Source organism: Anastrepha ludens, chromosome 5, assembly GCF_028408465.1.
Source record: "Anastrepha ludens isolate Willacy chromosome 5, idAnaLude1.1, whole genome shotgun sequence".
Classification (NCBI taxonomy): Eukaryota; Metazoa; Arthropoda; class Insecta; order Diptera; family Tephritidae; genus Anastrepha; species Anastrepha ludens.
Window position 1 is genome coordinate 70,756,732 of NC_071501.1, and position 288,358 is coordinate 71,045,089.

Consider the following 288,358-nt stretch of genomic DNA (forward strand, 5'->3'; position numbering starts at 1 on the left):
GCCGTTGCACAGTCCTGTTGGAACCACAAGTTTTCCAATCGCAATTCATCAAGTTGCGGCAAAAAGAACTCGTTGATCATTGCTCTGTAGCGCTCATCATTCACAGTAACCGTTTGGCCCGCGACGTCTTCGAAGAAAAAAGGTCCGATGACTCCTCAAGCGAAAACAGCACACCATACAGTGACTTTGAGCGGATGTAATGGCTCTTCGTGGGTTACACGCGGATTTTCAGTGCCCCAGAAGCGTAAATTTTGAACTTTTTAGTTTCTTTTCCCATGCAAAGGGCAAAAATGGTGATATTTTGAAATGATTGTATGGGGAGTTCCAGGGGGTGTGCCACTGGCATGGGTGGATCGGCCGTCCAAAGTTAGTGGGGGTCGGTCATACATTTGGACTCGATTGGAGCACTCTAAATGGGTCAAAGTGGGATTTTTCGTTCGACCCAAATTGGGGGACATCAGAATTCGTTTTAGAGGTATGGTTCCTTCGGCAAAGTTTCTTATTTTGATCCATAGAATACGATTTTCACAGAGCAATAAGCGATTTTTAAATCGACCCGCTCTAATATATATATAAGATATCATATACATATGATAACGATATTATTTGGAGTAATCACATTAAAAAAAATATTTTTCATTGAATAATTTTCATTCTATATTGGTCTCTTTTCTTATAATATCTGCTGCCAAGAAATTGTAATATTTTTGAATACAGGTATCAAAGACCAAATTTTCTGTTGAAATAAATTGTTTCTAAGTATCTATTTACTCCTCCATCCAGTGTGGCTAATGAGCAATTGTTCAGTACGGCAAAGTAAAAAGTAATTTGTTTTTTGGTATTTTTCCAAACACAGGTAAATATTATGAGCCGAAATTACTGTAATAGAAGTTTATGTACTTTTTTCGTTATTTACAATATTACTAAGGAAGGTGGTTTTAAAAAAATATGTGCTTGTTTATTACTTGGCCCCTTGAAAATGCATAGTTCGGTTAGGCCTTAAAAGCAATGTTCGGTGGTTCTCCAGTTCTTACGTAGGTCTGTTCAATTATTTACCCAAATTTGTTGCTTCAAAAATTATAAAAATATTGTAAATTATAGAAATAACTTTCAATGCTTTAATTTTATAAAAATGTGCATGAAGTGAAAGAAATGGCCACAAAACGAGTTAAAGATTCACGATTTGCAATCATTTTAAATAAACCCCATTTTAGTTCCTTTCCAAATGGTCAACAAAAAGTTACAGAATTGTTAGAAATAGTAGTTTGCTTACTTTTAAATTTGGCATAAATTGGTTACAAACTAATTAGTTTCAAACCAAGCTAAAATAATTTTTTGCGAAATAATTCAAATGTTTCATGCAGCGATTGTTACTGATTTTAACCTCCTTTGCATAGATTAATAGAATAGATGTGGATTAATAGAAAGTACAGTCCATCCTTCAACTGCCTTATTTAAGTACAAGATTAAATAGCTTTTGCATTAGGAGAATCAAAAGGTACTGAATGTTTTTCGTTAGATGGCTTTAGTGAGCCAGTACTTACGATGTTACATTACAACGGGTCATATAATATGGGGTGATGAAAGTGATATTAAGCTCGAAAAACAAAAACCGTATTGTACAGTTTTGAGTGTGGTGAAGGGAGTGTCTGTTGTAGATTACAAAATGGAGGTAGCAAAACAAAGTCTATACATTTCTCAGTACCATTACTACCAAGTTAAAAAGTGGGAGGAGATGCCAAAAAAATGTCAGCTCTGTGTGGAGCCAGTTCAATGTAAAATGCGATACCAAAGCCTTGATTCACATTATTTCGTTCTGGTAATGTAGACGTCGAAAATGGGACACGCTCTGACACGCCTACACCAATCGTCGAAAATTTTGATAAAATCATGAACATCGTCGAGACGAACAGGCATGTGAGCTATTATTCCATTGCCCAGGAATTGAGGACTAATCACCCTAAACTTTTTGGATTAATTCTCTTAAGAAATAAAGATAAAAATGTTGAGAAATTTTTACTTCCGTAGTAAATATTACTACATTACGTAAATAATTAAGTTTAACATTATTGAATGCTTGTATTATTTTTTATGTATTCTTTTTTTTGTATTTTTGTACATATCAATAATTTTAGCAACAAAATCACAAAAAAAAAACAATAATAATTACACTAAAATGCTTGAGCACAGTGAGGTCTCTGTAAAATGGCTAAACAAGAACGTGGTTTTGTGTATAGGTGCACTGCTTATTTTGGGTAAAGTATGACACAAATTTTAAAAATTTAACTAAATATTGATTGCTCTAATTTATATTTTTTATTTAATTCATATAATTTTCATTAATTTATAAAATACGTGCGCTCATTACAGTTACTTGTGACTCCACTTTTAATTGAAAAGCTTCAGCATTTATTAATTATTTTTCAAGTGTGCAAAAAAGGCAGGTGTGCATATCAGCGAATACTTGTTTTGGTATTTCAATTTAAACAATTTATTTGTACGTTCGTTTCTGCTTGTATTTTGTACTTTAAGCATTTACAAAGCTCTCTGTAAACATGTATGTATGTGTTTTATATGTTTCGCTAGAATAATCAGTGATTTTTCAGCGTCAGCACACTTCCATATTTACATTCCCAACATGACACATTTTTGCTTTGGGTACTCATATTTCTTTCCACAATGAGTAGGTATTTATTTATTTACAATCACTCACATGTATAGGTTGGTTTAAAAGTAACCAGTAGAGGAATCAATCATATGACATTTTAATATTTCATTTTTTTTTTAATTTGAACACGCAAAAGATTTTATTTCATTAATGTTAATTCATTATTTAAAGTTGACGTGTCAGTGTACTTTTTTTACAACGCAAAAACCGAATATTGCGCAATGATAGACGGTTTATAACCATCGCTTGGCGCTACAGCTCCTTGTAAGCTTTGGCCTATAAGACGACTTTTCGACATTCTCGTCGTTCGCATACTGTCTTTTTCCAGTTTCGGACTACCAATTTTTGCAGGTTGTTTGCTATTTCGTCGTCTTTGACTACGTGCGCTTGTTATTTGGCGACTGGGTGAGCTCCTCCTCCTGGTTGTTGTGTGCGTTTTCATATTGCTCCATAAATAGGGTTACCTACAATTTTACGGCAGACGGTTTTTTTGAGAAGCTTTTTCATGGTAGAAATACACTTGGGGGGTCGCCATTGTCTGCCAAGGGCTACCGCTTTTAAAAATAAATGTTTCTATTATTTGGTGTTTCATGATCGAAGATTCGAACCTGGGCACTTTCGTAAGTTTGTTACGCACAAATTCACGTGCCGTTTGTAAGCTTAGTCTCCAGTAATATTTTCTGCAGTCTCTCCGCATGCATGCGTGTTATTTGTTCTGCCCATTCGATTCCATAGGACTTAACGAATTTCCTCTCCTCTGTTATATTAACGCATTAATCTCGTAATCGCTTTATATACTCCATTAATCATCTTCCTTTATTGATTCATTCATTGCATGAAACTGGTCTCACCATTGATTGATATATTCTCGTTTTACATTTCTTGTTAATTAGCTTTGATTGGAACATTTTTAATAAAGTACAAATTATTTGCTGCTTTTAGTCTTTTACTGGTAGCCGATTGCATCGCATTGTCGTTACGTCGATTGTCAAATTCATCATTTCAACTGCAAATAACAGTTTAAAATCTTAAGTTCTTCAAATTACCTCATTGTACAAATCACAGTTTTATGAAATTTCAGATTTGAACAAATAAATTAAAATATATTAAATTTTTTATATTTTTTTGAGCTACAAAAAAAAAAAACACTAAAATACCCAAATCAACTTGAATATAATAAAAATAAATTAGAAAGTCCAAAATTTTCTGGTATTATACCAAATCTGAGGTACCGAACCATGCGCACAAAAATTAACGAAACAATTTACAAAAAGTAAGGACATTGAGTTTTATTAAAAAAATGTGATTTAATTTAAATATTCCAGTTTATAAAGACTGTTTTTGTTTAGTTTTTAAATAAATGATGTGCAATAAAATTAAAAAAACATTAATTAAAAAAAATCTACTACTGTTTTTGGATCGAAAAACATTTTTTTTTAATTAACAGTTTTTAAAAAAAAAAATCTGGCAACACCGCTCACAGATAAACAAAAGTCCTAATGCCCTTGAAATCGTAGCCGTTCATAGTTAGTGTTGTTGGTCATGTGCTACTCTCAGATCTTGATGGTACCATGTATGTATTTCGTCTTTTGTTGGTTAATTCTTAGTTATAGGTCAATAATACTTAGGCATTCTTGCAGTTGTTCTAGATTTCTGCAGGCAAAGGTGCATGGTCAAAAATCTGGGCCGTCGAGTTCTTCCCATGATTTTCAAAATTATTATCGCACATGTTTAATGCACTGTATGACATAAGGTTGAAAACTGTTGATTACAACGCACCTCTTTGCTAAATATTAATTCTGTATATTGCGCTCTTTAACGCCATCATCACCAGTCTAAATATCTATCTGGAACACCATAACTTCTTAGGCTAATAGGAATTTTTACTAGCAGCAGAAATTTATAAAAAGGGCAAAATGTTAAAGGAATCTGGTTCATCATTTCTTACTGTTGGGATTGATGGGATTTAGATTAAAAACGTGGTTGTAATAAATATAAATAATTACATATGAAAGGGCTATTCGAAAAGTTAGTGTCGCATTCATTAATAATTCAACAGAGAGCTGTGACACAATATTTTGCAGAGTTTTCGAATAATCGTTACAGAGGTAGTAGAAAATGCTGGAGGATCCTTTCGAATAGGAGGAAAATAATATTACATAAAAAAGCTAATTTCATTCACATTTTACTCTCTTACTTATCAACGAACCTGTACGTTTCGTATGTATACGGATATACTCGTATGCATGAACAGCTGCTTATTATTTTTGCTTTAAAGCAATAGTTACAAAAGCAATTTATGCATGCCAGTTGGCTGCCCATTCCGAAAACTACGCAATTTTCACGCTCACTCCATTCTTCTCACCTTTCTCAACAGGTGCCAACTGACAGTTGAACAAAGTCATGCTTGAGTAGAAATTATGTGTGTATGTACTACGTATTCGCGTGCATTTAAATGCAATTGCATTCACACATGACCGTTTACATTTTTATCACACCACTCAAATATTGAAAGTAGGCTATTAAAGAGGTTTAAAATTGCAAAAACCACTTAAAAATACACATATTTATGTTACATATTCCATGCGATATACATATATAGAAAATGTGCTGCCTTATTCAACCTCTCTTGTGACATCTTATTTCTTATATATGTTTTGAGTCGGTGAAGTAATGAAAATTGTCTCCTATTCTCGCATGTTTTTGTGGGAATAGTTGCTAAAATAGTTAATGAACTACACACATATATTCGGCTGTGTATTCTTTCGATACAGTTCAGTGGCTTGCAAAACTCTTTTTGGCCTTTCCTCCGACTATGCATTGCAAATTATTTCAATCATTTTCTTCTAGGGTAAGACGAAAATTCAATTTCATTTACCTATTTCTATTTTGATACTGTGTTTTAAGACAAGGCGAAGAGTATAATTATATGACATTTCGGGATATTTTGCGGTAAATGTGTGATTTTGCATATTACAAAAATAGCAACATTTTGATTATTAAGTCATAATTCCGAGTTTGTAGCATACTTCTTTTCGCATATCTTTATTTTTTCGCTTCTTTCCAATTTAAATTTAAAACAGCAAATATTTCAAGCAATCCAGCGAAATCGCATTCAGCGATGAATAAATCGTTTGATATTCACGTAGCATTTCGAGAAGAAAGAAAGAAATATATTTCTTAAGCCCCAAAACTATATTTCTTAACGTAAATTACGGCTACATATATGGCAAAAAACTATAACCACCAGGTCTATCATTAAAAGTTGCTTTAAAAATTGTAAACGAAGTTTAAATAAAGGTCTAATCTGCAATTGTTGCTGTATTAAAAAAATTGAACTTTTTCGGTAAAATGCTTGTACCAGGCATAATATGACATATATTTTAATAAAAAAATTTGAGAAGACTGAAATAACAATAACACCTGAAAGATTCGTTTCAATCGAATATTTCTTTCCTTCCCAAAAAATCCACGAAAAAATCGATTTTTTGAAGTTTCTAAAGCAAGCTTCCCCCTTAAATTGTTTATAAAAAAATATTTATCGGTGAGAAAAAATCTTCGAACAGGTGCTAAAAAATATATTTAAGAAGCTCGTGTTAAAATTTGAGGCTAATCGGTTTATCCGTTTTCGAGTAATGTTGGTCACCAGCTTTGAAAACACCATTTTGAGAAAAACGCGTTTAAAGTTTGCCTTTTACTTTCAAGCACTCTGAAACGCCTTTTCAAATTTGCGTATAACTTCGAAAATAATCACCGGAACGATATTGAATTTTCTGTGTGCATTCTTAAATATATGTACATTAAATAAAAATAAATAAAATGAAAATAAATCGATTTCTCGAAAATTCTAACTGTATATGGTATAACCCCTTAAAAGCTGAAGACAGTGCTACACTAGCTTGGCGATTACTTCAGGTGTATTCCATTTCAGTAGCTGTAAATATATTTGTTGGTCTCCCATTGTCTATACCTGTGTTCTTTCTTAGCATTTCAAATGCGCTTAAACATTTATATCTATAATATTTGTATATCATTATTGCTTAAGGAGACTGCATTGAAATCACGTTTTATTAGAAATCTATTGCATAGGAAATATTTTTTTAATAGTTTGTTTTCCCTTTTAATTTTGCAGCACATAACCACAATGCCAATGTAGTTGCTTTATCTGCGGTGGGAACGCAGTCCAACAACAACGTCAGCTTCCTTTACTATAACGTGCTGCCAATTTCTGGAAGTAGTGGCATCAACTCAAGCGCGCATAAAGAGGAATTGCAGCTAAATTTGCGTAATCGGCTGCCAATCATCATGCCCATAAATGAGAAAGTAAATCTCACCGCCATCACATGGGCACATGCGGTGAACAGCCAAAAAGAGCTGAACGAAGCGCTCGAAAGTAAGTATAAGAGCTGGGAGAGGCGCCATGACGTATACGCAACTAGATGTTGCTTCATTGCTTATACGCCAGGTGTTCACTCAATTATATAAGTACAACCAGGACCAAAATAATAGACACGCGTTAGACACGCGTTATTTTGACCAGCTTTGACTACTTTTCTCTTGTTTTTTTCATTTTGTTTAATTGTTTATATAAATATAAAGGGTTTTCCAATAACAGGTGTTATTTTGAATAAGATTGCGCTATCGAGAGATGATTAACGGTTTTTTATGGCCGGAATTGGATGGTATTGATCTGGACAAACTTGATTTTCAACAAGACGGCGGACCGTGTTATCTCTCGAAGAGGTGAAGGCCCATTGGCCTTGTGATTTAACACCTTGTGACTTTTTTCTTTGTGGCCACGTGAAAGAGAAGGTCTACGCCAACAGCTCAGGGTCGATTCAAGACCTCAAAGATGGAATTCGTGAGGCTATCGAGGACATAGGGCAGCCAATTTGCAATTCGATTATGGAAAATTTCATGGAAAGGAAGACCTCAAAGATGGAATTGGTGAGGCTATCGAGGACATAGGGCAGCCACTTTGCAATTCGATATGGAAAATTTCATGAAAAGGATATTGTACTTCGAGCGTGGTCGTGATGGTCATTTGCCTGGTGTTATTTTCCACTATTAACGGCATACCTTCCTCTTTATAATGAAATAAACATGCGCTCATTTATATTAAAAAATATCATTTTTCTTTGAATATCAAAATAATTTATTAATTTCTGTTTGAATATGATATAAATCTAACTTCAAGCTTTGTAAAAGATTTATGGAAATTTGCCAAACTTTTATCAAAATTTCAAACTTTTTAATTAGAATTTTTAAAAGAATTTGTGTACACTCTTTTATAACCCATTGAGAGCAAGTTTGAAATGGCTAAAAATTTGAATTGACTTTAGATAATTATTTCTCTGACGCATTTTCTCCATAGGTTAGGTTAGGTAGGATGATTGCCCAGAGAGTAGGGCCCACTTGGACGAAAAAAAAGTTTGGTTCATCCTTTGTGATACCATTGCGAGAGGGTGAAGGAATAAAGGGGAGAAAGGGAGGGGATGGGGAATGGTGAGTGTTTGTGGACTACGAACGGTGACTAGTCTGCGGTTGTGTTAACCTCTTTATGCTGCTGATGAAGTTCATCAGATTTTTGTTATCAACACCTGCTATATCAGCAGGCGCAGAAAAGAAGTGAGAACCAAGACGCTTGAATCTTAGTCCCGCGAAAGCTGGGCAGCTAGAGTAGAGCGCAGGTTGTCAAGGGGATCCCGATCATCTCCTTTCGCGGGCACATTACCTCACAGGTCCCTTGTATGACCAGCTCGTCGGATTCGCAGTTTCCTGCAATGTCACTGTGACCAGGTCTCCATACAACGAAATAAAAAATTTGTTAAACTTTTATAAATCTTTTATTAAGTTTGAATCATAAATGTAGATGTTATTTGTATTAAACTGATATAGTAATATATTTTCATAAAAAGTGAAATTGAAAAAAAAAGTTGTCATAATATCACGTATCTATTATTTTGATCATGGGTGTATATAATGATTCTGCATATTAATATAAACAGTACTGTATTGATGTAAATATATTTTAGGCGACATAAATATGATTGAGGCAGACATTGTGCTTGGCAAGCTTAATAACACTGGCGATGATTTGCCGGTGATGGCTCATCCGCCAGCTAATTCCTCGGATCTGTCTTTAATGGAATTCTTGTTGCGTATTTTGGAGCATAATGAAGAGAACATCGAGGCAGCGAAGGGTGTGAAATTAGATTTCAAGTCCATTGAGGTCTTTGAGGGCTCATTGGAAATTTTGAGTGAACTGATACCATTGGTAGGTATTGCGATTAAGGGAAGTCATATGAGCTTCGAAGTGACAATTTTTTATAATAATTTTGAACTCATGATTCAATTATTAAAGGTTTGCTCATTAGTGGCATTCGATTTTTGATACTCCCTTACAAAAGGTTGTATTTAAAAATGTGAATAAAGTGGAACAAATTAAATCCTTTTTGGTAAAAATGGTAGCAAAAATGTATTTTCTTACTTAAATGGAAACAAACTGCGAACGCTTTAAAAATTAATTTTAATTAATATTTGAATGTAAATAACGGTACAAACAGAAGTTATAAGCGGAAATTGCGCCAAATATCAAAACAAGAAATTATTTCACTTAATCCAAGATTTCATTTTGTGAATTTATTATTAAATTTAAAACCGAGAGAACGAGAAAGCTGCTCACTGAGCAAACCTTTTATCATTGAATCATGTTTTGAACTTACCTTTTTTAAAAATTATATAATAAAATACCTTTAAAAAAATACATAAATCAATAAGAATCATTTGTATTTTAAAATTCATTATTCAAGTAGCTTCATCATAAATATCTTCTCCCTTTCGTGCAGATGTCCTATCCCATTTGGCTTAATGCCGACATCATCAGTGGGCCTGTCAATCAGTCCGATACGGTGCCTGTGGATCCAGAACGTTTCTTCGCTGGTGCAGCAAAATTCGAAACGGCCGTACTTTCGATTGGTTGGACAACGCTCTGGGGCGCCAATTATACAGAGGGCGCGTATACAGAGCAGGAAATCGAAGAAATGTTGGTTGCCATTAAAGTAAGTGTCATACGCACGCACATTTATCACAGCTAAATCTCCCACTCCAATAATACTGAGAGACATATGGGATCAGCTTGTAAGGTGACTAGTGGAAAAGAGAAGAATATGTGTAGGTTAGGTTGGGTAGTGGTTATAGGTTAAAGTGTCTATACCAAAAAACAGATATGTGTTGTCTTTGTAATAAAAGAACGGAAATCGAAGTTGATAAGAAAAGAAAATTTTATAAAAAAAAACGGTTCAATTAGAAAACCGTTAAGATTAGTTTCATCCATTTATAAATCATCAGTAGTATTGAACAAGCAGTGCCAAATTTGGGTCGGACCGAACTTTGTATACCCGTGCAGATTTTAGTAAATTTAATTTGGGTTGACTGTTAAATTTTGGAATAAAACAGACCCTAGACAATGGGAGCTATAGCCTGTAGCAACAGATGGGTGGACGGAAATTCAGTTTGAACGTATGAAGAGTGGACGTTATTTTTATCCGATATCAATTATGGTTTTGTCGGAGCTAAAGGAGGTGGGGAGCAATCTGAGCAAGCTTTTTTAAGTAGTTATCGAGATACATCCATTTTCTCAAAAGTGGGCATATATATAATTTCCGTTAACTCCGGTTGGAGCGTAGGGCCAGAATATGGTTTCAGTAATCAGTTTATTTTGAAAATGGAGGATTAGCCAGGTTTTCTAATCCAATGGTAGGGCTGCTACCTTTGATAGCATATAGCTACTACTTAGCCTATAGACATGCCATTAATGCCCGTATATAGCAAGCCGCTTGATACAAGACAGACGCCCGCTGTAGCCGCTATCAAAACTTTGTAGACTACAAGGGCTGGCGTGCCTAAGCATAACAGGGGCCATAAGAAGTACCACCGGAACACTTTGCAATGCAAGAGGAAGCTACTATACACGCACTCTCCTGTCATTTGTCAAAGAAATATTTAAGCCAGGAGATCTTACTACACACCGCAATATCCTAAACAGGGTTGAACATGCAGCAAGTTTGGCCCAGATGAATGACCACATGGAAACCGTGCTCAATTTTCTTAAGAGATGCAAGGTTATCTTCCCGTAGGGGTAGGTGCAAGAATAGTGGTGCCTAGAGCACACAAATCTTTTAACATCGAGTACAGATACTACAATTTTTCATACGGATCTTTTCGCCATAATGGAAACAGTGGAGATCACATCCAAAAGACTGTTTGAAAAAGTAAAAATTAAAATACAATACTTTCGGACAGTCAACCAATCCTCAAAGCCTTATAGAGGGACTCGGGACTCTTAATCAGTTTTCTCTAATTTGGGTACCAGGAGATGGCATATGCCCATATATATCCCGATCCTGTAAGGCAGTTAGATGTAACCGTAATGTGAATAAAATTTTGTGCATCCTTGTGCACAAGTGCATGCTGGAATTAGAAGTGGCAACTAAGATGTTTGAATTTTTGCCACGTAATAGCAGGTTTGATAAAGAAAAGATTCTGAGATGATTCCAACTTTCCGTCATGGATTCTCATGGGATAGTGCCCGGTTAATAGACACCATCATTCACGAAAGTTATGGCTTCGTTAGCTTTATAAGCACCCAGGACCGCTTTCCATTTATTCCTGTTATTTATTGACTGCTTAAAGTCCACATGTCCGAGAGAAGCCTGTATGTTGTCCAAGAAATTGCCTCAAGTGTACCCTGCCTAACTACCTCATTTTTCGCCACTGTAAATTTGCCGCCAGCCAACCATTTATTTATTTAAGGCCGGTGGGCCAATTAAAAGGTCAAAAAAATCGATTTTTTTTTTCCTGAAATCAATAGCTTAGATATTCAAGGACATGAGACACACATTTTCAGAGTTAAATTCCAAGTATTTGCAGAGCTACAGAGCCGAGCGTAGTGCGGCGTCGAGCAACCGTGCGCTTATTGTTGTAGTTTGAAGCGCGTTTTCTCGGCTTTTCATTTTCACGATTTTACCTAATTTATGTACACGATTGCAAAAAAACTAAACGAGCTATCCATTTCATTCAAAATGCGTTATCTTCAGTATTGTTTTCTCTTCTATGTGAACTAAAAAAAACATCCAAAAACTTTTTTAAGCGACTTTTTTATCCAGTTGAAGAGTTTTTTTTTTCCTTGAAAAACCACTTTTTTTCTACCTTCCCCAAAAATTCGAATTTTACGTGTTTCTCCCAATTTTCTTAGTTCACATCGAAGATAATTACATCAAAATTAATAATCTTTTTTTTTTTTTTTGTTTTCAGATGAAAATTGCAAGTTGTATCTTGTACAGAAGTTGGATACTTCAGTGGCAAGGCGCTCTGGGAATCAATTGATAACTCGGCTTACAATATATTGTTGGAGATTGTACAAATTTTTTTTTTTTTAGTTCAAATATATATTAAACTATCCCCAAAACTTCATTTGGCTAATTGTTTTTTTTCTCATCCTACAACCCTTCGCGAAAACTACTGAATTTATGACATCTAATTGGCCTGCCGGCCTTAATAATAATAAATAATTTATTTAATAATATTTCCTTTTTATTCTCTAATTTAATTTTCCTTATTTTATTCTTATAATTATTTAGAACAACAATGTCACCGCCAAGCAGCATCCCATCACGTTCCCTGTGCGCGCTGGTATTGCGGCAAATAGTATGGACCAGTTGCATAGTCTTGTAGCCGCAGTAAACGAGACAAATGAAAGCTCCATCACTATTTGGTCATCGGATAATGATTTTGTTGATGTGGAGAAATTACGTAAATTAATTTTCTCATTCGGCTTCGATCGCGTCTATTTGGATGTACCCGATGCATTGGCCGGTCAGTTGGATTTGGGACGTGCGGACACCGGCAGAGCCCCGGCAAGGCTACCATCTTTGTTCAGTTTTAGTGTAGTCAGCGCATGTTTGGTTTTAGCCAGCATGTGGTTAAATCGCATTAGATTATAATTTTGTTTGTCGCATCAATGACTTATTGATTTTCTGGAGAGAAGAAATATGATATTGAGGAATATAAGTAATATATTTTGATATTCACGAAATGCAGAAAATTCATATTAACAAATATGCAAGCATAAATATACATATATGTTAAAAAAATGGCAAGCCTTAGTTAAATTTTAAATTTCTACTTTATTGTGATCACGTTCGCCGTTTCGTATGAAAACAGCGCAAAAGCTGTATAAAGATGATTTTCATGAAAGTTTGCTCTCTGAGAGATATGTGGTTTGCTTTATGAAGAACGTGATAAATACTGCACAAGTCTCAGCAAACTGTATAAAATAGTCTTATTTTTAAATAAAATTCATATTAATTGTGTAAATCTCTCTCTTACTAATTAATCGTCGATGCACCTGCACTTCCAATTTAAAGTTGCAATTGTTGAATCGCGTTCAGCTCTCCTTTCGCTGCAGTTGTTGTTTCGTCGCTATTGTATTCGTTGGAGCTCCCGTATAATTTCCTGTATGCATTGTTAGTGCTAAATAACTAACTCACATAAGCATTATTTGTTCGGTCTCTTTTCGCTTATTGCATTTTTACCTGCTATCTCAGAAGGTGACCTCAACATCTAAAAGGTGGAGTAGAAGGACATTTCCATTAAATCATATTAGCATACGCAAAAGCTAATAATAAGATAATTCTACTATCAGACGTCGAATAAAGAGCATTGTAAATTTACAAGCGAATTTAGATATTTCACTTTATTGACTTTCATTATTAACACCCTGTAACTCACAACTGAATGGAACAACAAAAGACAACAAAACAATTTTTTAGTGTGGAAAGTCACCTTGACAAAGAGCAGAAACTTTAAAGAGTTTAATGAATACTTTAGGAGATATCGATCACTACAGCCATCTACCGAGAAAATAATGTAATGATGGTTTTCTTGAAAATCTACCTCTTTAGGGGCAACGCAATAAACCTAACCTAACTTAAACTTCTGCAAGAGGTTTACAAGACGTCTACTAAATAGATTCAGAGATTTATCTTTGGCTGCCTATATCAATTATTTTCGAGTTTCGTGTCCTTAGTGGGGTTCGAACCTGGGCATTACCGACCCATTCTGCTATAGCGACCGCTAGATGCTAAAGGGTGATCAGATTAAAGGTAATTTTTCCAATAGGGATTTTTGGAAAGATCTCGTGTGACTACTGTCAAACTAAATACATTTTTCTTCCAGTATTCATTGACATTTCATCAGGGAAAGACTTGCACCTTAACGAGGTTTACAAATCGTACAATTATGTTACGAAAATAGACACTCTGTGAAAAATGTTCATCGCGCCCTCAGGCAAACTTATAGTGCACAGCGATGAGTCTCATTTTTAGCTTCATGTTTTGGGCTGAAGAGCAATTCGAAGCCATTCATGAACAGTCATTACATCCATTGAAAACATCCGTTTGGGGGGCCCACGGTGCTTGAGGAATCATCGGCCTATATTTCTTCAAAGGCGAGGCTGGCGCCAATGTAACAGGTAAACGCGAACGCTGTTGCGTCATGAAAAGTGACTATTTGATGTCGGAAATTGAAGCCCGTGATTGCCACATCATTTGGTTTTAGTCGGCGTCAACACCAGGTGCTAGTTGCAAAACAGCCAGTAAAACAATGGATTTACTGTGTCGTCGTTTCGGTGAGCAACTTATCTCTCGCCTTGGACCAGTGGATTGGCCACCAAGATCGTGTGCTATCACACCTGTGGACTTTTATTTGTGAGGGTATGTAAAGTATAAATGCTTTGTGGATGAACCAGCTTCGATTGAGACATTGGAAGGCAACATTACTAAAGTTATTCATGAGACCGACCGAAGTCCTCCAGCGAGTCATTCAAATTTGGTGTTTACGAATGCCCGAATTACGACGCACTTGCTGCAAACATTTGAAAGGGATTATCTTTAAAAAATAAATGTCATGAATGGTTCTACACAAATATAATTAAGATTGCCCCATCCATTTGAATTTTATCGTTGTTTTATTTCAATTTAAAATCCGAAACTTTTAAATTGATCACCCTTTATTGACATTTTATACATCGTTGCAAGTAGTTAAATATCTTCTTTTGAATGATGACACTCTTTCGCCGACTGAATAAATATAAATTTACAGCTAAGTACAAGGGGGCGAGAAATGAATAGTTCAATCTTGTTTTTGAATAACTTTTTTACTAAATAAAAAAAATGATTGAAAAAAATACCACAGTTTGTAGTTCACAAGTGCCAAGTTTTTACTTGATGCTGACGACCTTAAAATCTATTATAGTAAGAAAATCATCCGATTCACAAAGCTCATTTTGCTTGATAAAGCTCTTCAAAATGCTACCAAATTACTTTCGCCAAGAGTTTTTCTTCTTGGAAGACATCTTATTTTATCTCTAATTATTGTCGGAGATCGGTCAGTAAATTATTGGACTTAGGAGTTATTTTTGACGAGAAGTTGTCTTTTGCTAGCCATATTCATTACCTATATAATTTCGAAATGCTATGCTATATTAGCATTTGTAATCATCTGGAGAACTTATCCTGTCATATAACTCGAATTGAACGTATCCAAACAGTTTTTATTGGTTTTGCTATACGTTCCCCTCATTTTTATAATATAACCCCCATACCTTCATACTATTTCAGTTGCCTGCTTCTATTCATCTAGAGCGCTTCGTTTATTTAGGAACCAGCATTAAATGTTAGCCTGGAAATCCAACGTAGATTCTCTCTAGCCACCAAGCGGTACTTTGGACAAAGTAGGCAACTGAGTAGTGAAGTCCTCTCCCGATGAACAAAACTAACACTCTATAAGGCTTTCATCATGCCCGTCCAAACGACAACATCAGATGAAGCGTTGCTTGGAGTGTTTGAGAGAAAGATACTGCGGAAGCTTTTTTGGTATTTGCACGTTGGCGACGGCGAGTATCGCAGGCGATGGAAATATGAGCTATATGAGCTTAACGATGACATAAACATGGCGCACTGAATAAACATTCAGCGGCTACGTTGGCTGGGTCATGTCATCCGAATGGACACAAACGTTCCGGCTCTGAATGTATTCGATGCGGTACCAGCTGGAGGTAGCAGAGAAAGGTCTCCTCTGCATTGGACAGATCAAGAGGAGAAGGGCTTGGACCAACTGGCGCCGGTTAGCACTATAAAGAAACGACCAAAATCGCGTAAGCGGTTATCGCGCCAAATTAAGAAGACGAAGAAAAAGAGCGCTTCGGAAATTAGATTTTTCCATATTGGCGTTATAAGAAGTCTGTATGCAAGGAATGCACTCGTCACGAGAGCTCTGATTGAGTTCATTATTATTTACACATCTTTTGAGATTGACTTAGCTTGTTCTAAATACTTTTTATTAAACATCTTAAATATGCTTATAAATTATTGGATTTATTCATCACTATTGTTGGCGTGACGTTCCAGATTGAACCTCCATAATTTCGACTAAGAATCTCGACCCACACATCTGCCGTTCGGAGTCGCCTTAAAACTGTAGGGCCCTCCATTTGTGGATCAGTATAAAAACGTACGTCACAAATACAGTGGACTAGACCTACAGTTTGATATACATACATACATATGTCTCGAGGAAAGTATATTTGCACTGTCATATTGCGTTATTTTATAAATCCGTTCAGAATTGCTAACTTGTATGCGAGGCGAATGAGATATGTAGTAGACACACGGCGTAGCTCATCTTCAGATCAATTCAGAGCTTAAAGAACATTACCTTGAATGTGCGTTCTTTGGAGCTCCATTACCGAAACAGTTTTCCAACATTTCTAAGGTTTTCGCATTATTAAATCAATTTTAACGTTAAATTTAAAGCAAATTTGTGGTTTCAAATTCCAATCAATTTTTACACATGTTAAAAAGCGAAAACACGTGCCGAGGTAGATTTACTCAAAACGGCGTAATTTTTACAAATGTCGCGTATTGGCGATAGAGTTTGGAAGGAATGTTAATCACAGGTGTGGCGACCTAACAAAAAAAAGAGATAGAATTCACATCAAACCTGGCGGTTGTTTCGGGAATTTTTTTATCAAGGTGGTATGCCAATAAGGTTTTGATGAAAAATTTGTAATAAAAAAGAGGTTTGTAAAGTCGCTTTACTGACGATAGTTTAACATGACAACGTCGTAAGAAAATACTGATGTAATGGTTGCAATTTTCAAAACAACATTTTAATTTTATTTGTTTGATAGATATTTTGTATGGATATAGAGAAGGAGGTAAATGGAATCGCAATGGAATTAATCAAGTTACATTGAAAGATATGTTCAATTTCGATTGTGCATCAGACGTTAATAAGTCAACAACACTAAGAGGCAACATCATCGATTTGCTTTTTCAAGACACATTACACTCGAAACACCCCCTTTCATTTCCTACTTTTCCTATCATCGTCTTATTCTCAACAGCGAAATGGTTCATTACCATGCACACAGGAGGAAGGCATATGCAAATACAAATATATGAATTTAAATACATATGCACATATGTATACTTACATATATAATATATGCTCATTCAAGTCAAGAATGATATAAACAAGATTGCGCCCATCAGAGCGTACGTGTCGTCACGTTTGCTGAGTTGTGCAGTATTGCCAACCATTTGCTCTTCGCAATAAATTTAGTGCTTTTTTATACCGAAAATGCGAAAATTTTGAAGTTTCGTGTTTGTTTCTTTTTGCGTTTAATTTAAAGCTACCGAATGCTTCAATGCTATCACTAGTAAAATGCTTCATACATATAAAGCTCGTTTTTCGATTGAAGGCATTTCCTCGCCGGCAGAAATGCATCCACTGTTTGCAGAGCGCCTCATCCTTTGGAAATATAATATAAAAAAGCTTATATCACACGCTTTATTGAGGTTCTTACTAGCACAATTTTTCACTGCACATTTCATGTTTTCTTATTTTTCACTTATACGAGTACACTTTCACGAAATATCTTATTTTTGCGTAAATATTCACTAAAACGTTTGTTACCGTTTGTTCTTATTAACGCACATTTCAAATAAGAAACGAATATTCATAAACATCAACAATAACCGCAATCATGGGCAATGTGACCAGATCTCTGAGAAGATTTTAGTGCTAATGAAAAGTTTTTTACTCTTATAAAATTTGATAATTTGAAAGTGCAAATTTAATTTTTGGCTCCATTTAAGGCTATGCAAAAATATTAAATGCCCCTCTCTCAACTCTTCTTAAGATTGAAAACCTTTTTACACATTTTAAAAAGCCTTTGAATTTATTGAATGCGAATTGAAACCATAGAGGTGTAATCGTTTCTTCCGGTCATCAATCCTTAGTGAGACATAGAGCATCAAGAGGTGTATTCATAGTAAAAATAACCAACAAAATACCAGAAAATACTAAAGAAACCATACTGACATTTTTACAAAAAGAGTACCTTATCTAGTTAATATACATAACTTCAAATATAGCAAAAAAGTCGTTTCCTTAACAAAAGAATTTCGCTTAACAAAAAAAACTCATAAATTAAATTGTACATAAGCATAACACATTTATTTAAAAAAACGCACATTCTACAGACAATTTGTCACGCATACAAAGTTCTTTAAGTAACACAATAAAAATTTCGTGTTTTATTTTCTTTAAATGGGCATTTAGTGCGTTTTTATATCTAAAGCTAGGCAACTCTGCAGTAGCGAGAGAGAGATTTGACTGCCGAAAGCAGAAGAACACCAACAACACCGGCAATCGCGGGCAATGCCACCAGATGTTAAAAAAAGTAAAGCTAAATAAAACTGAGTGAATTATTTAAATAATTATTAAAAAATGTATATTTTACAAAATTATAAACATGACATTTTAATTAGAACAGCTAGAAAAATGTCATGAAGAAAGAACTAAAACTCCGAGACAAAAAATAATAAAAATAACAAAAAAAAATGCTAAATCAAGTTACGAAAATGGTAGTCTGGCCATACTGGAGCTAAAATCACGTAACTAGTTGTCAAATTCGCTGAGCGCAAAGTAACGGGACCACGATGGGCGCCATCTCATTATTCTTTGCATCATGCATTCAAGTAGGAGAGAGCCAGATGTCGAACGTTGCCGTATGCGGGGGCCGATTGTGCTCTTTGTCGTTCGTTTCGCTTGCAGTTCAAGCAAGGTAACGACCAATGAGCAAGATAACGACGATTGAACAAGAAAACGTCGATTGAGCAAGATAACGACACATTTTTTCGTGCGTGCAGCCGGCTAAATCGAATTATAAGACGTTATCACGTCAATTAAAATTAAACACATTATTATAATCATTTCTTATTACATTTTATTTATGTAATTTATTATTTAAGAATTTCATTTGGTTTCTAATTTAAAAAAGCTTTCTACTTATCACGTTTTGCTCTGCTATTTTTCACTTCTTCCTTTCTTAACTTATTTTTAAAGTTTTGTATGACGTGTACACACGTCGAGTGTACATATGTTTACGAATATATTTAAAGAGCAACATTTTACTTAAACACTAATAATCTTGTTTACTAATTTAAGATGTTGTTAACTTCCAGGAAATATATAAATTTTGACTTCAAAATAGAAATACTTCTTGATTGTTTTAGGCTTAGGGACTATGGTAGGGGAAAACTATAACATTAAAAGTAGTCAAGTAGACACGTATACCTACATATGTATGTATGATGGTAATAACAAGGTTATGATAATGGAGAGAGAGAGAGATAAATGATCTAATTTCAATTGCAGTGCCAATAAATTACTATTTTATTTAATAATACTATAATATAAAGTTATGTTAACTAGTAATTGTAATTACAAATGACGGAGAAGATTTTTGGAAAAAGTGTCAATAATTTAGAATATAATACATTTATACATAATTTTATACTGTTCAAGTTTCATGCATTGACTTGTCATTTGACGCTGCGCTTTTGCAGCAAATATTTGTTAGAAAAAATTGTCATTTCATTTGATACTAACCCCACAGTGTGTGAGCAAATTATTCAAGTGCTGCATTGTGAATTGTAGATGCAGCTAAATAATTCCTATTTATATTTATGATTACAGCGTGAACATACCATATGAAGTACAAGTTTTATTTTACACTGACTTATTGTTGTAAATGTAGTTACCACAGTAGATAAAAAATGACGTCAACCGGTGACTACTTGAGTTTTATTGTCTATGAGGCTGGGTGTGAATTTTCTTATTTACAGATTAGGATACCATATTTCAGTTTTCCTTGAATTTTTGTTTATGTCTGTTTGTTTGGTTTTCTCGTTTACACTAAACAATGGCAGAGGCGCTCTCATGAAGAGCATATCATTCAACATTCAACCACGAGTATGAACATACTAACTAGTTGTCACATCAGTGGGTGGGGGACTTAGCAGACTTTCGCTAGCCGCACCATCGACTCCTACTACTTCGCACCGTTGACTGTTGCCCAGCAACGATATACCCTGTTTGGGTGGACTTCGCAATGGCGTCAACATTATCGAACGGGTGTTGACAATGGGATTGAGTAGCGCATTTTTACTTTTCGGATCGCGACAAGCATTTGATATATACTTTGTTGGATACCAACAGATTAGCAGAACGCCAATTGCGAACATAATACCGGTGGCAACTTGTCCCAGCGTTACGATTAGCGGCACCAAGGCGATATCACTGGCGATTTCTGTTGTGACGCGCACGCGTTCCTCAGCCCACATGAGCGGTATAAACGTGCGTGGAATGTTGTCGAAAGGCCTGGAAAGAAGAAGAGAAAATGAAATTAAATGTTTAGCTTAACATGAGTAGTTTCAATATTCAACGTACGCTATTCCAGGTACAGGTGTCATAAGATAGTTGGCTTGGAAGCCACCGCCAACATCCAGGGGTAGGCCACTGTTTGGCTCCAGTGTCATGAAGAACTCATGCTTCGCTGGATCGGGCGAGAGTCCCTCGACCGCTTCCAAGTAGCTGGGATCCGCCTTGTAAAAGTGTGGATATGATGTGTATGTTGGCGAATTATATTGACAGGGTGCTAAGTTTATAGCGCCCGATTTCGCACACGCACCATTCACGCAAAAACATTTCATTTCCGGATAGCGAGTGCCTGTAAAGGAGAGAGGTTGTATTTGATAAACTAATGTTGTATTTTTTTATTTAGTAAAATGAAATATAATTATGTATAAACAATTACACTACATGCAGTGTTTTACGTCACTAACTACAAGGCACTACACGAGTGTTTCATTTTATATTTTGCGCCCAATAATGAAAACACAGCATAATAACAAAAAAAATGGCTTTATTGTTTTTGGAAATCAATACATTTCTGCATTCGTTTGAACGAATTTTCAAAGCACTTTTGTCACTCAGAGTTGATACCTCCAAAAAGTGCTGTTTAAAGGCTTCAACTGTTTTTTTCAAGCGTTGAAAAGTGGTTGATCTCGTATTTTATTTTTTATCTTCGCTAACAAAAAGATTAGATGTTAAGTAAGGGCTGTAAGACGCATGACTCAGTAATTCCATCTTTTAAGTGCTCAAAAACTCTCTTGCGTGAGCCGATACGTGGAAGTTCGCATTGTCTTGGTGAAGGAATTTTTGTCTTTGGCGTTTGGTTTTCCGTATTTCTCCGAAAATTTCTGGCCCAAAAATGGTTGTATATTACTCAGAACTGACTGTTTTCAGTTTCTCTAATGGTACAGTTGCGACACAACCAGATTTTCTGAAAAACGGGCAATCATTTGCTTTGAGGTGCTTTTATCCGTGCACAATTTTTGTTGGATTAAGCTGCCTTGTAACACCATACTCCCGATTGCTGTGGTTTTTTGACTCACATGCATAGATCCAAGATTTGTCAACTGTATCGATGTCATAGACGTGCTTTCAATCTATATATGTATGTATATATATATATATATTTGGCGCGTACACCCTTTTTGGGTATTTGGCCGAGCTCCTCCTCCTATTTGTCTTGATGTTGTTCCACAAGTGGAGGGACCTACAGTTTCAAGCCGACTCCGAACGGCAGATATTTTTATGAGGAGCTTTTTCATGACAGAAATACACTCGGAGGTTTGCCATTGCCTGCCAAAGGCCGACCGCTATTAGAAAAATGTTTTTCTTAATTTTGGTGTTTCCGTTCGGAATTCACAGAGAGAACGTTGGTTCGAATCTCGGTGAATCCAAAATTAATAAAAACATTTTTCTAATAGCGGTCGCCCCTCGGCAGGCAATGGCAAACCTCCGAGTGTATTTCTGCTATGAAAAAGCTCCTCATAAAAATATCTGCCGTTCGGAGTCGGCGTGAAACTGTAGGTCCCTCCATTTGTGGAACAACATCAAGACGAACACCACAAATAGGAGGAGGAGCTCGGCCAAACACCCAATAAGGGTGTACGCACCAATTATATATATACACACGTTAAGTTGGTTTGAAGTGCTTTTAAGTGTTGAGTATTAATTTTCAAATAGGGCTTTTGTATTTAAAATACATACACACATCTTAATATCACTGAGGTTTGGAAATTCACTAGGGGCTGACGCTTCGATTGATCAGCTGTATTTGAAAATGTTTAATAGCTCTGCTTGAATTTGCTTATATAGTGACCTGCACTTACCATTGTCAAGCGCCCGTTCGGTGGCGGCATATTTATAAGCTGTGATTCCATGTATTTTTACTGTCTCAATGTAATCCAATGGCATTGCGCGACACAAATTTTGTAAAAATATTTCTATCGTGTCTTTAGGCGTAAGATTTGCTGGGAAAAATTCACCCATTGAGCCTCTAACGCGACCACATTCACCCTCATAGACGCCAGTGTGTGTTTTATAATTCCACTCGTTAATCTGACCCATTTTTCGCAGATCGTCAGCGCCGGTATGGATATTAAAGTGACCATCGTATACCGAGCTGTCGTTGCGCTGCATGAAAGATATGTATGGAAGAGAGTCGCAAGTGAGAGTCGGAAGTTCATAAAGTTTGATCCATTATAAGTAATCAACACCTACCGTATACAGCCAACCAACGCGATCGAAAGGCACCACAATCTCCTTGGCAAATTTCGATACGAAACTGCCCATTGTTACTAGAGGATCACGATAACCCACAAACATCCACTCTTCAGCTGTTTTGGTAACTGATACATATTCTTTGTACATTTTTAAAACATTTTTCAATATTCCCTTCTGAAAATATGAGCCATTTATGTTTTGTAAGGCGGCACCCTAAAAAGAAAAAACAAAAATATGAAAATATTGATTAGTATTTTTTAATATCGATATTCTAAGTAACACTCACATGCGCTACTGTATTAACTGAAGTTATCCGATCAGTTAGTTTGCCTTTACTGTTCGCTTCATCGAAGTGGAATGCAGCATATTTGCGATATGAAACCGAGTTATTACTCTTATGCCATTCGATATCTACTTTGTCAGGACTTTCACGAAAACGATAAGGTCCTAATTCCTCGAAACGTGGCTTCTTGCCAGAACCAACGTAAAAATCCTCCGGATTAGTCCAATTGAAGAGGTAAACATCAAAGTTAAGTGGCAGCGGACTAATCTTCCAACCCGCATACGACGGTGATTCGGGGCTGAGTGACATTTTCTGCGAAGTGAGTAAAAAAAAAATAGGGAAATTTTTTAATGGACAAGTAAAGTGACAGCAAAATTTCTTACTAACTAAGGGATGTTTTTTAGGGGAAGTAGGAAAGAAAGTAGACTACGTGGGTCGTTGTAATACTTATGCTTAATAGTCATGGTGAATTTCGTGTGAAAGATGATAACGGTAAACTGATATGAGTATTATTAGAATTGCAGTTAAAATGTGGAAAATAAAATGTTCACAGTTTTCGTTGAATTACTATACTTTTCGCATTAACAAAATTATATATTTTCGATTCTAGCTAAAAAAGCATTATCAAAAACAAAAAAATTAAAAAAAACATTTTTTCAATTAATCTGAACTTTTGATAAGAAATTTCAAGTAAAGATGTATACATGCGCTCATATTGATGCGTATATTATACATACATACGCTTGCTTATACCATATACATGCATTTATTTAAGTGCAATGAATTTTTTTGATATGAAGGTAGGTATATAAAAAAAATAAATTATGTGAAAAATTGTATAGCACCATTTCAAAAATTTCATTTGTGTAATAGTATTGATACACAAACGTAGATATATATATTACATATGTTATCGCAGCCTCCCGCGTTTATGTATCAAAAGCCAAGGACTGCGAATTTAACATCATTTCCCACAAGTTTACGTGGAATAATTAATAATAACAAAAAAAATATGATTAAAGTGCAATACGAATGTTTGCTTATTTATTACACTTTCTAGAAAAATATTTATGTTTATATGTACATTATTATACATTACAAAATCATGTTAAGCAGGCACAACGTCAGGTCTACAAATTATATTTTATCTCTTCCCATGAAATAGTGTAAACTTGTAGTAGGGATACTGACGGGACGCTGTCTAACTCTATCGTACGTGGCCAAACTGAAGCTAGAGCAAAACAATACATGCACAATATGTAACGAAGTCAACGCAAGAGGAACTCTGGAACACCTGCTCTGCCACTGCCCTGCACTCAGCAAAACACGAATAAGCTGCTAAGTTTCTGCATCGCACCTTAGAAAGTGTGACAGATCAAAATCTTAGCAGTCTGCCTAAATTGTCTTAAGTGTGAATTGAAGGTAAAGCATAAAGTTCTTAAACTCTTCGTATAAACACTAGGTATCACTATGGCTATTTCTGGTCTATGTGCCATCTACGGGATTAGCCAAGTCCAACCTAACCTAACCTAGGGTGGCCGCTATTTCTAAAATTGTTAATATTGTTCGGGACATGCTCTAGAGACATAAGGTTACGAAAAACTTACAATATTAAATATGAAATATGTTGTTAAGTCAATCAGATAAGACATAGAGGTTCCGACTTGAGCCTGAAGCTCAAAATATTAGTGTTGGTCTATCTAAAAAATGTTAGTTATGACTTTTTTTTAATTCCCAAAAACCATTGCAATCAATGCGTTATACCTTTACGTTTTCAAAACTTTATCGATTGTCAGCATCGTGAGGTAAAAAATGAGTCTTTAGTGAAAAGGACTAAGTACTTGAGCGCTGCTACAAAAGTTGTGCGCTGTTCCTTCTCAAGAACGGTGTGGTTCACTGATTCGTAGTACGTATTTGAATAAATGTAAGCAACTCCAAGAGTTATGGGAATCCCATTATGAAACATGCAAGAATTAGTCGGTATAGTTTAAGCTATTGTTAAAAAAAATTGGAAAAAACAAACCAATTTTTTTTTCAAAAAAACATTTTTAAAATTTGAGGCTCTCACCTCTAATCGGCTTAAAATTACATATTTAGTAGTGATGTTTTTTTTGATACCCTTTGTGCGTCTCGTAAGAAATTAATATTTTTTTCCAAACTGTGACCACCCTAATGTATATGTTAGTGCAGCTGCAATAACAGTGCTAACCGCATGTTTCTTAAAATTTTAAAAAACATTTTGCGAAATCAGTATTTTATATTTATAATTTTTTATCGCAACCTAAAGATCAGGTTTTGTATGCAAAATAATTTGGCTTAGTTCATATTTTATTTAATAAAATAATTCTTTTGAGAGAAATTACATGAGAGAATGGAGCACAGAAGTAGAAGTATTTTGTATTATTTAAATTTATAGACATTTACAGCAAAAAAAAAGTGAATTAAAATTTCATCATATTTATAGCGAAACATTTATTTGCATTGCTTTTATTTTTTATGGCCATAACACATCTAGCCTTTATAGAGTCGACGAGAGCGCGACATCTTTCCTTTGTGTTACCTCCCACCAGTCTATATTATTAGTTGGTTTTTCTTTCCGAACAGCTTTTCAAGTTTTCAATAGGATTTGGATCAGAAGGGTGTTCTGGCCGCTCCAGAACCTCGATCTTATTCTCCCGAAGCGATTTTCTTTTACTGGCATGTTTTGGATCGTTATAGCACGGATTTCTGCACATGGATCCATCAGCCGATTATTTTAAAATAGATTATTCGGGAACTAAATCGGCCCCAACTAATGTGCCTTTATTTCTGCCATTTCTAAACTGGTTAGAGAAACGCCTTCAAATAGTTTAGTGGTGAATGAGAAAGAGACGAAGTATAATCTAAAAAAATGTAGAAGGCGTGGCCAATATCAGACCGTTAACTGGCTCTCACCGAATTTGAAAGAATTACCTGATTGGCTGAGGTAACTGGGGTTAGGTTAGGTAGTGATGGTTGCCCAGAGAGTAGGGCCCACTTGGACGAAAAAAGTTTGGTTCATCCTTTGTGATGCGAGAGGGTGAAGGAAAAAAGGGGAGAAAGGGAAGGGATGGGGAATGGTGAGTGTTTGTGGACTACGAACGGTGACTAGTCTGCGGTTGTATTAACCTCTTTATGCTGCTGATGAAGTTCATCAGATATTTGTTATCAACACCTGCTATATATGCAGGCGCAGAAAAGAAGTGAGAACCAAGATGCTTGTATCCTAGTCCCGCGAAAGCTGGGCAGCTAAGGAGCAGGTGCTGAGATGATTCCATCTCATCCTCCATACAGCTGACGCAAAAAGGACTCGAAGTAATTCCGAGTCTCACGGCATGTATACCTCGCGGACAGTGCCCCGTGAGGATGCCCACGAAATTTGAGAGATGACATTTTGTCATCCCCAGGATATCCCTCGAACGCCTCCTATCCAAACGTGGCTAGAAGGACTTCGCGACCCTACACGTTCGTGTACTTGCCCAGCGCTCGCTGAATTGGTGCAGAGCCTATCCTTCCAGGAGTAGAGCGCAGGTTGTCAAGGGCATCCCGATCCTCTCCTTTCGCGGGCACATTACCTCACAGGTCCCTTGTCTGGCCAGCTCGTCGGCTTCGCAGTTTCCTGCAATGTCACTGTTACCAGGTACCCGAATTATTTTTATGTCGAAGAATTCTGATACAATCGAGTGGGAGACCAGGCATTCCCTGACCAGCTTCGAATGCACCATAATAGAGCCTAGGGCCCTAATAGCCGCTTGGCTATCGGAGTAAATATTTACCTTCTTAGCAGTTATTACGTAAGTGAGTAGCCAGTCAGCTGCTTCTTTAATTGCGGCCACCTCTGCTTGGAACACACTGCAGTGATCCGGTAGCATGAATTTGAGTTTGATGGGGAGCTCTTTGCAGAATACTCCTCCTCCAATCCTACCGTCTAGCTTTGAGCCATCCGTGAACAGGTTAACGTGGCCCTGTCCCCAAGTGTTGCCCCCGGTCCACTCCTCCCTTGATGGAATATGGGTGGAGAAGGTAACTGGGGTTATGACAGCGGCTTGTTTACGAAAAAACTGAGGTTGTGTCGGTGATATACGAAAAAATTAGTACAGCCTTCGTTCATATTTTCGTTTTCCACCATAGCTGAAGGCCATACCCGGCATTGTATCATCTTTGAAAGCCATCTATTGCCAGTAGACTTTCCGGCGATGTGAACAATTTTAAAATCAGGAGAGTAGTTTTTGGGTGATGTTCTTTCGAAGAAAATTCCTACTTTTGTGAAAGTCCTAGGACAGAAAACACTCTATGTTTTGTTATTAGCTTTATTTGTCAACGTAATTTTCATCAAGAACAACGTAATAATTCCAGTGCTGCTCTATTATTTCAATACCACTTTTGTAGAACGATTAATCTTTTGCCTTAAAATAGGCCTCAGTTTCAGCGACAACCTCTTCATTCAAGCGAAATTTCTTACCGGTGAGCATTTTTTTAGGTCTGGGAACAGCTAGTAGTCGCCGGGAGCCAAATCTGACGAATGCAGTGCATGTGGGAGCAATTTGAAGTTCAATTCATGTAGTTTTACCATTGTTTTGATTGACTTGTGACACGGTGCATTTTTTTGATATCTTTACGATGTCAACTAACTCACGCAACTTAACTTTTCGGTCATTCAAAACGATTTTGTGGATTTTTTTGTGTTTTCAGTGTTACCGCCTCATTTGGACGCCTACTGCGTTGTGCATCATCGGTGTCTCTATGACCACGTTTGAAGTCAGCAAACCATCGTTTTGCTATTGTTTATGATGGAGCAAAATTTCCATAACACTTTTCACGACATTACTTCGCTTGAAAGGTATTTTTCCCTCCAAGAAGCAGAGTAAATTTAAAACACGAAATTCTTTTTGGTGAATTATTTTGAAAGTAACGAAAGTAGCGTCACTCTTAGCGCAATAATTCACTAACTAATGTAAATAATATCATAAAATTTGAACAGCAGTTTTTTTACTACATCAGTTAGTACTAACTGAAAAAGAGGTGAATGCAATAAAACTAGTGCCCTCAATGTTTTAGACCCGGGACTTCTCAGCCTATGACATGTCTCTGTTTTTCGCATTACAATTCATATTGGAGAGCATTACACAAATTTATTTGCAAAATTTGCCCATTAGGCTAAAGAAATTTTTTATTAGTAAATGGAAACAACCGAGACATGCGTATAATTTGTTATCGGATTATTTATTTTGCAGGTGTTCAAAATAGATAACGGCCAACTGAAGAAAAACACAGGTAATGGCAATAGCTAAACGAAATTCGCACACTTACAGACATACATACATACATTAACATTGATAGTTTGGGATAGTAAGCGATTAAAAGCGTTTTATCGCAACATGTGCCGAAAATTAATGATAATAACGGAACAGCTAAAAAAAGAAAAAACACAAATAATAACGCTGAAAATACTTCTACGAAAAGAAATCGCGCCACTTGTATATAACACATACATACAATATTTTAAAATTCCCAAAAATTTACTCAAATTAAGGATTATCTTTTGCGCATCTGCTCCACTTTGCGGAGTGGCAATCAAATTTTTACAATTTTTTTGTATTTAATATCAAATATCTCTTAAATAAAAACCGCTTGCAGATCAGTAAAATGCAAGCACATTTACGTGTTGATTTTAAGAGCCCTTTGGTGTATACCCTTCCATGTAAATATCTACCTAAAGTCATGTATGCATACACGTAATTTTTGTTTTACTTTTTCTTCTTCTTATTTTTACTCTTTTTGGTCAATTTTATTACAAACTGGCTTACCATCCAATGAAATCCTCCAAGGCAGTTTTTAAGCCAAGCCATGCACATTTGAGGATTATTGGAAAGACTTAAAATAAATCGATTTTAATTGTAAACACGCGCAAAAATTAATGTACTCTTCTTTTTGCTGCGTCTTATGGCAATCAAGTAATTTCCCGTAATAACCGATCTTCACCTACGAAAGGCAGATAAAAGTTACCGAAAGCTTATCGATAAGTGATAAGGTTTGAAGAAAGCAGGATTTTGTATATTAATATATAAAAAAGTTGTTTATAGGCGTATACTATATGTATACACATTCTTTTGTTTTCGTTTTTTTTGAAATAAAACGGAAACTCAAAGAAATTATGTCATTTCGTGTTAGTCTACCGTTATTTATATATGTTGCATGAAATACTATAAGAGATAGCTGTACAACCTTATGGGCCGAGAACCCAACTATATTTGGCACTTACACTTTTTTGGGTGTTTGGCCGAGCTCCTCTTTCTATAAGTATATGCGGTGTGACTCTTGATGTTGAATGATTATACTCGTATCGAATAGAAAGTTTCTGTATTAGACAAAGCTGTGTAAGCTACTATATATTAGGAAGCTCATAGCCTATTGTAATGTCGTATGAGCAACTTGTCCTTTTCCCTCCTAACAGCAATATGAACCATTCCGAAACTTTAAAATATCATTTATTTCCACCAAGCTGAGATTTGCTAACTCACTCACAAATTGTCTACCTAAATTGGTAAATCTGCGTTTGGATGGAGTAGGTCAGTGGCAGAGAAAGTGCAAAATCGTTCCTTCTTCCTCCTCATTTAGGCAGCTTCTGCCGAATTCATGTGCCTGCACGCCCAACCTCTGGGCATTTAATTTGGCTTTAACTGAATTATGTTTGGTCAGAATTTAGTTGCGTATAGATTTTGTCTTTCGGGATTCTCCATTTCAGGAATTCGCATTTCGGGTTTTCGTCACACACCCAGGGGAATATTAGCTTATTCATAGGAGCACCGAGTCAGAAGTGAGTATCATCGCTGCAAATAATTCAACCAATTGGAATTGCTGAATATTGATTTAGAAAATAAATTTGAATAGTTAAAGATGAAAATCGTTTTTAACTTGCGTAGTTGCCTTGATAAAAAATTAAAAAAAAAGAATCTCAGCAGACTCTCTCCTATTCATGTGGAAGCATCTGTAAGATCCTGGTTTTCGCAGTGAATTCTTTTGCGACGATCAAATAAACCCACTTAGAATTATTATCGAGCAAGTATCCTCTAGGTGGCTCCCGAACATCCGTTTGAGAACGAGCTGATGTGAGAAGGCGAAGTATCCTAGGATCTGGTTGTGCACTGGGTCAGACACAGCATCAAACGGCAAACCATTGGGTCTGCTCTGCGATAAACAGGTATTCCAGATAAGGTAAGGGATTATCTTATTAAGATTCTGTTAAAGGAGATCTACAGAGACGCGAGCTGCTAGGTCCTTTGAAAAAGGAAGTGGCTGAGGATAGGACATACTCTTAGAAAAAGTGATGACAATGCTGCTGGGCAGGCCCTTCCAACAAGCGGGGCGAGGAGTGGGTGCACAGACGTACCACCTGGAGATGGTCAACAGAAGCTGAAATTAGCTCTCTTGGTCTTACGTGGAACGAACTAGGATGCACAGCTCAGAACCGCGTCCGTTGGCGAAGAAGCGTAAATGACGACCATCGCTCAATAGGAGTTTAAAGAAAAAAATAATGAAAAAATAAATATCGTCAAGTTTTGATATGCAGTTCACAGAGTTTTCATTCACCTATACGAGTTTTTTTTGGATTTTCCCAATATAAATTTGTTCTTTCCTCTATCAGTTTATGATTATATAATATTTATTACTTAATGACTTGCGATTATTTTTTAAAATAAAATCACACGCAATCATTCTTTTCCCTAACACGAAGTGGGGGTGCAAAATGCACTATTTAGTTGAAAAGAAAAGAAGCAGTTCAGACTCGAGAATCGTTTTACATAAATAGTTGTTTCTACATTAGTAGAATAAAGGGAGTGGAAAAGGTACCCAACAATTTACGAAATTTCTTTAAAAATAAAAAGCATATGCAAATTCTCGATGTCCTTTAATTTCCAGGACCTCCTTTTTAAGAATTTTGCATGCTTTTTATTTTTCTTATTTTTTGGAAATATACTTTTAAAAGTTGTCTATTACTTTATTCGTCAATTTGGACTTCGAAAATATATAATTTGTTCGTATTGCATCTTTCCGACTCGACAAAATCGATTCGTATTAAATTTACTTAAATCGAAGTGAAGGGTTTTTTGCTATATAGCTAAGCCTTTTCTCTTTGCATGAAAATATAAAAGCCATATCTTAACAGTTATTATTTGACAGTATAACAGTAACTTAAGTCAAATAACATTCGTGTTTGAAATAACTTAAGAAATCTAAAATTAATTGGTTTCTAGAAATTTGTGTTATAAAAGCCATAACCGGTTGGGTCCCTGGTGGGAAAACCATGTGCTTGAAAATGTATCTCTAAATGCATATAAGGAATGTTTCCTGGCATATATACATATGTATATAGGGTGACCAGATAGCAATGATGGATTATTTTCCTTCTGCAGATATCAAAGCTACCAATGACTATCAACAGTTAAAATATTCAGTATAGTTTGTCAAAACAAACTGGCTCAACGCTTAAGTCAACAAGCAAAATTGCTAAGCATCAATACATCCACAAAGATAGACCGTGCGGAGGTGCGGTTTATGATATGGCGACATCATCAGACTTTATTTATTTCTTGCTATAAAATAAATAATTGGCGTGTACGCTTCGGTTAGGTATTCGGTCGTGCTCCTCCTCCTATTTGTGGTTTCTACAACACAGCTCTACATGGCATAGAAGCGGAGTAACGCTTGAAGTTGTGAAGGAGAAACTTGACAACGGATGATACCGTCTAGCACGGCTAGCACTCACCAATTAACACCTCTCAATTATTTTATTTTGAACTATGTCGAGTCCTTCGCGTTCGTCCGCGCTAGCACGTCAACCACAACGAAAAGCTCAAGACCAACATTCAAAAAATGGGCTGTCAGCTTGAAACAAAATCAACGGCTGAGGCAAACATTTTTCTAATAGCGGTCGCCCCTCGGCAGGCAATGGCAAACCGCCGAGTGTATTTCTGCCATGAAAAAGCTTCTCTTAAAAATATCTGCCGTTCGGAGTCGGCTTGAAACTGTAGGTCCCTCCATTTGTGGAACAACATCAAGACACACACCACAAATAGGAGGAGGAGCTCGGCCAAGCACCCAAAAAGTGTGTACGCGCCAATTATATATATAGTATAGATGTGCTAATGAACAAAAACAAAATGGTTTCAACTACATACATTATACATTTTTATCATACGCATCATATTTGACTCGGAAGCGCATAATCAATGTTAAAGTATTTGTCGCATCTGCTAACGTGAAGAGGTGCAATATACACGTTTACATGTATAATAAAACTTGAAAATTACACACAAAAAAACCAAATATAGCTCATTAAATGAAACTTTAAATGTAGACGTAGAAAGATGAAGGTTTTACTGCCAAAAATAATAACAATTATAAAAACACTTAAGAAATTAAAAGTAGACTTGAACTTGAAAATTTTTATGCTACGTGGAATATTCTCTAGTTATTTTTTCTTGGATGATACTACACTAACTTTTATTATATATTTTTTAAATGTTTTTGGAATAATAGATGAGCAGGGCAAACTTTCTTTTTTAATGCAAATTAAGGGGAAATATCATATCTACATATGTTATGTATGCACTCGTTTGTACATAACATGAAAAAGGAATTATCATACGAATGGCGCCAGCTGCAAATGTGTGAAATTTCGAACGGCATTAAGTACTTTCATGAATTTTGCCTCTGCTAACTATATCCAGTGCACAACATTGAAAAAGGTATTCAGTTTAGGGAGGGTGTCCTCACAAGAATACTGCTTTGCTTGGAATAAATTATATATTTATTATACGTACATATATAAAATATACAAGACGGCGCAAAATTAATCATCCTATTTTGTTTATGAATCATTTTTTTACTATATGGAATACGGCGGTACCTTTTTGATGTCATTTCTGACATTTGACAAGCAGGCAGATTTACAATTTTACATGAAAAAACAATAGGTTAAAATTGTTGAAATTTATTATGAAAATGGTTAATCTTTAAGAGCAACATCTGGCAAGGTTGGTGAAAAAATTTCAAGAAACTGATTCTGTCAGAAATAGCAAAGGACTGGCAAACCAAACTCTGGACGTACTATTGAGAATATTGCTACTGTAGCGCGAAATGTTGCTGAACAACCTTTAACGACGTTCTCAATAATAAGGCATTCATGAATCGACTGTTTGGCGGATTTTACCTGTAGATATGCTCATGGTGGGCATTTAAATTATGCCATTTTTCAAATGTAATTGTTAATTGCAGCGTTTTGAATGCCTGAAAGAATTAAGATTTAAAAAAAAAATTCAACAACATCTAGGTGTGTCTTTTGAAAGACCCTTTACATATGTACATATCTAATGCATACTCGTTTTCATAATATTCGGTCTCTTGGTACTGATTCTTAAGTGCAATTTATTCTGGAAATAATGGAGTAATTCCTGGAACCTTAAATGCAATTTACGCTTAACTACAGTTAAATATCGCATTGAAATGGTCAAGTTCCCATCCACTTTCGTCAACTACTTTTTCAAAGGGCCCTTAACACCACTTTGCTGGCCTAGCAGCAAATGTTATGCCAGTCTTTACATAAAATATTATTCAGTTCTGGGTAGCCATGGAGCATTGGTTTACAAATTGTGATTTTGTTTTTTGCGCACCGGATGCCACTATCCCATTCCTATGTAGAATTGCTGTGTGAATCCAAAAATCAAGTTAATTTTTTTTATGAACAAGACATTTGCAATTTTCCATTATTTAGCAAAAACAAGTTTCTAAGCAGTGCCTGGTAGGGTATACAATTTGTTTTTGTGTACACATATAGAGGATTGACATTTTGCGATTTGGGTAAATCCATTTGATCATTCACAACTTTCTTATTTGTCCCTCTTCGTGAGTAGCTTTGTTTTTTTCCAAAAGAACAAGGATTAAATAGATGGAAAACAAAGACAAAAACTTGTTATTTTTTAAGTCTTTTTTCGGTTAAAGTTTGAATTTTCTTAGATTAAATTAAAAAAATTCAATCTGGAATTATTAATTAATTTCTTAGAAACGATTGGGCCTATGGAAAACTGGTGTATACACTGCTTAAAGAAAGTCTTCTTATCTTTCATTGGATATATTATCCAGCTACACTACTACTATTTCGTAAAATACCACCTTGATGAAAAAGTTCCCCGAATAAACGCCAGACCGCTGGCATGAACGCTTCAGAAGAGGTCGTGAGTCCATTGAAAATGAGGATCGTAGTGGCAGGCTGTCGACATCGAAAACGTGGTCCCAATGCTCCTGAATTTTTGTCCAAAAATTGGGCCTCCCTGATATCGCCAAAGACATGATTTCTCAGACTGAATCTTATCCAATATTAATCAAACGCGTCATTATGGATATGAGCCGTGCGTATATGAGAACGACACGTAATCCAGACATCAGGCGAGTGAGTGGAGAACTCCGAATGAACCTAGACCAAAACAACCCACGTCGTTTTTAGCCACAAATGAAAGTGATGCTTACGGACATGGATTGCAATGGTATTGTACAACACGATTTTTTGCCAAAAGGACAGACAGTTAACAAGGACTATTATTATTTGGGCGTTAGTGATTCGTTCATTCGTGAATTTTTAACCAAGAACGAAACGAATGCCATCCAACAACTATCGAATTCACCTGACAGGGCTCTCTGCATTTTTTTGTTTGATAGGGTCAAAAAACCTATAAACCACTACGGGGAACCCCTTTTAACAGCCGAAACAAATTAATGAAAAAATCGAAGACGGCTCTCATATCTATACCGAAAATAGAGTTCCAAAATTGTTTCGAGAGTTGGATAAGCGCTAGCATAAGTGCGTTGCATTTCATGCCGAGTACTTTGAAGGCGTTAATATCACTTTTGAGGAATAAACTTGTATTTTGAATTTTCTGGATACATTCCGGGATCTTTTTGAACAGGGTGGTACATGCGATTAAGTGAAACCATGTTTTCTGCTGGTAGAATATCCGTAAATTGCAAATATCTCGAAGTATTGTCCATAAAAAAATTAACTCGATTTTCTGATACAGCCATCAATTTTACATAGGAATTCGATAGCGGCATTCGGCAACGGCATCGGTCATTGATGTAAAAATTATTTAAAAACTTGAAACTTGAACAAAAATCAACTCTGCGCATTAAGCTTATATGGAAATCCTTAGATTTCAGAAACTTAACAGACCTTTTAATTATAATTAAGTTCTTGCTCCAAATAGGCTACAACAAACATGTGGCCTGTGTGGCTGCTCTATTATATCGCGCATCACTGTCAAGCGCACCCTGTACTTTGCACTGTCAAGCGCACCTTGTGCATATGTATATGTATTTTATGTATCGGCATTTGTGGTTTAAGGTCTTGCGGAAACAGTGGCCCTTTGACTCATAAACTTTTACGAATCACCACTTATTTAAATCATTTCAATACTCAATTATATTTATCAGTGTGGCTATCTTTACAAACAAATTTTTTATTGATTTCCTAACTATTAATAACTGTCTCTATTGTGGCTACTTATTTGATGCCTTTGAAATAAAACTGCTTCTTTTTCACAAATCTTAGACATTCCGTAATGCACGGCACGACACAGGTGCGCTATTTTTCTGATAAGCGCACAAAAGTTTTATGACGAATTTGCAGCTGTTCGTATAATTGACGCAAAGTAGATAACGTGAAGGCGTAATTACAGAATGTTTTTCATTAAGTTTCACTGTGAACGTAAAAGGAAGCCAAAATTAAGTTCTTATCGAGGACAGCTCAATGATTTCCTAAAAATTAGAATGTTGCGCGTTGCCACCTCGAATTAAATAGTTTGCCTGCCATAACGAATCTTTGATAAGAACGAACCGTAATTTTTCGATGAATCTGTGTAAAATAGTTTTGTTGTGGTAGCTATTATTTCAAACAGACGATTTAGTGCGCTCGTTAAACACTATGCATAAAAGATGCATCATGTTTATAAAAAAAAATTTCTTGAAAAGTAGTATAGCCAATTTTCTCCATCGATTGGAATCAGCCACACATAAAAAACGTCCGCGCTTTAGTAAACTCTCTTGCACCAGAACGTCGCACACGTGCCCAGTCGCTATAATAAAATAGCATAAATTAGGTTACGCATCGTTCCCTTATGGCATATTGTCTCACATTTTGGTCCCGACGGCTATTGCAAAACATGAAAAAGGTTCAACGATGAAAAGGTTTGATTTTTGGGCAAATGAAGAAGCCATCGATTCAACAAACGCATATTTTCGTATTGTATTATTTGTAGGTCATCAAAGGATTTGGAGAAATGTTGTATACGGAGAATATATTTAAAAAATAAAATGTTTTCCCTCCTATTCTAATGTTCACATCTTCAATTTCCGGGGACTTATCAATCCACTGTCGTATCATCAATATTTGAAAATATATCGCATGATACATTCCTTTTCTAAATAAGTAAAAATATTTAATAATAAAAGTATGCTTTGCTCTTACCTCCGCACGCATGCGCGTGAAAATATCAATCCAATGTGCGAACATGTAAACGCCGCCGGCAAAGAAGAGTGCGCCCAGCGCTACCACACTGAGCCGCCATATGTAGTGGCAATATGAAGAAGTCATCTTTGAGGCCCTTGCTGTTGTTGAAAATGATATCTGATGTTTAAACTTAGATCTTCTAGATCTATTTTTGCAAGCGACGAAAATGGTAAAACTTTACCACGCGGAGAGTTGCTGCGTGGCAACTGCAATTCACTTATACTTGTGTTGTATTTGCACAATGTCTGAGTTCGTGTTTGTTTGCGCGGATTACGGCACGGGTTTTAACTAGAAAAACAAACGAAAACCACAAAACCAAAAGACTCTTGATTAGCAAAGCGACGCTTTCTATTCTGTATAAATTAGAAATGTGTATAGCAACAAAAGCGTGGGTTCAATTTTTCTAAAATACTATAACTACTTAGATACAAATGTATTAATTCGGTGTCGAGGAACGCGTCAGTTCGTTTGCCTCCCACAATATAGACTGTTACATAGTTTGCCATAATTTGCTAAATTCTCAATTGGTTGGCCGATCGTCAGATTCTCAGGCTTTCTTATCAGCAATTAAAGTCATCGAAATTCTAACAGATAAGCATTGGACTCGCCGAGTCAGAAGCGATAAAGTCAGCGCAGACGCTCAAATAGAAATATGATTGTGCATATGTATGTATGTATGTATGCATGTATGAATAAAGCGTAGGAGAGTCGAACTGAGGCTTTTCCTTCTTTGCTACGCTTACGCGCAGTGTAAAGAGAGCTAAAGTTTACCTTTTTTGTTTATTTTGTTTGCGATTAAATATATGTACCATACATACATACATATGTATGTTTAGTAAATAAACGGCAATGGAATGGAAGTTAAAAAAAAACAATGTATATACATATACACATATATGTATATGTACATAAGTACGCGTAACTGTTTAAGGCTTCAGAGGTGCATTGGTATGTATGAGCACATTTTGCCAAGTATGACGCACCGAACGTAGTGAGGTAATAGGAAACATCAGGGTATTAAATAAAAAAGTTAAATGTCTTTAAAAATGGTTTACAATTATGCTTCTATGTCACCCTGGTTGGCGTTTTTATCGAACGAAAGATAAGAAATACATACATACATACAGAACACACAAAAATGTGAACACTAAAAATTTTCAGTTGTGATTAATTACCTTTTGGCATGCGAATGTGATGGTTTTAGTTGAATGGTATGTGAAATACATTTTTTATAAATATGGATTTTCATTAAAACTCTCTGGTATTTGCATGAAAAAGTTCTATTATTTATTTATTTGCATATTTAGACTATGAAAAAATTATTTCTTACGGACTAATTACCAACTATAGAATTTTAGTAAAAATTGTCTTAGGGAAAGAAAAATTAAGAAAGACTGGAAAAATTTCGAATAGCCCTGCCAATAGGTGCATTATGGGCATAATTCCTTCTAACATTATTATTATTTCCAAAAGTGACTGACAGTCACAAAGTCCTGAGAAAATGCAAAAAATAAAAGTTAAACATAAGGTCGACCTCGTTTTTTCGACCGATTTCAAATTGAGTAGCGTTAAATGTGCACTAAACGAAGGTATAGGATCAGATAAACTCCATGAACGTAAGCCAAATTTGAGAAGCATTTTCTGCACGCGCTCTATTCTATCAAAATGGTAGTGGTGGAAGAGGCGCCAGGTTATTGTAGCATACTCCAGATGCGAGCGAATAAAAGCGGTTTTACGGTGTACGGATTCGGAAAGTGCAGTGCTCTTACGCCGCACATAACCAAGCATGGCATATGGCTTCGAAATGAATAAAGTCAAAATATTAGCTATTACATTGACTGTATTTCGCGGGTCGCAATAGATTGTCACTCACGATTTTCGTATTCAAGTTCGTATTCCCGTTCGAATTTTGATTCGTCCCGGCATCTCCATGACGTGTATGCGCTCGTATTGGAATTCTTATTCATAGCGGGACTCGTTTTCAATTTGAAATCGTATTCGCATTCGTATTCGCATTCGTATTGGTATTTGGATTCGTATTCCATTAAGGGCTCATTTTCAGTTTCGTATTCATATTCGCATTTGTACTCGCATTCATAATTGTATTTAGATTCATATATAGGGTTGTTCAATAGGTGCGCTTCAACTTTCCGATAGGGAGGGCGAACGAGGCAATATTTTTTATTTTTCGCTTGTCATTTGTAAACTTCATTAGTATACATTTCATCATGGAACGCTACACACTTGAGCAACGATTGCAAATCGTGCAAATTTTTTATGAAAATAATCGTTCTGTTGCTGTTACTTTAAGAGCATTACGGCCATTTTACGGTCCATTTAACAAGCCGTCCCGTTTTGGGGTTATGTGAAGTCATTGGTCTACAGTAACAAGCCGGCGACGATTTGTGAGCTCAGAGCCAATATTGAACGCGAAATTGCTGGAATTTCGGCCGATTTATGCAAAAGAGTGGTCGAAAATTGGGTTCAACGATTGGACTTCGTAAAACGTGCACGCGGTGGTCATGCAAAAGAAATCGAATTTCATACTTAAATGTATATGTTCAAACTCGATAATAAAAAAAAAATTAGTTAAAAAAGTCAAACCGTTTGTGTTTTATTCAAAAAAGTTCAAAAGTTGAAGCGCTCTTACTGAAAAACCCTATACGTATGACGAATGAAAGTCTTTGCACTGACATTCTCATTCGTATTACTTAAAGTTATTGTATTCCTACACTTAGTGTCATAAGTCTACGGCCTTTTGCGGGAAGTTGAAAAAGTAACACGAAAGAAGTTTTTAAGTTTTTGCAATACATCTTTTTCAATTTTTTTCCAAATACGTGAAGATGTTAAACTTATTAAATAAAATGCATAATAATGATTTAAGAGCATTACATTTAATAAATAAATAAGAGATTATATTTGAAACGCAAAAATCAAAGACTCCAACAATCTACGTTCATTTATAAAATTGAAAATTAAAATTTTCGAAAAACTTTCAAAAATATGGTTTTAATAGCTTGTTGGGTGCTTACGACGTTTCAACACTTCCCTAGGTCTGTTGGTGGCGTCTTTTTCAGTAATATTCTACTCTTTCTTCATAATCCTTTTCAAGTGCTCTTTGCTTGTAATTTTTTTCTTTATATCTCTTTTCAGAAGCGTTCAAAAGTGTTCAGAGAAAACATTATAGAGAAGCCATAACATTACTATATGAGCCGCATGCTTGTTGAAAGCAGTATTCATTTGATAACCCCAGTATTTTAGCACCTTGCTTTAAATTTTGTTCTAAAATATTCAAATTATCAAACTTATCTATTATGAAATCAATAAACTGCAATTTTTCCACGCCACCAGCTGTCATAAACGCCACACCATCCCTCCACCACCACCATGCTTCGTTGTTGGTAATTCATTTTTTTTATTCAGTCGTGCACTATGTTTCCTGCACACAATTTTTCTTCCTTTGATACCAAAAATGCAAAACTTGCTTTCATTCCAAAAAAATAACCTTTTTCCAAATTCTGGAGGCTTGTGTATATGCTCAGTGCGTTTTCGCCTATTTATTAGTGAACTAAATGACTTCTTCTTAGGAACTCTTGCATGAAAGTTGGATTTTCTTAAGACTATTCTCCCACTAATATATTTTCGAAACTGATTCCTCATTTCATATTTCACTTTTAAAATAGTTAGCTTTGCATCTTTTTCGCAAGCCCTCCAAAACTGTATTTTTCGCTTTCTGTTAATTAGCAAGGATTTCCACAATTTTATTATGATTTTCCTCACGCCAATGTCGATTTCCTTTCTTTGTGCTTACGTTGTAAGGCTCCGCACAAAATTCTATTGAAAACCGATAAACCAAAAGCCTATTAAATAAAAATAATAATTTTTCTTACCAAAAAATCCTCCTAACAACACAAAAAACAAGTCCGCAAATGACGAGCGTATGTTATACTTTTGACACCCGCCTTACCACGTATTTCCGAAAAGAAGTAACGTTGAAATCGGTGGCGACGCATACGGTGATAAGTTTTTGTCGCCAGCATGATTACTACGATAATAAACAGCAAAAATGACGAATTTGAATTTGTACTAAACTCGCTGTTAGAACTTCATTGACAAATAGTATTTAAAAATAGAAGGAGCGTGGAATCATGACACATAGTGTATTTGTACATGAAACAACGGCACCTGCTTTAATTGCACGCACATTCGTTCGGCTCTCGCTATGCAGTAGGATACACCGTTATGGCTTAACACCCTTGCACTTTGCAGACTGTCTCTTTACTTCTAAACAAAATCCCATTATTATATCCACCAATCACCCAATCATTCGCTCTAAATGTGTATCGATCTTGCTCTGTCTCAACAGAGTAGTTGGAAATTTGATCCGCTAATTTTTCAATACTAAGATATACTCGCATACTATAGCATCAACAGGTCAAGCAAAAGCAGTACATATGTATGTATGAGCATAATTTATGTTCTTCATTTTTAAATTTCTATCCCTCAATTGAATTCAATTTAAAAAATATTTAAGAAGTGTGTTTCAATTTTCGTACGCGTATTCTGGCTCCGCATCTTATTAGGTGCGATTATGGGGAAGACGCCATAGTTGTGAGAAAATAAATGTTTATTTGGCTTTATGCGTCAAAAATAAAATAAAATCACTTATGTATAAATATTATGTAGAAAGTCACTTGGGGCTGCAAACATGTCCCACTGATATCCATTTACGCATTTATTTTTTACAAAGCAAAGTCTGGAAATCTAATATGATATCATATATTTTTAATATATTTATACATACATATGTACATACATATGTTCATACATATGACATAAAAATGAATGCCAACTTCCTTTCTTTCTGCATACCATAAGGAAAAAGTTGTTTAAAATTATTGCAATGTGCGTAGGCGTATTTGTTTATTTCGCTGATTTGCATTTACCCTACTCAGAAAACTGAACTGGTTTGACAACATTTAAATACTCGAATGTCTCGCCTTACCTTCATACGTTTACTTTTGTACATGCATACAGCCGCGTTACAAACATTAGGAATGACCTCAAACCAAAAAAGTTATATTATCTACTTAACAGTAACTTAAATTATATTCAGTACTAACTAATGGCCGGCCTGTCTTGTAATGTCACTCAAAGAAAAAAAATTAAATGTATGGTTTAATGTTTACCGCCTAGCTCCTCCTCCTATTTGTGGCGTGTGTCTTGATGTTTTTCCACAAATAGAGGGACCTACAGTTTTAAGCCGACTCTGAACGGCAGATCGTTTTTTATGAGGAGCTTTTTCATGGCAGAAATACTATACACTCAGAATACGCAATACTTTTTTTTCGTTTGATGTCCATCAATAACGTAAATACGTAAGACCGCTGCATAAAACTATCCATGAAGTAAATAAGTAAATTTATTTTACAAAACTTATTTTACTTCCAATTTTCGTTGTACAACAATCTTTGATCCAAGAAATATAGGGTTTTCCAATAGCAGGTGTTATTGGCGAATGGATTGCGCTATCGAAAGATGATTAACGAGTTTTTATGGCCGGAATTGGATGGTATTGATTTGGACAACGTTTATTTTCAACAAGACGGCGCTACGTGCTACACAAGCAACGAAACCATTGATCTTTTACGTTAAAAGTTTCTGGACCGTGTTATCTCTCGAAGAGGTGATCTCAATTGGCCACCGAGATCTTATGATTTAACACCTTGTGACTTTTTTCCTTGGGACCACGTGAAAGAGAAGGTCTACGGCAACAGCCCACGGTCAATTCAAGACCTCAAAGATGGAATTCGTGAGGCTATCGAGGACATTGGGCAGCCACTTTGCAATTCGGTTATGGAAAATTTCATGAAAAGGTTATTGTCTTGTAAGCGTGGCCGTGGTGGTCATTTGCTTGATGATATTTTCCACTATTAACGGCATACCTTCCTCTTTATAATGAAATAAACATCCGATCATTTATATTAAAAAATATCATTTTTCTTTGAATATCAAAATCACACCTCTTATTCAAAAAACCTTTAATTGGCTCCAGAAAACACCTCAGATAATAGAAAAGTTTAAGCCTAATAGGTTGGAATAAAAATATTATCAACAGAATCAAAATAGTGATATATGCGCAAAAAATGTGAGACGTGAATGTGTTAATTTTCCGAAAAGAAATGAAAAGTTCTCATCCTTCAATCGGTTAAGATTTGGCTGAGTTGTTCAAATTGCCTTAAGCTATCTTGCTAAAAAAGTCAGAAAATAGCATAAAAAATCTTATTATTTCGATTGCGTTGATACATTTTGTTTTTAATTTTATGCAGACCGTTTAAGTTTAAACTTTTCTATCATCTCAGGCTATTTATAGAAATATTTTTAAAACCTAACTTTATTTATAAGAAATTCGATTTTTGGAGGCACTTTGAAATCGGTCCAGTTTAATATTAATATTTTTCCTAAATATTGTGGCGCAAAGTCTTAAAATGAAATAAAGTTCATAATTTCGGTGGAAAAAATTTACCTTTTGTGGATAATATACCCGAATGTATGTAAATACATGTACCTATATGCTCAATGTACTTTTGTGTTTCTGCCTGGGAAGCCCAATTCATTATACTGAACAAAAAATAAAATCCGCACTTGTCAGTTTTTTAATAGTTATCGAAATGAACCTTTATTATTAGTAATTCTTTTTTCCTTTATTGTACAGAATTCATCATTCTACCGTCGGACACCCTGTAGTAGGTTTCGCTTATTTGGCAGGCAACTATTACCATAAAAAATCTGCATGAAAAGTTATGCCGTTCAGAGTCGTCACAAAACTTTAGGTCCCGCTATGGTCCCGCTAAGGTCCCGTATGGTAAAATCAAGAAGCTCACTAAAAATTGGAGTAGAAAGAAGCTCTGCCAAATAAATGAGAAAGGATTTACGTGCCAATTGCAATGAACATTCCAAATTAAATTATAAATATTTTCTGGATTAATTTCACATTGAATTCGTTCAACCATAATAACATGTTCTCAATTCTCAATTTCTTCGCATTTAAGTTTTACACCGTGTTATACAATTGTTTATTTTTCCTCAGATTTGTACATACATACAAACATACAATACATTCTGTCAAAAAAATAGTGGGAATTTTTGAGTTAAAAAGCGCACGTTCCACAGGATTCCGTATGCCGAATCGTTGAAAATGTTGCAGAAGGCCTATGACGAGTGTGCTTTATCAAAAACACGGGTCTACGAATGGTATAAAGCTTTTGCAGAGGGCCGAGAAGTTTGCCCCGATCTGGTCGCCCATCAACGTCTTCAACAGATGAAAACGTCGACAAAGTCAAGGAAATGGTGATGGAAAACCATCATTTAAGTTTGAGAGAGGTAGCTCGTGACCTTAGCGTGTCTCACGAATCAATTCGCAACATTTTACACCATCAATTGGGCATGAGACGAGTGGCTGCTCGACTCGTTCCTAGTTGAAAATTGGATTTCTTTAAAAAAAATTCATCGGAAGAAGGTGGCTGAAGACATGCTTGAGCAAGTGAATTCGAGCCCAACGTTTATCCAGCGCATCATAACAGACGATAAGACGTGAGTATATGAGTATGACATGCAAACCAGTCAAACGGCGGCTGAATGCCGCTATCCACATGAGCCGAAACCGAAAAAACCACGTCAAAGCCGGTCAAAAGTGAAAGTCATGCTACTCGTTTTCTTTGATTATCATGGTGTTGTGCACTCGGAATTCATTCCAAATGTTTCTACGGTAAATAAAGAATATTATTTAGAAGTTATGCGACGTTTGAGGGAGAATGTGCATAGGAAACGTCCTAATTTGTGGAAAAAAACTCATGGATCTTTCACCATGACAACGCACCATCTCACAATGTCTCATATTATGAAGACTGTTTTGACCAAAACCACGACAAATATCATCGAACAACCACCATATTCACCGGATTTAGCCCTCTTTGACTTTTTCCTTTTCCCAAAACATAAATTGCCACTCCGCAGTCGCCGCTTGGAGTCGATGGAAGACATTAAGGAGAATTTGATGATTAAACAAATATTTTGCGTTTTATTGAACTATTCCCGGTACTTTTTTGACCGAATGTGTATTGAACATTTATTAATAATAACTTATTCATTGCGCAAAAGTACACCGAAATTTTATATCTTTCGCCCTCAATGCGCTGAGCTTGAACGCAACTTTTTTGCACGTACATACGTATGTGTGACATTTTTTTGATAAAAAGAACTAAATTAAAGCAACTGATTATTTTTTGGGTTGTGATTCACGCTTTACGTCGTTTGCCAAATTATTACATATGTATGCACATGTGCACTGTATATATATGTATGTACATACATAAATATGGTACATGCAGGCACACATACATACAATCACTCACGCCTTTTTGATACATATACGAATTTTCGGTAAAGAGTTTTATATTTCATATTATTTTGCGAAAATGGAAAAACATAGTTGCCTCCATGCCACGTAGACTTATAGTTGAAATTGATAATAAAGGATACTCAACAAAGTTCTAAATATCATAAAATTTTACAAATTAGACATAAATAGTTGCTCTTTTTTATTTGTACCATTTAGGCTGCGGCGTGAACTCCCTCTATGTTTTTATTATGTTATTTTTGCATTACAATGAAATGAGTGAACGCTTTTTTGTATTTTACGTTGAGAAAAATATCGTATCTGTATCAAATAAGATGAGTTACTGGATATATATTCATTTATTTTATTTATTTATTATATTATATGTACAGCCCGCGCCAAATGGTAGCACATCGATACTTTGACCCATTTTGACTATTGTAGTTTATTTTTATAAAAGTATGCCTTATTGTGTAATAAAAGCCATATAAATCCAATTTACGAATTCAATACAAAATTTAGCAAAATTCCACAAACTTTTCATTCTTTCTTTAACTAATTGGAATTTACAGAAAGTTGTTTGGTATGCAGTTTATATCTTATTAAAATTTAATTTATTAAAGTGTATTAAAGTCTAAAATGAAAATGAAAAATTTCGTTGATTTTTTATAATTTTTTTCCTTGGTTTCGTGCATTCTACCAAAGACGTCGGTGCATGTGCTTTATAGGGTGGTAGTATATTCTATATTCAAAACCAAATGTCAAAAATCAATGCAATTTTTAAGTGACTTCAATACGCTTGGGAGTGGCCAGGATGATTCTTCTGCATAGGGTCCAAGCAGCTCACAACTTGCGGGCGTAGCCCCAGTATCCTCTGGGTAGCTTCCAAACACCGGTTCGAAAGCGACCTAATGTGAGAAGGCGAAGTAACCAAAAATCGCGTAAGCGGTTGTCATGATAATCAAGAAGAAGAAGAAAAAGAAGAAGAAGAAGAAGAAAAAGAAGAAGAGGTTTCAAAAGTAACGTCTAGATGTCAGTAGTGAATAATTCCTAGTCGAAACCTTTTTTATGTCGTCTCTGACATTTGTCAAGTAGACAGATTACAACTTTACACGATAGAATAACGCGTTAAAATTATTGAAATTCTTATGAAATAATTGTCCGAATGAGTAGGATGAGTCTACAATTCAAAGGTTGGTGAAAAAATTTCAAAAAAACGGTTCTGTCGTGATTACAAAAAGGACTGGCAGACCAAAAACTGGATGCTCTGTTGAGAATATAGCTGCGGTAGCGCAAAGTGTAGTTGAACAACCTTCAATATCGATATCTGGACGATCTCAACAATTAGACAGTCAGAAATCGAATGTTTGGTGGATTTTTCGCGTGAATGCTTGTAGATGTGCTCATGGTAGACATTTAATGATGTAATTTTTCATTATTAAGAGCCGTATTTTGAATAAAAATAGAGAAACCTGTAAGAATCTAAATTTTTTAAATATTTTATTAAAAAAAACATATATGGGCGTCTTTTGAAAGACCCTTTATATTTAATATTTAATATTTTATATATTAATAAAAATTATAATAATATTTAATAAAAATTATATTCTTATAAAAAATAACGAAATTTTTTTTAGCTTGTTGAATATTGTGAACATTTTAAAAAGATAAAACTCAAGTGTGTATATTTATATACATACATATATGTATATGTACATAAGTGTATAATAGGCCGGGTCGATTTGTGGGGAGGCAAAAAAATCGCCCATTGCTCTGTGAAAATCATATTATAGGGATCAAAATAAGAAACTTTGCCGAAGGAACCATACCTCTACAAGGGGTGCCTTTTATATTTCGGGATTTGGCAACCCTGGTGTTGCAATCTGGCAACGGACAGCTGTATCGCAAAGTTTGACATTTTTTGGCTTTTACGTACTCAGAACGTTTTGAAATACCAGCGCTATTTGTGTTGTTTACAGTAACTTAAAAAAAACTATGTAATATAAATAAAAAATCCTACGTACGTCTCCGGAGAAAGGTATTTCGAATGTATTGTCAAAATTTCGTAAGAATCGGTAAAGATTTGTTCGAGTTATGTCTTCGGCCAGTTTAAAAAAAGTGATTTCGAGAAAAACGCGTTTAAAGTTGTAAGTAGCGTTCGGGGCATACCTGCGAGGCACTGCCGTCGAATGAAAAATTTGGGCATTTAGACATTTTTGCTGGCATCCCTCATTTGGTATATTATTTCTAAGACCCTAAAGCACCTTTTAAGACAAAAAAAAAAATTTTCGATTTTTTCAAAATTCTAGACCAGCTTCCCCCCTTAAAAGATTCATCTCGGTCCAAAAATGGAATTAAATCGTGAACATTTTCGTGTGAATTTTTTTTACAACTTTCGACGTGGATTAACTCAGCAACATTGCATGGATGAACTTAATTCATTTTTTGGCAATGAAGCTCCATCAAGGACCAGTGTTAATCGATGGTATGGTGAATTCAATCGTGGTCGTAGCTCACCCCAAGACGAATTTCGTGAAGGTCGTCCAAAATCCGTTGTTGTTCCGAAAACCATTGATGCTGTGCGCGAACTGATATCGCAAGATCGTCATGTGACCTATCGTGAGATTGAGACAATCTTAGGCATTAGTGGGACCAGCATACATTCAATATTGCATAAACATTTGACTGTCAAAAAAATTTGTTCGCGTTGGATCCCACACAATTTGTCAATCGCTCAAAAAACGGCTCGTGTCGATTGGTCGAAGGAAATGCCCAAAAAATACGATCTCGGGGCTTCGAAACACGTCTATGATATCGTGACAGGTGATGAATCATGGATTTACGCGTATGACCCCGAAAGTAAACACCAGTCGACTGTATGGGTGTTTCAAGATGAGCCAAATCCAACAAAAGTTGTTCGCGCACGAAGCACTTCCAAGCAAATGGTCGCCTGGTTTTTCGGAAAAACTGGGCATGTCGTAACCGTACCACTAGAACAACGCAGATCAGTAAATTCTGAGTGGTACACAACCATTTGTTTGCCAGTTGTCTTCCAAGAAATTAGGAAAACCAATCGTCAAAGACGGATCACTCTACACCAGGACAATGCGAGCTCTCACACATCGGCTCAAACAACTGCATTTTTGAGCACCCAAAACATCGAATTAATGGGTCATCCGCCGTATAATCCTGACTTGGCACTGAATGACTTCTTTTTATTCCCGTACGTAAAAAACAAACTGAGAGGTCAACGTTTTTCGACACCTGAAGAAGCGGTTGCGGCATTCAGAATGCATGTTTTGGAGGTACCTCATTCAGAGTGGCAAAAGTGCTTCGACAATTGGTTCAAACGCATGCAAAAGTGTATAGATCTTCATGGAGAATATTTTGAAAAACAATAAAGTGATTTTCGATGATTAAAATTTGTTTTTGTTCTCTAATCGCGACACATAAAAGGCACCCCTCGTAAAACGAATTCTGATGCCCCCCAATTCGGGTAATCAGAATTTGATGATATGATTTTCCCAGAGCAATGGGCGATTTTTTTGCCTCCCCACAAATCGACCCGGCCTAATACACATACATTTATGCTTGAGTTGCTATGGTTCAGTGAGTAAAATATTTTATATATAGCGTTTGAAGTCAAAAGGGCAAATTATATCCTCCCACGGTGGAATTGCAATTTTCAACTTGCATTTGTCGAAATTTTTGTTTGGCGAAAAAGAAATCCAATATTTGGCTACTTCGACTGATATAACTTTTATAAGTCGATTTAATTGTATCGGTAAGATTAGGTGGCAACTTTTCTTAGTTCTTTGTAACAATTTTGAAATACTTTTCATTTGCCTATTAAGCATACTTAAACTTATTTAACATTTAATTTAACTTGTAAAATAATTAATACACATATATATATACATAAACATTTATATCCTTAGTTATTAACCCTTTCGATCCTGATTTCTTTTTTATATGAAATTTTTTTTCTCTTGTAAACGTACTTAGATATATTTTAAAACTGCCTTTAAATCAGTGTGCTTAGGCTATGTTTATTTTGGCATTGCAGAAGTTCTGTGCATTTAGCATTGAGAATCGGCCACAATTGTCGGGCGATTCTGCAGATGGGTTCGTCACGCCATCTTTCATTTCCTTCTCTTAAAATTTTTTCGAAAATAAGTTCCTTTCGGAGCTATACCAATATTATTTTCAATATTCTCGTTGGGAAGTGTGGTGCCGAGTCTCGCTACTTCATCGGCCCTACAATTCCCTTCGATGCCACCATCTACAGGAACTCTTGCTACCTTTGGGCGAAATGACTCAGCCATCTCGATAAGAGATGTGCAGTATTTCACGGCTACCTTAGAGGTTGTCGACTGCGTTGTAAGGGATTTTATCTCCTAGTTGTCAGTGAAAATAGGAATATCATTTTCTGGAGTAATTTTTCCATATGGTGTTGTCTGTCTCCGATCGGACGCGTCCCCTGACGATCCTATATATTGATTTCGCATTACACTGTATGAGAGTCACGGCCTTAATTTGTTCAGTTTCAGTTCAACCAGAAAAACATTGCAATAATCAGGTAGGCGAAAACTAAAGGAGTTTCCACGTGTTCGAAATATACGCCTCCGCCCACCCTGTCCCCGAACTTTGAGCTATCTGTTTATATGTTACATGGATGGACTCACCCTGTTTTACAACGTTCTGCTTACACTTTTCCCTTAATGGTAGAAAGGTCGTGAGCGTTGTAGTGGCACTTGTTGGTAAGAGTGCATAGTGAACCATTACGGAGAGCTCTGAAATATTAGTTAGGATCTAGCCGTGACCGTAACATTTTTTGACCACTTCTTTAAAGTGTTCAGCCTTATTGCCGCACTGCCTGTGGCGTGTTTCGCCTGCAGAAGAATAACGCTTTCGATGACATGGAATCGGTTATAGGAGCCGATGCGAGTAATTGTACCTTGTTAACTCTCATAATGTTCTGACCCTTCTCAAGGGCATTTCACTACATTACAATTACATAGTAGAGGAGGATTGGGTTAACTAGCGCTTTATAGAGCCAGTGTATTATCCTGCGTTTCATTTCTCATGTTTTTCAATTGATCTGATGAAGAAATACTTCGCTATTGTTTCTTTGCGTACGCTATCTGCAAATGTGAATCCCTAGTTTAGCTTCCTATCCAGCACAATGTCTAGATATTTAGCCCTTTCCGTTCCTCTGAGATTTTTCCTCTTTTGTTTAAGAATGGGTTTCTCATGTACTCTATAAAGTGTATCAGATCCGTTTTCTCCGGGTTTACTACTAGTTCTAGACTATTACACCAAAGGGTCTGTTTGTTGAGAGTTGATTACATTTAGTGCAGACACATATGACAACTACAGTATTGTCATTAGGATTCATTAACCGAAAACAAAAAGAACGTTGCTGATAATCCTTTAAACATGCGAAATTGCACTTTGGCAACGTTGGATTCGAACGGATTAAAGATTCTTTATATACCCATTTTGAAATTTCTGCACGAACTGATTAAGTAAAAAAATTTCATCTGATATTCATTTAGTCTTCAGGTAATTCTCAAACAACATCGCTATATATCACAGTCGAAGCTTTAGTCTTGAAATTAGCTACCGAATCAGGGAAAATTCGTAATAGTATGTTCCGTTAGTAAATGGGCATTCGTAATCCGTACCAGCTGTCAGAACCATTTGCATACAGAAGAGAAACACAAGGCATATAAGCCAGAACACAAAGGCATATAATGCAAGGAACTTGCTGACCTCACCGGAAGTGAAACACACTCACAACGATGACTTGTTAAAAGTTGTTAACAGTACATTAAACTTTGGGAAGCAAAGTAAATGACTTAATTACATTCACAGATATTCCACTATCAATAAAACCCAACAGGAAAAGTATACCCATCCACATGCTTCCAGCAACAAGTTCAGGCATTCATTCGGTTTCGCATTACACACGAACATTTGTTGCAAGTGTCACGACCTCCAGCATGCCCATTTTGAAGCAGTTCATTATCTGCAGAAAACATATTAAACTACTGCGTTCAACTTAAATCCCTTCGATTAAAATTTATTTTTTTAACTATAATAATCACCTACGATAACTAGTGAAAAAATTTCAAAAGTTGTAAACTACTTAAAATATTGCGACTCACTCCATAGAACTTAATAATCATTTAACATAATTTAGGTTTCAAAGAGTCAAAGTCCTTGCGAGCAAGCACTCCATCACTAGGTTGTTCAATAAGTTTTGCGGGCCTTTAAGAAAAACACAATTTTATGATTTTGAATACACTTTATTAGTCAGTATAGTCTCCCTGAACATCAAAACACTTGTTCCGACGAGATCTTCGATTTATAAATTCTATCCTTGAAGGAGAATCGGGATGGGTTGCAAAATACGCTTCCATAGCTGTTATGACCTCATCATTGGATGAAAAACGCTTTCCCCGCATGCATTTTTTTAGGTCTGGAAACAGATGGTAGGTGCTAGGGGCCAAATCTGGTGGATGCTCCAATAATTCGAACTTTAATTCATGGTTTTTAACCATTATCGAAATGCTCTTGTGACTCTGTGCATTGTCCTGATAAAAAATAATTTTTTTCTTTTGCAAACTGAGTCTTTTTCACGAACTTTTTCCTTCAGCTAGTCTAGGTATAGAATGGGTCCGTTGTGAGTTCAGCTGGTCTAAAAGCAAACAATAATATTCAGAATTTATTGTTTTACTCATTTTTCAAGTAATCCACAAACAAAATTCCTTTTGCATCTCACAAAGCTGATGCTAACACCTTTTTAATTAATTTCTGGACACGAACTCATTTCGGAGCTAACGAACCAGGTTCACATCACTCTTTATCCTCTCATTTAGGATAGGGCAAAAAAAAAAATTGTAATATAGCTAGTAGCAACGCCCTCTCTTAGCGAACCGCAAAACTTAGTAGTTATTAAGTATACACATTTTTTTATTGTACCTAATTAAAATAAATAAAATAAAAGAATAAGTGACACCCTTTTCAAAAATATTGTTAACTGAGAAATTCTAAAATATTTTTCGAAATGAAATAATAAGAGTTTAGAAAATTGGCGAACACCATTTTTTTCATAAACATTTGATTGGTTCCTGAGTAACTGTGTAAAGAAAGATTCGAATTCATATTAAATCGAATTCGAATGACTCTCTTGAGAGGACAGATCGGCTACACTGATCAACAGTTCTGCTACTTCTGCCACGCACCTACATATGTATATATTTATTTTCACTTGTTTATATTTATTAGAGTTGTTTACAGTTTATTTGCTGATTCTGCAAACAAAGATTGTATTATATTGTATTTGTTTATTGCAGTGCTAATAAAAGTTGTTGAATGTTTTTATAACCATTTCCCGACACTTGGTAGCTAATATATGTAATGTCCGATAAGAATCGAAGCCATAAGTAAATAAGTTAAAAAGTGTTTTGTGATATTTATTCAGCCTTGGTTTTTCTGATGATTGTCCGTATTGATGTGTCCGTGAATGTCTGATCCAACATCTTTTGCTTTAAGCCTTTACGCTACCTCGCGAGTCTATATCAGCACGTACGTGGTGTGGCAATTCAGTTCCGAGAATTTGTCAATAAAACATAAGAACATCAAATGGGGCAAAATTTTATTATCGACCTTCACATTAGTTCACGATAGACAGAATGCAAAGTTGTGGCCAATATCAGACCGTTAGCCGGTTTTCAGCGATTTTGAAGGAATCAGCTGATTTCCTTATGGAAACGTGTACGTGACAGCGATTCGTTTACGACAAAACTGAGATTGTGATGGTGATATACGTGAAAAAATGAACGCGGCCTCTGCTGATTGAGCGGGTGTGTGACTACGTGTGAAACGAGTGGAGTGAATTCTGTTACCGAATATCCGATGAGTTCGCAGCCGCAGTTACTATCACAATTTTGCTTCGCAAGGTCATCCTTGACAATAGTGTGTCCCTAACTTTACAAAATTATTACATAGTTACGCTCACAATTTAAAATAGCCTAGGTAACCCTTAGAGTTAATCCGTTTATCAGCGCAGCTACAGCTTCCTTGTCCTCTTGTATGCTGCAATGAGTACTTTCGAATATATCAATTTGACTTTAGAAAACGTCAATTCGATTTTAGTAAGTATCATATGAACTTAGAAAAATCAAATGCTCCTTAGAAGGCGTCAAATGCGTTTCAGAATTATCAAATCTACTTTAGGTACTTATTATTTCGATTTAGAAGGCGTCAAATATATTTTAATACTTAAGGAAAAAAATATGTAGTTAAGAATTATTTTTAAACCTCTTCTTATACTTTTTATCTGCAACTTCTTTATTAATACTTGTAGAAAGAAGAAAGAAAGTACTTATTTTTACTGTACAACTGACACATTAACATTCACGATTTAGTTAGTCGCCCGCGGCCTTATTCCAACGAGGCCACCGAGAATTTTGTAATCACTTGAAACTTGCACTTTCTTATATTAGAATTCAATGGGTTATAAAAAAGCGTATCTAGAAGAATTCTAGTTAAAAAGTTGAAAGCATCGATCAAATTTAAACAAAAATTTAAAAATTTTGTACAGAGTTGAAATTTTGCGTTATATGTATTTTTATATGTATTGTACAATATTTTTCCAAAAAAAAGGTGTGGTATTATAATTTTGCAATGGTGTAAGTATTATATGATAAGTAATCGTATGGGTACGAATTAATAGTGGTTAGGGCGATTATAGAGTTGCCAGTTCCGAGGTAAAATTTAATTTCGATTAATTAACCCTTTGCGGTCGTATTAAATTTGGACATGGGTGTCGTACTGGTCGGAATTAATTTCCGTTAAAGGAAAAGTGAAGTTGTAAGATTATGAAGGACAAACAAGATTTAATAATTCTATAAATAAATGCAACATAAAATTATTAAGAGCTTTTTCATGGCATAAATACTCTCGGAGGCTTGTCATTGCTTGAAGAGGGCCGACCGTTATTAGAAAAAAAATATTAGTCTAACGGTTAGACGCGATAGAAGTGAAACCTTCCGTAAAACAAACTGAGAGAGAATGAGACGAAAGCAGCATTAGGAGCGGGATAATTATAGGTTCATTATAATATTGCTATAAAGTTCATATTTTATTTTCTTCATTTTATTATTATTCATCCTCAATGTTTTCAATTTCAACAAATGATACGAGTGGCTTATGATAGCTAAAATATGATACAAATGCTTTGGTTTCGATGTTGTCAACATATCTTTGAAACATATATTTAAAAATGAAAATACAGTGCACTCGCGGTAACTCGAATATTACTCACATGCACTGAGTGCACAGTAAAAGGTTGAAGTGTTTAACATTAAAAGAGAGGGCTGAAGTCCTTAACAAAATTAAACGTGGATGTAGTGTTACTTCTCTAGCGAAGGAATATGGGGTAGCCAAGTCCACCATAAGTCTTATAAAAAAGAAAGACAAGGCAATTTTAAAAGCAGTAAACAACACGTTTTTGGGGCTTGGGAAGAGGAGAACTTTAAAAGCTTCTGAGTTTCCTAAAATGAAAGCCGCTTTATACAAATGGTTTCTGTCCCAAAGAAAAAAGAATTACCCAATAAGTGGACTCATCTTGAAAGAACATAACATGAAAAACATAATTTACAGGTCGAATTTTCGCTTTATGATGTTAGCAAATGGAATGATGGTGCCGAATTTACCGACACAGAAGTAATAATTGAAACTAGTGATTCTGAGTCTGAGTTTAACAACACAACTGAGACATGTGAGCGGATATCATCTGAGGAGGCAGTTAGCTCTATCAATAAGGTAATTCAGTGGGCCACAACTGAACAAGTAAGCCCCGCAAAGGTTAACACTCTTCAATTGCTGCGTGAAAAAGTCATATTCAACATTGCTGCAGGCAAGAAAAGACAAACACACATTACAACTTTCTTTTCGGCCTAACTTTTCTGTAAAAACTGACTTTTTTGTGTTACTGACACAAAGACTGCCAAGTATTTGATGAAAAATATTGAAACGAATTAATTATTTTAAACATATTCATGTTCATATCCATATGTAAATAAATAAATAAATTTAATTGAAAAAAATCGATATCGATGACTGTTTTTTTAACATAGCACACTCAATTGATAAGTCGAACAAATTCGATAAATCGAACAGCGCCTGTTTTAATTAGTTCGAGTTATCGCGAGTGCACTGTATATACGAATATAAAAATACGGACGCGATACAGCAACGCGGTTGCTATTATGAGCGTCGTAACGCGTATATTACACAGACGTACTAACATACACACAAGCATTCGTAGGACGCTTGGTCTAAGCAAGTATTAGGTAGTGTGGTATAGGTATATATAATGCCTTCTCGCTCACCGTGGCTCCGTAATACGCAGGCGCGCACACATACGTACTAGCTTACATACAAACATACATACGTATGACGCTTGAACTAAACACCAAAGCAACTAATAGGCAGTATAGTATACATACTACAATACTCACTACATTAGCGTGGCTCAGCAGTACGCAGCCACACACATATACGTATATCAACATATAACGCTTCGTAGCCAAGAGTGGGGAGGCTATATACTATAAGATCTATATGAATGTCTCTTTTTAGTGTCGCTTTTTCGTTTCATCGAGTCTCAAATCACTCCCAACGATTCTAAAGAAGTTTTCACTTCAAAAGTTTTTTCAATATCATCTATAAATTTTCAATATCTATCTATAATATCATTTTGGTGTTTCATGCACTTAGATTCGAACCTAGGCACTTCCGAATGGTAGTCACGTACTAACCCATGCGGTTACGGAGAATTTTTTTGACAAAAGAATGAAAATAATAATAAAACCCATAAGCATCTATAAAATGATGGCTCTATTAAATTTCGCAGTTTTAGGATATTTTAGTTATTCTCAGCCATTATAGTCGTCCAACAAAGCCCAGAAAAAAGGTAATTGAAAAAATTTAAGTCCACAGATTCGGTATAGGTCATTCAGACCAGATCATGTCCGTTCATTGAAAATATTGATTTGAAAGGGAAAGCGTAGCAGAAGATTAAAACATTGCTAATTGAAGGGCATTCACAGCAATTGAACCTATCAGTAACCATTAAATATCGATTTTTGCGTTAAAATTTGGCTCTTAAGTCTAATTATCGTAAGGTTCACTTCATGCAAGAATTGAAACAATACGAACAGACTTTTGGCAACATTCAGTACTCTTTACTTCCATCCATTTTCGGAGAAAGACGAAGCTCATTTCAATTTGAATAGGTAGGTATGTAAATAAACAAGATTCTCCTATTTGGGCATCGACACTCTTAAATTAGTAGTAGATACATACCTACCGTTCCTGCTAGTTCGAATAGATGGAAAGTGGATTCTCTTTTGTGTTGGGGAAATTAAGTGAAGAAATATTTTGTTTCGTTAGAGATTTGCAAACGAATGGTGTAAGGTATGCCAGGAATAAAATGACTGACACCAAAAATCGTGTAAATAATTAGAGTAGGTAAAAATTGGAATAAGTAATAAAATACTCCAAAATATCTATTTTCAATTCGCTCACTTCATATGTATGTATGTGTAAATATGTATGTATGTGTACTGAAACCATGCTCTGAGTACATATGTAAAAGCCACTAATGTTAATAAAAACGATACTTTTTTACTGTTTTTTGATGACGCACGGTAACAGACATATTTTATACCGCTCTATCTTGTTTTAGATATGCCTAAAATTGGAGTTATGTATGCATGTATGTATGTACATAAATATGAATAATATCTAATTTGGTTGAGTAAACAATATCATTTTACGATCATCACTATAAAAACGACTTGGGCGGTTGTTAATAGTTTACCGCATAATCGTTTAGAGCATTATATTCATACGAGGGTGAATCTTTAAGTTCCTGAGAGTTCGATTAGAAGACGTTGGCACTTCAATCCAACATTCTTCTCTTCAGGAAGAATTTTTTAATAGAATCGACTTTAATCCGACTGATACGTCAAATCGTTTGGTTGTTTGAAGTAGATATCTGTGAGTGTGTGCCTAAAACTGGAAAATAATGAGTTTTGTGTACTCATTAAATGTACGGAATACAGCTATGGGGAACTGCTAGCAACTCCAATGTGGAGATCTTGCAACGTTACCAATCGAAAACATTGCGAAGCCTTGTTAATGCCCCTTGGTTTATTACCAATGAATCTATCCATAAGGACTTAGGTATTCCTTTTGTAAAGAATGAAATTCGAAAATATAGTACTAGATATCTGAAACGATTATCTAATCACATAAATCCAGCTGCTATTTGTTTATTAGACACAACCAATGAAACTATACGGTTAAAACGCAATCATATCTTAGACTTGCCATTCCTCTAGTATGAATCTACTCAACCTATAAACTTTAAGGTAAAATTAAGTAAGTTAATCTTAAGTGATAATATTAACAAACAATGAATTTAAGCAATCTTGAAGTACTAATGAATTTTAATAATTTAAGAACGAACTGTGCAAGTTAATAAGCTGTTGTAATTTCTATGTAGATTTGCACAAAAGCAAAACTACCGCTGCCATTATCTTATAAGATCTAATTTGCTGAATGTCTTATAGTAGATAGATTGCAAATAAAGTAAGTTATAAAAAAAAAAAAATTAAATGTATTATTTTTGTTTGAGCGGAAAACTCAACCAAATGAGGACTTGTGCAGTACTCCGAAGGTTTTTTATAATTAAATGGAACCATTCGCTACTGGTTACAGTTAATTTCAAACATTCTGGTCGCCAATTTAAGGTTGACATGCCATAAATCTATACTAATATTATAAAGAGGAAAACTTTGTTTGTTTGTTTGTTTGTAACGAATAGGCTCAAAAACTACTGGACCGATTTTAAAAATTCTTTCACCATTCGAAAACTACATTATCCGAGAGTAACATGGATTACATTTTATTTTGGAAAAAAATAGGGTTCCGTAAGATATTTGGATTTTTCGGACACAAACTGAAAAAAATCTTATATAAAAAATAAAGTCAACTTTTTGTGTGTGTTCGCTAACCGGCCGTATCTGCACCGAATTAAACCAAACTTACACACATTGTTAAGAAGGTATTGAAGATGGTTTCCGTATAGTTTGGATACCTATTGGTGGATAGGGCTCGAGATATAGGTCAAAACGTGGACCCGGGTAACCTTCGGATGTGTATGTATAATATGGGCATCAAATGGAAGCTGTTGGTGAATGCTTTAGTTCAGAGTATTTCCATCCGCTCCGTGACTAGGGTCTCGAGATAGAGACCAAAACGTGGACCCTAGAATGTGTTTGTACAATATGGATATCAAATTGAAGCTGTTGGTGAATGCCTTAGTACAGAGTATTTTTCATGCCGCTACGTGACTGGGGTCTCGAGATATAGGTCAAAACTTGGACCCGGGTAACCTTTGTTTGTGTATGTACAATATGGGTATCAAATCGAAGCTGTTGGTGAATGCTTTAGTTCAGAGTATTTCCATCCGCTCCGTGACTAGGGTCTCGAGATTGAGACCAAAACGTGGACCCTAGAATGTGTTTGTACAATATGGATATCAAATTGAAGCTGTTGGTGAATGCCTTAGTACAGAGTATTTTTCATGCCGCTACGTGACTGGGGTCTCGAGATATAGGTCAAAACGTGGACCCGGGTAACCTTTGGTTGTGTATGTACAATATGGGTATCAAATGAAAGCTGTTGATAAGTGCTTTAATACGGGGTAATTTTCATACCTATTGATGACTAGGGTCTCGAAATATATGCCAAAACGTGGACCCGCCGTGTCTTTGCACCGAATTAAACCAAACTTATGCACATTATTAAGTAAGTATTGAAAATGGGTTTCGTAAAGTTTGGTTGTAATTCGGAGCAGTGGCAACGGGTACAGCGTTCTTTTGTGCCAGCCATAATGTCGCTTACTATTTTAACGCTTGGGGCGGAACTGAACTGTCAAATTGACAGTGTGAGTTACAATGTGTCAATATTTCTTTCTGATTTGGATGCCATAAGGAAAAAACTTAAGTGCAACATGTAAAAATTGTTTGTGAATTTTTTTGGAGTGGATTTTGGAACAGTGAATAATTTCTTACGAAATTTGAGAATTTAATGTGAAATCCGAATGAAATTATGTGTTCGTGGAAAAAACAATTTTTTTTGATTTTTTTTTTGATTTTTTTTTTTGAAAAATATAAATGGATAACGGTTAAAAAAGCTCCAATGCTTAATAAAACATATAAATTGAAACGAAAAATTCATGGATGATCAGGAAAAAAGACGATTGTTTATTCATATGCGTTGATTTGAAATTTAAAAACAATCTTCTTTTTTCCTGATTTTCAATTTACATTTTATATTTACTCAAAAACAAATAGAAAAACAAAAAATATTTTTATGCCAAAGCGCTTGAATAAAGAATAAAGAAATAAATAATATGAAAACCATATATTTTCTGTTCTAAACCATATCTATTCTATTTTAGTGTGCCCAGCGAAGGGGGCCGGGTTTGCTAGTGGTTGATAAAATCATTGGTATTATTGTAAAGTGTCACGTGCTTGAAGAAGCTTCCGGTTGTGCACAAACATAAGAGTTTCGAAAACTATTAAAAATAAGCAATGAATTAAAAAACAAAAATAAATAAAAATAAGGAAGCTAACCGCAAGATACTTGTCTCACTACTATCGCTTACTACTAACAATAAACTTAATAGTTTGACAACTTTATTTCGCAATTCGAAAAACTTTTCGCGCCATTTAGTAACCGTGGTCGAAATCTGAATTTATCCCAATAGACCAAAGGCCAAGTGAATCGAAGTTGTAGCAGCTCAAGTTAGGTCCTTACAGTAGTTTTTTACAATAAACTCAATGTAATGCTATTCACATTGATCAATTTCAAAAGCAGCAGATTATGCCGGAACAGCTAGACAGGTTGGAAGCAAAAATTGTCTCATTTGGCGAGGAAGAAACTTAGATCGAATGCATGAAGGGGTCATTGCTGAATCAAGCGCCCATTTAGCTGACCGCGAGAGTTCATATTATTTAGATGGCATCAAAAAATTGGCGAAGCTTCGCTTGAAGAGTATCAAAAAAAAGAAGTCTATCTTATGTAACACAATCATTTTTTTAATTATGGAGAACTTATTGAGCCACCCTCGTGTTCGTGTACATGTATTGTTCGCGTTTACAATATTAATGTGTATATTCTGTTTACATAGTACTTATGCAAAAGTGTGTAAGTAACAAAACATTTGTGTTCACAATAATAGCAGAGCGACTATATATTTTTTATTTAATTTTTTTTATGTTTTCTTTAAAAACATAATTTTATACTACTACAAAAACCAAAAATTATAGCCGAAGAGTATTATCTACCTACAACTGCTTTCACAATAGTAGCAGCGCGTTACATTGCTAAAAATTGACTGCTTATTTAGTTTTATTTTTTTTAATGTGTTTTTTTATACAACAAGAACTATTTCACTTACAGTTTGAAACTTAAAAACTTTTAAACTTAAAAAAAAATAAAACAAAACTAAAAATAAATTCAATAAAAATTTAGAAAAAATGACGAATATGCATTTTAATAGCCTATTGAATTTGGCAAATATCGCATTAGTTTAAAGTGATTAAAAGTTAGCTTTGATTTTTTAAACTTTTTTATTGAGGGTGTTATGCATTTTCTTCCATATAACGAGTGCTAGACATTTTTTTGTATGGAGTAAAGTCCAGCAAAAAAATTGTCAAAAATCAACACGTTTTTTTAGTCACTTTAAACTTGCACAGCCTTATATCAAATTTTAAAAAGTTATAAAAATGGGAACTTCAAATTTTCCTAAAAATGCTGAATAAAAATAGTAAAAGGTTTGTTGAAAATGTGTTGAATTCTTTTATTTTTATTTTGTACAAGGTTTGAAACTTTAAGTTATATGGCTTTTGTTGTATAAATAAATTAATAAAAATTAAAAAATTAAATAAAAAATAAAATAAAAATTGTAAGAACTTTGCAATATCTTGTGCAGCTATTATTGCGAACACAGGTGTAGTTAGATGATACGACGCCGCTATAGTTTCTTTGGTTAAATTCGTTATTTAATACTGAGTCATACTTTGAGGTTTTGTCATTGTGAGCACAAGTGTGCACATTAGAGCGTCTCGCCCTACAGGCAAAAAAAAAAGTCGCCCGTACCTCCCCTCATATGAAGTGTTTTTGAAAAACATTTAAAAAAAAATTTTTTTTTGTTTTTTTCTGGCAACCCTAGATGTCGCCCAATTGCATTTTTCTTCATAGCTTCGGTATTTATTGCCGGATTTTAAAGTGTGATACACCAATTTTTTTGTCTCAAGGAGTGAATTTTTCCTAAAAAAGCTCATTGATCACAGGCGCTCCGTTGAGGTACCTACCCAACATATCTCTAACATAATTTTTTATAAATTAACTGGACTATTGTTTTTCTACTTTTTCTGTTTTATGTTTTGCCCTTAACATCATAATCAATTGTCATTTTACTTGGTGCGTGTTAAAAACTGCAAAAAGTTTAAAAATGCGTTTTGTTGATTGTGATTTAAAAAACCAACTGCCAACTAAACGCGATATTATTAATTTTCGAGAGTGACAAATATTTTAATGTAATAGATTGGGATAGATTCGAACCGGCTGAACCACCATGCTTGCAGTTCTTCGCGAAAGATCACCTCGAAGCATTACAATATTCCAATGAAATAATTGAATCACCACGTATGCACAACGAAAACCATTAATTTTTCTTTGCTTCTCTTTTATCGGCATTTTCATTGATCTTTTTCACAGCATATCCTTGTCATTCCCAAAATACCGAGCGATTTGTTCATACAGTTCATGAATCTGCAATGGCGGTCACCGATGAACAACGCATGGGCCACATTTTATCTAAGCTCGAGAGCCGGCAGAAATACAGCAAGCTTGAATCCCGACAAAATTTTGTGGACTAAAATTTCCGTTACAAGACAAACAATTCACTAACTGTTAATTAGGTTGTTACATTAGGGTGGTAAGAACTAAGATATGGTGGGTAAGTGTAGCACAACGAAACGCATGAGCTCAATGAACTTTCTTGAGAAAAACCTCTCTTTGAGACAAAAAAATTGATGTCTCACACTTTAAAATCCGACAATAAATGCCGAAGATATGAAAAAAAATGTAATTGGGCGACTTCTAGGGCTGGCAGAAAAAAACAAAAAAAAAATTTTTTTTAATGTTTTTCAAAAACACTTCATATGAGGGGAGGTACGGCCGACTTTTTTTTTGGTGATACGCTCTAGTGTACATACATACATATGTATACAAGCTTATTACATGAATAAGAGAAAGGCCAATACTGCTCCAATAAGTGAAAAGTATTATTGTGGTGAAGCACACTGTTGCTGTGATTAAATTAATTTTTGTTAAGGGGATTTGAACTTTGGAAAAGCTTTGACATTACAAAGCACACAAAAATTATATTGTCATTAGACCAAAACAGAACTTTATATTCTATTAATATACTCCAGAAGTCTAATTTTCTCAAAATTTTTCTGTCCGGTACCTAACGCGAAATTCTTTGAGTTTGGGAAGATTCAAAAAAATTATCAATCTTAAAATGCAAGCCTTGAATTTAAAAAAGTTATCTCTCTAGAAAGGAATAATACAATGCATCTTTAAGCTAATGCGCTATTTATATTTATTTATTAAGCCAATGAATATGCATGAATGTATGTGTGTATGCATGAATGCTCGAATTCAATTCAACAGACTACGTAATGTCAAGGTCTATTAGGCGCTATCAATTTTTTTTAATCAAAATAAACTTATTTACTCGTATATATGTGTGTTATGGATATCAAAATTAGCAGTGATTGTTGATCTCGGGATTTCGGGATATTTTTAGGGCCCTCTCGGGATCCCGTGATAGGTCCCTTTCAGCGAACTTTTCTCATTTCAATATAAATTCAATAAGCTAAAAAGGAAGCATGATAATAAAATCACTTTTTTTAATTAAATATAAATAGGTTTTGAATATTACATATAGTCCATAAATTTGAAAGTGGATCTAAGTCATTAAGCAAACACAAATTTGTTTGCTATTCGTTTGACATTAGATTATCATAATCCGATATAATTGGCGCGTACACCCTTTTTGGGTGTTTGGCCGAGCTCCTCCTCATATTTATGGTGTACGTATTGATGTCGTTCCATAAATGGAGGGACCTACAGTTTCAAGCCGACTCCGAACTTCATGGCAGAAATACACTCGGAGGCTTGCTATTGCCTGCCGAGGGGCGACCGCTATTAGAAAAATGTTTGTCTTAATTTTGGTGTTTCACCGAGATTCGGACCAACGTTCTCTCTCTGAATTCCGAATGGTAGTCACGCACCAACCCACTCGGCTACGGCGGCCGCCTATAGGCACCTTCAATTCGCCACTTCTTTGCTTGTTATGTTTAGGCTCTGCATTTGCATGTGCAAGCAACAACAAAGTTATCGAGCAAGATTCGTCACTAGCGATCATAGTTACACCTCATAAAACTGTTATAACTCCCTACTTTCAATGCTGGCAACTCCTCTCTTTTTTGATATTTGAAATAAGGCTGTATTCAACAAGGAAAACTTTTGTTGCTTTAACTTTGCAAATGATTTTTAGATGTTGCCGTCGTGTTCACACATTTTGCAATTGTTAGTTTTTAGTCTGCAGTCAACAACAACATTGTGAAGACCGATAACAGAAAGGGTATTGACAGAGCATGAGCATCACAAGCAACGAGTTGAAACAACACATATTTCCTTGTATGAATGCGGTTTTACGAGTTAGGGTGGCAAGTTCTGCCAAATATATGTATTTAAGTTTACTTTTATTTCAACAGTATGCGAAAGTCATTTATTGTTAAATATGAAAATGGTCTAAACAAACAAAAACAAAAATATGGCAAATTAGAACACGACGGCAACTCCTTTTCCAACTCAAACGCAACTACAATAAATAATTATTTCCTTCGAGTCACTTAAAAACTAGGCGACAAGAAATGTTAGTAATACTGTGGACACATATTTCTCTTGGATGAAAATTCAATGGATAGCCTCTTTTAATGATACTGAATTTCTCGTTTTGGACTCCTGTTCTAAGAAGAAAACTTTACTTTCCTTCATAGAGGAAGACTAAAAATATTTGAGCGTATTGATTTACTTCTGTATGACAGCTTTACTATAGTATGACAGCTTAAGCAGAAAAACTCAAAGACTCATATAACTAACACTGGGATTTTCGATACTGAAAAAACAACGAGATAACAAAATCCTGTAATCCCCAATGTGTAATGTTATAAAGGTTAAATTAGAAACAAATATGATAGATTACCAGGTTTGACTGATCTGCTATGGTGAAAACAGCCGAATTCTGTCCAAGGCTGTGTTGAGTTTTTCTTATATTTATTACATAATCTCAATTTTTTCATAAACAAACCGCTGACATAAACCCTGTTACGTCAGATGATTCTTTCAAATTCGTTGAGAGCCGGTTAACGGTTGGATATGTGGCCAATATTCTTCTGAATTCTTTTCCCTATGATTAGAAGTGTCATAACGATAACCTCATAAATCTGCTGATCGAACAAACCTATGGGTAATACTATAATCGATTAGAGGTGACCAATTGAATTTTGGTTTTTCGCCATAAGCAGCTGCTTTAGCTGTATTGTGATATACGAGTACAATGCCACTATGTCTATTTATGAATAAATAACTAATTTCCTCGTTACTGCTCATGTTGTTATCTTTTCTTTACTTTCTGCACTTTGAAAAGAGCAAATAAATGATATGTAAATATAGCAAATGGCAATAAATATCGTTATGGTTAAGATACGTTTAAGGTTATGGTGTTAGGGTGTGACACCTCTAATTTAATCGAAATGCATGTATGTGCGTAAGTACATATCGCTCTCCCAATGCCATAGGGCCGCAACTCAAAAATTTGAGATATTCGCTTTGCCTCAAATATTCTTCACTCTGTGTTCGATCAGCATATTCGATCCCTAATTAAAAAAGCATAATTATTTATATTCAAGAATTTATAAATGCAACAGAGTCAGAAGTCGATATGTCCTGAAAATCGTGAATTTTCGATTTGTAGCTCTCTATTGCATTGCACATATATGTATGTGTGTATAAATGCCATAGAGTTCGAAGACCTGCTACTACGTTGTTCGAGTCTTTGCTCGCTTGCATATAATATTCTGTGCACACATGTATGTATGTACATGTAAATATGTAAAAGCATTTGCACATACACATACTCAATCCATATTTATTGAACTTGTCTGATTGGCGTCGCAAGTTGCAAATTAATTTAGACAATTGAGAATGATTACTTCTGTGCTCTCTGCTTAGAATTCTGCGCTGCAAAGTGACAAACAAATTAATTTTATTGTGATTTTATTTCTCAAAGTTAATTCTTGTCATACGGTCTATAAATATTTGTTTTTAATTTTTTTTCTTTTTCTTTCAGTTTGACTTTGGTTGATGGCATTCATACGCATGCAAATTTTACTTCCACGCCAAAAAACAACACCATTAGTTCAATATTTGTAATTAGTTGCTAGGGCAATAAAAGCGAAGTGTGAGAATAGTAAAAGAGTGTATGTATGGGCAAAGTAAAGTGTACATATGCAAATTGTATAGATACAGTGGACTGCGGCAGAGCATGAAGAGAGAGAGAGAGAGAGAGAGAGAGCCAGAAGTGAAGATCAGTGAATATAATTATTTGAAGTGTTTTTGTTTTCCATTTTGGCAAAATATACTCAATGTGTACACACATATGTATCATACATACATATGTGTGCATAAAATTCAAAATAATCAAAAGTATTAAAATAAACAAACCGGAAAAGTATGAAAAGGCGTGATTTCATAAAAATAAATATAGTGCACACTAAAGAAAAACTAGGTATGTTGACAACTTGCAAAAATTAAAAAAGCCAGTGATGACATGGAAGCTGTACATTAAAAATAACAACGGGTATGTAACAGTGGGTGACGAATATTTTAGTAATTGTTATGATCTATGTGTAAGGTATATAAATGTACATTTCGATATTATGTACGCATTACGTGTAATAAAAATAATTAGTTTGTAGGACCCATTTAGCATAGTTAGAATAATCATATTTAGGTCAAATATGCGTTGTTGTGTTCGATAACTCGATGAAATTTTGAAGGTAGTTCCATTATGCCTCTCTAAAAAAATCGTCGTCCTTATTGACAGAAAACTAGTACAATGAATTTTCACCCGCTTCTCTTGGGGGGCACAAATGTTGTTCTGATGTAACACAATTCCTCTATTTTCCTAACTGCCTCTGCCAGGTTGCTTCTTTTAGCCAAACAAATTATTGACGGGACATATCCCAATTAAGAGTTTGGCTCATGTGGACGATTCCGTCAATCCCACTATATACAGAGGGCCGTTTATTTCCAGACTTGGAGGTTATTGTTACTGTTATTGTTGTTGTTGCAACATCATAAAATATTCCCTCAATATAATTAGGGAATGCTGCTGAACCGACGGCTCTCAGCCGGTTAGAAATCCGGAGTCATTCTGGTAACGTGGAACAGACTATCGTGCGAACGCCAAGCTTGGAGGTGATTGTTGTTGTCGTAGCAGTGCATCAAGCCCTGTCAGTGCAATGTAGTCACCAATCATCATCGAATTTCTCATTTAATGGTTCCCAGGAAACACATTGCATAGACCGGGTTGGGTCCAGAGGGTGTTAGGTGAGTAGGTTTAAGGGGGCATGTGAATGGCTTTTTAGAGTCGTGACGGATACCTTCACATGCGGACATATATTGAGTATGTCGGGGTTGATTTTATATAAGTAGGAGTATACTTTATATCCAAATATTCAGAATGTATATGTAATTATGCGAGCCTCATGTAGCAGTTGAAGCTCTTCGTCTGCGATAGGTGGTGGTTGGACTATGAGGATGGCATTCGGTGATTAGAAGTTTTGGAAGGTGGTAAGAGACTCCCGATAAATGACCTTCAATGTTTGTCGGTATACTGTCCGATTCAGTAGATGCAGTCGTTTACGGTCCTAAATCTCGTTGTTGTAGTCGAAGAGATGTCTCGAGACGCGCCTGCTAGATGGCTCAGCCTCTACCAAGTGCCAACAGTTCTTGTAGTAGCATTCCATTAGGAATTGCTTGATGTGCTCCTTAACCAAGAGTATTGAGACCTTTTTATGGCATCCCGTGGCTGATGGGATGGAAGTATTCTGAGACGACCAGATAATTTAGAACCCACCGAAATTGTTTTAAATGCCGACAGCAGAATTTCTTTGCCTTTGCCCTGAGTGCTGCCGGCTGGCGATTTCATGTAATATTTTTATATAGGTATATTATAATAAATTAATATAATTAAAACTTGGAAAAAATTAGAAAAAAATTTTGTTTAGCATGAACACCGTCTTGAGGTTCTTTAAATGAAAACATGATATCAAAAATAAATTCTTCGTACCAAAAAATTCTCAGGTATAAGAGAAAACAAGTTTATAAAAAAAATTACATTCATCAGTAATATAAATATCACTCTTCATATTAGCTTCATATTAATTAAAAATACCTTTTTTTAAATTTTGTGGCTCGAAATTGAGTATAGAGCTGCGCCCTAAGGAACTTTTTTCTCAACAATTTGATGTATTGTAGAATCTGAATCTGCTGGGAACGGTATCGAAAAAAATTGACCTGCCCTAATGTATATATATACAGACATGCGAACTAACGCGAATCCGCGATTCGCTGAGGTTTAGAAAGACCTTTAATGAGAAGAAGTGAAAAAGCACTCGTAGCCTCAATCGCATTGGGCTTCTGTTTCCTTTTCCAACTTTCAATAAAAAAATGTCAATTGACCTTAAGCATAATGGCAAATTTAATTGAAAGAAATATGTCTGTGCGTTATTTTGTAATCAAATCAGAACAGGGGTATTCACGCTTTTTCACCTTTTGTTACCATTTAGTTAGTATTTGTTAAATTCTTTCAACAGCGAACGAGCCCTTTGGCTTATTTTTTGTTAGTCTGACAAATAATTTTTCGCAACAACTGATTGAGAACTATTTTCTGCGCTTCTGTGTGTTTTTTCTTATTTTTATTTTATAAATTTCAAGTATTGTTATTACGAGAGGATTTAGCACTGCGCCCTGAAATATCTATTGTGCCCCCTTTTCAGCGATTTTGATAAATACCTTAGCCAATGGCTGTTCTTACGGTAGTCTCCCTCACTTGGGATTGGATATGAATGCGAAGAGGTGTGCGATCTAGAAGAATCTTCATTGATGCCGAGGATCATGTATGCAAATTTCTAATTGAATAATAAAATTTAGTTACTCAAATGCTTTATGTTTTACACCAGAGAAAAGCTCAAAAGTTGAATAATCACCAACAGCTGACTATTTACTATAAAGATTGTCAAGCTTGTCATCATCAAAATTTCTTAGTTGTTGTGTTGAAAATGCCATAAAGGTGTACTATTTGGCCTTGATTTTGAACTGGCCTACCTAGTACCAAACAAGTAGTTCGACGTGAATAGCCTTATTGGAACAACCAAGTAAAATGATGATTTTTAACGTACACACTTGCGCTCAGTATCAACAGTAGGGATTTAATTAGAGCTGCGTGCTTTTGGTATTGAATGTGAAGTGATTTTATACCGCACTTATTGAAAGGTCATAAAAGCCTAACAAAAAAATTTTAACTTTAAATTAATTTAAATTACATAGGCAGTTGCTAGATTTGCAAAGAAATGTGCACAAAATCGTTCAATTTATGTAATATATTGACCCTATGAGTGAAGCCATTGTGAGAAATCGAAAGTAAATTGAAGAGGGAGATTATTTTCTTTCTTTTTTGACTCATCTTCACCAATTTTACTTAATATTATTTGAATTGTTAATTCAGAAAGTTCAGGATAAAACGTATTTGAGCGATGCCATTTCAAGTGACTCGAGTATTTGGACATTGTGAATTTTTATGAAAATTGATTTATTTGTAGGGTTGACCACCAAAAAGTAAAAAATTATTAATTCTGAGTTATATTGTATGTGCAAATTTGGTGTTGAAAATATAGTTTTTGAAAGTTGGAAGGTAATATATTTATTTCAACATTTCAAAATTTTTGTTTGGTTTTAATTTGTTAGATTACAATGCTCTTTTAGAAAAAATGTTTTTGGAAAAAGTGAAATACAGTGCACTCGCGGTAACTCGAATAGCCGCTAAGTCGAACACATTTTTTCCCCTATTGACTTCTTTGTAACTCGAACAATAAAAAAGCGCTATAACTCGAACAAAAAAACAAATTTATTTGTACACACATTCTTTTCAAACATGTATATTTTGTACATAGATACATATGTAATAGTATATGTATATAAATTATATGTATACTAGTGTATTGTCCATATGAATATTTCGGCGTTAATATCCCGTTAGTTTTCCGGGAACAACATCTTGCATTGACCAAATTGCTTTAAATTTGTCATTTGTAGTATATCAGTGCACGTGAGTAATGGATCGTAAAAGGTTGAAGTGTTTAACATTAAAAGAGAGGGCTGAAGTCCTTAACAAAATTAAACGTGGACGTAGTGTTACTTCTCTAGCGAAGGAATATGGGGTAGCCAAGTCCACCATAAGTCTTATAAAAAAGAAAGATAAGGCAATTTATGGCTTGCACTAACGCTACCGGCAACCATAAGCTTAAACTTCTCGTTATTGACAAAGCAAGAAATCCTCGAGTTTTCAAAAATTTTAACTGTCCGGTGGAGTACAAAAATTCCAAATCAGCCTGGATGACTTCGGCGATTTTCAAAGACTGGTTTCATAATTCGTTCCTGCCGCAGGTAAAATCCAGATTAATTAAAACAATTGTTTTAACCAAGTTAAATGACTTTAATATTTAGGTAAGAAAAAATTTGAAAGATGGGGACTACCTGAGAAGGCTCTTCTTCTAATTGATAATGCCCCATCACATCCCAAAGAAATCGAATTAAAGTCCGAGGATGGTTTAATTTTAACTATGTTTATGCCGCCGGATGTGACACCATTGATCCAGCCAATGGACCAAAATGTAATTCGTATAACGAAACTATACTACAGAAATTTTCTACTGGCTTCCATTTTCAACAATCGATCGAAAAATCGATATCGATGACTGTTTTTTTAACATAGCACACTCAATTGATAAGTCGAACAAATTCGATAAATCGAACAGCGCCTGTTTTAATTAGTTCGAGTTATCGCGAGTGCACTGTACCTATTTTTTTAAATTAAATATCTTCGGATTTTTCAACACTTTTAAAATTTTTATTATTTTCATTTTTTAGAATATACATTTTAGTTTTTTAAGAATACAATTTTTAGTTTTTTTTGGAAAGAGTGAACATTTTTTTAAACTGAAGCAGCTTCGGTTTTTCTCAACATTCTTAACTTTTTTTTTAATTTTGTAGATTAAAATAAACTATTCGAAATACATTTTTTTGGGAAAAGTGAAAATTTTTTAACCAAATATCTTCGTGTTTTTAAACATTATTAAAAGTATTGTTTTTTAATGTTTTAGAGTAAAGTACACTTTGTAAAATAACTTTTTTCAGAAAAAAGGGAAATATTTTTGTAAGTTAAATATCTTCGTTTTTTTTCAAACTTTTTAAAATTTTTTATTTTACTTTTTAGAATAAAGTGACCTTAAAAAAACGTTTTTTTTTTCAAAAAATATATATTTTAGAACCGAAATATCTTCAGATTTATCAACATTCTTTCAAATTTTTTTTATTTTGTAATATAGATTAAAATACATTTACAAACCTTTGGAAAGAGAGAAAATGAAATATCTTCGGGGTTTCAACATTCTCAAAAAATATTTTTTTTTAATTTTGTAGATTAAAATACACTTTTTGAAGACAATTTTTTGGAAATAGTGAAATATTTTTCAAATTTTTATAAATTTTGTATAACTTAGTTTTCTTATATTAAATAAAATATATATACTTTTGGAAAAAGTGAAAAATTTTTGAAAGTGAAATATATTTTTAAATTGAAATATCTGCACGTTTTCAATATTTTCAATAATCTCAAATTTTTATGATAAATAATACCCAAAAAAATATTTTTTTTTTTTAATTTTATTTGTTGTTAAATTTTTGGTAGGAAAACTTTTTTTTGTTTTTGAATTTTTGAAGAGCAATTTTTTTACAAAGTATATTTTACTTTAAAAAAGTAAAATAAAAATAAAAAAATTAAAAAGAACCAAATATATTTGCTTTTAAAAACCCTTATATCAAATTACTGGAATGACACAAACGGCCTTAATCACTCCAAAAAGTTCCTGAACTTTAATACCAATAGAGCAAAATCTGCTCTAACCCTAAACACAAAGGGTCTTCGACAACTCTGTGTAGGACTTATAGGCCACTTTGCTTGCAATAAACATTTCAATACAATAGAAGTATCTGGCACTAGTTTATGCTGTGATGAAGAGGAGTTCATGGAATACTTAATCACCAATTGTGAAACATTAGGTCACAGGAGACACATAGTCCTAGGCTTGTACCTACCAAAGGGTGAAAATTTAGGAGCGCCCAATAGATTAATCTGGTCGTAGTGCATGAAGGCCTTAGTCTAACCCGTACAACAATTACCATTACCAAGTCTCACCGCATGGTGACCAAATTGACAATGCCCGTATTGAACATCCATAATAGTCGATTTCTGCGCCATTCTTAGAAGTTCTGAGTTAACTGAGTTGACTAGAAGAAAACGCAAGTAGTCGAGCGAACTTCTGTCATCGCTCTGATTAAACGGGGAAACCACTTACCCACTCTCCACTATGGCTAGGTATTAGCCCAGCCATTTCCTGTAATGTGCCTGTACCAGATACCCATTTGAACTTAATTCAGTCAGCCATATTTCGACTAATTTGTAGCACTCGATCAGTGAGTGCAGTACTCAAATCGTCACTTAGCTGTTTACGAATACGAGTAGATGCTTACTTTCTTGGCAGTTGTTACACAAGTAAACAATCAATCAACTACTTCTTTGATAGCGGCTATGTCTGGTTGGAATACCCTACAGTGCACCGGTAGCCTGAACTTACATAAGTTTGGTGGGGAGTACTTTCGTGTTACTTAGCGCGAGTTCCTTTTTTATATTCTTTTACCAGATCAGTATCGTACATACATCACACATTCCTGAAATCAATATTTTATTCCTCTTTGTTATTTGAATGCAGCTGGAAATACTTTATTTGACTAACGATTGCTTATTGCGTTTTTCTATAAATTAATCAAGCTCATTAATTGTATTTACTTGTATGCATACCTACATATGTACGTACATACCAACGCGGAGAATGGACATTTGCTGTTTGACGACGGCAATAAATAAATAAACAAGTTCAATAATACATATAAAGCTGCAAATTATATGGACTCAAATATGTATACATATATGCAAATATTCCTAAACCGTATTGTTGATTTTACACACACAAGTGTACAATTAAAATACGTTAAGACTTGATTAAAGTAGCAAAGAAAACGAGCAAGATTTCGTCGCATTATTTGTTTTACGAGTATACCTATGCACTTAAGGTCAACGATGTATTAAAACTTTATCTACTTTATGCTTGCTTGTAAGAGCCTAACTGGATCGAGGCTGCTATAAGAATATACATATAAATGTGCTAGTGTTGAGAACGCCAAGCGATCCATTTAGTCCGTCCATCCCTCTGTGCACACGATTACCCGAGTAAAAATTTAGGTATCTTAGGTAAAGTTACCTTTGGTCTACAGTATATTGACTTTGGGAAATAAGTATGCCCACCTATTATGGAAAGTATTGTAAATAATTTCTCTCCCGACGAACAAAACAAACCGTTTACAAGGCTCTCATCACGCCCATCCCGACGTATGGCGCAGAAGCATGGACGATAATAATATCCGATGAGGCTTCACTTGGAGTATTCTAGTGCATGATAGCGATGTCGATATCGCAAGCGATGAAATCATGAGCTGTGTGCTTCACGACGACATAGACATAACGCAGCGAATAAAGATCCAGTGGCTACGTTGGCTGGGTCATGTCGTCCGAATGGATACAAACGCTCCAGCTCTGAAAGTGTTCGATGCGGTACCAGCTGGTGGTAGCAAACATTTTTCTAGACATTTTTAATTAAAAACCGAGGAATGGGGATAAAAAGTTTATGGATTTTTCGCAAAAAATTTGGTGAAGCCAGTTATGTGTTACAGGGTTCCAAAGTATACATAGGTGAAAGAGAAAATTCGACACATTGTTCAGCAACACTACGACTAAGGTGAAAATAAAGAGCAGGAGTACTAAAGTAATTGTGTTCGTCATGGAATTTCAAAAATTCCGTCTGGTAGTCGTCGTCGAAAATAATTATAATAACATTATGAAAATCGTCGAGTCGGACCGGCGTGTGAGCACTTATTCTATTGCTTAGAAATTGCAAATTAGCCCGAACTGTGTGGATTTGCATTAGAATAATTATATATGTATATACATATACATATATATAATTGGCGCGTACACCCTTTTTGGGTGTTTGGCCGAACTCCTCCTCCTATTTGTGGTGTGCGTCTTGATGTTGTTCCACAAATGGAGGGACTTGCAGTTTTAAGCCGACTCCGAACGGCAGATATTTTTATGAGCAGCTTTTTCATGGCACAAATACACTAGGAATTTGCATTGTCTGCCGAGGGGCGACCGCTATTAGAAAAATGTTTTTCTTAATTTTGGTGTTTCACCGAGATTCGAACCAACGTACTCTCTGTGAATTCCGAATGGTAGTCACGCACCAACCTATTCGGCTACGGCGGCCGCCTTTTACATAGAATAATTATATATGATAATTTCATCGTCGAAGTAAAACGAAAAAAAAGCTTAAACATTTTGATTTTTATCTTTTTTTAAATCATTAACAAAATACATACGTCTATATCTATGTACATATTGGCTTCTTCAAATAAAATGGTGTATAAAGGTGTGCTTCTCGAAATCATAATCTTCGACTTAAGCTGGGTTTCCTTGTAGATATATACATATATAGATATATATTTTAATATTTTTTTCCTCAAAATTTGCTTTTTGTTGTTTAATTAGACTCCGACTCCATGCAGTATCCCCTCACTTGTTTTGAGAGAAATATTACGAATTTTCCAATGAAATTCACAGGAGATGTTGATTTCGTGCTTATTTTGCTAAAACTAGCACCAACACTATTCAGTTAATAATAGTTTTTAAGTTATTTGTTGATAAAATTTGTCTTTTACCTTCACCAAATTTTGATACAATAAGTGCACTTATCACATTTATTTTAATAAATATTCAAACTACATTAACATACACACACGTTTTTAACTCTTTTTATTGATATATACCATAAATTAACAATTTAAATTGCATTTATAACTTGCAAACACTTGACGCGCCAGCTAAATTTACAATAACTGAAAAGCATGGCTGAATGGAGTGCTGCCAGAAGCAAAAAATAATAAAAAAATAGAATGCGATTGAAAACGAAGCAACATAGGAACATAATTTCCACACACTCTTTTTTGTTAGAATAATGAGGGAATGGGGGTTTACAACCTCTAAGGTGTATATATTGAGTTCATAAATATATATAAATACAATATCGATATGATTTTCGAAATACAGTTCAGCTTCACGTAAAATTCCTACGTGAAAAGGAGTACTACGCAAAAATACTGTGGATTGCGTAGCCGGAGCTGGACTGATGAGGGTTATTTTTTTGAAGCGCGGCCGAAGGCCGCCCACGCGAAAAGGAGTACTACGCAAAAATACTGTGGATTGCCTAACCGGAGTTGGACTGATGAGGGTTATTTTTTTGAAGTGCGGCCGAAGGCCGCCTACGCAGAAGAAAGTTTTACGCAAAAATACTGTGGACAGCATAGACGATTTTTTATTCCAAATTTTGGGCTGCGGCGCTTTTTTTTCTTTTTTTTTTAATATATATATGTATATATATATATATACCATATATTCATAATATAGTGAAAATTTGGAATAAAAAATCGCGCGATTTTCGCCTGCGGCGCTTTTTTTTTTCTTTTTTTTAAAATATATATATGTATATATATATATCATATATTCATAATATAGGGAGAATTTGGAATTAAAAATCGCGCGATTTTTTATTCCAAATTTTCGCCTGCGGCGCTTTTTTTTCTTTTTTTTTAAATATATATATGTATATATATATATCATATATTCATAATATAGTGAAAATTTGGAATTAAAAATATATAATAGGACTATGAATAAGTTCGTGCGGTTTTTTTTCGAAATTTGAAACTTTATTGACGTAAAATGGTTACAAATTTAATATTCAAAATATTGTCCATCGCTTACTACTACTTTTTCCCATCTTTCTGGCAATTCACGGATTCCCTTTGTGAAAAATTCGGTCGGTTTTGCCGCAATCCACGAATCGATCCATTTTTTGACTTCATCGTAATTACGGAAGTGCTGGTCAGCCAGGCCATGTTGCATCGATCGGAAGAGATAGTAATCGGATGGCGCAAGGTCTGGACTATACAGCGGGTGGGGTAGGACATCCCATTTGAGCGTTTCTAAGTATGTTTTGACCACTTGTGCAACATGTGGCCGAGCATTGTTATGTTGCAAAATAACTTTGTCGTGTCTATCGGCGTATTGCGGCCGTTTTTCTCGCAGTGCTCGGCTCAAACGCATCAATTGTCGTCGGTAGACATCCCCCGTAATCGTTTCATTCGGTTTCAGTAGCTCATAATACACAACACCCAGCTGGTCCCACCAGATACACAGCATAACCTTCAGGCCATGAATATTCTGCGCCGACGTCGATGTTGAAGCATGGCCAGGGTATCCATACGTTGCCCGACGTTTTGGATTGTCGTAATGGACCCACTTTTCATCGCCAGTCACAATTCGATGCAAAAAACCCTTTCTTTTGTGCCGTTGAAGCAGTTGTTCGCATGCCATAAAACGGCGTTCAACGTCTCTTGGCTTCAATTCATACGGCACCCAATGGCCTACCTTTCGGATCATTCCCATGGCTTTTAAACGTTTGGAAATGGTTGATTGATCAACTCCCAAAGTTTTTGCAACCTCTTCTTGCGTTTGAGCCGGATCTTGATCGAGCAATTCCTCCAATTCGGTATCCATGAACTTTGGCGGCGCACCCTCGCGTTCTTCGTCTTCCAAGCCAAAATCACCACTTTTAAAGCGTGCAAACCACTTCTGGCACGTTCGCTCAGATAGAGCATGCTCACCATAAACTTCCACCAAGATACGATGACTTTCGGCTGCTTTTTTCTTCATATTAAAATAATGAAGAAGAATTCCCCGCAAAAACACATTATTTGGCACGAAATTCGACATTTTCAAGTGTGGTAAAAATATTGTTGTTTACGCTTCAAATAAAAAACTTATACTGACGTTTGTGCCTTACGACAGTAGCTCTCCAATGAATGTTTGGAAATGTGGATCGATGGAATAATAATCAAGTTACGCCATCTGTTGTAAAACCGAAACGAACTTATTCATAGTCCTATTATATCATATATTCAAAATGCATACAATCAAACATACTTTACTGAAAATCAAGCATTAATATATATATGTATATAAATATTTTATATACATATATCCATAAATATACCTATATATATATATATATATATATATATATATATGAATAGACGTATATAATATAGAAATAATTTGTAAAATTTTGTATTTCTATTCATTTAATTATTATCTTCTAAAATTGTTTATTTATACGATGTCTGGCAGCACTGGCTGGTTGTAGTAACCAAAATAGGAGGATTCTTGGTCAATTTTACAATTTTTAAACTCAAATAACTTAAAAACTATAAGCCGCCGCCAAGTGAGGTTTTCACTTTTAGAAAGTAGAATACCCCCTCTACCCCCCCTTATACCCCTTTTTTTAAAAGAGGCGGGGGACCAAATGGGTATTTTCCCTTTAATTACTTTTACTAAGTACAGTGCAATCACTTCTAAACGACACCTTTATTAGATTTGTATTTCTCTTGAGCGAACGGTTTTTTCTCTAACAAATCTTAGCCATCAGAACAAATTACTCTTTCTTGGGCGAACAAAAGTTGACAGACGACGAGTGCCCGCCCAGTGTAAGTTTCACTTCAATTCACTGATTTTAACTTAGTTTGATGAAAAATATATAAGTGATGAAGGCAAAGAAATCTGGAGACAGACAGCTTAAAATTAAATCATTTCATTTATTTTAATATAAGTACGTAAATACTTTTCCATTGAACTCAAGGACAGCATAATTAAATGGTAGGCAATTGTAATATCTTACTTTCTTATTGATTTTACTTTCGAGTTTCTCGTCCACGAGTTTGCCGCGTTTTGTGCATTTATTTGGAGTTTTCGTCACTTTTTCCACAATATCACAGACGCGCCACAATTTTTCTCTCTTTCTCTCTTGAATTATTCTTTTTTTTAATTTTTGTAATATCTCACAACGGCTTTGAATGCACGCCGTTTACTACCAACATACATATGTATCTACATACATACATCAATATATTAGCTATTTACTACACGTATATTTTTGTAGGTAGCACACACTTTTATTTTATTTTTTTTGTTTTAACTTATTCTATCATTTACATGTGGAATAAACTTGCAAATATTTTGCTTTGTTTCATTACACAAAATATTCACTTTGCGATCACATTCGCCATCACTGTACACATGGTATGCGTAAACGCAATCGGTATTTTCCCACCACTTATTTCATATGCCGTACACATACCATTTTTTTGTTTCGCACTACCTCGATCAGCCCTCTAGGTCGAGATCTGTTAGGCGTGGTCTCGACTGTTTGCGTTTGGTTTCTCTTTTTGTTGGATTTATTTTTGTTCTGTTTTTTTTTTGCTGTACAACGACGTTACAACGATCTTACACTCGCGACTGTGAAATTACGACTATTTGGTTAATAACAATTTGTGCTTTATATTTAACACTGCTGCGCAACAACATTCAACATTCGATCGTCACGAGTAGAGATCGGCAAGCGAACGATTATGTTGAGCATGCAAGAGCGAACATGAAGAGTCGAAAGCGGATACTCGAAAATTGTTGGTTGGTGAGTTGGTGGTGGTTGGTAGACAACAGACTGTTGATTGCTGCCTGTTGGCTGTTGACGCACCAGTTTGACTTTTGCAGATAGCTATGTAAATATTATGCGAGCATAAGTATATACGAGTATATGCTTGGTTATTTGATAAAACAAGTTAAATCGACTTAGCACTTTCTACCGGCAAAGCACGAAATTGAGTTGATGTCATGCGAAATTTCAATTGCTGATCATTCATTGCTGTAACTTAAGAAGGTTTCTTAGTGAAAATTCTATGAAAATATTAAATTTTTCTGTGAAACGTCAATATTTATTGAATTAAAAACAAAAATTGCTAAAGTAAAGCAAGTGACTTTGCCTAAAGTTAATATGCGTCTATGACATACAAATATGCATACAATACATATACATTTGCATTTAGTGTTGTCTGTCTTCAAGGAGCGCTGCTTCAAGTGGGTCTCACCGTAGAGAATCTCTTGCGCCTGTAGATTCTCAAATATTGTCTCATCGGTGCTCACTTCATTTCAGCTCATTGACTTCGTTTTTTTTTTTTCTTGTTGCTATGCATATTCGGTGCTCTAAACCCGTTTAGCATTGGATTGCTGTGCAAAATCATGCTTTTAATTAGCAAATTATAATATGAAATTTATGCGTTTATTCTCTCAATATTTCTTACAACTACTCTAGTTCACGAAGTTCACTCTTCCCGGCTAGCAGCTCAGCTGCTCGGCGCATTCTTGAAATATCATAGCTTCTTACTGGCAGGCAGTGATTGACTATTGCTCTTTATCCTCAGCGGTCCCAAATCTGAAATGTAATGGGGTGCAAATAAATTAGAATTATGTCATATGTGTGGGAAATTATACTATAAAGCATAATATTTTAACCAGCCTTTTTCCATAACCCACCCCTTCTCATGTTTCATTTCCCATTACTACACTACAGAGTACTAATTTCTCCACTCCCTTTACTCATTTCATCTATTCCTTTTACTCTATCTCTCTTAGTATATTTTTCAAATTATTAATTATAACCGTTTCAAATTCACTCAGTCACGTGCAATATTCCATTCACAAATTTATACAACTTCTGGTAAAAAACTACTCGGGATTGATAATAAGTCAAACGGTTTTGTTATTCATTGATATTTGTTTTATTCCTTCCAAAATCGGTAGGTAAACGAAAATCGTTTTATCGCTTTTTACTTTAGTTTAGCCCTTCTTATTGAAATGAAGGTTTTATGTTAGCGCAGAACTCAACGTCCAGTAGCAACAATTTACTCTTGATGGATGTTGTGGTTGGATAAATCTTAAAGAGTGTTGTGCTTGTTGCATAGAAGTTACTCAACTATTTCCTGTAGAATTGTTTTTTTGTTTTTGTTGATTTGATTTTTTTGTATTTGGAAAAAACTTCCTTAATAGTTTGCTTATGTTCAAAGTATATTCTCTATTTCCTGTAGATTTTTATTCCAATAGTTTCTGCTTTAATCACTGTAAACTGTACCCAGCCTTCTGATAAAATAAATAAAATTATTCCTTATCTTAGACCTAATGTTACAGACCTAATGTTAAGAGTGTGTAAACCTTGAAAAGTTCCTTCACGAGATACATCTAGTCATCATTGATAAACAGTTAAAATGGTAATGATATTACCCTATAAGAATAATGAAATGTCATATTGATGAAATCATTTAACTAAACCTGAAACTGATGTTATTGCTCCAATGGCTCCTGTTAAAGATCATGGACTATAATCTACTAAGAGAAATGGATGATTAGCGTGTGTTGACATTAAATTAATTTACTTCGCTTGCTCTTGTTTAGTGTCGACATTAGTATAAGGCGCTGGGTTAGAGCGTAAGAATCGGGTTCAAAAATTGTTCCAGCTTTTTCGACTTTGCACTTATCACATCAACTTCAGATGAAAGTAATTGTTTTGTAACGGCACGGGCCAATTATTCATTTTTCTCGCAAATAATCAGCATTATAAAATGAATTTATTAATTACATCGTTTGCCACGAGTAAGCCGGAGTACATTTGTTGGATACTGACAAACAAGGGTGGTGGTGGTGGTGGTGGTACAAGCTGCCTGAAAAAACAACAAATATAAATAAATCTTCCTCAATGAACATAACTTACCTCTAGATTTCTTGCTACCACCTCTGAAATAATTTGATATGAAACTCTATTATTTTTCTTCCTACAGCATCCCTTAACCTTGATTTTTGGGGTTGGCTACAAAGCCGAAAAGCTGAAACTCAAAAACTAGTAAAATGCCGTTAGTTATATTAAAAATGCACTGCTTTATTAAATTATTTCAATGTTCAATATATCAGAGCATAAGAGGTATACACCGATCTAGCCTGATCCAGAAATAATATAGCGCGTGTTTTTTTGAGGAAAGTAAAAATAAATGCGCTCTAAAAGAAGACGAAAGTGAATTACACCACTGGTGATATCAAAGATAAAGCAGAGTATAGGAATCCTCCTCATCAGCCCGCCTGTTTATATTTTTTTCATGATTTAATTAACTTTGTAATTTTCAGAATGAAAACCAGCAAGCCATTTTGAGTCCTTCCAGATACCTGTCTCATTACAATTTATTTTAGTAACCTAAGCCGCTTTCTTTACATTAACAGGAAAAAATGGGACGAAAATAACAAAATTTTCATTAATGCTCTAATCCAATGTCCTTATCACTAAATAATACCGCTGTCCAACTTTCAATTTTAAAATACAGGGTGGGCCATATAGCGTTTGCTTTTTGAATCACCTATTTTTTTGAGAATGACAACACAAATGACATGTCAAATGTGTTCATAATTTACTTAAAGGTTTGACATTTACGAAATGGGACGCTATACGCTTGAACAAAATTGGGAAATATTGAAAACCTATTTCCATGGTGGTGAGTCTTCTACTCAAACTGTGAGAAATTTGAAAAAAAAAAAATTCCAAAAAGAAGATTTGCCAACAAGACAGTTTGTGCATCAATTTGTTAATCGTGTTCGTGAAAGTGGATCGTTAATGGATAAAACAACACGTGAACGTGCTCCTACAGTGCGTACATCCGAAAACATTGCTGCTGTAGCCGAAAATGTGCGTGAACATCCAACAACCTCAACTCGTCGTCGTTCTGAAGAATTGAACATTTCACGCACTTCTTTGAGGAGAATTTTGCATAAAGACCTCGGTATGAAGGCTTACAAAGTTCAATTGGTGCAAGAACTGAAGCCTAATGGCCATCCAATGCGTTTTCGGTTCGCTCAATGGGCAGAAAATCGTTTGATCGAAGATGAGCATTTTTACCGAAAAATCAACTTTTCTGATGAAGCTCATTTTCACATCGGTGGCTACGTCAATAAGGAAAATTGTCGGATTTGGGGCTCAGAAAATCCACACGTTACTGTAGAGAAGCAAATGCATCCACAACGAGTCACTGTTTGGTGTGGTTTTTGGTCTGACGGCATCATTGGGCCATTTGTTTTCGAAAATGAGCGAGGAGCCGCGGTTACAGTAAATGGCGAGCGTTACCGTGACATGCTCAACGAGTTTTTGTTTCCAAAAATTGAAGAGGATGACATGGACGACATTTGGTTTCAACAGGTCGGTGCAACATGTCACACTCGAACTTTTGGCTACCGTTTTTGAAAACCGAATAATCAGCCGAAATTCGGATGTCAATTGGCCGCCTTGGAGCTATGATTTAAGCCCGTTGGACTATTTTTTGTGGGGAGCTGTTAAGGATAAATGCTATGCGAACCATCCAGAGACGATTGATGCTTTAAAACACGAAATCGAAGTTGCCATTTATGAAATTGGAGGACAAACAATCGAAAATGTGCTTAAAAATTGGGTTGATCGAATGGCCTACTGTAAAGCCAGTCGTGGCAGTCATTTGAACGATATTATTTTTCATTCATAAATTACAATGTTCAATCTTGAAAATAAAAAAAAAGTTTGAAAAAATATTGATTAGTTTTTTTTTATAGCCGATTTAAAAAGCAAATTTTACATGGCCCACCCTATATTAGGTTGGGGAGAAAGGAATATTTATTTTTTAAAATATTTGTTATATTTTTTACGCGTAAATTTTTTGCACAATTGATTTGAAACTGTTTTATGGTCGATCCTTAGCTCCTGGGCGATGCCACAACTACTAGCATAACGGTCAACTTCGATTATTTCTGTGATTTTATCGTCATTTTCTTCAACATCAAAAATTCTTTGACGGTGATCCTTTATCAAAGAATAACTGTAAAATATACCGAATTTTCTCTTTGTTGATTTCCATTGTTAAGAAAATGTCACCTTGACAACGAGCATAACCTTTAAATTGTTTGACCGATACTTTACCAAATATCGATCACTATAGTCATCTATTAAGAAAACAATGGATTTCTTTAACAATTCTCAATATTCGGGAAAATCGTTAGCAATTAACCTTCGAAGACTCAGGAATAAATTGATGCATACAAACCATGGAGATTTGATCGACGGCCCACCGATTAAATTTAGTTATAGAATTTATTTAAAAAAATTAGTTATGAAACTAGATTTATCATATATCTATTTGCACGTAGCCTTGCTTTCGGATTTTCAAATTAATGATTAATGAGGCAAGAACTGGCAGGAAAATAGTGTTTTCGCAGTGCTATGGTTTGTTGTCCATATTATTTAAATTGATTGCTGCGCTCCCCGCACAATCCTCTGATATGAACGTGATTGGAAATTTGTAGACTATATTAGACAAAAATATTCCAAGCCACTAAATTTTGAGCAAACCGGAGTTGAACAGGCTGCTACTAGAGGAATGTCAGAAAATCACTCCAGAAACCATATAAAAGTTGGTCAATTCATGATTGAGTTGAATATTCTTACGGCCCAGAATATTCTTACGGCCAAAGGCTATCTAGCAAAGTTCTAGATTTAAGAATAATTTAAACTGTATTAAATAAGCTGTGATCAGAAATATTGTATATGCGGCAGTATTTTTAGTTTTCGATATTTTTGAAGAAAAAGAAATTTTGTTAAATAAATGAAAATAAAAGAAATTTTGTTAAATTATTTACATTAAATTTGTTACTCAATAAAGTCGCGTTTTAATTTTGCCCATATTCCTTTTAGTTCAGAAAATATTGTTATTCCAATTTCACTTCGGGTACTGTATCAAAGAAGCCGTGACCTGCTGTTTTTTGTGTCAAAATATTTTAATTTTGATGCTTAGATGTTTTTTTTAGCTTATTCCATGCCTTAGATATATAAAATATGAAATGTTATACGCAAATACGCAAATAAAATAGGAAAATAAAGACTAACAAAAACGTTTACAACTAAAACTTATTTTTATTATACATACTTGGAGTCCATCAATTGTATGTGCATTCAAATCTTTGAAAAACTCTTTCTACTTGTCGAGTCCAATGTACCAGGGATCTCTTGCTGCATTTAAACATTTAATTTGCTTAATAAAATTTGAATTTATATATTTTTCTATGAGAGTTGAGTAGTTATTATTATTTATTTATATTAATTACACTTAAAATTATAATTAATTAAGCATAGCTGCCAGGGCTTAGAATGTATGTAAATTACAGCAAAGATTGAATTAATTTATGAATATGTAATAGGACTATGAATAAGTTCGTGCGGTTTTTTTCGAAATTTGAAACTTTATTGACGTAAAATGGTTACAAATTTAATATTCAAAATATTGTCCATCGCTTACTACTACTTTTTCCCATCTTTCTGGCAATTCACGGATTCCCTTTGTGAAAAATTCGGTCGGTTTTGCCGCAATCCACGAATCGATCCATTTTTTGACTTCATCGTAATTACGGAAGTGCTGGTCAGCCAGGCCATGTTGCATCGATCGGAAGAGATAGTAATCGGATGGCGCAAGGTCTGGACTATACAGCGGGTGGGGTAGGACATCCCATTTGAGCGTTTCTAAGTATGTTTTGACCACTTGTGCAACATGTGGCCGAGCATTGTCATGTTGCAAAATAACTTTGTCGTGTCTATCGGCGTATTGCGGCCGTTTTTCTCGCAGTGCTCGGCTCAAACGCATCAATTGTCGTCGGTAGACATCCCCCGTAATCGTTTCATTCGGTTTCAGTAGCTCATAATACACAACACCCAGCTGGTCCCACCAGATACACAGCATAACCTTCAGGCCATGAATATTCTGCGCCGACGTCGATGTTGAAGCATGGCCAGGGTATCCATACGTTGCCCGACGTTTTGGATTGTCGTAATGGACCCACTTTTCATCGCCAGTCACAATTCGATGCAAAAAACCCTTTCTTTTGTGCCGTTGAAGCAGTTGTTCGCATGCCATAAAACGGCGTTCAACGTCTCTTGGCTTCAATTCATACGGCACCCAATGGCCTACCTTTCGGATCATTCCCATGGCTTTTAAACGTTTGGAAATGGTTGATTGATCAACTCCCAAAGTTTTTGCAACCTCTTCTTGCGTTTGAGCCGGATCTTGATCGAGCAATTCCTCCAATTCGGTATCCATGAACTTTGGCGGCGCACCCTCGCGTTCTTCGTCTTCCAAGCCAAAATCACCACTTTTAAAGCGTGCAAACCACTTCTGGCACGTTCGCTCAGATAGAGCATGCTCACCATAAACTTCCACCAAGATACGATGACTTTCGGCTGCTTTTTTCTTCATATTAAAATAATGAAGAAGAATTCCCCGCAAAAACACATTATTTGGCACGAAATTCGACATTTTCAAGTGTGGTAAAAATATTGTTGTTTACGCTTCAAATAAAAAACTTATACTGACGTTTGTGCCTTACGACAGTAGCTCTCCAATGAATGTTTGGAAATGTGGATCGATGGAATAATAATCAAGTTACGCCATCTGTTGTAAAACCGAAACGAACTTATTCATAGTCCTATTATGTTTTTACAAAACTCAAATATTAGTTTAATATTTTTATCTTGTGGGTATGTTAATAATTCAAAGTGGTTGAGATTGGAAAAAGAAATAGTTTTGTGAGTCTGACTGCACTTCTGTTAGGGTTGTATGACGTGTAAGGGTGAGAATAATTTGCCCATTGTATAGCGCATCGGTGGTATACAAATTCAGAAATTATTTTTGCAACATTTTCCCTCGAGAAAGGCATAAAAGGTGATTTTGAAGCTAATTTGGCGTGTCCAGGAATCCACTCAATTTTACTCTTTTATTTAGTTGAATGATGACCCCTCTTTTATGGTAGAAATTGGTTCAGATGAGTTGCTTGCTGATTTAGCGGCTTCAAATACTGAAAGACTATCTGCGCACACAATGAATTTATCTTTTGATGATTTAACTAGAAACAGAGGAGATAAAATGCCTTGCACTTCTGCATCAAAAGAGGTTGCAACTATGGGTAAGATGTCTTGCGCTAGTATTTTACCATTGACGCCAACAACTGCGAAAGATGTACCATGAATAGATTTAGATCCATCAGTGATTAATATTTGCCAACCTTTCTGTATAAATGGATCAGTAATTTGCCAGTATAATTGTCTATTGATGACTACGTTAGAGCTTTGTTTCGAATGGAGTGTGAGTTCGTTGAGAAAAGATTTGTTTTGCATTAACCACGGAGGGTACTTCCAGGTGGGAGAAGGTAAGCGTGTGATGTTTGACTTAGAAACCACATCAAGTATACAAGTCAGAGCGGATGAGAGATGCATGCTGCATTTCCGTCGTTTTAATAAGGTTATCCCTTTAGATAAAATTTAGTTGCTTGTTGAATAGATATCTGGAATTTGACTGTTGGGTTGTTGCGTGACGACCATTCGGAATTCAGAATTCGTTTTAGAGGTATGGTTCCTTCGGCAATGTTTCTTATTTTGATCCCTAGAATACGATTTTTACAGAGCAATGAGCGATTTTTAAATCAACCCGCCCTAATATATATATAATGTAATGGATCCGATCCTCAATAGTGAAAAATTTTCGACGGGTGTGGTGCTGAACGCTCGCTCCGAGGCTTGATGTAATAGCTGCTTGATAAGGACCTTCGATGCACAATTGCCATAAATTGCGAGCCTATAGTGAATTTTTGAAATTAAGGTGAGTTGGGTTATATTGAGGAGGGTTTTGGCTTTTGTTGGAGGAAAAGTATTTTATGTGGTTAAGTCTGGCAGCTAGACTACTTCTTAATAACTGCAATATTCCTCAAAATTATGCTTAGAATCAAAAATTAAAGCTAGTATTTTAAGATGATTAATATTTCCTACTGAAAAATTGTTCATGTTTATTGAGATGGGGTCACAAAAAGAAAAAGCTGAGTATTTATTGACCTGAGAGCTAAAATTGCTAAAGTTGGTTACGAAGATGTCCATAGATAGAAGCTGTACATAGGAAAAAGCAAAACATCAACTTTTATCTGCAATGCACAGTTTTTGTGTGTCATATCACATATTTATTAGCATAATAATGTAGAAAAATTGATTAAAATCCCAAATTCAGTATTTGAATTTCGCAATTATATGTAGGAATAGGATATATTTATTTTTGTTAATTTTTTTTGACTGCAGAGCAAACAGACTGGGCAGATTGTAAGCTATATAAATGGAGCTGTGTCGCAATTATTTTCTTTAAATACTTACACCCTGCATAAATTATATATTTAGCTTTAATGATGTGGAATATGGTTTATGGGAAAGGCTGTTGAAAAAATACCGCTATCTATTTTATGGCTCAAGTTGTTACGCACTGTGTGCCGTCATTTGATATATTTGAGAAAGTTGTGGCTAAAAATGTACGAGTATACTTAACACTGTGAATACTTTTTCACTTCAGAAATTATAATCAAGATCTATTGAGCAGGCAGTTCTAGCAAAATAATAACGCCGTGGAGAAGTTTCAACAGGACAAAAAATCAATTCGATTATTTTCAAAGTTCTAAGACGAAGTCATGAATACCTGAATGTGCCTATTTAAACTTCACCTGAGGTCTTTTAGACAAAAATAAAATATTTTCTGCTAGTACGCTTTCATGGTTCGAAGATCCACTTTTTTATCGAAAAATTTTGTTCAGCGACGAAGCTCATTTTTGGATCAATGGGAACGTAAATAAGCAGAATTGTCGATTTTGGAGTGAAGATCAGCCAGAAGAATTGCAAGAGCTATCAATGTATCCAGAAAATGTCACAGTTTGGTGCGGTTTATGGGCTGGAGGTATCATTGGACCGTACTTCTTCAAAGATGCTGCGAATCGTAACGTAACTGTGAATAATGAGCGCTACCGTGAAATGATATCCACCTTTTTTTTGCCCAAAATGTAAGAGCTTGACTAGCATGACACGTGGTTTCAGCAAGACGGTCCAAATGCCACACAGCACGCGTAACAATGAACTTGTTGAGAGGCGAGTTCGGTGAACATTTTATTTCACGTTCGAGACCTGTCAATTGGCCACCCAGATTAGCCACGCCTTTAGATTATTTTTTGTGGGGCTATGTTAAAGCTCATGTCTATTCAGACAAGCCTGCTTTAATTAACGCATTGGAAGACAGCATTAAAGCATTTATATGTGAGATACCGGCCGAAAAATTGGAAAGAGTATGCCAAAATTGTACTAAGCGGATGGACCATTTGAAGCGCAGTCGCGGTCAACATTTGCATTAAATAATCTTCTAACATTAAATTATATGAACTGTACTATCGATTTAAATAAAAATTTCATGCATTTTTCTGATTTTTACGTCTGTTTTTTTGAAAAACTTTCCTACAGCTCTTAAAAAATCACCCTTTACTATTATAACGAGCGCCTTGCTCTAGATTTCATAGGGACACCTAGTTTTAATACCTTATATGAGTTCATTTTGATACAACTCTGAAACTATTAATGTTCATTTGGAAATGTACAATAGAGGAGGTCATCATTTGGCGATCGAAGGCGTATAAGTAAGAAGTATCGGGTTAGAGTTGCTTTGCACTGCATTGCATGTTGGACGACGCTGAGTCGACCGCATGCGTTGTAGCAGTAGTATATTTTTTAACTGTCCGTTCAATAGGACTTTATTGTACTTACATGTTTTCAATCGCTAAACATGGTCTCATCCTGTTTTTAGATTACAACACTAAAACCGTGCCTGTAACTGTGCTAAACGCTACTGTGCTTGCGTTGTGCTAACTGTGTGTGTGGTCGATTGGGCTTTGGCTTCGATGTCATAACCATATGCCTATGATTCGTGCCAGTTATGACACTTTTAAACAAATCTGGACCATCGTTGACGTCATTCAAAAATTTCTGAGCGATGCTCATGTGACGTTGTTTTTGGTAAAAACTCAGCAATTTTGGAACGAACTTCGCTGCCACACGCTTCATGCCCAAAATTTCCGAAAAGATTGCATGACATGAGCCAACCGGTATGCCGATATCATCAGCAACTTCTCTAATTGTGATTCGGTTGTTGATGTGCTGAGCGAGTGTCGTCATTCACATCTTCTCGACCTTCTGTGAAAAGCTTGAACCACTTATAAAAAGTTGTTTGACTCAGTTGTTGACTCTCCCCGTATGCCACTGTCAACATTTTAAGTGCTTTTGAGCACTTAATTCCATTTTTTACATACAATTTTATCAAACTTCTTTAATCCACTTTTTCGATAGCCGAAAACTGCCGAACACGCAAAGCACGTGTTTTATTTATGCCTTTCACAAACAAACTAAAACTGCTATATTGCTAAAACCGTGAACATATCTTCGAGAAGAGTGTACCAACATAAACAAAAGTAATAATCGAAAGCCGAATGTGCGTAGTCGCGAAGGTTGAAAATTCACCTAATTTTTTGAGCACACCTCGCAGATACAGCAATGATTCAAGAAGCGAACTCAAGATCGGAAAGAACCAGCTCATACAGGATCGCGAAAATCATGCTACGCAGGCACAATGTCAGGTCTACAAGCACTATTTTATCTATTCTCATGAAATAGTGGAAACTTGTGGTGGGGATACTGGTGGGACACTGTCTCACTCCATCTTACGGGGCCAAATTGAAGCTAGTGCAGAACTATACAGCCACAATATGTAACGAAGTACACGCGAGATGAACTATGGAACACTTACTCTGCCACTGCCCTGCACTTAGCCAAACACGAATAAACTGCCTAGGTTCTGTATCATTTTCAACCTTAGAAAATGTGGCAGATAAAAAACTTATCGGCCTACTTAAATTATCTAAACTGTTTATTAAAGACAAAATATAAAGTTCTTAAGATCTCTAATGGATCAATTTCTGGTCTATGTGCGATCTACAGAATCAGCCAAGTCCAACCTAACATAACCTTAGACAAATAGACTGAGGTAGATGGAAAATATTGTAAATTTCAAAAATATTGTATAACCTAATATGTAAACATTTAAGTGATTTTATTGAAGAAAATCTTAAATACATAGAAAGAACTGGGTATCGTTCTTAAGTATTTTTCAACGACTGTACTTTTCATTTCATTCGATTAGTACCAACATTTTTAGACTAATTTTTTATTTATTTATTATTTATTATTTAATTCTTACTATTTATTAATTATTGTATAAATATTTTGGTTATTTTTTCAACATTTTGCGATAAAAAAGTTGTGTACACAATACAAATGTGTAAAATTACGTGAGAGTATTCATAAATGAATGATTGGGTTATGATTGGAATGAACTAAATACGCGTATGTACATAAAAATTGTTTTGCTTTCACATGTAAAATCTAAATTCATAACAATCTGTAACTAAATCTAGAACTAATCTCGTTCCATATAAACTAATATACATACATTAAATACCTATAAATATTAAGGAACTACGACCTAATCACGTTGTACTCGCACTTGATTGCATTGAACTGCGATCGGCTGAATTTGTACTCTCGCCTATACTCAAATCCGATAGCCTCGTATCGGTTCGCTCCAATATTTTTGTTCTCTCTTGCGCTGTTGTCACCAGAAGCGGTGAAATCTCTGGCTGCAACGATATGGTTTTGCCCACTACACGATGCGTTTCACTATCCAAATTGTTGATTTTTATTTGTTGTATTAGGCGATTCTGCAAATGCGCCTTAACCGGATACCAAAGTAGCAACACCACTCCAATCAATACGCTAATACCGCCCAATATCTGACCACACAAAGTGACCCGTGGCATTATTTTGAATTCATTGGCCAGATCTGGTGAGACGCGTGTGCGTGCTTCAAACCAAAAGAGCGGGAAAAATATGCGGCGTCTGTTGCGGAACATTCTGTGGGTATGGAAATTGGGAGCAATAAATTAAAATCCATAAAAACAGTGGAATTTGAAATATGGTATGTGGTGGCGCTTACGTGAAATCCGAAATGGGTTCGACTAGAATGTTGGATTGCAGACGTGCTGCCATCTCTAACATTAGTCCTGTTTTCGGCTCCAACACCAAATAGAGTTCATGCTTCTGCTTTTCGGGCCGCAAACCATCCACTTCGCTGAGATAATACGGATCAGCATCGTAAAAGTGTGGATAGGAAATAAACATCGGCGAACCGAACCAGCAGGATGAGATGTTGATTAAACCCGATGGCACACATTCTCCATTGCAATGGCAAACGTTTTCGGGATATAGGGTGCCTGCAATATAAAAAAAGAAATTTGTAAATAAATTTGAGTTTTTGACCGGAGTGGTGCAGCTAAAAATTGCAATTGCGTATCGAAAGAGCTGCTAATTATTGTATCTCTGGGAATACCCTGAATTTATTTCAAAAGGAACATAGAAGAGTTAAAGATCCAATTGTAGAGTAGTGAAATGAAAGGCCTACAGTGCTTCAGTGAGTTTAATATCTTTTATTGTTCCTGGTTCAATTATTGTTTCGTGTTTCACGCCGAGCCTCCAAAATGTATTTAATTCATCTTGATGGTTTGCTGTAATGGAGTAGCTGGTCTATTGAGCGGGAGGCAGATTACAATTTTAACAAAACAGATATTGAAAATTGTCTTGAGACAAATTAGGAAACAATTTATCAACTTCTCTCTACAAATAACTGTATGTATTGGAGCTATCACGACATGTATATCTTCTCCGGTCAAAAAACTCACTTTCACCATCCGCAGTTTCCTTTCATCAAATCTCCGCAAGCTCCCTGCTTTCTTCCCTGTAAAATACCTCCTATGCAATAATTAACCTCAATCCTACTTTAAATTTTTCAAGTATATCCTATTGGGTGGCATGCGGGTCCATTCGGGACGTTTCTTCTGTTACAGGGCTCCTGTACCTAGTATTTTCTCTAAGCCTGAGTTTGTTCCTCCAAGGGTATTTACATCATAGTACATTCTTACATAAGATAAAGCTTTCCGGGCCAAAGGGCTTATACGCGGCATCTAAAAAGGACTAAAGGTTCCTATTCTATGTTTTCTCAGACATTATTGATATTGGAGATTCGCCTGGCGCACAAAATCTGGCCATATACTAAGTTTTAATACTACCAGCGCAGGAGTACTTGAAATTCGCTCAAACTTTTTCTTGTTAATGGGACTGTTTCAGGAACTTTAGGAAACAGATGGTTACAGTTTAACACCCAAAGGCGGACAGAGTTTGGCTTTTTGCCAGCTCGATGTGACGATTTAGATGCTTCTCGAAGTTTATAAATGTGGTTAATGTGGCCATCACGCACTGCTAATTAGTATTGAAAATACTTGGATTTCGAGATGCTGATCCTTGCTTTGATTTGTTGCGCCAAGCTTTTGAGCAAGGAGGGTTGAGCCGAAGTCCGCATATACCCACGTAAAACTCACCGGACTATTTTGTTTATTATTTAATATTAATAATATTTGCAAGTTTTCAGTTGGGTAGCTTTTTTTCCAAGCAGAGGTGATTATGTTAGCTCGTGGAAAGACTAATGTATCTGTAATCGTTTGTATGACTAGGCTATATAACGACTTTTTTTTCCATCTTAGGGATCGGAGAGTACCTATGACCTATCACCGTTCAATGGGTTCGAAAATGGTTAAACTACAACCACTTCGCTGAACTCACCATTATCCACCATACGCTTGCCGCCCTCATATCGGAAACCTTTAACACCCTCCACCTCCGTAGTCTCCACATAATCCATTCTGACGGTGCGACAGACATCTGACAAAAAGAAATGTATCGGTTTGTGTGGCTTTAAATAGACAGATTGAAATTCTCCCGCCGAGCCATAGACCTTCGAGCATTCGGGCGCATACGCTCCGGTCGTATTACGATAATTCCAAGTGTGAATTTGGCCAAATTTGCTTATATCATCAGCGCCGGTGTGAATGTTGTATAGGCCAGTAACATCAACGCTATGATTGCGCTGAAATGTAAAATAAAAGAAATTAAAATAATTTAGTGGTTGGGTGTTTTAGCTGACCTACCGGATAACAATAGCCAAATTTATCGAATGGCACCTTCACATCAGTCAGTGAAGAAGGCAAAAAGTTGGCAACATTCAAAAGCACGTCCTCAAAGCCCTCAAAAAGCAACTCATCCATTGATTTCTTCATTGTTATATCATTATGATAGACCTTCAAAGCAATATCGATCACGCGACGTCGCAATGGGCTCCAACGCTTCGCTTTGGCGGACAGTGACTAAAATAAAAAATGAATTGAACTGAGTTAGTTTGCAAATCCATAAAGCTGGCCGCACAGCTTTTGGTTACTTGATTTGAGCAAGTTAGCTTTTGTTGTTTTCAATTGGTTCTACAACTGAGAAAAGTGGCAAGTATTCTGGGGAATCCAATCTCAAAGCAGAAAGTGCACTCACGGATGTATTTCATATGGAAGAAAATGTTCAATATCGTATGAAAAAAAATTGTCTAAAAGCAACGCCATTTTTGAGTGACTTGAAACTTACACTTTATTATACTAAAATGAAATAGGCAGTAAAATTGCATACCCAAAAGTTTCCTAGCAATTCTCATTAAAAGGTTGAAAATGTTGATCATAATTTTTTGCGAATTTTGTACAAAATTTAATTCTAAGTCTTTTTATAACGTTTTTTGTTTATCCATGAGCTTCGTTTTTATAAAGAATTAACAGAAAAAGTGAGCATAGAAAATATGGTATTGCGAATATTATAACAAGGTGAAGTGCCTTAATTATGTGGTAACAGGTGTATGTAAATTGTTCTTAAAATCTCAATATAGCAGAGGCGTAGCGAGCTTTTTCAGCGCCTGAGGCAAGGTGACAATTTAGCACCACGTAAAAAAAGTTCTATATTATATCCGTACGATTTCGGACCCTCTTGGTCTGGCGCCTGAGGCGGCCGCCTCACTCGCCTTGCCCTCGCTACGCCTCTGCAATATAGTGATCAAATTTCACGTTAATACAATTAATAAATTACCCTGCAGACTTGTCCCAAAACAACTTATGTGTCTTTAGCAACTTTTTCTATTAGGCCAATAATTAAACAACTTTCATATAGAAGTTTAATACTTTACTTGAACTTCCAATAAGAATAAAGCTTAAGCTACACCTATGATCAATTTATGATTTAATATTCACTTAAACTCCAGCAGTCTAATGCTTATCAGGTAGAAAGTGCTAAGTCGACTTAAGTTTTTTTGTCAAAAATTTACTTACCACTGCTAACGAATTTACAGTCACAATCTCATCTTCCAATCGCCCTTTACTACCGGCGGCATCAAAGTAGTATTTACTTTGTTTCCTATAGGTCATGGATGCATTATCTGGATGCCATTTGATATCAACTTTATGTGGCACTTCGGTGAAACGATATGGACCCAGTTCTTCGAACTTTGGTTTTATATTGAGATTTTGGAAATCTTGTGGATTTGTCCAATTAAACATGTAGAAATCCAATGTTACCTTCACTGGCGGCTTTTTCCATAGGTCAAACGTTTTTGAATCGGGGCTTAAAACCATTTCCTGTGAAATAGAAATTTTTAAGAAATTAATTTCTATGTTTTTGTTTTATAGTAGGGTTACTAAAATCGATAAAACTCAATTCGAATTTTTCTCAAAACCGCCTGACTATGGCTTCAATAAAGTTTGAGTTCTAACCTTGAACTAAATATAATTTCTTGCTCCCGAAAGAACTACATTGGCTGCGAGTATAGGCGATGATTCATGGATATGCATTCTAGATAACCGATAAATAGGGATAATATATTAAAATTCTTTTTTATTGTAGGTTTAATATACTTGGAATGTCTTCTCATCAAAAAATTCCCCAAAAAAAAATAATTCTTTGGTAGTGGCATTATACCATTTTCGCTGGAGTGCTCCCCATACACTCTTTACACAAATCCCCCTTAAGTTTGAATAGATGAAAATACAAAAAAAAACACAAATCATTTATAGTATTACAAAACACCAGAAAGGTAACAAAATCTGTGCGAAAAATATTTAAACTTTTTACAAATACGCAATTAAGAGGAATTCACTAAAGGTGACGGCACTAGAACAGCTGATTTTGCGAATTTGATTATCAAAGTGGCCTGCCTCTTCGCTGCTGCTTTTTTTGTTTGTTTGTTTACATTGTCATCAAAATTTTGACACTAAGAATAGCTAAATTAGGTATACATATTGTTGTTGCTGAAGTCCTATTATCTTTAATAGATTCGCTTTGGAAACAATCAGTTCTGAGAGAAATATTTTTTGCTTTGATACACAATTTTGCTCTCTTGCGACCTTAACTTCAAGGACGCCTAATTTCTCGTGGTGCTAAGCAAAAGGGCGTGTTTATTCCTACAATCTGGCAACTCTTGACAATTTGAAACACAACATTTTTGGAATTATTGCCGATAGTCAATTGAAGCAAGGCAGATGATTGAAATTCGGATATAAATGCATGAGCCAGAAACATTATGGAACTGTAGAAGCCAAATCAAATTATATTTAAAAGCACACAAGACTATTCGAACAAATGTTCCTGCGGTTTAACTGGAAAAGAGGTAACAATAGCACAAAATAAAACTTCTTGTGGTTCCATGAAATACAAAAAAACGCGTTAACGAAAGATCAGTCTTAACCATGGTAGTGTGAGCTCTCATACGGTGACTCAAACACACAACCGACTATTGGACGGCGTATGATTCGGCATTAAAATTTTTTTTTCAAGCACTCCAAGAAAGAATTGTGTGGCCAAGTGATTTCGATGCCTAAAACAACTCTCAATCATTTTACACTGCATAATTAAGAGGAACCTCGTTCTATGGGGAAAAGTGCTATGAAAATTGGTTCATCAGAAATATTTCAACTAAACATTTAAAAGGCATTTTCGATCTTACATATTGACTTTAATGTTTCACTCTAAAAATATGTTATTAATGAAACTGCCCGTATTCTACAAATGTGGAAAGGAAATTTCGCATAAGTGCTGATGATTTAAAGCTTGTTTCCTAGTTCTATATGTAGAATAATTATATGTCCTAAACGTCAAATATAAACAAAATTTAATAAATAAATTATTCCAATTTCGTCTGCTCCTTTTCTCTCACCTTTTCCATCAAATTGTTGACAAGGGTTTCACTAAAAAATGCATGCAGTAGACCCAATATGACCAGGCAAGATCCAACTATCTTGAAAATAAAGCAGCGATTCTTTTCCGGGAACATTGCGACAGCAAACTTCGCCGAAACTGTAATAATAGAAAATAAATTAAAATAATAAATATTAATAAAAGCAAATCTAAAGTCAATTAATAATACATATATAGTCTTGCGCAAAAGTGTAAGACCATGGGAGTTAAAGGCAAAAATATTACATGAAAGTAGTATACCAACTATCCAATTCGGTCTACATAGCCATTGTAATGCCAACACTAACATATGCGGCACTAGTCTGGTGGCCCACAATAGAGAGGAAATACAACCAAACCAAGCGGAAAATAAAATATATAATACAAAGAACAACGTGTATCCTAACCACAGAAGCGCTTAGCACCAGCCCTACTGAAGCGCTTAATGTATTAATACATCTATTACCATTAGACTTACATATAAAAACAATCGCTACTTGCAGCACGGTGAGACTCAGAGATATTCGTATAGGAAGCTGGACAACAAGATTATACGGTCACAGCAAGATCCTCTTACAGGGACCCTCACTGCTCAAAAACACATCAGACTACACTTCAAGAAAGACTTTACTGTACGTTTTCCACTGAGAGCCGAATGGAGAAAAGGAAAAGTGATTGGTACATTCGACACTGATGGTTCTAAGATGAATTGTGCTGTTGCGGCTGGCCTCTATTTGGAGCCGCTCAACATATCCAAATCAATCCGACTTCATGACTAAGCCAGCGTGTTCCAGGCAGAACTACTAGCAATCAGAGAAGCATGCAAATCACTAAAATACTACAAAGAAATTGGTTCAAGAGTAGCTATCTTTTCAGACAGTCAAGCAAAAAAAGGAACTAGAGCTACTTGGTCATTAGCTTCAAATTACTCTGATATGGGTTCCCGGTCATAGGAACATAGAGGGTGACGAGATGGCAGGTGAACTAGCAAGAAAAGGTTCGGCACTAGACATGGCAGAGGCGGTGGCGGTCGCTACCCCTTATAAAACAATAAAAACATCCATTGCTTCGCACTACTATGCTTTTGCCGAAAGAAGGTGAAAGCAAATAACTACGTGCAGTACTACAAGAAAAAAATGGCCGTCGTACAACATCCAGAGGACGAATTACCTGTTAGGATGCTCTCGGCCAAACATTTCACGTATAACTGACACCCTTACAGGTTACCCACAATTATGGGATCACGCAGACAGACTTCACCTCACTTTCAATTCCATCTGCAGAAGCTGTGAAGCGGAAGGGGTAAAAGAAAGTCTCTTCCACTGTTTATGTGAATGTCCAGGTCTACTTAGTTGGTCGCTAATTACGAATATTTCAGCAGGAATACTACAACACCAACAATAACAGTGTACCAAAACTTCTGTATTATTTCAGTACTTTTAAATATATATTTGGAGAATAAAACTATATTAACCAGAATACCTCAATTATTATGCAAAGCAACTAAGAAACTTATTCTATGCAAGAGTTTAAGAACACCCGCTGTTTCCAGAGAAAACTGCTGTAACCTGTGAGTTTTATGTAAAATTCACGATCGGCAAATTATGTTTTTGAAAGTTGAATAATACAGAACACAATCAGGAATGTATTTACCAAAAAATTCGAGATACCGGTCGCGAATCAATAAGTGCAGCGCAAGGGCAGAGTATTTGTTTATGGTCGACTTCTAATCCAAGGAAGCAACACAGAACTCCACAAAGTATATCTCAAAGAGAGATCGCGAAAACGCTTCAACTAAGTAAGGCTTGAGTATAAGAGACGATAAAAAAATATACGAGAAAATGAGATCAGTGACTCAAAATTCACATTCAGGACGCCCACAGAAAATTATAGAACAGGATAAGTGACAGATTATGCAGATTGTGAAAAAATAAAGGTTTGTTTCAGACACATTTCGAATATACCCTGTTAACAAAATTTCCGATGTGTACTCTTCCGAAGCTCTGCTATGGCTATAAATGTCTTTCAGCAGCTAAAAAGCCACTGATTTCGCAAATAAATTAAAAAAATCGCTGAATGTAGATTGTATCGTCACTGGTTCATTAATCAGTGGAAGCGTGTGGTTTGGCTACATTAAAGCACAATCCAGCTTCTACTTAATACAAAGAAATGCGTGCATGATTTCAGTAGAGGTAAGATTATTATTTGAGGAGCTGTGACTTAGTATAGATCCTGGAATCTATGCAAGGAAAAATACTTCGAAAGTGTCCACAATTTGTTGTTGCCATTATTGCAGAGAAAATTCCTTTGCGAGAGACAAAGAAAGAGAGAGAGAGAGAGAGCGAGACAGGGCATTTACTTGATTGAATAAAATGCGCCAGAACTTTTGCCAGGATCAAAATTATTGTATAAAGTATCCATTTTTTTTAATTAATAGGTCTATTTATAAGTTCGTGCGGTTTTACAACAGATGGCGTAACTTGATTATTATTCCATCGATCCACATTTCCAAACATTCATTGGAGAGCTACTGTCGTAAGGCACAAACGTCAGTATAAGTTTTTTATTTGAAGCGTAAACAACAATATTTTTACCACACTTGAAAATGTCGAATTTCGTGCCAAATAATGTGTTTTTGCGGGGAATTCTTCTTCATTATTTTAATATGAAGAAAAAAGCAGCCGAAAGTCATCGTATCTTGGTGGAAGTTTATGGTGAGCATGCTCTATCTGAGCGAACGTGCCAGAAGTGGTTTGCACGCTTTAAAAGTGGTGATTTTGGCTTGGAAGACGAAGAACGCGAGGGTGCGCCGCCAAAGTTCATGGATACCGAATTGGAGGAATTGCTCGATCAAGATCCGGCTCAAACGCAAGAAGAGGTTGCAAAAACTTTGGGAGTTGATCAATCAACCATTTCCAAACGTTTAAAAGCCATGGGAATGATCCGAAAGGTAGGCCATTGGGTGCCGTATGAATTGAAGCCAAGAGACGTTGAACGCCGTTTTATGGCATGCGAACAACTGCTTCAACGGCACAAAAGAAAGGGTTTTTTGCATCGAATTGTGACTGGCGATGAAAAGTGGGTCCATTACGACAATCCAAAACGTCGGGCAACGTATGGATACCCTGGCCATGCTTCAACATCGACGTCGGCGCAGAATATTCATGGCCTGAAGGTTATGCTGTGTATCTGGTGGGACCAGCTGGGTGTTGTGTATTATGAGCTACTGAAACCGAATGAAACGATTACGGGGGATGTCTACCGACGACAATTGATGCGTTTGAGCCGAGCACTGCGAGAAAAACGGCCGCAATACGCCGATAGACACGACAAAGTTATTTTGCAACATGACAATGCTCGGCCACATGTTGCACAAGTGGTCAAAACATACTTAGAAACGCTCAAATGGGATGTCCTACCCCACCCGCCGTATAGTCCAGACCTTGCGCCATCCGATTACTATCTCTTCCGATCGATGCAACATGGCCTGGCTGACCAGCACTTCCGTAATTACGATGAAGTCAAAAAATGGATCGATTCGTGGATTGCGGCAAAACCGACCGAATTTTTCACAAAGGGAATCCGTGAATTGCCAGAAAGATGGGAAAAAGTAGTAGTAAGCGATGGACAATATTTTGAATATTAAATTTGTAACCATTTTACGTCAATAAAGTTTCAAATTTCGAAAAAAAACCGCACGAACTTATTCATAGTCCTATTAATAAAATCTACGAATATGAACTTTTGGCTATAAAGTAGTAGTGAGTTTTAAATACTGTACAAATATTACGAGTTATTAGGTATGACTTGACTGCTAGTCCTAAACTTTCGCGCAACGCTGTGCTTGTATATTTTTGTGTTCCCTGAAATGTTGTGATAAAATTTCCTGTTTTATAAAAAAAAAAAATATACAATGCAAGGGAATCTTTAATGTTCTGAATGATAAATCTTTGAATTCGAAATACATATATGAAAACTTAAAAAGGCCAAATATTTCTTTTAGGGAGTATACTTTTTGACTCAAAATCCTAAGGTTACTGTTGTTTTGTATGCACAGTCATATTCTCCTCCCCGGCTAACTTCCTATTTAAAAAATATTGATAAGTGAAATGTTTTAAATAAATGAAATATTAAATAAGTGAGGTATCGGGTGGTTTTAAGAACACGGGAACGTAAAATGATAATGCAAAACAGAAATATTGGTGGAAAGAATTTGTTCTATTTTAAGATTTTTAATTACAATCTGGTTGATAAAATCACTGCATTTATTTATTGAAAATTATATTCGGAATATATTCGCCCCGTCTACAAGTTACATGGGCCATTCCATCAGTTCTGTGTTTGACTGCTGTTTCCAATAAATCTGGCAGTATGGCGCCAATGGTGGCTTTTATATTGCAATAAATCGATTTTTTATCGCGCTGTATGGCAGGTTACGCCGTCTTGTTGGAAGCAAATGTCGTTGATATTTGCTGACTAATTTTTGAAAACAAAAATTCAATCAGCATAGCTCGACCATAACGGCATCATCTTTCTCATCTCAAAGTAAATAAGGATTGATGATGCCGCTAGTGCTCTATGAACTTTGCGAACAGATTTATTTTTTCAAAACAAATTTCCACAAATTGGTTGTCCAGGCGTTAAGCGATTCATGATGCCTTGTCAAACCTTACTGAGCAGAAACGTCCACACAGTTTGCTATTCTCAGTTGTCAAACTATAGTTATCCAAATCGATAGTTCTCATGGCGCTAAAAAAACTCCCAGTATAAGTTCTTTGAAAACTGAACTTTGAAAACGTATATTTTTGCAATTAAATAAAATCTCGTGTTATAATACGTACGACAGTACTTTGAAATTAAAATTCTTGTTAATCAAAGCATAGATAAGAATTAGATCTACCGCCTTACCCCGCGAATGATCACCATTTCGCTCACTGTTCGCTTATTGCTGTGGGAACAACTATGGAGAGTTGCTTCAAGCGTTCTTGTCTGGGGACATTCGGCTCACGAGTTTAGTACTGCGTAATTCATGGCCCTTCCCCCATTTCATAATATATTCCATAAAAAAAACTAATAAATTTTTTAACAGCAAGTCAGCAAAAAATCTTCACCGCAAGTGCGTGTTGGGAATAAGAAAAAATAAGAAAATAAAGGGAATACAAATTAAAAAGAATGAAATTTGAAACGCAAAAAGTTATAAAATCCGAAAAGAAGCTGCAGAGTGTCCCATGTGCGCATAATAACAAGCTGCATAAAAAAAAAAAACAATAAAAATAACCAATTGCAACAAATAGCGGATCTTTTTTGCATGCGTTTGTTTTTGTCGAAGTTGGGCCAAGAACTGCACTTAACCAGAGTGAAGAAGGATTTAATTACTCGATTTTTTGCGACATTTTTTGTTTGTTTTACACTTGTTTTATGTGTGCAAATATACAGGGTGCATGCAGTATTTGAGGACATACACGTAAAACGTATGTGGCTAGAACTTCCCGAAATCATTATTTTTCTTTCTGCTTTTTTCAAAATAAGACATGAAGCAAGAATGATAGAAACCAGATTGCGCCCGTCAGAGAGTGCGTGACGTCACGTTTGCCGGTTGTGCGGGACGTCACGTTTGCCATTTGCTCTTCGCAATAAATTTAGTGCTCTTTTATACTCAAAATGCGAAAATTTTTAGGTTTGATGTTTGTTTCTTTTTTTAATTCAAAGCTACCGAAACTGTAACTTAAAAAACTGTATTATTAAGCAAAAGAAGGTTAAAAAGGTCACTCTGAGAAGATTTTAGTGCTAATGAAAATTTGTTGATTTTTATAAAATTTCATAGTTTGAAAGTGCAAATTTAATTTTTTGTTCCTTTTAAGGTTATGCAAGAATATTAAATCGTTTTCTCTCAACTCTTCTTAAGATTGAAAACCTTTTTACACATCTTAAAAGGCGTTTGAACTTACTGAATGCAAATTAAAACCATAGAGGTGTAATCGTTTCGTCCGGTCCTCAATCCTTAGTGGGACATAAGGCATTAAGAGGTGTATTCATAGCAAAAATAAGCAAAAAAATACCAGAAAATACTAAAGAATCTATAATGACATTTTTACAAAAAGAGTACCTTATCCTGTTACATAACCTCAAATATAGCAAAAAAGTCGTTCTCTTAACAAAAAACTCATAAATTAAGTTGTACATAACCATAACACATTTATTTAAAAAAACGCACATTTTAAAAACAATTTGTCACGCACACAAAGTTCTTTAATTCAGTAAAAATTTGATGTTTTATTTTCTTTAAAAGGGTGTTTTTTATTTGCGTTTTTATACCCAAAGCTAGGCAACACTGCAGAACACCAACAACAATTGCAATCGCGGGTGTTAAAAAAAGTAAAGCTAAATAAAACTGAGTGGATTATTGAAGAAATTAAAAAAAATGTATATTTTACAAAATTATAAACAAAATTAAAACATTTAATTAGAACAGGCCGAGAAAAAGTCCTTGGAGAAAGAACTAGAACTCCTAGACTAAATAACCAAAAAAAAAAATGCTAAAAAAGGTTACGAAAATGGTAATCTGGCCATACTGGTGCTAAAAGGACGTAACTCAATGTCAAATTCGCTGAGCGCAAAGTAACGGTGCCCCGATTATTCTTTCCATCATGTGTGCAAATCACATTGATTTATAAATCTCTAATTTTATTAAGTGCGCTCGTTCATTCGCTAATAAGGTTCGTCGCGAATAAGAAGCATCAGACGACGATAAAGAATTTGTTGCAAAACGTAAAATGCACGAGGAACGTTCTGACACTGTCCTATCTGCAAAATTCAATCAAAAAGTGCAAACGATCATTGGCAAGGACTTTCCAAAATCAATGAGGACTTAGCGAGGGAACATCATGTTTCTTTGGGTCTTATCCGCTGAGTTGACCATTAAGATCTCCGGTATAAATCTTACGTTATGGGCAGAAGACTGTTTATGTCGGAGCAAATACGAGAACAGCGAGTTATCTGACCAAAGAATTTCATAAATTTTTTTTCAAAATAAAAGCTAATTAGTTTTACTCTTAAGTTGCCTTCAGTTACCGTACGCACCCTGAACTATTTTTTGATCAGTTTATTTAATGTTATGCGTAAACCGGAGCAAGTCCAGTATTGTACAAAAAATAGCAATAAAAATATTGCGAAAAGTGTTATACTCGTATGTTTATTATTCGACTTTCCAGTGATTTCTCTGGAAGTTCGCAATCATTGTTTGTCAGCACGTCAGCAAATTTTTTGTTTCATATTGCTTGTTGTTTTTTTTTTTGCACGCATTTGTATGAAAGTGTTATTCGTTTGCAATTGTTTTCAATTGGTCTGCCGTTCGGAGTCAGACGTTATTGTTTTGAATAATTAAAAATTTATAATGCATTTATTTAACACACGCAGACACATATATGTATGTAAGCGTATCCTGCCAAAAGTAAAATACAAATTCTGAAATAATTAGAGACAGAGAGTTCGTTTTAGGACTTTAATGAAAGCATAAGAGTTCCTCCCACAACCTGCGTCAAACATTGCATCTGATAAACCCAATTTTCGGTCTTCTCGTCTAAGATCATAGTTTGGTGAGCCTGGGCTGGCAAGACGACTTGCCTCCATGATATAGATTTAGATAAAAAAAAATCGTTTGTCTCAATATGTGTGACAGACGTTCTATCATATGTTGTATTCGCGTGATATAGTGATCCAAACCTCAAAAGATTTAGAACAAAATTATGAGGTCTTCTGTAATTTTACGCAAGTGCAACAGCCAATCATCTACTTCTTTGGTAGCAGCGACCTGTGCTTGGAGTTCACTGCAGCCTGAACTTAAACTTGATGTGGTGCTCCTCGCACAGTACTTCAACACCCACCCTTCCCTTCAATTTCACGCCATCCTTGGATCCCCGAGTCCTCTCTCCAAATGCTGCACTTCACCCACTCTTCCTTAAAGAGATGTGCATAGAGAAGCTTCCGTTGGAGCCCAGCGTGGACGTATATAAATGAGTTTCTACGGGGATCAACTCAAAGCTTCTAAAGATAAGGTAAGTGAGGTCAGGTTTTTAGCAGTTCTGCGAGCGATATTCATAGGTAAGTCATATATCATTGCGTTAAACACTAGAATAGGAGTGGTTCGAATTCACTGATTTCTATAAGGGTAAACCTTTGGGCTCTCTCCAGCTTCTTCACTCACGACGTCCTCTGCAGAGAGTTGCACCGTACGAGGACTCCTTACAATAAAATTGAGTATGTAATAATATTATAAATTCAATAGGTCACGCCATCTGTTAGCAATGGTACCCATAAAACCATAAAATGATTCTGATACCTCCCTAATCCACTCCTCAATATTAGGCTTCTACGATAACTTTCTGTCAAGGATTAGACCCAGGCTTTTTACCCTGTCTGAAAGAGCTCACAAAGCACGCCCGCCGCACAATTGAGGAGATTGATATAAGTAGATATATCTCTTCATGAATAAGACGAGCTAAGCGTAGGACTCACAGCTAAGCCGCAGTTAGCAGACCACTTGGCAACTATATTTAGCTATCCGTGCATCAACTCATATAGCGTAGACAGAATTCTTTCCCTTTACAATGATATCCATGTCATCGGTGTATGCAGCCACTTGACATCCCTTTATTCACAGCTCTCCAAGCAAATCGTTAGCGATAACAACCCAGAGTAACAGTGAGAAAACGACGAGGATCCTATTAACCTGGTACCGGAGAAAGATGGCGCTCTACGCTGCCACAAGCATTAGCTGTTAAAAAAAATGTTGTTCTTACAACAATTAATTGATTGCGCCAATTAAGTTGACTAAATTGACTAAAAGGTTGGTACTGAAATTTTGCAAAATAAAAGAAGATTATTGATCAGCAAAAACTACTGATTTTATAGGCTCATTTTATGCATTTATGTGAGCGCCAGTGTTAATTAGACTGCTAATTTTTTTTTTTTTTGCTTATTTCAAAATATCGAACATTTTCCTCTATCACATCTAACACCAACTCTAGCCTTTTTATAGAAAATCTTTGCTAAACTAAGTAAACAATTTTGCATACAACTTTCTTGCTTTTATTTCGTCGTAATATTTAATCGCCAATAACAAACAAGCAATCTGTTAAAAAAATAACCTTTGTTTTCCGCAAAAGTTCATTTAATAAAGCGCGTTACAAAGTAATAAATTCAGAAGGTAAACTCTAAATATATTTACCTATATTACAGTAAAAAGTATGGAAGTACTTTTAGAAACTTGATTTTTCTACCTTTGGCCAACTTTTGCGATTTCTGTATAATTTCAGCACTTTTTCTCAAATACTTAAATGCGAATAATAATAACTTGAATAGTTCTTCGCGCGTTTTGTGGTTTGTTTCAGTGGTTTGATATTACCCACGGTGGGAAGGGACTTTATTTTATAAAGTTACTGGCAAAGCTGGCACTAACGACACTGGCAAAGCTTTCCAAGGAAAAAGGTTTGCCTCCTTTGAATCTGTTGAGTGTAGCATTTTTAGAATCAAACACAGAATTTTCTCGCCGGATTACACTTATTTTAGAACCGAACACAAAAAAGTACAGAGCAATGAAAGGGCAGCATTTTTTGGGATAATCGAAATCGAAATAAGATAGAATGGTTTTATGTATGGTGAAAACAACTTCATTTGCGCCCACGCCCCGACGGAAGAGAAGGGCGATGCGACCAAAGATTCCTTCTATGAGCGCTTGGAACGTTCCTATGAGCGCTGCCCCGGCCACGACATAAAAACCGTGCTTGGCGACTTCAACGCCAGGGTGGGCAAGGAAATAATTTTTGGTCCTACAGTCGGAAAATTCCGCCTGCACAACGAAACATCCGGTAACGGGGCCCGAAACATGGTAGTCTGCAGCACCAGATTCCAGCATAAGAAAATGCACCAAGCAACGTGGCTGTCTCCTGATCGGTAAACGCGAAACCAAATCGATCATGCTGTGATAGATGGTAGACACGCTTCTAGTGTTTTAGATGTACGTACGATCCGAGGAGCCAACATCGACTCGGATCATTACCTTGTTGCAGCCAAACTACGCACACGCCTCTGTGCAGCGAAAAACGTACATCTAACTACACAAAGAATGTTCGACATCGAAAAGCTGCAATCACAACAGACAGCCAGAAGATTCGCCACCCGACTCTCACTCCTGCTCTCAGAGAGTGCTGCCCAAGAAACCGACATGCACGAGCAATGGAGCAACATTTCTCGTTCTCTACGTACCGCCGCCGAAGAAGAAATCGGATTCCAGCGCGCCCGAAAAAACAGTTGGTACGACGAGGAATGTAATGCTGCTGCCGAAAGAAAAGATGCTGCCTATAGAGCCACGCTGCGATCGGGCGCAACGCGAGCCATGTGGATCGCTATAGAGAGCTAAGAAAGGAAGAGAGACGTATTATCCGACAGAAGAAACGAGAGGCCGAAATACGTGAGTGCGAGGAGCTTGAGATGCTGGCCAATAGGAACAACGCCCGAAAATTCTATCAGAAAGTTCGGCGGCTTACAGAAGGTTTCACTGACATCCAGAGCATTCTTAAAGTATGGAGGGAACACTTCTCGATTCTATTAAATAGTGACAGCTGCGCATGTCACAGAGAATGTGAAGATCCCGATACCCCAATCGCTGACGACGGAGTTGTCGTTCCGCTACCCGATCATGACGAGGTGAGAATAGCAATAACGCGTCTAAAAAACAACAAAGCCGCGGGCGCCGGCGGACTGCCGGCTGAAACGAGGTTTCAGACAAGGTGACACGCTGTCGTGTGACTTCTTTAACCTGATGTTGGAGAGGATCGTACGAACCGCAGAACTTAATCGCTCAGGCACAATTTTTTATATATCCTATTCTTCATATAATCACTTAAGAGATTTTATCCGACATCAATATATTCGGGCCCAATATACTCACAAGGGATGCAATTTTGTATATTAATCTAAGTAGGCACTCTCAGGGACAATTATTTAATCTAACTGCTCGTACAGTACAAGACGATAATTAAATTGAGAAATGGGGCGAAGTTCTTTAATAGTATATTTCCAACACAAAGGAAGACTCAAGGCCACGCTTGAATACTCGAATACTTTCAGTACATGAGAGTACTTAACCGACGAATCTTTTCTAATAGAACGGCATACATATTGCATTTTTTCGTATGACCTTCTCGTTTCATGACTTCCGATATAGACTGACACTAATGGACAATGTTCTATAAATATTTAGCAAAACGTTTCAAACAAATTTACTGATTTAAGATTAGTACTCTCTTAGCCAGCTCATCCGCAGTGAAATTTCCAGTAATGTCTTCGTGTCCAGCAACCCCAATAAGGCTCTGGGTGTACCGCTTAGCTAGCTCATTAAGAATAAATCTACATTTAATTGCTATTTTGGAAGACAAGTATTATTGATTTTATGGCAGCTTGACTGTCAGAACAGATAATGATCAGTTGTGCCGCAACAGACGAGTTCCACAAAGAAGTCTGTTTTATAGCTATCAAATCAGCTTGAAAGACGCTGCAGTAGTCAGGTAGCCGTAGATTTAAGATCTGCAGCACTTCTAGGTGGATGCCCCTCCTTATTATTGTCTAGTCTTGCGCCGTCAATAGCCACCGCACTGGTTTAAGATCCTTAACGTTATTCCATTCATATTTCTCTGGAAATCGTATGGTAAATTTATTTTCGAAAAATAATTGAAGAGCAATATGATCTAGCTCCCTATGTGTACCCGGAAGAGTTCCGAGAATTTACAAGTGCCGAAATCTGAAATCTTTGCAGGGTAGGCAGGCATTCAGTCTGATTTTGTTGCAATAAGCCCGAAATTGTCCATAGTTATCTATGGGAAGATGGTCTAACAGAGTCTCAAGAACATTGCTTGGGGAAGCGCTCCTGTGTTGAGCAGGGATGCTGTGCTTTGTGCCCTTTCCATTTCGCTCTTAGATACAATATTCTCCTATCTTAGCCACCAAATAGTGACCCCGTAAAAGAGGTATTCCTACTAAGCGCGGCTTTACCTATGGCATATTAAGTACTATGCTGGTATAAAATTATTAAAAACTACTCAGTAATGCAATGCCTAATAAAATTTGCCAATAAGGCCTAAAACTATCAACTTTTGCTTACGTCGTAAAATCTGTGAGTGATCTGGACACTAAAACTAAAGTAGGTATTTACACAAAAGCCTGGAGGAGGTCTTTCAGTCAGCTAGACTGTAAAAGTTGAGTGAGTAACATAAGGTCCGCGTGAAATAAAGTTTCCATGCCCAATGGAATGCTTATGACCTCAATGAATCGAAGTAGATCAAACTTGGTGCATGTGACTCGGCTTTGGAATTCCTTTCACCAAAATTTAGTGTCTATAAGTAGCATGAACACATTTAAATGCGAATTTCAGACAGCACTAAAAGAGATAATTTTAATTCACATAAGTTAATGTAACTTGAATTTTTTATCTTTTTAACTTAAAACATCTTTGTAAATTTTACCATAAAAATTGCAAATTATTGTGATTAGCACCAATAATTATAAAGTTTATCCTTGCTGCGTTAGGACTGAATTACTAAACCGCACTTTATGTTCCCACAATAGTTGGCTCTAAGCTATCAAAACACCCTGGATTGAAAACTGATCAAGGAAAGTCACTTCAGCAACATTCGCCAAACATTCACAACAACGCTTCCTAAATTTTACAGTCTGTGTCAGAAAAAAAGAAAGGAAACTACGAGTCGCAATTACTCAATAAACCGTGTAGTCTTCATCATTGTCGAGCATAGCCTGGCATCTTCTTCATGCTTTGAACCAGCTTTTCTGCGTAGCTCGTCGACAAATAGGACTAGATTTTGCGAACTTGACGCACGAGTTGCTTTAAATCATAGACTGGCCTTCCGGCACGATACATTTTCATAGTTTCACACACATTTTCAATGGGGTCGACATCTGGGGACTGGGAAGGCCAGTCCAATACTGTGACACCATTTTCTTGTTTTGTTGTTTCTCAATGTGTTTTTCTTAAAGCAACGGTTTTGATGATGAGGGACGGTAGGATATGTTCGTATGTGTTGATACTCACACCTATTCCCCTTCTATCAAGAACTGCTCGTGCTTAGCGTAGTCAGAAAGAAGGGTACCGCTTAAAAAGTTGGACGCTTTATTGTCGTCACTCGCTTCCAGCCGCGCTCGGAAAAGTCATCAACATTTTTGTACACGTTATACCGCTGATTCCACATCACAACAAACTTTTTTGATTTTTTTATCACTTTCGCAGTCGCGGCGCAAGATAATTTCGGTCCTTTAGAAATCGTGCATAAAAATACCGCCTCAAAACGCTTCGCGTACTTCTCACTAATTTTTGTTTGGTTGAGTTTACGGGAAAGTTTCGAACGACACTAACCTGAGTTATCACTGGCGTCGTAGCCCTTGAGTTGCATGATTATGTAGCAAAAAGCAGAACGAAATATATCTTGAAGTTACAAGAAAAATCCAGTTCTTTTCTTCTGACACAGACTGTATACAGTCTGAATCTGATAATGTGTTTTATGTTTTATGTATAACAGTATCTCATAGTATCTCATGTGGACCCAATTGCGAGTATACTTAGGCATCAACTTTTTCTCTGTTGAAGGGCTGGACGGATAAGAGGGACACTTTATAAAGGAGACCATTGGCAAGCTGCGCATTCATCACCAATACTACTGCAACAATATCAGTAACACTGCCAGAATTTTTACACTGGGCCTTTTCTAAATGCTTGTAATTTACATCTTTCACTCTGTCTATTACAGTAAATTTTCCTAACCTACGATTTCTATGTCGATTATTTATACGATATTTTGTATAAATATTACTTAATAAATTAAATGTAAAAATTGTTGTTGCTCTATGGTATTATGCACAATTATACGGAATTAAATTTACAAGTAGTTTGACATATAAGAATCTGGCATACGAGTATATGGATGTGCATAGTATATGCACACATACATACATATTCCTATTTTTAATCTATCTTCCTAAAAATACTCGTAATCATATGCGTTTTGCGCATTTATGTACCTACCACTAACTTTTAATATTTCTAGAAAATTATAGGAAGATAACTATGAGCTTAATTCCTAATCAGAGATGTTAAAATGTTTTGACGTTTTGGGTCAAGTGTCACGTCAAAAATATTTTGTTGGCAAGTCATATCAAATATTGCATATACGAGTAGTTAATGAAGTAAATAACAAATATGGTTCGATGTTTAAACTAATAATCTGAAATTTTGTGACATATTCGTAAATATTAATTTTCAATAAACTTGAATTGCATTTAATTAAATTCTTATATGTGTAGTAGTGTGAATATGCAAGCAAATCTTTCATTTTTGTCAATAGCGTGTTTTTTGTTTGTTTTCCTGTTATTAAGTCATGCGAGTAATCATTCGGTTTTTTCCATATTTTATAGATTAAGATTTACGCCACCTACATATGGAGGTAGGCAAGGCTTCGTTTACCAAGAACAGCCCGTTATTTTTAAACTGAAATCAAGCTTAATCTACACTAGGCATTATACGATACAATAATCGAAACAAGTGACAGTTACAAAAAGAAAATCTATTTCACAACAATCAAATGATAATCCAATCGCTGAGCGAACTTCGTTGGGCGAAACTACGCTATCAAAATTGATAACATTATCAAATGATAATACAAAACAGAAATATTATATTATTGGAATGATTTTTTTTTCATTATCATTATCTCGTAGATCATTTCCCGCAATTTATTTTTGGAATATGATATCCGGCATATGTTCGCCGCTGCTATGAATTACAATGTCCATTCGATCACTGCTACTAACGGCTTGACTACTTTTTCCAATAAATCTGAATAATGAATCTAAATGAGCCCAATCAATTCGCAACTGTCCCATAGTTATCGATATCGATAGTTCTCATGCAGCTAAAACACCCGATATATGAGATTCCACACAATCAAAGCGACAGCGAAGTTCGTCTGAAAAGATTTTTTTTTAATTTTGCCGCTTGCGAAGTGCCTCATTGCAGAAGTGCTTTGCATTTTTTAACGTGACATTTAAAACTTTGATAATTTCTATTAATCGAAAAATTTTGCGATTAATTTTTCGCTTTTAATGCGAATCTCGTTTTGGTTCGGTGGTGCTTTCCGAAACCCATTACTTTATTTTTCATGATTTTGACAACCGCCTGACGTCATGCACCATAATAATACAAAACAAATAAACAATACAAATAAAAGGAAAGGAAATTACATGTTTGGAAATATTCGCTGAATAGCAGAATATTGTGATTTGAAGATTTAAACTAAACAAGCTATTGAAATTGAAAATGAAGTGCCGCGTGTTCAATTGTGGAAACACACATGTATTATATATTTGGATACTTTGCAGTTCTCTTGAGTTTTTTCTATCATTCACATCATTTTATTCTGTCATTCTTGGTTCTATTTCACAGGACGAAATGTTGTGACGTATATCAAGAATTACGGCATCTGTCCGACGAAGTTCGCTGAGCGATTTGATTCTGTATATACTAAGGCTGGATGGATTTCGTGGTTAGTCAGCTTTCGCCCAAAAATTTTTTCGCCTATGTTCCTCATTTTCTATCATTTAGCAATAATATGTACAAAATGCAAAACAAATTTGTCAACAACAATAGAGTAAGTCAGACGCAATAAAACGAGTTATGTATACTAAACAAACCAACTTTATCATTTCCTCGATCATGGTCTTTAGACGCAATAAAGTGACGTGTTGAGTCATTCCCAAAGAATCAGCTGGGCTATCTTTAGTTTACGCCAATAATTGTACACTATTAGTGACTATCCAAAACAGTTGCGAGTACAAGTAATGGATATTTTTTAATAATGTTTTTATAATTTTACAAGTTGGCGCAAAATTAATTATCCACTCTATTTTTGAATAACTTTTTTATTAAACAAAAAAAAATGTTTTGAGTAATGGAATCTTTTTTGACCTTTATGCGCTCCATAACTTGTCTGTTTGTATGCTGCAGGTGTCTGCTTCAAAAGTGCCAAATATGAATGACGTACGATGCCATTTGCAAAAATTATAAATATTCCGTCCGATACGGTGAAGAGAAATCTGCTAAATATAGAGTAGCAGTAAAATCTGCTATACAGAGAAATCTGCTAAACCAACTGTTCAAGTAAAGACCAGCTGCTTATAACTTGACGTTTCTTTCGAGTATAAAAATGTTAAAATCCGTTTACCTCACCTAATATTATTTAAATTTTATTCACGCGTACGTCGTTTATAAATTTGGGTGAGCTTTCAGTTAATGGGGAATGAATAAATGTAATTACCCTATTTGGAGTGGGATTCATCTTCATGGAACTCTCCACTATTTGGTGATTTATATTTCCCAGCAACGTCATTGATCCATGCCTATTCAAAACGGTAAAGGGAGCCAACATTACAAGTGATGACGGGTAAATAAGTCGTGACTTTTTATTTTCCATTTATTTTAAAAAAATATTAAAAATTTTAATAAAGTCAAATTGTTATAAAAACTCTTCCAATCAAGGTTTTTCTTGTGTTTATGGGTGTAAGGGCTTATGCGTTTCTTGCATGCGCTCGTCCTAGATTTAATATCCACAACGTACGTTGTAAAATATAAAATGATAAAAAAGTTGTTTCAAATAATTAACTTTTTCCAATAAAGAGATTACAGTGAGTATTTCAGAGTTAGTACTAAAACAATAGGGCCCTATATTATGTAGTAGAACATCAAGATGCATACCACAAATTGGGGGAGAAATAGAAAAGAAGAGAACAAAGGATGCATGCGCCAATTATGAATAAATAAAAGTTTTTATGCCATTCAAACACACTTTTTTTGATTTCAAATAAACTCTTTTTTTAACAAAATATGTTTGGTAAATCTTTTTGCAAACAGTTTAAGGCGAGCTTTTTCATGATTGATGTTTCATGTTTTTTTTGGTGTTTCATGCCCAGGGTTTCGAACCAGTGCACTACCGAATGATAATCTCGCATCAAATGAATTCAGCTAAGACGAATTTAAGAAAATATATAAAGAATAGTTACTTAAAAACTATTTGATTAAATTAAAATTGTGAGTATCGGCTATTTTTTACAGTTCTTTCAGTTTTACTTTCCTTTTAGATTTGCCATAAAAAAAAAGATTAATATGGCAACAAAAACCTTATGCACTAAGTACCAAACATTTCGAAAAAATTTACGAAAAATCCAAAAGAGTTAATTAAAATTTCCAATGTTTTACTTTTTTGTTAATTTAATATGGGAATTTAATTTTTATGGTATATTATATTCTAAAAATCATTGAAATTTCAAACTTTTCTAGCGAATTTACGTATTTACATATATTATCATTGAAAATTTTTTAGATATATTGTATATTGTTGATATAGTTATTAAAAAAAAATGCTTCATTATACTGAAAATACAGTATATGCCACTAAAAATCGTATACCTAATTTTTTTTGCGATGTTCACTTATTTTGGTTTATTTATTTTTTAAACTTAGTTAATATTGTGACAAAAATTGTATGCCCTAAGTAAAAAGATTAAAAAAAAATAATAAAAAAATCAACAAAATGTAATGAAAATTTGCAATAGCTTACTTTTTTGTAATTTAATATAAAACCTTTATGTAATTTAAAATTTAATTTAATTTAATTCCAACAAAAGGAGCATAAATAAATCTTCTTTTAAAAAACTAACAAAAAATCAATGAAATTAAAAAAAAAATTCTGTAATAACAGGTGGCGCAAAATTAATCAATTATGGAAAGATTTATAATATTTGCAAATATCGTCCTACGGCAATCATATTTGACACTTGTGAGCTAGACAGCTGGAGCATACAAACAGACAAGCAATGGAGCACGAAAGGGTCAAAATAAAGATTTCCGTCATTCAAAATAATTTTTTGTTTTTAGTAAAAAGTTGTATGGTTTATTTTGCGTCACCCTTTATTTAGCTACGTATTTATATTATTTTTCGAGAGATTCGCAGAACAGAACTATTAGAATTTTTTTTAATATCAAAAGTACAGGGTGTGTCCATAAAAATCGTATACCTAATATTTTGCGATTTAACGTTTGTTTGTTAATTGTTTTTTTTTTACATAGTTGATATTGTGACAAAAACAGTATGCACTAAACTACCAAACTTTCCACAAGCTTGGAAAAACTCGACAACACTTAAAACTTTTTTAAACTACTTTTTAGAATTTTGGTGGGCGGACAGTTTTGTACAAAATTGAATTTCACCAAGGAGAAGCGTTAAATTACCCACTGCTGGAATTTTCTCCTTACAAAAATAATCAAATTAATGCATTAGCAAAAAGTACGGACTCTCAGCGAAAACTTACAACTGCGTTGTGAAGACTATAGCCGCCTCGAACTTACCTAATGCTAAAATTTAATGAGTTATAAAACTGGATATCCACAGAAATTTTCCAAAATCTACTCACAAAAACAATTTGCGGTTTTTTGGTTTTTTAGCCATTTTAACAAATATTGGTATTTTAATTTTAAATTAACTAGTTAAAATATAAATTCAATCAAATTTAAAGAAAAAGTACATAAATTTTGAAAACATTGAAACAGTAACTATCGACTATTTCGTAACACTCGCTGTATTTTTAATGTAATCAAACAAAATGTTAATAATATTTTTTAAACATTTGCTTAAGAATAATACAAATACGTATCTAAAAATCGGTTGGAAAAGTATAAAATTTCCTCGGCTTTTGTAAGTTTTTAAAAAGCTTGCGGCTATAATTCATTTTGCCCTTGTAAAATATATAATAAATAAATTATCAAAATAAGTAAATATTGCAAGAGAGTAGCACAGATTTCACCACTGTACTTTAAATTAAATCAAACTAATTTGCTTAATAATTTTTTTTTTTTTAATTTTCCAACATTGTAATGCAAATACGTAGAAATGTATTTCATTTATTGCTTTGAGATTCTTTTTTGTTATGCCTTCCTTTTTTTCGAATATCCGCCATAATTGCATATCACGTTGCACACTACAATTAAGAAAAAAAAAACACACGAAAAACTAACCAATGTCTTTATTGCTGCACATTGCAAGAAAGTAGACTGTTCGATTTTCAATAAATTAACTGCATTTTCTTTAAATAAATATTCTGGTTAAACCTTTGCCGCATCGATTTGAAAACAAACTAAAGTTGCAGTCAGCCAAAAATTGTATGTTGCATTGATCAGGCTTATCAGAACTTACAAAATATTGAAAAAGAAAATGTTTTTATCAGCGACCTTTTATAAGAATTTGGTATCAACGTGCACACTAACATTTCCTTATATGCATATACAGGGTCCTTCAAGCTGGAGTTTCTTTTTTTAACAGTAATATGTTATATTGTATTTTGACAGCTGTCACAGTTCGATGTTACAGTTCTGTTGCAGAAATTCGACTATTCTATAAAATAAGTTTGCTTTCGCTCTAGAGACGTAAAAAATGAATTACGAAGGTCATTTAAGAAGTCGTTAGAAAATTCAAGTGATGACGCTTGGTTATCATATCGTCTAAGTGGCTTTATATTTAATGTGGATTGAAACAAGAAACTTTAAGTTCTTTAGAGGAATAGAAAAAAGTGAGTTTCAACTGATTTTTTCATTAACGACTTTTTTAATTTACAAACTTAACAAAAAAATGGTTCAGGTCAAAACTGCTCATGTTAAAATTTCTGGAGTTCTCTTATAAATATGAATCTTGTAATTAAAGTTTCGATTATTTAACAACAAATGTCTAAGCATATATCATACATATCTATTTTGAAGACCTTCCGAAATTTTACTTTTCAGAGGATTTAAAAGAGTGGAAGAAGGCAGATTATATAGAAAATTATTTGTGTCTCTATATGTCTCTAAAGACTTATTGAATGACCTTCGCAAAAGTCCACTTACGAAAAGGTGAATCTGTTAAACTTCGCACTTTCGGAAAGTTGTTTTTCGGTCATTAAAAACATTAGTCTAGGCCGTTTCATTGAAAATGCTCTAAGAGAGAGCATTGAAAAAGATTAAAATTTTACTAATTGAAGAGAATGCACCACAATTGGACGACTTGAAACTACCAGTCTGTGGACTTTGTATAAGGGTTAGGTCTTTAGCCTTACAAGTCTCAGACTCAAGAATTGAGGTCGTATGACTATCGACTGCGTTAATTTCATCCAAGAAAAATTGACGGGTTTTGCTGAAAAAATCATCTTCTAAGGCGAAGCTCATTTGCGGTTTAACGGCTGCGTAAATAATCCAAATTAACGGATTTAGGCATTAGGAAATCTACAGTAATATTTAGATAAACACTTGGTCTATATTGTGATCTGCTGGTATCGTTGTGAGGTTTTTTCGAAAATCCAGCTGAAAATGTGTCTACCGCAAATAGTTTACTAAAGGCACCTTCGATTCGCTACTTTTCTGCTCCCTATCTGTGAGCTCTGCTCAGTTGACGAAAAATTTGCATGTGAAAGCAACAACAAAGTTATCGGGCAAGATTCGCCGCTTGCGAATCATTCCCTATTTTCAATGCTGCCAGCTCTCTTTCAGCAGAGTTTCATTAGACCGCGTTCATACAGGGAGACTTTTTTTGCTTCAACATTTCAAATTATCTTTTGGTGTTGCCCGGCGTGTTCACATTCCTTGTAATTCTTACTTTTAGTCTAAGGCCAAAAACAACATTGAGAAGAACGAGAAGATAATGTGTGTTGTCGGAGTACGATCATCACAATTAATAAGTTGAAACAACAAATGTTTTCCTGTATGAACGCGGCCTTACTCATTAAGTGCTTCCAAAACAATGTAATTTTTGGCAGCTCTTTCCCGGTTAATTCACCTATTCACCACTTGCTAACTCTTGGCTCATCGAAAAGACCTTAACCTATTTTTATGTCTCTTATTGATGGTATGGACATTGACGAATTGTGGTTTTAAAACAACTATGTAACATGCTGAACAACCAAGGAAAAAATTAATTCAGTGCAAATGACATTATATGGAAGAACAATTTTACGATATTCCACCATGTCTTCGTCGCCATGATAACCCTATCTAACGTCTTTGGACCATTTCCTTTGCAATCGAATCTCAAAGATAAAGTTTATGGATTAAACTATATAAAAACAGTTGAATTTTGAAATAAAACATTCGGTTTGAAGTTGCCTAGATAGAACCACAATTACATAAGTGCCCATGTCATCAACATTTTCATAAAAAATGTACTGCTCTAATCGTGCACGCGGTGGACATTTGGAAAAATCACCTAACATTCAAAATGTGAACACCCTCTACTACGTGCACAGGTCAATAAACAGTTAATGAGTTCCAAAAAGAAACTCGAACTTGAAAGACCCTACATATATACATGTAAATATGTATCTACACTTGTCGTTTCAGGATAGCCCTTCTTGGCGATGTCTTATCGGTTTCGTTGCTTAAAAAATGAGATTCACACTAGTATACATATTTACGATGCTTTCTGACTTATTGAACATATGCATGTATGTGTGTACTTGTTCATGCAATAATAATCTTGTATAATTGTGTAAGTAAATAGTTTACTGGAGACAACCAATCACCCGATCCGTACAAAACATTGCGCAAAGTATTTTTTAAAGTAAACAAGTGTGTTCCGCCTCACCGATAAGGAAGGGCTGAATGGACAGCGCGTGAGCGTATGTGTGTATATGTATACCGAAAAATCTTTAGTCCCAAATCGAATCACTCGACAAGTAATGACCAAATAGCTGACTATACACATGAACAGGGTTTGCTGCTTGTAGACGCAATTTACAGTGGCGTTTAATAATAAAAGTGCGTGAGTAGAGATAGATGAAAGACGGTGTATGGTGGAGTGGATGTATGACAGACATATGTATGTTACTGTATGTAGGTAGGTAGGGTGGTTGTCGCAAGACACACTTAGACCTTCGGCAGGTCCATTGTGAACTGTATGTAAAACACTATAAAAACAGTAATAAGTGAATATAAGTAGGTATACACATTTTTCAATTTTTCCATTGCTTATCCCGGTACCCACCAGGGGCTCTAGCGCTTGCAGTACAATAGAATGCCTTAGTATTTAAAGAGCGCAGGTATGCGTACGTTTCAACTACTAAGGGGGTTTTCAAAAAAATTTGTAATTAAATATAATATAAACACGTCCTTCAACTTTTTCTATGATCTGGTTATGTAAAAATTTCATCCAAGAATCAGCGATTGAGTCGGTTTGTGTCACAAGTCGGTTATATTAATCGTACAATCTGACTGACTGTGTGTGCTATAGCGACTGAATTCAGGTAAAATATTTACGTATTATTATAATATTATGAAGGGATTTAGCACTGCAAGCTAAAATATCTATTGTGTCTCCTTCATGGATTCAGAGTATTTCTCTGAGAGCAACTTTCTCAATAAATTATAATATTTGTCCTGTTTTATTAAGTTTTATTTCTTCCTCTAATAAATTATGTTTACTGTTTCCTGTGATGATTATAAAATGATTCTTATTAAATTCCAATAGATTATCCCAGAGTGATCTTCTTAATGTTTCCTCAACTTCCTGTATAAGAGAGGAGAAATTACCCTTTCCTAGGCCACATAATGCCTAATAAATGGCAGGTAAAAATATTTAATATACTATTGAATATTTTTGTGCCAGTGAAACAAAATATCTGATTCAACGCCATTCACAGGAATTGTGAATCTCTAGATCCACATTGTGGCGAGATTTGTGTAAAGCACTTGGTCTGGTATACCCTTGCAATCATCTCATAATAAAGTAAATGAGTGCCCTCTTTCCAATCAGCTGACACGAGAGGCTTAATTTGCATGACCCACGAATAATTTCTACTTTAGCACTAAGCCAAGAAAAAAGTAGTTGGCGCTGAGAAGGCGTAAAGTTGGAGAAATCATGTCGCTTACAAAGGGACAGACAATGGCTAACACTGTGTTTGCATTTTCACTTTGCTGTGGCAGACTTCTGCCACTTGTTTCTAGTGTTGTCTTGCAAAAAATATTGGCCTGTGCTGAGAAATAGAGTCCTCTCGCGCTGGTCTATAACAACTACCGGTAAGTCTGCATTACACTTTCAAGTCTGTGTTACTACATCACAGAAAAGTAACAAAGACATATCCGGAAGATACGAGATGTGGGTATTAAATAACGAAATTGATGTTACTATAGGAGAAATACGCATACACCAAAAACGAGGGACCACCACTATGAAGCTTTCTCTTTCGAATGCATTACCTCTCGCTTCTGTTAAGACATCAGTTTAGTGGAACTCTAAAAGAAATCTCAGACCAACAAGAATTGTGGTAGTCATAGAAAATTAAATTAGATGGACAAAATAATAAGATTTAGTAAAACCATATTTTACTACAAACAAATTAATAATAAATACATGCTTTTGTTTACTACTTTAACACAAAGTGTCCAATTTTTCTCGTTAAAACTCATATAATATTTCAAATTTTAGCGTCATAGATAATTTAGTGGCCAGAGCATGTATATATAATATTTGATGTATAGTTAATTTCTACAAACTCAAATAAGTTGTATTTCTATTAAAGTCTATACAAGATGCGAAATGCCGTACAATGAATTGTTAGGAGAGCCATGCTTTCTAAGATGAGCTCAGTTTAGCTTCAAGTTGGAACGCCCTAAAACTGTATATGTATACCAATAAGCAGAGGTCCTTCAGGAACCCCTTGAGCCTAGCTGTTTTTCAAGCTGCGGTGTTTCTCACTAAAATCACAAATGAAGTAATTTCCTAAGAATTTGTGAGTTCTGCTCACCACTCGTTTGTACTTTATGTAAGAAATTGTTTCAGTGGTAGGCTGATCTCATTCAGTAATTTCCCCGAGATGATAATTACATCACGTGAAAGTCAATTTTTTAATATATTTCCACTTAATCATTACAATAGCCTTCAATATATTTACTTTTTTCTACCATATTACGAGTATCACTATTAAATTGGTAGCTTCGCGATAACCCTCAGGCCAAGAAATCAGCCCTTAAAATCGTTAGAATTTAAGTTTTTCCTATTCATAGCATTTGTAATCATTTAGGGTTTGAATTATCAGTAAAAATCGAGCTAAATTCTAATGTTTAATTAAAAATTAAAAATAATTCCTTAATATAATGTAAGTAAATAGGTGATGGTATGATAAGGTAAATGAAATCATGCGAATTGATATTTTTTAAGAGCTTTAATTACACAGATTTTTACTTTCTAAAAAATTGAAACCAAAAATAGCGAAATCCGCGAAAAAAAATATAGGATGCTTTCCATTTCAATTCAACCGGGCCATGTTCTTCGACTTCGATGTAACTGAAATATGTTGCTCTCTGGTCAAAATAATGAGACACGTATTTTTTTGTTCGCCCGAAAAAATTTTTTTTTCAAGAGTTATCGGCAATTTTGTTTTTCGGCTCAAACTCGATTTTTTTTAATTATATAATATAAGAAAATTTTTTTTTTAAATGCCCATAACTTAGTCAAAAATGAACCGATTTTAATAATTTTGAGTTCAAAATGATCGTCATTATTTACACAAGCGACTTCATGTAGAAACAATTGCAAAAAAGTAGTTGAAAAATATTTATTTAGCAAAGAAGAAAAAAAAAATTTAAATTTTTTCGAAATTCAATATTTCAAAAAGTGTATTTTTTTTTTATAACTTTTTCCAAATCAAGAGGACACCTCAAACTTTAATTGAGCTGAATGCCTAGTAGCTAAAATGAGTTGTTTTTGAGTAATGAATTTTTGAGTATAAACCCTGTTTCGCACTTTTTGTTTTTTACAAAATAAAAAATTTTCAACTACTTTTTTGCAACTGTTTCTACATGAAATCGCATTTGGACCCGTTGTGACTATTTACTTATATATTTTTTACTACAATTATTTTTTTATAAAAGTATAGTTCATTTTGTAATAAATACCATTAACAAATAAATCCAAGCTTAAAACTTTGTACCAGATTTATAAAATTCGACAATTTTTTTTTCTAAACTTAAAGTTAATTCGGAATTTGGAAACAAAATTTAGGTACGCAGTTTTGTAACCCAATAACTTTAAAAATAATAAAGGGAAAGTTTGAAATGCTAGAAAATCTCGTTGATTTTTTATAATATTTTTTCCTTGCGTATTTTATAGAAAAATCCAGGATTTTTTTTAATAAGGAGAAAATATTGGGTTGGCAAAAAAGTTATTGCGAATTTCACTCATAGATGGCTTCAGTTGAATTTTTAGGTTTGCAGACGTAGTACAAATGTAAAACACATTTTGTTATTTGATAGTTGGCAATTCAACTGTCAAGCAACAAAAAAAGTTGTTTGATCGGTTGCGTAATTTTCGTTTGGCGTTCGTTGAAAAATGGAAAATCAAAAGGAACATTTTCGTCATATTTTGCTTTTTCATTTCCGCTAAGGGAAAACCGCATCGCAAGCTCATAAAAAGTTATGTGCAGTTTTTGGTGACGAAGCCTTAAAAGAACGGCAGTGTCAAGATTGGTTTGCCAAATTTCGTTCTGGCGATTTTTCACTCAAAGATGAAAAACGATCTGGTCATCTAGTTGAAGTTTATGACGTAAGTAATAATCGATTCGGATCGTCACAGTACAGCACGTGAGATTGCAGAGAAACTTCATTATAACATACATGCATTGAAAACCACGTAAAACGAGTTATTTAGTTCCATGAAAAAATTGCCTTTGATTTTCTAAAAAAATCCGCAATTACTTAGTTGTCAACCCAATACGTAGCACCGTCGGGAAAAAATTATTAATAATCAACAAGAATTTTGAGCCGTTTCAAACTTGCTAACATTTAATTTGCTAAATAACTACGGGCGGCCGCCATAGCCGAATGGGTTGGTGCGTGATTACCATTCGGAATTCACCGAGAGGTCGTTGGTTCGAATCTCGGTGAAAGCAAAATTAATAAAAAACATTTTTCTTATAGCGGTCGCCCCTCGGCAGGCAATGGCAAACCTCCGAGTGTATTTCTGCCATGAAAAAGCTCCTCATAAAAATATCTGCCGTTCGGAGTCGGCTTGAAACTGTAGGTCCCTCCATTTGTGGAACAACATCAAGACGCACACCACAAATAGGAGCTCGGCCAAACACCTAACAGAAGTGTACGCGCCAATTATTTATTTATTTTTTTTTATTGTAAATAACTGTGAACCAATTTTTTTCTTTATTTCTGATTAAACATTTTTAAATTCATATGAGAATTTTATGAATTTTTATAAATTTTGCACCAAGTTTGAAACTTGGACTAATATGGTAATTACCATATTACGGAATTAATTTTTATAAAAAAAACAATTATTTAAATTAGAAAATAATTAATAATGGTCACAATTTGTTAAAATATTTTTCCAAGGGCCGTATATTAGCTGAGTGTGACTTTAAATTTTAAATATTACACAGGTGGGCAATAAAACTTTGTTTTCTGGTTTTCTGTTTTATTGCACAAATTCTAATTCTAGGCATCGAAAAGCACCTAAAGCTATAAATTTACGACTTACTTTTGGCTGCTTTTCTTCGATAAGTGGCTTAATATGAGAAAGTCAATAAAAACATATAAAATTAACTTAGAATATTCACTTTTGAAATTTTTTTATATTATTTTAAACTTGTATGCCATTATTTATGATTCTTAAATTAAAAATACTCCAATGCTCAGAAGTCGACAAGGCGAATCTTTCCAAGGTTGTATCGATGTTACAAATGCAGAAATTTGTTGGGCTATTGTGAAATTCCAGCTGAAGGAAGAAATGGGGGAAAATACAGAAGCACTACTTTGTATAGATTCGCCTTGCGACTGGTTTTATATACGACGATTGCCTTGTTTTGTAGCTCCGCCGGTAAAGCACGCGAGTTCGTTGTTCACTTCATAAACATAAAATGATAGGAAAATTTTTCTTCTAATAGCTAAATAGACGCATGTTGATAAGTAATGTTGGTTACATTGCTTTCCAAGTAACTACTTCACATCTTGATTTAGTATGGCCTTTAAAGGCTGTAAGTAAAGGGCTAACATTAACCCTTCTAAAATACATTAGGCAAAATTAGCGACTCCATGTCATGATCCAAGTATTTCGGACGCTGTCGTCTTCTTCTAATCGAAGTACTCGGAAAAAATTTTTGAACAGAACTACTGAGGTAGCTACTCAGTGAAACAAAAAAATAGTTGCTATTATAAAAATAGTGCCATTTTAAAAATACTAGTATAGCGAAATAAATCATTGAATGTCATTTGCTTGAGAAGCCGCGTATTTTCTAATTACTTCGCCTAATTGATTTTGCACAAACTGTACGAGTGCTTTATAAAATTGGCGCCAACTGTAGCGTGCAAATCAACACCCTCGGGGCAATGCCTGCAAGCATGCGCAATGAAGCGTGCTGGCTGTCGCTGATAAGGAAGACAGCGCAGTTTTTTGCAGTTTCCTTCACTTTGGTTTATGCACATACATAAATAAATAAATATACTCGTATTTTTCAGCATTTATCCACTTGACAACACAAACACTTTTGAGACCAAATTCCACAGATAAACCTTCTTATTACACTTATTTTTATATACTTTTAATTATCAACACATATAAGGTCTCGTATTGACTTTCACTTACATATTATATGTATGTATGTATATGCATACGAGTATGTATGTCTTTAATGGATTCTTTTTATTTTTTTATAATATCATACAACTTTTTTAACTTACAATTTACTCAAATAAAGTTTGAACTTTTTTTTCAGGCGCTTCTAAGTTCTCGAGCCCAACGTGATTTCAAATTCAAGCTACTCTAAAATGCTATGCTGCTGTTGGCTTGTAGTGAGGACTTGTAGTTTTTTTCCTTCGCTAACGTTGCTCAATTCGATTGACTCGGCTTGATCCGCGCTTGTCCGCTGCTTGATAATGACTGTATGATCTGTTTGTCGACCGCGTAGCAAAATAATACTCTGATACTGTTTTCAGTTTTTTATTTAATAATAATCTAATGCTAAGATTTATTTAATCCACATACAAGTATTGTATTGCAAGCATACATACATATGTATGTATAGGCACATGTATTTTCCTATAGTTCTACGTACATACATATATTTATATAGTATGTACAAGTGTAATACATATGGGCGAGTATTGAAGTGCATCGAAAAAAATATTAAAAAATGCACAACAGAAAACAACAAAACAGCAAAACATAGAATTATAAATGATAATTAAGACTTTTCAGTGGTACGATAATTGACAAATTAAGAGATACGAGGGTAATGAAATTCCTGCCGTACGTCAACGAACGCTGCTAAAATTATCACACGAGGGATAATATGCAATATGGTATTTCTTTTATTGTTGTAACAAACAGGATGTATTCGAAAAATAACGGTTGATAAGAGAGGTTCACTCTTAGCTTTGATTAGATTAGAATGGCGGGCTGAAGAATTCTTAGTTCGGATAGGCATAAGTCTCCAGTCCATTTTTAATTCCAATAGCCATAAATCTTTAAAGAATTTTTAGATTCAATAGACATATATAAGTCTCCATAGCACTTCTTATTCCGAAAAGCAAGAGTCGCCAAAGTATTTCAAGCTCCGACAGTCATGAATCTACAAAGATTTTTTACCAAAGTTCTAAAAAATATCTAGTTTCGATAAGCATATGTCTCCAAAGCATTTCTGATTCCGACAGGCATAAGTCTCCAAAGTATTTCAAGTTCCGATAGTCATGAGTCTACAAAGAATTTTTAGTTCCGATATCCATAAGTCTGCAAAGCATTCTTGGTTCTAATAGGCATAAGTCTCCAAAAATTTTTTAGTTACAATAGACATAAACCTCCAAGGTTCCGATAAGCATAAGTTTACAAAAGATTTTGTTCCAATATACATTGCTCTCCACTGCATTTCTAGATCCGATAGCCACGAGTCCCCAAAGAATTTATATTTCCAATAGTAAAAAGTCTTTAAAACAATTTTTGTATCGATAGGGATGCATAAGTATGCAAAGCACTTCTTCTTTACCAAAGCATTTCTAGCGCCAATTATTATGAGTCTCTAAAATATTACAACTTTCGATAGGCAAAATACTCCAAATTATTTCAAATCCCGATAGTAATGAGCCTACAAACAATGTTTAGTTACAACAAGCAACAGGCATAAGTCTCCAAAGAGTTTCTAGCTGCAATAGTTATAAGTCTCTATAGCAATAGAGATACATAAGTCTCCAAAGCACTTCTTATACCGACAGGCCTAAAACTACAAAAACTTTCTAGCGGCAATAAGTATAATAAGCAAAATACTCAAAGTATTTCTAGTTGTGATACAAAATTTTTAGTTGCATCAGGCATACTTCTCTAAAGAATTTCTAGTTCCAATAGTTCTAAGCCTCTATAGTAATAGATTTGCATAAGCCTCCAAAGCCCTTCTTGTTCCAATAGGAATAAGACTCCCGCACATTTCCATTTCTGATAAGCATGACTCTCCAAAGCATTTCTACGCCAATGTCAGATCGCCAATGTCAGATCGCCAATTTCCACAACCTCCTCACTCACCCTTTCGACAACTTTTACTACTATCCAGCTAGCAAGTTGGGCGGGAGCAAACCTACTAAAGGTCTGGTCTGTGTTTAATGTGTAATGAAATTATAGCAGAGGGCGGGTCGATTTAAAAATCGCTCATTGTTCTGGTTGGGTCGAACGAAAAATCCCACTTTGACCCATTTAGAGTGCTCCAATCGAGTCCAAATGTATGTCCGACCCCCACTAACTTTGGACGGCCGATCCACTTATGCCAGTGACATACCCCCTGGAACTCCCCTGGGGGGTTCCCCATACAATCCATTCAAAAAGAATCCATGAGAAAAGAAACTAAAAAGTTCTACCCAAATTGGGGGACATCAGAATTCGTTTTAGAGGTATGGTTCCTTCGGCAAAGTTTCTTATTTTGATCGCTAGAATATGAGGGCATAGAGCAATGGGCGATTTTTTTGCCATTTCATAAAACAAAACCATGCGATCCGAAATTAAAAAATTCTGCAATAACTTTTTCAGCAGTGATGTAGGTATACAATACCAAGCCGACCAATTTTCTTGAGCTTTGAGAATCAAAGAAAAAATTTGCAATTCTCAAATACTTCTATCAAACAGTCGACAACATCTTAATTTCCATTTGTTTGTAGTCTACAAATGCAGTAAATCCAATTGAAAGCCATAAAAACACTTCTGAGGAAAAAACAGTTTTTAAATCTTCACTGATTTTTTTTTTTTTTTGTTTTGTCGGGACAAATAGCAAGAGCAGCACTCAGACATTAATTAAGTCCTTTGTACTACACTTGGATTCCCTTTAATTTTCTTTAAATCTACCCGATCTCCGATAATATCCAACGTACGAATGTACTTCGACTAGATCACACCAAGTCGATCTGTTTGACCTCTGCTCTTACACGCTAAGTTTAAGCAATTAATACCTGAATCCCAATTTTTTGTTTTCGCATTCACCTTTGGTACAGTCTTCCAAGCAAGTCGAAAAATACTAAAAAACTTCATTTTAAAAATGAGTTTCGGCAACATTTTACCAATTGTTAAGTACTTTTATATGCCTCCGTCCGAACTTTACTGCCTGATCGTTGTGGCCTTTGCTTACTTACCACCTTCGTTCGCTGTCAGTGGCGCACTTCTTGTATAGCCTATTGACAACCTGTTGGCTAAAGCCTTGACATCCCGCGGGTGCGTTATAGAATGCAATTGCGAATCTCTCCCATTGCATTATGAGATGAAATTAACATTATACGATGGAATTAGAATGTGCTGACACTACTACAAGTCTAACGGGCAACCGTGGAAGCGTCACAGCAAATGCGACGGGTTCGTGTCAACTTATGTATATATGTATATCCTTTTGCTGAAATATAGTTTTTTCCACTAGTTGGTTCATACAGACGTGTGTCACATTACTTTTTCACAGCTTGCTGAGATTTTGGAGCGTCTATAACAGCCTATAACAGAATTGGCCAGGCCCTTTCTAGTTCTAGAATGTCTGCTGCTTCATTGCCAACAGTCTTCTGTAGCCCAGCATAGAGCCCTTTTCTTTTTAATCTTAGAACATTTGAATTGATTTTTTGCAGTCAAGTGCGCAATTCTGAAAACATCGTCATATTCGTTTTATCGTCAAAAGACTATCAGCCTAAGAATTCTCCATTATCAGCAAATTGACCAGATTGTTCGGTTTATTTTTGAAGTGAAACTTCTAAGGCGTCGATGGACGAGCGAGAATGGAGAGTAAAATTTCAAGGTCATACAACGTTTTGGGCATTTTCGTTCCGCGAGAGAGAAAAAAGCTATAAGGTAGAGGAAAATGAGAGAGAGAGAGCTGTACCTTATAAATATCTTAGATACACTTTAGGCTATTTTTCCTAAGTTTTCCCTTGTGGTTGCTAATTTCTAGAGAGAAATAAAACTGTCTACTTTTTGGCGCTTGTTTGTTGGTGCAAACTTTTAGGAAATATATTGTTGGTGCCTACGTTTTGGCGTTAAATTTCCTTGGTGCCTACTGTTTGGGGCGTTTTTTGGTCCCAATTTTTTTGGCGTTTTTTTTTAGTGTCTATTTTTTGGCGCTTATTTCCGTTTCCTGACTAGTGTTTGTGCGTACTATAAGTGCTATCCATTCCGGCGTCGGATTTATTGGTATTGCCTTGCGGTAATTTGTGGCATTGCTGCGGTCCTGGAATCGCTGCGTTTGTGCGGGTGATAAATGCTCGGAGTAGTGCGCGTTGTTGTCACGGCTTGTGTCCGGCGTTTACCTACACCGGTCAACCCTTCTCCGTTTTTTGTAAATTTTGTCTATTTGTATTCTCTACAAATGTTGTGAATTTATTTAGATATATATTCTTTCTCCATCTCTCTCTCAATCTCTCCGGGTCTCTCCCTCTTTCTTTGCCTGCCTAGAAAGTTTCACTTCTGTTATGTGTACTACGCTACACGCCCTTCAAATAAATAAATCCATTTTTTGTGCGTTACGAAGTACGTAAATGTCTTCGTAATATTACGTTGAAAGAAAGGTAATGAAATCCCATATTTTTGCGTAAAATTCAAAACTTTATTTAATATATTTCAGATTGTCCGATTTGGATTGAATATGCACCGTTTTCTTGTATAATCTGTTGCCATTTTAGCTGCATAATGTCTTTGTCCTTATTGGCGGAATACTCTAGTAACCGATTTTCACAACCTCCTCTTGATACGAATTTGTTATCACTCTGGAAGTTTTGCAATGAGAGAAAAAGGTGGTAATCGGCTTGGTGCCAGGTCCGGACTACATGATAGATGCATTCAAACTTCCCAACCAAGCTCCCGAAATTTCTGGCGAGTCACTGCAGACGTACAAGGCTTTGCGTTGTCTTGATGGAACACTACACCTCTTCTGTTGGCCAATCCTGGTCGTTTCTGGTCAATCGCTAGCCTCAAACGGTCCAATTGTTGACAGTAGAGATCTAAATTTAGTGTTTGGTCATACGTAAGCAACTCATAATAAATGATTCCTTTCAAGTCCCACCAAATACACCGGTTGAACTGCTGTACCACGCTTTGACTATGATCGTTTTCGCACAATATTGACGTACGTGACCCATTGCTCATCCCCAGTCACCATCCGTTTAAGAAATTAGTCAATTTCATTCCCTTTGGTTAAGGCTTCGTAGATGGAAATTCGATCCATCATGTCTTTTGGTGTTAATTGGTGCGGCATACAAGCATCGAGCTTCTTTTTCAATTCCGCTTTGCGCAAATGGTTTAAAACCATTTTATGGTTGATCTTTAGCTTCTGGACGATGCTACGACTATTAAAATGCTGTGTTTTTAACGACATTTCCGGACCTGTCTGTGCGAGGTATATCTTTAGCATCAAAAATTACTGAACGGAATCGACGAAATCGTAATTGCACGTAATTAGTGGTTGCAGTATCGGCATCGCCAAAGATTGACGTATACACTATAATTTATAAAAAAATAAATAGTCACTAAGTGGTGGTGTTATAATTTTACACTTACTTTTTATAGGCAATATTCTATATTAAAAACTAGGGCCGTTAAAATTCTGTATTGTAAAATTATGCATTAAAAAGTGCGATGTCTTTTCATTATCCTACGATTCTACGAATTTTTAATACGAGGGATTGAAATTATTAAGACAAAGTTATTGCAAAAACTTCCTAACTAATTTCAGGTACGATTCAAATCGCTAATTCTATATTAATTTCTTTTGTACAGTCTGAATTTTTTCGCAACACCCGTTGTGCAATTTGTTAGTTTAACGAGAAATTTAGAAAGTGTACGTTGTTTTTACAAAATGATTTCCGTGTTTGAAAACCAATTTGAAGCAACGTTCCTTGGATGCGCAGCAAAATATTTGAAAGATCGGAAGCGGATTTAATTAAATGGGTGCAACAGTATACCCAAGTAAAAAAAAGTTGAGAACTTCCCGTGTCAAGGCCACAAAAAAATACCTCTACAAAGCAAAATCAGGAGATCATTGATTTGTTTGTGAAAAAGCCAAACTTATGGTATCTTTGCGTGAAGCTGAAGCAGTTTTAAGAAAAGTGGTGCTAATGTATCCAAAGCCACGATTCGAGGAAGTTTACGTGCAGAAGAACTCAAATTCCGGAGCAGATTAAAAAAGCCGCTGCTCTCATTATCACACATTGCAAAAAGGCTGGCATGGGCAAATTCTGAATGGAATTGGGCAAACGTATCTAATATTCACGGATGACTCTTCTTACTGAGCGAATGGTTGCATATGTCGGTCCTGGCGTACTGCTAATAATCGACAATTATAACGAACTGTTAACAATCCAATTAAGGTTCATTTTTGGGACTGCTTCTTCGATTCAAGGATTGGGCCGTTTATTTGTGTTTACCGCCTATTTGATTTAAAGAATAAAATTTTCAAAAAAGTAATATTACTACTGTAACCTGTGAATATGTTGGGAAAAACTAACCAATCTTGGATTTTGCAAAAAGACAACGATCCCAAGCATCGAAGGACTGGTCTTCACAGGCGCCTGATGCTAGCCCTATTGAAAATGTTTGGGCGATAGTTAAGCAAAAAATCAATATGAAATATGAATGATTTGAAGCCGATTACCCCACAACATACGCAGAAATTATCACAAAATATGACTCGAAGAAGTGAAGCCATTTTAGCTAATAGTGGTGACTATACATTTTATTGAAAATTTTGTGTATAATAAATTTTATAAGCCCATACAATACTGTTTCTAAGTTTTGGTGGTCACTCTTCTATTAGACAGACTGTATATATATAATATATGTATATATATCTTATATCATATTTCTTTATTGTAAGTCATATGCACATATCGATATTCAAACATTTACCCCTCGTATCTGCTTCGATTAGAATCGCGTAATTACAATGTAAAATTTGTGACAGTGCTTTGGCTGATATACCTATAGCAATGTCATAACTTATATGCAAGTGTATAACAATGTAATGTTATGCAGCAGCACATACATGTATGTATAGTATATATGTTTTAACATCGTTGCATTACCAATTGTTTTCATTTTTTTGAGTTTTTAATAAATAAAAATGTTTCAATGAAAGCACAACATACATGTTTTTCTTTACAGTACTTTAAAAATTACAGAACTGTGGCCCAAATAGATTTGCATACAAAATTTTAATACATAGGCTCTTTGTTCCAACTTGGAACTCTAGGAATTAATGACGATGGTGATTTTGTCTTTACAGGGTTTTAAAAGTACAGAATTAAGACCGCAAGCAGGTTTGTTAAATCAAATTGAAATCAACGATTTCTTGCAGTTATTTCTTAATTTGCCAAATTTTTACCGCGGCCGCCTTAGCCGAATGAATTGATGCGTGATAACCATTCGGAAGTGTGAAGGTTCGAATCTCCACCCATGAAAAATAAAAATGGTAGAAAAAGTTGTTTCTAATAGTGGTCGCCCTTCGGCAGGCATGAAAAACCTCCGAATATAATTCTGCCATAAAAAGCTGCTCCTTAAAAACATCTTCCGTTGGGAGTCGGATTAAAACTGTAGATTCCTCCATTTGTGGAACAACATCAAGACGCACACCATAAATAGGAGGAGGCCAAACACTCAAAAAGGGTGTAAATGTTTATATATAAATTTATATAAGTATATAATTTTTTTACAAAAATTCATATAATTTTGAAACCCTGGCTTTTAGAGTCGCAACGCATCAAAGGGGTAGATCACATCATCATGGATAACGGTGGGCCACAAGAACTTCTGCTGTAGTATGTACAATCCTTGATGCTCCAGACCACGTGGCAGATCAAAAACAACTTGGCCGCATATCGTTCCGTCAACGAGGACCTGAAAACCTGGGCTGTAACGCCTATAGATAATGATAATGATGATTTCACGAATAGACCGCATCCTCTACGATTTGGATAATTTTTGATCTCTTTGGGAATACATCAATGCTTTTACCCTATCTTGAGTTCCCTTGGGTCATCAATTTTTATCGAGTATTATCGGTGAATCTCTCCCAAAAGGCAGATACACGATGATATTATCTGTGCTTCCCCTGAACTAGTGGACAAGTTTTTTATGACTATGTGATCTACACACGAACTAACCCGTGGCATTAAATATTTTCAATATGCAATACTTTTAGTAATTTTTATTGTTGTGCTACATTTTTAGAAAAACATGAAACCGTTAGTTCCATAAATTGATACATGTAGATTAAAACAAAATCAAACTAAATAACCCAGTCAATAACTTGAATGAAATATCAATGTAAATGGGGCGTCAGTTATAGTACAAGAGCAAACATCAATGAATTTTGTCGTTTGCATGCAAATGGAGTGGAACATTTTTAAATTATTATTATTAAATACAGTAAAGTCTCGTTTATCCTATCATTAAACAAACGAGATATTGAGGGGACACCTTGCACTCTTGCGTCATAAGTCAATCAAATTTGGCGCTTGGCATATTTGAACTAGGCAGCTGCAAAATACAATCAGACAAACAATAGAGTGCTAAACTCTACAAGAGCGTGAAATAATTGTATACCTTGCAAGGTGTGATCACCAGCGGATTGGTCGTTCGGCCGAAAATGTCGCTGTTTTGGTTGTCCATGTCGCTAAGAACAAAGAAACATCAACCGGACAATTGGGCACCACTACAGCGAGCTTAAGTGAAAGACTTGCATGTTTTCCCGTACAAGGTGCAAACAGTGCATCAGCTAATGCCTGCTGGCCATCAGTCGTGCATGAATTACTGTCAAACCAACCTCAATCTCAACAATGAAGAGGACGATGTTATGCCGAAATCATCATGAGCGATAAGACATATTTCCGAAATTTCCCGTTTCCACGACAGTCGGTTCTACGTTACAGAAACGACTCGGATTTATATCCGGCCAAGGACTGTCACTCCAGCAGCATTCACCGTATATAAGTATGGGGAATGTTTATGCTGCTACAACAACAACAAGACATATTTCCACCTAAGCGGCGGCAGCCACTTGACGCATATCATCTTTTTCACTGAACTGAAAAAATACTAAAGGTCCAAATAAAGATTTCCGTCACTCAAAATCATTTATTATTTAGTAAAAAAGTTATTCAAAAATAAATTCAAAGAAAATTAGATGATTAATTAAGTGACCACTTATTGAACGCTACGTCCAAGTACTGTGACTTCAGCAAAATTGTATGGGGAGTGTTTTATGCTGTTGCAAAATTATAAACTCACCACTATTTTTTTATAAAACTATGGTTGGTTGGTTGGTTTAAGGGTGACCCCGCATCGGAGTACCACATAGACCGCAAGTTGGGTCTGTTGTGTTGCCCTAGAGCTCATTATTTTCAATGATTTCCCCACCTAACCGAGATTTTTATTGTAGATTTTGATCAAAGATATTAATTCGTTTCGAAAATTTGATGAGAGATTCGATTTTCAGGTCCGAGAGTACTGAAAGATTGTCAATTGTTGGAGAGCCTAGAAAAGCGAGTCGACTTCTGGCTAGACCCGGACAACTGCACAGCAAATGTCTGCTCGATACTTCCTCATCTTCGTCCTCGCAGTATCTGCACAGGTCGTTCTGAGGAACCTCGAGCCGACGTGCGTGAGTGCCCAAAAGGCAGTGGCCGGTGATAAGAGATGTTATATGCCTTAGTTCGTGTTTCGAAAGACTTATAAGGGTTTTTGTCTGTTTCAGATTGTAGGATGGCCAGATTTGTCTGGTCGTAACGCAAGTAGTTTCCACTCGCCACCTCCGATCAGCAATGCTGTGAAATTCTCGATCGATGAGCATTTTACATGTTGAGAGCGGAATGTGGATTGTGGGTAAGTCACTAACATTTGATTGCGCAGCTCCAGCTCTTGCGAGCTCATCAGCTTTGCAGTTACCTTCGAATCCACTGTGACCCGGTATCCAGATAACTTGGACAGAATTCTGAACACTTATCTCGTTAAGAGATAAGAGACAGGATCGAACCACATCTGAGTGGGTATAAGAGGAGCTGAGTGCTCGAACGGCCGCTTGACTGTCGGTGAAAAAGCGGATATCCTCTAGTGATATTCTATTTTCTAAGAGAGTTTTCGCAGCATACCAGATAGCGCATACTTCCGCTTGGAATACGCTACAGTAGTCGGGTAATCTAAATGATAGATTGATGTGAGGGGATTTGGAATCTTTTCCGTCTTGTTTTGAACCATCTGTATATATAATCAGCGGGCCATCGATTTCGGTTAGATTTGTCTTCCATTCTTCCCTAGTTGGGAGTGAGCAGGAGAATAGCAAGGGTGGTGATGGAAGACTTACATGATAGTCTATGTCGGGAGAGATAACAGTGTTCCTGTTCAGTATGGCTGAATGGCCAAGATACTTATTCCATTTCGATATAGCATTCATGCGTGTCGCTGCTTTCGCTGCAATCGCTTTGCCAGCCAGATCGATAGGGAACAAGTGAAGCAACGTATTTAGAGCCTTAGTAGGTGTTGTACTTAAGCATCCTGTTATCAGGAGGCAGGCTGTTCTTTGGACTCGATCAATTGTGGCTACTCTGCATCGTTTTTCGAGTGCTGTCCACCATACAACCACACCGTAGAAGAGTATCGGTTTGATGATCGAGGTGTATATCCAATAAATGATCCGAGGTGAAAAACCCCAGGTTTTGCCTATAGCTTTCTTACAAGTATAGAGAGCTATGAAAGCTTTTTAACATCTGTTTTCGATGTTCAATTTCCAACTCAACTTCCTATCTAGAATAACTCCTAGATATTTAGCTGAATCAGATAGGAGTAATGATTCCCCTTTTAAAGTTATTGTTTGCAGTGGAGGAGATTGTTGTTTCCTATTGAAGAGAACAAGATCTGTCTTTGCTGGATTCGCATTTAGTCCGCATTCGGTGCACCATTTTGACAGAATATTGATTGAGCGTTGCATGAGCTCAGTGAGGGTATTCAGGTGTTTGCCTGACACGCAGAGTGCAATATCATCTGCATAGGCTACAACCTTGCAGCCTGCTTTTTCGAGATTTCGAAGCAAACTGTTTACAGCGAGATTCCAGAGAAGGGGTGAAAGTACTCCGCCTTGAGGAGTGCCTTTGACGGCGTACATTCTCATGCGGCTTAACCCAAGCTCTGAAGTGATTATTCTATTTTGGAGCATTTGTTCGATCATCTTTCGGATGGAGTAATTAATACCCAATTTGGCAATTTCAGACAAAATAGCGTTGGGTTCAATATTATTGAAAGCACCTTCTATGTCCATAAATGCGACAAGAGAGTACTCCTTATTGTGAAGGGAAGTTTCCACTGTTTGCACCAGTGAATGAAGTGCCGTTTCAGTCGATTTCCCTTTAGTGTAGGCATGTTGTGCCTCAGAGATCAACTTAGTATCAAGTTGGGCTTTGATTTGCTCATCTAAGACTTTTTCAAAAGCCTTTAAGCAAAAAGAGGTTAGGCTAATGGGCCTGGAGTCGTTTGGTTTGCAGTGTGAAGGCTTCCCCGTTTTCGGAATGAATACTACCTTCGATTTCTTCCAAATTATCGGGAGGTAAGAGAGATTTAAACACTTGTTAAAGATCCTTGTTAACCAAGGCAGTAGAACTTCCAGTCCTTCTTGAAGTTCTGCTGGAATGATGTTGTCAGAACCTGGTGATTTAAATTTTTTAAAGCTTAGTATTGCTGTAGAGATGCTATTAGAGCTGATTAGATCCGATCTATTCTCATAATTACTCTGAAGAGTACTGGGAAGTGCAGGTAAGTTGGCAACACAGCCTGGAAAGTGAGATTCTAGAAGTATTCTAAGAGTGTGGTCAGTTGAAGTAGTCCCAGTTCCATCTTGAGTCATGATAAAACTGGGAGAGACTGGGTTTGATGCAAGAATCTTGCGTAGCCTGCTTACTTCTGAAGTGTTCTCTAATTCTTGAGTGTATGATCGCCAGGATATGCGTTTTGCACTTCTGACGGCTTTCTTAAAGTCTTTGAGACATTGTCGATATTCTTCCCATTCGTCTGTTATTTTAGATTGGTTAAAGAGTTTCCGAGTTCGATTGCGAAGTTCTGAGATTTCTGGAGTCCACCAAAAAGGTTTATGCTTACCTCCTGTTTTCGTCAGGGGGCAAGATTGTCGTGCTGCGCTTTGACACGTCTTCGTTATCATGTTGACAGCGTTTTCGATTTCGTTTTTTATTTGCCATTTCAAACTGCCTGATATCAGGAAGTCCATTGGCAAGATGTTCTTTATATTTGATCCAATTCATACGTTTTTTGTTAAGGTAATATACTTCATGGGTTTTGCCGTTTCGGCTTTTAAAGTGAATGTTATATATTGGTGGTCGGAAAAAGAGTGCTGTTTATCAACGCTCCAGTCCTGCACCAGTTGTGTACATGATTCGCTAGCAAGAGTAATATCGAGTACCTCTCTTCCAGACGAGTTAAGAAACGTAGGGACATCACCTCTATTACATATATCAAGCTTATTCGCTAGAATGTAGTCAAAGAGTTGCTCACCTCGTGTGTTGTTGTTTGTACTACCCCAAACGATATGATGGGCATTAGCGTCTGCTCCAATGATGATGCGTTTCTGCTTCAGATGCGCCGTATTGACGAGCCTTCTCACTGCTTCAGGAGGAGGCGCCTCCGCTGCGTCGTAAGGCATGTAAGCCGACACAATCCAGATCGGGCCGTGGACAGCTTCAACCTCTATGGCAGTGGTGTCAGCGTTGCTAAAGGGAAGAAGAAAAGCATTAATATGTTTTCGAATGAGAATACAAGAGCGCGATCTAACGTTAGCCTCACCTTGAAACAAGGTGTAGTGCCTATCTTTCAGGCCGCATATCTTGTTGTTTGATATCCAAGGTTCTTGGATGAGAATGATGTCTTCTCTGAGGTCATAGAGACGAAGAATGAGGGCTGCCGAGGCAGCCTTAGAGTGGTGCAGATTAATCTGCAGCACTTTTAGACGCACATTCAATGACTGTGTCGTTCGCGTCATCACTGCTATCTAGAAGTCTATCCTCGTCCCCGAGTTGAATGTTAAATAAGTGTCCCACAAGTTCGCTGTTCGATTCCGAGTCGGACTCAATCGTCGAAGCTTGTGAGAGAGGCTTATCGACATCCATCTTGGGGGCCGCCGTACTCTCTTCGCTGGGTGCGAGGAGATTTTTCGGCTGATAGGTCCAAATGGTAGTGGTGATGAACCCGAACGCCACAATCCCCTTGCGGTCGTCCAGTGCTTTAACGCTTTCCTGGTCCAGGAGCAGCGTGATGTGCCTGGAGTTTCCTGAAGGCTCTTCCACCTTAACTACCCTCCAGTTTTCGGTGGGTAGGTTCGGGTTTCCGATCTTCAGTAGCTCCAGAATAGTTTCCGGATCGGATGGCTCTAGAGGTATTCTGGCTATGCCGCGTGGTTGGTTTGGTATTTCGCTCTTATTGACGAGCTTAAGATTCGCCCCGGGCCATACCTCGCCGAGTCGGTCGAGGGCCATGCCGTACAGGTTGACAGAACGTTGATCCGAGCACGCGATCAATTTGACCCTTGCCTGGAACCATCCCGCGTCAGAGCAGAAAGGAGGAGGCCCTGGGTTCTGTTTCAGAACGTCCAGGTATCCCAACTGAAGTTTTCTCTCCACAATCTTCCAGTTTGATGGAGAGATGAAACCGTCAGGGTGGCTCTTATCTACCACCGCCATGACCAGACTATCTCTGGCAACTTCGTAGAACTTGCGTATTTTGACCTCAGAGGAAGCTTTGTGCTTCTTGGGGTCGTTGGAGCTATGAGGATCCTCTGAAGACCGCTGCCGCTTAGCTGCACTCGATTTTTCTTTGGACGCCTCATACTTCCGAAGGAATTCCCGAGCCCAATCGAGAGTTGCCTTTTGTTGGTCGGACAGCTCCTCCTCAGGGGTTTTGCCGAGCTTTTCCATAAGGAAAGTGGCGCGTCTTTTGTCTCTATATCGACGGAGATGAGGAGGGACAGGTTTTTTTGGAGACTTCTGTCCGATTAGTTTTCCCAGTTTCTGGCAAAACAGTTTTGATTATTGATTGTTTCTCCGCAGCCGAATCGGTTTTGGAGGAAGAAGCCACAAGAGAATGCGGTGGTGTCTCTTTGACGGTTTTGCTCTTAGTGAGCACTTTCGACACCGAAGGGGTGGTTTTTGACCCCGCCATAAGTTTGGTGGAGCCAACAGGTCTTCCGCGTCGGGAAGGAATTTTTTGTTGTGTTGTTTGTTTTGTATTAGTTTTATTCATTTTTTTGCGGGGCGGTCACTCAGCTGACGAGTCAGCAGTCGTAACCAGAGATATTAGTAGGGAAATAATGGGGTTCGCCACGCCAGAGCCCTATGCCGTGGTAAGTCGAGTTTAAACTGGGGTGCGACAGCTGCCCCAGAGTCCGCATACTAGCGACTTAGCTCACCCTAAGCCATGCATCCCTCGGCGTGTGCTGTTCCACCTTGGATTGGTAGCCTTTGATATAAGGAAGTGGCCTTCTCCCCGTGAGTCCATGTTTATTCCATTCGTATTGGCAGAGACATGACCTACTAATACGAGTGGCTTCTCGCCATCCACCGAAGTGGATATGGGTCACTGCCAGCAGTTGGCAGTTACGGTACGCGTGCAGTAACACTGCACTACATGTTGTTCCCCGTACCATAGTTGTTGGTTGACGAGAACTAGGCTGGTTCGCGAGTAGGCTTTTACCGAGGCTATGGCCTACTTAACCACAGAAGATAACTGTGGCGTACCCTATCCACCACCTGGGACGCGCCGCAATAGGTGCCCAACCAAAGGGTTATAAAACTATAGTCATACTACATCCAAAACATTAAACGCAAAGTTTCAAATTTTGCATAAAATTACAATAAAAGTAGAAGAATTCATCAAAACTTTCCACTTATTATTTCTTCTAATAGTGGATAGGGTAAATATTTACCCCTATATATTTTTATGATTAAATTTTATTCTATCATTTCAAACTCATAGAACATAATTTAAAAAAGTTTTATTTCGTTCTAGTTTCCGCTTCTCCCCACATTCCGTCGGAAAAACGTGATCTTACCGTATTCCAAAACGAACCATGAACCAACAAATTATCCGGAATTCGCAATTTCATGAAGGTGGTTAAATATTTAGTGATATTTATGACAGATGTGGGAAGAATGTGTGCGTACTTATTCCATGACAACAGAAGATTACACATTTCATCGCGCAACAATAATATCTCTGGCTTACCAATAACAATAGACGAAGTAGAAGATACTAACAAACGCTCAGAAGAAAATATAGCCACCGGACCAGACAAATACCAGCAGAAGTATTAAAATTAATAAATGAATTAATTTACGATAATAGGCAGTTTCCACGAGATTGGCTAAAGCCAGTTTTATAACAATGCCAAAGAACCATTCCCTTAAAATGTTCCTAAAAACTATTCATAACCGCATATACTCGTATACTAAATGCGAGAGCACCATGGGAGATTCCCGATTCGCTCTCCTATGTATTAATATATTAATTGAAAATTGCAAAAGCGTACCCAAGGACATTTTCTATGTTTCATAGATTATGAAGAAACCTTCGACACTGGGCAACACTACAAGCTTTCAGTTACTAGACATAAATGAAAAAGATTTGCGCTGTATACAAAATCTCTACTGTAAACAACCGCAGAAGTAAGAGTAAACAATGAAAATACAAATGAAATCGAAATATTAAATAGCGTTAGGCAAGGATGCAATTTGTCACCCCTTCTTTTTCAGACTCGTATTTACTTAGAAGCGATTTTTCAAGAAGCACTTCGTACCGCATACGAAGGCATAAAAGTGGATGGTGTGATTTTTAATAACATCAGATATGCTGATGGTATGACACTTTTTACAGACAATATGGAAGATCTACAAATCTACAAATACAGCAATAAATACAGCCTTAAGATAAATGTCAGCAAAATTAATTATATTCACGGCTGTATGCAGAAAAAATACTCAAAATAATTTAACTTTATCAATCCAAGGTGACGCCATAGAAAGAGTTTCCAGATTCAGATAGCTTGGATGTTGTATTAATGTGCAATGGGGCTGCACTGTGGGGACTAAAACAGGAATAGGAACGGTAAGGTCATTGTTCTGGAACTATAAAAAAATACTATGCAGTCATGAAATTAACGTGTAATTAGAAATTCGAATGCAATCCTCAGTTATATGGTCAGTACTCTTGTATGCAATGGACGTTTTTTTTTTTGTCCTTGTTCACTCCACTCGGGAGCATAGGGCCTCAACAAGACTGAGTCTTGCGTTGGTTTCATTAATATGTTTTGATTTCTGACAGGGTAGGTGAAAAGCCTGCCGCTACCAATCCTAAGTAGTGGGAATGACCATCTGTCATTGCTTAGGAACAACGCCTTCTTACTGCTTGGAGCGCCATGTGTGTCTCACATTTTTCTAGCAGAAGGATCGCACAGATGGTTGAGGACTTCGCTAAATTTCGTGCGTCTGCGCTATTACATAAAATAAAGATATGTACCGGATAGAAACCATTGAAATGTGGATGTACAGACGAATGCTTAAAATTCCATGGACTGACCACGTTTCTAACAGTGAAGTTCTTCGCCAAATGAACCGAGGCAGCTTCTTATGGCAGTGACACGAAGGAAGACGGCTTATGTGTTCTATTAAACGAAAAGTACAAATTACTATAACTTATCCTGGAAGCGAAAATCGAGTGAAGGCATGGGATTAGGAGGAAACAGATATCATGGCTGCGAAATATTAGGTACAAGAATCGCCAATATCAGAGAGCTATGGAATGTGGTAAGAGGCAGAGAAATTGCAACCAATATTTTTAAAGAACATAAATTTGCAATAACAAGTACACTTTGTATATGTGTATGTATATATATACACTTTTGTACGATCGCTTACGTTCGAAAACGAACACGCAAATACAGAAGAAGAAGATTTGATTACCATCAAAGCAATCTCCAACACACATATACCACCAATTTTTCCAATCTTTTTTTTTAATTTTTATACGGATTCTAGAATCACCTTCAGCGCCTTCTACGGATTCTTATTTATAGCGTGAATCGTTTCCTTTGGAACGGATAAAAGTCATACGGAACCATGTCGTGTGAATATGGAGCTTGCTGAAGATGAGGTGTGTAAACTGGTACTTCATTGTGGTGAAGAAACCCGAAAATACCGATCCGAGCGACTAATATCGGCTTCTATCTCTTTGATACTCAAGCGTCGATCTTCGAGTACAATTTTCTGAACTTTTTTTAATGTTTTTCTCAGCCGCAGAGAAACGTAAGATTGAAATACAAATTTCAGATGGATTCCTCTGCTCAACTAAATTCGGCATTACCAAATTCGCAGCATACACCAAACAAAGCTTTTATGGACCCACTAACTGACAGACTGCATTCAAAAGGTGAATATAAACAACTACCAGATATATCAACCTATAAAAAGAAGAAGGTTTTAACGATTTCTCAAGTGTCGTTCGTTTATATTCCGGGTACTTCTTGAGCCGAATCAAATATCAAAGGAGTAATAATTCAAAATATTTAATAGTCATCAAAACTCTTTCCAAAGAACATCAAACATGAAATATTATAAATAGCATAAAAGTGACACAAATTAAATAATAATCAGTTTTGTAAAAAACGACTACATAAAACCCAAACGTGTTCATCATGCATGCATATGTACATTTGTATGTAAATATGTCGGTACAAACTAGCAGACAGAAAGTGTTGTAATGTGCAGTGCCTTTTCTCGCATAGGTCAAGAATCCTAGACATTCTATTTATTTACCTACATACATATGTACGTACATGCGCATTATGCATATGTAAATAATATGCGACATAGTCTTACAGTTGCCATTATCAGGTGATCTCCAACCTCGGTTGAGCGACTTATGTCTGCTAGTAGTTATCGAGCTCAAGCATCTATGCTGCGAGAATTGACATCCGTACAAACACGCAAATGTGCATACGTGCACACGTACAAAATACTTATGCTGGCCTATGTGTATGTTGCTATCACCAAGTTGTTCAGTATGTCGTCCACAGATTTTGTCGTTATTATCTTTAGAAACGGTCTTCAAATCGTTGTCGCCTGGAATTTAATGAGACTCATTACAAGTAAAGATTAAATTTTCTGAGCAGTATTTGGTTCAAATAATGGGCACCATCATCCATGATGAGGGTCAGTAGGGCTATCATAAATTTGTATGTCACTTACTAAAAAGGTGCATAGACTTTTTGTGAGATTTTCAGAAAACTTTTGTTAGACGTGATATTGTACGCGTACAAGGTAGAAAATTAAAATAGACAATTTTTATATTCGTGATCAGAGAAGGTTTTAAAAGTGAACAAATTTTATATGTATATATTTTCTATCTCTCAGGGGACCTGGGCATGTGCTGGCAATTTTTCCACCGCGCCTTGCCAATATTTTGCGTATAAGGAAGCCTCTGATAAATGTAAATAATTAGCGGTGGCCTCCTATATTTCACATCACACGCTTACCCTCGATAGCTCAAATTTCAATTTAATCTATAACATTGAAGTTCTTATCTGTTCTTTCTACCCCTATACTAGTCTACCACTACGACGGTAGCATCATCCGAATATGAATAATTCATTGAAATACCAACTTAGAAACTGTCTTTGAATCTACTCGTCACTTGAATAGTCGAAAACCTTGTTTGAGTTATTAGACTGGAGGCTCTAAAATTTGAATTTGAATGAAAGAAGGTTAGATGAGGCAAACCACTTGCCTGCAGTTTCTGTACGAGGATTCCATTATTTGTTACGCTTATATACGTATAATTGGTGCTTACATCCTTTTGGGGGGTATCTGTTTCTGTTTTATAGAATCCCTTGGGGATTCGCAGCTCTTGTGATGTCGTCCTGTGGTTAACGCAGTGTATGACCCATCCACTTCCATTTGCGACGTCGTACTTCGAGGAGGTTGGGTATTTGGCTAGTAATAGTCCATAGGTCAGTGTTACTTATGGTTTTAGGCGAGAATATCCGCTTGATTTCGCAAAAACAACGGCTAAAAAGGTTTGCAACGTTTGCACGTCACACTTGTTCAGGTTCCACGTCTCACAACCAGATAGTACCACGGATTTTACGTTGGCTTCGGAAATCCGTAGCTTCGTACGTCTGGATATGTGCGGCGATACATAGCTTACCATAGGTGAGGAATAACTCTATTAATACAAAATTTGATGACTTAATGCCGATCTCGCAAAGCTGCGATCTCTGCGATATTCGTCGCCGCCAACGTACAAATATTCTGCAGAATCCTTGTCTAAAATACTTTGAGGGTCGTATCATTGAATGGTCCCGCCGCCCAAAATTTTGCCCCATACAATCCTTCTCGTTGTATATGTATGTAGCATTGAATATGCCTTGGCCGCAGTTTTCTGCGAACAGAAACAGAAAATCAAGCAAATAAAGAACACCAGCTGACATTTTTGACGGATAATAAATTTATTAAGAAGCATAAATTCAAAACCGCAACGTTTTGATTATAATCAGAGTTGCTCAAGTTTACTGCGAAATATTTGATATTGGTAAATTTAAGTAGACCAGCGCTTACCACTGCAGCCATCTATGAAAAATTGGCGAAAGTAAAGTTTTATATCGCTACCGATGAGCAGAGTGTGAAGTTCAATTTTTTCATAAATTGCAGACCCCACCTTCATAAAACCCGTAGCACAGATGTTGTATGATATCAAAACAAACCAATCTCTTTGAAACGATCCTAAACTTTCCGTTCCGAAACTATTAAGATAGACTTTACGGTTAACCCGATATGGTGCTCTTCAAATTCCTTCAAAAGGGGCAATTAATTACGTCATGGGTCCTATACTTAAGAATATCCCTCTAAACCTGCTCGAATTTTGTAAACAATTCGGCAACACACTCATCGAATGAGATCAGCTAAGCGCAGTACTCACCAAATATGGTCCCGTGAAAGATTTCTTGTAAAACAAAAATTACCACGGCTTGGATTCATAAAATGCGCTATTCAATTAGTTTAGCTGACTTAGGTAGAGTAGTGCCGGTTGTAGAGTGGATAAAGTGGAATTAATCTGAGAAGAGTATACAAGTTATTAACCTTTTAGTGCTTAAGTTTACTTATTGAACGCTTAGGCCCAAAAAAGGTTTTAGGTTTTTTTTTTAAGCTGAATGGTTCGAGTGGGTTTTTACTTCCGGGAATCAGCTGGTCTAAATAAATAAAATAATACTCCATTGAAGCCAAAGTGTGATTGACTAGCTTTTCCACAATTCTATTATTTCCATTTAATAACAAATAACGCCTTTTAAATTTCACGCTGTTTGTATTTATGAAAACCCATATACCCACATACATATGCATGTATGTATGTATGTTAATGCAACTCGATTTTGTCAACAAAACGTCGACATCAAGCATAATCTTTGCCAGACAGATGGCTGGAGGAAAAATTGAATTTCGCCGATAAGCAGACGGTCAAGAAAATGAAACAGGAACAAATGCGCCAGTTCTTATGTGTGAATATAAGTAAATATGTGCAAGAAATCTGTATATTTTATGTACATATAAAGCAAAAATAATGCATTTTTAGATATGTGTGATTATAAGAAGTGAATGAAAACAATCAATACAAAATTTAAATTTAAAAACGATCAAATAAGAATTAAATAAATCAATTTATTGGTCATCGATTTCATTGAATAATTTAATTATTAATACCTCTCTATGTGGCGAAGAGTACAGAAGCTATGTATGTCATGATCGGTAAAGTGCTAGGAGTTTTGCCACGTGAAATTATGTAAGTGTCACGTTAGTCTGCAATTTACCTTGCGGAGCCTAAAGATGTTTTTGCATTGTACGAGGGGAAAATATCATAACTTTTCACTTTCGATACCATCGCTTTCTAGCTTCGGGTTGGTCTTCAGCCCAAATAGGGTACGCTTTCTTCATGATCAATATAAAACAAATATATATTTGAAAATCCAGTATTCGTTATTTTATACAACTGAGTTATAGTTCAGGCTTTTCCAAAAGCCATCTTATACAACCGCACATACGTTTCACGAACCGAATCGGCACAGTATTGCAGTTTCATGCCTGTTTATACCTAAGGCACTTTTAATAAAACCCATGTGATTTGATAAATTGGACCATAAAATCAGCCGACCGCCTCTATGACTGTGTCCTATAGGGTGGTCCATTTAACGTTTGTACTTAAATTTAATATTTTTTTATTAGAAAAAATAAACCTTGCTATAAATATGAAATAGCTCATTCAAATAACTTCAACGATTTAATTTACAGTAGCCCAGGTTGTAGGTTAGGTTGCAACAGCTGTCCACTCAGACTCAAAACCCAGTGTGATATCACATGGGTAACTTGTCCAGTCTGTTAACCAAATATTTTAGCTCAAACTTTTGCGCAGTTTCGGATTTATCTCATTTTTATCAATGGTTAGAGTCATTCTAAAGGTTAAAAAAGGTTAGGTTAGGTGTCGGTGGTTGCCACATTCCGTAAGGTTGTAGTGGACGCCCACTTAAGCCTGGAGGACTTAGTTTGGACTCAAGTTCCTCTTTGAACCCCAATGTGTTGAGACCATTTCGTTCTTTAATAAACGATGAAATACTCCGGATGTTTGCAAGATATCCAAAGAAGTAAGAGTTTAGAAAGCGATATCGTGTTTCGGCAAGAGCGGGACAGTTGCAGAAGAGGCAGTATTCAACGCTCCCGACCTTCTCTTCGTTTCTGCAGCTGCAACTAAAGTCATTTGAGAGAAACCCCATACGTTACCCATGTATCCTCATTAGTCGGTGACCGGGGATTATTCGAACCACTGTACTATAGATTGATAAGTGGCATAGTTCTATGTTGACTAGACATGTCTAGTTATCTCACACACTGGCTCCAAACCTGCTAGAGAATAAAGCGATGCCCACATCTGGGGCTGAATTGAATGAATGATGAATTGAATTGAATGATTTAAAATCAGTTCTCTCCTAGCCAGCTAATTTGCGATGTAATTTCCAGGAATGTCTCTGTGTTCCAGAATCCAGACAACGTTCGTGGTGCACCGCTTTAAAAATACTTCTACAATATGTTGCTACTTTCTAAGAAGGATTATTGCACTGTACAGATTTTATGGCTATCTAACATTTTGGCGGCCACCGTAGCCGAATGAGTTGGTGCGTGATTACCATTCGGAATTCACAGAGAGAACGTTGGTTCGAATCTCGGTGAAACCAAAATTAATAAAAACATTTTTCTAATAGCGGTCGCCCCTCGGCAGGCAATGGCAAACCTCCGAGTGTATTTCTACCATGAAAAAGCTCCTCATAAAAATATCTGCCGTTCGGAGTCGGCTTAAAACTGTAGGTCCCTCCATTTGTGGAACAACATCAACACGCACGCCACAAATAGGAGGAGGAGCTCGGCCAAACACCTAACTGAAGTGTACGCGCCAATTTTTTTTTTTTTCTAATATTTTGGACTACTTTTGAAAAGGCGACCAAGTCTCCGTAGTAAATACGTTTAAATTTGTCGACCAAGGTTGTAGCTATAACAATGGTTTTATGGAGCTCTACCTGACCGGTTTATACGATGCGGTATTGTTCGCAATGGACTAATGATGCCACTCGACAAAAAATCGGCACCAAACGTGAAGAATCTTCGAACACCAAACACGAAAATTATATTTGTTAACATAGACTTGAGTAGGTGAACATGGGTTTAAGTTGAAAAACTGACTTTTCAGTAAAAATGCTTATGCGAATGCAATCAGACAAGGCTGTACTTTGCAAAACTTAAATTTATTTAAGGTGATGTCATAAATGTTAGACCCTGGTGGAGATGATTTAAAAAGGAGTTTCAAGAGACATTCACTACGAGACTCAAGATTAGTCGCAAGCTTCACAAGAGCAGAACCCCTGGCAAGTTATAGTATATATAAACAGAATCAATTCGTTGAGCGAAATTCGTCGGACGGATCAATGAGAAAAAATAAATGGCAAAATGTTTCGTTTAATTCAAATTAATGAAGTTTTAAAAGTTATATTTATAATGTGCAAACTATTTCCGCAAGTGAGGCAACGTTTGCGAAGAAGATTTGTTACACTTTACACCTTTAAATAAATCTATTCTCGACTAATTTCGTCAGGTGAACTTCGTCGCAATTGGTAGGCATTTAAGAACGGGCATGAATTTGCACATTTGCGCTTACTAAATGAGTTCTGCATTTGACTTACTTAATTTTGTAAATTTAATATGAAATTCATAATAAAAACATTTTTCTAATAGCTGTCGCCCCTCGGCAGGCAATGGCAAACCGCACAGTGTATTTCTGCCATGAAAAAGCTCCTCATAAAAATATCTGCCGTTCGGAGTCGGCTTGAAACTGTAGGTCCCTCCATTTGTGGAACAACATCAAGACGCACACCACAAATAGGAGGAGGAGCTCGGCCAAACACCCAAAAACGGTGTACGCGCCAATTATATATATACCTATATATAATCTGAAATTCATCTAAATAATATTGCTTTTATATGCACGTGCGTACACACTTGTTTGTTAGAAAAGATTAAGTTGACTGTGTAGCGGCGATTTTATTAATTTTAATATTTCATTTCCGAAAACACAAGCCCCCATTCTTCCTCTACCTATCAAAATAATTATTATTTTTTAATTTTAATAGCCTTTTCTAGTTCTATTGAAATAATGATCTTTCTGAGTAAATCTTCACTTCAATAAAAAAATGTAGTCCCTGAGTTTTAGAGCTGTCCGCCAATTCTTTTTAATTTTATACACTTTTGATAATCTCGTCTGGCTCATCGCATCCGTGTAAGCCATGCAAATATTTGAAATATTTCGTTTTGAAACCAAATACTGATAAGAATTTTTTATTTCCAACCAAAATATTGATAAAGCAATTTCCATAAGGCGTTTAAAAAAATATTTAGTATTACCTCTCATGAATAATTATAAATGTTCTTATTGCATTTTATGTGAGTTAGTAATTAAATAAAATCAAATTTAATTGAGCTAGCGCCTTAGCGCTCAAGATAACGGGAAGATTATTTAAAATAATAATTTCTTTACTGCAATCACGAGCGGCTACCATATCGACATTGTGACGTTGCTTTCTGTGACTTGATTGTGTGACATATCGGCATTAAAAAAATGCACCTGGACTAATTGCCTTTTTCGATTATGATTCTAATTCGCTAATTGATTTCGCCTGCATTTGTTCAGAAGTAAGCAAATGCATTGCCATGGCCAATTAGACTGCTGCAGGGTTAGAAGCTTGAGATTATTAATCATGAACTAGTCGAAAGACTCCCTAACGTTCGCATAAAAAATTAAACAAATTAAATTCGGTCGTTTCGTAGCATTCGTCAAGATTTTGTTCCAAGGTATCTAGAATCATACCACCTGGGTGGGTAAATTTTCGTCTTGCGGAACTGCACATTCGCAGGCGAGGTGCCCTTATTTCTAATAGTCCTAGTTTCCTGGATTGAAAATGAAGGCTACAGTTTCACTTATGGTATCCCATGAGAGTTCGTAGTGCGACTCTGTTCAGATTTAAGGGGTCCCAGTGGTCTAGAGCTTGAAAATTTAGGTTATTTTCAGAATTTTTTTACAATAAAACCCATGAAAAACGATATTTAAATATTTTAGGCTTTTTATTTAACTACTCTTACATACAAAAATTAAAAAAAAAATTTAATTTTAATAATTTAAGATATGGCACTGAATTGGACCTGGACGGTGTTGTCCATTTTGGCTCTTCTAATTATCTGAAACACAAAAACCAAAAACATTATTAATCAGTACGACTCCATCTATGTTCCGTTGTAGAATAAAAAACAAAAATTGAATTTGACACTCTAAAAATCGTTTTTTTTTAGTTTTTTAATTAAAAAAATACGAAATAATTGAAATAATATGATATGATTCTAGTACGAGCGATAGCCATTGATTCTGTGAATAACATATTAAAATTTCAGACGATTTGGTTGAATAGGTTTTTTTTTTTACAACACCAGTCCAAAAAAAGTAATTTTGAGATAATTGAGTTTCAAGTTTTGACAGTGACCGCGTGAGGAATCTGAATCTACCTGCTAAAACGGCTCTAGAATCGAAAATACTTGACAGAATATTCTTAAAAGCCTATACTTTCGAAATATCAAAAAAAAGAAAAGATTTTTTAAAAATTCTAGACCACCGGGACCCCTTAAGAGCTTATTTGAAGCTCCTCTAGGAAGAGGGATAAATTCTTATATTTTGCTTGCCTCTATCCTAGACTTTCTATCCAGTGTAATATGAAATCCGTGTTTTGCCATGCGGTGATAAATTCCTTTATATGAGCTTTGGTAAGCCCCCAGAAGGATTCTGGTTCACGCATTTTTGATGTAGCGCCTAATTTCACTACAAAGTCCGCCTGTACGTTGACATTATAATCTTCGTGCTCTGATATCCAGCTCAGTAAGACGTTGATATTGCTTCCAGAATATTGGGAGAAGGTAAGCTGAGTGACACCGCACATAGAGTTGCCTGGCTGTCTGATAAAACACAGATGCGCTTCGAAATAGTAGCTCTTCGTAGGCATTCCCTGACGCAAATTTCAATGTCATAGATCTCTGTTTGAAAGTCCGTTGGATAACTGCCTATTGGTATTGATCGTTTATGGTTCAGCAACATTAAATTCAACAACCTTTTCTCGTGTTTTTGTTAATTTGTTATGTTTTGGAAAAAATTCTTCCCTTTGCTGAAAAATACAACTTCTACAGCGAGAAAGTCCTGAAAGGTTCTCTGAAGCCAAATCTCTTTTATAAAAGGAATTACATACATAATCAATCTTCTGCATGAAGTAAGCGTCGATCAACAATGAGCTCGCCCCAATCGTCAGTTTCAAACCCACTTTAACTCTTAATATGGTGCTTTTTAAAGGCTGAGGTCGGCATAAAAAATACTAAAGTTTGTATTTTCTGAAAAAAGTGCGCCTTCCCGAATGCATTAAAATTCCATGTCAAGGCCTTATAATAAATGCGTTCGAAAACTCGGACAAAAAAAGGCATTTTTTTATATTTGAAGTATTTTTTTTTACTTTTTTTGAAGTTCTTTTAAGTTCAACTATTTAGACTACCCTGCATGCATATATAATATATAACTTTGAACAAAGTTCGTTAATTATAATGAACGTAGTTTTTAACAGCGGTCGCCTATCAGCAACTCATGCAAACCTCTGAGTGTGTTTATGCCATAAAAAAGTTTATTGAAATGTGTTAGGAGGCGCCATCAAAATGCAGGTAGTCTACCCGTATATTAGGTGAGGTAAAACGTTTTTTCCGCTTTATTTCGCCGATGAAACCAATTATAATTATCCTTACTGACTAATCCTCAATTCTTGGGCCATGGCGGGAACGCTCACACGCCGGTCCGACTGGACGATTTCCATGTTTTTACAATATATCCGACGATTGGCCTCTTGCATTCGATAGTGTATTGATTCCATAAATAAGACACCTTTTTTTGGCTTTCCTGGCTGAAGAACGTACAGAATTTCCGCTTTTTTACGTTTGTTTTGGTATGCTGCAACACACAGCTGGCTTCACCGAATACAAACAAAATCAAATGAAATGTAATGCCACCTTTGAATTGCCGTACAGTGCGAGCCGATGAGGTACGCAAGGTGAATACGGCTCACTAGAAAGCATTCAGTACATTTTACTTCACCTAATACTTCTGTATACTCGTACATAAATGTTTATAAGTATATGAAGCTCACCAGACTTGCGCTATTAGGAATAATAGTAATAATAATTAGCAATATTGTAATTAATTTTAGATTGCACTATTTATATAGTAGACAACACCAGTGCGTAGACAGCAAAAATATATATGTAGGTACATGAAAATATATGGAGTCTATAAATATGTTTATACACCTAAACAGAAGCCAAAAGGTTGTAAATTATTTTAAAATTCTTGCTAATCTTGGCGCCAGGAAAATTATTCACTCAAATATTTCATTGCGTAAAAGTCTGCGCGATTATTTATTGATTACTAGCGGACCCGACAGACTTCGTTCTGTCAAATAGATTTTGAATGTGGCAGTTTATATTTCGACCTTAAGACGTTTTTACACTGCTGACCCTCACACACCGCCCTAGCATCATGGTGACGGTTCTGTTTAGGAGAATTAAAGAAAAGGGTCAGCTCGGGTGACCTAAGTATCTTCGCTTCCACGAACTTTGGTCACCCTTTTGGGGCCCACTAAAAACCCCGACTGGGATGTTTGCCAGAGGGCTTCAAACTAAGAGGGGAACTTAAGGTTCAAACCTGATTGAAAAATAATCTAAAGGGATAGTGGGAACCTAAAGGTGACAAATATTTATAAAATGGGTTCTTCAATGACAAAACATAGGGATAATCAATTATTTATTATTGTTATTATTGTTATACCGATATAATAAAGAATATAGAAATAAAACGTATATAATTATTTTCAGTAATCGCTTTATCGCGGCCGCCGTAGCCGAATGGGTTGGTGCGTGACTACCATTCGGAATTCACAGAGAAAACGTCGGTTCGAATCTCGGTGAAAATACGAAAATTAAGAAAAACATTTTTCTAATAGCGGTCGCCCCTCGGCAGGCAATGGCAAACCTCCGAGTGTATTTCTGCCATGAAAAAAGCTGCTCATAAAAATATCTGCTCCGAACGGCTTGAAACTGTAGGACCCTCCATTTGTGGAACAACATCAAGACGCACACCACAAATAGGAGGAGGAGCTCGGCCAAACACCCAAAAAAGGTGTACGCGCCAATTATATGTATATAATCGCTTTATTGTAAATCAAGTGAATCATAATTATTAACGAAAATCTGTTTTGTTTTTATCGTAGTGCTTTAAGATATACAATGTTTTTTGTTTGATTACCTGGTGAATATAATTACAAACAAATCTTATGGTTTTCCAACACGGGAACAGGCAACATACAATTGACCATGTGAGAAACACGGGTTTTCTAGATTAATTAATAATGTTTATCATTTGTTCTTCTTCAATATGTTTATCTTTTGGTATTCTTAAAATATGCTTAGATTTGTTCAGCGCTGCGTGATTATTCTTAGAATTAACTTACCTATTTTTATTTATTATTTGTGAATGAAATCATTCTTTAACTCGTTCTGAAACTAAAACAAAAGAAAGAATATTGCGAGGCCAATCAAATCTATAGAACTTACATTTTTTGACTTTTCAATTTGGTCGGGTTCACGATATTATCACTTTTGTGTGAACGCATTAGATCCTCCAACGCGAACACGCACACACACACGAACGCGCAATATTTGTATCGGAAAAAGAAAAGGGCTGTTTTAGGGTTTTCCCGGAAATTATTCGAATTTTTCTCGCTGTACAAACCATCCTTGGACTTCAAGGAACATTTAAAAAAAAGAATTGTTACGATTGGTCCATGCGTTGTTGAGTTATGCGCTTACCAACACATTTTGCGATTCATTTTTATATTATAGATTAATTTCCACCTTAAATACTTTTAAATGTAGGCTAAAATGGCTTCAACTTTAAAAACCGAAAGGGGTGTGACTATGTGAAAGTTGGCGCATTAAATTCCGTCATGAAATTTGTTTTTGAATAATTTTTTTACTAAATACACAAAAAAAATTATTTTGAGTTAGAGGAACCTTTATCTTGACCTTAACGCATTCCATAGCTTGTCGGCTTGTATACTGCAGCTGTCTAGTTTCCACGTGTCAAATATGATTGAGATACGACCCCACTTGCACAAATTATATAATAAATCTTCCGGTGAAGTGACTGATTTTGTGCCACCTTGTATTGTATATACAAAGTTAATTTTAATACAATAGTACTGTTAAAAGATGTTGGCATTTAATTATAAAGAAAAATTAAAATAAATATGAAAATTCAGTTAGGGACTAGTTCGTCTTTCCAGAAATTCTGGGACAAATTGTACGGCAAGAACAAATTCGCAGAAAAAACTTGCGTTATTTTTGCTTTTGTTCGTATGCATTGTCTACTCGTAAATTATACTCAGTTTCGTAGCAAATTTCGCTTGTTAGTAGTGGAGTGGGGAGCTAAGGAAAATCGCATTGCAGTGATTGCATTACAAAAGTGTGGTAAAATTACCAGTGAGATTTACGAAGTGCTGAAAAAACCAGATATTTCGAGAATGTTTGTTTACCGCACGATGATTGTCTTTCCCATATGTCTGAAGTGACAGACAGAAAAAGAAGTGTTCGGCCTCGCGTGGTTCGAACCAGTGCAGCCATAAAAGCTGTCCGAAAAGAATTCACAGAAATCCCCGTAGAAAGCAGAAAATCATGTCCAGGGAAATGAACGTATCGACCAGTTCCATGTCAAGACTAATTAGAGATATCTCCACATGAAAGCCTTGCGTCTCTTAACTGGCCATCTTCTGGGCATGCGCTTGAAGAAAATTAGACTCGACAGATGCAAGCAGATTGGTCAATGGCTATGGAAATATTCCTTTCTCAAATGACAAAATGTTCACTGTTGAAGAAGTTTTTAATGAGAAAAAACGACGGAATTTATGCTAAACTTCTGAAGACGTAAAAAATGTTGTTCCAAGGGTTCAGCTTGGCCACCATCCAGTCTCCGTAATGTTTTGGTGGGAAGTGTCTTGTAAAGGCGTTTCTTCTCTTCATTTCTGCGAAAAAGGGATTAAGACCGGGGCAAAAGTGTACCAGGAGGATGTCTTAGAGCGCATAATTTTTTCCTTTAAAATTGTTATGGCTAAAAAAATAGGCGTAAAACGCCTGTGAAACTATGAAACGGATGAAACTAAAATTAAAATGATTGGTCTTAATTTGAAGACTTTTGTTGATCGTAAAAAACCAAGAGTTCAATCCCCGGTACACAACAAAGACCGTAAAGTATGGTGAGACTAGCTTGAATGTTTGGGAATCATTTTATTGGAATGAAGTTGGACCAATAGTGAATTGCTAATCTTGATATTCGCAAAAATGCGACGAAACGAAATCCCTTCGAGTCCATTTCACTAAACTGGTTATTCATGGAGGACGGGGTCTCTCAAGCTTACAGCAAAACTGGTGAAAATTTGGTTTTCCACAGAGAAAATTGCAGTTCTGGATTGGCCAGCACTAAGCGCAGATCGTAACCACATCGCAAATCTGTGGAACGTAGGGCAAACTAAATTTAAAAATTTCAAAGAAATATGAAAACGTGAAACTCTATTCCTTATCAGAGATGCCAACGTTAATAGAAAGATCACCTTGCAAATCAAAAAAAGTGCGCTATTTGAGTGTCCATCATTATATGTTATTCTGGTGAAGTGCCCTATTTATCTGTCCATAGCTGTATAAGTAGATCCATGCGGCATCACAATGTGCTAATTTTGTCTTATAAAGGACAGCCGCTACAATCTAACCCTAGGTGTGTGTGGATAACAAACAAAATGTGTTCAAAATAACTAGCAAATACTTAATTAAAATTATTTGATGATGAAGTTGTCACCAGACACAAATGTTTACCAGTAACAGTGCAGATTATTTAAGTATTATTTATTTATATATTTTTTAATATCAGCCAATGATTAAAAAGTTCTTGACTAACTAAGAAGACTAATCTTAATATACTACCTTTATCAAAACGATCCCGGAATATAATCAGAAAAAGCAAAATACAAGTTTATTGCTCAAAAGTAATATAATATTATCGCCTTTAAAGTACTCGCCATCAACTGCAACGCACTTATGCCAGTATTTGATCCAGCTCTCGAAACATTTCAGGAACTCTATTTTCGGTATAGCCATCAGAGCCGTCTTCGACTTTATTTTTTATTTATTAATTCCTTTTGGCTGTTATAACGCGCTGCGTTCCACGTAGTCGTTTTTTAACTCGATAAAATAATAAAATATCACATTGAGCCATACCACGTGAATTCGATGACTGTTGGATGATTTTTCGTTTTGTTGTTGTTCAAAAATTCACACAATGCGCTATAATGATGCAAAATCCACGAGGGGTTTTTCCTACAAATCTTTTCCTTTTTACCGAATTGCTTCACGTAAACGTCTCATAACGCCCAAATGACTTTACTTTCTAACCTTCTGTAAAAAATTTCGTGGGGTACAATATCGCTGTAATCTTTAAAATTTGTGAGCTTCGCTTTCTTTTTTGACTAAAAACGATGTCGTTTTTTTTGGTCTTGGTTCATTAGGAGGTCTCCACTCACTCGCCGAGTGTTTGGGTTATTGGACTGCGTACAATGCTCTGTACGGATCCTTAAGCAATGTTCAACTCCTCTGCCAGCTCTCTTATGTTTACTTTGCAGTTATTAATCAACTTTTTACTTTATTGATGTTTTCATCAGTATTCGATGTCCGTGGCCTTCCACTACGTTCATCATTCTCGATGGACGAATGGAGTCCATTTTTAACGATTGTTTTCTTTACAGCATCAACATTTCTAAGGTTTTTGCACCATGGAATACATTTTTAACGCAAATTTTAATACAAACTGTTGCAAATTCAAATCCATTTTTAAACTGTAAAAAATCGCTTACAAAGGTAGATTTACTCAAGACGGCGTTTACAAATGTCAAGCAATGGCGATAAGTACGTATTTCTGCCAAAAGAAACCATCTGCCCTTCAGAGGCGACATAAAACAGTAGGCTCCCCCATTTGTGGAAAAAACATCAAGACGCACACCACTAATAGGAGTAGGAAACCTATGTATAGTACATCAAAAAACACAAATATTAACTACCTCTATTGATCTCAAATCGCAGTCAGCAATTCGATGCGAGTTACGCATAGTAAAGAGCTTTTTGGAAAAGGTAATAGGGTATGATAAACAATGGGATGGGCAGTTTCTCACACATCAACGGTTGAGATTATCTAGATCCAATTGAAGAGCGACCGCCACTAGTCTTCAATTTATTGGCAACTTGGCAAAAGATAAACATCTACTAATGGCATTAATTTAGAGTACAAATAACAAATGTCCTAAGAAAACTCTCTATGGGACACCAGAACTTGTGGTGAAGGCTTGGGATAAGTTCAATGGTACGCGTCCCATTGCTGAACTATGATTTCACACATGGAAAAATGGAAACCCAGTGGCTAGTATCAGGAAATCATCCTTGACCAAAACCATGTTGGTTCAAAGTGATAAAACTATGCCCAGTAACAGCTATCTTAGCTTTAACATTGTCTTGTAGACTTTATACAATTTCGCTCGTGGTGACCTAATTCTAATGTTCGCAACTAATTTTTGCACACACAAAATTTGCGCTAATCTGATTGGTCGTTCACGTGACCATTAAAAATACTATACCAATAAATGTTATACGAATTTAATTGTTTTTTATATTCATAATTCTATACATTTAAAAATAATTATTTCGCAGTTTAAAGGTGACAAGAGATAGTGAATTTGTGACCTTTGTTATGTTAGAAATTTTATTTTGCGTAAGCATTATGAGCAAAAAATAGGCAAATGCAAAATGTTGCAAAAAATTCGTACTATACTTAAGCCAGATTCCTTTCCTACTGCTCAGATTAGTAAAGATGAAATCATGTGAAATCAGATTAGATCGGAATAGATTCAAGTGATTTAATAGAATGGTTTTGATCGCCCAGTAGAGTTGCGCGTGTGAAACTTAACTTTAATACAAACAAATTGAGGGTAGGGTTATCTTCCGTGAAAGTGACGTGAATTGACTAAGTTCGTGGGATTTGAGTCCGTTAGACTTTTACTTGTGTTGTTTTCTGAAATCGAAGGTGCATGTCAATAATCAGCAATCATGCAATCGGCCGATGACCTCAAAGTGAGCACAAGTCAGGTCGTTGATCAAATGCAGCGGTGTTATCGAAAATCGGATTTCTCGGATCCGTGCCAAAAAATAAACCGGAGCGGGTATTTGAATGATTTTAGACTCCATAATTAATGCCGTATACTCGTATAAACCTTTCAAATAAAAAATGTAGCTTACCGCACGCCCCTTATTTTATTCAATTCCAATCCGTCTTTTTTGGAGAAAACTTAAAGTGAAAGATGAATTTACATTTGTATGTTTGTATATTTGGTGACAACTTTGTTATGTTTTGATAAATAACTTCTTTGTTACTGGTTAGAGTGTCTGGTGGCAGAATTAGGAATTAGGCTGAACTAAAAAAATAATTTTTTAATGATAAAATTTTATTTCAATAAAGAATACAAGAGGGACCTTTTTTCACTAAATTTTCACTGTTACGTCGGATACACTCTAGCCTCCGTATTCCACTCACTGGAGAAATGTCATCGGGGGGACATTAACCTTTTTTATTTCAAAGACAGTCCCGGGGTTTGAAATGAAAGTTTTTTGAACCGTATCGTTACTGGTGATGAAAAATGGGTCCTTTACAATAATCCTAATTCTGCCACCAGACACCCTGTATAAACACAAGCAAAAAAATTTTGAAGGAAAATTTCATTGAAATTGCTTCAATTTATATCGACATCCATTCGAAAGTGAATTGCTGAACATGCCCGAATAGCAAAATTACCCCCTAAACATATGTAAATGCCTCCAGAGAAGCTACAAATCAAACATCCATCGAATAAAGGCAACATTGTAAAATATAAGGCAGCCGAGTTTCAGAAAATGAATAGAGAAAGCAGCCTCATTACTTCACTTTTTATTATTCCGCATTGGTATCAGGGCACATTGAAGTGGTACTCGTATCAGCGATAGGGCTGCTGGTTTAAATTTTTTTTATTTATTTGGTCTCAAATTTTATATAAATTATTTCAAACTGTCAATCTTACTTTAGAGATTTTGGCATTCTAGGTACCAGAAGTAATAACAAATAACGTTACTCTACTGGTACCACCTGTGTGGAATGATATCAATCAAGAAGAAACATTTCCAAACATCTTATTTTTTTTTGGCTTCAATAACTATACCTTGAAGTTTCAAACTGCTCAATGTTCTATTTGACAGTTCTTTGAAAATATATGTACAAGGTGAATTCAATACTGAAAGTGGGTGTTCCCAAAACAGTTACTTTATTTTTCGCGATTTTGACAAGGCTGGTGCATGACCATAATAGTACAATACAAAATCATATAAACAAAACAAACAAAAGGAGGAGATAACATGTTTGTAAAGATTCAGTGAATGGATTGGTAAAATTGTGATTAGTGACATTTATAGTAAACTAAAAAAAATAATGAAAACGAAGTTCTGCGTGTTAAATTGTGAAAACACGAATTATAATTGCAGTTTTTATACCGATGACGGCTTGGAAAGAAAGTGTTGTGTCTTGTGTTTAGTAATTTCTATTGTTATTGCCTATTCTTCTTCTTCTTAAACAAGTAATTCCCCTTAATTTTGTATGTTTATTCATAGATTCAGCGAATTCGGAAGGCAATACCTTGTATTCTCCATTCTTGCTTTCGCCTATTATTCCCCTTCACAATCAAGGAATTTCCCTCCGCAGCGAATCCGGAAGGTGCAAGCTTGTATTCAAGACGTATCTATTAGAAGGTGGTGTGATGGAGTTGTTGATTGCTTCAACTCGCCCTTAATTTTGAAATTTCAGTAAAACGGAATTACGGAGAGTTTTTGTTGCGGTGTAAATACGCGACTTAACTATTTGGCATTCATTCTATTCCCTTTCCCTTGACAATGCTATGTAATTTAAAAATTATTGTTGTCGCTCGAATGCTACGACCTTGAATAGATTCGCCCATCGTATTCGTATTCCATCATTCTTGTGTACATATGCAAGGTGCATAACACCATCTCTTTCTTTCGTCTATTTTGATTTAAATAGTGTAGCTCTAAGGCGCTGCCTTAATGCAAATGCCTTAAATGAAATGAAAAACATTGAAATCGACTGTAATATGGCATGTGAAAGTTGGCCACATGTCAACTTTGCTTCACTCGCTTGAAACGCTTTACAGTTTCGAATAGCGCAATTTTCTATTTGGCAGCACTTTGTCCGCCCTTTGACGTTTCAATTTCACGCGTTGCTTTGTACCTATCTTCTGACAGCGTTCAAAGAAGCATTCAAAGTAAAGCAAAGTAAAACAAAGCAAGCAAGGCAAGCAAAGCAAACCTTCATCTCATTTGTGAACTTCAGGTAAGTTTGCAGATATTATTTAGTTTCATGTCAATAAATCTTTTTCTTATTTAGTTATGTTTGAAGAAGACTTAATAAATGCTATTGAAGTGCACAGATGCATCTGGGACAGGAGTCAATTGTCTTATCGGGACAAAAACGAAAAATACTTGGCTTGGCGCGACGTGTCGGCGCTGGTTGGCGAATCTGGTAAGAATGTGTATACATTCATATGTACATATAAACCATGATGAATGTACGTACAATACAATAACAATAACAATAACATGCATACATATTTTTCTCTTTTAAAGAGGCCGACTGCCGCAAACGGTGGAAATCTTTGCGTGATCGCTTTTCAATCGAATTGAAGCAGCATCAGCAGCCAAGAGGAAGGGCTACTTCATTCAGGAAGTGGGCATACTTTGATGCTATGTGTTTTTTAAAAGGAAATATCACAGACCGAAAGTAAGTATGCATACATATATACCTATGTATGTTGCCCTAACACTTATGTATGTATTATATATGTATATGTATTCAAGGTCTACAACAAATATTAAAACAGAAATTGAAACAGAGTCTTCATTTTCGTTTGAGTGAAGCAAAAGCGGCGAATTGGTTTTAAACGACCAAACAGAAGAATCAGAATCTGTTTCTACTAAGCGAAAGAAGCGAAAAGAAGACGAAGACAGCAGCTGCAATTCTTTAAATGAAGACGTAAGTGGATTTGTAAAAAGTCGGAAGACTTACGTCCACGACAATTTTTTGGGTGCCATTGGTGATATTTTCGAAAAAGTTCCGCCTGAACAACAATTAGATTTCAAAATGGATGTACTGCAGTACGTCTATGCAAAATTTAAATCTCTGAGCGCCAATTAAAAGCATAGTGTGAATTTTCTTTACATTTTACTTTTAAGTTTTATGCCATAAGCAATATGCTAAAGATATATTGATGTACTTTACCTTTTTTTATAAAATAATACGTTTTCGTTTCTATTTGAAATAAATGTAATTAATTTTTATTATTATTATTTTTTTTTTAATTAATGAAATACTAAGTTTATGAAAACATGAAAAATAAAGGTTTGTTGTTGAATAAATGTGTATTTTTTTTATCTCATATTATATTATCCCACCTGATCGTGACTCTGGAATTTCAAGTTTTGCTGATACTTAGTAATTTTGTTGCATTTAAGATATATGTATATTTATAGTTATGTATGTGAAGTGCGCCACACGCTTTTGCAAAATTTAAATCGTTTATGCAGGAATTTTTATCTCGAAATCTTTTGATCATAGGAAAATCTTTTCTTAGTAAGAATTGTAGGGAATGAACTAAGGTTTAATAATGTATTTTTCAAAAATGTCTAAACTGAATTTTATTTTTAAATTTTTTCAAATAATATTTTGTGTCGTTTTTTAGTTATAAAGACATATTTTTATTACAGTTGAAGGAGTACTTATAGAAATGCGAGGTTAGGTAAAGTATACCTGGCTAATCTGCATAGATCCCACATAAACCACAAGGGTCCGTAGTGTTACTAGTGTCGTTGGGGTTGTGTGAAACGTAGTTCGTGATGCATTTATGGCGAGTTTTTTTAGCAATATCCTTCAGAGATGAATAGTATACCGATCCCAGACAGTTGAAGCAAGTTCTGCTTAGAGCAGGGTGGTGGCAAAAGAGGTGTTCTAACGTAAACCTTTCTTCTTCGCATAAGTTATACGCGCCGTTCTGGACCAATCCCATAGCTGCGTCATATGGAGTGAGTGAAAGTCCCGTCAGTACTCCAACCAATATTTTACTTTCCTTTCTTGGGAGTGATAAAATAAAATTGGTTGTTATTGTTTTGCAAGTTCATAGAAAAGCTAAAGATATAAAAAATAGTTTCTTGATTATCTCATGAAATCAATTTTTGCATATTTGGCTATATGGCTCGGTCTACATGGATGGCGTGGTAGTGCTGGCAGGTTAGTGAAGTTTTTTTACAGAACACTGTCGGCACACAAACAACTGATTTTCAGATGACATTTTGATATTTTAAAGTATAAGTTAATACATTACCTACACATATGCACATATTTGAGCCTTTCGTTAAACTTCACGAAACTCCTGTGTGCATACATTTGAGTGTGCCGATAACCGTTAATTTTAATTTCGAATTATATAAAATTAGATTGCTTTGTTTCAGGTAAGAAAGAATTGTATTTGTCAGTTCTTCTTTTGTCACAATCAATAATTCTTTGTCTAGAGTCTCTTGCGATATCGCTAGTGGGTTAGCACACATTTCCACTAATTAACGCTTGGCGAAAAAAAGAGGCCTATTATTCTTATTTGGACACTATTTCAGGTAAGGTAAAAAAGTTGTTACAAAACCGTTAGTGTACAGCTTTTTTGTGTATTTTTAGAAAATTGTGTACGGTCGATGGAAACCGATATCGATGGATGTTGGCTCATTATGTCTGTCCGCAAATTCGTGTGAAAGGTTTAGACGGTTACTGGTTTCAACAAGACGGTGCGCCATGCCACACTGCGAATGCAATAATTGAATTTCTGCAACGAAAATTCCCAGGACGTCTAGTGTCAAAAAGAGGCGACTCTTTTTGTGGAGTTATCCGAAAAGTAAGGTTTACGCCAACGAGAAGCAGACTAATGACCAACTTAAGGCAAACATTCGTGCCGAAATCGACGCTATAAACCCCGAAATGGTTGACAAGGTGATGACAAACGCAGAAAAAAGATACAATTTTAATAAATTGTAAATAACCAAACCAAATAAAAGTGCCTCACTTATACAAGTTAAGTTGTTGTTGTTTTTTTTCAAAGCTATGCAATGTTTTCATACCGACATAAAAGATGGCGCACCCTGCATACATTTTTGAACCCGCATATAAACTGAAAGGTTATCAAAATGTCTTCCAATTTTTTGAATTTCACAGAAAAATAGGTATCTTAAATTACAAAATCCCCACTACCTCCAAAACGAAGCATTTCCCCCTTCCGCTCATATACCATTTTTTGGTTCCTATCTCCATTCCCTCGAACGAACACGGTCCAACGATAAGCGGTACATCCTGTTTTTGGTTCTTTTGAACTTCACCCGGCACCAAAGAAACATTTTTTGCAAACATTAGCGGCAAAGTGTTAAAGCCAAACAAATATTTTGTAATACTTTTTATTACATCATAAGGTAAGGCATATTCGATGTGCGTTATTTTTTAACGAGAACCATTTATTTTTTCAATCCAAGAAACTAGTTTTTGTTGAAATAGGTAAAATAAAACAACATTTATACTTTTCTCGTGGTGCTGCATCTCAGTAAAAATCTACAAATCTAACAGAAATGGCATTTTTTCCTCACCTCTCATGGAAAAAGTGCTAGCGATGGAATTTGTGGTACAATAAAATGAAGAACAACACTCCGCCGAACACCATCGATGGTGGTACCATTTTTAATGACTATCAATAAAATTACTACATACATACTTATGAATAGATACTTTTACAAAAAAGTCATCCAATTTCGTTATTGAATAACTTTTTTACTTAATAAAGAAAATGGCCCCTATTATGAGTTGCATTCGATCTTCGATATTCGTTGGTTGTCGAAGATCGAAAATCGAATGTCAATTTGGTATTATGAGCTGTGCAACGCTGTCGAAATTTTCGTTGTATACCGAATTTATAGTCGAATGCAATTTTGCTTTCGATTGTGTAGCGTATTGTGGGAAAACTTGTTAAAATGTAAGTTGTTTGCGATTATTTATTATTTTATAGTAACCAAATAATAAATATATACTAATTTTGTTAATATTATGCAGGTCGAAAGTCGTGAGTATCAAACAGCAATTAGAAAGGCTAGTTGCATTAATGGAAGAGAATCCACAATTCGCAAAAGGGATTTCCACCAAAGTACAAGCAGCAAAAAAATGGGAGGAATTTACAACGGAGCTGAATTGCTTGGGACCACCAGTTAGAACGGCAGCAAAATGGATTAATAATGGTTTTTTTTTGTGATGTTTATAGAAATACATTTTTATTTTCCCTTGGCAGGTATGGGCTGAAATACGTAGAGGAACTGAAATACATATTTTTTTCGAATGACAAATAATTGAATAAAGAAAATTTATAACAAAAATAAAACAGAAACTGTGGCGTAAAGGTTTCTATTTAATATTATACTTTTTAGATTTTTCTATAATATTCTAAGAATTTCATTTCTTATGTTTACTGCTTCTCCGTTATTTGGCTCCAATTTAATATCTTCAGCATCATCGTTGAGGGTCTCATCGGATAACTCTTCATCCGGAAGTTGAACATTATAAAACAAGCAAATGTTGTGCAAAGCTCCACACACATTAATAATTTGTGTTGCTTTTTTTGGAGAATAGTGAAGAGCTCTTGGCTCGGGTGCACTGCTGCAACTGGTTTTCTGTACTGGACAGTAGGTTCATAAACGTCTCTTTAGATGATCTAAAGTTCTTTAAAAATCTGTAAGGGAATTTCTGTAATATAATATTAAGTACGTCAACACATTTTGAAAATTCTAAACGTACTCAGTGGAAGCCATTTCAAGGGGGTTGGATGCGCCCCTCAGCTGTTTTCTACATCTAGCTAGTCCTACTAATCGATGAATCGTCGAACCACAACTCCGTTGTACTCATTTTTACAAAAAATACTTTTTTTAACTTTTAAAATTATTGTTAGCAAAGAATTTCAACACAATCGGTTTTTCTTTTACTTTGATTTGCTGTATCAGCTGAGAAAAATTATCTATTGTAAATGCGTCGAGCGATCGAAATTCACAATAGTCCTATTCTTCAACGAATGAGCGCCATAATACCAAGTGAAAATTCGTTCGATCAGCTCTTTCGACTATAGTCGAAGATCGAATGTTGCTCATAATAAGGGCCAATGATTTTGCGTAACGGAAATTTTTATTTTGACTTTCGCACGCTCCATTGCTTGTCTGTTTGTTGACTGCAGCTGTCTAGTTCACTAGTGTCACTCCGCTAGAGTGATTAATTTTGTGCCTCCTTGTATAAAATCCACAGGCTTTTACTACTTGGAGCCATACATAGAGTAGTCCGAAGCCTCCTCCATTTCGCACTCCGCCAAAAGCATTCTCCATTATTTCTCAAAAGCCTTTTATTAAAGTATTCTTGCTCTGGCTGTTTAGCTCTACCCGGGAAAGGCCTGATTAAATAACGACGAAGTGGAAATGCTGCATTACCAACTAGAACCAGAAAATAAAAAAGCATATATATCCCCTTGAAATATGCAAAAAAAAAAAACAAAAAATTAAAATATGTAACTATAGCGCCCATTGCGTAAACAAGTAACCTAAGTATAAATAATCTTTGCATAGAACAAAATCATTTTATTGAAAAAGTAAGTGATGCATGTCAGACATTCACAGCTGTTGGCTAATGCTGTGGTAATTATGTACCAAAAAGTGAGAAAATGTAAGTTGTGGCATATTTTTATTTTCTGTGGACTTACAGATTCTTTGCTCAATTATTTTATCTGAGCAAACTTGTCGTGAAATTGTATTGCAAATAATTGTCTAGAACATTTTAACCCTCTATCGCTTTAAAATACCATTTTATTCGGGCTTTGTAGAAAATTGGCCGAAACGACCATTACGTGATTGAAATAATGGGTTGAAAGTTCTACAAAATTATTCCTCGTACAATTTTACTATATCCGCCTTAACAACATATTTCTCTCCGATATGCATTATAACTCTTTTTTTTAATTTTTTTTTTCACTTAAATAAAATATTGAAAATTTAAAATGGGCTGTGAAGGCCTACCCAACATTTCAATTCCATTTTGCCGTTTGCACTCTAAACAACTTTGGCTTCGATGTTTGGGATCGTTGTCTCTTTGTACAATCCAAGGTTGGCAAGTTCTTCCAAACATCTTCGCAGTTGACAGCAATATTGCCTTTTAGTAAATTTTATTCATCAAAACTGTATTCGAATTGGCGGTAAACACAAATAAACGGTCAAATCCTTGAATCGAAGAAGCAGCTCCAAACATGAATCTTAACTGGATGTTTAACAGTTCGTTGTAGTTGACGATTATCAGCAGTACACCAGGCCCGACGTATGTATACACCTCTTCGCCCAATAAGAAGATTCATCCGTGAATATCACGTTTACCCAATTCCGTTCTGAATTTATCTTAGCCCATGAAAGTCTTTTTTGAATTTGTGATCACGTGAGTAGAGGTTTTTTTCAATCTGCTTCGGAATTTGAGGTCTCCTGTACGTACACATACATGTCCACGATATATTTTATCTTTGGATACATTAACACCACTTTTGCTTAAAATTCATCCAGCTTCACCCAACCATAACTTCGGCTTTGTCACAAACAAATCAATGATCGTCTGATCTTGCGTTGGAAAGGTACTTTTTTTTGGCCAGGAAAGTCGTCAACGTTTTTAACTGCGGTATACTATTTTATATATATAATTGGCGGGTACACCTTTTTGGGGTGTTTGGCCGGGCTTCTCCTCCTATTTGTGGTGTGCGTCTTGATGTTGTTCCACAAACAAACGGTATAGCATTACATTCATTTATTTATGAACGCCTTCGACTATTTTGTTGAAGATGCACGTGACATTCTCGGACCTTTAACGCTTTGTCTGAATTGTTCCAATGGAGCCGTGTTAGTCACCGGTGACTGATACTACATGACTACTTTTGTCTTTTTATTTTGCGCAAAAATGCATCGAAATAAATAAAAATATTTATTTAATAAAACCTAAAAACATATTTTTTTTTGGACATTTTACTAAAAACACCGTTGGCGTTCGAAGTGTTAAGGAGTATGCATAGGAGAACTGCTTCTAATCGTTTTTCTTACGCGGAACACATGTTGTAAAAACAATTTACACTTTCTACATTTCTCACAAAACTAACAAATTGTACAACGCATATTGCGAAAAGGATACTCCTATTTAGTACCATTTAAATTTTATTACAGCGGAACTCTAGGCTTGAATTTTTGAGATAACGCTTCAATTAGGCAGAGTGTGCCTACATTGCTCTAGGCAAATTTTCCATTAGTCGACACAGTACTAGAAGTCTTTCGTCAGTTCCTTCAGGGCTCATGCCGGTTTCTCTTTTAAAACTTCAACGGGCAAATCTGGCACCTTTTAGGGCAAATGCCATCTTAGGAAATAGGAAACAGAAGTCGCACAGCACAATATCCGGCAATAAGATGGATTGTCTAACACTGAAATGCAGATAAGGTTAATAGAAAGAGAGTTTTAAGTAAAACTACCACATTCAGACTATTAGACATACCATTCAAATGGCTATCTCGGCTTATCTGGCAATGTCGATCCAAGTTTCGATGACTCGACCCAATGTGCGCAGCGTTATTCCGACAATAGCATGTTGAATGTTGGCCTCGAATTCACTCAAATGGGTTGGCTTGCTAGCGTAGACTAAAAACTTAGCCAAAAAAATAAGCGAGATACGTTGAGTGACATGTTTGTGGCTGCCGATTCATGAAAACTCGCCGTGAGAAGACGAAATTCAAAAATTTCTTATTCACAACTTTGAGTGTTGCGAAAACACGCAAGCCATCGACCTAGTGAGCTAGCAATTCTTTCCAGAAGTAGTCCTATTCAGTGGCACCTCTCGTTCACCCAATTTAGCGATTACTCTGGATTACTGTAATGGGCTATGTAATAATATGTTCACATTTAAGTAGACTATCTACTTTTTCGTGCTTAACTCGCAATCCATAATTAAAAAGGGAGATTACCCATACAAAATGTCTATTCCGAATTTCGCATGCGTATTGCTGCCATAATTTTTTGAAGCCTCAATAAACGTCGTTTACAGATTTCCTCGAACGGTTTATTACTAGTAGCCAATTCCATACTTAAATTAGCTTTTCCTTCTCCTTGTCTTTTCTCCATATCGTTAATAATAATTAAACAAAACTAAAACAATAAAATATTCCACCAAAGTAATTTCTATGAAGAAAAACCTTTCACAACAGTATTGACAGCCAATTTGTCAATTTGCAGGTAATCTGCCATATGTGAAAGGCATATGTAAACGTACTTTAAGCCATTGATTTATGCTATGAAGCATTGGAAGCAACCATCGACGCCATACGGCCATATTTATTGGAAAAAGCAGTCAAGAATTGGACTGATCGAATGAGCCATGTAACTCGTAACCGCGGAGGACATATGACGGATATTATATCCAGATTATAATAAAAAAAAGTGCATTCCAAAAATATTTCCATCATTTTAAGTTCTCAAGCTCTTAAAAAACACCCGATATAACAATTGGAAACGCTATAATTGCTATATTATCGTCTTATTATAACACTAGGCAATTTTTCCACTGAAATAAAAACACCTGTAATGCGATCGAAGGCTTGGTTCATCTCTACTGCTTTCGAAGGGAGAAAAGCTTATGCAGGCACGCATTCTTCTGTGTCTCAAATTTGTCCAAAGAAATGCAAACCATTCTGTAATAGAAAAATTTGAACTTTTTGTTTTTTTAGCATAGTCAAAGTCATAGTCATAGCCATCGGAATAAATATAAAAAAAAACACATATAATAAAATTAATATTTTCGCTTTATGTCATGCGCTTTTAGTTTGAAGCATTTTTATTCATCTCTATTTAAATATAAAACATGCAAATTATTTTTTGCTCTAATTAAATAAATAAGTCAAGCAAAGCTTTAAATTTATTCATACCTATGCCTATACTTCATATACTTTATATGTATTACATAAATAAATGAATTTTTAGTTGCAATGTGGTAGGTACAAATTGTAATTGTTTTCCCTAAAATGTCACAAATATTTCATTTCGTCTCTTAAATCTACAAAAGGCATAAATAGGCGAAACTTCATCGCAACGAGTATGTATGTGTGTCTTTTTTAATATACTAAAAGTATTAATACATAGATTCATTGCATTACTTCACTAAATTTGCATACGTTTTTAACTTAAACTTAAAACTGAAATCCGGGAAAAACACTTATTATAATGCATACAGTTGTGTGCATAATGATAGCAGCGCTAACGTTTTCCAAGCGTTCCTATGTTCTGTAACTAATAACTGTAGAAATTAATTTAGTTTCTAAAATGAGAATACCGAGAGAGTAGTCGAAAATATGGAAACGCAAAACGCACTATTCCAGCAGTGAAATAAACGTAAATACATTTGTCTACAAAAACAAACAAAAAAACCGGAATTTATTGTTCGTAAAAATGAATAAAACAAATTGTATCTTTCTCATTTTCGTATAAACGCATATATTGACAGATTTTATGGCTTCGGTAGTCCCTACTCAGATCAGCGGATACCCCACGGGGGCCAGAGCCAATAATCGGAATCAGTTCTGCAGGAATCATGAAGTGGATCAGCGAGTATGTATGCATATAGAGCGAAGATCCGATCTAGACCGCTGCAGAACTGCAAAGAAAAGGAAGAAAAGGCAACAGGACACAACCCAAGGTGTCAACATATGATCCCTATTGAAATCATGGCGGGCCCGTTTTGCCTGTGTTGCTTAGAGGAGGCTGATAGCACTGAGCATTTTCTCTGAGTGTCCTGCATTTGTTAGAGCACGGCTGCGATTTTGGAATCCGTAGTCATGGGAATGTGTAATATTCGTTCTCTCAAACTGGAGGATATTTTCAGATTTACCAAAGTATCTGGAACATTGTCACAGGTCTTATATTCTAGTTATCTTTTTCTTTCTGTTACTTCTCTCCTTTTCTCCTTGACTGTCTACACTTTTAATTTCCAAAGGTTGAAATACAATGCCTTGTATTCGGGTGTATTAGGAGCTATCAAATCTCTCGGTTCTTCTTGGCTCGACTTTTTTTCACATTTCATTTTCAATTTGAACCCCCACTCAAATTGTATGACAAATATTTGCATAAAATATTTTAGTGCTCTCATTTCATTCTTTTAAATGGCTTTAAGATCTTTTCTCCACAGAGGGGTGAAACCTTTAAAGTATGAACTATAAGATCCGGCTCCTCGAAGTGTAACCAACTTCAGACCGCTCGCGCGTGCATCTGCTGTCTGTTAGTTTACTAAATGACAGTCCAGAGTATTGTTTACAAGCGCGCGGAAGCATTTTGCCGTGAGTAAACGCGAAAAAAGAAAATCAGCAATGGACTTCAAACGTAATAGTGTGATTGCTTTATATTTGGCTGTAAAATCATAACCAGGAATTGTTCGTGAGCTCGAGCATCTAAAAGTAAATAAAGTTTTTGTTTATCGCACCATTACTCGCTACAATGATACTGGTAGCATCGCGAAACGTCATGGAGGGCGTTTTGATGACGCGACGTAACGTGAAATTGTTCAAAAAGTGAAGAAGCGACTTGAGCGAAATGCCCGACAAAGTGCCAATCAAATGGCGAAACAACTGAAAATATCTGAGTAAAGCAAAAGTGATTTTATTCTTAATTTTATATTATTTCCACACATTTTTTACTTTGAATTGAATAAAAGTAATTTTCCAAACTAAATTTATGACCTTTTCAATTGGTTACACTTCGAGTGCCGGACCGTGTGTAACAATTTTTTCACCGTTAAAGACCTACCGAATACTGTTTGCAAAACTCTAAAGTGTTGTCTAAGCAAAAAAAAAAAAATCCATTTTTTTCGGAAATCATAGAGAAACTGCATCGATTCTCTGTTTGTCGGCTTTGCGCTACTATTGCTATGAACACCGCTGTATTTGCATTCACTATGAGTTAATTCTCTAATTGAAATACAATATATTGTACATAAACGTATATATTTACATATAATATATAATTAAAGTGTATATGTATATGGGCGTGTGTGTGGCATGATTTAAATACATGAATATAACTTAAATTCAAATTGAAAATTATATTATGAAGTAAATACAATACTTCCTTTACAAAATTCTTCTCTCTTAAATTTAATACATTAAACGTTAAAATATCGTTTTTTTTCTCCGGGTTTGATTATCTCAGGCTTCATTTTTCAACATTTGAGATTTTACCTTCTTTAATTTTACTTATCAATACTTTCACTACTCTCAATAAGTTCCGTATTGAACATAGCTCTACAGAAGTTGAGCATACCACGCGATAGACTATTATAGCAGGCTGCTTTGTTTTTGCGCGCTATACACAAATAATAGAAGGGTATTCCGGCTACCGTAATACCGATACCAACAATGAGATTCATGGGATTACTGAAGCTTGGCAAAAGCACAAGTGTCAGGCAGCATATAATGAAGATGATGGGCAGTGCCAGATGCACCTTAATGGGTCGCGGAATGTTAGGTCTGCAAGGAAAGAGAATTTAATCAATATACTACTTAAACTCAAAGGATGAATTTTCAAAAATGTAATAGTTACTTGGTATGACGCATCCAGAGCATGCCAGCAATACTGGCCACCACTGACAGCCACAACATGGCACTAAAGTAATTAATCAGAATGTAAACATCGGCAGTGAGTAGTGTCAATAGCGACGTGATGCACTGCGTGAATTGAAAAATATAATATAATAGTCAGGCTGGTTAACATTTTGCTGAACAACGCAATTTTCCGAACTCTAAAACTTACCGAGAATATCAACGATGGTATAGGTGTTTGTTGTTTGATATGGAATAGTGTAAAAAATTTAGGCAAATGTCCTTCTTGAGCACCCGTGGCAAATAGCCGCGCCGAGGTGAAGAGCACTCCGTTAACGCCACCAAAAGTGCTCAGCGCCACAAATATGGGCACCATGAAGGCGAGCGGCCCGAAAACACGATTGCCGAATGTAACCGCTACGGCCAGCGAACTGAGCATTTCGGTTTTTGACACTACGACAAAATAGGCTAAATTCACTAACACATATATGCCAGTGACCAGAGGCATGGCAATCCAAATAGCACGTGGAAGATTTCTAGAAGAGAAGAAGAAATAAATATTTAAGAGCGATTTTTTTTTTAATAAAAAACGAGCAATTAAATGTAATAGACTCAGACGCGCGGCCAAGATTTTTTTGGGAGTTACATTTTGTATAAAATTCTCTCATAAATACCTACAATTATATGAAATATGATAAGTGAATATTTATTTATAAAATGCATATTCAGGTGCATGCAAAACTACTTTTGAGCAAATAAAGATAAAGTAAAACAATTTAATATTTCTAAAAAAAAGTAATGATATAATATTTTTTAAAGAAACCAAATTAAATCCAAGTCTCAAGGGCGCAAATAAAAACATTTAGTTTCTTGAAAAGAAAAAAAAAGAAACAATTTAATTGGATTTTCGACTCGACTCGTATTTTCAGCAAATGTTTCTAAAATACTTTCCATGCGCTGTCCATCGTGACACATTTTGAGTCGACGAAGTAATGAAAGTGGTATTTCATTCTAGCAAGTTGCTATGGAAAGAGTTGCTACAATACTCATAGTTAATGAATGGCGCAAAATTAATCCTCCAATTTTGGTTTTGAGTAATGGAAATCTTTATTTTGACCTTTGAGCGCTCCAATGCTTATCTGTTTAAATGCTGCAGTTGTCAAGTTCACAAGTGTCAAATATGATTGACGTACGACGCCATTTGCAAAAATTATAAATCTTCTAATAGGGTGATTAATTTTGCGCCACCTTGTATAATGTATTGATAAAATCCCATTTTGAACACATTAAAATTCACCATTCAAAATGAAGATTTCTATCACTCAACATAAGTTTATTTATTTATTTATTAAAAAGTTCTTAAAAACAAAATTGAATGGCTAATTGCAATGCAAACATATAATTCTTTTATAACATTTATAGCAGCTATTTCTGATGCATTTATATTACCTTTATTTTTTTCTTACTTCTCTTGGGTTCCCAATTCTATTTTCTTCTAAAGCCCATTGGGTATAAAGAATGCTTTTTATCTGTTTCCAAATTTCCTTACAAAAGAGTTCACCAAGCCCTTCAAAGAAATATCTAATGAGTCATCTGACTAAATATAATACTCGCAATACTCCTGCCGAAGAGTGACCAGAACAACGTTCTACTTCCCATATACTCGTAAACGGCTGAAAAGCAAGCGGCTGATAAACGAATTTCCTACATACTGAGATTGAGTAACCATTTTATGTATTTGCTGTTTATTTTTGATGAAAAATTGACTCGGCATGGGTTGATAAGCGCCGTGTTTAACACTATCAAAATCATGTCGACAAGTTTAATGTGCATAACGTTGTGAAGTTCAAGGCTAACTCTCGTATCTAATAATGTTGCCTAACTGACCTTACTCATACATGAAAGGACTACCATATAGCTAAAAAGTACAACTAAATAGTGCTCGTTGCAATTGAAATCTCTTAGGTGTGCTGCTTGACCATTTAACCCACATTGCAGAAGCTGGGGGGGGGCCTTTCAGAGAAGGAAAATGTTGAGCATTTTCTCTGTAAATGCCTGGATTTGGCAGCTAGGGTGCAGATTTTTTCGACAGCCTTGTGCGGTGCGCCAAACTAAATCCCATCAATTTGATCCATTGCATTAACAGCTCTGGCTAGCTGTAGATATCTGCCTTTTGGAGGACCCATCATGGTATTAAAACAGCGCTTTACTGCTTCTGGGGAGTGCCAGACTAGTACTCCAAACCATTTACCTACCTACCTACTTCAACAGGCGATTTAAATGCACTGAAGATGAATAACGAAATATTTTTGCACACCAAAAACGCCGGTAAATTCTGAAAGGATATTTCGTAAAGATGAAATAAAAATATAAATATAAATAGAATAATAGATAGGGTGAAATGAAAACGATTGAATACTTGTTTAGAATCTGATTATCTCGTAAATTATTTGTCGCTTATTTATCAATTGTTTATCGTTGATTAATGAACAGCTTTAGGCAAATATTGATGTATTCACCATTGACAGTTTCAAAACCGGCAGAACTCGACTATAGAAATGCGGTCATATCTTCAAACTTGAATTAAAACTGATTGTGGTGCAAAGTAAATCGATTTCGTGCGAATTACTAGCAATGTTTGAGTAGAGAGAATATAGAAATGTTCATACACTGACTCTTTCTACATAGAGCCTATAGTGGAAACTGACTTCTTGAAGAGTACATTTGGCTACAGTAGCCTATCCAGTTAGTGCAAGCGCTAATTACTCAAGAAGAAATCAAATTTTTCTGTAAATAATAAAAAAATATACATACCATAAGACATTTCTTCGTAGTTGTAGTAGGTACATGCAAATATGTACATGTGCCATTATGCAGAAGTGTGTTTCATTTAAATAATTATTCATCCAACAGTGCATAAATTTTATCTGACAAGACAAATACGCAGATATCCATTTGCCCACACACTTCTTCGGAATAAGTAATATCAAATGGGCTCTCATGAATTGCAAATCACTACTGCTCAACAAGTGTCAAGTGCACACGCATACACACATATATTGATTATATAGCTGGGTGAGAATTTTACTACAGGGTCTGTGGGATTAATGCGGTATACCTTTTTTTGCTTATCAGATTCCATAAGGTAAAAAAGTTAGAATATGATTAGGTAAATAAAAACACAAACGCTAAATGAACAAAAAACAGATCGCATTCATTTATTTTAATTTATTTCCTATTGCATATCTCACGTTAAAAAGCGACATATACACCGCCCGATACATATTTGCTCACTTGAGCAAGACCTAAGTGCGTATGCTAAAAGTAGAGCTAAAAAATTATATCCGTGCCTGGCATTTCTCTAGACCCATTCGTTTGCGTTTTTTAAACGCAAAACTGTTATTAATTTACATACGAGTATATTATCATACGATTCACACTGCAAAAACTATTCACAATGATTATAAACAAAAGACTAATAGGCCACGCAGAAAAAGTTCTTCCGGAGTATCAATGCGGGTTTCGATTTGTGAATGCGGATAAAATTTGTTCACTCAAACATAAATTTTTTGAGCAGAATATTGGCTTGCGCATGCTGTTTATTGATTTTAAGTAAGTAAGTGGCCATCCCACAATATTTCATAAATGTAAAATCCCAGACAAACTAACCAGAATAGTGATGTTGACTTTGAAATAAACTGTATCGAAAGTTGTGATACAAGACAATAACTCTGAATCCTTCAGAATTAAAACTGGAGTAAGACAAGGGGATACGCTCTCATCAACAATCTTCAATCTCATCAATCAATATATGCCTCCGATGAAATAAGTGACGCAAAAAGGACTGGACTTATATTAGACAAAACTACTCAATTTTTCCCATACGCGGATGACATAGCAATTTTCAGCAAAAAAATCCACGCCCTATCCAAAACCTTCCCGGATATTGAAATTGCACCTGGTAGAATTGGCCTTTAAATCAACGAAGATAAGTCGAAATATATGATGATGTCCAGAAAAAATAAACCATCAGCAGACAAATATCAGGAATCCTTTACCTACTTAAGCCTAAAACTGAGTGCAGACAATTCCACAAGCCTCACCATCGATGAGAGAATCCAAGCAGCTAACTAACAGATCGTACGTGTCACTAACGAAACTCTTCAAATCGAAACTACTAAGCAGACAATGCAAATTGTTTCTGTACAAAACATTATTAGACCAGTCTTATGCTATGGAACAGAATCACGGACCTAATTTAAGCAAATAAAGCAAAACTGCAAACATTCGAACGAAAAACACTTAAAAAAAATTTGGGAGCAATCGAAGATCACGCGTAGAAGAAAATTGTAGAAGCCAGAGTTTTCAACACCAGAGCAAGAATAAGACCAAAAACAAGATGGACCGACGAACTAGAAGAGGACGTCAATAAACTTGGAATAAGGAACTGGAAAAAAGTCGGAGATGTATGGATGACCCACGTGCAGCAGGCCAAAACTCACAAAGAGGTGTAGTGCCAGAAGCTGATACTGATGATGATCATACAATTAAAAAAAAAAAAAAAATTCCTGAGTTAAAATTGCAAACATATCCTTTTCCAAATATAAAAAACTAAATTTATCTAAAAAAAACCGGGTATTTTTTGCTAGCCGTATTTTCAAAATGTATAGGTCTTCCTCATGTGTACACGCAAAAATTGACTTTTATCGGGCGGTGTAATATTACACATACTATTTGTATATTTCGAAACTCCCATCCGCCTTAAGTTTCATTTTAAGGTAACTTTAAAATAAAAGTCAAAATGTTCCAATGTTATTCCAATGTCCAAATGCTCCAATGAGAGTATTTCAAGAATGCAAAAAAAAAGTTTTCCTCACCCTGTAGAAACCGATGAAACAGCTTTTTCGCGTACTTGTAAGCACATACATTCATATTAGGGGTGCCAATTTTCGAGATTTTAGTGATCCCGAAATTTTCAGGATCTTATGTTGTATATTCGGGATCCCGTGACTGTCGCAGAATTAAAATGTTTAAGATTTTGTCAATATTTATTGCTAAAAACTGTAATACATATGAACTCAGACTGCTTTAGTATTTCAGATCAAACCATTACAAAAAAGAAGTATAATTTTTAACATCCATAAATTTATTAATGCAATTTATTACACTTATTTATAAACTAAAAAAACACCCATAAAATTCTACAAACTTAAGTCTTCAGTATTTTATAATAAAGTTTTTGTGCCCCAAATATAAATAAAGGGTCTTTTAAAAGCAACGCCCAGATGTTTCTTCAGAATATTTCACGATTTTTATTCAAAATACAGCGCTTAACAATTCCATTTGAAAAATTACATCACTCAAATGTCCACGTCTACAGGTAAAAACCACCAAACGGTCGATTCATGAATGCCTAATTGTTCAGAACGTTGATATATCGGTTTTGAAAGTTGTTCAGCACACTTTGTGCTCCAGCAGCAATATTCTTAACAGAACGTATAGTTTCAGTTTTTGGTCTGCCAGTCCTTTTTCTATCCTCGAAAGAACCAGTTTCTTGAAATATTTTCACCAACCTTTGAATTGTCTACTTATTCGAATGATTATTTCTACCAAAAAAATCACGAGTTTTGCGATATGTATGTTTTTCATAAAGTTCGACCATTTTCATAAAAAGTTTCAATAATTTTAACGCTTTGTTCTATCATAGAAAATTGTACTAAATTGTCTACTTAAATGTCGAAAAGGACATGGAAAAAAGGTATTAGAAAAGGTTTAGGAATTATTCACTACTGACATCTAGACGTCAATTTTGAAAGGCCCTATATATTAGGTGCAGGAGCAACGGCCCAGGTAAAATTATGTTGAATCACTGTTTTAAATTCATTAATTCAACAATGACCTCCAGTGTATTTAAATGGTCATCAAATTCCTACTAGCGACACAGTCAAGTACTTGGGAATGCATCTTGATCGACGCCTCACATGGAAAAATCATATTAAAGCTAAGCATAAACAGCTTAAAAATAAAACCAAAAGAATGTACTGGCTACTTGGGGGCAAATCTCAACTTAGTCTAGAAAACAAGGTTAGATTGTATAAAGCTATATTGAAGCCTATATGGACCTACGGTATACAGCTTTGGGGAACTGCTAGTAAGTCTAATGTAGAGATTTTGCAGCGCTACCAGTCAAAGACCTTGCGAACACTTGTCAATGCACCTTGGTTTATCACAAACGAAGCCATACACATGGATCTAGGTATTCCATTTGTTAAGAGAGAAATCTCAGTATATTCTAAGAGATACATTGAAAGATTGTCAAATCATGTAAACACAAATGCTATTTGCTTGTTGGACACAACCAATGAAATTAGACGATTAAAGCGCAATCATGTCTTAGACTTGCCATTCCTTTAAATTTGTCAATTTAATAATAATAATAAAAAAACAAAAAACAAAAAAAAAAACAGAGCTAAATATGAAATTTTTAAAATGCTCCAATGAATTTTAAAATTGTAATATAAGTTATACATGAAGTATATTAAGTTATACAATTTTCGAGTAAAAATTAAATGTAATAACATAAAATATGCATAAGAATTGTAAAAAGAAAAAATTCTATAGTTTTCTATGTAGTTTTGCACCAGTGTAAATACTATGCTGTCATTAGGTAATAAGATCTCTTTTGCTGAATATCTGTATTCTAAGATAGATTGCAAATAAAGTATTTCCATTTAAAAAAAAAAAAAATCATATTAAATATATTTAATTCTCAAGTGCATAGGCATGTACATAAAATTTCTAATACAATAAAAAAATATATGCATACGTGCAAAAGCCGAATTATTTAAATATAAAAATCTGATGTAAAAAACGATACTCAACAATCCGGGGATTTACGGAATTCAAGAAAAGTAGTAATCCCGAAGTCCCGGTATTAGCATCCCTAATACATATTTACAAATGCATGCAATATCTTTTAAAATCAACTGGTGGCAAATGAATGAAAGCAGGCAAACTCATACATACATATATTACATAAATACATACACTTAGACTCTCCATACAAAATAAATGGCCTTCAAGCTTTGTTAAATGTTCTCTTCCCGCAAACGCACAACCGCACGTACGCACGCACATTTTAATGTGAACATCGGAAGAGTGTTTCTGATGATTTCACTTTTATATGCAATGAAGCCACTTGAGCTTGATTCAATAAAAAAATTGCAAAAAATAAATAGACTGCAAACAGGATGAGAAGAACACGAAGATGCTTTCAAAGGAATTGTTCGAATGACGCAAGCGTTTAAGTTACACCACTTTAAGAAATTTAAGTTAAGATGAAAGTTTGAGAGAAATAATTGGTTTTCTTAACCTAAACAAGTTTTCAAGTGGGCCTCCCAAAGTACACTTTTGAATTTTTATATATCACTGGCCAATTTTGAAAGTTAGAAATATTGTCACGCATGCATTTACGTTAATTTGTATTTTTCGACGAGTTATTCGTAAACAAATTTTCATGCAGACTTTTTTATACTTTTTGTAATTTTTCAGCAAAAATTCATTCGAATCTTATCATTTTTTCACAGCAATTAGAAACTTATCAAGCCGGCATCTTATAACACGGTTTCGCTATAACACGATAAGAAAATTGCAAGAACCTTTGTAACGCTGTACTTCTGGAACTGCGGCGGAATTTTAATTCTGGGGAAATTTTTTTTTCATCTCCGTGGCCTGAAAACAAAAATGTCCCACGCTTTTGGTCGGCAGTCTGAGTCGAGCCGCGGTGTGTTAAATAACAACTTTTTAACATTAAGTTTCAGTCCGAAGCCATGGCAGGAAAAATAAAAAAACAGCGTTCAAAGAAAATTTATTTCTTTAAAAGTAAATCTACAGATATTGGATCGTCTTTTGAAAGAAGAAAAAGCATCTCACATTGGAAAAAGCCTTAATTTGAATGAAGCAACAGTCCGGACTATCAAAAAAAAAAATTAAAAAGAAGTAAGAACTGCAGTTGCTGCAGGATCATTGAAATCGGAAAATCATGCAGCTCGCCTCCGTGCGTCAATAATTGAGAAAACGGAAAAAGCACTCAGCATTTGGATTGATGGTTACTGGCGAAAAAAATTCCATTAGATGGCAATATCATGATACTAAAAATTTTAGAAACATCTTAAAGAACAAGAAGAATCCTCTGTCAACCCAGATTTTGTAACAACTAAAAGTTGGTTCGAAAAATTCAAAAAGCCTTTTGTAATTCAAAGCAAAAAAATCCAAGGAGAATATGCATCGGCTGATCATGATTCCGCTAGGACGTATCCAGAAAAAATTAAAAACATTATAGAACAGGAAGGATAAACAGCAGATGAAGTTTTCAATGCCGATGAAACTGGGCTTTGGAAAAAGAAAAAACAGCACCCGGATTTAAGATGTCTAAAGACCGTCTAACGCTCCTTTTGTGCAGTAGATAAAAACACCTTACCGGTATATTGGAAATCAAATCCAAGAGCTTGGGTAACTGGAAATTTATATCAAGATTGGTTTTTAAATTGTTTTGTGCTAGACGTTGAACGTTATTGAAGGCTAATTTGAGCTTCAAAATGCTATTACCATTATATGTATAATGCTCCATGTTACCCACAAGATTTGAATCATCCCAACTTTAAAATACTGTTCTTACCACCTAACACTACATCGTTGATCCAACCATTGGATCAAGGTATCATTTATACCTTTAAAACGAGCTTTATAGTGGATTTTAGACTTAACCGACGCAAAATCAATTAATCTAAGGGAAGCTTGGAATCAAGCACTCTATCGACATCATATCTTTGTCGCTGAAAGAACTGGAAACATCAACGTTAAATGCGTGTTGGAAAAAATATGGTTATCTTCAGTTGAAATAGAAAACGTGCCTGAAACGTCAGAAAATGAAATTGGTGGCATATTAGAACTTGCTAAATCAATCGGAAGCGAAGGTTTTGTGGATATGGCTATTGAGAACGTTCAAGATTGGAAGGAGAAGTTGACGAAGCGGATTTGATGAAAATGGCATCCGAAGCTGTAAATCAAATCGATTCCGAGTACACTGATGAAGATTGTGCAGTTAATAATTTAACATTAAAAAAATTAAAAGAAGGCCTAAGCTTGGCTGAAATTCTCGAGTCATTTTTTTGTTTTTTTGAATGCAGATCCTTCTAATGAATGATCTGGTAAGAACCAGCAACCAAAGTACAATTACAGACTTTTTTTAAAGAGAAAAAGATGCAAGAACGTTAATTGAAGAAAAAAGTTGCGAATGTGAAGGCGATATGAAGGATTCTGTGTAAACACAAAAAAAAAACGTTCCCAACTGATTATAGTGAGCACTGACGACGAAGAAATTTATGAAATTAGAGTTGTGTTAAATAAAAATAATATATTTTTGAACACACATTTATATTTTTAATAAAAATTAAGTTGTTTATGTAGAATTAAGAAAAAATGTTTTTAATAAGTTTTGGGAACATAACCCCGTTTTTGTACTGGCTCTGGGTCTCATACAACACGGCTTTTTCTAGAAACCTATGTACCGAGTTGCAGGAGGGTTACCTGTAGTTAGTTTGCGAAATGTCGGAAAATATTTGGTTGTTAAAGGTTAAGTTAAAGTTTAAGCTCGTTGGCAAGGTGACATTTCACACTAAGAAGTCCTTTTGCTGATTTTGATTTGTTCCATTCAGTTTTGAGTTACAGGGTGTTAACAATGGAAGTCAACAAAGAGAAAATTCGGTATATTTTACAGTTTTTCTTTAATGAAGGCGAAAGTACAATACTTTTTTTCCTGGTTCACTCCTCTCGGAAGCATACGGCCTCGACAAGACTTGTCTTGCGTTGGTTTCGTTAATCTATTTGATGTTTGTGAATGTTGTTTATAGTGCCGTTCAGGCATTTTTGGTGTTAAGGAAAATATCGATTAAAATCCCAGAAATAATCGAAGTTGACTGACATGTTAGTAGTCATATTACTATAAAAAATTATTAAAAAAAAAACAATTGAATTTTTTACCAACTTCTCGTACACTTACAAAACAAATTCAAAAAACAACAGGAAAACTACTACACCTTTGAACGAGAAAGTATTTATAGTGATGCTAGCTCCCTTAGATATGTACAAGATGACCAAAAGCAATCATCCAATGTTGTTATTGAGTAACTAATTTACCAAATAAAAAAAAAGGACTTTGAAGGTAATCTTTATTTTGATCTTTGCGCGCTCCACTGATTTTCTGTTTGTATACTGCAGCTGTCTAGTTCCCAAGGGTCAAATATGATTGCCCTACGAAGCCATTTGCAAAAATATAAATCTTCTCATAGAGTGATTAATTTTGCGCCACCTTGTACATTTAAATTAAATCTGTGATCGATGAAAAACATTTGAAATGAGCTCTGGCTAGTGCGCATCACCTGCCAATGTGAGCGCGATCATGTGGCATATGGACGGCGCAGCGCGTAAGTAGAGATGTACTCTAGTACGCTCTTTTTATGAATGAAAGTAATTTGATCGTAAAAATATGAGCACGAACTTATGAATGCATTTGTTCTTGTTGTACTATACAATATTTCAGACTTTTCAGCGCCGACGCTACTAACGCATCTGCTGCTGCATCAACGCCTAGGAATGTATTTTGTTTTTGCATTCGCAAGGTGTCTAATTTCAGTACTACGGACTACGTGGCAGCTTTTGACTACTACCCACGAATTTTTTTATTATCACTATCTTCTTTAACTGAAAAAGAACCGTTACGCCATTTTTTGTGTTAATTGCGTCGTTTGCATCGCTTGCACATTACTAAGACTGTCGCTATTTTTGCAATAAATATAAAATTTTGTGGTGTTTTAATTGAAGTTGTGTCTCTTTATCTAAAAAACTTGGGTAGATAAAGAGGCAAAATTCGAGATAATACCACTAGCGGAATGAAGAAATTTCAGTGAAACAGTCATAATTCAAAATTATCTTTTATTTCCTCAGCCAAAGTATAAAATCAATAATTCTTTAACAAAACTTTCTTTCCAGAAGGTCTTCTTCTTTATGGAATGCAAATTGACCATAATACTACCCTGATCAAAAAGTTCCAGGCGCAATCGCCAGGTGACGCTCTAAGTCAACAGATTTGAGTTCGGCTTTTTTTTTTTGGTAGATTGCCACATCTTTTCATGTACTTTCAATGATGCAAAAAACGTAGAAATGTTTGGAAACTATTTTGGTAATAATACTCTAAAGAAAAGAACCGTTTACGTGTAGCATGAACGCTTCAGAGAAGATCGTGAGTACATCGATAAAGTGAAAAAAATTGATCAATAACCACAAATTAACCATCAGAGAGTTACCTGAAGACTTAGCATTACTTATGGACTCGGTGAGGACATTGTAGTTTATTATTTGGGCTTGCGCCGTGTCGGGGCAAAGTTGGACCCAAAGGGACCGTGTTGATATCGTCAAAGTCATAATTTCGAGACTCAATCCTACCCAACAATCACCAACCGCATCATTACTGGAGACGAGACGTGGGTTTATGAGTACGACAAGCAATCTAGACAACAGGTGAGTGAGTGGAGAGTTCTGAATCAACCAATATAAAAAACCAACTCTCTTCTTCATCTTTATTTTAGGATTAAATCCTGTTTTACAACAATTTACCTATTAAAAATGCATAAAACATATAATAAATATCTGTACTATATTAAAATCATGTATCGGTTGAGCTTGAAGTCCAACATTCTCGCCATCTCTTTGGAGGTCAACCAGGGCGTCTTGAAGTTTTTGTATTTTCTATCAGCCTTGATCGGTCATTCTCTGTACATTCTTATACCATTCCTTCCACCTCTTTCTGCTCCACCTGATAACATCTTGTACGTGGCATATTTGTCGTATCTCTCCATTGTGCATCAAGTGACGGGGATTAATGGCTACTACTGCGGGGAGTGTGTGCATTTCGGTTCTTGATACTGGCTGCTCGGTTGTTTTCATATAGTATTTCAGTATATGCCTCACGCATGTTTTGTATATTCTGACATTGCCTTTAGTGCTGAGGTATTTATTGCGCCATATAGTATCCCTAAGACATCCTGCCACTCTGTTTGTAAGTAAGGTCTTTAAAAGAAGTAATTATCACTCCGAGGTAGTTGAACTCCATAACGTGCTCAATTGGTGCCCCATACGCCACAAGCTTGCATCTTAAAGGATGTCTTGAGATCGTAAGCGATTTAAAGAAGAATTTGACCAAGAACTAAACGAATACCATCCAACAGCCATCAAATTCACCTGACAGGTCTCTCTGCGATTTTTTCTGTTTGATCGAGTCAAAAAGCCACAACGGGGAACGCGCTTTAAAAGCCGAAAGGAAGTAATGCAGCTAATTAAATACTTAAAATATCACATCCATACATGCATACTCATTCATTTGAATGATACCACAGAAATAATTCAAAAGCACATGCAAAATGCTGACGATAACAAGATAAGATGAGAAAATGTCCAATTCTAAATAAAAGTGTACCTGCTGTTATTTCATTTTGCTCACCACAAAATCACGGCATTTTACATTTTTAAGCTAACGCCATGCCTAATTAGCATGCCTATGCTCTGCTATGTTAACTCAGCAATGTTGGTAAATAATATCCCCATCCGTTCTTGAAGCTTTGCTATCAAATCAAAGTTCTCTGGGTCGTGAATTTCCCATCCGAGTTGTGTTAGCGAAGGGCGCCGAGAACTGTACGTTCTTGCCTATACATATACATATTAGGTACATATTTTTGCTGTTTTGATGTCTTCATATAAATGGAACTGCTGGTCGGCAGCTAGACCATGTGCCATCAATCGGAACAGGTGATAATCGGACGGCGCAATATCTTGAGAATATGGTGGGTGGGGTAGGATTTCCCATTTCAGTGTTTCCAGGTAGGTTTTAATGGTTTTGGCAACGTGAGGCTGAGCATTGGCATGCTGTGGAATCACTTTTTAATGCCTCTCCGCATATTGCGGACGCTTCTCGCGCAGTGCTCGGCTCAATCGCATCAATTGATCCCCAGTGTTGGTTTCGCTTGGTTTTAACAGTTTATAATAAATAACACCAACTTGCTCCCACCAAATACATAGCATAACCTTCTCAGCGTGAATATTCGGCCGAGACGACGAGGTAGAAGCATGACCGGGCAGTCCCCATGACTTTCTTTTCTTTGGATTGCTGCAATGAATCCATTTTTCCTCACCCGTCACGATGCGATGAAGAAACCCCTGCCTTGCCACTGGAGCAGTTGTTCACAGGCGAAAAAACGACGTTCAACATCCCTTGGTTTTAACTCATAAGGAACCCAAGTTCCCTGTTTCTGAATCGTTCCCAAAGCATGCAATCGCTTGGAAATGGATTTGCGGGTAGCTCCTAATACTGAAGCAAGCTCTTCTTGCGTTTGACACGGATCCTCATTGAGCAATGCCACCATTTGGCCTTCCTTAACGCGGACGGTCGTCAAAATGAAAATCACCATCTTTGAAGCGACGAAATCAATCTCGGCACGTTGTTTCTTTTTAAAGCAGCATCTCCATAAACTTTTTCTAGCTCTCGATGCGCTTCAGCCGCCGTTTTTTTCGAATGTAAGAGGAAAATCAACACTTCCCGCAAATGACGATTATTCGGCACAAAATCAGACATTTTCAAAAAATCAAACGTATATGATACCAAAACTAAATCACTTATGTGTCGCAGCAGTTTGCTTACCATATGTTTAAACTTGGTTTATGACGTTTAGGTTATGTTAGAATCGACTAGTACACACTGCTGGCGGCATTTATCGACAGTGGGAACTTAGTTGCACACCTAATATATTCAATGCTCTCTAAGCTATGAAAAATCTTCAGTGTTGGAGAGTTTTGTTTCGGGTGTTTTTCTTAGCTGTATGAGAACTATCGATGTCGATAACTTTGGTTTGACAGCTAAGAATAGCAAACTGTGTTGACATTTCTGTCCAGTAAAGTTGGACAAGTCATCGTGAATCGTTTGACCGCTGAACAACGCTTCCAAACTGTGGAAATTATTTTGAAAAAAAAAATGTGTTCGCAAACCACTGGGCATTATTTCTTTCGAAATGAGAAAGGCGCTGTCGTTGCGGTGAATGAATTTGTAACTAATAGCCGCGGCGAACATATGCCGGATATTATATTCAATAAATAGGTTAGGTCAGGTTATACTGGCTGGACGAAGCCACGCAGAGACCATTTTGGTCCAAAGCGATACCAGATCGGGGTCCTTTTTTAGCAAAAGTATGCATCCTCAAGATGCGCACACTGTTGACGAATTTTACAAGTCACTCAAACTCCAGTTCAGGGATAGATTCTAGCCTTTCAAAACTGAAAGCACCCAGGTAGCACAGTCTAGTTTTCGAGAGAGCCGCACAGTGGGCTAGATAATGCTCCAGGGTTTCTCTTGTACCCGGCTCATTACATTTCCTTCACGCGTCAAAAAATAAATACCGTGAAATTATCTACCAGATTACAGTACAAAAAAAATTCATTCCAACAATATTTCTGTTTTGTATTAGCATTTTAAATTCCAAGCTCTTAAAACAACACCCGATAGTTTTCGGGCCATCAAATTACACTGTGCAACAAATTCAGGTTAGCAAAAATTAGGTCCATTCTGAGAGTGGCGGGTGAAAATAGAGGCGAAATTAGAAGACCCGTATCGCGCCGTTTTTTTATGTTAGCTCGAATTTTTTTTTAATCGGCCTTCGAAGTTCGAAATCGGAGCCGATTTTCAGTATATTGTTTCATAAGTACCACAAAAATTTTCGAAATCAATTTTTTCAAAAATTGTAATTGTTGCACAGGTCTCTAGCAATAACTTGGCTTTTACAGATCGAAAAAATATCAATTAGTCGACGAGTTATAGCCAAAAAACCATATAAACAATTTTGCTCCGATTTCGAACTTCGAATGCCGATTAAAAAAAAATGCGAACCAACATAAAAAAACGGCGCGATACGGGTCTTCTAATTTCGCCTCTATTTTCACCCGCCACTCTCAGAATGGACCTAATTTTTGCTAACCTGAATTTGTTCCACAGTGTTATCTTAGTTATGCTATTCATACAAATTTTATATTTTTTAATCGATTTTTAGAAGATTCTTTAACTTACTTGTATGGATCCTGCAACTCCTCCGTCACAAAGTTCAAATAATTCCAGCCGCCAAATGCAAAGAGACCCGAATAAAAGGCAAACCCAATATTGCCCGCATCGTAATTACCCTCCCAGGCGTTTTCGAAATTCTCAAGACGGCCCATCAGCAAATAGTAGAGGCCAGCCAAAATGATCATTATTAGCGCCAAGAGTTTGCCGGCAGTAAAGATGTCCTGCACTTTCATAGACCATTTCACGGATAAACAATTAATGGCAGTGAGCAAACCTAAAGAAACAAGTAATTACTACTATAATTGATTTATTTACAAAATATTTAGTGTTGAATTACTATTAGAGATAAGAAAATAAACAAAAACGACTTATTTACGCTGACGAGTAGAAAAGTAGTAAAACAGTGTTCAGCCAAATATAATATTTGCATAATTGCCAATGTAAAGTGACAATTTTAAATACACTTTATGCCCACACGTGTACGGTAGTGTGTGTGCTTTCGTAGCGGTAATTTGTAAAATTAGTAAAATAAATTATTGCATTTCTTTATCAGCGTAAACAATTCATTCGCGAAATGTATAGCATGCACACTTCTCCTGCCTCTCAGCTTCAGTACTTACACAAACAAATGGCAGCTAAAATTTTTACAGCCGATTCGGGCGGGGAACAGTCTTCGAAAAATGGTTTTGCTGCATATTGTGCAAATGTCAAGGCGACGATTGTCTGGAAATATGAATAACATGGGAAATATAAAAACAATAAAAAATTTATTATAGCAACAGTTTTGTATTTAAAGCACACATTTCACTGTGAAATAATTGAGTAGTTTGTTTATCAAATGAGGTGTCAAATATTACAGAAAAAATTTTATAATCTAAAATACCTACATACGAGTATGTATGTACATATGTACATGTGTACGTAATTTGTGCAGCCATGTACAGAATAATAGTGCACTTATAATAGACAACATTAAGCCGTATTTTATTTCAGACTTATGCAACACAAATGTTTATTCACATGGAAAATCTTATGTAATTAAACTTTTAAACCCCATAAATTAGTTCGGTCCAATAATGATTTTTACACAAATATAGCTAAGATGCAACAAATGTATCTAAATCAGTTAAAGCAACATTAGTGACGCACACGGGAGCATGGTTCCATTTGTCGATTCTTCTGCATATGGTCTAAGAAACTCACAACTCCAGGCTTCGCTCAAGTATCCCCTGGGTAGCTTCTGATCATCCGTTCGAGAGCGATCTAATGTGAGAAGGCGAAGCAATCCAGGATAGCTGGTTGTGCGAAAACAAAGCCTCAGGTTAGAACTGCCTAAACTGATAACGACCACTGCGAACGAACTAAGGATTACGATTTAAAGGCATGAACCTGAAATGTCCGGTTCCTTAATAGGAAAGGTTCCTCTGCCCGGCTGGGCCTGCTGACGGTTGGTTTCGTCATCCACTGGAAGACGTCTGCCTTCAGTAATCAAATCAGTCGGCATGAAAAGATGAGGTCAAAATGACCCCTGGCTCCCGGACTGTAAGGTTCATGCATCAGCTCCGATGCCAAATATGGTCCGATGAAAGCACGCCTGCCGATCGGAATTTAAGTGTGCTCTGCTCAATCCAAAAGAGAGGTGATCCTGCAATCTGTGTCTATTGACGCGGAATTAGTCTTCTAAATAACCAACTGATTGGACCTTATCTATGTGGCTTTAGACCTGAAAAATAATCAATTGATCAGATATTCACAATGGACCAAGTCTTAGAAAATACCCATGAAAGGAGATTTGACACACTCCATCTCTTAGTCGACTTCAAAACTGCATTCGACAGTATGAAAAGGAGTTACCTATGATATGCCGCGATGTCTGAATTTGGTATCCCCGCACAACTAATACGGCTATGCAAGATGGCGTTGCTCAATACCAACGGCGCCGTCAGAATTGGGAAGGACCTCTCCCAGCCATCTGACACCAAACGAAATAGTGACTCGGAAAATAAGTGACTGCTCATTTGGTGAAAACTTGAATTACTTAAAATGTTCGTCGTTTTTCAATTTCGACTTCTAGGTCTTAACTGAGGAATATACCACCAGTGGCAAAGGGGCTTGAAAGCTTCCAAGCATTTAGATGAGGATCAAATTTCTCCTTTTTTTCTGAAGCGATGTGGGTTATCTATTTCTGAGCCATTCCAACTGATTATTAAGCTATCTCTCAAACTCGGCTGTTGCTTGGATGAGTGGAAGCTTATTTTGGCAGCATAATTTTTATTTTTTTATTTAAATTCAAGAAAAAAAATCAGATCGAGTTTGTTTATCAATATTTGAAAATTAATATAAATTCAGGTGTTAAGAATGGAACAAGAATAATCAAATTCCTTATTTTGATATATAATTAACCTACATTATATCTGTTGAACGCTGTTAAAAAATAGTTTACCTAATAATAACTTTTTTTTACATATCCATTACCTCCTACTGTGCGCCATAGGCGATTGGGTTTGTGCGTGACTATCATTCGGCATAAAACACTGCAAATCTGACTCAGCTGTGTACCCAAACAAGTTCAAATACTGAATCTTCCAGAGTAAAACTTAGTTTGAAAATTCACCACCGCCAAACTCGAACTGAAAAACTGCCTTTGGCTGCCAGCAGCATGCTTCCAGATACATCTCTGCTATTAATAGGCATCAAATTGAAACCATTTTCCATTCGGAAACAGCACAAAGTCCTTTGACTGCCTTTTTTGTTTTCAAATTTAAAGAAATTACCCAAACTAGTTAAGTAATATTTGTACCAGCATTTGATTTTCCGCAATATTGATACTCCCCCAATTCAATAAAATATAATAACATATTTAAGAACAATAATCCCAAAATTCTCAAAAAATGTTTTTTTTTTATCGAAAAGTAGCCCATTTTTTTGTTCTTAGCTGCATATACAAACATACAAATACATAAACGTATATAAACTTAAGCGCCGTTTATTATGCATACAAATGTAATTAAATTCATACTAATGTTTGAAAATAATGGAACAATCTTTAATATATGCACATTTACTGATAGTTGTAAACTTGACACGTTTTTCAGCTTTAAAATAATAAAATTCTTTGCATTGTGTATGCATAAATATATTCCTAGTAATTAAAAACGAAATATAAAAATATAGTATTTTATTAAGCGAATTCCACTACAGCCAATTGATTTTAGTCTTTTGCATCAAACTGGTTTTTATCCCTCAATGCTTTGTAATTCATATTTCGTATTTTTCATAGAGGTATTTAGAAAAGTTAAAATCTGTATTAATTAGCGGGCAGTTTGTCACATTAGAATTCAGCAATTGCTGCCCCGCTAATCTTGACCTACTGAACTGCGAAAACGAAAGGAAGCTGAGAAGCAATTATCGGCAAATTTAGTTTGTGACAGGGGCTGAGGGGCTGATTGTTAAAAGGAGGGATTGTAAGTGTGTACTTCTTAGTGGGCGCGTGTTTAATTATTGAACTCTGAAGCTCTAAAACTCTAAATCTGTGTGTACAAGTAGTCCAAGCAGGTTGGCCTAGAAGGTTGCCACAGGCAGTGATTAACCTTTTACAGGGTTTGATTGAAAAGTAATGAGCCTTCCCGCGTGGAGCGTCTGCCAAACGATCAACCGAATCGGCTGGTGGGGGAAAATGATTGTTGGATCTTCCTCTTCCACTAGAAACCGGTCCCCGTTCGCTGGCAACAGCGGTGCACTCAACATCGCTCCGCGCGTAAAAGCTGTTTTAAAAGTGTTTTAGGATTTTGCAGTGGCGAAAATGCAGTGCTCCTTCGGCTGAAAAACCACGTCGCCCGGGCTCGGCCCGACCTCGTCAACAATTGGTGCCTTCATTACAACAATGCGCCGGCGCACACCGACTTCCTCTGCACCTCTGCATTGGCCAAGATGGGGGTTCCGGTGCTTCCCCACCCTCCCTACAGCCCAGACCTGTCCCCTCCGGACTTCTTCTTGTTCTCGCGCCTGAAAAGAAAGCTGAAGGGGAGGCGTTTCGACTCCATCGAGGCGATCCAAAAAACTGTGACAGCCGAATTGAACGCGATTCCGGCGGATGAGTTTAAAAAATGTTTCCTGCAGTGGAAGGACCGCTCTCCCAGCGGTGTATTGACGCTCAAGGGTCCTATTTTGAAGAATATTAGTTGTATAAGCCAAAAGGTTTAATAAAACTGCTTAAAAAAATAAGGCTCATTACTTTTCAATCAAACCGTGTAAGTGCCGCCTTTGTTTAGTGGCAAATCATACCAAAGTTTAATAAATATATGAGGAATGCCATCCAGGGTTTTCACATTTACACTACATAAGGGTTGACCTTGAAGATTTAATCATCGCTTAACATATCTACCGAACGTTTCATAAGCTCCATGAGAAATGCAGTAGGAAAGAAGAATGAGACATAAGCATAATGAGTAAATTTACTCCCTTGGGGGCTAGTTATCTGAGGGCTCTGGCTGTTGACTGATTTAAGCCAACCGTAGGCCAATGGGTTTGTTGCGTGACCACCATTTGTTAGTTCCCGGATTTGAATTTCTGGGCATGAAACGTTAAATGATAGAAACAGTTTTTTCTAACAGTGGTCGCCCATCGGTAGGCAATGGCAAACCTCAGAGTGTATTTGAAAAAGCTCCTCACAAAAAACAAAAAATCATCTGCCGTTCGGAGTCGGCTTAAAACTGTGGGCTCCTCCAATTGTGGAACAAAATCATTTCGATAATTATTAAATTATAAAGGGTGGTTAAGTTTCAAGAGCCGGTGTTGATTTTGAATAAAATACATTTTTTTAAGAAGTTATTGTCATTTCTCTTTGTAATGATAATATTGGTATGGCTCAATTACGTATGGAACAAAAGATCGGCCAAATAGCCGCTGCGGCCTTGGCGGCACACCTCAATCCGATGGTCCGAATTTTCGATGTGGTTGAAGGATAATTGAGGTTCCATGCCGTTAATGTGCCGAATTATCTCATCATTTAGCTCTTAAATTGTGGCTGGTTTATCGGCGTACACCTTTTCTTTCAAATAACCCCAAAGAAAGAAGTCCAACGGTGTCAAATCACATGATCTTGGCGGCCAATTGACATCGCCGCGACGTGCGATTATTCGGCCATCAAATTTTTCGCGCAAAAGAGCCATTGTTTCGTTAGCTGTGTGACAATTGGCACTGTCCTGTTGAAACCACATATCGTCCACATCCATATCTTCCAATTCGGGCCATAAAAAGTTCGTTATCATCTCACGATATCGAACACTATTCCCAGTAACTACCTGACCGGCCTTTTTGGGAAAAAATACGGCACAATGATGCCGCCGGCCCATAAACCGCACCAAACAGTCACTCTTTGTAGGTGCATTGGTTTTTCGGCAATCACTCTTGGATTATCATTCGCCCAAATGCGGCAATTCCGCTTATTGACGAATTCATTGAGGTGAAAATGTGCCTCATCACTGAAGATGATTTTCTTCGAAAATTGGTCATTCACTGTTGCCATTTCCTGCCACCATTCTGACTATTGTCGACGCTTAAAATGGTCAAGAGGCTTCTTGGTTCTTGAGTCAATTGCACCTTGTTAGCGTGTAAATGCAAGTTTTTATGCATAATGTTCATCAACGACGAGCGTGAGAGGTGCAATTGTTGGGCACGACGACGAGTTGAGGTGGACGGCTCTTTAACCACACTATCACGAACAGCAGCAATATTTTCCGCAGTACGAGCTGTACGAGCATGCACTGGTGTTTTCACATCTCCTACAGACCCGGTTTGCAAAAACTTTTGCACAATTTTTCCGATTGTACGCACATTTGGACGATTAAATTGACCGAAAAAATTACGAAGTGCGCGATATGCATTTTGATTTGAACGCCCGTTGTCATAATAAGCCTGAATAACTTTAACGCGTTGTACGATTGTGTATCTTTCAATGGTTCAAATTGAGCTAGTCTGAAATTGAAAAATGTCAAATGAAATACAGAAAAAAATTTGATGTTTAGGTGTGGTTTACATTCAACATCGGCCCTTGAAATTTAGCCACCCTTTATTATATATATTATATTTTTAAGCGCACAACCTCCAGCTCGAATTTCAATAAATACTTACATATACTTATACAAACATACGAGTATAACTCACCTGTGTAGTTGGTCTAATGATTAGCAAAGCTATCCATAATCTCAAAAAGCCGACTAGCGGTCCAAATGCCACCAACAAATATGCATAATCGCCACCCGAACGTGTGATGCTCGTGCCGAGCTCAGCATAGCAAAGCGCACCGATCGTAGAAAGAATGCCGCAGGCAGACCAAATAAGCAGAGACGAGCCCACAGATCTGCAAACAAAAACAAAAAGGCAAAAAAAAAAAAAATTAAAAAGTTGAATTCACAATTATATGTACATATCTACGTCTAGCCAATTCAAAGTAAACGATACGTATACGCCTGGGTATTCCCCGAAAATTTCGATTCCAATGAACTAAAAGTCTGCTCCACTTTGCCGCTACAGTTTTAAAGTGTTTTTCTTGAAGAAATCGTGGCTTGAAATTGTACGAGCATACGTAATAAATACTTTGTGCCGTTGTGAATAAGTTGTTTGAAACTTTTTTGGGGCCATTGACTGCTTTATATTTGCCATTTTGGTTTAAAATTGACAAACTTGTTTAAACACAAATCGGTTGACAAATATTTGATTGGCATTTTCTTTGCTTTACAGTAATTAAATTTTGCAATTGATACTTAAATGCTTTAAATTAAAAAAAAAAATTAAATTTAAATTTCAAGCCAGAAATTTGTAACATCACTTATGAATTAATTGATTTAAATTTTTGATGATTACCTTTTATTAGAAACTACAGCATTCCCTGTTAACCTGATATGAATCTTTACTCGAATCAATTTAAATTGTTTTTTTTTTTTGTTCCTTTTTTTCAGCTGCAGGTTTATTTCATTCCACCGAATTCATTAAGAAAAGCTATGCGTATTTTTCAATAAATAAAAAGTTATTCAATTATGCTAGTGTATGTGTACACATGTTAATGTGTATGTACGTTTGCCAATTAAACTAATTGATAAAATTTCAAACATGCAGTGAAACCGCATTCATATCACACTAAAGGGATTATGAAAGCACAGGCATATTACGACGAAGTGTAATTGTCTGAGTACAAAACTAATTATTATTAATTTTTAGTTCGAAATCAGGTGGAGGGGGATTGAACAATATCAATATTTAGCTGTATTTCGCTCTTTTACATCTAACTTCACAGCCAAGCTGCTTAATTCGAAATAACGAACTGCCGCCGATCACCCAACAAACTGTCTGACCATGTTTTCGCTTTCTTCTGGTACTCGTATGGCTACCAGGTCATAGTTATTATACTAGGGAAAGAACAGACCGGCAACCTTGTCAAGAACGGTCATTCCATGGCAATATGGCCGTTCTGGAAGAGGTTAGGCCGGTTTTTTTTCCAACCAAGCTTTGTTACATCAGCAGCATATCCGTATGAAGAACATTAGAAAGTTGTTACAATGACACTAACAATAGGTTAGTTAGGGTGACTCGCTGTCGCTGTTTATCAAAGTTTTTCTACTCTAGCCTCAAGTTGATCTAAATTATTTGAAAAATTTCTTATGAAACTTATTTGCCATTAATATTATCTTAAACAGTCTATAATAAAATTTAATGGGGCTTATTTTATGGATCATTTTTATGCGACATTTCTTATCCGTGCAGGTCGTTTTGTAAAAAATTTGAAAATTATTAAGCTATATTAAGCTTGTACGGTCGATGGAGGTCATTGAGCGCGTTATACAGGTTGGTTGATACGTAATGAAAGCAACAGTTATGATGATTCAATGATCCTCTAACAATTTTATAAAGGGTTTTCCAATAACAGGTGTTATTTTGAATAGCCTGCTATTTCGGTAGATGTTACTTTTGAAGCAGTCATTTCTTTGATATTCGACAATTAGAAACTACGCCGTTAATAAAAATTGAACGATACACGTTTAAACAACGCATTGTAATTATAATATTCACTATAAAAATGGTGAAAATTTGGCAGACACAGTTCGTAAAACTCGAACATTTTTGGGTCATCGTGAAGCACCTTGTCGGACCGCAATATAGAAATTGGTGAACAAATTCGAGCTGTTGGCGTGTGACTGTTTGGTTTATGGTCCGGCGGAGTCATTGAACCTTTTTCGAAAATGAAACTGGAGCAACAGTTACGATGAATGGATTGCGCTAAGGAGAGATGATTAACGATTTTTATGGACGGAATTGGATAGTATTGATCTGGACAACGTTTACTTTCCAACAAGTCGGCGCTACGTGCCACACAAGCAACGAAACCATTGATCTTTTACGGGAATAACACCTCTTATTGGAAAACCCATTAATATCTCTATTATGATTATGGATCTGAGACGACATTAGCATCCGGAATTTCACGCTGAGTCAAACTTGACTCTGCACAAACAATACTGGATCAATAATTTCAAGTATTGTTGCACTTTTTTCATGCTTATGTCGTTAATCTCCGGAAAACATCAAGGCACAGTTGGAAATCAAGGTGCAGATTCCTGTAACACTATCACCATTTTTTATGAATTTCTGTTGCTTATAAATTTTTCAGAACAAAGTATTTTACTCGGTTCTTTCCATTGTAAAAATACTCCGACACTTCAATTTCAAATGGCTTGCAAACAAGCAAAGAATCGACAGATAGAAATACAACTTTTTAGCGCATAATCATAGTCGCACGTCAAACCTAGGTTTAGTTAAACTGGGCCTAAATATTTAGAATTGGGTTTATTTTTTTGCTAACATAGCCAAATTAGTACAAGTTGCCACAAAATCAATCACTTTACGAACAACTTTTTTACTAAATAAAAAAATTATTTTGAGTAATATAATCTTTATTTTGACCTTTACGCACTCCATTGCTTATCTTTTTGTGTATTCTAGCTGTCTAGTTCACAAGTGTCAAATATGATTGACGTAAGACACCATTTGCAAAAATTAGAAATCTTCCCAAAGAGTGACTAGATTGCTATGGGTACTATGTTTTAGTAAGAGCCAGCTTTAATACAAATCTATTTTATTTTAATATCATCTGGCATATGTATACAGGGTGTGCCATCTTTTAAGTCGGTATGAAAACATTGAATAACTTTGAAAAAAAAACTACTGATTAGTATAAGTGAGGTATTTCTATTTGGTTTGGTTATTTACAATTTATATTATTAAAACTATTTTTTGAATACAATATCAATCAAGTGGTCACCTTTATTAGCAATCACAAACTGCGATCTTATCTTTTTTCTGCGTTTGTCATCTCATCACCTTGTCAAGCATTTATAGCGTCGATTTCGATTGTTTCGGTGTAAAGCGATCCATGGTTGAAATTGTACTGAATTGACGTATCGAAAACATGTATGCTGAAGTCGATCGGTTGGATAATGACAAAGTTATTCAGCGTTTACATACCGACATAAAAGATGACGCATCCTGTATTTATAAATTTACATTCAAGTACTTTTGCTTTTTTAATAACAGATTGATATACGCTATGATCAGAAAACACCGGGAATGTTTCAATAAAAAAAATAAGAGTTAAATTTCAGGCAAATTTATTTTATCTCCTTCAATTATGACCCGTCCGAAGCAACACACATGTGCCAACGTCTAACCCAGTCCTCCATGCACCCCTGGTAGGCCGACGAAGGGATGGCCTTCAACTCCTACAGACTGAAATCTCCTTCCACGAAGTGTTAACTTGGGAAACAAAAAGAAGTCGCACGGGGCCATATCAGGTGAATACGGGGCTTGCACGATGGTGTTTACTTGGTGTTTGGTCAAATAATCCAGCACAATTTGGCCTCAGTGCGATGGCGCGTTATCATCATGCAAAATCCAAGAGTTGTTTGCCCACATTTCCGACCGTTTGCGACGTACAGCATCTCTCGAACACTTCAAAACGGATAAATAATATTCTTTATTGATTGTCTGGCCCGATGAAAGGTACTCATGGTGCACTATGTCTTGGCAATCGAAGATAACAGTCAACACGGTACTTTTTGATTATAGGGTACACCTGTGTTCACAATAATAGCAGCCCGGTATATTACAAAATTTTGACTATTTATTTAATTTTTGTTATTTTTTTATAAAAATAAACATAGTTCGTACTACAAAAAGAACCATGTAACATAAAATTTCACACTTAATATAAAATCCTAAAAAATAAAAAAAAGCTTAAAAACTTCAAACTATTTAATCAGAATTTTTAGAAAAATGTAAAGTTTGCAGGCTTATAGCCGTTTAAATTTTTGTGTAATAAAGTATTGATTCGAGTTGATTTTTTTTCTGTTTTTGTTTTTTATAAAAGTCATTTTCATCTAACTCAAGCGCATTAGGGTATTTTAACAATCTTTCATCGTTTTTTGTACACCGCACGGAAAAATTATAGGACCTAGATGATTCTGATGATACATACAGGGTTTGATTGAAAAGTAATGAGCCTTATTTTTGTAAGCAGTTTTATTAAACCTTTTGGCTTATACAACTAATATTCTTCAAAATAGGACCCTTGAGCGTCAATACACCGCTGGGAGAGCGGTCCTTCCACTGCAGGAAACATTTTTTAAACTCATCCACCGGAATCGCGTTCAATTCGGCTGTCACAGTTTTTTGGATCGCCTCGATGGAGTCGAAACGCCTCCCCTTCAGCTTTCTTTTCAGGCGCGGGAACAAGAAGAAGTCCGGAGGGTAGAGGTCTGGGCTGTAGGGAGGGTGGGGAAGGACCGGAACCCCCATCTTGGCCAATGCAGAGGTGCAGAGGAAGGCGGTGTACGCCGGCGCATTGTCGTGATGAAGGGTACAATTGTTGACGAGGTCGGACCGGACCCGGGCGACGCGGTTTTTCAGCCGAAGGAGCACTTACGGAGCCTTTACAGTGCTTCCTGGAGGTACAAACTGTTTAGCTTTACGCAAAATTTGATCGAGTAACGTTGCTCCAACGGTCGCTGCATTTTCGCCACTACAAAATCCTAACACACTTTTAAAACAGCTTTCACGCGCGGAGCGATGTTGACTGCACCGCTGTTGCCAGCGAGCTGGGACCGATTTCTAGTAGAAGGGGAAGGTCCAACGATCATTTTCCCCCACCAGCCGATTCGGTTGATCGCTTGGCAGACGCTCTGCGCGGGAAGGCTCATTACTTTTCAATCAAGCCCTGTATCTACTCAAGCAATAATAGAAGAATGTGCCAATATCGCTTCGTTGATTGTACGTTTAAAACGGTAACTCATAAGGGAAATTATACCGGATTTATTGCTGGTATTTTAGTAACGCGCAAATTCTTATTCTGTGCAAAACGAAATAATTATAATTTTTGGGAATTACAATGCGCGGTATTGTTCCAAAATTAAAAAGAAGCAAAACTGTGGCTTTTCATTACTTCTATTTGAAAGAAAAGTAGGGATGTACCAAGAGAAGTGGTAGAAAACCGAAACTTTGCGCTAGAGATTTTCGACAAATCAAACTTTTAACTATAAATAAATTGAATACCGATGCTGAAATTAAAAACACTGGGCCTCTTCTTTTCACAAAGAGTTAACAAGTGGCAAATAGATGAAGCAACTGGTAGAAATGAACATATCGCACCCTAAATACAAAAGGGTCACAACTCAAAATGTACCTTCTGCTCAAATATGAACGAGACGTTATCAATAAAACGGTCCGCGGATGACATATGGCAAAAATAAATTTTTTGTTTTTTGGTAGGACTGTTATAAGCTTACATGGCGAATTTCAGCGTGATATGTCACATAGTTTGTTTTCTGTGCTACTGTAAACAAGTCAAGCTCGAGTGTGGAAAATTTTGAGTTGTGACCCTTTTGTATTTAGGGTGCGATATGTTGGCAAAGCGGGAAGGGAGTTGCCTTGAAGGTAAGGCAGTGCGTCTAATGAGCTATATCCATACTCGATAATTTTGTTGTTGCTTTCGTATGCAAATTTTTGTCAAGTTAATCGAGCATAGAAATAGCGAGCGAGGAATTGGCGAATAGAAGAGGCCTACTCTTAATTTAGAAGTTACTACCCGTCGTGTGCAAATAATTTTGCAAGCAAATATGCAAAATGAGTATCCAAACTTAAAACAACCATACGACATAAAAATGCCAGATTGACTTTTAATATCAGAGGAAGTTCAGTCATGGTTTTGATAGCCAGAAGGGGCAAAGACATTTGCAGAAAAGTACCAATTTTAAGAAGATGAATAAGAAAAAGTAAATTTTTCAGTTGAAAGAAATTCAATCTGGACGGACCGGATGGTTCCCAAATTGGCATGATAAATGGAACAAAAAGGAGGAGAAAATGGCTCTTAACTTCACAAGGGGATGTGTCATGGTGTGGGCAGCCGATAGGGTCAAAGACAAAACCTCCATATGTTTCATATCCCCAAAAATTAATAGTGCAATATAATATATAGAACTTCTAGATAAAGGACTTATTTCTTTTTTTGATGATAGTTTCGATGAGGAATTGATTTTCCAGCACGAAAACGCAGCAGTTCATGCTTCCGAAGCAACAAAAGGGTTTTTAGCAGTAAGAAAAATACCAACTTTAGAATGGCGTGTGTACCGCCCTGTATGGGCATAATGTATGGGAATTTTTTCCTCAATAGGTTTTCAAAAATGTAAGACAGTTTGATAGCGCTAAAAGCCTTAGAAGTGCAATTAATAGAATAGTCAGAAATTGATCAAAATATTTAAAAAGACTTAATCAAATCAATGTCTCAACGACTTCAAAAATTTATAATCAAAGAGAATCCGACACAAGTTACTAAGCTCCAAATTATAAACGAACCCCAAGAATTATATTTGTTTATTTCATATACATATAATAACATACTTTTTTGTTCCATAGATTTTATTTTCTTAATAATTAATTTAAGGCTCGTGCAAAAGTTTAAATATTACAAACATAAATTGTTAAACCTAAACTGATAATAAAATTATAAGAAATTTAGTTAGTCTTATAACTTTTCGTTTGGCGTATCAAAATATTTTTCGATATCTGGAAAAATCTGCAAATAGAGCACAATAAAAGAAAACGAGCCCCCATTAATATTAAAGTTCCATTAACACAGCTTCCATGAGAGAAGCGCATTCTAATAACAACGAAAGAGTCAATCTGAAAAGGAATCACTCAAGTTGAACTTTTTCTCATTTGAAAAAAACATTTTTTTTCCAAAAATTATACAATTTAAAATCAAAATGTAAAATATCATTTTAAGTCTAAAAAGCACTTCTTTTGCCGAATCATGCTGAGAAAATAATTTGTGTTTGTCATTTGCCCGAAAATGCTTTGACTAGCCTTTTGGAGAGTTTGTGAAAAGTGTAGAGCTGCCGTGTAAGAAGTGGGCGCAATTTTATAGTCGTACATTTTATTAACTAGAAAAGTTTATCTGCGCCTTATTTATACAGCCACGAGAAACAAAAAATCAACATTCACAGACAATAAAATGTTAATTCTTAATTATTAATTCTCTGCACAAGTAGCGTTTTGACGATAATGAATTTTTTGCGTGCCCGCGATTCTAGATTAGTTGCATTTGCTTGTGAGAAAGTTTCATACTTCTAGTCATAAACACAAAGTTTGCCTAAAAAAGGAAAAAAAACATACCAAATATTATTTTTGATAGCTCGTTTAACACGAATCACACCCATATTTCTTCGTGCAAACTATAGATAAGCTATGCGGTTTCGTTGACTGCGAAATTTTTGGTTTACAATTTTTTGAATGTTTCTAATAACTTAAAAACCGTGCCTAGGCTGCTAGGAGGGTTTATCGTTTAATTTTGTGTATCATATAAATTTAAAATTAAAAAAAAAATGCAATTGGGAAATCATCACGTCTTCCATTTTTACTGCAAGCATTAAAAGATTTTCGCGTGATATTTTATTAAATTCTTTGCCTTTCGACAAACACTTCACTTTAATAATATTTAATTGGCAGAAGGGCTCTTAAACGTTCACGGCCGAGCAGTAGCTAATAATTTCGAATAAGGCGCAGCGGAATTCAAAGGTGTTGATACATTTAATAGTTATGAAACAAGGTGTATAGTAGGGTATGTCTCCTTTTTAAACTTTCGAAAAGTGGCCGCGTCAACTTGCCATTCACTTCTTTCACATAAACAACGAATGTGTGATTTTTTACATTTTTAGACCGAGTTTTAGGAGTCGCTAAGGCATAAGAAAATAATAATATGATTTTCTACAAATCGTTATATAAACGTGATAAATAGTGCCATTGATTGTCTTCTGTTGTAGCCGCAAGTTCTTATCACTGTCGGCACTGTTAGCTGTGGCACATTGGCAAAGTATGCAGTAATCATCGCAGAGCGTAGGAAGAGCGGATATGGGTCTTTTTTTGCCGCTAGTGAAAAATTACAGAAAAAAGGGTCTTATAAAGAGTATTTCGCAAGTCCCGTCTAGAAACATGTAAAAATTTAAATTCTTTCAGCTTTCACTATTTTTATTCAAAATATGGCTCTTAACAATTATATGTGAAAAATTAATTATTATATCATTTAAAAGTCCACCAAGCGCACGTCTACAGGTAAAATCCGCCAAAAGGTCGATTCATGAATGCCTAATCGTTAAGAACGTTGAGATATCAATGTTTAAGGTTGTACAGCAACGCTTTGCGCTACAGCAACAATATTCTCAACAGAACATCCAGTTTTTGGTCTGCTAATTCTTTTTCCATGTTCAACAGAACCAGTTTCTTGATTTTTTTAAAACCTTTGAATTGTCGACCCATTCGGGCGATTATTTCTATAAAAAAATCACGAATTTTTCTTAAATGTCGACCTTTTTTATAATAAATTTCTATAACTTTAACGCTATTCTGTCGTGTAAAATTGTGTATCTGTCTACTTAACAAATTTAAGGGTGACAGAAAAACAGGTACCGTGTAGGAATTATTCACTACTGGCATCTAGGCGTCACTTTTGAAAGACCTTTTGCAAAGATGTCTTCATTATTAGCATTACGAACTTGCCTTTCTTTGTAGTAATTATTTGATTTATGATAATAATTAAATTAATTAATTTTAATTTAAAAAAATCCTGAATAGAATACCTTTTTCAAATTTTTCATATGCTGATAGTTATATTACTTTGAAAATGCGAAAAAACTAAACTTTTTATGTCTTACAATAGAATAAATAAATAATTAAGTGTCAGAGACAAAAATTAAAAAAATTAAAAAGAATTGTGAAATAAGAAGCACCCTTGTACTCCTATCATATGATGCTCTTACGGCGTGGGTTAAGAAAATCTGCGAAAAATACTCAATGGTGGGTTTGATGAGAAGACTCTTCCTAAAAATCTATCACCGAGCTTCATTCAAGGCATTCATATAAAAATATACAAGGTGGCGCAAAATTAATCACCCTATTGGAAGATTTAAAATTTTGACAAATGGTGTCGTACGTAAATCACATTTTACACTTGTGAACCAGACACCTGCAATATACAAACATACAAGCAATGAGGCGCGTAAAGATCAACATAAAGACTTCCAGCAGTAAAAATGTATTTTTTTTAGTAAAAAAGTTATTAAAAAACTAAATTGAATGTATAATTTTGCGCCACCTTATAGTAATGTCACTGTCAAGTAGCGGTTGAAGTATAAAATTTTTTATTTACACACAATCCAACGTACAACAACTCTCTTATTCGTAGCGCAGTTAAAGGAATAATTTTTTTATTAAATTAGTTTTTTCATTCCCTTTTGCTTTTCTTGCGTCTTTGCAACAAAATTCATTTCACTTTCCATACAAAAACTATTATTATCTAATCAAATTAAAATACTTACTCTGTATAGAGGAAGACACCTGTTGGCGCTATAAATATTCCCGAACCAATAATTGTACCAACAATGATAGCAACTCCGTTTATTAGCGTCAATTTGCGCTTTAATACGATTTTATCACCATCGTCAGTGTCAGCAGTTGCATTTATACCACTTCCATGGCCATTGGCTGAGGCGGCGGCAGCGGCAACTGCGGCTCCTACACCATTGATTGCAACAGGTGGTGAGCTGTTGACCAGATTGGTGGTAACACCTTTGCCATATCGTTCAGTCATTTTCGGCACTTTTTTTTATAAACTTAAGGTTGTTGCAGATAAATACAAATTTATAGTTCTCGCTTATTTTGCACTTTTTCTTGTATTACTACTAAAATATTTGTGTCACTGTGTTGAAATGTCTGCTATTTATATTCACACTTTTCAACGGTTAGAGTTCTTTTGCACTTTTATAATTTTGTTTAGTATATTTTGCACTATATTTTTTATTATTTATTATTACTTGTTTTATTTTTTTGTAATAACAACGTTTTTGTACGCTGGCAAGTTAAAATTGCTGTATTGTAACCGTTCAACTGGAGCTCTAATCGAGAACTGCACGATTGGCCATCTACTGCACACAAGTTTGCCATAAATGAAAAGAAAATTCAAGTCAACTGTCAAACTGTCAGAGGCAAAGCATGGAAGCACGCACATACACATTTAAACATAAGCGCACACACCCTGTAGGAAAACGACTGCCGCAATCTACCAGCGCTTGTAATGAATAACGAGTACCGGGTGGGTTGCATTCGGTTTTCTATACAATATAAACATTTTTCTTGTACTTTTGCCAAAGAAAAAACGCAAATTTCTTACATATAAATATATATAATTGGCGCATACTCCCTTTTTGGGTGTTTGGCCGAGCTCCTCCTCCTATTTGTGGAGGGACCTACAGTTTTAAGCCGACTCCGAACGGCAAATATTTTTATGAGGAGCTTTTTCATGGCAGAAATACACTCGGAGGTTTGCCATAGCCTGCCTTCCCTTACAAGGTGTTGTCATTTGAGCAGCTGATTTGGTGTTTTTTCGCCTTGCGATTCGATGGACCCTAAGTCAAAGTGATTTACTTTCTTACAGTTTCATTGTTTGTTTGTTAACATTCTAATTGAAAGTTTGACACTCAAACCCCGAAATTGCAAAAACAAAATACATTTAAATTTTGTTGCTGCTCTAGTGATTTCCTCTTGTACAGATTCGCCTTAGCAGATATGAGTTTAAAGTAACTTATAAATGAGAAATGCGAAATCCCTATTAAAAGTCTCTAGAAAATGTTTATGCACACAAAAATCAATAATAAAAATTTGAGATTTTGAGTTTGCAAGCGTTTGCCATTTACTGCCTTCATATGAAGTGTTCTCCTATAAGGGGTGTCGATATTCTCTTCCACTATCAGTCTACGGGAAATATATGGAACGTTTTAAGTTAAGCGAATCGAATTTATAGCCAAAAACTGGCACAATAAAAAATCAGCAAGGGCTGAAAATAGTTACATGTATACTTCTACATACTACATGCATATATGTACTGTTATATTATATTTGGTTTCAAGAGCAGAGCGGCGATTTTGGAAGTTCAATACGGCAGCGTCTATAGAAGTAATGCAATGCATCAAGCTCGCAAGCCGACAAATAATATCATTAATACAACCTTAAAAATCTGATGGTTTTCTTCTTTCAACATTTTTGAAATACGAAATCTGCTTCAAGATTTAAAAAAAATTCAAATAGCGCATCCTATAGGGAGCACGAAATTTTTTAAATTCATTATTTTATTAAATTCATTATATTATTACATTATTGCTCGAAGTTGTTACGCGGGCGTTTTCGAGGTTCTTGAGTCTTTAGTTAGACCTTGAAAATACTAAATGACGAGTCTAATATGGAGCATGACTTTTCATAAATTCTTCTTGCGATTATGACTGAGTATGTCTGACATGTCTTAAAGCATTATTTCGTCATATATTTATTTATTCTATAATAGCTTTACAATTAAACTTTGTTTAGTAAACTAAAAAACATTTCTCAAATATGCCAAAAGAGCTCTGCTTATGCAGTAAATACAATATTTCCCGCAACACACGCATGTACCTGTATGTACACACATATATAAGTAAACACAAAATATTTAACATTCATTTAGTGAGCGAATTTTCGCGTTGCCGTGCAAATTTTCTCGCATTACCAACGCATTGGGAGTGCGCATGTTCGTTTATATGTATGCGGGGCTGCATGTAAAAAAAAGATGTAAATTAGTCTAGATTAACACGAAGTTATGGTGAAAAAAATGCATATTTATTCATAAGTCAAGAACTGCACCAATTTTATTAAAATGTTCATATTTCAATTATACTAAAGCTTTATGCTCAGATGCCTACGAATAGCATTTTTTAACGTTCTTGTAAATAATATATGAAAGTATGATTATTACGGGAAATATATGTACACACCATTGATGATATTTGAAGTACAATTGTATTTTTTTCAGCACAATTAATAAAAAAAAATATGAAATTACACTGTGCCGATTTTTAATAGAGTTTTAAGACAATCAACTTTTATCAGTGAGATTTGGCTTGTTACACATATTATATGTATATATATGCATATATAATTGGCGCGTACACCCTTTTTGGGTGTTTAGCCGAGTTCCTCCTCTTATTTGTGGCGTGCATCTTGATGTTGTTCCGCAAATGGAGGAACCTACAGTTTCAAGCCGACTCCGAACGGCAAATATTTTTATGAGGAGCTTTTTCACGGCAAAAATACACTCGGAGGTTTGCCATTGCCTGCCGAGGGGCGACCGCCATTAGAAAAATGTTTTTCTTAATTTTGGTGTTTCACCGAGATTCGAACCTGCGTTCTCTCTGCGAATTCCGAAAGGTAGTCACGCACCAACGCATTTGTTTCCGGCGGCCGCCAGGCCACACATATTGCTTCAATTTAAAATTAATATTTTAAAATTTTGCATTGAGTATAGTTCCTGTTGCATCTTGGTTTTGAAATGTATAAACTCATAATTTTAAAAATTGATATTATATAATATTTGTAAAAATAGTTGTTGATTTCCCCACTAAATTAGTCCATACATGACTTGAGTGCCTGTTAAATAAGGCTTACTGCGAAATACGAGCTCAGCAAATTGCTTTAAATATACATATGTATGTATATGCCGCTTACTCCCCTTACTCGGTGTTGGCCGAGCTCCTCCTCATACTTATGGCGTTCGTCTTGATATTTTCCCACAAATGGAGGGACCAACAGTTTTATGCCGCCTCCGAACGGCAGATGGTTTTTTAAGAGGAGCTTTTTCGACCAACGTAGCCCAATGAGTTGGTACGTGACTATCATTCGGAAGTGCCCGAAATCAACACCCCAGGCGCGAAACACTAAATGATAGCACAATTGTTTTCTAATAACGGTCGCTCCTCGGCAGGCAATACTGCAAACCTCTCAAAGTATTTCTGCCAAGAAAAAGGTCTAAATTACTTTCAAAACAAAATGTAAAAATCGAGAATGATAACGAAAGCCTAACCAAAAAATAAAAAACAAAGTTGTGTTTAAAATGCTACTCATAAATTGGATTCATATTACCATCCAGGAAAACTCATTTTTGGGAAAAAGTTTGTATCCAAAACAAAAAAAAGTGCGTGTAACGTAGTACACATAACAGAAGTGAAACTTTCACGACAGGCAAAGAAAGAGGGTGAGACCCGAGAGAGAATGAGAGAGGGAGAGAGATAAAAAATATATATCTAAATAAATGCACAACATTTGCAGAGAATACAAATAGAAAAAATTTACAAAAACCGGAGAAGGCTCGACCGGTGTAGGTAAACGCCGCACACAAACCGTGGCAACAACGCGTACTACTCCAAGCGTTTATTATCCGCACAAGCGCACCCATTCCAGGACCGCTGCAACGACACAAATTACCGCAAGGCAATACCAATAAATCCGACGCCGGAATGGATAGCACTTATAGTACGCACAAGCGCTAGCCAGGAAACGGAAATAAGCGCCAACAAGTAGGCACCAAAAAACAAACCCCAAAAAAATTGGGACCAAAAAATGTCCCGAGCAGTAGGCACCAAGGAAATATAACGCCGAAACGTAGGCACCAAAAATATATTTTCTACAAGTTTGCACCAACAAACAAGCGCCAAAAAGTAGGCAGTTTTATTTCTCACTAGAAATTAGCAACCACAAGGGAAAGCTAAGGAAAAATAGCCTAAAGTGTATCTAAGATATATAATATGTATATAAGGTATAGCTCTCTCTCTCCTTTTCCTCTACCTTATAGCTTTTTTTTCTCTCGCGGAACGAAAATGCCCAAAACGTTGTATGACCTTGAAATTTTACTCTCCATTCTCGCTCGTCCATCGACGCCTAAGAAGTTTCACTTCAAAAATGTATAATAAAAGCACTTATGACATTTTTTGAAATCCATGGTTTGGAATTTTTTTAATCGCATAATTTTTGGCATGGGAGATGCCGGAATTCATTTTAAAAATGTCTAAGTAATATAAGTTAATCTTGTGTTCCAAGATTAACGTAAATTCACATCTATTTATATGTAGTATATCGTAACCCTAAATTTTTCTCTTTCTAAAAATGTGTAAAAAATAATAATAAATTAAGGTTTAGCTAGCGAATTTCTACTTTTAAGACAACTCTGTTTTAATACACCTTGCCGAAGCTGTCTCAACATGTGCTTACCATTTCATAGTTTGTCCTTGGAGGCGAACTGATTTGCTCGCTGCCAATTTGAAAATGAGATAAGATAAGATAGCAAGCGCCTACATGAGAAAACGGAACAAAGTTAAGACACGAAGAAGACAAATGTTTATGCTCGAATGGGGAAAGGTGTGGGTGATGATGTTGGGTAATCGAACTATGATACTCAAATCTCATTAGTGCATTTTATATTTTATTTTAAGTTGAGTCTTATAGTTTTTGAAAGAAAATTTTAAATAGGTTTTTTTCATTCGAGCATTTAGCATAAATGAAAAAATTGCTTAAAAATTAATAAAATTAATCATGTCTTATGGCTAATAATTTTTTGATGGCGAAATAATAAATTTTAACGCTTTGCCAAAAGATTATTTTGTATTCTAAAATATTTGAAATCTACTACAAAAATTTCTGTGAATATTCTTACTCTTTCTTTACAGTATACACAAGAATAAGCAAATAAATTCCAATACATTTAAGAAGTTTATAATTTTCAAGTTGTCAATTAATATCATCCTGCAATTAACCCTAATTATGAAACAAATTCTTGAATTATTATGTATAAAATTCATATCAAATTGAAAACTTGAATTAAAACAAACACACTGAACATGTAAATTAAGAAATAAGCTTTTGAATTCAAGTTTTGCAATAATTTACTTTCCCTCAGTTGGACAAATGCAATTATTAATAAAAATATCAATATAAAAAATCACTTCGCTTCCAACATTCGAGAGTTAAGAGATACATCAGCTCTCAACTCACCTTCAAATTGAATTAAAACCCGCACGTTTATAGGTGTACGTAGATATGTATGGATGTATTTGCATGTGAATATTCTTATGGGAAAAGTTATACTCACTTTTCTAATGTGATTATCGCAAAACCATCTGGTACCTCAAGTCAACCACCAATATAAAAACAACAACAAAGAACAAAGTACCGCCAATTGAGTGTCAATGGAAACCGTCGCTAGTTATCGCCGCTGTTATTAGCAATTCGACCACCCCCATTGAAAAATATTTGCATGTGCTCCAATTGCATTTATATACATACATAAGTGCATGTATGTTAGGGGTGCCCTTATTTTTTTAATTTCCAATTCAAATAAAATTTTTTCTGCATTAATTTGACATTTGTCAAGTTCAGACTAACTCAATTTGAACCATCGAAAGATACACAGTCGAGCAACGCGTTAAAGTTATTCAGGCTTATTATGATAACGGGCGTTCAAATTAAAATGCATATCGCGCACTTCGTGAAGAAAATCATCTTCAGTGATGAGGTACATTTTCACCTCAATGGATTCGTCAATAAGCAGAATTGCCGCATTTGGGCAAGAGTGATTGCCGAAAAACTAATGCACCTACAAAGAGTGACTGTTTGGTGCGGTTTATGGGTCGGCGGCATCATTGGGCAGTATTTTTTTCAATTGCTGAGAATAGTGTTCGCTATCATGAGATGATAACGAACTTTGTATGGCCCGAATTGGAAGATATGATTGTGGACGATATGTGGTTTCAACAGGACGGTGCCACTTGTCACACAGCTAACGAAACAATTGGCCGCCAAGATCATGTCATCTGACACCGCTGGACTTCTTTTTTTGGGGTTATTTGAAAGAAAAGGTGTACGTCGATAAGCCAGCAACAATTCAAGAGCTAAAGGATGAGATAATTCGGCACTTTAACGGCATGGAACCTCAATTATGCCTCAGCGTCATCGAAAATTTGGACCATCGGATGGAGGTGTGCCGTCGAGGCCGCGGCGGCCATTTGGCCGTATTTTGTTCCATACGTAATTGAGTTATACCAATATTATTATAATAAAGAGAAATGACAATAATTTCTTAAAAAATTGTATTTTATTTGAAATCAACACCGGCCCTTGAAATTCAACCACCCTTTATTTACAACCTATCGGAAGATTTATAGTTCGTGCAAATGCCGTTGTTCGTCCATCATATTTGATATTTGTGAACTAAAAAGCTGCAGGATACAAACAGAAGCAATGGAGCGCGTAAAGGTAAAAATAACGATTTCCATCACCCAAATTAATTTTTGTTATTTAGTAAAAAAAACTTATTCAAAAAAGAAATTGGATGGGTTACACCCTTTACATGTAAATGAATAAGAATAGAATTTTTATGATGATAATTATTCTGAACTTGGTTATCTGCAAGTATCCCTTTAGCTAGAAATGCGACAGATAAGGTTCTTCCTCTTTTGTAATTCAATTAGTTGCCATAATAACATTTAAATCTAGAAACACATCCATGTATTTTAGTTAATACAAAAATATTTATTAAATCAGCTTTCCAACAAATATATATTAGTTGCTAATTCTCTGTTTTCAATAACACAATCATAAATAATAGCTTAAATAGATGCCGACAAAAAAATCAAATTACCGTCGACAGCTCAATTCATGACGTAAATAAAACCAAAGACCGTATAAAGATAAGAAATTAAAACTTAAAACTTAAAACACAACCAAAAAAAAAATCAATAAAAATAAATAAGAGCCAATTAGTCTCAATTTAAAACCAATTAGTTTTTCGTGTGGTAAAATTTTCTATCCGAGAAACGTAGCATAATTGCAGATTCTTGCATTCTTTGATAAAGCATTAATGTCGTGTCGCTGTGGGGTTGTCGTGTTGCCATTTTCGATACGTTTATAATTATAGGACATATTCTCAGTAGCAGAGTATTGGCCTCTGGGAAGTAGTTAGCTCCAAATCATATATGAACCACGCTCAATAGGTGTGCGAGTGCTACTATGGTTCAATAAATAAAGATCACTCACTCCTCAACAATGTTTCTCCAATATTTTTATGCTCTCCAATAACACAATTTCTCAAGATCTTCAAAACGATTGAGTTTATCAGCAGCTATGGGCAAATAAACATATGAGGCGTCCCTTGGGTTGTTTGAGAGAAAAATTATGCTGACATTTTTGGACCTTTGCACGACGCAGAGTATCGCAGGCGATGGAACGATGAGCTGTATGAGCTTTACGACGACATAGACATAGCGCATCGAATAAAGTTTCAACAGATTCGTTGGCTGGGTCTTGTCGACCGAATGGATACCAACGTTCTGGCTTTGAAAGTATTCGATGCGGTACCAGCTGGTGGAGTAGTACTTGGTTTCACTTGGTGTGCCCAACAGGCACCGGCTATCTTGAGAAGGAAATTGTTGGCGCGCTTTGTTAAACTCGGCCAAAATCGCGTAAACGGTTATCCCTCCAAATAAGTAGTAGAAAAAGAATGTTCAAATGCTGTACTCATCGTGTGGAGAGCTTTTTCATTTCCAAATCTTGAAGCAAAACTGAAAACACTGATCCAAGTGATATATCTATAGCCTCTTCAAGTTCTCTCTCATTCACTCAATAATCGTCTAATAGTATACAAAAGATTTTATCCACCATTTATGGTGTTGTGAACTCAATCAGGAAATATTTTGCTGATACGAACGGACTAAACTCAGGTAAACCAATGACAAAAATCGTCAAAAACGTCAAAATAAACTTTTCTCTATTTTTACGAAAATGCTTGTAGAAGCCTGTTCCAAATGAATAAATGCAAGAAAGTTTATTCTTAACAATCAAAATGTCGAATTTGAGGTGGCAATGTCATGAGCTCTAATTTGCATAGGCTTATTGAGCCACCCTCGTAAACTAGGCCTCTTCTAGATACCACAAAAAAGGGAATCTAATCAACTTATATTGTTCTTATGTTATATGGTACAATCGACAGAAAAGTGGTGTTTGACGAAAGTATATTCGGTTTCATCAATACATAATTACAATATATCGAGCAAAAGCAATTAAGCACCTACATACTTTTTATATCCGAAGCCACACAATACAAAATATGGGGTGTTTTTTTTTATGAAAAAGCATTTATAATTCTGTCGATGGAGCTGTGACTATCATATCTCAAAGATCGACCCCAAATATGAATGAGAATTTATTATTATTCCAGGAAGCTAAAAATTCTCTTTAAATTGTTGTTGCATCCGCATTTTCGAATGATTTGGCACGAAGCGACTATTAAAGGGCCTTTAAAAAGACGCGTCCATATGTGGTTTCAAAATGAAACATGTAAAAATTTAAACTCCTTCAGCTTTCACTATTTTTATTCAAAATATGGCTCTTAACAGTTATATGTGAAAAATTACATCATTTAAAAGTCCACCAAGCGTACGTCTACAGGTAAAATCCGGCAAACGGTCGATTCATGAATGCCAAATTGTTGAGAACGTTGAGATGTCGATGTTGAAGGTTGTTCAGCAACACTTTGCGCGGCAATATTCTCAACATAAAGTCAAGTTTTTGGCTTGCCAGCCCTTTTTCTATCCTTGACTCATTCTTGAAAATTTTTCACTACCACATTTCACCATCGACTCATTACTATTATTTCCATGAAAACAATTACAAATTTTGCGACATGTTGCTTTTAAAGATCGACCATTTTCATATTTTTATTCTGCCTACTTGACAAATGTCAAAAATAATATTAAAAAGGTACCGTCTAGGAATTATTCGCTACTTGGCGTCACTTTTGAAAGACCCTTTGTTATTTCGGAAAGCTTGTGATCATAGGAACAAGATGAAGTCAATGGTAAGATAAAATCCCAATCATTGTGAAAAGAAAATGACAATCACTTCCCGTCACTACCTGCTTTCATGTAAAATGCAGAAAGATTGTACGGAGAAGTTAAAGAGAGGGATTGCATATCCGTTACATCACAACTGTCACAATTTCCGTTATGATTTTTTTCACCACCCTCGCTCAAGAAGGTTTACTTCAAAAAACTTATTTTGTCATTCTTTTACTTGGGGATGCACCCTGTATTATTATTATTCAATCTTAATTGTTTGCTACTTCCTACAAAAGTTATATTCATTCAAATAATGTAGTATTCTTCACCTGGTCACCTTAATGATGCACATGTGCTTTAAAATAACACAAAATTCTTCCGTTTGTAGATACATATGTAAGTATACGAGTATACTCGCATGTTATGTTAACGCAAAGTTAATTTTCCATGCAATAGCAAACGAAATTTCATCAGCCAGAACTAACTAACTTTTCTGTTTACAATTATAAACGATGAAAGCAATAAAAAACTACGGTGTTTGTCAAAATTTCCACAATAAGTAGAATAAAAGGTACATATATAGGTACATATAATTGTATGTATATGCATTCGTCAACCACTACACTACACTACCTAATGCTAATGCACTTTGCTGAGAACGTATTAAAGGTTTTGTTGTCGCTCGCTGCCGTGTTGGCTGTGTGATAACCGCTTGACATTCGTACGAATTCGAATAAAAGCACGTTTTGCATTTTGCAGTAGTGAAAAATATTTTTTGTTTGTTTTTTTAGTAAAAGAATCACTTTTTTATTTGTTCTATGTACTATTATGTGTATTGTGCGCGCTTCTGTGTCTGCCTCCATTGATAAATTTTCTGCATTCTACATTTTCGCAATTTTACATTTTTTGCTAAGCCCACACTTTGTTAGTTATGTGAAGAATAAATTTTTATTTTATATTCACATCGGCGGTAACTATCCCGAATACGTACTATTTAATACCAGCAAAATTACCGGTGGCTAAACCAACACAGTCGGTAAACGCGCTCCAACTAAACAGCCAATTGCCCTTTTACCACTCACAATGTTTCCGCTGCCGTATGTATATATGTATGTATAAGCTTTTCGATTTGTGTGCGTATACTGTTCTCTGACGATATGGGCCTTCCACGCAATGTCTAAATGCTTTATACGAGGGTGGTTATATAAGTTCTTGAAAATAAGAACAGATCTAACAAATCTAACTTTCTCTGGTGAAGAAAAGGTAACGCACAACAATTTTCTGATCGATCTGTTAACACATTACCGTCCGGCAACTTTTCTGAAAATTTACTTCATGTGCTCGGCTATTGTTTTGAAAGCGGATGTGGCGGTAAAACAATTTAAATAAATTTTAATAATTTTTATTTATTATTCAACTTTTAATATTATATTTATATTTCGAGTGATAAAAGGAAAAGGAGAACTATATGTACTCATTTAGCACTATATTTTGACAAAAATCGTCACGCATACCAAACAAAAACTTCAAAAGTATTAAAGAGACCTTCCATCATCGATTGGAACCATTAACCATGTATATATGATACTATTTACTCAATTTCTGCGTGGTGGTACCAGTACAAGTGAGAAGCTAAGCGTTTTAGTCATGCAATCACAAATGTCCGATAAATGCAATCACTTGGCAACTTTACAGGAGTTTTCGCGAACAGAGAAGATACACAAATGCAGCACCAGAGGTCAAGCCGCAGTCGAAACAGTAGCCTACTCGGGGTATGTTGAAACCGAAGAGGGGTGAAGTGGGTCCGTCGGTCAACAAGCTCATGACAACAGTTGTTTAATGTGCGGGCTATATCTACTTATATAACTTGGATTACCTTAGGAGAAGGGTGAGACTGTCACCGACTCATATTATGCAAAGCTGTCGATAATAGGAAGGAAAAACGACCGGATTTGACAAAAAAAAAATTGCAGCGCACAAGACAACAGTCAGAATAGTAAAATTGCGTGAATTAGGTTGCGAATTCATAATATTCTCCAGATTTAAGCCTCTAAAATACGCCGGCCGCCGTAGTCGAATGGGTTGGTGCTCGACTACCATTCGGAATTCAGAGAGAACGTAGATTCAAATCTCTGTAAAACACCATAATGAATAAAAAGTTTTTAATAGCAGTCGCCCCTCGGCAGGGAATACAAACGTCTGATTGTTTCTGCCATGAAAAAGCACCTCATAAAAAAATGTGCCGTTCGAAGTCGGCCTAAAATTGTAGGTCCCTCCATTTATAGCACAATAACAAGACGCACGCCAGAAATAAAAGGAGGAACTTCGCCCCACACCCAAAAAATTGCTAAAACTTAATAAATCATTCGGCCGTATGAGATTTAGATCGAAAGATTTTGATAAACAAACGCCTATTTTAAGACCCTCGAGAAATCGTGTCTTTTCGACATCAACATTTTAAAAATGTTCGAAAATAAGGTTATGCAAGAAAGAAAAACGTTTTTTTTTTTGTTTTTTGTGTGAGTGTTTTTTTTTTGTTTGTACCTTTTGCAATATTACGGCACTTATAGTGATACCCTCGTATTCAACCCCAAAAAAAGAAGCGGTTGAATGCTCGCCGTTGACTCGTATTTCTACATAGCCTTTGCTTTTGTGCTTAACTGAATCTACTCTCTTTTATGTATGTCATCAATTGTCTGATGTGAATATACTCACATATGTATGAATGTATGTAGTCGAAGAGAGTATCAAATTTTTCGTACTAAATATACTTATTTTGCAATGCGGTGCATGGGAGTGGGTGTACCTACACACATTAAGCGAATTCGAATTTCAAGTTCAATGCCTGAAACAAATTCACGTGTTCAATTTTTCCATATGTTATGTAGCTAAAGTGCTCCCATATTAGATAGGTGAATGAATTATTTATTATAGCAGTAGGTACTTAATTTATAGCAATTATTATCAAAAATGAAGTGGGTTTGCGCTTCAATAGTAACAGGTTTAATACCTGGAGAGTGCTTCTGAACAAGAAGCCGAACTGACTATGACCATAAGTCAGAAGAGGAATCTTACATGTAGAGCAGAGCAACAGGTGATAGATAAAGGAGAGGATACTTTTGAGTGTTTCACGGTAAGAATAATATTTTTAAAGGGTTTTCGGTGGGAAAATTTCAAGTTTTGAACTACACTGGCTAACAGCCAAAATGATGCAGTAAATTGCTTGAACCCAATAATGAGATTAAAGGAAAATAAAACATATTGTTGACAAAATTGATATGACAGTTGATAATAAAATCTGTTTTTATATAAAACATTGGTACATATGTATAACAAAAAAGATAATTTTGAATATTCACGATAGATTGTATATCAAAATAACACAAACTACAATACATTCTGTCAAAAAAATATCGGTAAGTGTTCATGTAAAAAACCCGCCCCATATGTGTATGTCTACATTTTTTTGCTAGAATGTTGGTACAACTGTCCTCTACAGTGTCGCAGAGTTTGAACGTGATCTGTCAGTTAGCTTGTTTTTGGCATTTAATTATATCAGTCAACCGCAAGTGTGCTCTACGATTTTCACTACGACATGCAAACCAGTCAACAGGCGGCTGAATGGCGCTATCCATATGAGCCGAAACCGAAAAAACCACGACAAAGTCGGTCAAAAGTGAAAGTCATGCTACTCGTTTTCTTTGATTATCATTGTGTTGGAATCTCGGAATTGATTCCAAATGGTTCTACGGTAAATAAAGGATATTATTTGGCAGTTATGCGACGTTTGAGAGAGTATGTGCGTAGGAAACGGCCCAATTTGTGGAAAGAAAACTCATGGATCTTGCACCATGATAACGCAACATCTCACAATGTGTCATATTGTGAACACTTTTTTGTCCAAAAATTCGACAAATATCATCGAAAAACCACCGAATTAACCACCGGATTTAGCCCCCTGTGACTTTTTCCTCTCCCCAAAACTTAAATTGCCACTCCGCGGTCGCCGCTTTGAGTCGATAAAGGCCATTAAGGAGAATTCGCTGAAGGAGCTGAAGAAGATCCCTTCAAACGCATTTAAAAGGTGCTTATATGTGTATTGCAAGGTGGCGTATGTGTATTGCTTCGAATGGAGACTATTTTAAAGGCGACAAAATAAATTTTGATGATTAAAAAAATATTTTGCGTTTTATTGAACAATTCCCGGTACTTTTTTGACAGAATGTAAAATGACAGCCAAAATGATGCAGTGCTAAGACACATTGTTTATAACTATTGTCAATAACAGATTGCACCCTCTTTGAAACCGATCCCACCAACTTCTTAGTATCATATATTCAGATTAAATTGTTTGACATTCCCCTTAAATCGCTTTTTTGCGGTCAGATTGGTTTCAAAGTTCGAGTTTTCGAATCTAGAACCGACGACAGGTTCTCAATAACACTCACATCTGGGGATTGCGCTGGAGGACATGCGGGTAATTTCAAATGAGCCAATTCTGTAAGATCGCCGATTTATGCCTCGGGTCGTTATACTGATAGGAGCGAAAATGTTACCGAATGTTTGTTGTTGGTGCCGCTTTGTAGAAAATTTACCTTTAAGATATCCCAACAGGTATACTCGTAAGTCCATATTGCTTTCGATAAAAGTTGAATGACCGGTTCCTTCAGATGGTCTATATATAAATTTGATGCTTTCACCCTATTTGTGGCATGCGTCTTGATGTTGTTCCACAAATGGAGAGGCCTACAGTTTTAAGCCGATTTCGAACGATAGAATGTTTTTCTTTTATGAGGAGCTTTTTCATGGCAGAATACATTCGGGGGTTTTCAATTGCACGCCAAGGAACGGCCGCGATTAGAAACAACTTTTTCTATCATTTGGTGTTTCATGCACTGTGATTCGAACCTGCGCATTTCCGAATGGTAGTCACGCACCAGTAGTCGGCTACGGCGGCCGCCAGTCTGTTATAACATATATCCTCACACCATTGCATGCGCTCTCCCGTGTTGGACATGCTGTGCAGATTTTGTGCTTGAAGCTCTGCAATTGGTTTCCTCCAAACAAAATGTTTGCCATCTGATCTAAAAAGATAAATCTTGCTTGCGTGACCTTTTCCAAACTTCAATCTAGCACTCATAAATAGCTATTGCTAGCTGCGCGTCCGTGGAAAGCAGCATCTCTTAAGACTTCGCGGGCAGTTTCAGGTTCGCACTTTTTCCCAAGATATTTTTCACCTTCTTATGTAACTCTCTTGTGAATTTTCACGTACCCTGCACAAATTACATCTAGAATCCTTGTTATTCAAAAACTTGTTATGCGCATTTTTTTCTTATTTTCACTAAGCTTTCGCCCACATAACGCTAAATAATGTGCTGAACCGTGTCGGATTTTAATATCATCATTTCAACGATTTTTCATTGATTTTTGCCATCTTTATAGGGATTCCGTATTACTCGTATTTCACGCTCTTTAACAGATGTTTGACGACCCATTTTAATTTTCCGTACACGGCCACGATCTTTTAGTGTTAAATATGATTGTTTTGTTCTTAGACACTGAAATCAGTTGCTGCGTGTTTTAAATTTGGCACCGCCTTATCACAACTAACAGTAAAGTAATGCGCACTTGGCTCTGTCTTCATATTTGCGTACAAATATATATTTTACGTGCTTGCTTTTGTTACGTATGGACAAAATAGTTTTTTTTTTCTCTTCAAAATACATAAAAATAGAAAAAAAGTATTGGAGTAATATGTTTGCAAGATTTTAGCTGAATGAGTGACTGTTGCATCATTTTGGTTGGGAGCTACTGTAAATTAGAAAAAAAAACATTATGGACTTCTTTATTTTTACTGGACAATTTCAAAATGGAAGCATTTTTTGTATATAAAATTTTCAAAGCACTCTTTCACGTCGAGGGTAAGGTCAGACCCTTATTTGCATGAAGAGCCTTTTGTCATAAAAAGACACAAAGGAGTTTGCGGAGTTTTATTCCTTGCCTGAATCATTGAAAACTGTAATTAGCGCAAATTAGCTTGTCCTTCATATCCTTTCTTATCTGTAAATCATTTAGTAGCAGTTATCTGTAGACAATGATTTTTTTTCACAGCCATCACAGCCGGCGCGCAGCCAGCATAAAATTGTAGGTGTCTCCATTTTAAGAAACTATTAAACATAAAATCTTTAATTAGAAATGAACTATCGTTGAAAGTCGTCAAGGTTATATGCGTTATTATTATAATTAAACCTTTACCGCATATGGACTCATATATGGTATTTCAGTTTTGATTCAATTTTATTTCCAAATAAAATATTATTAAACAATTCAAACTATTTTAATCCATCAAATATATATTTAGCAATTATAAAACGCAAAAAATTGTCTATGATTTTATGACATTTCGAAATAATCTCACTTTTGTGCAAATGGGTGAAAAAACAGAATTGAAGTGCGAGCGATCCATAATAACAAACTAAAACATGAGTACTTTTTGACAAAAAAATATATATTCGTGGAGTCGATATGCTCATCTTTCTCGGCGGATAATAATTTTTCAGCTTTTGACTTGTTTTCTATACTTTTTCCGTTTTCTTTATTTATTGAAACTTTCTTGTATATGAAACAAACAATAAGTTTCCAAGTTTTATGCGCTAGTTAATGTGTTGACTTCCCTGTGCTAAGAAACTAATTATTGTGATGGCAGTTAATGAATGGAGTGAGCCAGAAAGGTCGAGTTTCAAGTATCAGATTTTTCGTAGCTGAGAGCCGAAAAGACTTAGTTCTGTTGAAACTTCCTTTATCTCTCATGACGATGAGGCCGTACTGAAAGCCGGAATGATCTCGGCCAATCCCGTTGCCTTAATGGACGAACCCTCGTGCGATATGAGATAATTAAGATAGTGCAGACTTGAAGATCTCTTTTTTCTCAATCGTGTGCGACCTTCTTTTAGAACTAGATTTCCGGTTAGTTTCTGTGGATGGTTTTCTAGCTTTTGTAGGTATGTTTTAACTCAATCGTACTATTTCATCGACTGCACGAGGTATGCAAATGTCTCTGTGAATGTTAGCCTTCGTTATATACATAGCATGGCGCTCCCGTAATTATCCCCAAGGCTTTAGATTACACTCTCTGATGTTGTTCGATATTTTTTGATATTCTTCGATATGCTATACCATATGTCTATATTGGTTTTATCATGGCTTTATACTTATATAGTAGAACTTTGTACTCTAGAGGTAATGATGATTTCGTATTATCCAATATAGGTTTTTAATTTTAAGCTCTCTTTCAATCTGATTCCGCCATGGGACTCTTCTATCTACATAATTGAATTCTAAGATATTTTAAAATATAAAACTTTTCTATTATTTTTCTTTTAATGATAATTAAATAAAGCTATTCCCACCGTGAAATTTTTTTCCAGCTCTTTATTAGTTGATGCAGTAAAGGGTTAAGAGCCGTTTTCTCAAATTCCTGTTAAAATGTAATGATCTTTAACACATTTTAGCAGACACCTCATGTTACGGCTAATATTTCTCGCTTTGCGACAACACTACCTCAGGTGATGGGTAAGCTCTCCTACTACCTCTAAACGAATAAGTCCGGTTTCTTGTTTTCAAGAACTTTTTTGTGTTTCTTCAATTATACGAGCATATAGTATGTAAATAAATATTTAACCCAGTCGACCCCAACGTTACATGATGGCAATTTCGCATGTTTATATGTCTAAAAGTATTGTTATTTTTGTTTTGTTCAATTCATTTGAGAATCCTTCAGCAAAGTATGATAATTAAAAAAAAAAACATTTCAGTTTTAGGTTACAATTTTCTTCTGAATTCAGCAAGACGGCTTGAAATACGCAATTTATTCAAGTAACCATAACATAATAAATATGTAAATTAAATAGTTTCAGCAAAATACTATTTGGGGCAAATTGTGCACCACAATTACCGCATCACCAAATTTGCTCTGAAGTAATTTTCTATAGCGGCCAAGCAGATGAGTATGGCATGTTGAAATTTTGTGGGTTAAAGATATGCCAATAAATTGATCGGCACGTCACCTTAATCTTGAAATCCCATGGTGGAGAGAATGCTGAAGTTGTGGCCAACATCAGACCGTTAACCGGCTCTTAGCGATTTTGAAGGAATCAGCTGATTTGCTGATGTAACATGGAATGAGGCGAAGCAGTGATTTGTTTATAACAGAGGTCGGCAAAAACTAAAGTTGTGTTGGTGAGATTAGAAAAAACCAACGCAGCCTGTAATCCAGTGGATGATGGAGAAAAGCCTACATATGCTCACTATTTTCGTTGATACACTTTTATTTGACATTTTGACTTTTCTTTAACAAAAAATAATAGAGTTATGGGGAAACAATGCAACGAAAGTCTACATATAATACCAAACTAACTTTCTTTAGTGTGAAAACTTTACTTAATCCCAGATATTGCTCCTTTTTACCATTTAGTTGGTCCATCGTTAAAATCAACAACCACTTAAAACCAACATAGCATAGAGTCACCTACATTTGTTAGCACTGTTCCAAACTTCTATTAGGCGTTGCTTCTCTATAAATTTGTCTTTCATCTGCATCTTACATGAATCATCGGGACTATCTCGTTCCTTAGGCTGCTGAATCTAGCAAAGATTTCCTTATTACTACGTAACATGGCATACAAGTATCAGACTTCGTTCTTGACAACCTTAATTACGGCATTTAACAAAAATTTTCATATTTTTGCAAATAAAACAAATCTTTTAACTTGGAAACGTTTTTGTTAATCAAAAATTACGTATTCCCTTTAATTTGATATATGATTTGTTTTGATGGGTTAACGAACTCTCCACATATTATACACTTTTATAATCTACATATTTTCTTTATCCCAAAACCGTTATTTAGCAGTATCTCGAAAACTATATGACAGAAAAAAACGTACTATATGTGGGTTTTCAGGCTCAGCGAATTAGATGGTTTAATTCGTAATGCGTAAAAAATCATTAATTATTTGTTAACCAGTGTTACACCGAAATATGATTAGCGCTACATTTCTAACCCTAGAATGAACTGCAAATACATGCGCCTCAACACATTCCTAGAACGATAAAAGCTCACTTTAGCGTGTACCCCTATAGTTTGGGATATACTGCACCCGAGGTGTTCCAGACATGTATGTTTATCTACACCACCTGCAACCGTCACATGTGTATGGAACATCGCGGTAGCATGATTTTTTTTCAATTTTTTTTTTTTTTGTGTTCAAATTGTCAATAAAAGTTCTTTTTTAACTAATATTTGTAGATTTTTATTATATTAATATCTCCCGAATTACTTAAATTGGGTGACCTTAAAAGTAAGATGTAACCGTAGATATAATTTGTGAATATAGAGTTAACACAGAGTACAATAATCAAAGTATATGTACACATATTTCCAATAGTTTTTAGTTCCAACCTTTTTTCAACTGGTTACCTCAAACTGGCGCATGCCGCTCACGATTCTCTCCCACCCAAATACTCTCCGATTGGTTCATTAATAGCAAAGCGTACAAAGCTGCAAACATATGTGCATACATACATAAGTAAAAATGTCTACACTTCTTATAGGCAAGCACTGTGCATGTGTGTATAGAAAAATTGTAATTGGGTCACTGTCGCCGGTAAAATGCTTATGTGTTACATATTGAAAGGCCGGTTGTGCTTCTACTTAATTTCTAAGCAAAATCTAAAATAAGTACATATTATCAAATGTAGAACAAATAAACAAAAAATGCCACAATATATACTCTCACGCTCATTTCCTTTCTCTCCATAATTTCTAAATTGCTAAAAACACCGCGCTTTAGTGTAATCCTCTCACGAACATGGCGGCAATGACTAATCATGCAAACGGCATGGAAGTGTTCACCATGACACAATGGAACAACAAACCAATAACCGAAACTTGCTGTTGTGCGCTGAGCGCCGCATAAAACTAAAGCTAAAATATCAGTTGAAAGTAAAAAGTTGCGGTTAATATGGAACAGTCACAGTGAAACGCAACACTGGATGCCTTCGCGTGGTGTATGTTCACAGTTTTGTCGCCACTGCTGTCTGGCAAAATAAATCGCATGGTTGAAATTCGTTTGAATAAATAAAAAACCGTCAAAGGGATTTTAGAGTTTCATTTCCAGCGCATTGAAATTACTTGTTGGGCTAAATAAAATAGTTAAGTTCTCTGCCGGCAACGGTTTCGTATTTCAAAACGAAAAATTGGCTTCCATAGTGGAATGCAACAGTGTGCCGTCGCCAGAGCACATTGGAAATTCGTTGTACGATTGTAGTAGCGTTTTGTTGTGAGTTTTAAAGTGTTGACTTTTTTATTTATCATATTTTGATTTTACCAGTTTACTTCATTTATTTCCTAACTGTCGTCTGCCACAATCAGCCAACCAACAGGCGGAAATCGGCTGTTCCCTATCTACCAGCAACATTGTCGCGCAACACCCGGTTTGTCTGGAGACCGTGTTGGTTGTGGTGCCCTGTGCAACACTGCAAGTTTCAAAAGAATATCAAAACATTTTGAATTCTGATTCCCAAACAACAGGCGCCCAGCAATGCTGCAGAAGTATTTGGCAATGCAACACTATTGCGAACAGCACACTAAACACACGCTACCATCGCCAGCACCTATTGTCATTTCGTTCTCCCATACACTGGGCCGTTGTCAAAACTAAGCAGCCATTGTTGCTACTGGTTCGTAATAGCTAGTCGCTCTACACAACATAGTTACGCAGCCCATGGCATATACCAAAGCGCACTGAACGAGCTGAGTTGGCCAAACAAATAAATGTGCCTACTTTGGCGGTTGTTTGCTTGTGTGCCGGAGCTGTTTGCCTATGAAAAAATTTCGCTGACGTGCCTAAAAGTATGGAATTGCGATTTCAGGCATCTCGGTAATGTGCGGAATTCGAATTGGAAATTTGGTACTATGGCGGCGGCGACGTGTTCACTCGCGCGCACGCATTTGTATCGCAACGAACGGCACTCGATAGTAATGACTGTTTGCTGTGCACACAACGCCATATTTTCCTTTTGCTTCGTATTGTTCTTCTGTGAGTTGGTTAGCTGGGCTATCGATTCAATCGACAATCAGCTCGATGATATCTGTTTTTGGCGCTAAATAGCGTTCGGTATGTTTGCCACTCGCCTGCATACATGTTTATGTGTCTGGATCGTGCTAGCCCCGCTGTAGGCCTGGTATAAATAGAGCTCGATGACTGTTGTATTATCGAGAAATGCACGGAAATCGGGCATCGCACATGCAAACGAGCGAGCGAGCACGTTCGTTTCGTTTTTTCTATCTTGCACGCGGTTTGAACGCACACTGACCATATCGTCTGAGCATTGAAAAAAATCTATCGACTCCCATCTAATATTTGTTGCGAAGGTCGGAGGGGGCCTCAACTTTAAATTTATGTGGGAACCCGTGGCGAGTGAATTTGAAAAAAGATCAAACAAAAGATTTTAAATAGAAAACACAAGGTGATGGAGCAGATAATTCTACCATTTTATTATTACTTGTGATTTTACTTGAGTGAATACAGGAAGCTGAAAATTGGCCAATTTTCAAGCAGAAATGCAATCAATCTTTTCAGTTACAACGTTCCGAATAATATGTAGCTGACATTCCAAAAGCATTATTTTCATTCTTCATGGGAATGGAATTAATAGAACATTCTCATCAGCTTTATCTAAAGGAACATATTTTCATTCATGTTTTTTTTTTATTCACTGTATTTCGGATTTTGTTCATGACTACTACTCCGTAGAGCTTGAGTAAAACCCACTGTGGACATGAAACACCTAATGATAGAAAATAATTTTCTAATAATATTAGCCCCTCGACAGGCAATAGGAAACCTCTGAGTGTGTTTCTGCTATGAAAAATTATTCTCTTAAATACCCATCTACCGTTTGGTGGCTGCATAAAATATTTGAATAACGTGCGGAACGCATTACAGGGCAAGTTCGACAGTTTCCACTGCTTGCGTATGTGGCCGCTCGTTTCAACAAGCATTATGGCCTCTGGTCACGATCCAGCATGCTTGTCCACCAGGCTTATATGTGTGCGTGTCGGGTGACACTCGTACTTGCTTCGTGTCACACATACTTGTTGTCGGCTTTTGCTTGATGAAAATCAAAAATTTTAGATATTAGCGTCAAGCACCCGACACGCACACATATAAACCTGCTGGACAGCATGCTGGAGCGTCACCAGAGGCCATTAGTCAAACACAAAAATTTTTGTTTGCGGTTGCCCGTCAGTCTGCGGCCATATTATAGGCCCGTCACAATCGGGCCGTTGCGGCACCGAATTTGGCTGACAGCAAAATAGATTATTTATATTTGAGTCGGAAGCGCCACATACTTGCCGTACGCCATGCCGGAACGCACAAAAAGTAACAACTTTCTACCTTTGCTGTACGGCAAGTGCGGCGAAAATGGCAACTGTTTTAAGAAGAACATTTTTGTATCGCGCACAATTTAATCGATAGTGGTTTTTATTATATCAAATTAAATGCTGAAAATAAATGAAATTTAAATTAATTAAATCTGGCCTTATCTTTTCAATAAACGCTTGAACAAGCATAAAATAGGCCATACTTATCAAAGCGGTCCTGAAAAATTAGTGTGCGTGCCGATCCCGAAGTTATGGTTGCACCCGTCTACGGCTACCACAAATTCTATTAAAACCCTCTTTCGCTTCAATAAGCATTCATTTTATAAAAAATATCTCAAAAAAAAAAAAACTGTTTATACACAACGAAATATAATATTTGCTTTCACGACAAAAACATCTGGTGCTTTGTTGTTGACGAGGTTACGTTATTTAATAAATAAAAAAATAACATAACTATGCGCACTTAAATGTAATAACCTCTAATTAAAACTTACTTATCTCGCTTTGCACCACCTTATTGTATTTGGTAAGTAAGCGCAATTGATAACTGATCGTGCATGTGAAATGTGAAATGAGTACAAACACACCTCTAAATCGGTGGCTTTGCTATTGAAAATTGAGCATTTAAAGTTTTTAGGTTAAAGATCCATTACATTTTACACTACTTTGCATATGTTTGCACTCTATTCTCCATTTGCCTCTATTGATTGAACTGTATGATATTATTTTCTTGTGCCAGAGTATAATTTCTGAATGGTGTTATGAGTTTCACCAAATAATTCAAATTTTCACTTGAGATCTTGTGATAATTTTTGTAGTCATCGAGCAGTGAATTTCTTTTAAAATGTTTGGTTTATACTTTGGTTCCTTTCTTACATTTCTGTTTGTTACCAATTAACGTTATAATTAATAATGTTCATCCAATTGGTCTGGTTCCATCTTTATTGTTCAAATTTAATTTTCATTTATTTATTTTATGTCAGATTACGTGGGTGTAGTGGATACACTCATTCAATAGAAATCGCCATTGATTTGTCTATTTATTTAATTGGTCTCTAAATTTAAAATTTATGTCATATTTAAATTACTCTTAACTATCAATATTTTCTTATAGATTTTGACATTCTAGGAAACAAAAGCAAAAACAAAAATATTCTTGTTGCTGTTGTTCAATTGTGCCTTGCCATCTATAATGAAATACGGCCCTTTATTATTACTAAATTTAACCATAGGCTCGTAATTTTGTACCTTTGAAAAGGCCAATCAAGTACTATTTTCGACAGCCTTTGGATTATGTTATATTTAACTTATTTCAACAAAACTAAGCAAACAGACTTGTATCCCAAAAAAATTCGCTTTCTATTTTGTACTGTTAGGGGAGACATCTGCTGGGAAAAAATTTCACTGTGTTCCGCAGCCAAGTTCATGCTGCGGAATCCATTTTCCTTCTTTTACCTAAACCCTCGAGAGTTTAAGTTGTGTTTTTCATTGCGCTTCGCAGAAAAATTTATCCAATTTTAAAAAAATGAGTGAGACTCTCCAATTGCGCGGTACCCTTGTTGGGCATACTGGTTGGGTTACCCAAATTGCCACCAACCCCAAGGATCCTGATACCATCATCTCAGCTTCTCGTGGTAAGTGTGAAATGGGCAATGAAGTCAGTAGAATATTTCGAGGTTAAGTTTTACCAATTGGAAAATTTGCTATTCAATCGTTTTAAATTTGATTAATCTTATAATTCTTGATTGAAAGTAAATTGTTTTAATCATTTGTTTGTAATTTACTTTCAGACAAGACCCTTATCGTGTGGAAGTTGACTCGCGATGAGGACACCAACTACGGTTTCCCCCAGAAGCGTCTGTATGGTCACTCTCACTTCGTGAGCGACGTTGTGCTGTCTTCTGATGGTAACTACGCTCTGTCTGGCTCATGGGACAAAACTCTGCGTTTGTGGGATTTGGCTGCTGGCAAGACCACCCGTCGTTTCGAAGATCACACCAAGGTGGGACGAAATGTCGCAATTTTTTGTAAAACGTTTGTTTAGCCCAGTTTTTGATAGGGTTTGAGAGAATATGAATAATTGAAAAGGCACATGAGTGTGCAGTCAAAATTGACTAGAAGAGCAGGTGGTGCTGACTTAGGGCCTCTTTTATACAATTTGATCTGATTAGATAGTCGAATAGTGTAGGGTTAAAGGTGAGGCACCACCTTAAATATAAATTACGAGCCTATGCGAGGCAGAATTCTGGTTGAGTGTCGTGGAGCACCTTCTAGGAGCATCTCCGTCGCAACAGCAAGGCGGTGAAATTGTAAGTCGTAAGCGGGTTTTTTTTTGTTTGTTTTGGAAATGGTTTAAGTTAAACTTTAACGCACGAAAGTAATAGTATAATTTTTACAACAATTTTATTTTGTGTATCGCAGGATGTACTCTCTGTTGCCTTCTCCGCTGACAATCGTCAAATTGTCTCTGGCTCCCGCGACAAAACCATCAAGTTGTGGAACACTTTGGCCGAGTGCAAGTTCACCATCCAGGAAGATGGACATACCGATTGGGTTTCATGCGTACGTTTCTCGCCAAATCACTCCAACCCCATTATCGTCTCCTGTGGTTGGGATCGCACCGTAAAGGTCTGGAATTTGGCCAACTGCAAATTGAAGAACAACCACCATGGCCACAATGGTTACTTGAACACAGTAACTGTTTCACCTGACGGTTCGTTGTGCACTTCTGGTGGCAAGGATTCCAAGGCTTTGTTGTGGGATCTGAATGACGGCAAGAACTTGTACACTTTGGAGCATAATGACATCATCAACGCATTGTGCTTCTCACCCAACCGCTACTGGCTGTGCGTCGCTTATGGTCCATCCATCAAAATCTGGGATTTGGCATGCAAGAAGACCGTTGAGGAACTCCGCCCCGAAGTTGTATCGACCAGCTCCAAGGCTGATCCACCACAATGTTTGTCGTTGGCATGGTCCACCGACGGCCAGACCCTGTTCGCTGGCTACTCTGACAAGACCATTCGCGTATGGCAAGTATCTGTTTCTGCTCACTAAGCTATTGCTATGGTGGCAGAAATTGATGCTTAAGTGCAGCAACATTTTTTTTTTAACTAAATTTTATACGTTCTAGACCATGTTGCCCAGACAGCTTGGGCATTCATTTAATGTATTTAAAAATAAAAATGTGTACTGTATTTAAAATGTTAATTCATTGAGCGCTGATTTGTTTATTATATAAACAAATAAATAACAAGAAAATGTCAAAAAATTAAAAAAAAACAAGTATTTTGTATTAAAGTAGCCATATATTAGGTTTAAGTATTATCTTAATTAGCAAATATAATTAGGGATATTCATTTTTACCACTAACCTGACGTGTTTTCTATTCTGTCGTGGTAGCTTGAATTTCTGGAATTCCTATTTTCAAATTTAAAATGTAAACAATGTAGTTAAGAGGCATTAAGGGAAATTTAATTGTAACAGCATAAAACATTTTTGAGGGGTATGTGACTGTGTTTGAGTTGTAATAATTGCGGCAGCTTTACTTTTTATTAGATGGCTTCACGTTCTGCAGATACAATCCGGTTAACACGTTCCCTGTCCGCTGAGCCACATATGGCTCAGTAAACGTGCGCCTGATAAGCACTGATACGTTCCTGAGCCATATGTGTATCAGGGGGTATATGAACCACATGTGTTTCATGAACGTGCAGAAGCAAAAATGGCCCTCTACGCTCATGGACCATATGTGCTTCAGGTAGAAATAGCCTACATCCGGTTTTTGTTTTTTAATTATTATTATTACTAAAGCTATCCTATGACTACAAAAAAACAAATTATTCAAAAAACCCTGTTGGACTTGTCGGTCAATTTTGCATTTTTGTATTGGGACAGGGAACGGTTAATCTGGTCAGAGGCAATACTTTTTATGGAAGAAAAGCAACCGTATTTGACCTAATAACACAAGGGTTTTTGATAATTCATGTGACGACTATTTTGTTCGAAAATAAAAATGCATCAAAATATTCCATTTAACGATATTTCGCGGCAGTATAACTCTAACAGTTATAATATTGTGCTTGATTTATTGGTTCACTCAGTTAGCCTACATTACGGACCGTTTTTTTAATCCATCATTGTGTTTGATTGAAAACTTTTTAATACCAATAAAATGGGAAAGAGGAAAGGTGTGGCAGCTCGCGAAAAAGGGCAAATCGAAGGGAGTTTTAAATCGCCAAATTGCTAAAAAGATTGGTCTAAGTCCAACTGTTGTGGATCTTTACGTGGGCAAGCTGCCTCCTATGGTAAGAACTACAAAAATTGAAACACCTTTAAAAAAATTCACAAAGAACGCCGTCTCGATTTTACAATGGACCATATGCCTTTGAGTTTTGTTGGAAATAACGATCCCTGTGAATGGATCAAAGTAGTTTTTGGTGAGGAGAAGAAGTTCAATCTGGATGGGCCGGATGGGTTCAATTACTATTTCCGTGACTTAAGAAAGGAGGAAAGGTACTTGAGTCGACATCGCAGCCGTGAAGGTGGTGTTATGGTATGAGAAGCAATATCGTACTATGGCGTGTTTGCATTGAAAATTGCAGACTACGACATGACGAGGAAACTGGTGGAATAATCTTTTCCCAAGATTCGTGAAGCATTGGGACCTATTATTTAATTAAACAGGATTATTTATTTAAACAGGATAATGCACCTGTACACACTGCAAGTGTGGTCAAAACTTGGATGGCGTCCCAAAACGTTGAAACTATGGCATGGCCACCGTATTCCCCTGAGCTGAACATAATTGAACATCTATGGGGATGGTTTGCTCGTAAGGTTTCTGAGAATGGGCAACAATTCGAGGACAAAATTTCTTAAATACGAATCATTAACCCTCCGTTGGAGACCTTTTTCGTCCTGTTCGGGGACATTTTTGTAACCCTAATCCCATGCCGTTCCATTTGGCACCTTAATCCCATGTCGCTTAGCTTTAACTAAACATATCCCAAGAGGCTTCTTCAACATTTATTATTTTAATAATATTTTATCATAAATTAAAGCTATGAAACACGCACCGTGCAGTAGTTTCATAAAAAATATTTTGATTTCTCAACGAATTGACGAAATCAGAAAACTTTTGCGCCAAGTCAAAGTTAAAAAAACATAGAATATGAGAACGATTATGAAATACAAATATTTTTTACTAGCTGAGCCGGCGAACTTTGTTCCGCCCTAGAGGCAATAAAAAAGCAGATTTTTGATTTTATTAAGTTATTTTTTTTATTAATCAAGTATTTCAATGAAGCTTTAATAGATTGCACTCTTCAGTTAAGCACCTTGTGATACACGACATTTTTTGTTTTATTACCAGGTGCAAAAACAAACAACGCAGATGGTTTTCCGACCCGTGAACATGCCACATATAATTGACCATGTAAGAAACATTGATTTTCTAGATTCAGACCACAAACTTTCAAGGATTGGGCTTGTGATTTGCTAATGGTCATGGCGAATGCAAGACGGATCGGAAATTGAAGTCTTTTAAACTCAAACGGAAGATTGGTTGGGATCATCGGGAACCTCGGAATGAGAACTTCTTCACCTTCGAGTTTTCCTTTGAGTATCGCCGCGTAAATCACATTGTTCATCAATTTATCTACCACCAAACGCGTACCGTTCCAAAGTTTTGGAGTGGGGATAACCCTTCCAGGTTGCTTAGTTCTCCCGGGGAAAACCCAAAAAGAAACGGACCGGGTAAACGAACGACCCATCGACATAGGATTAGGTTGTATCTACAAATCGATAGAAAATTAAGGAAATTGTCCAAAGAAGAAAAAGTCTGGACAGACCCGGGTGCCCACGGAGATTTAAAAGAGCTTGGTCTGAAAATCCATTAGGCTATCTGGAGAATTTGTAGAAATCCATTCATCAACGTATTTACGAAGTAATTTATAAACAAGGGGGCAGCAGAAACTACTAAGCTTTAAATAATAAATCTGAAGCAAAAAAAAATGTCCTATATTTATTATTATTTTTTCTTATTTGGTTAGTGTCCAATAAATCAAACACAGCTGCTGAAGTTTTACTGTTGCGAAATACCTAAGCTCCCCGACCCCCGAATGCCGTTATCGGAGTCCAACCACCACTTATCGCAGGCGAAGAGCTCCAACTTCTCCGAGAGCCCCGCGTAACCTTGGCACAATTACGTTCTGGATACTGTAGCAGGTTAAACTCCTACTTACCCAGAATCGACCCCGACACACTAAACATAAGTATGTCCGGCATGTGAAGGCACCCCGCACGGCACTAAACACCTTCTCACATGCCCCATCTACCCCACTCATCTAACACCCCTCTCCCGGTGGACCCTGCCCGTCGAAACAGCTAGTTTCCTGAGCCTACCGTTAGATGAGATAGACGAAGACGACCGGTGAATTACACTACACTGGCAGGGCTTGATGAACTGCTACAACAACAACAACAACCGTTAGATGGAATAATATTTTAATAATATGCATGTTTATTTTCGAGCCAAGTTTAGACTTCATTTGAGTTGAGAAAATCTTGTATTAATATCCATTTTCTTACATAAAAACTATTGCCTCGAATCAAGTGAACCCGACTACATATAATTGTTGCAAAAGTTCGAACGTTACGTCATCACTAGCTAATCAGGAGCAGTAGAAATGGAAATGGAAAAGTAAGTTATTTCTTAATAAATACTATTTTGAAGTTTAATTTTTTTTTCGGTCAAAAATAAGTTCAATCAACACATTTGGAGCGAATTTCTAACTTCTGCAAAATTGCAGCAACCAATCAGTCGAGTATTAGCCACAGGCCATCAAAACAGCAAAGAGATCGCAATATCACTGTTATTGAGCGTTGTGAACTATCCTATATTTTCAGTCTGAGCTTTTTCCGAAAATACGTATTTTTTACCCATTCAACCATTGAAACGCAGGCGCAATTATTTTTAAATTAAATAAATTATATTTTCGTTAAACCGTCAAGTATTTACTATGTTTAAAAATTGCTTAAAATAGTTCGTAACTTAAATATATAAATTATCTGGGCTTTGTTTTTATGTCTGCTTTCATAATTTGTGAGGTATTTACTCGAAACGCAAATGAATAGGAAAAATCAATAGTGCAGGATAGATAATAATAAGAGCGGTAAGGTTCGAAAATTCAAGTTTCTTCCTTTAGGTAATCAGTTAACTTAATTTAAATACACTTAAAGTCTAGAAAGAATATATTTTTTTTTTGAAATTCAATGCAGATGCATACATATCTACGTTATTTATTAAAACAACAACGTACGATAAAAACAAGAAATGTCAACAAAAATCTAAATATTTAGAATTGATTTTTACAAATAATTTTCTAAGTCCCTACATAGATTAGCAGAATATATTTTTATATCTCCAAATCGCTTGTTTTTTTGTAAGCGCACTTTATTTCGTTGGTGTTACATAAAATAGCCGTATTGAGTGCGATTTTGAAACAACATCGACACCAAATTGCGAGTGCACAGCAGTGCGCACTCCACAAAAAACTTGCCCCCCTTTAGAATGAATTGTTTAGTTTATAACAGGGCATATATATATAAATAGTTTTAAATACATATTTCTCCCCCTTTTTCTCACTTGGCGAGCTGCATTCAACAATCTTTTATTATTATTTTTTGATGACGCTGCATTATAATACATAGGTACATACTATAGCCGCCCAAATTATTTCGCGTTGACGCCACTATTCGAGCGACTTAAATTCGTCACGGGAAATTTCGCTGCACTATTGCTCACGGGAAATTTATTGCCTGCTGCTGCGGCCACAGCTGCATTAGCCTTTGACGCTGATGACGTGCCCGCTGTTGTCGTGGCCGAGTTGATGCGATAAGTGCCATTGCGGAAAACTACCAATAGGACAGTGATATTGTCTACTGAGCCACGCTGATACGATTCCATGGTTAACGCTTTGGCGCCAAAGTCAGCTTCATGCAAATGCTTTTTGATAAAAGTGCAGGCCTCTTCATTGTTGAAGGTGTCCCACAGTCCATCTGTGGCGAATATCAGAAATGTGGGCCTGTAATATAAACGGGATTATATTTAGTTGTGGTTTCAAAATTGTGGATACTTAAAAATTACGAATTTGAAGCTTACTTGTGATCGTTTAAGTCGAAGGTTAATATATCTGGATTTGCTATGACTAGATTCTTGTCTTTCAATGGATAATCGCCCAGAGCACGAGACGTAGCCAATATACCGGCCACACGCCAGACGCCGCGAAAGGCGATAAATCCGCCAGCGTCATGTATGCGCTTGCGTTCACGCACCTGAAATTGTTTTTTTTTTTTTAATTTATGTAAATTTTAGTTTTCAAGCTAAGTTGAAAGTAAAAATTAAAAATATTCATTACTTGTTGCGGTTTGTGATCGAATGACAGCGGTATCGCTATGCCACGAGAGTCGCACATAACGCCACGTGAATCACCCACATTCGCTACAGTCAGTTTGCTGCCTTCTATCACGGCGATCAGTGCTGTGGTGCCGGCGATGTTGGTCTGGAAAAGATGGTAAGTACAAAGATAATAAAAAAAATTTAAAAAAATGTATTTTTTGTAATAAATATACACATGGATGTTATATTGTTGTTGTTGTTGTAGTAGCAGTTCTTCAAGCCCTGCCAGTGTGGTGTAGTTATCGATCGTCATCTAACTCATTTAATGGTAGGCCCAGACAACATGCTGTTTCGACGCGTTGGGTTCAGAGGGAGGGTGTGTTAGGGGCGTGAGTTTGAGGGGGCATGTGAATAGGTGGTTAGTATCGTGCGATGTACCTGCACATGCCGGACATATATTGCGTATATCGAGGTCGATTCTGCACATATAGTATAAGTAGGAGGATAACGCAGATTTTACGAGGCAGCAGAAGCTCTGCAAATGAGGGCGGTTGGACTTCGATGACGATATTCGAGGGTCGGGAGCTTAGGAAGGTGGTAAGTGATTCCCGATGAATGTCGTTTAACCTTTTGCGACGGCGCAGCTATGTCATGCTTTCCCACTTTTCGCAACGTGGACTACTATATACAGCGTGGGCCATACAGCGTTTGCTTTCTGAACCACCTATTTTTTTGAGAATGGTAACACAAATGACATGTCAAATGTGTTCATAATTTACCTAAAGGTTTGACATTTACGAAATGGGACGCTATATGGTGCAAGAACTGAAGCCTAATGACCATCCAATGCGTTTTCGGTTCGCTCAATGGGCAGAAAATCGTTTGACCGAAGATGAGCATTTTTACCGAAAAGTCATCTTTTCTGATGAAGCTCATTTTCACATCGGTGGCTACGTCAATAAGCAAAATTGTTGGATTTGGGGCTTAGAAAATCCACACGTTACTGTAGAGAAGCAAATGCATCCACAACGAGTCACTGTTTGGTGCGTTTTTGGTCTGGCGGCATCATCGGGTAATTTTTTTTCGAAAATGAGCGAGGAGCCGCGGTTACAGAATTACTTGTTTGTGAAGAGGAAGAGTTTGCGAAAGCAATAGAAACTACCAAACACAAGATATATACGATACACTAGACAGGGCTAGTGTACTGGGGCGGCAGCCCTTGATCGGGAAAAACCCGAGTCATTCCGGTAACGTAGAACCGGCTGCCATGGGAATGCTATCACCTTCAACGGTTGTACTTCGTCGGACCCGAAGAGATGCGCGAGCTATTTTAGCCGGCTGTTTACACTGCATCCTCCGGGCGACAGAACCAAACGTCGTGTTACCAGAAGGCTGCACAAACTGACGAACGACAGTGCGCCACTTACTTTCTCCGGGGATGAGGTTCAGGGGGCCATCAACAAGTCGAAATCATCGAAAGCCATTGGCCCTGACGGACTTAACGCGCTGATGCTGAAGCATCTGGGACCCCTGGGAGTAGGATACCTCACAAGGGTCTTCAATTTGTCTCTGGCCACTCTCATCATCCCTGACAAGTGGAAAGCAGGGAGAGTGGTCCCACTATTGAAACCTGGGAAACCCGCCAACCAAGGGGAGTCTTATCGGCCGATAACTCTCTTTCCCCAGTAGTGAAGACACTTGAAGCCCTCCTACTCCCACTCTTCACGACCCACCTGGCCCCAGCCCCACATCAGCACGGATTCCGACGAGTGCACAGCACCACCACGGCACTCACCGCCATAAACGCCCAGATAAATCGCGGGCTTAACCAAAACCGCCCCTGCGAGAGGACTGTCCTAGTAGCGTTGGACCTAAAGAAGGCTTTCGATACAGTCAGCCATTCCACGCTACTAGATGATATTTATCAGTCGACACTCCCGCCAGGGCTGAAGAGGTGGTCCGCGAACTACCTGAGCGGTCGGCACTCGTCAGTGATTTTTCGAGATCAAATGTCAAAGCAGAGGAAGATTAAGCAAGGCGTACCGCAGGGTGGTGTCCTTTCACCCTTGCTTTTTAACTTCTACATCTCGAAGCTCCCCCAACCACCAGCGGGAGTTTCCCTGATCTCATACGCTGACGATTGCACGATAATGGCGTCGGGCAATGACATCGATGGCCTGTGTTCCAAAGTGAACAACTACCTCACCGACCTTTCTCGCTTTTTCACTGCGAAGAATCTCCAACTTTCCCCCACCAAGTCCACGGCGACCCTTTTCACCACCTGGACAAAGGAGGTCAAGCTGTCCCTTAAGGTAAAAGTCGACGACACACCAATTCCGACTGTGAATAACCCCAAAATTTTGGGTGTAACCTTTGACAGCTTGCTCTCCTTCTCTGCGCACACAACCGCAATTGCCACTAAAGTTCAAAATCGCAACAAGGTCCTCAAATCGCTGGCCGGCAGCACTTGGGGCAAGGACAAAGAACTGTTGCTTTCGACATTTAAGGCAATTGGCCGGCCGGTTCTAAACTATGCTGCGCCTGTCTGGTCGCCTGGTACTAGTGATTCGCAGTGGATAAAGCTTCAGACAAGTCAGAATACCGCCATTCGGACAGCGACCGGGTGCCTCCTGATGTCACCCATACAACACCTGCACAACGAGGCACAAATGCTCCCAGTCGCGGAGCACAACAAATTGCTCAGCAAGCAGTTCCTGCTGGGGTGTTACCGCAGGTTTCACCCCTGCAGACACCTGCTTGAGCCTGAGCCGCCTCCCAGGCACGTCAGGAGACACCTCCTCGACTACGCTGACGAACTCCAGGACAAAACTGACCGAGACCTACTGGACCGGACAGTATTCAGACAGTCAATAAACGACATTCACCGGGAGTCCGTTACCACCTTCATGAACTCCCGTCCCGTGAATGCCGTAATCGGAGTCCAACCACCACCCATTGCAGATGAAGAGCTCCAGCTTCCCCGTGAGACTCGTGTAACATTGGCACAATTACGTTCTGGATATTGTAGCAGGTTAAACTCCTACTTATCCAGAATTGACCCCGACATACCAAACACATGTCCGGCATGTGAAGGTACCCCGCACGACACTAACCACCTCTTCACATGCCCCCTTAATCAGACTCATCTAACCCCCCTCTCCCTCTGGACCCAACCCGTCGAAACAGCATGTTTCCTGGGCCTACCCCTAGATGAGCTAGACGAAGACGACAGATGATATACCTACACTGACAGGGCTAACTATGCTGTTAAAACAACAACAACAACAACCAAACACAAGAAATTATACACACACACATACACTTTCTTGTCACGGTTTAGTTTGTTTAATTTAAATGTCACAAATCACAATAATACCAAGCCATTCACTGAATTTTCATAAACGTGTAAGTTCTCTTCATTATTTGTGTTTTATTGGAAAGAAGTCTGACATTAGACTTGTCAAAATTGCAAAAAGTAAATTAACTGTCTTGGGAAGGCACCACCTTCAGTATTCAATTCGCCTTGGTCGTTTTCCATTATAGCTCCTGGTGACGCTCAAGCATGCATGTTCTGCAGCAAGGTGGATTTATTAAGGTGACAGCATTCACCCAGCTGAATTTTTCGCCGTAGGTATGGCTTACGTCAAAATGATATGCTTTGTTTGTATGTATTGGTATGTTTACATTCGTATGTTTACATTTGCTTGCTGATTTTGACGTGATGCTTGCACCAAACGCAACAACAAATACATGTAGGGTTTCACTTATATGTGTTTGCTGTCACCTGTAATAAATTCGCCTTGTTCTGCAGCTTATATGTGTGCGTGTCGGGTGCTTGACGCTAATATCTAAAATTTTTGATTTTCATCATTCAAAAGCCGACAACAAGTATGTGTGACACGAAGCAAGTTCGTGTGTCAGGCATGCTTGAGCGTCACCAGGTGCTATTAGAACAAAATTGGGAAATTTTAAAATCAAATATCTAAAAACGAAAATTGACTAACCGGCCGAAACGAGCCGGCTAAAAGCTGTAATTAGGCTCAATTAGCCTGGTTTTTACGGCATGCCGTTGGTAATACATTTAACAGAGACGGTACAAAAGTTGAACCTACTATTGCTGAAATTTATTTACAGCCAAATGAAATCAAATTCCCAACGCAAGATGGACCACCCCACTCTATATATTGGGTATGGGGATAAGTCTCCGCCCTAGTAAAAGAGGTGTCGCTGCTGATACTATTATATTATATTATATAATTATAAATCTAGCGTGATTAATTTTACGCCATCTTGTACATATGCACATACATATATGCATTACATTAAAATAAGAAAACTAATTCAAATCATTTCAACTCACCGTCTTTTTGGCCGCCTCTACTAATTTATAATCCGCAGCTAGTACTTCGTCTGTGATCAATTTGCCAAAATTAATTTTACCATTTTCTATGTAACATTTGGCGTCGAAATTTTGTGGTGGCCCATTCCATTTGCCATCTTCCTTGCCACTCTCCTTACCGCCGCCGCCGAATAGAGCTTCCTTAGCAGCATTGCCACCGCGCATTAAAGAGTTCAATTTGGAGGTGAATACATCAGTATCCTTTTGTTGTTTACTAACCGACGATGCCTTGCAATCATCTGCGGTGCTGTAGAAAAGAAAATTAAACTCGATGCATTTAACAAGAATTTAGACTAAAAATAAAATAAGTAAGAAGATACTTTCTAATACTCATACATATTCATACACCTTCATGTTGGACTTTGATTTGGTAAATTGAAAAACGAAGAAAAATAAATAAGTAAAATAAAATAGCGTGCGTTTGAGGAGTTTGAGATGCTGACAAATAGGGGAATATTTACAAGTAGTCCGGAAATGCGGCCAGAAAAAATGGCAAAACTAGAGTTGGAAATCCGGGTACGAACTGGTAGCGTAATAGAGCCGAGATCTTTCGAAAAGTCATAAAAAAGGTCAGAATTGGGTTCATATTTAGAATTTCTAATAGCTATGTACATGAAAAAAATAATTTAGAAAAAAAAAAATCGATTTTCACAGTACGTCAAATTCAGGGAAATACCGTTGAATCTGTTGATGTTTGAGGGTATTAGGAATGTAAATTTTCGGGATTTTACTGATCTTCTCATCTTCGGGATCTTATTTTGTAACCCCGAAATCAAGAGGTTTTTTGTTAAAGAAATATACTAAGTCTTCATTATTTGAAATAAAATATTTAAATTATTTTAAATAAAAACATTATAGTAAAGAAATATAATTTTTTGTCAACTCATAAATTTATTAAGGCAATTCATTAAACTTATTTACTCGTACAAACTAGAAAAAACAAGAACAAAATTCTACAAACTTAAGTCTTCGGAATTTTATAACAAAGTTGTTGCACCACAAATATATTTGATAAAGCAGCAATTGTTATAATTTTAGAAAATGGCGTCATGCGTCAATCATATTTGACACTTGTGAGCTAAACAGCTGCAGTATGCAAACGATAAGCAATGGAGTGCGTAAAAGTCAAAATAAAGATTTCTACAACTTATAATTTTTTTTTACTTAGAAAAATTGGATGATTAATTTTGCGCCACCTTGTATATGCATAAAAGTGACTTACGTTTTGAGATTTGTACAAGTGACTTACGTTTTGAGAATGAATTACTGTTTGCTTACATTAGAGTGTGATCTTAAAAATATCAGAGCATTCTCAATATGTTACCCTCGAATCGTGACCTAAATTTATTGCCTAGAAAGACATCAGATGAAAAAATCCTTTCTGCTTCAACACTTGGTTTCTGGTTGATGATAGAAATTGAAACGCTTTCTGCAAATAGCACCCACAATCACATCCACCACAAACAAAATTCGTTAATCGAAACTACTGTTAGTTAAAGCTCTATGCAATTTATCCCCCAGGTTAACAGTTATTTTTGGCTGTTATCTTTCCGCAACCTAAAAAAAAATGTTTTTGTAATTAATTTTTAGTTTTACGAATCGACTAGTAACGGGTTCCTGGAGTCCCGGGATTGACATCACTAAAGGAAATATGTTTTGTGAAATTTAATTGCTACCTTAGAAAAAAAAAGATTTTTATGTGCTCATACAGGTATAACACATTTTTTGTTTTGCGCTAAAAAGCGTTAAGCAAATCAAACCAAATGGCGCCGAACGTTTCGCTCGCCCGATTTTGGTTAGCAAATCAGATATGGAGTATAAAATCCATGGAATTGTATTGGACGAACGCAAAGTGAAGTCTTGAAGATGAAGACCTTGAAGAGGCTGCAAGTTGTTCACATGAATCGGTGATATCAGTTTCGCTTAAATATACAGTAGGTTCTGTTTTTATGCGGTAGATACGTTCCGCAAGAAACAGCATAAAAAAAGCTACTAGTTCTATAGTAAAACTATAGATATGTTTCAAATGCTAAAACCGCATAAATCTGAAATAATTAAATAAAATCGCATAAACAAAATATTGTATTTTTGAAAATTACATCTTTATTTGAGAAACGTCAGAATCGAAAAATAAATTTAAGTCAGAAATAGAATCAGACAATACCCACATATTGCGCGTTCGTTTAGGATTTGGCGTAAAATCACTTTCGTCACTTTAGGAAATGTACACGTCTGATCTAGATAGTTATGCAGGCGGTTCCATACTTGTAGGGTTAGCATTTCTGATGTAATCTGTGATGAGTTTTTGCTTAGCTGGTTTAGAATCTTGTTTATATGTACAATTCCCGATAGGTCGACATGCATTTTGTAATTAAAAAAAAACCGCACTATTTCAAAACCGCATAAAAAAAGCCGCATAAAAACAGAACCTACTGTAATATTTGGATATGAAAAGCTATCAAAAAGATAGTTTACTCACAACTGAATAAACGAAATCAATCGTTTTGTAACCTTGCATGAAACAAGAATAATCACAATTAGGGAACATCAATTTTTAAGGCTGAAATTTCAACCGAAACCGAGCCGAACATGTTAAAGGGTGCAAGTAATAAACAATTATTAGTTTTAAAATATTCAATATTTTTATGAATGAAAATGCAAAAAAGGTACATACATGAATCTCACTTGCATTAATTTCAATTGGCAATATATTCTAATGCTTAAAACAAAAAAAAAAAGGATTTTTACATGTTTACATGTCGTAAGTATTTAATAATCGTAGTTAAATAATTTCATATTGGAATGCAAAAATAATAGCTTATCGACATTTTTAACTTTCTAGCGGTATAGAGCTATCAGTAAAAAACTAACTTGCAGCACTGAATTGCTCACTCGATGGAGGACCGGATGATATTGCAAGGCAAATAAAAAAGAAACCTAGATTTGATACCAGTATTCGAAAACTGTTACAAAAACTGAGAGTTCTAATGATTTAAAAAAAAAAAAAAAAAAAAAACACAACTTTTAAGAAATGTTTGGCTAAAGTTCGGTTCTTTTTTGGCCAAAGCTGAACTAACCAAACTGAAATTTTGTGGCCAAAGTTCGGTCGCTGTCTAACCATAATATACCAGAGTTCAAGTAACAGTCCAGACAATCGAATTCTCGTGGAATTGAATTGAAGCAAAAACGACCACATTTGGTGAGAAAAAATATATTTTTCACAAGAAAAATGTACCAGCATACAAGTTCTAAGTCAGGGAAGAAGCTGTGAAGAAGCTCGGAGCTATGATTTAAGCCCGTTGGACTATTTTTGTGGGGAGCCGTTATGGACAAAAAGGACAATCTCATCCAGAGACGATTGATGTTTTAAAACACGAAATCGAAGTTGCCATTCATGAAATTGGAGCCCAAACAATCGAAAATGTGCTTAAAAATTGGGTTGATCCAATGACCTACTGTAAAACCCAGTCGTGGCAGTCATTTGAACGATATTATTTTTCATTCATAAATGACAATGTTCAATCTTCAAAATAAAAAAAAAGTTTGAAAAAATATTGATTAGTTTTTTTTTTATACCCGATTCAAAAAGCAAATTTTACATGGCCCACCCTGTATAACCAGGTAATTATGCAAGTTCGGACACAATGAAAAATCTGAACAGGTAGTTAAGAACAAGCAAACCGTAAACCGTAATAGCTAGTTTTGTGCATTCACAACGTTACTGCCTATGAAAGAAAGAAAAAAATGGTTGCATATCTTAAGGAGAACTGGGGAACTACGAGTATTTGCTTAGTTTCTGCAGATTTTTACGTTCATTGTAACAGATTCTTTTTGAGAAGATCCTTAGTGAAATTTTCATAGAAATAATTTTCCAGAACACTTGAACTCTCTAGCAGGAGAGACTCTATTTTGAGGGAGCTAATGAGCTAAAATATTCTACAAAAATGTTCCAGTGGAATTCCACTATGCATATCTAAATAGGTATTACGCTCAGGTAACTATTTTAACTCCACTTTTTGAAAAAGTTTTAGGAGTTTTACAAGAACTTTCATGTTGAGTTGGAATCAAAGCGCCCCCAAATTGAGTTGCACTGTGTTAAGGCTGAGCGACAGCAACTTTATGTACCAGTATCAAGCAAGTAAGAAGGTTGCAATGTTGTGATAATTATTGTGAGGCACGAACACGCATAAAATATCATTTGCCGAACAGCGAAAGTATGCAAATGTTTCCATACAGGAGACACAGGGCTGATGTCATATTTTGAACTAATTTAGATCGATTTTCAAAATAATTGCAAGGCCTTTGTGGCTTTTCGACTGTTTTGAATATATGAAAGCTAAAGAGTGAACATTTAAAAAAAAGGAATTTTTAATAAACATTAAGCAAAAACGTTGTATGAACACGTGCATTTCTTTTATGTGTTGAGTGAGGCGTTTTTTTTTTACTAAAATTGTAAAATGAATACTATGTATTTCGTTGTTGGAAAATGAATTGTAATAAAAATTTGACAATACAACTCTACATTTTAATTGCTACAAAGAGTGAGTATCGCTTATATATATATACATACATGTGTTTAATAGCTTTTGTTTTCAAATAATACGTGTAGCTATGCATGTAAATTTTCACGAATTTGTTTTAATATACAAACGGGTGAACGATATGAAGTGTTACCTATTCAAAACACCATAACTTTTTTGTGTGAAATTAGTTTTTATTGATTTCCAAGACAAAATTGTTCAAAAATGATTACAATTTTAATATATATTCACTTTAGCTCGATATGACCACCTTTTGCCTTGACTATAGCCTTCAAACAGTCAAAAAATTAGTTGCATGCTGCACGAATGTGATCTTGAGGTATTTTAGCCCATTCTCGTATAATCGCTTTTTTCAGCGCATCCATACTGTCATATTTTTTAGTCCTCACCTTACTCTCCAAAATGGACCAGATGGAATAGTCCATCGGATTTGCGTCTGGCGAATTTGAAAGCCATTGTGTGAACGAAATGAAGTGTGGAACATGATTTTTTAACCACTCTTGGTGCACACGAAATGTTTGCGTGTCCACGGCTCTAAAGCAGCTTCTAAAACATTTTCCCGATAAAAAGTCGCATTCACTTTGACACCAGGCTCGGTAAAAACGATTGGAGAGCGTCCATCAGCGGTCACTGCGGCCCAAACCATTACTTGCGATGGGAAATTGCTTCGAGTGGCCATACGTAGGCTCAAATTCTCGTATGAGCGTTCGGTCAAGTAAACACGATCGTTTTGAGTGTTTATGAACTGCTCAATTGGGAATTTTTTTTCATCAGAAAACACAATGTTAGGAAATTCGCCACTTTCAGGCAAGCGCAACAACTCCTTGGCTCTTTCGCACCGAACTTTTTTTTGCTGGGGTGAAAGATCGTGTGCTTTTTGGACCTTGTAAGCCTTGACCTTGAGCTCATTTTTCAATATGCGTCGAATGCTGTCTTGCGATATTTTCAGTTCTTTGGCCATTTTTCTTCCACTTTGACGTGGATTTCGTTCAAGTCGAGCCCGCACTTTCCGAACCATTTCTCGCGTTGTGGCGGTTTTTTTTGGTCCACCTCCATAGCGTTTTGCAATGCTACCAGTATCATTGTAACGTTTTATAGTGCGATACACAAACATTTTATTCACTTTGAGGGGACTGAGCTCACGAGCAATGGCTGGTTGTGATTTTCCAGCCAAATATAACACAATCACACTATTACGTTTGAATTCCATTACAGAAAAAAAAAAATTCAACAAAACTCAGACGCAAATACTTTTGATGGCTTATAAACAATATATTGAACTGTAATTAGAACAATTTTGACGTTGATGTCATGAGCTGTTTTACAGATACAAGCAGTGTGAAGTTGGTAGCACTTCATATCGTTCACCCTGTAATATGTTTTATATGCCACCGTTTGGTAAAATACGATTTAATATACAAGGTGGCACAAAATTAATCATACTATCGGAAGATTTATAATTTTTGCAAATGGCGTCGTACGTCAATCACAACTAGGATAGGTTACGTTGCACTGACAGGCCAAAGCCACGCAGGGACCATTTTGGTCTATAGCGACACCAGATCAGAGTCTTTTCTTTTTGGTTTTAGCGAAAATATGCACATACTGTTCGCGAATTTTAGCAGTCGGTCAAGCTCCAGTTCAGGGATAGATTCTATCCTTTCAAAAGCAGGTAGCATTGTCTAGTTTTCGAGAGAGCCGGGCAGTAGCATAGCATACCAGGTTGTTCAATAAGTTTTGGGGTTCGACAAGAAATGGCGTTGCTAGTGGCCTAATTTTGTTTGCTATGTTGGTACAATCTTCATATGAACGTTTCAGAGGTTTCATTTCAATTTGACAATTCATTTTTTGTGTACAAGCCATTTAATACCGATATGTCCCAGTATTTTCTACAATAGAAAAAAATCTAGTATCTAGTAGTGATGAATTTTTATTATTGGGTGGTTTAAAAGCAAAGGAAATGTATGGACGAATGTTGAAAGTGACTTTTTGCTATGAATTAGTACAGTAGAAATATGGTTTGCTGAACTTAATCGTGGTCGTACAAGCCTTGAAGACGATTCAAGTCAACGGCGTCCAAAAATAACAACACCAGAAATCGTAGAAAAAATACTGGATATCGTATTGGAAAATTGTGACTGAAAGAGATTTGGTAGAAGCCTTAGGCATCTCATTGGGCAATGTGAACAATATTTTTACTGAAGTGTTGGGTTTCAGAAAGCTGTGTGTGCACAATGGGTGCTACCTTCGCTAACAATGGAACAAAAACGTATTAGAGTGCGACTTTCTCAGTAATATTTAGAGCGTTTTCGAAAGGAATAAAGTGGATTTTGTGCGTCAATTCATCAATATGGATGAGACTTGGGCCTGTCACCATGATCCCAAATAAAAACCAGAGGCTAAAGAGTTGTATGAACCTGGTTCTTTGGCTCCGAAACGAGTTCCTGTCCAGCAATCTGCAAATAAGGTGTTAGTAGCAGTTTTGTTGATGCGAAAGGATTTTTGTTTGCGGATTACTTGCAAACTGGTAGAACAAAAAATTCTGAATATTTTTATAACCTTTTGGGCGAAACTGAAAAAAAAATTCGTGAAAAAGACCCAGTTTAAAAAAGAAAAAAGATTATTTTTCAAGCAAGAGCATTTGGACAATGGGTAAAAACTATGAATTAAAGTTCGAATTATTGGAGCATCCACCGTATTCGTCAGAGATGGCCCCTAGCGACTTCCACATGTTTCCAGACCTAAAAAACTGTATGCATGGAAAGCGTTTTTCACCAAATGCTCGTCATTACTGCTGTGGAAGCGGGTTTCGTAGCCCTTCAATTTCTCATTTCAGGCATGGAATTCATAAATTAGAATTTCGTAGGATGTTCAGGGAGACCTTTCAGGTGTTCATTTCAGGGATGAAATTCATAAATTAGAATCTCGTTGGAACAAGCGTATAGATGTTTAGGGAGACTCTATTGAATAAAAAAAGTGTATTTCAAACCATAGAATTGAGTTTTTATTATCGAACCGAAAAACTTATTAAACAATCTAGTACAGCATACGAATAGAGAAAAACTGAAGCCCGTAAAGGTCAAAATACAGATTTCCATCACTCTAAATCATGTTTTCTTTTATTTAGACAAAAAATTTTTTAAAAACAAAATTGGATGATTAATTTTGAGCCATCATGTATATCTGGTTCGTCTACTAGGAACGCACAATCGCATCCGGCTAATTTGGGTCACAGGACAGGACGGAGTGTAACTGGGAACGAAATAGCGGATTCGCTTTAATAGGACCCGAGTCCTTCCTTGCTATGAGACAACACCTCATGAAGGAGAAGCTTAGGAGTGAAAAGCTAGGGCTAAGGGAGTTTTGCTGGCACTAAACTATGGTGCTACGCCAGGCGAAATCCTCACTGGGAGGGCCAACTGCAGCCAGAAGAAAGGCACATACGCTTAAACCAACCTAGAATTATCCTGAGTTTAATAAAGGAACTGGATCTAGGTGAGGTACTGTCATGTGTAGAATGCCCAAAAGATCATGAGGTCGAAGTGCAAACCAAGTGGAGAATCGAATGGTAAACATTTGAGAAAGACTGACTGTTCCATAGTTTTCCTTTTACTATGCCTTCTTAAGTAGAAGTAAAGACACATAACAACTTATGAGTTACTGTTAATATGGTAGATATCTTGGGCTCATTTCTGCATACTTCTCTAGACAAAAAATTCGTCGCGCATTGATAAATGCGACTTCTGAACTTCAATCAAAACGCAGACTAAGTTCATTCATATGTGTACGTATGTATGTAAATATGTCTGTTTTCAATTTAACACTTATAACGAAACATGATTTTTGTGACACTAAGCGAAACATAAGGTAATTTTGACCGAAATCGTTACTTTTTATGTTTTTTTATTGTTATGTTTTTTTTTCAGTTAAAATGAGGTAAATAATAAGGTACTACAATAATTATTAAGCATTTACAATCAAAAAAAGTTTTTATTTTACATAATTGACATGTCAATCATTAAAAAAAACATGAAACTGAAATTAACGAAACCTATAAAGCTTGAATACAAACACACGGTAAATCTGACCGACCGAAATCGAACTTGGGATGTGCACAAGACAATAGCGTCACGCCAACTAAATGAAAACCTGTTCAGTGGCGATGGTAGGGGGAGGGAGGAAGGTAGGAGGAGGGGCAGCTGTCAAGGTCAAGCAGTTTAGCCACTATTCCAGCACGAAATTCACTATCGGTCATTTTGACCGATGTTTCGTTATGAGTGTTAATAAACTTTTTTTGTTTTACACGTATCGAGGTAAGATAAAAAGAAAAGGAAGGCGCGGGTGTGGGAGGCTGCCCACAACAATAACATAACTCAGCTGCGTTGCTCGCAATCCTAGCGGATGTGTCTGTACATGCCACTTATCATATACATAAATAAATACATAGATATATTTTCATTTCCACTCTCGTACGAACGGTCTCGATTGGTCAGTCGGTCAGTTAGTCGGTTTGTCGCCATGTGCCTTGATTTTTGCATTTAAATATAATATATTTTGCATGTTTTTCGGGCAGCCAACAGTAGCAGCGAGAGGGCGTGACGCTTTCAATTGTTTTGGGATTTGCAATCTTTCGTTTTTCATTTTTCATCTTGAGCGCGTCAATTGTTATTCACTTTTTGTTTTTAATGTTTATTGCATCCTACATTGTTTTAATCTTTTTGTGAATCTTAAGATTGTTTGTTTTCATGTGGCAAAAAAAAGTTTTGCTGTCCTGATTTATTATTATTTCTTTTGAACGAACATCCCATTTGATGTGTTTACGTGCGTTCGACCGCACATTTATAGTTCCGTTTTTTTTTTGTTTTTGTGTTTTTTGAAAAACATTTGTAAATTGTATTTGCGTACAATGCCATTGGCATTTTGAAAGCAAAAAAAAAAAAAAAATATTCAAAATTATCCTTTTCTTAATTGTACCTTTTGTTTGTTCAAAAATAAGTTATGACTTAAGCGCCGCTTATTTAATTCGATGTTGAAATCATTCCCTGGGCTAAGGTAACATATCCCATGAACTTGAATACAAATATGTAGCTAAAAACATTCCATGATGTTAAATTTTCGAATTATTTACTATGAATTTGCTGCATCGAGCTAAATGGGAAGGGTGCAAAGGCCTGGTGCACTGCCCCCTCTACTTCCATCAAAGCTCTCTTCACTTAAATCTTTTGCCTTTATGGCAAGCTCTATGATAGTTGCAATACAACTACAATAGATTAAATTCAACTGGAGAGAGTTTAGGCTTGGACGCAACAAAATTCTGGACGCTAATACGGCAGAGTTCGGGGCGCTTTGAAAATAAGTTCTCCACGAGAAACTCCAAAAGCATTCTCATACACGGCTATATTCACAGTTTATCACAAGTTACTCTCGACCGTCAGACTGCAATTAAATCTCTGCAATGTAGAAGCTTCCTGAACGAGCTGACTATTAAGTATGTGCCTCCGCATACTGAGACATCTCTGGAAGCAGGCAAGGGAACCAAGCTACAGACAGCAAAACTTTGTGCACAACGGTATCAAATCAAGGCAGCAAATATGTAGCGGGTTGACCATGGAATCCACTTGTTGGGTGACAACGCAGATCTAACCAAGATTTGTTGAAAGAAGATCAAAGTTTCTCATTTTCCTCGACTGTTGCTGCATTCGTGCTGTGATGCGTACAATCACTGGACACTGTCCGAAAGGGACGTACGACAAGCGAATGCGATTCACCTCAAATATATTCTGTAGCAAATGCAACACTGTCTCTAAAGAGCAGACGGTATGTTTACATTACCGAAATGTCATAGATTTCGGCCGAAGACTGGCACTCAAGCAGCATTTATTGAGAGACCTTGAAAGTCGATCACCCTTTAATTTCTGACAATGTCGAATGTTGTAGAGTTAAAATTTAATTTTTCAAAAAATCCAAAAACGCTATTTTTTTAAAGGAATTTTAAAAATTTTTATATTAAAAAAATTTTATATTTTATATTAAAACATTTGTAAAGTTTCTAATGACAGATTTGGGTGCAGCGCTCAAATTTAACTCAAAGCACAGGGTGACATTTGCATCGCATAAAAAAATGAAAACAAACAAAACAGAACACGAACTGCGATTTAGTTTGCCAGACAACAGACAGATATTAATGAATGACGCACAAAAATAAGGAATTTTTAATTATGAATAAAGAAATAACACAAATTGTTTTTCATGAAATGCAGACATTACTAAATCAAATTACATTAAATTTTACAGTCTAATTAGCCACTAGACTGTTACTAGCCACACGCACACACACACACATGCACACGTACACAGACACCCATTGCGCCTTCTACACAACTTAGCACAAAAACTCACCTGTGTGCCTTGCGCAGACTGTCACGACGTCGTACTGACGGTTCGTTATTCTCCTTATTACTATCATCTTTGCGGCTCGCCTTCCTCCTCAGATATGGACTCGCGTCATATTCTGCGTAATCAGCATCGAGTGCAGCATTGTTGTTGGAAGACAGGTGTTGCTGATTGCCGAGTAGCTTTGTTGTTGCGATAATTTTATTATAAATATTTTTCACTAAAATATCTTTGGCGAAATCCACAGCAAATTCACCGCCATGCCCATCGAAGATGGCAAAAAATGAGATTCCTGTGTTATTATTGATATTCTCTTCGATGATGTATCTGAAAAATGAGGTAGAAAACGAATTATTAAAAAATGTAAGAGTGAAAACAGGTGGTTGGTTGGTGGTAGCTTGATGAGGGAAATGTGAAAATGCTACGCTAGGGATTATTTTTAAATGAAGTGCGGTGTTCATTGCGTGCGTAAATATTTCAGCTACATACATATGTACATATGAATCCAAGTACATATTTTCAAAGTCTATAGGGCAAACAATATTAATATTCGTAGATTCGTGGCAAAGCACGAGTTGCTTTCGTTATACAGACACAAATGAAAGGATGGGTCGCCATAAAATTAAAGCAAAGAAAACAGTTCTGTGGCGCGTACGCCCACTTATAAGAGCACATATTTTGTTTTTTGGTTTGGTTGCGTTTATCAAGCAAAGTAATTAGCTAATGGAATATTTGCTTCTAAATTTTTGTTTACTATGCGCAATAAGTCAAATAAAAAGTAAATAATGATTGAGAGAAAAATATTAGAATATTACTCGTAACGGGTGCTTTTTGAACGTATAGTAAAATTAAAGCAATTTCTACATCAAAAATTAAATTTAAAAGAATAAATGTAATTTAAAAAAAACCGTAATGAAAGAGAAAGACGTGAAGAAGATTTTGGGTCAAATCCACATTTAAATGGTTAACATTTTTATCGGTCTGTTAATGCTTTTATGCGTATAAAGAAACTTGACAACCAGGTGTACAAGCAAAAACATGGACAGGACATTTTGGTTCGGTATACGAGGGTTGCCTTTTATATTTTGCTCCAAATCATGAGAACACAGTAAAATAATAAAAATTGATTTACATTTTTTAAATATTCTTTTTAGAAATTAAAACACTTGTGCATTCGCTTCAAACAATTTTAAAGCAGAAATTGATATGTACCTTCGAAAAGATATTTTGAAAGGTTTCAAAAGCTTTAGGAGTTGAAAAACGTTGACCTCGCAATTTCATTTTGATACTCGGGAACAAAAAGAAATTTTTATGTGCCAAATCAGGGCCGTAAACCGATGACCCATTAATTCGATTTTTTCAGTGCTCAAAAACTCTTTTGTGGGAGCTGGTGAGAGCGCACACTGTCTTGGTGAAGTGACTCGTCTTCAGCGTTCAGGGTTTCCTTAATTCTTCTAAAACTTCTAGCAAACAAATGTTTTTTTAACACTCAGAATTGACTGTTTTAGGTTTCTCTAGTGGTATAGTTGCCGCATTACGAGAGGGCGAAGGAGCACCTCAAAGCATCTTACGGGAACAACGTTGGTTGAATTAAGCTCGTCTTGGAACACTGCATACTGTCGATTGCTGTTGTTACAATATCATAGACGTGCCTTAAACCACCACGGCTGAATTTCTTCAACATTTATTTACACCAATCGATACGAGTCTTTTTGGGCAATTGTCACATTACGCAGCTCCAAATGTTCACGCAGTATTGAATGTATGCTGGTCTATTGGTCCCACTAATGCCTAAGGACGCCTCTATCTCGTGATATGCCACATGACGATTTGCATTATAAATTGACGCACAACATCAGCAACTATTATTGGGCGGCCGATATTCTCGAAATTCATGCAGGGATCACCTACCACGATGGAACTTGTTGTACCAGCGTTTCATAGTGGCTAAGTATTGTTCTTCAACGCCAAGACTCGAAGTAAAAAGATTAATTCACTCCAATCTCGATAATCCACTGCGAAGAGGAGGATGCGCCTGGTTCGCAGGCACCTAGTTCAGTTCGGAAAGGTTTCAAAGCTGGGAAAATGGGTTCCGCATAGACTTTCCGTCGCCAACCTTCAGCAGAGAGTGAATGTGTGTTCTCAGCTGCTGCAACGGCTTGAAAATGAAAGTTTTTTGAACCGTATCGTTACTGGTGATGAAAAATGGGTCCTTTACAATAATCCTGTTTGCAAACGTCAATGGTTAGATAAAGATGAAGCACCAAAACCGGCCTCTAGAGATGGCCTTCACCCCAAGAAGATCCCCCTGTCTATTTGGTGGGATATAGCCGGTATGGTTTATTATGAACTTCTGGAACCAAACCAGACGATAACTGCTGATTATTATTCCCATCAGCTATCAAACCTGTATGAGGCACTTAAAAAAATCGGCCGTCTTTAGTGAATAGACGCAAAGTTTTGTTTCACCACGACAACGCAAGACCTCATACCGCAAGACAAACATTAGGCAAGCTGAAAGAGCTCGGATGGGAGCTAATGCCGCATCCAACTTACTCTCCGGATATTGCATCTTGTGATCATCACCTTTTCCGTGGACTTCAATCCCATATGAGTAACAAGAACTACTCCTCAAAAGAAGCTATAAAAAGGGATATCGAAGCGTATTTTGGGTCCAAGGACAACAAATTTTTTGAGCAGGGAATTAAAAATTTGCCTAAACGTTGGGAAGACATTGTAAATAATGAAAGAAAATATATTATTGATTAATAAATACTTTAAACATCTTTTTTATTAATTTTAAAACCACCTTTAAAAACGCACGGACTTATGGACTGACCTGATATTTCCAAAACCAAATATCAGTAAAAATATTCATTAAACATAACGCTCAGTTTTGTGAATAAGTAAAACTTTCGAATTAAGGTTACATTAGATAATCTTGACTAATTCACAGTGATCTCACATGGACCTGAACTGGCGCCCAATGTTGACAAGAGAGTGTGCGGAGCCTTTAAATTCTATTGGCAATGCACTGTGAATTTTGATAAATTGTTGATGCTCTGGTGCGGAAGAACGCAGAGCCAAAGCAGCTTATCAGCAAACACATTTTTTCTTCCCATTTTTTTAAAGTTGCCCCCCAACCTTGTAAAAAAAATTTTTTTTGCCGATCAGAAAAGAGCATAAAACTGCGAGTATGTATCAGCCTTTTCTGACACACACACATCTTACTACAAGATGGCGCAAAACTAATCGCCCTATCGGAAGATTTATAAATTTTTCAAATGGCCTCGGACATCAATCGTATATGACACTTGTGAACCAGACAGCTTCGGTATACAAACAGACAAACATGAGCACGTAATGGTTAAAATAAAGATTTCAATCACTCAAAATTATTATTTTTATTTAGTAAAACTTATTCAAAAACAAAGTTGGATGATTAAGTAAGTAGTTAACTGATTTTCAAGGTATCCAATTCCCAATGACAAAGCTTCTCAAGGCAGAAAATGTATCTTCGTTGAGTGTGTCATTTTTGCAATTCTCGCCGGATCACACTTATTTTAAAATCGACCACGAAAAAATCCAAAATTTTTTGGGACAAACTTAATCGCCATTAGTCACGATGGGAAAAATTCTGAGCAGTGAGTCAGGATGTGCACCAGGGCACTCTGAATATTACCTTCGTCATTAGCTACCAGTCATACCTACATAGTTTTGCCACTTGCCTGAGTGTTTCTTTAGTATTCTCACTATTATTCTACAATTACCTTTGGGAGCGTTAAAAGATATTTTGTAATTTACGCGTTGTGTGAGCTAAGCATGATTTATGCAGTCCTCGGTTGTTGAAGTCGTAGATACGCCAGCAATTGTATGTTCTTATAAATTACGGTGCTTGAGCAATTTAGTTCTGTACCTCGAACTAGCTTTTCCGGCATCTTACCAACTCTTACCTTCAATGGCTCGGTAGGCGGTTCATAGGCGTCTGCAGCTTTGCTCTCCATTCGACACAATATTGTTATTTGTACTTCATTATGATCGGGAAGAGGAATACTAATTCAGTGACTTCATTATGGTCGGGAAGAGGAGTAATAATTCAGAGCCTTCATCTTTTTGGTAACTTTCCTTGGTGCCATTACCAGTAGATTGGATAAGCATTTCCTTCATACGCTATGGATGTCAATCACTTGGTCGACGTCCTTATTTTGTCAGGAAATCACCCCAGTCTCGAAACCTTTTATAAGCCGTCGAACTTTCTGATAGAATTTTCGCGTGTTTTTCCTCTCGGCTATCGTGTCAAAGTCTAAACATTCATGCATTTCGGCATCTCGTTTCTTCTTCGAATAACAAAAACGGCTCTCTTCCTTTTTCAACCCCTAGTAGCACTTTCACGTGGGTCGCTTTGAGCTTGAAAGCAGCGCTTTTCTGCCGAAGTTTTGTATGCCATTTCTTTGGAATTTGTTTTACGTGGTAGATGCCAAATGCAATGTACAACACAATTCTGTGGGTTATAATTTGTACGGAAACGACTTGCTTTAAGACAGATGCTGCATACTTTTGCAGATACTTCCGACTCCCAGTTAACCTCCCTGCTATTTGCAGTGAGCCAAGACTCGCCGGGGGTTAGTTACCACCTCTCACCAATTTATGAATTTTTTATTTTTTCTTTTAAACTGGGTCCGTTACTCTAAATGCCAGCAATCTTACAATTCACAGTTGTCGCTCTTTTTTAAAACTTTGCTCATATGGGAATAATTTTACTCATTTATTCAAATTTGAAAAAAACAAAAATCAGAAGGTAAAGAGTATTGTTTTTTTTTTTTTAAATAAGATAAAGTACTTTTTTCGTATATATGTATATATACGCCATTTCAATTTTTCAAAACATGGTTGACGTTTATTTTGCCTCCCTCTCCCAAATGGATTGCCGACAAATCGTCTATCTTTCAAGGAATCCCACAAAACAATGTTGAGATTTAACCCCAGCCAGTCAAGTGCCATTGCCAAAAGTGCTGATAACAATTTCGCGACACACAAGTTTGATAAGTTGAAATTTTTTTTGCCTACGTAGTAGCCGAGATTACAAAGCGCCGTATCAGAAAAGATGATTTCATCACCAAATTCGAGAACAGCTCGATGCGATGACGATGATAGGGCTAAATAGTCATTTGTCTTTAAATTGCTGAGCCTATAAGACCTTGTAGAGAATTTTGATCTCTAAAATCGAAACTATTGAGCAAAATTCTCATAAGGCCTGGCGGAAGCGTGCTGCTAAAATGTTGAGTTGCAGAAATCGAAAACACATTTCGGCCACAGCAAACGCATTTAAGTTGGTAAGCGTCGTACGCCGGTGGAGCAGGTCGATGCTATTGTTCATTAGCTAGCTAGTTTCATGAACTTTTTACACAGTCTTGCGTATAACTGAGGTGGTGGCTGTTTCATGTCTGTCAAAACTTCTTGCAATGCACTTTCAGTGTAGGCAACAAAGCACTCCTGCTGGAAATAAGTGGGCAATATTTTCCAAAGCTACTTGAATGCGAAGCGAAGATTTGATACTGACTGACAGTTCCAAATTCGATAGCGGAAAAACTGTCCGATTCAAAACAAGCTAAGAAAAATAAAAGAAAACTATAAATTTAGGTCATTCATTGTACTCATTCAACTTGATTAAGATGTAAGAATGCATACATACAGAATGGACACGAAAAAAACTAGTCGATTGTGTTTACTCATCACTTGCGTAAAACTAACTGTAAATAAGAAATTAGTATACGTATTCATAGTGTTTGTTGTCGTGATTAATTGGCGTATTCGCTGTTCGTAACTTCTACGTTTTCTTCAAAATGTGTGCGGTTAAGTGTGAGCTTGCGAAGAAAATTGTTCGCAAAAGTACGGTAACGTTGTTATGTTGAAACAGTTTAATGAAGCCTTGTCGGTGGAACCAATACTAATACTTGTCAGTGGAAGAAAAAAAAAAGGTTTTGCGTCGGAAACAAAAGGCAAAGAATGGTGTTATTATTTCGAAAATAGCAGACCTTTCACTTCCTGCAAAACAGGCCTGTATATTGGAAGGATACTCGTATGTGCAAAAGTGAAGGCTTACAATCAAGTAAAAAGATTGTAGGATCCAATCGAAATGATAAACCAAATAGGAGTAATAAAACAGGTGCCCGGAAATTATACAGTCAAGATATTCAAAATTCTGGTTGGGTGGTTGTGGACGATGAAACATGCATCAAAGTAGACTCTAAACAGATTCAGGACACTGCAACGAAGAGAGTAGGAGTACCAGGTGCCTTTAAGCTAAAAATATTGGACAAGTGCGCTAAAAGTGTTTGGTTTGCTAAGCCATCTGTCAGTGTGGTATGAAAAAGAAAATATTCATTACCGCGGACATTATAAATCAATAAATTTATTTGAAGGAATTTTTGCAAAAACGTTTGCTGCCATTCATAAAACAACATAAAGGACAAGTTCTGTTCTAATCCGATCTAGCATCACATCATTGTAGCCGTCTTGCTAGAAACTGGTGTGAAATTACGGGGTTAATTTTGTTCAAAAGGACCACAACCCACCACCAAAATGTCTACAATTGCGATCCATTGGAAAATATTGGGCAATTGTTAAAAGAAAGTTCATAAAACTTAAAAAAGAAATTAAAAATGAGCAGCAGTAAAAAGAATTGGCAGAGAGCAGCAGATACCGTATCAAAAATTGATGCTCATCGCTTAATGAGAGGAGTCAAATCTAAAGTGCGCCATTTTGTTTATATTTATTTATATGAGCTTTTTGTTTAACAGAGTACACTTAATAAAGAAGTAAATAAAATTAAAATTGATTTGATAGCTTATAAGAATTTTATGTTATAATGATTTTTGCTCGACCAATATTTTTCGTGTCCATTCTTTATATGATATTAATTATTAATTATACAAAACATTTACGAGTATAAAATTAAATTTTTTTTTATACTTTGATTTGTAACACGTTGCTATTGCACAGTGGTTCCACTCGATTGATAAAAATAAAAAAAGGTAAAGCTTCGCGATTTCCAAATTTTAGTTTAAATTCCGTAAACAGCAACTCGAAGTAACTAAAAACATAAAAAAATACGACCTAATCATTCAATTTAAATATCTGCTCAAACTCCGAAGTGAACACGTCCTCAGTACACCCATTAAGCGTTAACAAAGGTGACCGCAACTTTAATGTTCTAGTTTTTTTATATTTCTTATTTTTTTTTTTTTACTGATCTGTGTGTGATTTGTTAGACTGAACAAGTGAAAGGGGTTAGTGATAATGGATTCCGAGAAATCAGCTATATTAGCATATTTTTCATTATCTAAATGACTTAGAACACAAACTATCGTTATTTTCTGTGTTTCAAATTACAATATTCAGAAATGACACAGTTTCAGTAATGTTGCCGCGCATTGTTATCATAGAGACTATTATTATTTTAAACTGCTATATCTCTGCTTGGTTCATTTGACGAAAAATTTGCATGTGAAAGCAACAACAAAGTTATCGATCATAAAACTGGTGTAATTTACTATTTTACAAACAAATATAATTTTAGGCAGCTCTAATCCAGTGCTGCCAAGTGAAGTTTACTTATACCATTTGCTTCATCTATTTAGTATCTATTTAAACTTTCGGTTTTTCTATGCTTATGCAAGGCTGAGAGATTACTGGGTTTGGCTATGGGGGAAAACAAAATTGTGAGGAGAAATTCGGCTGCCTCGTACCGGGAGTGATTCGCCAGCCGAAATCTGCACGATAATTGCACAAATATTCACACACTCGCCGAATCAATCGTGGTTCAGACGACAACGAAGGGGCATTGCCTTAATTTTTTCATATATCACTAATCTATTCTTAGTTTTTTTCGTAAACAAACCGATTCGCTGCTCCTGCTACGTCAGCCTATCCGCTGATTCCGTGAAATTCGCTGAGAGCCGGATAACGGACTGATATTGGCCACTCTATTACAACAGCAAAAACAACAACAAAATGTTATTAGAATTTGCAATATCTGGATAATTCCTTGACCGCTAAAATTAAAAATTAAAAAATTCAAATTAAAAAAAATATAGTTTTTTTTTGGATTTTTTTCGAAATTGGGAATATCAGTAATTAATTAAGGGGTTACATGGGTTTCGTCGGGTAAAAAAAGCCTATATTCAATAAAAAATTACTTATTTAATTCAAACTTTTTTCTGTTTTATAGATACATATTTAAAGAATAATTTCTGAAATTTTCAAAAAAAAAAAAAAAAAAAAAAATTTGAAACTCCTCCATTGTGACGTCTTTTCCGGTGACCCCTCGAAAAAAGGTGCGTCCGTGTTGTCAGCATAACTCCTGACAGACTCATCAAAAATGAAAAAAACAAAAATAAGTGTTTTAGTTAAGACCATAAACTCGTGCTTGAACGAAGGAAAGAAAAACAAAGTAAAAATTGGAATTTTGGCAGACATTTTATTTTTTTTGTAAATAGTTGTAATTGAGAAAAAAAAACAGAATCCTTCGTCCAAGTACGAGTAAATTGTATTTCGAACACCTGTGTAAAATTTCATCAACATTTGACAACCGACTTTGAAAACACAGTTCCGAGAAAAACGCGTTTAAAGTTTTGAGTAACAATAAAAATGGCTTGGAGCGCACACCTTCCAAAGGCTGTATCTCCGAATTTATTATTTGGATCGACTTGAAAATTTAGGATAATATTCCTGAGAAGTTGTAGGGATGAATAAGCAAAAAAAAGAAAATAGATTTTTTGAACCAACGAAACCCATGTAACCCCTTAAAGCTAACATATTTACAAAAAAGCTGAAAATGAAAAATTGCATACCAAAATTGATTTTTGGTCCGAATTAACATCTACAAAGTGCGCGGCTAAAAGCAATCTTAAAATTTTTGTGTGACTAGTTGCAGGCGGCCGCTGTAGCCGAATGGGTTGGTTCGTGACTACCATTCGGAATTCACAGAGAGAACGTTGGTTCGAATCTCGGTGAATCACCAAAATTAAGAAAAACATTTTTCTAATAGCGGTCGCCCCTCGGCAGGCAATGGCAAACCTCCGAGTGTATTTCTGCCATGAAAAAAGCTCCTCATAAATAATATCTGCCGTTCGGAATCGGCTTAAACCTGTAGGCCCCTCCATTTGTGGAACAACATCAAGACGCACACCACAAATAGGAGGAGGAGCTCGGCCAAACACCCAAAAAGGGTCTACGGTCCAATTATATATAAATATATGTATATATTTAGTTGCAATTTTTGATGGATTTCGAATTTTTTTCTATTTTCTATTTAAAATTAAGAAATATTATTGACCACCAAAGTACGACATTTCATAACTAATTTTTTTATAAAAATTGAACAAATTAATCATTATAAATGTATTTTATTTCTTGACTATTTTTGAAAATTTACTTATTTCTCATCTAATAATAACAGTTTCTATGACAATATACGTAGTTCATTCTCATACAAAACCATATAAATCCTACTTCCAAACTTAGTGCAAAATTAAAAAAAATACAACAAAGTTTCCATAAAAATTTCGAATTTTGTAATAAGAATTTTTAGAGCAGTTTTGAGTACACAATTTTATAGCCTATTGAATTCTTATATAATGTGAAACCCTCAAAGAGGTTTGACTAAGTCTTATACACTGCTTTAAATAATCAAAGCACCTTGACTTATTGACAAATTTTGACAATTTACTTCTTCCTCATTTAATTTAAATAATTTTTTCTACGAGAATATCTTTCATTCTCCTACAAAAACCATATAAATCCAAATTTCAAACTTTGTGCAAATTAAAAAAGAACTGCACAAATTTTAAACTGAGTTTTTAGAAAAATTTCGACAAACGAACATTAACATTTTGACTAGCTTTGACTTTGTTATTGATTGTTTTTAAAAGTTTATAAGTTTATCCCACTAACAAAAATCATATAAATCCAAAATTAGAAAAATCCACATACTTCTCATCACAGTTCTACGGTTTTTAATTATCATTATAAGAAAAAACTTTCATATGGAGGCTTAGAGCTTATTAAATTTTATTGCAAGTTCAAAATGCTGAAAAATTTGGTTGATTTTTGATAGTTTTTTTTTCTCTGACGGTGTTGTGTATTTTCTCTATATAAAAATACACAACATTTTTTACATAAAGAGAATAAATTAAAAAAAGAAATCTTGGGGATTTTTTACCAATTTGAAACTTGCACTTTATTATACTAAAATTTAATAAACTATAAAACTGTGTACTAAAAAATTTTCTAGAAAGTCTGTTAAAAACTCATGGTATCAGAATGAAAAGTTTGTGGATTTTTTAAATTTTTTGCATACAATTTGAAATTATCATTTGGTGGACAATGGCGCTATACTTTTATAAAAAAATACAGAAACATTAAAAAAACTTAGATATAACATAGAATAAAGCTAATTTTGAACAAAAAATTTTTGTTAGGCCCGGGACTTTTTAGCCCATGTGTTGCATATACATACATCGTATGTACATACAAATTTGTTAATTACATTATTACAAATGCGGCAAAGTGTTTTACATTCCAACAAATTTGATATACAAATCGACTGAAATAGTTTTCAATTTCTAATTTTAAAACATTTGTGATATTTTGAAATGTTTATTTCCATGAAATGTTTATTTCACGCTGCTAATTTAAGGTTTCCAGCTAATTTTTTATATGTAAATATTATATTTTAGTTGCTAAGGCTCGGCAGCAGATTGGAAATTTACATACAAGAAATTAATTATCTGTGCCAACGTTTAATAAAACAATTCTGGGGAACAAAAACAAAAACGAAAACAACAACACAAATATAAACAATAGCAATGAGATTAAAATTGTATGCCTTGCAAGGCAAAAAATAAAACATTAAATTTTCCACACTTTTTGAAGTAGAATTGCACGCGTTTTGATAATGACGGTTTAATTTTTCTCTTCTCTTCAAATTCCAGTACTACGAGACAATCAGCTGATAACTAAGCGTGACAAAGCTTTGACATGAGGAAATGCATGAGACTTGTCGGGCAATGATTAGTGATTTTAAAAATTAATAACTCGTATATGTATGCTCGTACATGCATACATACCTTTTTGTGCAGTATACGCTTTGCTGTTCGTTTGAAATTTGCAGGGTGCGTCATCGTGTACTTTGGACAAATTTTGGTCAAACGCATGTTTAAGGTCAGTTATTACGAGTGTTTTCCATAATAGTAAAATGAAACTTTTTGACAATTATTTCTTTGCTGATATTCAGCTGCATTGTAAAAATCAAGATTGTACGCTACCGAAAAATTTACCTGATTTACTCAATTATTATAAAATAATTATTATATTTGAATGATACTTTTTAATGGTCCATTTTAGTAGATAAAATAAAAATTTATTTTATAAAATTAGGTAAATATGAATGCGGCCGCGTAGCTGAATGGGTTGGTGCCTGACTAATATTCGGAATTCAGAGAGAACGTAGGTTGGAATCTCGGTGAAAGACCAAAATGAAGAAACATTTTTTCTCTAATAGCGGTCACCCTCGGCAGGCAATGGCAAACCTCTGAGTGTATTTCTGCCATGAAAAATGCTCCTCATAAAAAATATTTGCTGTTCGGGGTCGGCTTGAAACTGGAAACTGAGGTCCCTCCATTTGTGGAACAACATCATGACGCACACCACAAATAGGAGGAGGAACTTGGCCAAACACCCAAAGAAGGGTGCACGCGCCAATTATATATATGCAAGGTGACCTTCGTTGATGTTTGCCATTATTGTGGTTATAGCTGCAGTTAATGATAATAATAGGGGCCTTGTTGCTTCTTTAATTGGTAGTTTTACGTATATTTGGTTTTCGGCAATTTTAACGGTTGTTGGCAATATAATAATCTGCTGTTTTATAATTTCCATTTGATGATCGGGCGCGAAGTTTAAGTTGAAAATATCAAAAACTGAATAGTCAAATATTTTATATTTCAAGAATATTTTTTTGCAGTGGCTGAAACAAAGCTAATTCGCAAGTGATTCAGCTGGTGCGAAAGTTCATTACTAAACTAACAAAAATAAGGCAAAAACGTCGTTAACAAAACGCCATAGTAACGAAAAACATACGCCTTATATCAAAGCCTTAACAAATTTGTGTAAAATCTCAATGAAAACAGCTGGGAAAGAAGTGGAGTGGCGTGACGATTCACTGCTTATCACTACCAAAACCGTGACCGTTGCCTGAAGTTTGGTATGCATGATATAGGGAACCTCCTGAGGATGCGAACATAACTACACATCATCATTGCAAGCTTTACACTCTTGGCGAACTTTGTTAATAAGCTAAAAATAAGCTGTATCTCAATCGATTTTCATAGCGCCAATACCACTGATCACTCGATGCCTATTCATTTGCTCGGTTAAATTTAATGTTTCCATTGTTTATCAGAAAAGAAAACAAAAAAAGGCTTAATTCGGTTCGGAACGAATTATATACCCGCGCACATTTTAGTAAAACTTTAATTGGACATTTATTTATATTTACATATACGCATTTACCGTGGCGTGACACCGCTCATTTTACAGAATTTTATTTGCGTCGCACAATATACATATTTTTAGGTCTCTGATTGCTCCTTAGCCTATAACGTTTTAGTAGCTGCGTTGTTTTAATACGAATTATTGCGTTTCTGACATCAACTGGTTCGAAACATTGCCGAATACTGCTGAACGTACTGAAATAATTTATTTTGTCTCCTCTACCTTCTTTTCTCTCAGCTCAGTGTATGTATGAAAACCATTATCTATATTTATTCTATTCGTTTACTTAATTCCTACTACTATCACTATTTCAATCCCTTATTATCTACTAATACTTCTTTTACAACTTCTACTATTAATTATCGCTCATTCATCTAAGGTTCAATTGTTACTTTTAGATTTACAGATGTAATCCACTTTTAAGGCCAAACATTGTAAAAGTAACTTAGAGTTTGTGTTTCACTAAATAAATTTATATCATAGGCCTTAAAATATTTTAACAAGGGTGGGAGCTAAGTTCTCTCGCAGTAATATTAAATATCCACTAAAATAGACGCAGTCAGAATTCGGTCAGTTTAAAAATACTGGTTCATTTAGGTACTCATATACAAATATGTTGGTCCATGCGTTTTTTGCTCAAATTTTGCTTGAAAAAGCTTTTACTTGCTAAACTTCTTGCGATGTAAAAATAAAACACTCGCATCGGTGTTTTGTGAAATAGCAGTTTATGTGCCTAACATATCTGCTCGTATTTGGCTGTCCTTTTCCAATATGAGAACTAATAAGAGGATCAGAAGAAACAATGAGCATGGTCATAAGGTCTAAGTTTTCACACTTTGAAAAAAAAAAAAAAAACAATTAAACATCAAAAAGCAACAATTTAAGAACATAAAATGAGCGCAAAAGACTGCACAATATTTGCACTTAATGTTGTTGATAGAATCTTAATGCTAGAAGAATATACAATAGAAATAAGCAACAAATTTATCAACGGGTCAAACAGAGCAAAACAAAAAACAAATTGGGTATACCTTGTTGTTTTAGTTGTTCTTATTAGCAGAGCATAAAAACACAATAACATAATTGCTTGCATACAAAGCTGCACTTTAGGTGCTCTCGTTTCTCTTTTTTGTTACCTAATGTTTTGTTGTTGTGATTGCTGTATTATTATACTTAATTGTAACACCTTCTGTTTTCAGCTGCACTTCTGCCATTTTTTAATGAAATAGTTCGCCTCTTCCGCTTCACTTTGAGTAACCACTTATGCCAGTTACACAAAGTGAGTCAACAAATTTAATTACAGTGAAAGGCGCGGCAGTGCTACGTAATCAATAATTATTGTTTTCAATACTAAAAACATGAAAGAAAATTTTGGGGAAAATTGAGGAATGGCGTTCACATGTCACGATGTTGAGGTAAGGTGAGGTAAAAATATTAATGAAAAATTATATTTTTTTCTTAATAATAATTCTTTAAAAATATTAAACACACCTAAAATCCAAAAATATTTAAATTACATAAAAGAAGAATTTTTGAAACTTAAAAATAATGTTTTAGACATTTTTAGCTGGCTTGTTTTAACAAATTTTTGAAAACACTCTTATCTTGCTTTGCTTTCTCAGCTAATTGTGTTTTTTGGGTGTAGAAGAGAATATACTCGTATCTAAAAAGATACAGGGATTCAAAAATTTACAATATGAAACGATATTGAAAATAAAAATCAAAGACCATGGTTTTATCTCTGAACGGGCGCTAAGATGCCAAGAAAGTACATTGAGCGTCGTATTTCTATCTTTTCATTATTTTATTATTTGTACCCATTTTAGTAATTTTCCGTTAATTATAACAGAGATATCATTTTTTTCTATTTTTGAAAATTACTGTTATATGGAAGGTGAGCATGGGTCTTGATCGACTTATTGATTTACCTATTTTCAATATCAAACAAAAACATAGTTCAAATATTTGAATTTTTCCTACAGTACACGGGCGGACGGACACACATGGCTGCTATGCTTTTTTTTAAATAGGTGGGCACCCATTATAATAATAATCAACTGGAAGCATTGCATTCATGCTAATCAAGAAATTTAAAAATGATTATACAAATATTATTTTTATATATTGTACATATATAGGGTTTTTTAATTAGCGCGGGTCGATTTTGGCGCCCTGTGGCAGCCATTTTGTTTTAGTGACATCTGTCAAATCTTTTGTTCATTATTCACTTGTTTATTACAAATCATCATGGCAAGTTACACGATTGGTCAGCACGTTAAAATGATAAAACTTTATTACCAAAATGAGTGTTCATTAACGCAAACGTTGCGCGCATTGCGCCCATTTTTCGGTAGACGTGGTGACCCTTCCAATTTCTTATGGCCCATATTGAACCATATGGACCTAGACGACATGTGGTTCCAGCAGGACAGCGCTACGTGCCACACAGCAAACGCCATTTTATTCCATTTCAACATCTACCCGCCCTTATTGAAAAACCCTCCCTTCAATTACTTTCATAGGTGAACTCTTTGGAAAAATTCAAGTTTCGAGTAATGTAAGGCTAATGTGTATCAGAATGACTGGCTACAAAAAAGTGTAATTAAGGCCAGATTTTCAAATTGGTTGACTGATTAATTTTTATGCATATGAAATGCTTATCACTGTCAACTTGCAGCATGAGCATTTAGACGGAAAGGAACGGAAAGACGGAATTCCCTGAGAGAAAACTGTTGGATAGAAAGCCGACGGCTCTTCTCCACAGACTCACCTTCGGTTTTTTACCGGCCACCGAACAACTCAAAGCGCTACTTTTATAAAAGCAGCAGCAACAAATTACCTCGATTAGTCAGGACCCAGAGTGATTAGAGTGCAACTTCGAAAGTCCAAAAGGTAGTTGTATTAACTCCCACGATATCTCACTAATGGCGAAACCTTCCTCTACCTGATTTGAGCGCATTTCGGGTTAAATAACATCTATTCCTACTTAGCGAACTTTTATGACCTACTCTGACATCTCAACTGTCAATAAGTCTCTAGAATGAAATCAATCAACTCGAAGGTACTTAGCGAGGGAATGGCAGAATTGCCCATGGTAAAATCTAGCCAAAGGAAAGGCATCCCACTAACTTCTATAAGTAACGGCTTGGATCGATTTTCATAGAAAAGCGGAAAGCAGATGGTCTGTGGAATTTATATTTTGTTAAGTAACGAGGCACATCTGACCAAACTCCCATAAAAAGGTACGAGTCGGTAATACATTTACATAGTTTCTCCAACAGTTTGGTAGTCGGCATAGTTACGGTACACTGTCTGATGAGTATACACGGTAAAATTATGATTTCCGTCGGAACCCCAGATTCTAGTAGGAGGTGGTGAGTGAAGGGCACCATCTCTAGCACTGAATCGCATTGGCGAAAATGCGACTCCGATACTTCATTGAGTACTTTTTCGAGTGTTTAGCGACCTATCATAGATTCAGTAAGTATTCACAACTTCACAAAGCCGAGTCCAAGGTTCCAATTTAAGGGAAAGTAAAAGAACATTAGAGCTCTTATTCTTGTTTCGGCAACAACAAAATGGGCTAAACAACCGAAATGTGCATCCATATACTCTGTGTAATGTGGTAAACACCCAAAACCAACCTAAGCTGGAATAAAGTCTAGTTGGAATTTCTTTACATAGTCATCTAATGTGAAAAAAATTATACATAAATATCATCTTGACTCATGTGCCACCTAAAACTTTCAGTATACTCTTCGCTTACAATTTTTTACTTATCTTACTTCGGCTTACTTTCCTTACCTCAGCACCTCGGAACTGAAGTTAACAGTTTAAGCAGAATTCGAAAAAAAAAAATGTATACATATATTGTACATTTCAAATTTAAGAGCAGACCTCTGACTGTAGAAATGATCCTGTCAAGTATGGCCGACCGCTGTAGTCAAATGAGAGTTGGTGCGTGACTACCGTTCGGAATTACGTAGGTTCGAATCTTAGTGCATGAAACTCCAAAATCATAGAAAAAGTTTTTCTAATAGCGATCGTCCCGCGGCAGGCAATGGCAAACCTCGGAGTGTATTTCAGCCATGAAAAAGCTCCTCTTAAAAAACCATTTGCCGTTCGGAGTCGGCTTAAAACTGTAGGTCCCTCTATTTGTGGAACAACATCACGCCACAAATAGGAGGAGGAGCTCCCCCAAACACCCTAAAAGCGTTAATTATATTAGTTTGGTACATGCAGGTCAACTTCGATTATTTCTGTGATTTTCTTTAACATCAAAAATGCCTGAATGGAATCGACGAAACCAAAATTGCACGTAATGAGCTGTTAAAGTATCGGCACCATAAACACCATTCACAATTTCAGCGGCCTGGTTTGCATTTTCGCCTTTAACAAAGAAAAACTGTAAAATGTATCGAATTTCCTCTTTGTTGACTTCCATTGTTAATACCCTGATCTCGCAATTGAATGGAACAAACCAAAATAGCAAAATAATTTTTTAGTGTGAAATGACACCTTAACAAAGAGCATAAACTTTAAACTGTTTGATCGATTCTTTGGGCGATATCGAACACTAAACCCATCTCTCGAGAAAATAATAAATTTCTTTTTCCCCCAACCTAATACATATAATATAATTTTGTTTTTGATATATGCATGTACAGTGATGAACAAAAGTATTGGCACAGCAAGATAGTCGAAAAGTTGCTAGCTCAATAAAATTTAGACAAAATAGTCCGATAAAACTTGAGTGTGCCAATAATTTTGTTTTCTTTTTAATGAGACTTTTTTTCTTTTATAATTAGTGTTTATTAAATATAGCAGATATTAAAACGGATTAATGGGAATATAATTGATAATTTGTCCTTCTGTCAAGTCTCGAGTTTTAAAGCGAGTAATAAAATGAATTAAAGGGAATATAATTAATAATTTGTCCTTCTATCTAACGAGTTTTTTTTTTTTGTGAGTGGAAAGCGATAGGCCATACAATCTGTAAACCTGCGACTGACATCAGCAGAATGCCTCTAGACTGGAACCCGCAAAGCTCTCGCGAAGAGAACGGCTGAAAGGAACATGGAGACGAAACGTGTATGACGATTTCGCGACATCAGACGACTCGCTCACTTGGCCGCAGATAAAGTCAAAAGCTGCAAATCGACCCCAATGGAATTTATTTGTATCGGCACTTTGCGCTTCCAGCCGGCGCAAAGTTAAAGTGAAAGTATCTTGCTGTGCCAATACTTTTGTTCATCATTGTATGTATGAAATTGGCTAAGAATTGTGACATTAACATTAATTCGTTCATATGAACATACGCGTGAACGCAAGTATGAACATATGTATGCGTGTGCGTGTACATCTGCTCCAACACTTACATATATATTCCACCCACAAAAATTTCATTGTTTACTTAACATATTTCTACTTGCGAGCCAAATTAATTGAAACAGAATATTATAAAAATATTCACAAAAACCTAAATTTCAACTTCGTAAAAAATTAATTAAAAACCAGCGCGACGAGAAATAAATATCTGCGGAATGATAAAAAAAGGAAAATAAAGAATAAATAATTAAGAAAATAATAATGAAATAAAAAAAACTTGAGATCTCTGAAAAATTTATATTTATGTATGTATGCAACATAAAAATATCACAGAAAGTCGAGGCAAAGTTTATTATAAAAGGGAAAAGGAAGAAAACAAAGAAACATAAAATTACACAGAAAAAATCTCAGAGTGTCTTGTAGCCAAATTTATGGTAACATTTTATGGGCATGAAATACATACAAATGTAGGTATGTATGTGCATTAGGGTCCATCACTCGCCGTAGAAAAGAAAATCGGTGGAGTTTTTCCATCGGAATTTTAAAACTTATGATATTTTAAGTCATGACAAAATATTTTGAGAAAGTTATTCGAAAAATGAAGCTTTTCACAAATAAAATCGGTTTTTTAAATACATTTTTTTTTGCCGAAACATCTCCTGAGAGATAGAACGGTTTAGGCATTAAAGGCTTGTATAAAATGTTAAAAAAAAAATTATTAACAGAATCAAAACCACTCACGTGCCAATTTAGTCTCTACAATATCAACCCACATTCTTTTGATGAATTTTTTCACTTTATGTAGACCTTTAGTGGACACAAAAGATGTTTTAGGTCGTAGTGCCGGTCATTGGGCACACTACCGAAACTAAATTATTATTATGTAGACTCTTAAGCTTCAATTCTACAATCAGAGTTGGTTACTTGGGAAAAATATCTGAAACAAACAGAAAATGTTTGGAACTCTTAGGATATAAAAAATTGTATAACTCCGGTGGAAAACCAACAACTTTATTTGATGAGGCACCCTAATGTACATACATATATATATACACTAGCAAACCCGGCCCCCTTCGCTGGGCACACTAAAATAGAATAGATATGGTTTAGAACAGAAAATATATGATTTTCATATTATTTATTTCTTTATTCTTTATTCAAGCGCTTTGGCATAAACAATATTTTTTGTTTTTCTATTTGTTTTTGAGTAAATATAAAATATAAATTGAAAATCCGGAAAAAAAAAGATTGTTTTTAAATTTCAAATCAACGCATATGAATAAACAATCGTCTTTTTTCCTGATCATCCATGAATTTTTCGTTTCAATTTATATGTTTTATTAAGCATTGGAGCTTTTTTAACCATTATCCATTTATATTTTTCAAAAAAAAAAAAGCGAAAAAAATTTCATTCGGATTTCACATTAAATTCTCAAATTTCGTAAGAAATTATTCACTGTTCCAAAATCCACTCCAAAAAAATTCACAAACAATTTTTACATGTTGCACTTACGTTTTTTCCTTATGTCATCCAAATCAGAAAGATATATAGACCCATTGTAACTCACACTGTCAATTTGACAGTTCAGTTCCGCCCCAAGCGTTAGAAAAGTAAGCGACATTATGGCTGGTTCAAAAGAACGCTGTACCCGTTGCCAGTGCTCCGAATTACAACCAAACTTTACGAAACCCATTTTCAATACTTACTTAACAATGTGCGTAAGTTTGGTTTAATTCGGTGCAAAGACACGGCGGGTCCACGTTTTGGCATATATTTCGAGACCCTAGTCATCAATAGGTATGAAAATTACCCCGTATTAAAGCACTTATCAACAGCTTTCATTTGATACCCATATTGTACACACACAACCAAAGGTTACCCGGGTCCACGTTTTGACCTATATCTCGAGACCCCAGTCACGGAGCGGCATGAAAAATACTCTGTACTAAGGCATTCACCAACAGCTTCAATTTGATATCCATATTGTACAAACACATTCTAGGCTCCACGTTTTGGTCTCTATCTCGAGACCCTAGTCACGGAGTGGCATGCAAAAATACTCTGAACTAAAGCATTCAAAAACAGCTTCCATTTGATACCCATATTGTACATACACATCCGAAGGTTACCCGGGTCCACGTTTTGACCTATATCTCGAGCCCTATCCACCAATAGGTATCCAAACTATACGGAAACCATCTTCAATACCTTCTTAACAATGTGTGTAAGTTTGGTTTAATTCGGTGCAGACACGGCCGGTAAGCGAACACACACAAAAAGTTGACTTTATTTTATATATGTATAAGATTTTTTTCAGTTTGTGTCCGAAAAATCCAAATATCTTACGGAACCCTATTTTTTTTCAAAATAAAATGTAATCCATGTTACTCTTGGATAATGTAGTTTTCTAATGGTGAAAGAATTTTTAAAATCGGTGCAGTAGTTTTTGAGCCTATTCGTTACAAACAAACAAACAAACAAACAAACAAAGTTTTCCTCTTTATAATATTAGTATAGATATTCAAATACTCGTAGGCATGTCAGTAGAGTAGAATGGGGTAAGATAGGTCATTTTTTTTTGGAGAGCTCTTGCTAAACACCGTGCATTGATTTTGAAAAATAAGCAAGATTTTGAAAGGTTATTTATCTGCTAACATTTTGGTTATACTGACTTATGTTTGGCTGAATATTTTGGAAGCTGCATTCAATAAGACAAAGGTACTTTTTTTCGCTATTTTCAAAATCGGGGGGCACGATAGGTCACTATATGTGAGGGGAAAAGAACAATGTACATGGCTTGGAAATTAACGTTTTAACTTTTACTTGTAGAGTATGAACATTGCACATGTTATAAACGTTAGGAATTTTTCTTTAATTCATCACGCGAGCACGTAATGTTTCGAACGGAATTTTAAATTGTTTAGAGGCTGATCGAACACTAGCGCCATCTCGGACAGCCGCGATTGCGTTTTTTACGTCCTCTTCACTTCGTTTCGGCGTTTTTCGCACATAATTACGCACCATTTTGCTGCAAAAACAATTAAAATTTATTTTATTCAATTAAAAGTAGTGAGCTATAATGCCCCCAGACGACATTATTCGTGTTCAGCATTATTTTCTACGTAAAATAAAACTCACCTGACAAGTATTTACATACATTAAATGCACTGCACCGTAGAATAAAAAAAATGCTATGTCGGAGAAAAGCTCACAAAAAACAAAACGACGCTAGAACTAGGATAACTAATCAATGGTGACGGCGAAAATGACAGTCGCGAACGTTGTTCCCCACCACGTATTCAATTCACATAAGACGAGTGACCTCTGCAAAAACAGTGCGACGAAAACCCCACCTACCTATTGTGCCCCCATACCTATCTTACCCCATTCTACTCTATATATACAATATATATAACTTCTGTTCAAAAAGTTCACGAAACATTATATTTAAATGCTGGTACATCTGCCAGTTATTTGCATGCTACTTTTGAGCGCAACCTGTCCAAAGATATGTTATCAAACTCTCTCATTTTTCCGCTGAGAGCGGGTTTTTTGCATGGTAAAAAATTTAGAAGATGCGGTCAATATCAGACCGTGAACCAGCTCTCAGCGATTTGGAAGGAATGAGCTGTTTGGTTGACAAAAACGGGGTTATGACGGGGGTGTGTTTACGAAAAAACTGAGATTGTGTTGGTGATATACGAAAAAGATCAATAAAGTATGCCCTCAAGTTACTTTGTTGCCGTCTCAACAACGATTGATTGGGCATAATGAGCGGGCAGAATTCTGCTACCGAGAACCCCTTTGACATGATAGGCAAAGTTACTCTCACAATTTTGCTTCGGATAGCTAAATTTGGTAATCTAGGTATCATTCTTGGCTCTGCTTGCTTTTCAGGCAAAAAAGACATTTCATTCGTGCCAAAAAAAAAAAACTAAAAGGCGATTTATAAATTTTATACATATATAAATTTCTTAAAGCATATATATATAATTAGAAAGCAAAAACAATACATAAAAGTATAATATTTCCTATTTCTGAAATATAATATTTCTTATTCGAAAAATCTTCATACATGCACTATTCATAAAGTGACACTATTGCAAAATGCTTTAAGAAATACACGGTGGAGAAAATACAGAACGTGTTGCCATCAGCCCGTTAACCGGCAATCAGCGATTTTGAAGGAGTCAGCTGATTTACCGATATAACCAGGATTATGACAGCGGTTTGTTTACAAAAAAACTGAGATTATATTGATAATATTAAAAAAAAGCCATCGCAGTCTTCGCTCAGGTTACTTAGTTGCCATCTGAAAAACGATTGATTGGAAGGCTGATTGTATTCAACTAATCTCGCTTTATTGTACACATTTTGTTTTCATTGCAATCGCTGCTCTCTCTGTCAAATCCCCTATGACGTAACAGCCAAAGTTACTCTCACAATTTTGCATCGTATGGCAGTTTTTTGGAACATATTATATTTGACTTAACTTTGAAGCCGTCCATCAGGCCAAACAGTGATAAGAAATATGATGTGAGCTTACTCGAGCTTTGGTAGAAAATATTTCGTCACCAGTGGACTGAATTGTGGAGAAATAACTGATGGTTTCTCCACCAAGACCATGAATCGGCTAACACATCTTATTATGTACGGAACTATTTGATTATGTAATGACTTCCCAGTTCCGTATTCAACTGACATGACACCGGGTAACTTTTTGTGGTTTCCACGACTCGAGTTATCAATTCGTGTAAAGTGTTTGGGATTTAAAAATCGTTCAACGAAAAGTGGTTTGCAGATTAGTAGAAGCCTGCGTACATGGGTTGCAATGGGTATTACTTTTCAGAGAATAAAATAAAAATTAATGAATTAAACCATTTGTGTTTGATCGACAATTTCCGGATATTTTTTGAACAAATTGTACACTTAATTTGCCCAAACACTCTTTGCTAAGTTTTAGGCCCATTTTCGCCTCCAATTTGTAGTGTGCATATTAATATTATATTAACTTACAAATAGAGTGACCTAAAGTTTTATGCCCACTCACAATGGTAGCTGGCTTTTATACCCAGCTTTTTTATGATAAAATACCACTCAGAAGTTTACCATTGGCTGCCCGTTTCTATTGAAAAACAAAACACTTTTTCTATCATTTCATGTTTTCAGCTCTCAATGGGCATAGAATCCGCCCCCAACCGAATGACTGCCAGACACAGCAAACCCACTTGACTACGGCGGTCACAGTATATGTTAATAAAATTTATTGCGCCGAAGAAAAACAAAAATCAAATTAAAGGCTCAAATTCTCTGATTTGTTGTTGTGTGTTTTTATATTTATTTGCCTTTCAATTTTGTGTGTAGCCGCTAGAATTCGAGAAAAAATTTGAAAAATCGTCCATCAAAATATGAATAGTGTAAAAATCTAAAAATATTGTTTTGCAGCGTGAAAGTGGTGACGAAGATAAATCCACAACACTAACAACAGCGGCTACGCCATACACGACAACAGCGGCAATGCAAATTTAGTAGGCTTAACAGTGGGTGAAATTTATAGTGCACACATACAAGTCGACAGGAGAGATGGTTTGCTCAGATTTGTTTTATTATTTGACTTTTGTGTGTACACAGATATACAACTACATAAATATACTCCTATGTACATATATACATCTACAAAAGTATGTATGCATTAACGAGATGTCAATGGTAATTTCATTTAAATTTGTGAAGAATTTGATATTCAAAGAAAATCTCAATCGAAAGGGATTTTCATGATTTCTTCGCAATATCTTTATATACATACATATGTACATATGTGCACATATGTATTTCTGTATATACTATACAGTATGGTGCATAAATTAAACAACTTTATCTTCATAGCTACAGACTAGATTCTATATTTATTTTCATCCATATATTTGGATAATGTTTTCGCCCTCAATATTCAGCTAGCATTGGGAACTAACCGCAAATACTAAATTAAAAAAAAAATTCGTGAGGAATTCAAAATTAAATTAAAAACAAATAAGTTCATAATAGGAAATTGGTTCCATATTTCAAATTAAATTCCAATATCTACATATATTTAGTCAGGATTTTCCTTTTTTCAATTTAATTTTTTATTTTCTTTACAATTAGGTTTATTTGTCTACTAAGCTTTAGCTGAATTACAGTTCATCTACAGTTCAAAATTTACTTTTCAAAAAATTTCTTTTACATACATACAGTTGCGAGCAGAACTGGCTAAAAGTTTGCGAAATTCATGCATTTTTGAGTGCTGTGGAATCATTTTTTCAAAATAATGCTATACAGTTTTATGGTTAAATGGTTTTTTATTAAGAAATAAAACTTATTTATTGAATATTTTGTCCATAGATGGCTTTAATGACGCTATTTATACATCTTGTCATGCTTTTCGATAGTTGAGTGTGGAGCTTTCTGAACTCTTAACCATAGTTTGTCGATGTTTTCTGGAGCCATTTCGTAAGATGCTATCCATTTCTTTCGTATAGCCCATACATTTTCAATCGGGTTTAAATCAGGGCTCTATGCGGGAAAGTCCTGATTTTTTAATCCACTCTTGAACTATTTTCGCGGTATGTTTCTAGTCCCTGTCTTGCTAAAATTGAACTTCTTCTGTTGGGTATACGCTTAGGTCAACAAAATCTGGCTAATTGGTTTGTAGGACATTGAAATAGTATTCTTTTTCATTATCCCGAATATTCGTACCAATGAACCAATATTCCACCACGTGAGGCAGCCGCACATCATAACGTTATCACCGACATGCTTCATCGTTTGTTTTACTTGATGCTTTTGCAATTTTCAAGCGCTCGGTGCCAATAATACAGGGTTTGATTGAAAAGTAATGGGCCTTATTTTTTTAAGCAGTTTTATTAAAAATTTTGGCTTATTAGCGGTCCTTCCACTGCAGGAAACATTTTTTAAACGCATTCGCCGGAATCGCGGTCAATTCGGTTGTCACAGTTTTTTGGATCGCCTCGATGGAGTCGAAACACCTCCCCTTCAGCTTTCTTTTCAGGCGCGGGATCAAGAAAAAGTCCGGAGGGGACAGGTCTGGGCTGTAGGGAGGGTGGGGAAGCACCGGAACCCCCATCTTGGCCAATGCAGAGGTGCAGAGGAAGGCGGTGTGCGCCGGCGCATTGTCGTGATGAAGGGTCCAATTGTTGACGAGGTCGGGCCGAACCCGGGCGACGCGGTTTTTCAGCCGAAGGAGCACTTCTTTGTAAAATGCCGCGTTTACAGTGCTTCCTGGAGGTACAAAGTCCTTGTGGACGATGCCTCGAGAGCCGAAAAAGATGATCGCCACTGCAAGATCCTAACACACTTTTAAAACAGCTTTCACGCGCGAAGCGATGTTGACTGCACCGCTGTTGCCAGCGAACTGGGACCGGTTTCTAGTGGAAGGGGAAGGTCCAACGATCATTTCCGATTCGGTTGATCGCTTGGCAGACGCTCCGCGCGAGAAGGCTCATTAATTTTCAATCGAACCTTATACTGCTTTCCATCCGACTGAAAGCGGTTCTTATCACACCATATTACTCGTTTCCCTTCGTCCGTACTTCATTACTTCTTGTGTACTTTTTGCATAATCTCAACCTCAGCCTCCAACCCGATTTTTTTCAATGTTCTGTGTGCTGTCCACTCTGTATGCTATCCACTCCCTATTAGTGACTGAGAATAGTAGAAAGATAATGAGATCAATAGAAACTGAAGTCTATGACCGTTGTGCTCGCCACGATATTCGAATCGTAATTGTCGAGCTCCACGCTAGAGTGAACCAATGAGGCATATTTGGTCCAACAGTCGGGATATTTACGGGCTTTTATTAGACCATGTGGAGGTCGATCTATTTCGCCACGGCATGTAAAATAGTTGGTAGTACATAAGTGGTACCCGACACCTGCATCGAAATATCACAAAGCAACTTGGGTGCTATCTGATCAAAGAACAAAAAAAATAAATTTATAATGTTGCGAGAGACGGAAGACACAATTCGAGCGCGCTTGACGTATGTTAAATTCTCCGACTCAGCATCGCCTCGGATTAATGCCTTGCATCGAAGATATACAAGACGGAACTTCCCAAAACAGAGGGACAATTGATAAGTTGTTCAAACCGAAAATTCGATATAGCGCCAAAGAAGAAGAAATTCATAAAATGGCCTGAGCAAAACTTTGGAAACTTTTGGTAATAATCATTAAATTCAGTGTTTTTGAAGCCCAATATCGACCGAATCAGTTCGTTAATCAACATTTGATAAGCAGCGGAAAACAGAAGCGCAGCAAAAAGATACCAAGCGCGTTTTCATTTCGCTCTTGGTTTTTCTAACTTTTGTTGTAGGAGCCGCTTTTGTAGGAAAACGTCTATTGGAGAGTATCCCCCAGGTTGGCCACACATACCTATCAACAACCCAATAAATTAACGCTGAATGCAATCACTATTCGATAGAATTTGCGACTATTGGTGGAGGAAGAAAACACAGAGCGCAAAAAAGGGAATAACATAAAGTTAAAATTCATTGTTGGCACCAAGTCGCGGCAGTGTTTTTGCTGATCAGATATCGTTTTTTGTTTACATAAATAATTTAAAAGCCCCATTCTCCTACGCAATTAACTATAATATAAATACTCCCGCTCCGGTGATTCGCAGTAAACACAAATATCAATTAGTGGGGAAAATACATTCTGGCTGAATAATCACTGTAATTTATCATGAATAATTAAAAAAAAAATATATATAATATACATAAATAACTCGCCATGAATGAGAAATAAATGGGACTAAAAAATAAGAAATGTAAATATTTTTCTAAAATGACCAGTGGAGGTAATTAATTTAAGTATCCTCCAACATTTTGCAGAGAGCATAGTTCGACAAACACTTAACAAAGAACGTAACATACTTATGATATATAACCTGGAGGAGAAGTTCCACAAAGCCGCAGGGCCTTCGGCCTTCCAGTCTGACTATGCACTTATACATATATTGGGTAGTCGAAAAAGTCTTTTCGTATTTAGCCAATAGATGTCGTTGGAGTCATCTATCTCCAGTGCTACCAATCACATTGTGTCATATCATATGGTGTTAGAAAGGTGACATTTTAAGCTTCATTTAATCAAAAAAAAAAAATTAAATTCGGAGAAGTTGAAAAAAAGTTATAGCTGTTCAAAAATGAGTGAAAATAATGAAGAAATTCGCTATATTTTGAAATTTTTGTATAAAAAAGGGAAGAACGCTACGCAAGCCACCAATGAAATTTGTGAAGTTTACAGATACGATGCTGTATCAGTTCGTGTAGCACAACAATGCTTCGCTAGCTTCCGTTCTGGAAATTTCGATGTGAAAGGTGCACCTCGCTCCGGTCGACCTATCGTCGATGAAATTATGGAAAAGATTGACCAAGACCGTCACATAAGCTGCCATGACATCGCCAAGGCACTAAACATTCATCATCAAACGGTTTTGAACCATTTAAAAAATGCTGGTTACAAAAAGAAACTCGATGTTTGGGCACCACATGAATTGTCTGTGAAAAATTTAATGGACCGAATTAACATCTGCGATTCTTTGCTGAAACGAAATGAAATCGAACCATTTCTGAAGCGACAATAATGTGCGAAAAAGATCATGGTGCAAGGGTGGTGAAGCTCAACAAATGCTCGCAAAGCCAGGATTGACGCCTCCTAAGGTTATGCGGTTTGTTTGGTGGGATTGGAAAGGATTCATCTACTATGAGCTGCTCCAGCCTGCTCGAACGATTGATTCTACACTTTACTGTCAACAACTGATGAGATTGAAGCAAGCAATCAAAAAAAAACGGCCAGACCTGATCAGCAGAAAGGGCGTCGTCTTCCATCAGGACAACGCTAGGCCACACACATCTTTGATGACCGGCAAAAGCTTGGAGAGCTTGGCTGGGAAGTTTTGATGCACCCCCCTTATAGCCCTGACCTTACACCATCGGACTACCATTTGTTTCGGTCAATGCAGAACTCCCTTAATGGAGTAAAGTTGGCTTCAAGAGAAGCCTGTGAAAATTATTTGTCGCAGTTTTTCGCCGAGAAACCACAAAAGCTTTACACTGATAGAATAATGTCTCTAGAAGAAAAATGGCAAAAGGTGGTCGACCAAAATGGTACATATTTGGTTTAATAAAGTTCATTATAAATATAAAAAAAATGAGTTGAAGTTTCATTAGAAATACGAAAAGACTTTTCGACTACCCAATATTATATTTTATATTTTTGGGATCGTTGAATCTGAGGTTGGCTTAATCCCAGCCTGTCAGGGTTAGGCCATATCCCCAAAAAACACTTCAAACTCCCGACAATCCGAAAAGATTTCAAACCTAATATAAAATCCGGTGACTCACGGCTTCTTCAACTAAATCCATAACCTCGAACCCGCACACATTTGTAGTTAGACCCCCTGGCCGGACATTTGTTTTTTGGGTGGCTGTGTAATTAATAAGCGCCTTCGCTTCGCTAAGCATAAATAAACATTTGTTGGCGACACAGGAAAATGACTGCCAAAATTTACATTTGTTTGGAAGTCCTTAGTGAGTCCTTAGTATTAGTTAGACGGCGTTCATGCAGGGTATTTTTAGCTGCTTTAACTCGTTACTTGTGAAGCTCTTGTGCTGTCCACTCCGTTTGTGTTATCGTTCGTACCAATGTTGTTGATGATTGTAGGCTAAAAACCAGCAATTGCAAGATGTGTGAACACGATGGGAAAATCAAAAGAGAATTCGCAAAACTGAAGCAACAAGAGCCATACAACCACAAGGCCACATTTGGCAGTTTGCTCTCCATCTCGGCGCATACAACTGCAACTACCACTAAGGTTCAAAATTGCAACAAAGTTTTTAAATCGCTAGTCGGTAGCACTTTGGACAAAGACAAGCAAATATTTTTGGCGACATTTAAAGCAATTGGCTGGCCGCTACGGAATTATCCAGCGTCCATTTGGTCGCCTGGTAAAACTGATTTGTAGTGGAGGAAACTCCAAACTTTTTAAAATGCTGCCATCTCGGCAGCCATGGGATGGCTCCTGATGTCTCCCTACAACTTCTCTACAGTAAGGCTACTATGTTCCTGTATAGTAAGATGCTAAGCAAGCAATTCCTGCTGGGAACCGCCCCTGAATGCATTTGCTGGAGGCTAAGCCATTTCCCAGGCGAGTCAGGAGGCATCTCTTCAACTACATCGACGAGATGTAGGATCGGACACATGCATAGAAAGGCATTAAACGGCATTTATAGGGAGACTCTTACCATTTCTTTTGATTGCTGCTCCCGAATGCCGTCATCGGAGTCCAGTCATCACCTACCGCAGACGAAGAACTTCGTGGCACAATTGCGTTCAGGATATTGCAGCAGTTTAAACTCTTAACCATCCAGAATTGACCCTGACATACTCAAGATGTGTACGAAATTTGAAACTTTGTATCATTATTTTTTTATTGTCACTCGTATATGCTGCGACGTCTGAATTTGGTATTCCCGCAAAGCTAAAACGGTAGTTGAAACTAAAGTTGAAGAATGCCACTAACTGCATGAAAGGAGTAGGAGAAGACCTCTCCGAGTCATATAATACTCGTACTAAATAAGGTCTCAGAATAAATCGCTCAGGCACTATCTCTTTTATACAATTACTTGCTTATGCCGATGATATTGATATCATCACAACAACTTACACAATAATTAAAAAAATTCCATACGTAAAAAATACATACATATATACATATGTACTTGGAAACAATCTAACTCTCGTATACTGAAAAAAATTATCATTCATGACTATTTGAATATGTAAGTTGCTTTTACGCCAAGCGGGCTTAATAGATAATATATAGTTATTTATAGGCTTTCGTCTCGACTTGCGCGTAATGGTTATGTAAAGTACATTTCTTTGTCATTCCGAGATAGCTTTATTAATAACTGCAATTAAGTGCATATACAGTGGTGTGCGTCAAAATAGCGCATGCATTAAAAAAAAGGTTCCAAGGTGCATCAATTACAAACCGGTTCTGTCCACCCCTCTGGCAAGCTCATCGGCAATTTCATTTCCCTCTATGTTCCTATGCGCTGGAACCCAGATAAAAGAAATGTTTCTTGGACTTTCGAGACGTTTAATCTCCTCCTTACAGGAGTTGACCAGAATATTGCTGCAGCATGCCGACTGCTCCCCAGTCAGCTTGACTATCGGATAAGATATTTATCTATCCCTGCATGCCTGCAGGATCGCTAAGACTTCTGCTGAAAAACACTACTAGTTCTTCGCAGTTTAAAGAAGACTGAAATATTGGCCCGCTCCCGGTCCATATTCCATCTTGATCCGTCGGTGTAAACAGAGGTAGCTATGTCCGTGCAGACTCCCCCTCCTTTCAATCCAGCCTGCTTGGAAAAATAGCTCTAGCACAACCCTCAAAACCCAGTTTGCGTATGAATAAATCTGTACGAAAGAAGGATAAATCTGCCCCAAATTGTAACTGATAACGCGGATGTGTGAAAAAGTATGTAAGCAAAAATATCTACGGCAACCAAACACATACACACACAAACCGATGTATTGTGTAAATATGTAACTAAAAAAACGCAGTTGTTCTCTACGGGATGAGTTTTACTCAATTTTGTGCTCTCTGCGGGCTGCGGTAAAGGACTACGTTACGTCGGTCACTGCAACATAACTCGTAAGAATAGAAACTGCCACAAAAACAACAACAAATGGAAGTTGTAATTTGCGAACTTAATATCTGCACTATAAACACATGTAGATATGTAACACATAGGCTGAAAAGTCCCGGGTCTAACACGCAGAGTCAATCTTTTCAAAAGAATGGATCAAAAATAATTTAGTGTTTTAATTTTACACTGCGTCTAGATGGGGAAAAATACCATTCAGCCGAAGCAATGGCTTGAAAAGTGTTATGGGGACTCCACTCCATTAGAAACACAATAAAACAAATAAAACAATGGTTTGCTGACTTCAAACGTGGTCGTAGAGACACCAATGCGTAGAGATGCGCAACGCAGTCGACATCCAAATGAGGCGATAACACCAGAAAGCATCAAAAAAATACACAACATCGTTTTGAATGATCGAAAAGTGAAGTTGCGTGAGTTAGTTGACATCGTAATGATATCAAAAGAAAGTGTTGGCTTTTTATTGCATGATCATCTGACTATGAGAAAGATCTGTTCAAAGTGGGTGCTCAACATGTTGTTTCATCAAGACAACGCGCCGTTTCACAAGTCAATCAAAACAATGGCAAAACTACATGAATTTAACTTTGAATTGCTCCCACATCCACGGTATTCGCCGGATTTGGCATCCAGTGGTTATTGGCTGTTCGCAGTCCTCAAAAAAAAAATGCTCGTCGGTAAGAAATTTCGTTCGAATGAAGCGGTTATCGCTGAAACTTAGGTCGATTTTGCAAAATATAAATCGTTCTACAAAAGTGGTATTGAAATGTTAGAGCGGCGCTGGAATGATTGCGTTGCTTTTGATGGAAATTACGTTGATGAATAGGTAATTTTGAAAAAAAAGAGTGTTTTCTTTGTTAGGCCCGGGACTTTTCAGCACATGTGTTACATCTATAAGTACACACACGACAGCCAAAGCCCAACTGTTTGTACATGACTACCATTCGATGCGAAGCCCATTGTAGACGTGTAATATTAAATGTAAGCAAAAGTTTTTCCTAATAACGGTGGCTTTTCTGCAGGATATGGCAAATTTCCAAGTAGAATGAAAAAAAGTTTCTCATAAAAAGCCACCTGCTGTTCAGAGGCGGCGTAAAACTGTAGATCGCCTCTGTTGTGCGTTTTTGTATCACTTGGCTCGGGATTTAAGGAAAATTCTAAAATATATGAAGCGATATCAACTCGAACAAAGTGTTGGAGGGCAGTATGATTCTCGGTGCTCAATGCGCTAATCTTTGAGAATAAGAGAATTATTTTAAATTGTTCGACGCACCTCCAGACTTCGAAAAGATGCTACAATATCCAGCGCGTGCTTATTTTAGGTATCGTGGCTTATTGCCGAGGATTACCTTGGCAATTATAGCACAGACAAGAGGGAATAGACAATTGTAAGGTCTGTTCCCGTTCTCTATTAATGATGGAAAACTAAGTTCTATACCATTTTCTGTAGATTTATTGCTATCTTCTGCCACTACAAACTGACAATTGTGAATACACTGCGCATATGGAACTATATCCATATGTACATACAATATTAATGCCCATACATAATATATCGCCGGCATCAGTTTATTTCGATTAGTTTTTCACATTTACACAATTTCCCTTTGGTAAAACTTAATCTGTAACGTTGATGTATTTAGTATTCTACATTTTTCAGTGCGCTTAAAATAGCCCAGAGTGCATATGACCACACGAAAGCAGACATTAGATCAGGTCGGTTGGCATACACAAAAGAAAAAAGTTAGAAAAGTGGAATCCTGTAATCAAGGCTTATATTGAGTGGATTTCAGAACAGAGTATTGAATTTAGCAAAACAGTTTAAAAGTAAACTTTAAGTGAATTGTAAAGTATTTGAGATCGATGAAACAACGATAATATCTTAGGGGGTACAATTCTGCGTAGTCTGCCCCAATTGTGAACAGTGAAGGACTTAAGTGTACATATACATAGTAGTATATTTTCTTATTTCCCAGAAGGCATACAATAATTGAAAAAAAAACTGATAATGTAGTTTTTCCAGTATTCATATTTAATCATAAATATATAAATATTAAATTATTTCCCTTGCTTTATAACAAGAAATTTAACAAAACAAGAAAAAAGCGGTATGACAAAAGTGTACCAACATCCATCTAATTTGGTTCATTCGAGCAGAGGGGTTTTCGTGTTAAGCACGGAAAGTAAATAAATCTTACGGCGAAATTGCAAAAATAGCTCATTTAAGTTGAGAAACGGTACCACCGATTGTTAAGAACTGTGAAGAGACTAATTCGTATGAAAATAAAAAGCGACCCGCCGCCCAAAGAAGCTGTCCCGAAGAGATGTAAGCTCCATTCTAAGAGAACTCGACACAAGTTCGAGACTTAGTGCTTCTAAATTGGTCCAACATATCGCCGAAACATCTGGAAAAAGTGTTTATCTAAGAGTTATTAAAATATATCTAAATAATAGCGGATATTTCAGCAAGACACCACGTGAAAAGCCTCTGATTTCAGAAAACAAAGTGGCCGTCGGCTTGAATTTGCACATACACATATTGACAAGGGAATGAATTGCTGGTCTAAGGTTTTATTCACTGATGAATCGAAGTTCAAAACATTTGTGAGTGGTGGCCGAGACAAAATATGGAGGTGAAGAAATGCAGATATGGAAATTAAAAATTTGATACTTACTATCAAGCACGCGGGTGTAGCGTAATGGTTTAGGGAGCTATAACTGCATCTGGCGTTTAAAAAAGAATACCCTTATTGAAGGTACTATGGGCCAATATGAACATTAAAATATATTGAAACAACATTTGAGGCAATCAGTAGAATGCTTAGGTCTTGGGCAAGGTTGGCTTTTTCAACTAGACAATGACCCTAAGCATACTGCACTAAGTGCCAAAGAATGGGTCTTATATTACGCGCACAGGAAAATAAATACACCGCCACAGAGCGCGGATTTAAGTCCGATAGAGCATGTTTTGGAGGTTTTAGAGAGGAAAACTCGACGAAGTATTATAGCAACTGACGCAAATCGCTACAAATAAGAATTGATGGAAGCATGGAATCAAATAACGTGGGAAGAGCTTACCCAACCGGTTGGATCAACGCCTTCAAGCAGTGATTTGTAATGGTGGTGGGCCTACTTAATACTAAAAGTATTCAAAAAAGCTAGTTTTAAAATGAATAAATTTGTTTTTTTTTTTTGTAAGCTAATTTACCTGTACGTAGACTTTTGTCACACCGCTTTGTTTTATTATAAAGCAAAAAAAACTACATCAACAGCTTTTTCAATTATTGCATACCTTCTTGGAAAAAATAAGAAAATATGCTGCTGTATGTAGACTTATGTCCTTCACTGTATGTGAAAACGACTTCGGATACTAAAGGCCTTTTTTTGTTTTTTGTCGGGACAGACTAGTAAGTGCAGCACTCAGACACCATTAAATCCATTGTACTGCACTCGGGTTCCCTCGACTACCCTTGAAGTGATTGGGGAGCTGTCTAATGCCATGAGCGCAGCTTGGCTGTCGCTGCAATGCATTCCAAGAGCAAAGTATAGTTTTATCCCGCTGGATTCCACGTAGACCCCAGAGTCGGAGCCGTGAAAATGCGAAAACAGTGTTTGCCGGGCTCATTTTCTGACCACTGTTGAGCCTCTGGCAGCACCACACTGTATTTCTTCTCAAGCATGACTCTAGATGGCATGGAGTCAAGGGGCATGGCAAGGACCGTTGGATCGAAGTCCATGCCTACTCTCTTGTCCGGTGCCGTACAGGCGCCGTACCAATTCCCATAGTGTTTGAGCCTGCAGATGACCTTCAAGGCCTCTCCTTGGATGAAAACATCAAGTGGTGGTAGACTGATCAGAGCATCTAATGCCGGGGCTGAAGTAGTCGGCAAAGCTCCGACGCAACAGATAACCACAGTGCGTTGTAGTCACGATAAGGTCCTCCCTATTTCCACGAGAGAGAGTCTACTCGTCCAGACCACTGATGCATAGGTGATAATTGGTCTTATCATAGCCGTGTAGATCCATAGGGCCTAGCTGAGAGAAAGACCCCACGTTTTTTCAAAAACCCCCTTGCACTGGGGCTTTGGGTGTCTTTGTTTCAACTAAAGGCCTTAAGAATTAGAGGCTTAAATTAAAATTTAGAACTACCCAAGACTAGAAGAACGGCATTTTACTTTTGAAAATCGGTTAACACATAACCAACCTATAGTGAAAAAACCTTTTCGGCGGTTTTTAGAAGGATAAAAAAAAACATCAACAAATTTGTATCTCGCTGAAATCCTCTCAACAAAAAGTCTTGGACTTTTGAAACTTTTTTTTCGATCCAGTCTAATGTGCTACATACTCGTACATATGTATGTATGTATGCTTGTATGCACCTAAGTGCAACATTTCTTTGGAACAGTGCCGTCATTTGCGTCAATGTGGGCAATCTGCTACTTGAATGTGCACATTTAAATACCTATGAACTTACGATTCATAAATACATGTAGTTATATGCGCATATGCATGAAATTATTACAATATATGTACGTATACACATATGTAGGCATACATGTCGGTACATACTCGTATATTTACTGAGCGCAATGAACTCTCAGATCATGCTTACTTAACGTTATTCCTATAAGTATGGGAGATTAGGAAGATTTATAGTGATTAACGTGTTATGAAAAGTTTTCGCGCGATTTGTTTTTAGTTCAAGAATAGGAAGCAAATTTCATATGTAATTCATTATCTTATCAATTATTAGTTGAAAAATACTTAAGAACGACGTTAGCATCTGGGCGCATATCGCGCATATTGCGCTTCGAAAAACTTGTTTGCCACACGAGATGTGTGCTTGTGCTTCGGATCATTGTCTTGTTGAAATTTTCAAGTCACCTAGAAATTCTCTTCTGCATAAGGTAGCAGCATATTTTGAAGTATTTTAACGTACTTGAACGCATCCATATTACCTTTAACGCCTTGAAATGTGTGAAACAAATATTATTTTCATTATTATTATTATTGTATGTTATAACAAATAATTTGAGCCGCAAAACCGTAAGTTTCTATATCAATTCCTCCTCTAGGAAAATTTAATCGTCTGCCAGAGCAGTGCTGACTGAAAATAAATTGCCGTGCAAGGGGTTCATACGATGAATTGCAAACTCAAAATCAATATTTTCGACACCTGCTCTTCTTTGATCTTCATCGAGGTCAAAAAGCTGCCGAAGCAGCCCGGGACATTTGCGACGTGTAAGTACAAGGTGTCATTGGCGAGTCTATAGCACGGAAATGGTTTGCAAAGCTGAAAAAATAGCGACTTTGACGTCGATGACACGTCCCGCAGCGGTTTCGATGAAGAACGTCTCAAATCACTTTTGAAGGAGAACGGTTGGTAAACCAGTCGTGAATTGGCGGAAAAAATGAACTCCGGTCATAAAACATTTCTCAATCACCTTCATTTAATGGGATTTATCGAAAAAATGGGAGCTTGGGTGCCTCACGAGCTCAACGAAAAATCAAAGAAAGTCGCCTTCAAATAGCTTCTCAGCATCTCGCCTGAGCAGTATCGAGCAACATGCGGATTTTTGTATCAAACCCTGAGAGAAAAATAGTGCATATATATTAATATGAAGCAAAGAAAGGAGTGGGTGGCTCCAGGAGATACGCTAAAGCCGAGAACCAAGCCGAATCTTCATCCAAAGAAGATCATGATATGGAACGCTACTTTGCCCAGCTACACCGCGTGAATGAGGCTATTCGACTGAAAAGACCTTATCGACATGCTCAAACCCTTCTCCTTCACGACAACGCCAGGCCCCATGTTGCACAAATCGTCTCCGCACTCCAAGGGCTCGAATGGGAGGTCTTTCAGCATCCGCCGAATCCTCCGGACCTTGCACAGACCGATAAAATCTTTTCCACCCCTATCAAACCATTTGAAGGGCGTTACCTTCGAGGTCCGTTAACAAAGAGGTTCTTAAAAATTGGCTCAATAACTTCTTTGACACAAGACTAGGCGATTTTTGGCGGAACGGCATCAACAAATTGGCCGAGCGGTTGGAACAGGTTGTTAAAAGGCAACGGCGAATAAATAATTGATTAACTTATTGATAAAATTACTGTTTTTTGTTTAAATAAAAGTCTTCGGTAAAAACACTACGAACTTATTCCCAAATCTAATATATTTCTCTCAAAAATAACAGTGATCCTATTAAAACGCAAATAATCCAAGCGAACCCATTAAGAGAAATAGAAAATGAAATTTTTCTATTTTTGCATAAAATTTAAATTTATATATATTAATTTAATACTATCATATATTTTTCCAACACAAAAAAAAAAAAATTATGAGAAATAGTAGAAAAAAGTGAAAACGGGTGAAAATGTTGAGGTGATATTGATTTATCGCGCGCTGTCGGCGTCTATTCTGGATAAGTAAGAATAAATCACTTTACCATTTATTAAAAAATCGCTTTTTTGAATAAGACGAATGTCAATTTTCAACTGTAAAAACAAATGTTTTTTTTTCTGTTCTACAAGTAAGCATATGTACGAGTATGTAATACATTTTACATACATACATACTCCGATTATGATAAAAATTTGGCATGCAATGCAGATTTATTTACTTCAATGTATAAACTGTCCCTGACCTACATATTTTGTGGTCATACAAAGCGCGCCATGAGACTGACGAAAACCAAAAGAGATACGTACGTAGTATATATGTATAAGTACTCGTATATGTATGTATGTATACAAGTAGACGTTTGAAAATGCAGACGATTTATGAAGTGAAATGAAAATATGTGTATGAATAATGCATTAAAGGCTACTATTATACTACACATTTTTGAATGGATGCGCTTATTCTCTCTTCTACTTTATTATTTCGTTAGTAAATATTTATATGGTATATGGGGATTTCCATCATGTCGAACGGGGACATCGTAGATTCGAACTGAAAAAACCGCCACCTAAAACTTTCTTTTTTTAATTTGACAAGAGGTTTAACTTGGACTTAGTCCTATAAATGGTGCTAAAGTTGATTTCGAGTAATTTTTCGTTTTTACGATAATTCCAAAAAATTAAGGCACTTGCACGAAACGAAAACAGAAGTGGTTTTCGCGCGCCCAGCAGTTCAAACTGAGGTATCAGCGAACCTGCGGCAATATTTCAATGTGACTATTTGAAGAATGTTGTGCATTAATGTCTCTTAAAGATATTACACACAATTTGTGTATACTTTTTTTTAATTCAAATTTAATCACTGACCTATGTAAAATTTTTTCCACCATGAAACTTCTGTTGTTTTTTTAGATAATTATAAATTACTATACTTAGTAAAAATGTTTCTGAATCAACAGAAGTATGTAATGCGTTTATTTTCACATACGATGCCTGCCTTTTATATTTTACGCCTTTGCATCACTACGTTTGATGCGCTGTAATTCGATATTTTCGTCGAAAAAATTGGCATTTTTTAGTATAAACTTACATATAACGTTTCCATTTACGAGTTTATTTTTTTTCTTTTTTTCAGTTCAATAGTTCATACCGCCAAAAAGATGAAAATTACTCGTGAAAATAATAGTGTGATGATTTACTACGGTTTTTGAAGTGGATTATATAGAGATCGTGGATTATTGGCGGCCGCCGTAGCCGAAAGGGTTGGTGCGTGACTACCATTGGGAATTCAGAGAAAACTTATGTTCGAACCTCGGTGAAACACCAAATTGAAGAAAAAGTTTTTTCTAATAGCGGTCGCCGCTCGGAAGGCAATGGCAAACCTCCGAGGGTACATATTTCTGCCGTTCGAAGTCGGTTTGAAATTGTAGCTCCCTAAATGTGTGGAACAACATCAAGACGCACGCCACAAATAGGAGGAGGAGTTGCCCAAACACCCAGAAAAGGTATACGCGCCAATTCTATATATATATATATATACTATATATATATCGAGACAGTAGTACATTGATCAACTAACCTCGCCTCGGCGTTGAAACACCACATTTAGCCGCTGTAAAACGGTGGTATAACGAGATCCAACGTGGCTGCCGATCGTTGCAAGATGAACTTCCTGAAGGCCGAAGGAAAAACCGACCATCGAAGCCGAATCATCACCATGACAATGCGAGCTCTCACGACTCACACAAGAGAGTTTTTAAACACTCAAAAGATAGATTTAATTAATAGGTGATCCATCTTACAGCCCTAGTTTGGGGGCGTCCATAAATTACGTGAGATATTTAAGGGGGGAGGGGGTCGAGTCAAATCTTATCTAATCTTACGTTGGAGAGAGGGGGCGGTCTCGGCAAATATCACGCAATTTTTTTTCTGATTGAAACAAAAAAAATGATACTATTTTGGCCCATTATCCAGATTGTATATGCTTAAGATTTAATCTTAAGCGTAATCGTAGTATGATTAAGATCATTCACTAATTCGTTCGAAAGAAAATAATTTCATTCATACTTCGACGTTATACATTCCTGCTGTCAAACCACCATATTTGTTTTGTACCAAATAGCTCAATTTGATCTGAATTTACGGTACAGTGTGTCCCGTCGTTTGTTTTCGCGCCACTATCAGCCGAACGTGCGACTCGATGAACAAGAGCGTACGAGCTGAGTGGCAGCGACACACGGACAGGTTCCAACCTTCTTTGTTTAGAGAGAGCCAATATTTACTCCAGGTACATTGCAGTTGATTCATATCAAATTTTTATGCGTGCCTATTGTTTTTTTTTTTAGTTTTTTAACGAGCGCGAATGTCAACAAATTTTTATTAAGAGTTACAAAGGGAAATTGTTTTTAATTTTTTTTTAGGTTGTGAAATGCGATGATCAGAACTGCTGCAGCCCACGCCGGAGTGATCGGAGTGATCTGCATATAATTCTTCACGACCGTTTTCTGCCACCTCCATACCCCATCACTTAGGTTGATTGACGTTTGATAATTCCGGACTTTAAAGAACATGACGGAAAGTCATTTGCTCCATTTCTAATACGCCTACCGATTCAACCGCTGAATGCCTTTATCAGCACGCCTTATGATCTCTATTGCCCAAGTATACGTGATGATTTAGAGAAAATATGCTGCAGTACATGCGGTATTTACTTCGCATCTATCACAAGAGCTGCAGAGCACAGGCGAGCAGCTCACATTGCACCAGCTAAGCAAGTGCGTATGTACCGGAAAGTGCGACCCTCACGGATTGCCGAAAGACGAGCTAATGAGTTACTGTGCGCAAGCGTCAACGGCTTAGAGTGGATAGATCAGAACCAAGTTGAAGGAGCAGATGATTTTACTGAAAATAATATGGACAAGTTGGTCCCAATAGTCTCTCTTGAAACCGCGCATGATTCCCCATGGACTGAATTAGAGTAGATATTCTTTTATTTTGTATTGTTAAATTTTTATTACACTTATAACTCTCAGCAATATTGATTACTAGTCTTAACTAGTCGTAAATAAAAGCACGAAGCATTTTTTTTTTTCTTTTTACAATAACAATCTAACGCGTTTACATAAGAAACCCACATTTTGAAAAATCTCACGTGAGATTGGGGGATGGGGAGGGGGTTGAATAAAATCTCAAGACATCTCATCAGGGGGGGAGGGAGGTACAGAAAATTGAAAAAAACACCTCACGTAATTTATGGACGCCCCCTTTGGCACCTAACAATTTCTTTTTGTTCCCGAACATCAACAATAAAATGCGTCAATGTCAACGTTTTTACTCGCATAAAAAAGCTGTTGAAGCCTTTAAAAAGCTTTGTTTTCGAGGTTTTAACTTCTGGGTAGCAAAAGTGTTTTGAAAATTGGTTCAGGAGAATGTAGAAATGTAATGATTTCCAAGAATATTTTGAAAAACAAAAATTAATCCATTTTCAACATTTTACTGTTTTCATTATTGGGCGCAAAATATAAAAGGCAACCCTCGTAATAACAACAAACTTAACAAAACTGTGTTGTGGTAAATAATATATAGTAAACAAAAATAAATTTAATTCAAAACCATATCAAAAATATTTCGAAATGTATTATCAATACGTACATTAAATTTGTTGTTTGCCTATAAAAGTATCCTTAAATAATGTAAATTTAATTAACTTTTAATATTTTGTCTACAGTGGACCTTCTGGTGGAAATGCCCACTAGTGAATATATGCAAATATTTACAGCTGCATGCATTAATGACTTTTGGAAAATATGCAATTGCAATGAAAATATTTTCGTTTTTATGTCTTTTATATCACACATTTTTCCACTCACCTGTCTTCCATGCGTGGCCGTCGTCCCAGCAATGCATATACGGCGCTCTGTTGACGCACCTCCTCCCAACACTCATAGTCGCCATGGCCGCTCACCTCACTCGTCATTTTCATGCGATTTGCTCTCTGACGGCCAAATGTCGTCTGCAAGCGTCCCAATATACCACGACTCCAGGCATCTACAGCTTGTAAGTAAATTAAGAAAATGAATAGAATCACACCGAAAAATATGACTTCGGGACGTAGCACATAAAGACGACATAGTTTCCATATGTAAGCTAAGGGCGAATTGATGGACGAAAAGCCCACAGCGAATTTTGATAGGATCTTCATGTGGGAAACGTAGGCTTGATAGAAAACTTTATCTTCCAACTCGTCATCCATGGGGCGAAAAAGAACTTTACAGGTTTATTGTAAGGAATTGATGTGCTTTTTGTTTTAGTTGTTGTTGTATATTTGCGTAATGTAATATTTGAGGTGCACTGTTTGGATCAGCTTAATTTGTACCCGAATGCTTTGTTTACTTTTTATACTGATAGTAATCTCGATTGTTTTGACTAGTCGGAAACGAATATACTACAGAAAATTGCTTTGCCCTACAGCACTTTGCATAACAAATGACACGATGTTGACACTGGAGTTGCTTAGAGAAGTAAAAATAGCTCAACCGTGTGAGTCGCGAAATCTTCAAACTACACGAGTGTATTATTTTTCTCCGGTGCTTGGCCAAAGTAGCAAAGCAAAGTCTAGCAGTTTATTTTTAACTTAGTGGTTTTTCATTAACGCTTTTTTATGGTAAATCATATGGTTTTCGGTGTGTGACGCGAAACTGTGTTAAATTATTCACGTAGGTAAGAAATTGATATCTTACAAACACTTCACAATCAATTGCGGTTGTCCTTAATTGATATTTCTCAAATCAAATTCTAATTAATGATTTTAG

The 288,358-nt window shown here is 36.1% G+C and overlaps 7 protein-coding genes across 19 annotated transcripts in view; 3 read left to right on the plus strand and 4 right to left on the minus strand.

The window, feature by feature from the left end:
- The first annotated feature begins 2,141 nt into the window (after window positions 1–2,141).
- Window positions 2,142–13,041, plus strand: LOC128864200 (protein FAM151B). Its single transcript, XM_054103755.1, has 5 exons — window positions 2,142–2,255; window positions 6,801–7,061; window positions 8,704–8,945; window positions 9,517–9,729; window positions 12,310–13,041. The coding sequence occupies exons 1-5, from the start codon at window positions 2,177–2,179 to the stop codon at window positions 12,670–12,672; spliced, it is 1,158 nt and encodes a 385-aa protein (XP_053959730.1). The 5' UTR covers window positions 2,142–2,176; the 3' UTR covers window positions 12,673–13,041.
- Window positions 13,042–19,538: 6,497 nt separating this feature from the next.
- LOC128865452 (protein peste) lies at window positions 19,539–78,091 on the minus strand. 4 transcript variants are annotated; one of them, XM_054105848.1, is made up of 7 exons: window positions 77,905–78,091; window positions 36,532–36,861; window positions 22,998–23,306; window positions 22,709–22,924; window positions 22,318–22,621; window positions 20,528–20,807; window positions 19,539–20,458 (listed from the first exon to the last, which is right to left on the minus strand). In XM_054105848.1, the coding sequence occupies exons 2-7, from the start codon at window positions 36,655–36,657 to the stop codon at window positions 20,062–20,064; spliced, it is 1,632 nt and encodes a 543-aa protein (XP_053961823.1). In that variant the 5' UTR covers window positions 36,658–36,861; window positions 77,905–78,091; the 3' UTR covers window positions 19,539–20,061. The 4 variants fall into 4 exon arrangements, with proteins under 4 accessions (XP_053961823.1, XP_053961822.1, XP_053961824.1 ...); XM_054105847.1 differs by having other exon boundaries at window positions 77,446–78,091; XM_054105849.1 differs by lacking the exon at window positions 77,905–78,091 and adding an exon at window positions 36,995–37,013.
- Window positions 78,092–89,617: 11,526 nt separating this feature from the next.
- LOC128864141 (protein peste-like) lies at window positions 89,618–123,747 on the minus strand. Of its 2 annotated transcripts, none has more exons than XM_054103660.1 (7): window positions 123,524–123,747; window positions 95,684–95,823; window positions 93,804–94,109; window positions 92,595–92,810; window positions 92,230–92,533; window positions 90,551–90,827; window positions 89,618–90,468 (listed from the first exon to the last, which is right to left on the minus strand). In XM_054103660.1, the coding sequence occupies exons 2-7, from the start codon at window positions 95,798–95,800 to the stop codon at window positions 90,045–90,047; spliced, it is 1,644 nt and encodes a 547-aa protein (XP_053959635.1). In that variant the 5' UTR covers window positions 95,801–95,823; window positions 123,524–123,747; the 3' UTR covers window positions 89,618–90,044. The 2 variants fall into 2 exon arrangements, with proteins under 2 accessions (XP_053959635.1, XP_053959634.1); XM_054103659.1 differs by lacking the exon at window positions 123,524–123,747 and adding an exon at window positions 114,833–114,933.
- Window positions 123,748–155,623: 31,876 nt separating this feature from the next.
- On the plus strand, window positions 155,624–159,529 carry LOC128863152 (transcription factor Adf-1-like). Of its 3 annotated transcripts, none has more exons than XM_054102124.1 (5): window positions 155,624–155,807; window positions 158,371–158,519; window positions 158,574–158,708; window positions 158,813–158,966; window positions 159,044–159,529. In XM_054102124.1, exons 3-5 carry the CDS (start codon window positions 158,576–158,578, stop codon window positions 159,099–159,101), a joined length of 345 nt encoding a protein of 114 aa, XP_053958099.1. In that variant the 5' UTR covers window positions 155,624–155,807; window positions 158,371–158,519; window positions 158,574–158,575; the 3' UTR covers window positions 159,102–159,529. The 3 variants fall into 3 exon arrangements, with proteins under 3 accessions (XP_053958099.1, XP_053958101.1, XP_053958098.1); XM_054102126.1 differs by having other exon boundaries at window positions 155,633–155,696; XM_054102123.1 differs by lacking the exon at window positions 155,624–155,807 and having other exon boundaries at window positions 158,106–158,519.
- A 7,588-nt stretch (window positions 159,530–167,117) lies between these two features.
- LOC128863301 (Y+L amino acid transporter 2) lies at window positions 167,118–211,411 on the minus strand. Of its 5 annotated transcripts, none has more exons than XM_054102411.1 (8): window positions 211,341–211,411; window positions 200,978–201,583; window positions 191,226–191,421; window positions 185,681–185,783; window positions 185,067–185,334; window positions 170,112–170,436; window positions 169,902–170,026; window positions 167,118–169,828 (listed from the first exon to the last, which is right to left on the minus strand). In XM_054102411.1, exons 2-8 carry the CDS (start codon window positions 201,247–201,249, stop codon window positions 169,552–169,554), a joined length of 1,566 nt encoding a protein of 521 aa, XP_053958386.1. In that variant the 5' UTR covers window positions 201,250–201,583; window positions 211,341–211,411; the 3' UTR covers window positions 167,118–169,551. The 5 variants fall into 5 exon arrangements, with proteins under 5 accessions (XP_053958386.1, XP_053958385.1, XP_053958384.1 ...); XM_054102410.1 differs by having other exon boundaries at window positions 211,271–211,390; XM_054102409.1 differs by having other exon boundaries at window positions 200,978–201,580; window positions 211,251–211,390.
- Window positions 211,412–224,234: 12,823 nt separating this feature from the next.
- On the plus strand, window positions 224,235–226,169 carry LOC128863667 (guanine nucleotide-binding protein subunit beta-like protein). The gene is made up of 3 exons (XM_054102934.1): window positions 224,235–224,431; window positions 224,588–224,799; window positions 225,219–226,169. The coding sequence occupies exons 1-3, from the start codon at window positions 224,323–224,325 to the stop codon at window positions 225,852–225,854; spliced, it is 957 nt and encodes a 318-aa protein (XP_053958909.1). The 5' UTR covers window positions 224,235–224,322; the 3' UTR covers window positions 225,855–226,169.
- A 3,598-nt stretch (window positions 226,170–229,767) lies between these two features.
- Window positions 229,768–288,358, minus strand: part of LOC128862680 (protein phosphatase 1L) — a 72,914-nt gene continuing 14,323 nt past the window's right edge. Inside the window, exons 2-7 of one of the 3 annotated variants that reach the window (XM_054101330.1) lie at window positions 287,417–287,600; window positions 246,538–246,858; window positions 235,559–235,844; window positions 231,218–231,361; window positions 230,962–231,134; window positions 229,768–230,884 (exon numbers count right to left, since the gene is read on the minus strand). In XM_054101330.1, coding sequence (XP_053957305.1) covers window positions 230,533–230,884; window positions 230,962–231,134; window positions 231,218–231,361; window positions 235,559–235,844; window positions 246,538–246,858; window positions 287,417–287,600 — 1,460 coding nt within the window. In that variant the 3' untranslated portion in view covers window positions 229,768–230,532. Of the gene's footprint in view, window positions 230,885–230,961; window positions 231,135–231,217; window positions 231,362–235,558; window positions 235,845–246,537; window positions 246,859–287,416 lie in introns of all 3 variants that reach the window. The other 2 variants (XM_054101328.1, XM_054101329.1) reach the window with 2 other exon arrangements.

Bases quoted from the DNA above. Each gene is read 5' to 3' on its own strand.
- LOC128864200 (XM_054103755.1), top strand. From the start codon at position 2,177: ATGCTTGAGCACAGTGAGGTCTCTGTAAAATGGCTAAACAAGAACGTG. The intron at 2,256-6,800 runs GTAAAGTATGAC...TTAATTTTGCAG, and splicing joins AGGTGCACTGCTTATTTTGG to CACATAACCACAATGCCAAT. The intron at 9,730-12,309 runs GTAAGTGTCATA...ATAATTATTTAG, and splicing joins AAATGTTGGTTGCCATTAAA to AACAACAATGTCACCGCCAA.
- LOC128865452 (XM_054105848.1), bottom strand. From the start codon at position 36,657: ATGACTTCTTCATATTGCCACTACATATGGCGGCTCAGTGTGGTAGCG. The intron at 22,925-22,997 runs GTGAGTGTTACT...TTTTCTTTTTAG, and splicing joins CAGTTAATACAGTAGCGCAT to GGTGCCGCCTTACAAAACAT. The intron at 20,808-22,317 runs GTAAGTGCAGGT...TCTCCTTTACAG, and splicing joins CGAACGGGCGCTTGACAATG to GCACTCGCTATCCGGAAATG.
- LOC128864141 (XM_054103659.1), bottom strand. From the start codon at position 114,854: ATGTGCAGCAATAAAGACATTG. The intron at 95,824-114,832 runs GTTAGTTTTTCG...CTATTATTACAG, and splicing joins GTGCAGCAATAAAGACATTG to TTTCGGCGAAGTTTGCTGTC. The intron at 90,469-90,550 runs GTAAGCGCCACC...CCATACCCACAG, and splicing joins GAACCCATTTCGGATTTCAC to AATGTTCCGCAACAGACGCC.
- LOC128863152 (XM_054102124.1), top strand. From the start codon at position 158,576: ATGTTTGAAGAAGACTTAATAAATGCTATTGAAGTGCACAGATGCATC. The intron at 158,709-158,812 runs GTAAGAATGTGT...TCTCTTTTAAAG, and splicing joins GGCGCTGGTTGGCGAATCTG to AGGCCGACTGCCGCAAACGG. The intron at 158,967-159,043 runs GTAAGTATGCAT...TATGTATTCAAG, and splicing joins GGAAATATCACAGACCGAAA to GTCTACAACAAATATTAAAA.
- LOC128863301 (XM_054102411.1), bottom strand. From the start codon at position 201,249: ATGACTGAACGATATGGCAAAGGTGTTACCACCAATCTGGTCAACAGC. The intron at 191,422-200,977 runs GTAAGTATTTTA...TTTTGTTTGCAG, and splicing joins GGTGTCTTCCTCTATACAGA to ATCTGTGGGCTCGTCTCTGC. The intron at 185,335-185,680 runs GTAAGTACTGAA...TTGTTTCTTTAG, and splicing joins TTTAGCTGCCATTTGTTTGT to GTTTGCTCACTGCCATTAAT.
- LOC128863667 (XM_054102934.1), top strand. From the start codon at position 224,323: ATGAGTGAGACTCTCCAATTGCGCGGTACCCTTGTTGGGCATACTGGT. The intron at 224,432-224,587 runs GTAAGTGTGAAA...ATTTACTTTCAG, and splicing joins CATCATCTCAGCTTCTCGTG to ACAAGACCCTTATCGTGTGG. The intron at 224,800-225,218 runs GTGGGACGAAAT...TGTGTATCGCAG, and splicing joins GTTTCGAAGATCACACCAAG to GATGTACTCTCTGTTGCCTT.